This window comes from Bos taurus, chromosome X (assembly GCF_002263795.3).
Source record: "Bos taurus isolate L1 Dominette 01449 registration number 42190680 breed Hereford chromosome X, ARS-UCD2.0, whole genome shotgun sequence".
In the NCBI taxonomy this organism is placed as follows: Eukaryota; Metazoa; Chordata; class Mammalia; order Artiodactyla; family Bovidae; genus Bos; species Bos taurus.
In genome coordinates, this window is record NC_037357.1 from 128,002,607 (window position 1) to 128,290,964 (window position 288,358).

General features: G+C 41.9%; 5 protein-coding genes and 1 pseudogene across 18 annotated transcripts; 5 read left to right on the forward strand and 1 right to left on the reverse strand.

The window, feature by feature from the left end:
• Nucleotides 1–8,030: 8,030 nt before the first annotated feature.
• On the forward strand, nt 8,031–106,140 carry PIR (pirin). Of its 4 annotated transcripts, NM_001102358.1 has the most exon segments (10): nt 8,031–8,302; nt 9,857–9,987; nt 19,536–19,628; nt 45,692–45,775; nt 48,260–48,466; nt 70,602–70,686; nt 80,818–80,862; nt 89,550–89,632; nt 100,103–100,169; nt 105,809–106,140. In NM_001102358.1, coding segments are annotated over 9 exon segments (870 nt in total). In that variant the 5' UTR covers nt 8,031–8,302; nt 9,857–9,894; the 3' UTR covers nt 105,922–106,140.
• On the reverse strand, nt 24,974–25,854 carry LOC781781 (transcription factor E2F6-like; annotated as a pseudogene).
• A 391-nt stretch (nt 106,141–106,531) lies between the features above and the next one.
• Nucleotides 106,532–153,413, forward strand: VEGFD (vascular endothelial growth factor D). Of its 2 annotated transcripts, none has more exon segments than NM_001101043.2 (7): nt 106,532–107,060; nt 130,241–130,451; nt 134,432–134,622; nt 137,920–138,068; nt 139,286–139,386; nt 149,678–149,873; nt 150,436–151,083. In NM_001101043.2, coding segments are annotated over 7 exon segments (1,065 nt in total). In that variant the 5' UTR covers nt 106,532–106,970; the 3' UTR covers nt 150,563–151,083.
• Nucleotides 153,414–159,349: 5,936 nt separating this feature from the next.
• PIGA (phosphatidylinositol glycan anchor biosynthesis class A) lies at nt 159,350–172,889 on the forward strand. Of its 4 annotated transcripts, none has more exons than XM_059883895.1 (6): nt 159,350–159,376; nt 161,312–162,091; nt 166,047–166,179; nt 166,885–167,017; nt 167,186–167,392; nt 170,584–172,889. In XM_059883895.1, the coding sequence occupies exons 2-6, from the start codon at nt 161,374–161,376 to the stop codon at nt 170,848–170,850; spliced, it is 1,458 nt and encodes a 485-aa protein (XP_059739878.1). In that variant the 5' UTR covers nt 159,350–159,376; nt 161,312–161,373; the 3' UTR covers nt 170,851–172,889. The 4 variants fall into 4 exon arrangements, with proteins under 4 accessions (XP_059739878.1, XP_059739880.1, XP_024844603.1 ...); XM_059883897.1 differs by having other exon boundaries at nt 161,312–161,392; XM_024988835.2 differs by having other exon boundaries at nt 159,354–162,091.
• A 97-nt stretch (nt 172,890–172,986) lies between these two features.
• Nucleotides 172,987–205,217, forward strand: ASB11 (ankyrin repeat and SOCS box containing 11). 6 transcript variants are annotated; one of them, XM_059883363.1, is made up of 9 exons: nt 172,987–173,211; nt 175,026–175,102; nt 176,343–176,448; nt 185,012–185,091; nt 189,965–190,072; nt 192,763–192,913; nt 196,355–196,489; nt 201,323–201,514; nt 204,636–205,217. In XM_059883363.1, the coding sequence occupies exons 2-9, from the start codon at nt 175,061–175,063 to the stop codon at nt 204,758–204,760; spliced, it is 939 nt and encodes a 312-aa protein (XP_059739346.1). In that variant the 5' UTR covers nt 172,987–173,211; nt 175,026–175,060; the 3' UTR covers nt 204,761–205,217. The 6 variants fall into 6 exon arrangements, with proteins under 6 accessions (XP_059739346.1, XP_015317272.1, XP_010820491.1 ...); XM_015461786.3 differs by having other exon boundaries at nt 172,987–173,178; XM_010822189.4 differs by lacking the exons at nt 172,987–173,211; nt 175,026–175,102; nt 176,343–176,448 and adding an exon at nt 173,227–173,615.
• A 9,798-nt stretch (nt 205,218–215,015) lies between these two features.
• On the forward strand, nt 215,016–243,613 carry ASB9 (ankyrin repeat and SOCS box containing 9). Of its 2 annotated transcripts, NM_001191166.1 has the most exons (8): nt 215,016–215,139; nt 215,263–215,459; nt 223,673–223,752; nt 232,757–232,864; nt 235,503–235,653; nt 236,381–236,515; nt 237,931–238,119; nt 242,997–243,605. In NM_001191166.1, exons 2-8 carry the CDS (start codon nt 215,384–215,386, stop codon nt 243,119–243,121), a joined length of 864 nt encoding a protein of 287 aa, NP_001178095.1. In that variant the 5' UTR covers nt 215,016–215,139; nt 215,263–215,383; the 3' UTR covers nt 243,122–243,605. The 2 variants fall into 2 exon arrangements, with proteins under 2 accessions (NP_001178095.1, XP_005228516.1); XM_005228459.4 differs by lacking the exon at nt 237,931–238,119 and having other exon boundaries at nt 215,027–215,459; nt 242,997–243,613.
• The last annotated feature ends 44,745 nt before the right edge of the window (nt 243,614–288,358 follow it).

Consider the following 288,358-nt stretch of genomic DNA (forward strand, 5'->3'; position numbering starts at 1 on the left):
AGATGGTGACTGCAGCCATGAAATTAAAAGATGCTTGCTCCTTGGAAGAAAAGCTATGACCAACCTAGAGAGCATATTAAAAAGCAGAGACATTACTTTGCCAACAAAGGTCCATCTTGTCAAAGCTATGGTTTTTCCAGTAGTCATGTATGGATGTGAGAGTTGGATTATAAAGAAAGCTGAGCACCAAAAAATTGATGCTTTTGAACTGTGGTGTTGGAGAAGACTCTTGAGAGTCCCTTGGACTGCAAGGAGATTCAACCAGTCAATCCTAAAGGAAATCAGTCCTGAATATTCACTAAAAGGACTGATGCTGAAGCGCCAATATTTTGGCCACCTGATGCAAAGAACTGACTCATTGGAAAAAACCCTGATGCTGGGAAAGATTGAAGGCGGGAGAATAAGGGGATGACAGAGGATGAGATGGTTGGATGGCATCACCAACTGGATGGACATGAGTTTGAGCAAGCTCAGGGAGTTGGTGATGGACAGGGAAGCCTGGCGTGCTGCAGTCTTTTGAGAACCTGTGTACTAAGCATTCTGTTAGGAGCTAGAGATGCAGCAGTAAACAGAACAGAGGCAGCCCAAACCTTCAGGGGACTTATGTCCCGTGGAGCAAGGACCACAGTAAAGTTTTAATTACCGTAGAATGTCTGAAAAATACTTCTGTTTGAAACTGGAATTTAGGGAATGACAAAGATTGTTCTAATTTTCCTTTAGAACAATTTAAAACAAGAGAACTTAACACCCTGACATCAGCAAAGAAGTCACTGATGGACTCCACACAGCTCTCCATCCTCTAGCAATCAAGTAGGCAGTCATTTGAGAAACCGAGGGTGAAGCAGGGTGACCGTGGCAAAGCAACTTAGCCAAATAAATTAATTCTACCCTCTGCTAGTTCACTTCCATTCCCATATGGTAATTTGTACTTACTCTGCTGTTTAAACATGGTAGCATGGCTGAAGATCAATTCTAGAATAAAAAGTCAATTTAGGAGTGGGAAGGAGGAAGTGGCAGAACTCTTGAAATACCTAGGCACAATCTCTTGGGATTCTCATCCCTTTTTGAGGGCTTGGAACATTCGAGGGCAGCTGGGAGGAGTGTTTTCCTATGAGTCAAAATGTCCCAGATTTATTTCTTTATTCTATTCATTCACTTCCTCTGCCACTTTTCCTGAACCTTTCTTGGGCTCTGTATTTTCCATGTCTTTAGTCCAATTCTAACTTGTTGTGGCAACCTGCTATTTCCATTACATGATTTGATTTGCTTAAATTATGGTCTGTGTTGTCACCTCTAGCCAGGGAGACCCATAGAAATTTCCTCTTAGCTTCTCTTCCTGAGCTTTTAGCAGGCAACAAGCTTGTGGGGTGATTTGACTTCATGATGTAAACAAGCTTGTTCAGTTGGAAACAGTAGTGCTCACATTTTTTACAAGAAAGAACCATTATGTGTGTTTGTATGTGTGTATGTGTGTATGAGAGAGAGACAGAGAGGGAGGGAGGGAGGGAGGGAGGGAGGGAGGGAGGAAGGGGAGAGAGGGAGACAGTCTGTCTTTCTTCTGGCTTCTGACTGACCTCTAGTTTTCTCTTTAAAAAATTACTTTGACTTGTGGCTTTAAACACCATCTATATGTTTAGGGTTCCAAATTTCAGCCAGGCCCTCTCCCCTGAATTCCAGACTTGTATTCGACTGTTAGCTTGCCCATATATACTTGGAATATCTGATAACTATTTCAAACTTAACGTGTCCAAAGCTGACCTCCCGACTAACCCCTCAGACCAGCTCCTCCTACAAGGCTTGCCTTCTCAGTTAATAGCAACTTTAACCTTCCAGTTGCTCAAGCCAAAGAATGTGGAATCACCCTTGACTTTTACCCTTCCTTCACAGCCAGCATCTGATCCATCATGAAATATGGTTAACCATATTTTCAAAATATATCCCAAATTTGGCCACTTTTCACCAGCTCTACTGCTACTTACTAAGTTGCCATGTATCTGTCACCTGGAGTATTGTGCTTGCCTCCTGCCTGCTCTCCCTGCTTCTGCACTTGTTGCCTGCTATCCTCCACTGACTAGCCAAAATGATGCTTTCACATGTATGTCAAAGCCCACCACTCCTCCTGTCTGAATGTTTCAATGGTCCCCCATCTTCTGGTCTCCTAATGCCATCTCTAACATCATCTTATGATTCTTCTACCTTACATTGCCACTCCTACAATATTCAGAGCACTACCCACCCCAGGGTCTTTGCACAGGCTGTTTCTTTTGCTTGCCAAACCATCACAGACATCTGCTTGGTTCATTTCCTCATCTCCAGGTTCTGTGTCAAAAGGCATCTTGCTAATGAGCCTTACTTAGACCATCTTGTTAATACTACACCTCGCTCCACCCAGCACTCCCAGACTCCCTTACTCTGCTCACTTTATCTTTTTTTCATAGCACCTAACATGTTAAAACCAACTACACAATTTACTTATCTGTCTCTCTTCCCTGAAGAGTAAGCCCACAAGAACTCTGATAGGTTCTCTCTGTAGCCTGAGCTTTTTCCACAAGAATCTCTTCATGGGGGCCATCACTCCGTGACCTCTGGCTCTTATGCCTCCTGGTGTTAAGATAATCCACTTGGAGGCTGGGTTCTGATGTGAATAGGTTACACTTACTGGAACCAAAGATGAATGTGTTATCTCTTCTAAGAATGTTTGCATATTAAACCTCAGGTTCAGTGATGGAACAAATAACCTTTTTCTCCTCATGAAAGGAGATGGTGAGTGGAGTGGGAGGGTTAGGGTGGACATAGAAAAGTTGGTTCTGTGGGGATTTTTTTTTTTTGAGGGATCTTAGTTCCCCAACCAGGAATCGAATCTGAGCCCTCAGCAGTGATAGCACTGAGTCAAAACCACTGGACCACCAGGGAATTCCTTGTTGTGTGGTTTTGTTGTGCCCTTTCATGCTATCTGTGAAATATTTACATAGACTGTTCGCATTTTATCAATTTCACTCCCTATTTTTTAGTGGAAGGTAAGGACATGGGGTCTGGATGGAGTTGGCAAGCTGTGACTATCACCTGTGTTTGGAAGCAAGATTTATTGGAGCATGGCCACAGTCATTTGTTCACGTATCGGGTGAGGCTGCTCTCCAATGGCAGAGTTGAGTTGTGACAGAGGCCATGTGCCCGCAGAGTCTCTAAAATTTACTATCTGGCCTACATAGAAAAAATTTGCCAACTCATGCTCTAGAAAAATCCTGCCAGCTGTGGAAGTGACCTAGAAGCTTGGAATTTAGCTCAACAGCTCAATTCAATACATCTTCACTAAATTGTATAGTGTACGAGGTACCAGAGTTGAAAGCAAAAGAAGGAGGCAAAGGGGAGATCTTTATGGAACTTCCAGCTACGATTCCCACTTTGATTCAAATTATTTTTTCCCAAAATTTTATCATGAATATTCAAAATACAAAAAAGTTTTAAAAAAACCAATACACCGCTAGATTCTATATTTACATTTTACTGTATTTGTTTTGACATCTATTTATCAACCCTCTATCCATCTGTCAATCCACCTTATTGGTATTACTACTACTACTATTACCTGGGTTCAATCCCTGGGTTGGGAAGATCCCCTAGAGAAGGGAACAGCTACCCACTCCAGTATTCTGGCCTGGAGAATTCCATGGACTGTATAGCCCATGGGGTCGCAAAGAGTTAGACACGACTGAGCAACTTTCATTTTCACTTTTTCCTCACCACTACTGTTACTGTTATTTTTTTGCTGCATTTAAAGTAAGTTGCAAACATTAGCAAACTTTATTTGTAGACACTTCAGAGTATGTAACTGAATATTAATTCAAATTAGCTTTTTATTTTAACTCCAACACTGTAATCTTGAAAGTAGCCTTCATTGGGCCAGAAGACATGGCATTATATGAGCTGAAAACTGAGAAAGGTTTTCAGGATAACTGGGTAAAAGTATCAGGGGAATCATTCACCTAAATTTCTCCATTTTCTTCGTTCAGAGATGAATCAGCCTTTCAGGGCTAAGAATGTTTTGCCTGTGGTGAATTCTAGGAAAGTTCAGTGGCTGAAAAGAGAGGGTCATAAGCTGTTCCTTTCTGGCACACTGCCAGAAACCCATGGGAAAGGCAGTTATGAGTTTCAGTGGTTGATCACATGTAGCGGTCTAGGTCAGAACCCTGGCTAATGGACCAGACTGTGTCCATGCAGATTGCTCTCATGAGGGTGGACATGGGAGTCAAGTGTACACATCATTCCTGGATATTTTTAATGTCCTCGACCATGAGCATATCTATGTCCTTCGTAAACAAATACTTATAAAATAATCAGTCGCTGACTTGGAGCCATTTCCTGGAGTCAGAGAGTCTGAATCCCTAATATGGAGTATTCCAGACATATTTGTCATTTAATGAACAGCAGTGACTGTGCTTTAAGGCAAATTACCGAAACCTGACCAATGTTGAAAAAAAGATTTTTTTAAGAAAGATTTTTTGAGTTGACTGCTTGAAGGAGAAAAAATGGCAAATGATGAAATGTCTAAGATGTCCATGTATTTCTATAAGGTATATTCTTGAGAAGCGTTTTGAATGAAAAAGGAAAAATGATCTCATAAAATACGTTGATAATGTGGGTGTCCTCAAAGACAGATAATGGTGCTACCTGGAATCATTTAGCAGCTGATGGCATATCTACACATTCATATATCCAGCTGCCTGCTCAGCATCGCTGACTGGATGGCAAATGACAGTGTGAAAAGTGCTCATAGCTCCATGTATGAAGTCACATTTCTCATTTCAAAAGCCGGCCCTGTTACAGTGAAATGTTACATGCTGCATATTCCATTTGTAAAAATTTGTGCTCCCCCCCACTGCCGCCACGCTTGTTTTTCCTCATTTTAAGTCTTCTAGCTTTTAAGGTCTACTCTTTTTTTTTTCTGTGCAACAGCCTACAAGTAGACTTCTCTGCCTTGCCCTGACAATGCATGCCTTTGAATTAGCTTCTCCCTGCGACTGACTTCTCAAAGTTAAGAAAGAAAGGGAGCTCTTCTGCCTGTTTCAGAGGTGGAGGGGATTCTGAGTCCCAGGGGAAGCCTGGAAAATGTGGTAAACTGAAAGCATCCTCAGGAGTATGGGAAGTCCAATATGGAAGCATGTAAAAATGTAGAGCGCATCCATCTTCTCCTGTTTTCTTGTATCAGGAAGCCATCCTTCTCAATGTCACGTGTAACTGAAGAAACTTTCAGGACCCCTGCGCTTCAGAGGTTACTGCTCTGCCCAGTGGGACACAACATTTCATCTCTCAAGTCTAGTTTAATACATTTTATCTTACTGGATGGCTGATTGCCTTGGTAGTAACATTTAGATGAACAGATTTGCTTTCTGAAAGGGTAAATATTTGTAGAAATTTTTTTTTTTACTCCAGAGAGCTTTGAAAATCCACCACATCTCTTTTCTTGCATTAAAGCATATTTTCCAGTTAACTATCATGACTAAACAAATAATCTGGAAACTGAGTGGCTTGAAACAACCATGTTTATCTGCTCACAAGTCTGTGGGTCTGGAAGTTGGGAAGAATGCAGTTAAGTGTTCATGTCTTACACATACAGAGTCAGCGATGGCAGCTGGGCCTGGAAGAGCCACTTCCCAGATGGCTTGTATATATATCTGGCGCCACAGTGTCCTTGGCCTCTGTCTCCTTCCTCACATGGTGTTTCTTCTTCCAAGACTACTCCTCCATGTGGTGTGGGCTTCTTCCAGAATGCTGGTCTCAGAGTCATCACTCCTTTTACAAGGCAACTGACTTCCAGAAGGCAGGAAGCAGAAGCTGCCAGGCTACTTCAGAGCCACACCTAGAACTGGCACTACCCCTTCCAGTGTATTCCATCAGTCAAAGCAGCCACAGGCCCTGCCTAGACTTAGGAGGAACAGAAGTAAACTCCACTTGTGATGGTGGGGTGTGTCAAGGTCACACTGAAAAGAAGATGTGTATGTGGGAGATACTGTTGGAACCATCTTAGGAAAATAGACTCTTCCAAAGGAGGAGAACCAATGACTGATCAACAATGTGTAATCGTGGTAACAATGTGTAGTCGTCATGCTCACCAGGTCAAACATCTCACCCGGATTTGAGAGGACAGACAGGCAAGGTTTCCTAGAGGGGGTGATGTGGAAACTGAGAGCTGAAAGATGAATGGCAATGAGCCAGATCAAGGAGAAAGAAAGTTCCAGGCAGAGGCACAGCAAGTCGACAAAAGAGTGAATGCACATTCGAGAGCCTTAAAAAGTTCAGCATAAAAAGGAAAGAGGGGCCACCTCTGTGTGTGTATGTTTATCCTTGAGTAAGTATCAGCATGCTGAGGCTGAGGCTGGGTTAAAGACATCACAGGATTTTCTCTTGAGGGCAAGGAAGGTTTTAGGCGGTTGGTTCATTTCCCTGCGACTTGGAGAATGGTTTGACTACCAGAGCAGATGGATGGTGGGAAGCACTGGACATATTTAAGAGATAATAGGAGCAGAATCCACAGGATTTCAAGGTGGACAAATGATGGCTTGGGTTTCAGGCTCAGGCAATTGGCTATGCGTTGAACTATTTGGTAGGGAATGCAGAAGTATTTACCAAGGACTGCCAAGTGCCTGACAGAGAGTCCCTACTTCTGTTTTCTTTGGAGACAGTTGCAAAGGTTAAGTATAATGAAGATAAGCAGCAAGATTATTTCATGGCACTTTTAATGTTCTTGTATATTATCTCATTTAGCTTTGACTCATTGAAGTAAGGCGGCGATTTGAGCCGCGCTGACGCTGACATATAAGTAATCTGGGGAAAAGCCCTTCCTCTACATGCCTATTAGAGCAGGTCTCTAAACTAGGCCTGCAGCCAAGTGTAGCCCACTACCTTGTTTTTAGAGCTTGTGAGCTTAACAATGGTTTTTACACTTTTAAGTGCTTGAAATAAAAAATCAAGAGAGGAGTAACACTTCATGATAAGTGAAAATTCCATGAAATTCAAATGTCAGCAGCCATAATTAAAGTCTTATTGAAACGCAGCCACACCCACTTATTTTACATGCTGTCTCTGGCTGGCTTGTTGCTACAAAGGCCAACTGCCTCAGCCGTCTCAGAGAACACGTGCAAAGTTGAAAATATTTACTATCCGGCACCTTCCTTCTTCAAAAGCAGGCAATGAGCTTTCTGCTGTTTACAGAATAGAAATCCTTTGAGGCTTCTGCAACTACGCATAGCCCTGTAAAGGCGGCAACTTAATGATGTAAGCAATAATTGAGCAGTGCTTAGGGCCTGCCCCGGAGAAGGCAATGGCACCCCACCCCAGTACTCTTGCCTGGAAAATCCCATGGACGGAGGAGCCTGGTGGGCTGCAGTCCGTGGGGTCGCTAAGAGTCGGACACGACTGAGAGACTTCACTTTCATGCATTGGAGAAGGAAATGGCAATCCACTCCAGTGTTCTTGCCTGGAGAATCCCAGGGACGGCAGAGCCTGGTGGGCTGCCTGCCGTCTATGGGGTCACACAGAGTCGGACACGATTGAAGCGACTTAGCAGCAGCAGCAGCAGTAGGGCCTGCCCAGCTCCTTTAATTCTCATCACAACCCCATCAGCTTGTACTGTATTATCGTCGCCACGCCCGTTTTACAATGGAGGCACTCGAGGCACAGAGAGGCTGAGCTACCTGCCCAAGGTCACACAAGGCCCAAGAAGTGATGGAGGTAGCCGACTCCAGGCAAAGACAAGTTTTCCGAGGAGGTCCAGTTGGGACCTTTGGCCTGAACACAGCACCTGCTAGGCCCATCCATGCCTCCTAGGGCCCAGAGCGCCTCTCTCCAGTGACCTTTCCCCGCCCGCCCATCACAAGGGCAGCGGAACAGGCTGGGGCGGAGCTGTGGCGAGGGGCGGGGCGAAGGGATCCTCGCGGCGGCGGACTGTCAATCAAGGAGTATCGCCCTTGCCCAGGGCCTCCGAGACCCGTGGACTCCCGCCTCCAGCCTCCCTGCGGCCACTGGCAGCGAAGCGCTGAGTCACTGTGAGGCAGCCGCGGGGCGCGCTCCGAGCCCGCCCTCTCCACGCCCCTCGCTGCAGCCGCCGAACAGGCTGCTATAGCCGCCCTTCACCGGGCTCGGGTACCTGGCGCCCGCGGGGCCGACGGGGCAGACCCCGCCCTCTCTGGCCCGCTTTAGACTCCCAGGGGTCTCCTAAGAGAAATGGCCAGAGATGCTTAAGTAGTCCTCTGCAGTTTGGTGCAAGTCGCAGACGACTTTTCTTTCTGCAGAGCACTAAGATCTGGTAAGTACCTCGTCAGTGGTGCACGTGCATAGAACTTAATTGGAGGAGTCTGGAAAGATCCAGAAATAGTTCAAATTGAGGGCGGGGGCTGGACGTAAAATACTTTCTAGATGCTCATAGGCGGAGGATTGAGTTCACTAAAGGTGGCAGCCCAGGGGAGGGCACATTTAGAGTGAGCCTTGATTGGCAGGGCTTCCCCGGTGGCTCAGAGGGTAAAGCGTCTGCCTGAAATGCAGGAGACCTGGGTTCGATCCCTGGGTCAGGAAGATCCCCTGGAGAAGGAAATGGCAACCCATTCCAGTACTCTTGCCTGGAAAACCCCATGGACAGAGGAGCCTGGTAGGGAGCCTGGTAGACTACAGTCCATGGGATCGCAAAGAGTCGGACAAGAGTCAGACACAGCTGAGCGACTTCACTTTCACTTTCACTTGACTGGCTGGAGGGTTTAGCCAGTGCTAAACCCTCTGAGTGCTCTGAGTAGCAGCAGTTTGCATTCTTAGAACACTGACTACACTCCTTTGCAGAATCTACACTGTTTTATGACTCCTATTCACAGGTGGAAAGCCTGAGGAACAGGGAGGTTTAACAGTTGGCCTCAGATCACACAGCTGATACGTGGTGAACCTGGGATGCAGACTCAGACTGTGTGGCTCCAGAGTCTGTGCTTCTTGCTAAAATATCTATCTTGGTTTGAGTGGGAAACTTTGAAGGAATGGATTATATGTCATTTGCAGAAGAGCTTTAGGGATTGCGTGTATTGTCTGCAAGCATTTGAAGTGGAAAATAGATTAATTATACTTGGTGTGAGACTCACAAAGAGGAAGCACTTTTGAATTGGGGGTCCTGAGTAGAATACAGATTGCATGGTCAAGGGCACCTCCTCCGTGAGTTTCCTGTGCTTTTCTGTGCTCTGGAAGACTTCAGAGAAAGCTTCAAATATTTCTTGCCACTTAAGTTGACCCTGAACTTCAGGGATAGATGAGTCTTTGAATTTGATGACCCTCAAAGATCCCTTTCAGTGCCAAGATCCTTGCACATTCAGATAAGAGATACCCAGATCTCTCTCAGCTCATGGTAGCAGCTCCCTTCTGGGGCAACGTGGGATAGAGGTAGGGGCAGAGATTTCAATCAGATGAGGCAGGTAAAGTGCTCATTAGAGGTTCTAAGTAAATGCCCAGCAGCTGTTATTACTAACTGTGGTCAACGGTGGTCCTAGGACTACACCAGATAACCATTGTAAATCGTTAGTAGGGTGCTGAGAACCTCCTTAGCACTCACAGGCGTCCACCATCATTAGTGGTGTTTGAAAGCAGAGTAAGCAATTAAAAAATTATAGCTGTTAATATTGGGCTGGCCAAAAAGTCCAAACAGTTCATTTGGGTTTTTCTGTAACATCTTGCAGAAAACCCCAAATGAACTTTTTGGCCATACAATATTTGGGGCGTGGTGGGGGGTGAACTTCCTATCCTATATTTTATAGTCCGTGGGTGGTCAGTCCCTCCTTGATGACGTCTCTGTTTTGTTGTCCCTTCTCTTATCCTGCATCCTCTACAGCTCAGCCTCAGAACACTTGCTTTTTAACCTTGGATACGATGTCCTCCAAGAAGGTTACCCTCTCAGTGCTCAGCCGGGAGCAGTCGGAAGGAGTTGGAGCACGAGTCCGCAGAAGCATCGGAAGACCCGAGGTATGCTGGTTGGATGGCTGTTTCATGCCTTTTTTTTTTTTTTTTTTTTTAGCAGAAGGAACTGGTGGGACCCTGAGGGTAAGCTTGGGAAGATAGGTCATGAGACAATCATGAGCTGCCCCGTGGGGTACCTTAGGAACCAACTCTAAACTTAGCATTTGGGGTCTCCTCGAGACCAGCCCCACCCCAAGGGGATTTCTGTACTGTGGATCCAGTGATCCTGACTGAAACGTCTGTGCTGCTCTCCGAACACCCACATCCTATCCTGAGTTGATCTGTCAGCCTCCAGGTGCACGTGCCCAGGCATACCTGCTAGATCCCCTAGGTTTACATGCCCACCAGTCAAAGCACCAGGGACAGATGCTGGGGCCCAATCCCAAATTCCTAGGAGAGAGAATCCCATTGCCTCCTCTTGGGTCAGGTCTGTACCCTGAGGCAGTCAGCCATTTGCCAGGCATTTTGAGTTCTTAGAGAGATGGCTGAGACTGGACTCTTTGGACCTCCTGATGGGGGGCTAAGTGGGGGCTTCCCTCAGAGAAGGTGATTGTCTCCCTCAGAGAAGGGGAGACACGGGACTTGGAGAAAAGAAAATCTTACGTGCAAAAAAAGGAAATGATGATTCTAATCCATGGAATACAGTGCCCAGCTCCAGATTCCAAAAGCAGAAGTTGAGGTATAATTGACATATAATAGTAGTTTCAGGTGAACAACACAATGCTTCAGTATTTGTATATATTGCAAAATGATCACAAGTCTAGTTAACACCTGTCACTGTAATATTTTTCTTGTCATGAGAACTTTTAAGATCTACTCTCTTAGCAACTTTCAAATATGTAATGCAGTATTAACTACAGTCACTGTGCTGTACATTTACCTCCCCATGACTCATTTATTTTATCACTGAAAGTTTGTACCTTTTGGCCCCTCTTTATCCACTTGTCACCCCGCCCCCCACACACACACACACGTCTGGCGATCTCCAATCTGTTCTCTGCATCCGTGAGCTTTTTTTTGTTGATTTTGAATTCCACATATAAATGAGATCATACAGTGTCTTTGTCTAACTTATTTCACTCAGCATAATGACCTCAAGGTCCACCCATGTTGTTGCACACAGCAAGATTTCATTCTTTTTTTATAGTAGAATAATATCCCATTGTATCCCATATACACCACATTTTCTTTATCCATTTATCTGTCATTGAACACTTAGGTTCTTTCCATGATTATCGTAAATGATGCAGCAATGAACGTGGCGATGCATACAGCTTTTCAAGTTAGCATTTTCATGTTCTTTGGATAAATACCCAGAAGTAGAATTGCTGGATGACATGGTAGTTATACTTTTAATTTTTTGTGGAACTGGCGTACTGTTCTCCATAGTGGCTGTACCAATTTGCATTCTAACCAGTAGTGTAGTAGGGTTCCCCTTTCTCCACATCCTCACTAACACTTGTCATTTCTTGTTTTTTTTTTTTTTTTTAATAATAGCCATCCTGATAGGTGTGAGGTGATATCTCCGTGTGGTTTTGATTTGCATTTTACTACTTAGTGATGTTGAGCATCTCTCCAAAATATTTTTTGAATAAAGGAGAAGTATATTAGGGAAATGGATTATTTTTGAAAAGTGAGGCTGGTTTGTTCCTCTTCTTAAATTCTGCTCTAATATTCTCATACTCTTCCCACCATTAGCTTCCTGTTCATCTGAGAATGTCTTCTGAGGTCAGTCAGATTTTGGTTTTCAAAGGGATACAGGCAAACAAGATTATTCTAAGGACTAAATGCACAGTGGATGTTGGGAAGGTGCAGATGGATGTGGTGTCATATTCTTCTAGGCCACATTGCCAGCAGAAGAATTCAAACACCTGTCAGTAAACCCAGTATTGTATGTTCAGGGTAGCTAATACTTTAATTACTCCATCAGAAACACATCTGCTGAGGGGTTCTTAATTTTTCTGGTCTTATGAACCCCTTTGGGAGTCTGCTGAAATCCATCAGTTCACTCTCAGAATGTTGTTTTATAAATTTCCTTCTCAGAATAATGTTTTTAAAATGTATAAAATACATGGGATTACACACAAAGGAAAATCTTTGTATTGAAATATAGTTAGTAAAATATTGCAAAAACAAATTTGTAATTAGTAACTTAAATAACTCTAGTAACATTCAGTAAGAAGATGTAGTGGCACTTCTCATAACTACTTAATTTCAAAGCTTTGAGGAGCATGAACATAGTTCAGTACCTGCAGCAACTGTGATGTGATATGAAAAGAGCTTTGATTTCTATTGGTGACAAAGTCACAGGTCCTGGTAATTTACTGTGATTCTTTGACTGCATTCATAATTAAAGGAAATGTTACATTTCAGTCTGGAGATGGATGGTGGTGACTTGTTGCACAGCAGTGTGAGCGTACTTAATGCCACTGAACTATATGCTTTAAAATGGTTAAAATGGTAAATTTCATGTTATGTTTGTTTTACTACAAAAAAAAAATTCAGAAGAAGAAAAAATTTAGTTGGAAGTTAGTAAAAATAATGATGTGTTTTTTGTTCCCAGCCAAGTTTACAGTCACCCTGAATTCTATCTATAGATAGAGATATATAAAATATAGAATTTACCCAGTTAAAAGTCCCTGGCTGAAAAACCTGTGCTATAGAGACCCCTACATTCTACTAATTCAGAGGGTCTACCATGCCCCAGGTGTGTCTCTACTCTAAGGGAAAACGTGAATAGGAATCATTCCTAGTGCCACATGGCATCCGGTCCCATCACTTCATGGGAAATAGATGGGGAAACAATGGAAACAGTGTCGGACTTAATTTTTTGGGCTCCAAAATGACTGCAGATGGTGACTGCAGCCATGAAATTAAAAGATGCTTGCTCCTTGGAAGGAAAGTTATGACCAACCTAGATAGCATATTCAAAAGCAGAGACATTACTTTGTCAACAAAGGTCTGTCTAGTGAAGGCTATGGTTTTTCCTGTGGTCATGTATGGATGTGAGAGTTGGACTGTGAAGAAGGCTGAACACCGAAGAATTGATGCTTTTGAACTGTGGTGTTGGAGAAGACTCTTGAGAGCCCCTTGGACTGCAAGGAGATCCAACCAGTCCATTCTGAAGGAGATCAGCCCTGGGATTTCTTTGGAAGGAATGATGCTAAAGCTGAAACTCCAGTATTTTTGGCCACCTCATGCGAAGAGTTGACTCATTGGAAAAGACTGTTATGCTGGGAGGGATTGGGGGCAGGAGGAGAAGGGAATGACAGAGCATGAGATGGCTGGATGGCATCACCGACTCGATTGACGTGAGTCTCAGTGAACTCCGGGAGTTGGTGATGGACAGGGAGGCCTGGCGTGCTGCGATTCATGGGGTCGCAAAGAGTCGGACATGACTGAGCGACTGAACTGAACTGAACTGAAGACAGAGAATGTTTTCTTTTACCTCTGTTTAGTTATATGTTTTAGTTGTACAGTGTAAACAATTTTGTGTCCTTACTTTTTCATTTAACAGGGTAGCCAAGCACCTCCCACATTCTTATAAATTCTTCATAAATACCATTTAAGTAGTTATGACATACTCCAGTGAAAGAGCATACCATTATTCCCATTATTCTCTTATTCTTAGCCCAACTTTTTTACTTTTTGTTTAAATATTTGAAAAATTTTTATTGACATATAGTTGACTTACAATGTTGTGTTAATTACTCTTATACAGCAAAGTGATTCAGTTATAATATATATATATATATATATATATACATTCTTTTTAAAATATTCTTTTCCATTATGGTTTATCATAGGGTATTGAATATAGTTCCCTGTGCTCTACAGGAGACCCTTGTTGTTTATGCATCCTATATGTAGAAGCTTATATCTGCTAACCCCAACCTCCTCCTCCATTTCTCCCCCAACCCATTCTCTGTCAGCAGCCACCAGTCTGTTCTCAGTGTACATGATTCTGTTTTTGTTTTGTAGATAAGTTCATTTGTGTCATATTTTAGATTCCACATGCAAGTGATACCATACAGTGTTTTTCTTTCTGACTTATTTCACTTAGTATAATTATCTCTAGGTCCATCCATGTTGTTGCAAGTGGCATTATTTCATTCTTTTTTTTAATGGTTGAGTAATACTCCATTGTATGTGTGTGTGTGTGTGTGTGTGTGTGTCTGTACCACATCTTCTTTATCCATTTCTCTGTTGATGGATATTTAGGTTGTTTCCATGTCTTGGCTATTGTGAATAGTGCTACAATGAACATAGGGGTGCTACAATGAACATAGGGATGCATGTATCTTTTTGGACTGTAGTTTTGTCCAGATATATTCCTAGGAGATTGCTGGATTGTATGTTAGCTCTATCTTTGGTTTTCTAAGGAACCTCCACACTGTTCTCCATAGTGACTGTATCAATTTACATTCCCTCAAACAGTGTAGGAGGGTTCCCTTTTCTCTACACCCTCTCCAGTATTTATTATTTTGTAGACATTTTGCTGATGAAGGCTCTACTTCTAAACATTTAGATTGTTACCATACTTGTTAGCACTCTACACACTGCCAACTTGCCAAAAGATGGATCCCAGCCCTCCCATCAGAAGAGAGGAAAACATCACTCTCACTTCAAGGTGGTTACTTTTCAAACTTTTTGCACCAAGACTGTATCAGTGGAAAATAAAATCTCATAAAAAAACTAGAGCACAGAGCTATTGTAGGGTAGAATTTACAACAGTGTTTAACATTAGTGGCTCTAGGTGACACATTCCTTGTTGCTGTAAATATAGAGGTAGAGGAGTTTATAATGTTGTTTTGGTGATGAATGGTGAACAAGAGATGTAACTGGGCCAACTGGTACCATCCATTATACTGTATATGGACAGTGTAGCCAGGCTATAATTGGAATGATTGCATATCATGATGTTGGCAGGTGTGCTCCCAACAGGAAGGAAACCCATCACTCATCTGCATTTGCTTCTATGCCCCACTCCTTTTTCAGCCAGGCAGTCCTTTCTGCTGTGATTTTCCTTGGGCCACTCTCATGCAGGCATACCTCAGGGATGTTGGGGGTTCAATTCCACACCATTGCAATAAAGCAAATATTGCAATCAAGTAGTTCACACAATTATCTCGGTTTCTCAGTGCCTATAGAAATTACTTATGTTTATACACACTTAGTCTACAAGTATGCAGTAGTATTGTGTCTTAAAAAATGTACATACTTCTTTGGACTGCAAGGAGATCCAACCAGTCAATCCTAAAGGAAATCAGTCCTGAATATTCATTGGAGGGACTGATGCTGGAGCTACAATATTTTGGCCACCTGATGCGAAGAACTGACTCATTGGAAAAGACCCTGATGCTGGGAAGGATTGAAGGCAGAAGGAGAAGGGGACAACAGAGGATGAGGTGGTTGGATGGCATCACCAACTCTATAGACATGAGTCTGAGCAAGTTCTGGGAGTTGATGATGGGCAGGGAAGCCTGGTGGGCTGCCATCTGTGGGGCCACACAGAGTTGGACATGACTGAACCGACTTAGCAGCAGCAGCAGCAGCAGCAAGTGACTTAGCAGCAGCAGCTAGCGACTGAACTGAACTGAAAAAAATGCTAATGGTCACCTGAGCCTTCAGTGAGTTGTAGTGGTAAGATCTTCTGAGAACTTCCAGATGTTCAAGCTGGATTTAGAAAAGGCAGAGGAACCAGAGATCAAATTGCCAACATCCGTTGGATCATCGAAAAAGCAAGAGAGTTCCAGAAAAATATCTACTTCTGCTTTATTGACTATGTCAAAGCTTTTGACTGTGTGGATCACCATAAATTCTGGAAAATTCTTAAAAAGATGGGAATACCAGACCACCTTACCTGCCTCTTGAGAAATCTGTGTTCAGATCAAGAAGCAACAGTTAGAACCAGACATTGAACAACAGACTGGTTTCAGATTGGGAAAGGGGCACGTCAAGGCTATATATTGTCACCTTGCTTATTTACCTTATATGCAGAGTATGTCATGCAAAATGCCAGGCTGGATGAAGCACAAGCTGGAATCAAGATTGCCAGGAGAAATATCAACAACCTCATGTATGCAGATGACACCACCCTTATGGCAGAAAGCAAAGAACTAAAGAGCCTCTTGATGAAAGTGAAAGAGGAGAGTGAAAAAGTTGGCTTAAAACTCAACATTCAAAAAACTAAGATCATGGCATCTGGTCCCATCACTTCATCGGAAATAGATGGGGAAACAATAGAAACAGTGAGAGACTTGTATTTTCTTGGGCTCCAAAATCACTGCAGATGGTGACTGTAGCCGTGAAATTAAAAGATGCTTGGTCCCTGGAAGAAAAGCTATGACCAACCTAGACAGCATTATTAAAAAGCAGAGACATTACTTTGCCAACAAAGGTCCATCTAGTCAAAGCTATGGTTTTTCCCGTGGTCATTTATGGATGTGAGAGTTGGACCATAGAGAAAGCTGAGTGCTGAAGAATCAATGCTTTTGAACTGTGGTGTTGAAGAATCTTGAGAGTCCTTTGGACTGCAGGGAGATCAAACCAGTCAATCCTGAAGGAAATCAGTACTGAATACTCATTGGAAGGACTGATGCTGAGACTGCAATATTTTGGCCACCTGATGTGAAGAACTGACTCATTGGAAAAGACCCTGATGCTGAGAAAGATTTGAAGTCAGGAGGAGAATGGGACAACAGAGGATGAGATGGTTGGATGGATCACCAACTGGATGGACATGAGTTTGAGTAAGCTCCGGGAGTTGGTGATAGGGAAGCCTGGTGTGTTACAGTCCATGGGGTTGCAAAGAGTCGGACACGACCAAGTCACTGAACTGAGTGGTAAGATGGTGTGGAAAACACCGAAAGAACTTTTTGGCCAACCCAATACTTTGTAAACTGTTGGCCAAAAGCTTATTGATAAAAATATACTGGTGAAATGTTCATTGCAGCACTGTTTACAATAGCCAGGACATGAAAGCAACCTAGATGTCCATCGACAGACGAATGGATAAGAAAGCTGTGGTACATACACACAATGGAATATTACTCAGCCATTAAAAAGAATGTATTTGAATCAGTTCTAATGAGGTGGATGAAACTGGAGCCTATTATAGAGTGAAGTAAGTCAGAAAGAAAAACACCAATACAGTATATTAACACATATATATGGAATTTGGAAAGACGGTAACAATGACCCTATATGCGAGACAGCAAAAGAGACACAGATGTAAAGAAGACTTTTGGACTCTGTGGGAGTAGGCGAGGGTGGGATGATTTGAGAGAATAGCATTGAAACATGTATATTATCATATGTGAAATAGATTGCCAGTCCAGGTTCAATGCATGAGACCGGGCGCTCAGGGCTGGTGCACTTGGATGACCCTGAGGGATGGGATAGGGAGGGAGGTGGGGGGGACGGTTCAGGATGGGGAACACATGTACACCCATGGCTGATTCATGTGAATGTATGGCAAAAACCACCACAATATTGTAAAGTAATTAGCCTCCAATTAAAATAAATAAAAATAAGTAAATAAAACCCAAAAAATATACTGGTGATATGAATGTCTGCAAAGAAAATCCAGCAGAAGCTACAGATAAATTATTAAAATCAATAAGAGCTTAGCAGTGTTCAAAATCACCTTTCTAGTCACACTTCTTTTTAAATTTTTTTTATTTTTCGCCATGCCATATGGCATGTAGGATCTTAGTTTACGACAAGGAATTGAACCTGTGTCTCCTGTGGTAGAAGCGTGAACTCTTAAACACTAGACCCCAGGGAAGTCCTTCCATTCACATTTTTGATCCCTAGCAGCAGACTGTTAAAAAATACTCATTTTTTCATACTTTTTATAGGGACAGATGGTAGTGTGTGATCATTTCACAGTATTTACAAATATCAAATCATTACCTTGTACATCTAAAACTAATATGTCAATTATATCTCAAATATATTATTTATAACACCATAAAATGCATGTTAGTTGAAAAAAGTTTCATATATGCAAAATCTGTATGGAGAAAATTATAAATCCCATTGAAAGACATTTCCAAAACCTAAATAAATGGAAGTAACCATGTTTATGAATAGGAAAACTCAATACTACATAAATATCATTTCTCCCCAAATTGATCCATACATTCAAAGCAGTTCCAACCAAAAGTCCAACATTTTTGTTTGTAGATGTTTTCTAAAATTTGTATAGAATAGCAAATGGCCAAGGATAACCAAGGTGACCATAAAGATATGCTGATGACAGCCAGCTCTGCTTTTGCCTCTCACATGGGCTCAAGATCTATCTTCATTTGCTGTCTAGTTTTTGCACAGTATACTAGACACTGAATATTCATAGTACTGTTTATATATATATATATATATATATATATCATTTATATACATATCTCAAACTCAGCGTGACCTAGAATGAAGTCACCATGCCTACTTCAAGGCTCCTTCTGTTATGTTTCTTGTATTTCTGGATGGCCTTACCACCCTCCCAGGCCCCAAAGCTAGAAAGTTGGAAGTGATCTAATGCTCTTCTTTTTTCCCATTCTCCATCACTACTGCCATTGCCTTAGACCTGGCCTTCGTTGTTGCCCAGACTGTTGAAAACTGAAAGTGAAAGTTGCTCAGTCATGTCTGACTCTTTGAGACCCCATGGACTATGCAGCCCATGGAATTCTCCAGGCCAGAATACTGGAGTGGGTAGCCTATCCCTTCTGTAGCGGATCTTCCTGACCCAGGAATTGAACTGGGGGTCTTTTGCATTGCAGGCGAATTCTTTACCAACTGAGCTAGACTGTTGAAAGCACCTTCTAAATACTCTTTGCCTCCCATCTCTTTCTTTTCCAGACCATCTTCCACATATATGCTAGAATGCTCTTTCTCGATCTTATCATCTCAACCTGATTAAACCCACCACCTTCAGGATAAAACCCAAACTCCTTTATGATTTGACCTCTGTCCTCAGCCCATCTCTCACCATAGTTCCATGTGCATTTTTTTGCTTCACAAGAGTAGTTTCCTCACAGGTTTTCAGTCTTACAAAGCTGCTTCTCTGCTCTTTTATTTAGAATATTCCTCTTTCTCCTGCTTCTTCTTGATTAACTTCTACATATATATACTTCAAGACTCAGCTCAAGTAACACCTCCCTGGTTGAACCTGCCCTAATGTCTCCCCATTCTCCTATATGCTAACTTCGTCCAGAGCATTTATCATCATAGCACAGTAACTGATGTTCTAGTGTGTTCCCCCATGAGATTATGAATCTTTTTGGACTGTATCTTGTTTGTGCTTGACTACTTAGATCTTAGACGATCATGAATCATTTGTCCACTTCTCATAAAATGTCAACTGATTAACTTAGTGACTGTGTGTGTGTGTGTGTGTATAAGGAGTTCTTTCCTGAAAGCATTTTGTATTGCAAAAAATTGCTTATTAGCCAAGTCGTTTTTAATGAGATTCATTAGATCTGTTTATGAATATAGCCCCAAGTAGTGTGACTTAAAAGGCACATCTAATCTGCTGGGTTTTATTTTTATTTCAGTTAAAAAATCTGGATCCATTTTTACTATTTGATGAATTTAAAGGCGGTAGACCAGGTGGATTTCCTGATCACCCACACCGAGGTTTTGAAACAGTAAGTAAAACAATTTGACTGCAAAAGTGTGTATTTTAAAATTTACCTCTGTTCTTTAATACTCTCTTTTAATAGAAAATTAGAATTTAGAAGCAATAAATAATAGGCCATAGTTAATTTATAAGTTCCTGGCTATAGACTGGCTGTTAGTAGAATTTTATTAATAATATCTGTTTTATATTGTCCATGCAATTCTCCAGGCAAGGATACTGGAGTGAGTTGCCATTCCCTTCTCCAGGGAATCTTCCTGACACATGTATTGCAGGGAAAATGTAGGGACAGTTCCTAACAAAGTTTAGTCACGTCCTCCCTGAGGAAAACAGACCAGGGCTTAGTGTGTTTATCAAATCCATTACTGAATGAATAAATATTTATTGTTGTGTGGTGACATGAAGCCATGGTTCAGGTCATCTTTTGTATGTTAGGGTGTGTGTGTGTGTATGTATTAGGGAGAGAGGACAGAGGCAGAGGGAGAGAAGCTAAGGAAGAATGAGGCATGACCGCTGCTTGAAAGTGAAAGTCACTCAGTTATGTCCGACTCTTTGCGACCCCATGGACTATACAGTCCATGGAATTCTTCAGGCCAGAATACTGGAGTGGGTAGCCATTCCCTTCTTCAAGGAATCTTCCCAACCCAGGGATTGAACCAGGTCTCCCACATTGCAGGCAGAATGTTTACCAGCTGAGCCACCAGGGAAGCTTACATGTAGGATGTTGTCTAGTTAAGGAGGTGAAAGATGAACAGGTAAAGAGTTAACCACTGCAATGTGAAAATAGAATAAACCTAGAAGCTTCTGAAAACAGTATGAAGGATTAAGATCATTGGATGGATTTCCCTTCCTCACAGCCATTTGCCTTCCTCTTCTCTTCCCTGTGATCACTTCAGGGCCACTGTGCCTTGCTTTACAGCAAAAATGGAAACCATGCCTTCCTCCTCCCCTACATGCATGCTGAGTTCTGACCCAGATCCCAGAGCAGGTCTCCCTGCTGTGCTCTTCTGCTTCTGGTATCAAGACATTCTCAACACCCCATCCCACAGCTCCAGCTGCCATTTTACTAATCCTTCAAGATCGTTTCAGATCTTACCATCTCCTTCATATCGTCCAGACAGTCCCAAGAGGATACCCTTTCTCCTTCATTTGGCCTCCATAGCATTAGATTTTTTCCAGTCTCATACATGTTAGATATTTATGGTGGCCTTGATCATATTCCACTTGTATTAAAATGAATTTTCTGAACCTCCCTCCCACACCCAAGAGGACTGTAAGTTTCTTTATCTCATATCATCCCGCCCATCTCCATGTTCTCCTGGTGGAGATTCTGTCTTGCTTGGCTGAATTTAATTGAATAATAAAAAGATGGATTTTGCTAAAGATGATAAATATATTAAATAAAATGAATGATGAAACCCATCACTTTCTTATCCATTATTGAAAGGAGATTTAATTTCCTTTCTAAATGACAGTTTATAAGTTGTAAGGCGCTCAATGTTAAACTACTCTGGGAAAGGGTTCAGTGGTAGAATATTGGTATTTGACTCTTCTGAGTAAGAATTTTCCATAAAAGCGTATTTGTTATTACAGGCAGTCCTCATCATCTGTGGATTCTGGATCAGCGAATTCACCTACTCCTAAATTTATTTATAGCTGTGGTGCTCACACCATCATTTGTGGGTATGCACGTGCTCCCAGCTGAGGGTGAACAAGGCAACACTCTGCCTTCTTGCTTTAACTCTCCTACTGCAAACAAGTGTCCTTCCTGAGGCCAATTTAGTGCCACATTTTGTGCTTTTTGTTGGTGACCTTGCTGTTTTAAATGCCCCCAGGCATAGTGAAGTGCTGTTCAGTGTTCCTAAGCGCAGGCTGTAAGGTGCCTTTTGGAGAAAGTATGTGTTGGAGAAGCTTCCTCAGGCCTGAGATGTAGTGCTGTTGGCCCTGAGTTCAGTGTTAATCAGTCAACAATGTATAGTCAATAAGGTGTCTTTAAACAGAAGCACACGTAACAGAAGGTTATGTATTGATTCTTGGTTGTGACTGGAGGCTTGCGGGAACCTAACCTTGTATTTTCCCCAGAGCAATGGTTCAGTGTTGGCTCACTCTGTGATCACGGCAACTTAATAGAATATCACTTCAGTTCAGTTCAGTTGCTCAGTCGTGTCTGACTCTGCAACCCCATGGGCTGCAGCATTCCAGGCCTCCCTGTCCATTGCCAACTCCCGGAGTTTACTCAAGCTCATGTCCATTGAGTCAGTGATGCCATCCAACCATCTCATGCTCTGTTGTCCCCTTCTCCTCCTGCCCTCAATCTTTCCCAGCATCAGGGTCTTTTCCAATGAGTCAGTTCTTTACATCAGGTGGCCAAAGTATTGGAGTTTCAGCTTCAGCATCTGTCCTTCCAGTGAATATTCAGGACTGATTTCCTTTAGGATTCACTGGTTGGATCTCCTTGCAGTCCAAGGGACTCTCAAGAGTCTTCTCCAACACCACAGTTCAAAAGCATCAATTCTTTGGTGCTTAGCTTTCTTTATAGTCCAACTCTCACGTCCATACATGACCACTGAAAAAATCATAGCTTTGACTAGACGGACCTTTGTTGGCAAGTAATATCTCTGCTTTTTAATATGCTGTCTAGGTTGCTCATACCTTTTCTTCCAAGGAGCAAGCATCTTTTAATTTCATGGCTGCAGTCACCATCTGCAGTGATTTTGGAGCCCAAGAAAACAAAGTCTCTCACTGGTTCGCACTGTTTCCCCATCTATTTGCCGTGAAGTGATGGGACCAGATGCCATGATCTTAGTTTTCTGAATGTTGAGTTTTAAGCCAACTTTTTCACTGTCTTCTTTCATCAAGAGGCTCTTTAGTTCTTCTTTACTTCCTGGTGTCATCTGCATATCTGAGGTTATTGATATTTCTCCTGGCAATCTTGATTCCAGCTTGTGCTTCATCCAGCCCAGTGTTTCTCACGATGTACTCTGCATGTATTTTTTTTTTTTTGATGAAAAAGATTCATTTATGTAACGTATCTACAGTTTACAGAGGGCTTTCATTTACACGATCTTCTTTTACTCTCAGAACGATTTGCAAGGTAGAACACTTGTAACATTTCACAAGTAAGGAACTGCTGCCTAGAAACAACGCTATCACCTGTGGCCATACTTCGTTTGTGGGTTCTGGGAACACCACCTTCTTCAGCCGATTTTTCCCTCCTCCTCTCTTTTTTTTCTCTCTTGGGAAAGGCTTTTTCTTTGGTGAAAGTGAAAGTGTTCAGTTGCTCAGTCGCATCCGACTCAGGTACCCCCATGGAAATCTCCAGGCAAGAAACTGGAGTGGGTACCTCCCCTTAAAATAAATGCTAACGGGCCTTTCCTCTTCTCCTGCTGGTACCCTCTCATTAGGTGGCCTCATCCACTCTCATGTTTAGCCATTACACGTAACTGACAGCTGCCAAATCTACAATGCAGAGTCCGGAATCCTCCACGGAGCACTTGACCTATACACACAACTTCTGCTTCATGGCCAAGGCCTGCAGAGGCGGCCAGTAGGGACTGTGAGGAGGGAGGAGGCTGGTGTTCAGCTGAGGGACAGGACTGCAAAAGCCACTGGAGCTCGGAGGTGTGCAAATCCTAAATACTCGGCATGACTTTATAGCATGTTGATTTTTGATTCCTAAGCTAAGGCTTTTATACATGGTCCTAATCTCACATTGCCTCAATCCTTTCTTTGAAAGTGAGAGAAGTTTAAAATATGAATCTGAACAATATAACAATCTTGTATGGTATGAGCCAAGTATTATCAGTCTAATTCTACCATTCACTCACTCACTCACCTGATTTGTTCAAACATTTATCGAGCGCTTTTCAATTGCCAGGGGTGGTGCAAGGTGCTGGGCTTAACAATGATTAAGACAAAGTCCCTCAAGGAGCTCACAGTCTAATGGTAAACTATTGAGTAAACCGAGGCACAGAGTGATAATGACTTACCCGATGAGGTAGAAAGAGCGAGGTGCTTGGGAACGTGGGACTAGAGCTGGAGAGAGGGCAGGGGACCACTGACTGATCGTAAATAAACCCCTCTGGTTGAAGAGCAAGACTGCATACAGAAACATATTACGAAATCTTGCAAAAAAGGTTAATAGTTTCAACTGTCACCATGACTGCATTCATGTCTTGCAAGGAATTCAGTCATGAGCTGATGGCATCTCTACACTTGTCCCCAAAGCTTGGGGCACGTCACCAGTCTACTTGGACACAGTGACTCTGTAAGGAGCCTAAAGTCCAATTTTAGCACTGGGAAACCATACTGAAATACTTACATTAAATCCACAAACTTTAACTGCACACAGTTTTATGATACGTCTACATGTAGAAGTTAGGGAAAAAACTCTCCTCAGAGTTGGACTGTAAAGAAAGCTGAGTGCCGAAGAATTGATGCTTTTGAACTGTGGTGTTGGAGAAGACTCTTGCGAGTCCCTTGGACTGCAAGGAGATCCAACCAGTCCATCCTAAAAGAGATCAGTCCTGGGTGTTCTTTGGAAGGACTGATGCTGAAGCTGAAACTCCAGTACTTTGGCCACCTCATGCGAAGAGTTGACTCATTGGAAAAGACTCTGATGCTGGGAGGGATTGGGGGCAGGAGGAGAAGGGGACGACAGAGGATGAGATGGCTGGATGGCATCACCGACTCCATGGACGTGGGTTTGGGTGAACTCCGGGAGTTGGTGATGGACAGGGAGGCCTGGCATGCTGTGATTCATGGGGTCACAAAGAGTCGGACACGACTGAGCAACTGAACTGAACTGACTGACTGAACCCTCATTCAGAGGATTCTAATAAGGCATAGATACCATGGAAATTAGAGAATATGTTTACATTATTTTGGCTGTACAGGGTGAACAGTCTCACTCAGACATATTTCACAAGTGATATAGACATTATACAAATATGTACAAAGATGTCAGGTTCATGTGCACACCCATCCACACAGACATAAAACCATGTAAAGCAACTTCTTTTGTGACGACATGTGTTACACATGGCAAAGGGCAGAGTCCACGAGGAGCTGTCCACCCAGCCTGCCCGTCTATTTCAGTTATATTCATGTGATTCAGTAATTTCTGTAGGCAAGATGACTGCTTCACTGGCAAAAAAGCAGTGAATAATTATAAAAAGAGATGTTTTCAAATGCAAAAACCGTCATTATCCAGGAATCTAAGGAGCAAAGTGCTTGGATGCACTCCTGGCCTTGCGGCTACCAAGAATGAGAAGATGGCAGGGACCATTTATTGCTCTGAGGATCTTCGTCCACACAGGAGTCCAAGAGACTCAATGCCCGGTACCTCAAACACCATCAGTTGGCCACTTGAAGCACTTCTTGATTTTGCTGGGGAGGATTTTTTTCTTTATCAGGTTGAGGGTGCTCCGGAGGCTTGCTTTTGGATGAAGAGGTCCCTATGCTGTCTGACGTTTTATCACTGGAGTGGGAACCCTGGTCCACTTCACATAAATAAACGTCAATGAGTCCTTTGGTGCTCCTGATATGTACTGTGATTGAGTCCTATCTGGGAGCTGGACCATCCAGTCTGATTTCTGCCGGCGCTTTAACTGCAATTACAATCTGTTCATGGAAGGCTTGGATGCTGTGAATGTCTTGATACGTCACATATGCTAGTCTTTCATTTTCTTTGTCATCTGTTAAACAGTTGCTAAGCACAGTCCTTAATTAACTAATCTAGGGCATCTTCCATTACTGATAAGTCAGACAGCTTCTGCAGCTTCTTCTGTTGGGGCACTGCTCCAAAATTGCTAAGATCAGATCCGATCCTATCCATCGAACATGGTTCTTAGACTTCTTTTCAACCAGGTCAATTCCATCTAAGACGTTGGTGATGTCATACACCGTTTGTTTTTGTACTCCCAGTTTTGTTGCAAACTTGTTTAAGAATGCTCCCAGGAGCAGATCTGACAAGATCCATAAATTTTCGAGTTAAATAAACCAGTGATACATCAAAACGAGGTCTGTTCACTTTTAGTGCTTTTCTCATGGACGCATATTGTACATTACCTTCTAAATTAATCCTTATTTTTGATGGCAGCAGGCCCTCCACGTTGATGGGGTTGCAGTAGCGGCGGCACATTGCCTCCGCCAGGTCCACAAGCAGGCTCAGTGGCTTCCACGCTGGCCGCTGCTGACTCATGCTGCCCAGCCGGTCGCTCCTCGCCTCGCACCCCCAAGAGCTCTCCCGCGTTCTCCCGCCCTGCTTGGGTGCTGCTCCCCGCAACACAACACGCGGGGCCCTGGGGGATAAGGGAGCGGTGGGGGGATGGATTGGGCGCAACCCCGGGAGGTGGGACGCAGGTGGGCTAAAGAGTGCCGTGACCTGTGCACCTCAGGATGCCAGGCCCGCCATCTTCCCACATCTGTACTCTGCATATAAGTTAAATAAGCAGAAATAGAATATCACTACTGTGAGTAACTAGAATCAACTGTTTCCCTCAAGAGTTTCCCTCAAGAGTGTAGGTAACCCAAGTTTCAGCTGTCTTTTAATATGAACTTCAAAAATATACAGGGAATTCCATGGCAGTCTGGTGGTTAGGACTCCATGGTCCCACTGCAGGAGTAGATACGTTCATTGGTGGCATATTTTAGATCCCACCTAAAAGTGATATCATACGCTATTTGTCTTTCTCTTCTTGACTTGACTTAGTATGATAATCTCTAGTTGCATCTGTGTTGCTGCAAAACTGGCATTTTTATTCCTTTTTTATTACTGAGTAGTATTCCATTGTGTATTTTATATATGTGTGTGTATACCACATCTTCTTTATTTAAGAAGTATAACTGTGAGCCAAGAGCAAGAACCTGGTTTTATTGAGTTAATGACTAATTATTTTCTAAAATGTATCTCTTCACTTTGGATAGTGAGGTATTTTCTGTTAAAAACTTGCAGAAAACTTTAGGAAGAAGGAAGACCCTGGAGGAGAAGGCACAGCTGGTGGTCCCAAGATAAAGGGGAAAACGTCCGCAGTATTTCCTGCCTGGAGTTTGTACTCCGGGAAGCATTGTTGTGAAAAGGCTTGTGGTAAAGGGCGGGATGATTTTCCAGCTACCTATCTCTGGTCTGGCCTGATATCTTGATTTGTTTAGGGCAACTCTAAATGGTCAGAAACAAAGAACCGTCTGACAAAATGCACAGCACTCTTCCTTTTGAATCCACACCCTGCCCAATTTAGTTTTGCCTGAAAGAGAAGTACTTCAAGTTCACACACCATTGATGAACCCTTCACCTGCCCTGAGAAGAAACACATTTTGTGCCTTTTAAATTCATCCTTTAAATTATAGCCTTGGGACTTTTCCAGGTTTTAGCACTGACAGACCTGTGTTCCTGGGAACCCCTTGGTCCTGGAGAAACCAATGCTGTTGGTCACTCCTGCTTCAATTGAAGGATGGTTAGGAGTAATTGTCCTGCCTGCTTCGCAGGGCTGTTTTAGGATGGTCTGGTCCATTTTTTTCCTTAGCTGGGCTTAGAAATGTTTTATCACATTTTTTACCACAAGCCTCAGCAGGTTCTTTAATCTTGTTCAGGAGAACAGACCTGCTGTATTTCCAGGGGTGTGCCCATCAGAAAAGCCACACTTAGCGTTTACTGGTTGGCAGCCAGTGGCGTTTGAACGCAACCCCTGAACAATATCCCAAGAGGAAGGGTAGGGTTCTGGTGATTCATACCTAAAACTTACAGCTGGATCCAAACCTCCTGTCTCCCACGCAACCTGTTTTTACTAACTCATTGTACTTTCAAACCCAAAGCGTACCATTGTTGAATCAAAGCTGGAAAAAAAAAAAAAGAGTTCAGTTGAATTCAATTCTGGAAAGAAAAAAATGGAAAACTAGGAAAGAAGGATATTTTCTGAACATCAGAAAGACTCTATTGTTCAAGGAACATCCTCTGTCATCTCTTAACAGGGAGGTATTGACAAGTTCCTGACACTGTGAGGAAAAAGATGAGAATGTCTACCAGCACTGTTGTGATTGAATATGGTTCTGGAAGCTTTGAGGCCATTAATAAGAGTTACACCTCTTGGAAAGGAGGAGGAAACAAATTCTTGTGGGAACCCTAACCCTAACCCACGGTGGCTGCATCCAGCTTTGGGTGGTGATGTGATTGGAGGAGGAAATTCTGGTCACAGCTCAGCACATGGATGGATGTTAGTGCATATATTTACTTGGCATGCATTGAGAGTGACACTAACAGATTATAGAAAGGATACTAAAGTCTCCCTCATTCCAAGGATACCCCTTGGCACCGCCATGCTAAGAACATCAACCAAAAGCGTCTTACTTAAACGGCCAGATAGGTACTTCCCTGGTGGTCCAGTGGTTAAGACTCTGCCTTCCAGTGCAGGGTGCACAGGCTCAAACCCTGTTTGGGGAACTGAGGTCCCACATGCCACGTGGTACAGACAAAGAGAAAAAAAAAGTAAATGGCTGGATAGAAAATAACTGCGAAAGTCACCTACTTTCCTGCACAAAGGCAATAACCAGATATAATGTGGGGGAATCCCATTCATAATAACAATAGGAGCCCCATACAATTCCAGGGCAAAACATTCGCCTTTAACCCAGTCACCTTAGTTATAGCAATCTAATAATTTCCTGAAAAAAAAAAAAAGCCCAATATGAGAACAGTGGCTTGGAACACAAGTGTTTCTTCCAGTGCAATATTAAAAAGGTAAAAAAAGGAACGAAGTATCTAAAATAAAGGGGAGTGATTAAATATGTGGAGATTATATATCAGGAAAGTATTATATACCTGAAAGTTGGAGTGTTATGCAATATTGTAAAGGCAGATGTTATAAATAACTTACATTTTCGTGAATCGTGGTCTGTTTAAATGGAGGTTCATCACCCTTGGTACTACTGATAGTTTGGGTGGATCATTCTTTGTTGTGGGAGGGAGGGGGAGCTGTGCGTTTTTGGATGTTTAGCAGCATCCCCATCCTCCTCTTACCAGATACTAATAGTACCTGTTTACCCCCTGTGGTGACAACAAAACATGTTTCTAGATACTGCCAACTGTCTGCTTTGGGCAGGGGGGCCGCCACATTGTCCCCAGTTGAGAATTAGTGGTCCACTTGGATGTGTCCATACAGTGACATACAACCCAGCTGTTAGAAGAATGCCACAGCTTGATAGGTCCTGATAAAGAAGAATCTCTGTGATAGTTGGAAAGCGGCAGAGGCAAAGTACAAAATTGTTATGGGATGATGTAGGACTTGTATAAAGAGCAAAGACTATACCTTTATTCTTTTTTACAAAGTGGTTTATTATTTATTGTGTGGAAGATGGATTATTTGAATGGATGGTGACTTCCACAGACTACACTGATGCGAAGAAAACAAAATCACAAAATTCACATAGCAATAATAGAAGATGCTTGTTAGAAAATGAACACACAACAACAGATACAAATGTACATTCACAAAGCTTTTTTGAAAATTTAGTGACTTTTATGTATTCCTAAGCTTCCCAGGTGGCTCAGAAGTAAAGAATCCTGCCAATGCAAGAGACCCAGTTTTGATCCTTGGGTCGGGAAGATCTCCTGGAGAAGGAAATGGCAACCCACTCCAGTATCCTTGCCTGGGAAATCCCATGGACAGAGGCGCCTGGTGGGCTGTAGTCCATGGGGTCGAAAAGAATTGGACACGACTGAGTGACGCAGCAGCAGCAGCAGCAGCAGCGTATCCTAAGATTGTACGGGTGTCGCCACTGACTCCAGCTGTTTCCATCCCCCCGCAGAAGACAGCCCTTACCCATTTGCAGTCAGTCCACATTACCACTTCCCAAACCTCTGGCAACCACACTGTGTTCCTATGAATTTGCCTATTCTAGACACTTCATATAAAAGGAATTATACAGTCCGTGGTCTTTTGTGACTGGCTTCTTTCACTCAGCATAATGTTTTCAAAGTTCATCTATTGTAGTCCATATCAGAACCTTATTCTTTTTAATGGCTGTCTAATAGTCCACTATATGGCTATATCATGTTTTGTTTATCCACTCATCTCTTGATGGACAACATATAAGTGGTTTCCACTTATACTTTGATTCTTGGGTATGCCTAGATTATCTCTGAAAGAATAACCAAGAAGCTGGTAATGTACCTTCCGGAGAAGATTACTGGTGGTGAGGGAGAGTGGGAAAGAATTAATTTTCATTCTAACCTTCTTTTTCTCTTTGTGCCATTAGAATTTTGAACCATGTGTATTGGTTATTTCAAATATTGATATTTTTGAAATTCCCTGTTCACTTGCTATATTTGAAGATTAAACAGTGCTCTTGTGGTTAGTGAAGGACCTGATGCTCACTTGCTCTCCGGGAACTCTTGTGGGTCTGCCCCTGCCACATAAAATCAACCTGGTTTATGTTCTATTTTGGTCAATCAGATAAGCTAATAATATATGCCAGAATGGAAGGGAGGGTATGATCTTAGGGCAGCTTTTTCTAGGAAATATTTGTGTACCATTAGAGGTGCCCATGAAATTTAGAATAGGGGTTCAAATTAAAAAACATAACTTTCTCCTCTACAGTATGTTCCCTGTCCAAAAGGAAATTAAAATTGTGTTTATGTGTACATGGAAGCACACAAATGAGTTTAGAAGTGGGGGCAGAGGACTCCCAGTTTGCAAGAAAGTGAGAAAATAATTAAGGAGGAACAAGAGTGGTCCAGGGCCTGAAGTTTCATGTTCAGGGGGAGAAGCTAGCATTTCTAACAGGTCTGGGAGGGCTTCAGGAAAAGTTTGGCCATTTAGTAAAACTGTAAAGGATAAGTTAGATGACTGCCTGGACAGTAGAGGAAAAAGTACAGGGTGTAGTATGGGGATAAACTAAAACCAGGGATTAGTTTAGGTAGAATTAAAAATTGGGTGTGTAGGGCAGGGCACGATCTACAGCTGTAGGTTGGGCCATCATTGGAGAAGGTCTTCAAAGGCAAACTGGATCTCTAGTTATGAACGAAAGGCCAATATTTATATCCTGAAGCTCCCGGGTTAATGCAGTCATTTTGAAATTAGAACCATCTTTAGTCTAAAAGTCTGGTTTTAGACTCTGCCAGTGGTTCTCAAACTAGGGGTGATTTTGCTTACCCAGAGTCTTGTGGCAATTTCTGGAGACCATGCTGGTCATACCAACTGAATGGTGCTACTGCCATCTAGTGGTAGAAGCTGGGAATGCCGCTGAATATCCTGCAGCGCCCCGTTTCCCAGCATAGGTCATAGGAGGGAAAGTGGCAGTTTAATGGAAATGATCTTCGAAAGTAGTCCAAATAAATTCCCAACAAATTTCCCCATCTGCTCCACTTGTACCCAATTACAGTTATAGACAGAAACCATTCATGTCTGAAAGACTACATTCCTAGAGTTCGTAAGTAGACAAATTCAAGGGGATATAATAAAGACTATAGTCTTTTAACATTCTTTTATGTTACCAAATATAAAATAATGCTTCTTCATTGAGACTAAAAATAAGTCTAGAGTAAATTAGCATAGACCATTATAGGACAAAAAGCTTTTTCCAAATGTTCAACACTAGAGCAAAGAAAGATTCTTTGAAGTTATCCATCAGTAGATTCCAAATGAAATGCCTGACCACACAAGATTAAACGCATAGGAAATTTGTCATGCAGTAATATTAGCTACATGTTTTATGAGAAGCTTCACGTGCTTTCTCTACATTACCTCTAAACCTCCCAGCAACCCTGAAAGCAGGAATTGTTAGCTCCCCATTTTACGGATGAGGAAACAGAGGCCAAAGAAATGGTGACTTGTCAAACACACACATAGTCCATACAAGGCAGGCAGGCTCATCTAATCCAGGCCCACACCTGTCCCCTCTTCCATGCTGCTACTTCTGGAACAAAGTTTCCATTCTGTACCTCTGATAGTATTTCTGTACAGTGACACATTAATACCATTAGAAGTAAGATTGCGCGGGTGACGCAGATCCTCAGACTGTGACTGCCTCATACTACCTCTGTTACTTAGTGTGGGACCCAGTGCTCTCATGGTTCAGGGACCTGATTTTCCTGCCTGTAAGTGCAAAGTAATACTGTCACTTCTCTGAACTTCGGGTATAATGAGGAAGTAGATTGGGTTGGTTGACTGTCTGAATACTTGGCCAGTCATTTAACTTCTTGTAGCAACAAGGAGCAGAGAAGGCAATGGCACCCCACTCCAGTACTCTTGCCTGGAAAATCCCATGGATGGAGGAGCCTGGTAGGCTGCAGTCCATGGGGCCGCGAAGAGTCGGACACAACTGAGTGACTTCACTTTCACTTTTCACTTTCATGCATTGGAGAAGGAAATGGCAACCCACTCCAGTGTTCTTGCCTGGAGGATCCCAGGGACGGGGAGCCTGGTGGGCTGCCGTCTATGAGGTCGCACGGAGTCGGACACGACTGAAACGACTTAGCAGCAGCAAGGAGGTGTTCATGATCTAGGAGTAATGTGATAGTTCACAAAATGGTGCTTTATTTGTTTGTGACCTTTTACTACAACCTAAAGATTCTTTTCCTCATCCTGTACACTGTTTTGTCCCAGCCACACCAGCTTTTCACCAATATTTCAGACTTTTAAAAATTTTTATTATTTTTAATTGAAGGATAATCGCTTTACAGTATAGTGTTGGTTTCTACCAAACATCAATGTGACCACTATTTCAGTCTTTTAAGGACTAGCTGGGGGTGGGGGCTGCCTCCATGAATTACTCCCCTGTTCCTCTAGATTCTTCATCATCAAAATTGATCTTTATTCTCTCTTTCCAGTGGGGCTAATTGTACTTCTGTTTAGCATTTGTTCCTCTAAGCTGCCTATTTTGGTAGTGTTTCCCCTGCTGGAACTGCCAGTTGTTCCCTGAAAGTAGGGAAGGGATAATCATTGCGTTCCTTCTGGGTGCTTGCTAACTTCCCATTAATGAGTTTGTGATGACATTTTCTCTTCGGCAGGCTGCAATGAAATAAAAAGATTTTAAAATATTTCAAAATTAAAAATTTAAAAAGACAAAAAAAAGACAAAGTCCCTCTATCAGACCCCCTTATTATAAAGTGTTTTATTGCTTCTTGAAGGCCAAAATCGTGAGAACTGTGTCTCAGTAGCATCAAGTGCAATGAACACATTCACAGGGAGTTTCAGAAATTAAATCCTTACAATGAATTGAATCCGGAATAATAAGAAATCACCCATCAAAAAGTGTCAGCTGCTTAATTAAATATTTTTTTTAATTTTATTTTATTTTTAAACTTTACAATATTGTATTAGTTTTGCCAAATATCGAAATGAATCCACCACAGGTATACCTGTGTTCCCCATCCTGAACCCTCAACCCTCCTCCCTCCTCCCGCCCCATACCCTCCCTCTGGGTCGTCCCAGTGCACCAGCCCCAAGCATCCAGTATTGTGCATCGAACCTGGACTGGCGACTCGTTTCATACATGATATTATACATGTTTCAATGCCATTCTCCCAAATCTCCCCACCCTCTCCCTCTCCCACAGAGTCCATAAGACTGTTCTATACATCAGTGTCTCTTTTGCTGTCTCGTACACAGGGTTATTGTTACCATCTTTCTAAATTCCATATATATGCGTTATTATACTGTATTGGTGTTTTTCTTTCTGGCTTACTTCACTCTGTATAATAGGTTCCAGTTTCATCCATCTCATTAGAACTGATTCAAATGTATTCTTTTTAATGGCTGAGTAATACTCCATTGTGTATATGTACCACAGCTTTCTTATCCATTCATCTGCTGATGGACATCTAGGTTGCTTCCATGTCCTGGCTATTATAAACAGTGCTGCGATGAACATTGGGGTACACGTGTCTCTTTCCCATCTGGTTTCCTCAGTGTGTATGCCCAGCAGTGGATTGCTGGATCATAAGGCAGTTCTATTTCCAGTTTTTTAAGGATTAATTAAATATTATAATGAAATTTTAACAAAATATTAAAACAAGAGGGAAATTGACAGGATTCCTTTAAATCTGTCTCTGTAAGAGCCTTGTGCACCCAGGCCTGCCTAGGACCACGTGTGTGGAGGAGTGTTTCCAGGTCCTTCTTTCTTCTGCATCGGCCTTAACAACTTTTAACTAGAGGCTGCTGGGCAGAAAAACTCCCTTCTACCCCACAACACAGCCCCTATCTTAATGACTAGAGGGCGCCTGCTATGTGGACATGTGATCTTTGAGCAGAGATAATGTGCTCAGGCTAGAAGACAGTCTTAGTTACCAGTGGATCTTTTCACCACACATCTCTGGTTTGGTGAGAACTGATTTTAGAAAAACAGCACACATCACAAAGACCAGCAGAGGGCACTGTTGAGCAACAATGCTTTGAATGACCCACTTTACCGGCTGGGTGCAGGCACCATGCTTTTATATGTGGGAAACTGGGGTCATCCTAGAAGCTGGCACACCGTTCCCGTGAGCCCCTTTCAGTATAACATGGGAGATGACACAGTGGATGTGAATGCCTTGACTACAGTTTTACAGAGCGGAGGTGACATCAATTAAGAGGTTGGCAAGATGATGGCGTGGGGAGCCTAGGGTACTTTGTCTGAAGAGATTCCCCCAGAGGGTTGAGTGGGGTTTGAAGAGGAAAGGTGTTTCTGAATCTGGGCTCCTCGAAGCAGCTGGAAGATTCTCAAAGAGTTTGCAGTTCAACCTGAGTAGATTTGGGAATGTGATCATCATAGAACCTCGACGTGCATGTCTGAAATTTTATTCAGAGTGAAAGAAAAATTAGTGGATTTGGGAGACTTACAAATGGGAGAAACAGAAAAATAGAAAAGGAAGATTGCTCTCAAGTCAGTTGTGGGAGCACTGGCTGCCCTTCCAGCTCCCGTCAGCTCTCCTCCAAGGCAGGCACGATGCTTTCAACACCTCCGTTAGTGCCGAGATGACGCCAGCATTTGTGGCACACCGTGGGAGAGAGAAATGGTTTTATTCTCAGAGACAGAAAATGTTAAATCCTTGCTCTGCTACTATTAATTGTGTAACCTTAATCACATTAAGACACAGTTTTTTCATCAGTAACATGTAGGTAATATATTTGCAGGATCATATGCTTTGTGAATGCCAAAATACAAATTCAAGATGCTGCCCCTCCTTCCTTCCACAAATCTTCAGTGTCAGCTATATGTTCTAACCTTCAGGAAGTATTATTTTCTTAGGGAAGACAGACAATGAATGAATAACCAAATTATTATATGTTAATTATATAGTGCCCTTCATGGAAAAGCTAGGAAGAAGAAATGATCAGAATAGAAGGATTGAGACTAGATTGACCAGTTAGATTGGCTGGTTGGGGGGTGGCCTCTCTTAGGGAGTGACATTTAAATGGAGGCCTGAACGAAGTGAGGACACAAACCATGAGAATATTGAGGGAAATACATTCCTGAGGTCAAGAGAGGACTCAACAAACGGGATCTTGGCTCGAGGAAATGTGGCAAACGTGTTGATTCTAGAACTTACTGAACACTTGTGTGTTTTGCACACATCACCTGGGTTAGTCCTCACCACACTTGGTGAGCTCATGGCCTAGGTCTCTGTTTTAAACGAAGAAACCGAGCCTCGGAGCAGTTAAGGATTTCACCCCACATCTCACACCTGGTGAATAACTAACAAAGCCCAGACTCCACCCAGGGTCTCAGTACCTGAGCGGTTCTTGAGGCAGGGCCGTGCCAGCGGGGGCAGTGTTGGCAGGATCCCAGAAGCACTGGCGCCTCTGGGCTTGTAACAGGGAATTTCAAGGCAGGACCCAGCAGAGCTTTTAAACGTTTGGGTTTGCCACTTGGCTGAATACCTAAAGAGTGTCGCTCATCTGTTCCTCTTTTGTGCAATGACCTTTTGGCACTTGAGAAGGTATTTTTGTGAGGTTGGGACTGGATGAGCCAACTAAGGGGTGGCGTGCGATTTCCAGGTTTCCCAGTGATTGCTCAAGAAATTAAAACATTTTTGTAAAATAACTCAGGTCCTGAATTGTATGGATTCAAACATTCTATTTCTGTCCTTGAAAATCAGTTGGCCGCCTCAGTTACGCAAGATGTTCCTTGCTGGCCTCTCTCATCAGCCATGACCTTAACCCATGTTTTTGTTTTGTTTTTCTCTTTTTCCTACTCAGCTACCAGTAGGGAATATAAAAGCACCATTTTAGGGCAAATGGAAATTAAAACAGAGTTTAATCTAGAATATAAACTTTTTCTTTTAAAGAATACATTTTGTATCTGTAGCAGTGAATGAAGTCATGATACTCTCCTTCCTAAATACCATCCACAAAGACACAGAAAACTATTTGGTGCTGTAATTCTTCAGAATTAATTTATAACTCCTTGAGGTACACCTTCTCTAAGCTTCATACTGCAGGTGACACTTTTCTTTCCTTACTGTTGTGGGTTTTTTGTCTTTCTGTTTGCAAATACAAACACAAACAAGTAAGAACTGACAAGGAAGCATAAATATTTAGTAAAAACCCATAGAAAGTTTAGGATCAGAAGGAGGAAAGGACGCAGCAGGACCAGGATGCACCTCAAGTCCTTTAAGAAAACACCTGTTTCAAATTACAGATTTCTTTCTTAATTAGACATTCACAATTCTTGAGTTTAAACATAACACTCCCAATTCCGTCAACCACCCACGGCAATTCTCCAGGTGTTCACGATTATGTAATGTCCTAAAAAATCATCTGGATTGTGTCAATTCTCAAAGTACTGCCTGAGCTTTTTTTAAAATCCGCCATGGACGTTATTTTATCATCTAGTGTAGCAATTACAGCACTTAGCAAAAGTAAATAAATAAAAAATAGTAAAGTTTCCTCGGTTTCTGATTTTTCTTTCCCCAAAGGCTAAAAGTGTGTTTTTTCCTTTAAGTAGTGAAAGGTAGGCATTATGGACTCAGTAAAGTGTCATTGCCTAGACTTCTCTAATTTTATGGTATTTAGGATAGGTGAAATGCTGTTTACTTTGGTATTACCAGAGAAAAGAAGACACATTTCCCTAGTGGCTCAATTGGTAAAGAATCCGCCTGCAATGCGGGAGACCTCAGTTTGATCCCTGGGTTGGGAAGATCCCCTGGAGAAGAGAAAGGCTACCCACTCCAGTATTTTGACCTGGAGAATTCCCTGGACTGTATAGTCTCTGGGGTCACAAAGAGTCAGACATGACTGACTTTCACACTCACACCACAAAAGTAAAGAAAATGGGGAGATAATGGTTTTTTCATTGTTTTAGAAACAGTGTTGGAATTGCTCTCTAAAATAAAATTTGGAAAACAAACAAAAAAAACTCTTTAGATATCCATGTAAATTTTCATCTTTAAATGAGTCATGCTTCCCACAATTTACTTTTGAAAGTTGCCTGACATATTTTTAGATGCTTAACAACTTCAAAGCCCCTAGATTTGGATAATTAAAAAATCTTGCAGGACGGAAAGAACATGATTTGAAGAGACTCCTTTGAGAATCCAAAGGGGAGCTTCAGTACAAGTGGAATGAAAATTGCCTTTATTATGCAGTTATTTTAATTAAAAATGCATGCATATCAGGAAAAGGAAAGCAATTCTAGACACCACACCATGTAGTTGGGCTGGTTGTTTGAAATTTGGAAGCTTTTTATTTGTCCTCTGAAATTTTTAAGCTTGTATGGAGTCCTAAGTGTCTAAGTCTTATTTTGATACGAGTACCCTCTATAATAATTCCAGATCTTTTCCACCTAGTAACATATTAAAGTCAGAGCTACCTGTGTTGTCCTCACAGCTAATAGGGAGTTTTTCTTCTGATTCTTAGTGTTTTGCTTTGTGTCTCATGCCTTCCTGTCCAGCCCCAGGTCATCTACACAGGGAACCAGTATTCAACAGCATCTATGTAGAATAAAGCATATCATTACTGCCATTCACTGATTAGTGGCAGCACCTTTTATTTCCTCCAAGTAAAAATAGTTTCCATTGTAAAAAAAGTACTCATTGCAGAGAACTCAGACTATCAGAAAAGAAAGTAGATAATAAAATATACCTGCAATTCCACCCTTTGGAGATGACCTTTAATTGCATTTTGGTGCATGTACATCTGGGCACTTACAGGCATACACAGCATGACTGGGTATAGTTTTATTTAAATAAACCCATTTCAATGCATCTTTGCATTTGATCCCTTTAACTACAATTGCTGTTCTGTAGCCTGCTTTTCTGATTAAATAATATTTCATTTGTCTGTGACAGTGAATAAAGATCTGTATTACTTTTTAATAGTTGCATAACAATATTCTCTTGTATGGCTGTACCATCATTTATCCGAGAGGAATATTAACCACCTCATATATGCCGATGATACCACTCTAATGACAGAAAGCGAAGCCTCTTGATGAGAGTGAAAGAGGAGAGTGAAAAGGCTGGCTTAAAACTCAACATTAAAAAAACTAAGATCACGGTATCTGGTCCTATCACTTCATGACAAATAGATAGGGAAAAAGTGGAAACAGTGACAGATTTTCTTTTCCTGGGCTCCAAAATCACTGCTGACAGTGACTGCAGCCATGAAATTAAAAGACGCTTGCTTCTTGGAAGAAAAACTGACAAACCTAGACAGCATATTAAAAAGCAGAGACATTACTTTCTGACAAAGGTTCATATAGTCAAAGCTGTGGTTTTTCCAATAGTCATGTATGTATGTGAGAGTTGCCAATAAAGAAGGCTGAGCACCAAAGAATTGATACTTTCAAGTTGTGGTGCTGGAGAAGACTCTTGAGAGTCCCTTGGACAACAGAGAGATCAAACCAGTCAATCCTAAAGGAAACCAACCCTGAATATTCATTGGAAGGACTGATGCTGAAGCTGAAGCTTCAACGTTTTGGCCTCCTTATGCAAAGAGCCAACTCATTGGAAAAGACCCTGAATGCTGGGAAAGATTGAAGGCAGGAGGAGAAGGGGGTGACAGAGGATGAGATGGTTGGATGGCATCATGGTCTCAATTGGACATGAGTTTGAGCAAACTTTGGGAGATGGTGAAGGACAGGGAAGTCTGGCATGCTGCAGTCCATGGGGTGGCAAAGAATCAGACATGACTTAGTGACTGAACTACAACAAGAACCCTGTTAACCCGTCATCCAGATTGTTGCTGTTTTTTTGCTACCATAATAAACATTTCAAGATAGATATGTGCAGACATTTCGTATTCTTGTTGTCTCCTTAGGTTAAAATCTTTGAAGTATAGTTTTTAAATTCTTAATCCATTTGGAACACATTTCTGTACTGGAGTGGGTAGCCATTCCCTTCTCCAAGGGATCTTCCCAACCCAGGGATCAAACCCAGGTCTCCCACATTGCAGGTGGATTCTTTACCAGCTGAGCCACAAGGGAAGCCCAAGAATACTGGAGTGGGTAGCCTACCCCTTCTCCAGCAGATCTTCCCAACCCAGGAATCGAACTGGGGTCTCCTGCATTGCAGGTGGATTCTTTACCAACTGAGCTATCAGAGAATCCCTTTCTGTGTATAGTGGGGGCTTACTCTCTTTTTGCTGAGAAATAAAATACTGCCTGCCGTATCCATAAACAAAGGATGTCACAGTCATCAGGATTGTGGCTATCTCTGCTGGTGAGCTGGTGAACCCTGAGGAAACTCAAGAAGTAAAGAATATATGCCATCTAGCAGCCATCAGGGGGCTTCCCATGTGGCTCAGTGGTAAAGAACCCACCTGCCAATGCAGGAGATGCATGTTGGATCCCTAGATCAGGAAGATCACCTGGAGAAGGAAATGACAACCCACTCCAGTATTCTTGCTTGGGAAATCCCATGGACAGAGGAGTCTGATGGGCTACAGTCCATGAGATCGCACGAGTCAGACACGACTTAGTGACTAAACCACTACCACCACCAGCAGCCGTCAGACTGCAGCCACTCCCTATGGTGAGCCCTGAGGAAACTCAGGATACGAAAACATAGGATCCTGGCCCCGAATAGCTGAGGTGCATATCAAAGGAATGATTTCAGTGAACTTAGACTCTTGCATCTTCCCATACACAAAAAAACACTAAATTCCTTAACTTGAGATATCTAGTTTTCTTTGATTGATGGTTATCTTTTGTTCCTACTACCTGCGCTTTGTTGCACAGCTCCTATAACTAGCTCCCCCTTTGCTGCCTCAGAGCAGTTCTCTTAGGGTTCCTTGAGATGCTGCTTCCCAGGCTGGAAGTCCTAAAAATGTCTGCCAAATAAAATATAACTCTCAACTTGTAGCTTGTGAATTTTTTTTTAGTTGACATTTCATATAGTCAGTCTCTTGTTCCAATAATACGATTTATTGGAAAATGCATCCCTTGGCCCCCTGATTTGAAATTGCTGTGATTATATGTTGATTTCTCCTACAGATGAGTCTCCTTTATTCCTGCGTCAGTGTTGCATTGTTGCCATTATGATCGCAAGTTCCCAAGCAGGGGTTTTAGACTTAAAATCTAATCAGAGGAGAAATAGAACCAATTGGATACACAAAGACCATGTAAGAGGCAATTTATTATAGGAATTGGCTCACATGATTAAGGAAGGTGGGCAAATCTCACAGTCTGCCATCTACAAGCTGGCCCTGGTCCAAGGGACTGACTGCTGATGTAAGTCCCAGAATTCAAAGACTGAGAACCTGGAGTTTTGATGTCTGAGGGCAGGAGAAGATAGGCATCTCAGCTGAATGAGAGAGAGCATGAACTCACCCTCCCTCCACCTTTTGTTCTGTTCGAGCCCTCAAAGCATTGGATGTACCCACCCACACTGGTGATGGTGGAACATGTGTCTTCAGTCTGCTGAGTCAAATGCTAATCTCATCCAGAAGCACCTTCACAGACGCTCCCGGACATAATGTTTTACCTACTATCTGAGCATCCCTTAGCCCAGTCAAGTTGACAACATAAAATTAACCACCACAGTCTAGATCCTCTAGTTTCTGTAGCCATCTGCCTGTCGCCTGCTGAGATAAAGGTCACTGCCAAGGCAGTCCTGTACACAGTATATACCCAATGACATTGTTCTGCAGGATGACACGTGAAGAGTCCTCATGTCACCCAGCTTGATTTTCACTGTTGTAAGTGCTCTACAAATACTTGTTTTCAAGATCCAGCACTCAATAAAATTTACTCCAGAAGAGCTGGGTTTATTATAAGGCTGCAGTGTAAGATTTCAACAGCATGACAGTAGCAGGTCTTAAATTGCCCTTAAATTGCCCTTAAATTGGGAGTTTGAAGAGACAGAATAAATAATGGCCTGTTTTCCCAGCCTGGATTCTGAACGATTTCAGATGAAAGAGTAAGAAAGATAGATAGCAGACAAAAATAGACCTTTATTTCCAATAAAGATGATCCTGTCAAATGAGGCTTATGTCTGCAGGCAGCTGGGCTTCCGAGTGAAGTGAAGTGAAATGAAGTCGCTCAGTCGTGTCCGACTCTTTGCAACCCCATGGCCTGTACCAGGCTCCTCTGTCAATGGGATTTTCCAGGCAGTAGTCCTGGAGTGGATTGCTATTTCCTTCTCCAGGGGATCTTCCCAACCCAGGGATCGAACCCGGGTCTCCTGCATTGTAGACAGATGCTTTACTGTCTGAGCCACCAGGGAAGCTTCCAAATACCACACGTGAAACTGAGGCAAACTCTGTTCCGATCTCACTGGATGTGCTGGAGCTGGTCCTTCTCATAGAGGTGAAGAGCGAAAGAGGACCCTGGCCTTCTGTGGGCAGGCTGATTCCCAAAGAGGAAGGGGAGAGGCAGGGTTCAGTATAGGAGAGCAGTTTCTTTTAAGTCGACCAATCAGATCAAGCTGTTCCCTTCCAACCTTGGAGGGGTGGGCGAGCTGCAGCAAGAATTAAGGAGTGTTAAGTCCATGGGTGGAGAAGGCAATGGCACCCCACTCCAGTACTCTTGCCTGGAAAATCCCATGGATTGAGGAGCCTGGAAGGCTGCAGTCCATGGGGTAGCTAGGAGTTGGACACGACTGAGCGACTTCACTATCACTTTTCTCTTTCATGCATTGGAGAGGGAAATGGCAACCCACTCCAGTGTTCTTGCCTGGAGAATCCCAGGGACAGGGGAGCCTGGTGGGTTGCTGTCCATGGGGTCGCACAGAGTCGGACACGACTGAAGCGACTTAGCAGCAGCAGCAGCAGCAGCAAGTCCATGGGGTCACAAAGAGTCGGACACCATTGAGCGACTGAGTAACTGAACTGAATTGAATATTAATGGAGTACCCTCCGTGGGGAGGGAGATACATCACAAAGGGCAGTGGAGGTTTTCCCTAACACTTTGTGGAAGGCCCTGCCTTGCTTATGGAGCAGGGATTGCATGATAAAGGAGGCCAAGATCGTGGCTGAACTAAACATTCGTTAAGTGCTGTACTTGGTTTTATTTTGTGGCCCCCTTCTTGTCTCTCTAGGCTTATCTCTTGCCATTCCTGTTCCTTGAATGAGAGATGATCTTCTTTACTTCTTGTTCTTCACGTATGCTGGAACACACTCCTGGCCCACCTTCACTGTCATCTTTTTTGTCTGGCTTACTCCCATCCCTCCTTAGGCTTCACTTCCTCTGAGAAACTTTATCTGGCACCCAAATGTGAGCTAAATCCTTCCTGTGCTCCTCACAGTAAATCCTTCCAATGATTACTCAGGACTGATTTCCTTTAGGATTGACTGGTTGAATCTCCTTGCAGTCCAAGGGACTCTCAAGAGTCTTCTCCAACACCACAGTTCAAAAGCATCAATTCTTCAGCACTCAGCCTTCTTTATGGCCCAACTCTCACATCCATACATGACTACTGGAAAAACCACAGCTTTGACTCTACGGATCTTTGTTGGTAAAGTGATATCTCTGCTTTTTAATACACCCTCTAAGTTTGTCATAGCTTTTCTTTCAAGGAAGTGTCTTTTAATTTCATGGCTGCAGTCACCATCTGCAGTAATTTTGGAGCCCAAGAAAATACAAGTCTCTCACTGTTTCCATTGTTTCCCCATCTATTTGCCATGAAGTGATGGGACCAGATGCCATGATCTTCATTTTTTTGAATGTTGAGTTTTAAGCCAACTTTTTCACTCTCCTCTTTCACTTTCATCATGAGGCTCTTTAGTTCCTCTTTACTTTCTGCCATAAGGGTGGTATCATCTGCATATCTGAGGTTATTGATATTTCTCCTGGCAATCTTAATTCCAGCTTGTGCTTCATCTAGCCCAACATTTCACATGATGTACTCTGTGTATAAGTTAAGTAGCAGGGTGACAATATACAGCCTTGACATACTCCTTTCCCAATTTGAAACCAATCCATTGTTCCATGTCTGGTTCTGACTGTTGCTTCTTGATGTGCATACAGATTTCTCAGGAGGCAGGTCAGGTGGTCTGGTATTCCTATCTCTTGAAGAATTTCCCACGTTTGTTGTGATCCACACAGTCAAAAGTTTTAGCATAGTCAATGAAGCAGAAACAAAAAGAATTCTCTTGCTTTTTTTTTTATGATCCAATGGATGTTAGCTATTTGATCTCTTGATTCCTCTGCCTTTTCTAAATCCAGCTGGAACATCTAGAAGTTCTCAGTTTATGTACTGTTGAAGATTAGGTCTACTTTTTATGCCTTAGGATAAAGCAAAAACATAGACTACAAAAAAAAAACCTGGCCTAGATATGTATAATGGGTTCTTGTATGGAGGAGGAAATAATTTTTGTGTAAAATAGTGGTGTCTGATGTATATGCTGAGACCTTTGTAAATATTTTTCTTCTCTTACCTCTTGGGTATATTTTTTTTTTGTTTTTCTTCTTAAAATGTAGTATTTTTACTCTGTTTCTTTTTGTAGTTTTAGAGAGTTGTAATTTGTTGGTAAAAAGTATTATCTGTTTTTAAGTACTGGTTCAAATTGCTGTATTTTGTGGACTGGGTCTTTGAGCAAAAATTAGATCTGGGTTACATAATTACAAGAGATGTTGGGATTTTAATTGCAGATGACATTTTTGGTTTCGTTTGTTTAAATAATGGTTAAAGAGAATTTTGAAATAAAACTTCCAACATTAAAAGGATAAACACATTGAACTTTAAAACAAGTGTTCAGTTTAGTTCAGTTCAGTCGCTCAGTCGTGTCCGACTCTTTGCGACCCCATGAACTGCAGCATGCCAGGCCTCCCTGTCCATCACCATCTCCCGGAGTTCACTCAAACTCACATCCATCGAGTCGGTGATGCCATCCAGCCATCTCATCCTCTGATGTCTCCTTTTCCTCCTGCCCGCAATCCCTCCCAGCATCAGAGCCTTTTCCAATGAGTCAACTTTTTGCATGAGGTGGCTAAAGTACTGGAGTTTCAGCTTTAGCATCATTCCTTTCAAAGAAATCCCAGGGCTGATCTCCTTCAGAATGGACTGGTTGGTTCTCCTTGCAGTCCAAGGGACTCTCAAGAGTCTTCTCCAACACCACAGTTCAAAAGCATCAATTCTTCGGCGCTCACCTTTCTTCACAGTCCAACTCTCACATCCATACATGACCACTGGAAAAACCATAGCCTTGACTAGACGGACCTTTGTTGGCAAAGTAATATCTCTGCTTTTCAATATGCTATCTAGGTTGGTCATAACTTTTCTTCCAAGGAGTAAGCGTCTTTTAATTTCATGGCTGCAGTCACCATCTGCAGTGATTTTGGAGCCCCAAAAAATAAAGTCTGACACTGTTTCCCCATCTGTTTCCCATGAAGTGATGGGATCAAATGCCATGCATAGCTATAATATGAAAACTTTGTCCAGTAATACAAATGATCAGAGTTGTCATCCATAAGCCAGAAGCAGGGAGCCACACGTGGTTTGCAGATAAACATGGTTTGGCAGATACCTTTAAGAACTGTTGAGGCTCATTGGTATTTCTTGTTGGCATTACAGGTGAATTTCATAAGTGTATACAAAATAAGCAAAATGGAAAGTTGAATCTAAATGGAGTTGTACAGAGAGGGCCCCAACCTCAACATACACGTGATGTTTTAAGCCTTTAGTATTAAATTGTATATTTCAAATGTTACCATGTCCTTGGGGTAGTGTAAAATCCTTTCTAAGTATTTGGTGCCTTTTTCATCTTTGTTAGTTAGGATAATCACAGTAGTTTTTTAAATATGAATTTTAGAGATGCTTGATTTTTTCCTTTTAGTGAAATCATGAACTAAGATGGGCTTGATTTTCTTGTGCAGTTTAAAATTGGTGCCATCTCATTTTGCCCAGAGATACCATGATTGCAGAGGCTCCCAGGAAGGTTTTGCTCTCCACACAAAATGCCTACCATAGATGGATGCCGATATCCAGGTTTATTTATCAAGATCAGTGTTATCAAGTGAAACTTTCTATAAAGATGGAAATGCCTTATCATCTGCACTGTCCTACTATGGTGGCCACTAGTAGGGCTGTTGTGTGACTCAAATTGTGACTAGTACAGTTGAGGACCTGAATCTTACATTTTGTTTAATGTTAATTACTTTAAACTTAGCCACTTGTGGCTAGTGGCTCCCCTGACGGACAATTCAGAATTTCAGCATGGACAGTGCTTTTAGATTTAATACAGACACGCCTCTGGAAAGTCAACTTGCATTTCTGTGAAATCATTTGACATATCTTGCCAGCATGTATTGAACAATTTTGTGGGTGTGCGTGCCTGGTCCTCTGGATTTCTCCAGTCACCTTGTAGAGGAAGGTGTGGAGGTCTGATATCTGTCCTCCCACACACCTCTGTCAGCATGGTCTCGGTAACAGGGTTCCTGCTGTCTCAGTGGGAGCTTCCTCTCTTCACTCTGAGCTCTGGAGCCCCTCTCACTCAGCCAGGGGCTCTGCTTGCTCACGGCTGCTTCTGCCTGGAGGAAGGGGCTCCCAATTGAAATTCTCTCAAAGATGTTGCCTGGCCTAGCAGGGCCCTGTCAACTGAGGTCCATCCCCTCAGCTCACCTGGCAAGTTTTCCTAAACACATTTTTAATGGAAAAAGTGAACAACTCTTTACAGCTCTCCAACACCTACTTTTTCTTCTGTTCCACCCCCCCCAAAGGTATCTTACCTCCTGGAAGGGGGCAGCATGGCCCATGAAGACTTCTGTGGACACGCTGGTCAGTTGAACCCAGGAGACCTGCAGGTATGGCCAAGACGAGGAATGGCCGATGGTTCATAGTCTTTGGCTGTTGCTGATGACCCCACCCACATCTGGTACCTTCTCACGTCCCTGCTCTGTCTGTTATGTCCTGGACTTCTCCCTTCCTATGGCTCCTTGCACTCCATCTGAAAACTTGTGCAGGGCTCTTGTGTTCTTCTCTCATGCTTCCCTAAACCCCCCACAGTCATTTTTTAGCTCTTACCTAAGTCTTTCTTATGTTTCTCAAAAGAGTAATCATGAGTCACGGTCTCAGCTGCCTTCTCTTCCACCCTATCCTCCACTCATTGAAGTCAAGGTTGGCCTCTCAGCACTGCCCCCAAACCTTTCCTGAAGCTGTCCAGGTCCTGGTCACTCACAATGTCCCAGTTGCCACATTCACTGCTCCAGTTTCTGTCCTCATCTTTCTAGATCTCTCTGCTGTCTTTGAGACAGTTTTCTATCTTCCAGTTCATTTTCAGGGTAGGTATTGTCACTTAAGAATATGACCCAAGCCCTGCCACCATACAAGTCCTGTCGGACACATGTTACAGGTAAAATTCCCAGGGAATGTTTGGGTCATTTTTGCCAGTTTTTATAAGCCTGGACTCTATATCGGGTACTTTCTGGGATTATTTACATATTTTGTGGGATGACAGCTGAAAATATTTGAATTGTGGCATTTCAGTGAACACGAGATTGAAAGTGAAAGTCATTCAGTCCTGTCCGACTCTTTGTGACCCCATTGACTATACAGTGCTTGGAGTTCTCCAGGCCAGAATACTGGAGTGGATAGCTCTTTCCCTTCTCAAGCAGATCTTCTCAACCCAGGAATCAAACTGGGGTTTCCTGCATTGCAGGAGGATTCTTTACCAACTGAGCTATCAGGGAATTAGATGTGAGAGTTGGAGTATAAAGAAAGCTGAGCACCAAAGAATTGAGGCTTTTGAAATATGGTGTTGGAGAAGACTCTTTGACAGTCCCTTGGACTGCAAGGAGATCCAACCAGTCCATCCTAAAGGAAATCAGTCCTGAATATTCACTGGAAGGACTGATGCTGAAGCTGAAACTCCAATACTTTGGCCCCCTGATGCGAAGAACTGACTCACTGGAAAAGACCCTGATGCTGGGAAAGATTAAAGGCAGGAGGAGAAGGGGACGACAGAGGATGTGATGGTTGGATGGCATCACTGATGCGATGGACAGGAGTTTGAGTAGGCTCTGGGACTTGGTGATGGACAGGGGAGCCTGGCATGCTGCAGTCTATGGGGTCACAAAGAGTCAGACATGACTGAGTGACTGAACTGAACTGAACTGAGATTGAAAGTCAGAAAAGCAAAAGGGCAAAGAGTCATGGCCCAAAAGTCAACAGTAACATCTCACCAGAGCAGAACATAAAGTGTAGCTCTGACTGGCTGTGACCCCAGAAGTGGGTTCTCCCACCCTCCGTGCAGGAGTTCTAATGTACCTTGGCATGGATCCCAGCAGGATTGAGCCTCAGGTGCCCACAGATGCAACCTGCTCATTAACCCCCTCTTTGGGTTTCTCCCTTGTCTGGCTTGCTCTTCCTTTCTTTCTGCAACACTTTCTAGATGAAGTCCCTGCACTGGAGACCTGTCTCAGGATCTTCTGCGGGAGAAGCCAAGCTGAGACAGACAGGAGACCTACCTGTTGTTTTCTAGCTCTTCATCTCCAGATCCTGAGCTTGGCATCTGGGGCTGGCCCCTCATATGCTCCTACTAACTAAGAAGGAAATGAATGCATGCAAGATCTGCACAGCAGTGGAGGCAGTAACTTTCTCCAGGTAGTGATGACTCCGTTAACAGAGTCGAGCCAACTGACTCAAGTCAGCTGTCTGGGGTGTGGTGGAGTCTGTGGGCCTCCACATGTACCATGCGCCCGTCCTCCATCCTGCCCTGGGCATGGCCCTCTGCCCAGGGAAGGGCCTCTCCCAAGGTGGTTCTCCCTCCTGCTGCCTGGCCCACACTTGAGGGTTTGTTGATGTGGGGATAGAAGAGCCTCCATCTGGGACAATTCTAAAGTTTCATCCAATTCCAGAGCTCCCTGCTGGATCAGCTGAGGCTTCCACTGTAGCTGCATTGGTGATTGGCTTCTCTTCGTGCCCCTTCCTGCTTTTCTCACTGATTAAGATGCATCTCCTGAGAGCCCTCCCCAGTTTACCCTCTGCCTGCAACTTCCCATCTCAGAGGGCAACCTGAGACTCAGAGATGCCAAAGAGGGGGTTCTTCCACCTCTGTGAATGCCCGAGCTGATGCTTTGATTTCACACTCCGAGGCATGGGATGCGTTTGGAAAACCAGAAAGGGCCCCAGCAGTTGTCACTGTCGTTTTGTTATTCCTCATGGTGCCTGGGGACTTGGAAAGCAGCACTTGTAAGGTGCCTGGCTTAGTTACTGGGGTGTAATCGTCCCATCTGCCGGCTCATTACAGACCAGGTCACACTTCCTTCTTGTTGCTCTGGTATTTGCAGTGGATGACCGCGGGCCAGGGCATCATGCACGCCGAGATGCCTTGCTCAGAGGAGCCAGTCCACGGCCTACAACTGTGGGTTAATTTGAGGAGCTCACAGAAGATGGTGAAGCCTCGGTACCAGGAACTGAAAAGTGACGAAATTCCTAAACCCAGTCAAGATGGCGTGACCGTTGCTGTTATTTCTGGAGAAGCCCTGGGAATCAAGGTAAGCCACGCCATGGGGTGTTTGTGAAAGCTGAGGTGCGTGGCGACACGACACTGGACCACTCTGGGTCTGCAACTCTCACTGAGTTTTTCACAGTTCCCGTCTCATGGAATGGACTTGCTTCAGAGGTGTCAGAGTAAGTGCATTCTAAGGGAACCTGGAAGTTTTTTGCCATGTGCTAACCCTTAGAGTTAGGAAAATTATAGGAAAGCAAGCTCATGTAAAAAATTCAGTAAAAAAGCAGTTTTCAAGATTCATCTTAACATGTGTGCAGATTGGGTCTGTTTCCTTTCATTTATAGTATAGTCTTAGATTAGAACAGTGCGTTTCAGAAACTAAATCCAAAACTGACTCTACTCCCTGAAGATATATTTAAATTATTTGTGCTCAACTTAGTAAGGACATATATTGCTACATCATAGAAAGGGTTTTTTTAAATTGACTTGAACATTTATTTAATCCATTTATGTCTTATTGTTGTTGTTCAGTCCCTCAGTTGTGTCCCGCTCTTTGTGACCCTACGGACCGCAGCACACCAGGCTTCCCTGTCCCTCACCATCTCCCGGAGTTTGCTCAAACTTATGTCCATTGAGTTGGTGATGCCATCCAACTCATCTCATTCTCTGTCATCCCCTTCTCCTCCTGCAAAGCCCTTTATGTCTTATACATTCTTCTTAACTGAGACTTTATATTTCACTTCTGGGTCCCACCTTTTAATCAAATGAGATCAATTTCAGCTAAATTTCATGGACAGATGTTGGTACGGAAAGGGTATGGTCAGGACTGCGTTAGTCGCATACCGGCTTCCCGGGAGCCTGGGTTCCTAGGTACTGAGCTAGGTCGTGTGGTCTCTTAGGTGAGGTTCCACAGAGGCAGACCCAGAGGTGAGCACTCCTCCGGCAGTGGTTTTAAAGGGAGTGTCCCTTGGGGAACAGAAACAGGAACCCGGACAGGAAAGGGAAGGTAGCCGAGCAAGGGTGTCATCTCAGGCAGAGTCCCAAAGAGGACTCGGACTCGGGAGGATCAGTCTGCCCCACCCCGGGCAAGGGAGCTGGGCTTTCGTGCTCCCTTTCCCCAAGTTATTACTTACGGCCATTGGTTTGGGGTGGGTGGCACAGAAATGGTTAAAAAGGATGGAAAGGGGGATCTGGGAGAGGCTGAGACCTCCAGTTCCCCGCTTGCTACCTGTTGTCTATTTTCAGTTGTCTGTTAACCTGTTCAGTTGGCATCAACATATGGGGACCCACTTTGCAATTCTTTGTGCAACCAGCCCTTAAAGCTATTTTAAATGCTAATTTAAATAAATTTTGTTTATATGCACCCACAGGGATGGCGGCTGGGCAGTGGGATGCACCTCGTGGTTAGCAAGTTGGTCGTGATTATTGGTGAGGACTTACTGGTTTTTATATTTCCTGCGCTGCAACCGCAGTTCTTTCCTGTCCTGCGTCCTTACCATGTTTCCAGTGCAAATAGAAGTGATTGAGGAAAAGCATATCAAACTTCACTCCCTATGAAGCATTGATAACTGACTGCTGCCTGTGCCCTGGCAGGCCTCTGGCTTCACTTTGCAGTTGAAAAAGTTGCCCTTCATTGTGTTTCTGTGACCCATTCGTACGTTGCCAAGCATTTGGGCAGCACCCTTCTCAGCTGTGCATCCAGGGTTTCCTTCTCTTCAGCTCTACAGAGAGATCTTTACAGGTACAAGGCAGAGCACATGGAGGGTCTAAGAGAGCCGAATTGGTGCAGAGGAGATGCCCTTCACTCCATTTCCCAAAGTTTTCATTCTGTGTTTTCAGGACTCCAGGGATGGGCCTTCTGGGGATCCTGAGGCCGATGGTAAAGGTCAAAGGATTTCCCTCTCTCTGTTTCAACCAAAGCACAAGGCTTTGCCCAGTCACGTGTATTGGAATTGTCTTTAAGGTTTCTCTTACCAAAAAAGTGGAGCTATCTGAAGCTGAAAAGAGAAGTTAGACAACTGATTTAATAGATAATCAAAGCTAGCAACATCATGAATCCTTAGTGTTTACAACTGCTTCTCATTTACAGAAAATATAATGCAGTTTTAATGTCAGAGCTGGTTCCAGTTATAGGCAGAAGGACATTTTAAAGCACTTCCAAGCAGCAGACCGCCTGGTCTTGCAATCCCAACCAAGAATTAGAGACCAGAAGTAATGTTTTAACTTAGTGAAATAATGTCTTGGTAGCTGCTGGCCTCTTTTTCCCTTTGTCAAGTAAAATCTCTGAAGTGAATTACATTCTCCTAAATAAGTGATCAATCTTTATTATGAGAACATTTGAATAAAGGAGTCTTGAAAGCCTGGGCAGCATTCATCTGGACTCTGAGAGGCAGTGTGGTGCTATGGTTAGTGGCATGGACTCTGGAGACATAGACGACCTGGATTAGAATCCCCACCATGAACCAGCTGTGTGGCTTATGGCAAACTGCTGAACTTCTGTGTGCTCCATTGTTCTCACCTGTAACACATGGTTGCTGTGAGGATTAAGTGATTTTTTAATACTCAAAAGTTTCATACTGAAAAGTTTAAAAGTGAGTTTTAATACTCAAAGTGTCAAAATGGCATCAGACGTGTTGTAAGCACCACGTAAATGGTAGCTGTTTTATTATTATTTTGATTACTTTGTGTTAACTTGGGCAGAAGCTTGGCTGAGGTTTCTGTGTGTGGTCTATGCTAAAAGGACTTGCTGGGATTTGGGAAAAGTCTTTAACCTGCTCTGAGGAAAAGACACTAGCATGAATCCTTGTACACACGGAAGGCTCTTGACCATTTCATTCTGGGTCTCATAAGAAATGTCGTTTTGCACACTTGAAGCCTTAGTATCTGCTTACAAAGGAATGATTGGATCTTTAAAAGCCTAGATCTACCATAAAAACAAACTGAAGGTTGTTTTGCATCAGGAAGATAATTTGAAGTTAGATCATGAGATGAGGCTGAGAACATACCTTTCAGGAGACTGATATGCTTATAACCAACCAAGAGTCACCAACAGTTCCCTTCCCAACAACTTAAATATCTAGAAAATGGAATTAGTGACCATTTCAGTGCTTCTCCAGTTTTAATATTCACCTGGGTTTCTCAGGGCTCTTGTTAAAATGCAGATTCTGATTTAGCAGAGCTGGGTGATGCCTGAGAATCTCCATTTCTAACTGGCTCCCAGGTGATGCTGATGCTGTGGTCTGGGGACCATGGTTTGTAACATGTGTGACACCCCCTGAGATCCAAGACACAGGAGTTTACTTATCAAAAGGGACAGTTTGGTTAGGTGCCTATAGAAGATATTATGGTCCAGCTCTGTGGCTTTTGGCAAATCTTTTAACCTTTCTGGACTTCAGTTCCCACAGCCACAGAAGCCATGAGGGAGTCTGTTGCAGAATGCTGGAAGCTTTTGCAAGCAGTACAACTGACCTTGTCCTAATCCCAAAGGTAGATGTGTCCCTGTTTTCCCAGTTATATGTGTCTGAGCATTTCCTCAGCTCTTGAGAAGCCATGGCCAATTTGGAGGAAGATTCTGCCAGGAGAGCATCATCTGAAGTGAAGGCTGAAAGGGGGAAAAGATAAAAATGGGATACTTTGAATAGTTTCCGTCGCTTCTGGAAGGTCAAAAATCACATGTTCATTTCATGAGAGTATGAAATTCTCCAAACTCCATTCCATCTGTATCAGGCAGCCAATCAGGAATATTTATTGCCAGTTCTCTCTGGAACGTGATTCTTTCCCCAACAAATGCCTCTTCTTGCCTCCTGCTGTTTAAAATTCTGTTGTGTCAGAAGCAAATGTTAAGGAGGCCTCAGCCCCACCAGGGTCAGAAAAAGGCGATCTGGAGCCAGGCTACTGAGTTCAAGGCCAGTTCCACCACTGACTGCCTTTAGTGAAGTCATGTAAGCTTGCTGGGCCTCCGTTTTCTTATCTGTAAAATGGAGATTGTTATAATGACTCAGAGGGTCCTTGGGAGGATTAACTTGGTTAATACAGGTAAAAAACTTAAACCAATCCCTGGTGTAGAGTAAGGCCTCTAGAAGTGGTTGCTGCTTTTACTTCTTTGCAGAAGCTTTGTGTAGCATTCACGTGGCCTACAGACATAACAAGAAGAAGCTTCCTTCTGATGAGCAGACTGTATATTCATGTATTGGATAACCAGACCTTTTAAAAATTCACTTTTCAAAAGAATTTGCCAAACATCTCATGTAATTTGCTCAAATCTTGTTTACCACTGTGCCCCCAGCACCTGAAACAGTGCCTGATACATACAAGGCAATCAGTAAATACTTGCCGGGTGCAGAAGTGAAATTAAAATGTAAATGAACACTGGATTGCGAGAAACAAGGGTAAAGTATAAGATCGACAATGTAGGGATTAAGAATGACTGCAGTAAGCTTAATTCAAGCTAACTAAAAAAGTTGAGAGAACAATAAAAGTAGCTAAATTCTAGTTTCCAATGAAATAAACTATTTAAGGAGTTCGGAAGCAGGGAAGTAAAAACCAGATTGATTTTTTTCCCTTTAAATATGAATTTTGGGCTGTTCTGCAAGACAAAGATTGTTTCCTGCAGGTTTCTTAAATTCAAGCAGTGATAATGATCAATGAGCAGAGGTTTGGAGGTTCATGGTTCCCTTTGGGGGTCCACAGACAGGTGTTTCATTGCTTGCAGTAACATCTCTCCTTTGTGTTTCAGGGCATGGCTTGACACGGAGTTGTGATGTACTTACTGGGTTTCAGTGCATCCCTGTGGGCTCTCTGACTTCTGGGCCCCAGTTTAGCCCTGGCCGGCACTGGGAGACCTCATGTCCCTTGGGCCAAAAAACAGCCTGCTCACTAATTAGCCCATGTTATGGGCTGGCACGTGATCTGTAACCAAGCCTGTGATTGTCACCTCTGATTCGAAGAGCTGAGGGTGTCCCCAGGCTGTGGCAGTCCGCTGGTGACCACACATGCCTTTTCCTAGACCAGAACTAGAGAGAAACCGCTGCCCACCATACTACTTGCCAGCTTTTGTTTTCATCTGGGAAACTCCAAGGGCACAAAGTTATTTGCAACACTTTATCATCAATCTAGAATTTCACCAGTCTCCCCTTTACCTTAATTTGATTAAAAAATATCTAGTTTATGTAGCTTTCGAGGAAATAATTTTATAGCTTGTCCAAATGTCAGTGGGTTTTGGGCGATAACACTGGGCAGTAAACTTAGAACATTTTTACATTGTTTCCATTTAGCTCTTTCAGGGGAAATGTGAATTTTTAAAAATTGGATTGGCAGTGTGAAATAGATCTTGCCGACTTCAGAGTTGGCACCAGATTCTCAGCTCGCCTCCCCCCTAGCCTTTGTGAGCTACCTTCTGTTCCCTTGGTGATGAGGGGAAAGCTGACCCCCTCCCACGGGAGGCCTCTCTTTCCCAAGCCCAGAACAACAACTTCTCAAGGCAGCATTTAAAAATCAATAAATCTTGTAAGCAGGTAGCACAGGAATTCTTCTTTTTTTCTTTGAAGTATTCCAGCAAGTTCATGACAAAGAAGACTGGCTAATCTCCCAGTAGGGGAGGTTGCAAGTGGGGCGGTGGGTTTTTGACAAAGGGATCTGGGTAACAGGGTCCAGTTGGCTCGAGAGCAAACAGGGAAAACAACACTTGCTCAGAAAGGACTCCTCTCTTCCAAAGGCCTCTCTGTTAATTGCTTTTATTTCTACATCAGCAGAGCACTCTTAAAACTGGACATTAAAAAAAAATTCCCTTTGGGTTGGAGGGAGATTAAGGATGAATTTGAGACTTTTCTCAGTATGTCTTTTTATTTTTAATTTTGAAAGATGTAAATATTTACATATTTAAAACAAGTTAAACCAGAAGGAAAAAAAACCCCAAACCTTAAAACCAAGCAGAAACAAATGAAGAACCTAAAAATTTGTGTAAAGATCTCAGACCACACAGAGAAAAATACTTATTTTAAGGGATTTTAAACACAGTTTTCTGGGTGTACAGTTTGAGTGGGGTATACTCTAAAGGCAAAAGCATAAAAAGTTTTAAGCTTCATTTTGTATTTGTATTGTTAATGTTGGCATTACAATTTTAAAATGGTCCTGTACATATTAAGAAACAAAACAAATGAGTAAGTTTGTTAACATTTTTAGGAATTAGGATTTTTCAGTATAAGAAAAATAGGTACAAATATAAAAGAGCTTATAAAAATACTGTGTTATTCAATGTTATATTACATACTAAATATTTTTTTAATGGATGGCCATTATCTCTAAGAGGCAATTTATGGAAACCTAATATAATTTGATCATTGTAGGCATTTAAGATTTTTAATGATGCGGTTTTGTCTTACTTTCTGACAACAGTTTCCTTTTCCTCTGGGTTTTATTTCCATTGCTTTCTCTTGTATGGTCCATGTTTAATTAGATGCTATGAGGAATGGTTTTTTAAAAAGTTCTTCCTAACAAATTCACAAGCACCTAAATAACTTTAGGCTGAATTTTCATTTTCAGATTTTAAATAAATATTTTAATGAGTGAGTGTGGGGAGAGTAATGAGTGAGTGTGGGGAGAGAGGAAAGGAAATACCACACCAGGCAGAGAGCCTCCTGGTCTCCCTTTGACACAGGACAAGGGGGAAACAGAGCAGTTCAGGGAAAAATTACTGTCAAGTGTGAAGCCCCATAGAAATGTGGAGAGAAGTTTACCATTTCCATCTGCTCGCTAGTCATCATCGAGGTCCAACCCAGGTCCCCTCTACTTTAGTGAAGCCTTCTTAGCTGCCATAGGTCTATGCAGCCATCATGTCTTCATCATTCAGGGGATTTTGGGACTGACTGTTACCTTTAATTCACAGGTCCCATTTTTTTATGAGTTCTGTTCATTCAGTCATCAGATGCCTGCTGTTTGTACAGTACACAGTGCCCTGGAGCTACGATGTGAATAAGATACAGCGGGTCCTCAAATAAGGTCACTGTCTAGCTGGGGGGAGAAACAGGCCAGCATCAGAAGTCGCATGTGATACAAGAAATGCTAAAACAGCAATGTGTACAACTTCCATGGTAGTCTGGAGGACAGAGAAGTAATTTTGCTTGTGTGGATGGAGAGAGAAAAGGAAAGAAAGAAAAGCGAGAGGGCAGGGGTCCTCTCTTGTAATGGCTTATAGAAAAGACTTGGATGCTAGGGGTGCACTGGTTTTGGGGGGAATCTTGATGGGAGGCTGGATAGGCAACCAGAAGCAGCCAGATCCTGGTGCAGTTGCAACAGGGCAAGAGGAGACTATGTGAGACATTGGAAGAAAGGAAACGCAAACCCAAGACCCGGATTTTACCTGAGGTTGACCTTGGTTGTATATATATTCCTGCACCCCTCTCTCCCAGGGTTTTTCAGTAGCGTAGTTTGAGGGTAAGGTCGGGTGGGGTGCTGTGTGCAGCCCTGTCTCATCTCACATTCCACAAAGCCCTTCATTCTGTAGGACCCGCCCCATCACTGGCCCAGTAGCCCAAGCAGATGACCAGCCTTGTTGCACAGACAAGTGCCAATCTTGGTTCTGATTGAGTGTTGAGACCAGGCTCAGTTAGGTCTGTTAGTCTTGTTCAGTAAATAGGAAGACACCAGAGAACTTGTCCGAAGTTGGCAGCTGTAGCTGGCATTTCACTTGCAGTTAGGAATGTTCAAATCAACAGTGGCCAGGATCTGTTGACATCAGCTCTACGGAAGGCTGCTCTTGCCTAGGGCAGCCCATTCACCCCAGAAATACCATTCTTGGTGTGCACGAAGGGTGCCAGGTGTTCTTATTCCTTTAAGATGTCCCTGCCAACCTAGTCACTTAGCAAGAACATTCCAGTGGTGTCAACAAGCTCTCTTCTGCCAATAAATGAATTATGAATAAGTGTACTTTTAAACCAAAAGTTATTTCTTGAACCATCCATACATTGTTGGCCATTACTAATGAGGGTTACAAATTAGTAAGGGATTTAGACTAAGGGCATAATGAAAGCTCTAATAAGCAAGTATCACCTTCAGTAAAGGTGAGCAGACACTTTCCCTGTCATTAGAATCATTTCTCTGGCAGTCAAGGCTTGTCCTTTTGGGATATAAGAAGTCTTTTCCCAGAACACAGTACAGAGTATTTCTAACCACAGTGAAGGAAAACAGGACAGCTTCAGAGGTTCTTGCCTATTGCATTAAAAACTGAGTTCTTGTGGATCTAAATGAAGTGGATATTGGTATTTTAAAAACTGGTACTGGCATATATAAAGCTACACCATTGAGAGCTACAAACACCAGACTTTATTTTGACCAAAGCACAAATCCTTGGGATCATGTGGCTTTTGAACAGTTTGAGCAAAGTCACACTAAAATGTGATGAGTAAATTCGGTGTCAGGTAGAATTCTGATTACTTGAAGCTTCATTAAGAATTCTGTGGTCAGGTATAGGTACTCCAAGAGAAATAAGAATTAAAAGTGTTCAGCTTTAATGGGCTCTAAATCATGGATGGGGATGACTCTGTAAAAGAGGAGCATGTGTGGTCTTCAAGCCAGAGGGAATCCTCTTCATCATTCATTGCAGACCATGGGCTATTGCACATACTCTTAATAAAACAAGATAAGGAAATGGTCAGATCCCACCATTCCTGGAAGGACTCCTGTACTGGTCATTGGGAGATTAGGAGCGTTTTTCAGGAAGGTATTTATGCCACCATAGTTCAGTGTGGTACTGAGGGCCATCTTTGTGTAAGACCCTGTGAAGATGTGAGGGAAAAGAGGAAAGATATCAGGGAGCTGGAAGGGCACAGGGGAAGGACAGACATATTCACTGCTAGCATGAGTATACTCTGCTGGGTCACCAGGCTAGTACACATGACGGGTTTAGGGGAAGGCAGAACAGACAGGAGACTCGGCCCAGTCTGGAAGGGACAGAAACAGCAGGCCTGAATCTCGGAGCCAACTGGCCTGGCAAAGAAGGATGGAAAGAATCTAGATAGTACGAAGGAGACAGCGGGAGTGAAAGTAATGCTGTTCACACCTGTCAGATAGTGGGAGTGAAAGTAATGCTGTTCACACCTGTCAGATAGCGGGAGTGAAAGTAATGCTGTTCACACCTGTCAGTGGCCAGTGGAATAACAATGCTTTGAGGAGGCCTTCAAAACGTATGCCCATTGTTTTACGCATGAAAATGGTTAATCGTTTTTATCATGTGAAGCTTTTCTTGTAACGTGGTAATTTCTCTCTCTCTTTTTAACTTGTCAATGTCATTCTCTAATGTCTTTAACTATGAATGTATCAAAGATGTTTCACCTGGCATAATTGCTCTTCTGCCCGCTCTGCCTTTTCTCTCCCTCTCTGCATGATCAAAACCAAAACAGTGTAAAATTTCAAAGATACAGTACATTCACATCACTGTCTGTAGGAGCCATCCACGTGGAGACTGGAGGGGTTCCATTTGAAACACAGCATGGATTGAGTAAGCTCCAGGTTCAATAAAGAATAAAATAATGTTAATTTCCTTCTTTTTCATAAAACTGTAAGCCCCTCATGAAGCCCCCTTGCTCTCTTTGCTTCCATGTAGATGATTATTTTTTAACATTATGGAAGGAAACCATGATGGCCCCAAATTTTCTTTCCTGGTCCAACTATGAATAGCAATTGGAAAAATTTAAATGCTTCATTTGGAAGGAAACCATTTTGAAACCCAGAACAAGGCCCTTCTTTCCCACCACCTTCAGACCCCTGCCTCTGGCCAGTTTTCCTCACATGCCTGGCTGTGGCTGCTCAGCTTGTCAGGAGTCAGTACCCATCTACATCTTTGTCTGCCTTGGAGACTTTGAGTGTCTCTGAGTAACTGTGGGCACTTGGCTGGTGGATTTTCCCTGCATCAGGTAGTGATTTAAGGCCATATGTTACTGATTAGTCCAAAAGAAGTTTTGAGTGAGAGTTCCTGGTGACTGTGATTAAATGTTTTCATAGGTTTTAACTGACAAGAGTCCGTCAACCAGACAAAAGCAGCAGAGAGGACTTAGAATTGGGCAGAAGTCAGATGTAGGGAGTTGAGGTGCAGGAGAAGACCAGAAGATCAACCTCCTTCCCATCCCAAGCTCGGAATGAATTGCAAGGTAGACTCGGAGAAGTCGGCTGGGTGGAGGTCCAAATAGCATCTTTGTGCGTGTGTGTGTGCTCAGTCGCTTCAGTCGTGTCCAGTTTTTTGCGACCCCATGGACTGTAGCCTGCCAGGCTCCACTGTCCATGGGATTCTCCAGGCAAAAATACTGAAGTGGGTTGCCATGCCCTCCTCCACGGAATCTTTCTGACCCAGGGATTGAACCTGGATCTCCTGCATTGCAGGCGGATTCTTTACCACTGAACCACCAGGGAAACCCAATACCATCTTTATTACTGGAGAAGAGCAAGTGACCTGTGTCTGAGACCTTGGGGGCTTCCTACTACTTCCCTACTTTGTTATATGTGTCTAGGCAGAGCTGGACAATCATAGACATCCTTTTCAGAGGCAGACTTATTATCTCATGGCAGAAGGAGAGAGAGAGGAAAGAAAAAAGGAAAAGCCCAGAAGGGTGTGAGCTGAGCATGTGTACTTCCTCAAGTTACCCTCATCAAGAGGGTACCATCCTTCCCCCTCCCCTCCACCCCCAGGGATGAGTAAGGAGGGCAAAGAGCAGCTGGCAGTTGCCTCCTGGGGACATCAGGGAGGGGTCTGGAGGCTCCCACCACATTCCCCAGTGTTTCATTCTGTTAGCCTATTGGATTTGACACTTAGCAATGAGTGCCCCCCTCAGGGAAGGAGAGGAGAAATTTATCAACCTGGACCTCCTCCCACCAAAACGAACTTCTGCGTCTGGGATAAGCTGGGCTAACCAGAAAATTTTGAAATGGGCGCAGAGAGTCTTTCTTAACATCAAGGTATATCACATATTCTAGGCTGCACATTGACTCCCTATCTTATTTCCCTGTTGAAAATATATGCAGCCAGGTTGAGTGGTGTATAAGAAGCCCGAGTGATAGCATAAGAAATATCTAGATGTTAAAATGTCCCAAATTTGAACAGATCCCATCATCAAATCTCTAAGAAGAAAGTCAGATTCTGATCTAAAACTCCTTGCCTTTACAAACCAAATCAAAAGAAATTATAATTAAAAATTCCATTCTAAATAAAATCCCAAAGGCCTTTCACCCAATTTAAATTCTGCTCTGCTTCAGTAGAACATGGATTTTCTTTTTCTTTATAAGCACAGTAGCCCGGGTTGCCCTCCTGGACTTGATGTGGCTCCATCAGGACTGCTAAACTTAAATTCATTCTGTCCAGTGCTCATTTGTTTTAAAAAATGTCCCTAAAACAATAGGACATACATTTACTGTAACACCAGGCCTGGTTCCATGAGACCTTGTTGCACAAGCAAATCTCCAAGCTCTAGAGCAGTTACATCTGCAGAAAACTGATGTATGTGATCAGGCCAGAGCATCAGCATAGTTGGGAGAATGAAGCCATGTATCCATAGTCTTCCATTCTTCGAGGTGAGACATTTGTGCCTTCTTGAGAAGTCAGATGCTTGTGTTGGTGGCAACTCTGGACAGCAGCTCTTAAGAACATCCTCCAGCCAACTGTTGAAGTCAGAGAAGAATATGAAAAGGTAATCCTCTAACCAATGCATAGAAAAATGTCTTTTCTAATAATCTACCACTTTACACTCTATAAGTTGATAAAAATCAAGTGCTGACAAGGATAGGAAGAAACAGAAACTCATGTATGGTAGGCGAGTGTGACTATTCCTTGTGGAAGAATGTTAATAATTTGACTGAGAGCCACTGGGGTGATGGGGTTGGACCAGGGAATGATGGAGCAAAAATACAAAATAAGAGGGGTTTTCATGGCTTTGTGTGATCAGGTGCCGTGACCACTTGCATTATGTGTGCCCACAGTGCGGGTGTGGGGGTGCGTGTGATGGGGAGAGAGAGAAGGAGAGATGGATTGATTTGTGTCCAGCAACAGCTTTCAACTTGTTTAGTGTAGGTGATCTCCTGTGTGGGTGATTTAGGGATTCTAGGATGTCCTCACTCATGCCAAAACATCTCGGCTACATTATCTAGACTGCACCATTATCGAGCCAATCCTTTGACAGTATGATAGATTGAAAAGAGCATGGACTGTGGGGTCAAGCAAACCTGGGTCTGCCTTTTAGTTCCATTGTTTGATCCCCTGTGATCTTAGGAAAATTTGCTTTTGCACCTTCATTTCCTTATCTGCCAAATAGGGACATTAAGATGTAGTCGTTGAATTATTTGCATGGTATATAATGTGCCTAACCACAGAAAGAGTAATTCATAAATATTCGTTCCCCTTTCCCTTATCTGTCTCACTTTCTGTTCTCACATTCCCTTTTTATCATTAGGTTTTATGGACAGCAAATCTCTAGACCTTCTTGGGATGAGAAATGAAAATGGCTGACATCTTTTTCAGGCTTAAAAAGTACTATATTCAAAGTCAGAGTTGTCCAATAAAAATATAATGGAAGCCACATGTCATTTAAAATTTTCAGTAGATGCACTCAAAAAGGAAAAATAAGCAGCTGAAGTTAATTTTGGCAATATACTTTGGTCCGTTACCTAAAATATTGTCCTTTCAATATACTGCTAAGTCACTTCAGTTGTGTCCGACTCCGTGCGACCCCACAGACGGCAGCTCACCAGGCTCCCCGGTCCCTGGGATTCTCCAGGCAAGAACACTGGAGTGGGTTGCCATTTCCTTCTCCAATGCATGAAAGTGAAAAGTGAAAGTGAAGTCGCTCAGTTGTATCTGATTCTTAGCGACCCCATGGACTGCAGCCTACCAGGCTTCTCCATCCATGGGATTTTCCAGGCAAGAGTACTGGAGTGGGGTGCCATTGCCTTCTCCGTGTCCTTTCAATATATAACTAATATAAAATTATAATGAGATTTCTGTTGTGCTAACTCTTTGAAATCCCAGTTTGTCTTTTTTTTTTTTTTTAAGACAGCACATCTTGATTCATGCTCACCACATTTCCTGTGCTCAGTAGCCACATGTGGATGGTAGCAACAGTGTTGCTCAGTGAGGCTCTGAGTATTTTACATGTATTAGTTATTTTTCTTCCTGATTTTACCTGGGTTCTCTGGAAAACAGAGCCTAGGCAGGTCTCATGTGCAGACCCAGGGCGGTGGGAGTGAGGGAGACAGGAAGCAAAACAGATGCTTGGTGACACAGGAGGCCTGTTCAGAAAACTGTAGCTCAGAACTTTCTAATGAAGGAAGAAAGAGGAAGAATTGTTCCATCATCTTACATCTTTCATCCCTCTTTGGCCAAAGTCTGCCCCAAGGATGCTAATTCCCTGCCCTTCCAGACTGTCCCCAGGCCCTTCCACGCACCCCATCCAGCAGCTTGGATCTTCATTCCAGTCTAGGTGTGGAGGTCTGTCAGGCCAGACTCTGTAGCTACTGTAGTTCCCACCCCTGTGGGGGCGATGGAAGCCATTCGGAACTTGACAGTCAACCAGGAGGGGCTGAAGTAGCTGGAGGTGTCAACACTGGCAGCAGCCATGGCACCCAGGGGCATCTCCGTAAGTGGCCAAGGCCTCAGAAGCCAGTGAAGCTGAGGGACTCTGAGGAGAGACATAAAATGTGTCCAGTCAAATTCTCATAACAGCCTGATGAGAGAAGGACCCAGGGCATCATGAGATGGTCAACTCACCCAGGGTTATGCATCTAGGGAGTGACAGAACTGGCCTTCTAACTGGATGTCTGGCTCCCAACCTTGTGCTCCTAACCACAGACTTACATAGATCCTTAGCAATTCAGCACAACCCAACAGAAATCAGATTTTCTCCTGAGAGTGGGTTTCTTTTCCATGGGAACTTTCAAGACAGAGAGTGCGTAAGAGGAGAGATGGATGTTAAAGAGGGAATTCTTGACTCATCCCTCATCTTGCTAAGGAGCTAACCACTTCCTCCTCACCCAGGAATTATGAACAGTCCCCTGCCCTGGATGGGGATAAGTACTGACCCCTTCCCTAGGTCTCTGGCCCTTCAGCAGCCTTGTCAACTCTTCAGGTTCTCAGAACTATTGCTGAATAGTAGGGAACTTCCTCTCTCCTTGTTTCTGGGTAGATGGGAGGCCCTATTTGATACTTTGGAGCCTTTGAAGACTTTCTTCATTCAGATGGGTTGGTGTAGTAAGTTTGGGGGTTGATCAAGGAAGAGACATGTTCCTGAGAGGTTATTGTGAGGTATTAAGATGTGAATGAAGTTCTTAGTGCAGCATGAGTCTAGAATTCCTGACAATATGAGATGCTTTTCAGAACCAGGCAAGACCTACTCTTCCTGTGGTTTCTGGCACTTGGGTTTGAGTCATAATGTCTGGCAGCAATAGATATGATAGAGCAGCTGTCCACCTCCGTCACGTTGTAGATGAGGATGCAGTAACTTAACTGGGCAAAAGTCATACGGCTCCATGTGGAAGGAACCTAGACCCAAACTCAGGTCTGCCCCATTTTTTTTGCACAGTAGGTCTGCCTTTATCATACCCTTCAGCCATTATACATAAACTTGCCGAGTGTGTCTCTCTCCAGTTTGGGAATGCCTCAGCTCATTTTCATGGAGGAAAGCTTCAGAATGAGCCTCCATCTTCTATGTTCACCAGAAGGGTATCTTCAGGCACTTGTCTTCAGACACTGCGATTATGTCAGAACATCTTGCAAGCGATTATGTGGGAGAAGCCCTGTGCCATAGTTAATTCCCCCTTAGACCTACAGTCAAAGCTTCATGTCCACAATGTGGTCTGTCTCCAGAGCTCTATGAGATCGTATGTTTGCCAGATAGTTTCCCATGTCGATGTACTTTCTCAGAAGAACTCTTAAAGCCTCTTAGTAAACACCAAGCGTAACTAATAGAGACTAAAAGCATTATAAAGCTCTGTCAGGGATATTCTAGCATTGATTAATAGATTTGCTGACTTAGCCTTGAAAAACATTACCCATGGATGGGAGATAAGCAATAGGAAGTTTCCCTGTTGGCATATTTAGGGGCCATTTGTGATTTTATTGTTCTGTAGCCTTTGTAGGATTATGGATGGATTATTCATCTAAGAGATGGGCATTTGTTCTTTCTCTGTTTTTTATTTTCCAAAAAATTTTAGAATGTCTGTAACCCAATTTTGTGCAAAGATGCTGACTCAAAGAGTGAAGAAATCAAAGACTGCTTTCACAACGAACATGTCTCTGATTAAATTTTGGGACCTTGAGTCCTGTCAGCATCTTTGTTTCCTTCCTCTTTAGCTCTTCTCTCCTCATGACCCCTCTCCCAAACACAAGGTAAGAAGGGGAGGGACTCGACTGTTCCTACTGATGAAAATGCTTCTTGAAAAAGGATGCTCTTGAGACTAGACTGTAGAATAACTTGGCTATATCTACAAAGGCTGCTCAGCTGGACAGCTTGATGGTCGAGATTTTCTGTAATCCTGTATTATTGATAAAAGTTAAAAATGTGGTTTGACCTTCTCTAACTATCACCCTATACAGAGTCATTGGCATTTTGCCCACGAGTTCCTTGTCTTCTCTTTGGGTAACACTTCATGTATATGTCAAAATGTAATTAAGGGTTTTAATGCTCCCCACAATACCTTTGGCACTAAGGATAGGAACTAGTCTCTCCCACTCCTTATCAGAATTCTTTAAAATAATGAAGAATTCTGAAATCAGAGTGCTTTGGATTGGAGACAGAAGACTTACCCTTTGGTTGAAGAGCATCAGCCAGTTCTCAACAACAAGAGTTGGAATTTGGCTTTAAAGAATGGGTGAATCTACTTTTCATTTCCTCAAAGCATGCTATCTCCTGATGAAAGAGGAAGGCATGGTTCTCCCACAGGGGCCGTGGATCTGGCAGTGAGTTTCTTGAGTTGTATGGAGGTGTAAGTGGTGGAGAGAACAGATCTGTGCTGGTGGGTTTCCTCCCTAGTGCAAAGCCCTGTGAGAGCAGGAGTGTCGTGACAGGAAGATGAGATGGGGAAGCCCCATGGGTGATGGGCTAGATGATGCCCAGAACTCCTGTGGAGTAGATCATCCTCTCTTAGTTGAAGCCTCTGAGCTAGTCCACCAATAAAGTTTTTTCCACTGAGGCTCTTTTTTTTGGTGACTGGCAGGAAGAGAACCTGCCTGAAACAGACCAAGTGTATGTGCAAACTTCGTGATAAAGAAGATGGTCATCTGTTGGGGAAAAGAGAAGAATAAGTCAGCGGGGACAACTGATTAAGCATTCATAGAAAGAAACCAGGTTGGCTTCTGATCTCACACCTCACAGGAAAATAAATGTGACATAGATCAAAGAATTAAATATTTAAAAAATTTTGAACTGGAAAGATAAAGGCAAACATTTCAAGTGACCTTTGCATGGGGAAAGACTTTCTGAGTTTAAAAGCATTGCAAGGAAAAGATTGGTAGAGCTGACCCATGTCAGAAATGCCATAAAAAAGCCAAAAACAAACTGGGTGACTTTTACAACTAACAGTATTAAGGGTAAATAGCCTTCATTTATTTTTTAAAAAACTGTCTCAGATAAATTGATAAGAGAAGCAACAAACTCCCTTGACCCCACACCCTGCAACTCTATTTTTTCAGGGATTTCCAGGTTTTTTTCCCTTTTCTTTTTATTTTCCAGCAATTAATCCTTCCCTTCTATTTTTGAAGAAGAATGTATTGGGGAAAAAATTTAAATGCGTAACAATAGGGAATTTGTTGGAATGAGTTAACTTTCTAACAATAGGAGATTAGATGAATGGGGGAAAACCCCAATATTTAGAGCACATAATGAGTTAGAAAACTGCCCTGTGGTATAGTGTAATTACAGAGACCAGGAAAACCAACAACTAGCAGTAGACAAGGGTGAAGTTGCTCAGTCGTGGCCGACTCTGCGATCCCATGGACCGTCGCCTACAATGGACATAGGCTCCTCCGTCCATGGAATTTTCTAGATGAGTACTGGAGTGGGTTGCCATTTCCTTCTCCAGAGGATCTTCCCAACCCAGGGATCGAACCCAGTTCTCCCACATTGCAGGCAGACACTTTATCGTCTGAGCCACCAGGGAAGCAGTAGACAAGTTTGGGGAAATTGCTATTCAGTCACATTACCGTGTTGACCGCCTCACTTTTGGCCACATTGCATTTGGCCATAAACTTGTAGATATATCAAGAGCCGTATTGAAATGTCTAGACCTTTAGACCCACAATTTCACTGAGAAAGGCCAAAAATAGAAATGTGGTCAAAAATTTACGTGCAAGGGTATCCATCAAAAGTTAGCCATGATGCCAAAAAAACAAATGCTGGACATTAGGGTGATGATCCAACATGAGAGTGAGGGTCCAGGAATAGGTATATACACTGCTTCTTTCTTTATAAAATACTGAAAATTTGCACGTGTTACCCTAGAGTAATTTGCCTAAGCAGCATCTAGTAAGATCGAGAATTCAAGTGCTTTTCCTAAAAAAAAAATCACTCCATCATCAAAGGTTTGAAAATAGTTCTCAAAAAGATGTGAAAACACTTATTGCAGCTCTGACATGTGACAAACTGCTGCCCCTTGGCTTTAGGGAAGGCCAGCATGGCAGTAGAATGAGTAGCATGCAGGGATAGATGGGAGGTAGTTATTTGTGGAAGGAGCAGCGGCAACATGAACGATATTTCTTCTTCTTTTCATCTCATCTTCATTTCATTTCATCTCATTTCATCTCACTTATACAGAGCAAGCAACATAGCAGGCACCTTTCTTTTCCTTGGGAAGACATACTAAGCCACATGGCTTCCATGTGGAAGTAATTTCATCTCCTAATTAAGATCACATTTATGAATAAAAGCGGAGGAAGGAAACCAGCTTAACACGGGTATCATACCGAAAGCCAGGGGAAGCGGGAGGTCTTTGAAGGCTGGAAAATGAAGGTAGTTGAGTTTCTGAAGGAAGTGGTTTTGTAGAGCGTGCTTTGTCTTGGTGGTTTTGTGGTCATTATTGGAGTGGTGTCTTAGGCTCGTTTAGGGTTTAATTCCGACGTATTTATAGAGAAAGAGAGACAAGGCTGGTCTGGATTTGGTAGCACCCCTGTTGTTAGTGGTTAGCCAGAATTTACCCTTAACATCTCATAAAGAGTTCTGTTACTTCACTTCTAGAAGCTTTGCCTTCATGATATTTGAACTGTAAGACTTTAAGCTATTGGGCTTTTAAAATACAGATGGAAGCCTTTAAAGATAAGTTTCCCAAATGCTTTAAAGACAATTAAATAATGAAAAGAAAGGCGAAAGAGGAACCGTGTGGGATTTTAGTACCTGTGCAGGCAGTGTTAATCAGGACCAAAAGAGAGCAAAAGGACGACGACAATAATTCTCTGATGGAATTTAGGTGCGTTAGTTTGGTTCATGCTGAAACGGATATATGGAGAAATGTTTTATTTTAGGTTGCCTTGAACCAGTTTATTTTAATCCTATGGAAATAGATAGATTGAGAGCAAAAAAAAAAAAGAATGATTTGTGTAACTAAATTTTCATTCTATTTTGAGGATCTATTAATAGTTTAATACTGCATTTGAAAATAAACAAAACAGAACACAAGAGTATGCTGAATGGCAATATTTCTTTGTGGTTGCAAATCAGCAGTGTGTGTGATGGAAAAATTAAGTCCAGATGTGCTCAAAGTGTATTGGAGGCTGGTGTTACCATCCTTGAGTTAAATGAAGAGAAATTGTATTTGGTATTTCAACAGAGCTACCATTGAAGATCAAAATTTTAAAAAGCAAAACCTAGCTGCTTTTCAAAAACTCTGTGTGTGTGTGTGTATATTCATATATATATATATATATATATATACATATATGCATACACAGATTCATAGGAACAGCTTTCAAATTGAGTTTTATCTCAGTATGGATTAATTTAAATAGAATAGGGTACATACAGGTTTTGGGTAGTTGAGTATTCAAGATGTGTTATGTTGAAACTGTCAATGATCTGATTTTCAGTACAGAGAGACTAGAATCAGAATCCTGTTTTAAGCTGTAGATGTTGTTAAAAAAAAGAAAAACCTTCAAAATGAATTTAAAACTTCCCTGTAGCCCTTTTCATACTGTGAGGTTGTAGGATATATTTGTGGCTTTTCTAATGGCTCTCATTGGTTGTTTTTTGTAAGTTTGTAAATTAACACATAAGTACAGAATTCTGTGTCTTATGTGTGCATACGCATATCTGTGTCCTTGCAGTGTTAGAGAGAGAGGGGCTACTATTTGGAGAGGCAGTATGGATTAGGTTGAGAAGCTAGAGGCAGGAAGAAGAGAAGAGCTAACCAGGAGGGCAAAGTTGATGGCTGGGGTTCGGGGCAAGAACAGCACGAGTTAACCAGTGGCATCCACACAGTCCCCACAGCCTGAGTGGCTCTCCCTCGCCCCAGCCACCTTCTCACTTCTCTACAGCTCTAGTCTGAGAAATCAGAACAGAATTTAAAAAATTAAAAAGTGGGGGAAAAAACATTAACTTTCTGATTCAGAATTTCAGAACCAGAAATACATTTCAACATCAGTGAAGTCTCATCAGATTTTCAGATGGAGTGAACTAAGCCCAGAAGAAGATAAAGGCGTTGCTAGTCACCAGGAAAAGCAATACCAGCATCACAGCCTCATGGATGACTTCTATGCATACATTTTGGGAGACTTCTAGTAAAAGTTAAGCCAAGAGCCTCTTTGTGATTCGCGTCTTTGCTGTTGCCAGGGATACTGCCTTGGCCAGGAGGCAGAGATCAGAAAAGATGCTTGAACCAAACAGATTCTTTTTTCTGAAAGAGAGTAAAATATTGCCTTGGAAGAGGAGTCATCTGATACTAAGTGAAGTTTTCCCTTGATCTTTTTAGGAGTAATTTTAGAAGTTTTCATTAGGCAAAACCAGATCCTTTCCAGATGGTGCCTCACACACCTCATGATGCTAGAGGATCAGATCTGTGTCCCGAGGGTGCTGCCCTTGTTTCACGTGTGCTCCAAGCTCCTCAGATTGATTGGGAATCTTTGGCCTCAGGTCACCCTTGATGTCACAGGTCTTTCTTCTTTCATTTATGTTCCCACAGGGGAATTCGCCTTTCCAGTCTTTGAAGCTGTATGGATGCAGCTTGACCTCCTAAGCCACGTAAAAGCACCTACCAGACCACTTGAAGCCCAAAGCTTCAATTCATGGGACTTTTCAGGGAATAATCTTCTAGCATTATTTACAATTCTCTATTCCAAAACTTAATGACCAGACATATTTGGGCCATACCTAATCACCTGTCTTGAAGAGAGGCATTTTGCTACATGTTGGTAAAGATATTGATGAATATACTATGTATACTATAAATAAATTTATTATTATACATGAGATTTTTCATAATGAAACATCATTTGGTAAGTTTTATTGAACACCTACTATGTGACAGGCCCTGTGCATTGGCTCCAGGTGAAAAGGGCAGATACATGGCCATGTCCTCGTGCAGTTGACATAGTGCAAAATGATGCCCTTATTAAGGATGGTAAAGGGCTCCGGATTCTATCTTGTGGTCTATTTACACATCTGTGTTTCTATTGAGTGTAAGTATTTGTTAAAAAATACAGCACATACACAGAAAAGTACACAAATCATGTGTACGACTCAGACGATTTTCACCGAGTGAACTCATCCATGAAACCAAGAGACCAAATACTGCCAGGCTCCAGAAGCCCCCTTTTAAACCTCATTCAGTTACTACCCATCCCAGGGTAACCACTTTTCTGATTTCTGATACCATAGACTAGTTTTCCCTTGTTTTGAACTTTATAGAAATGGAAGCATATGTTTTATATATTTATTTATTTGGCTGTGCCGTGTCTTAGTTGCTATATGTGGGATCTTTAGTTGCAGGATGTGGGCTCTCGTTCCCCAACCTGGGACCCAACCCGGGCTCCCTGCATGGGGAGCTGGAGTCTTAGCCACTGGACTGCAAGGGAAGTCCCCAGAAGCATATGTTATATGGTCTGTATCTGTTTTGTTTGTTCAGTACTGTGTTTGCAAGATCCATCTGAGTTGTTGCATGTAGTTGGGTTCATTCATTCTCCTTGCTGTGTCATAGTCTCTTGTATATTGCAATTTACGTATGTTTTCTCTCATTAAAGACATTGGGAATATTTCCAGCTTAGGCTATCACCGACATTGTCAGTATCAAGATTTGAGTACCTGTCTTTCAGTGAACATTTCTGTTGGGGATACACCTGTTGAGTTGGAATGCTGCGATTATACATCCATGTGTAGTACATACTGCCAAGCAGTTTTCTCAAGTGTTTATATCAAGTAATAGTCCTACCAGCAATGTATAAAAGTTCCATTTACTCCACATCCTTGCCAAATTTGGCATTATGTACTTTTTCATCTTTGTGTGTTTTTTAACTTAAAAAAAATAACAGAACCACTGGGACTTTGTGACAAACAATGAAACATCATAAAGTTTATGGCAACAGTGATAATCCCTTGGATTTGGGGCTGTGTCAGTGATTCAGAATGGCAGTATATTGAATTACAAACTGCTGAACTGTTGATGGAATCAAAGCCACTGTTTGTAATGAGAAATCCTGAAAAGGTTGGCCTTTCTTACATTTTGAGTTGTGGCTTTTTTAGACCAGCAATGTTGGACCACCTTTTAATGCAAGAGAGCCAAATTAGAATAAATATTTACAGGCTGTGCTCTTTGAATTTCAAAATGGACATAGCTTTACTGAGACCTGGAAAAGAAACGTAACATTTGATATGCATTAGCCTACCTATATTCAGGAGAAGACAAGAAGTGAGAAGGTTGGAGAAGCTGTCGGCCATTGAACTATTAACATCAGATCATATTTGAGAAATGGCTGTAGGGAGACAGCTGTCATGCTAGAATAGCTTGTCAACAATATTGTCAAGTTAGGAGGGTGAACTTTTAGACTGAGACCCTCAGGAGGTGGGTATATTGGTAGCCCATCATACCCACTTTAATAGCATCTCCCAAGAAGGAGTTGTAAATATAATGGATCCAGGCCCTAGGCCCATGACAGTAGGGACCAGCTCAGGTAAAGATGAACCTTATTCTTGGAAAGATGCTGATGATTTCCTTTTTCTTTTTAGTCCAAGATTTACACTTACACACCAACCTTATATTTGGACTTTAAATTGGACCAAGGAGCGAAGCATGTGCAATCTATTCCTAAAGGTATGATGGATTCTGGGGTTTAGTTATCATTTCAGGGTGAAAAAACCATAAGGGCCACTTTCTCTGGAATGGGTTTGTTTCTGAACCTCAACACAAAGTTCTATGAACCTGTGTATGTTTAATTATGTTTAAATGAGCGAAGAGTGCTTGAGCTTTTCAAGTTAAGAAAATCAGGAGGAATTCATAGAATGTTAGGGCCAATCCACTGGGGCCACCCCTCATTTCGCTGGTGTGAACACTGAGGGCCAACAGATTCATTACTTGCTCAAGGCCATGTAAGGACTTGCTGGACATGGCAGGACGTTTACCCAGGTCTCTTGACTTCCCAGCCACTTTTGACTCAATTCCTGGAGGCAATCCAACCTGTGTTACTTATGAACAAGTGCATTCTTGATTGAGATACAGCTTTTGTTATGGAGGATTTACTTATAAGTCACCATTTAAATCCAAAGAACAATTAGAAAACTCCCAAGTATTTAAAGCCAGTTTTATTTTTTAAAGGGGCCACCCCTGAAGTCATTAGGGACAGTATTAACCTTGGGCCCATTGTTCTCTTTTTTGTTTTTTCCATTCTGGCTACTTTTAAGTTCAGAAAGGTTTTTTACATGAATGCAATTAAACATGTGCCTACCTTCATACTTACTTTTTATATCAGTAAGTGTGACAGCACATGTGCTTTAAGTTTTAATGCTGTGGGTTTTTTCTTTTATTTTTTGAGTTTGCTTCCCTCACAACCCTTTCCCCCTCCTCTCATCTACCCATAGCAGTATTATCTCTGTATCCTAGATTGGGAGTAGTTCAGAGATAATCCTTGAATACGATCTTGCAGTATTTTTCTCAACACTTACTTCTGTACACATATATGTACATGTACGTGTATACAATGGAGAAGGCAATGGCACCCCACTCCAGTACTCTTGCCTGGAAAATCCCATGGACGGAGGAGCCTGGAAGGCTGCAGTCTATGGGGTCGCTGAGAGTTGGACACGACTGAACGACTTCACTTTCACCTTTCACTTTCCTGCATTGGAGAAGGAAATGGCGACCCACTCCAGTGTTCTTGCCTGGAGAATCCCAGGGACCAGGGAGCCTGGTGGGCTTCCGTCTGTGGGGTCGCACAGAGTCGGACATGACTGAAGCGACTTAGCAGCAGCAGCAGCAGCAAATGTATACAAGTATAGGGTTTTGTCCTTGTTTTACTGAAATGAAATCATAAATAAATTTTTGCATCTTGCTTTTGTGACCGAACCTCATGGAAATTCCTCAGGATCTGCTCCTTTGGCTTTGAACCCATTCTGTGCCGTGGGTTGACTACAATGCATTTAGCTCTTCCCTCTTAGCAGGTGCTCCCCTTGTTTCTAGTGCTTGGCTACTGCACACTGATCTGCAGTGAACATCCTTGTAGCCATGTACTTCCTGAGGGGGGTTGTTTTGTTACAGTAGGTTTCCAGGGATGATCACAAGGCCTATGCATGTTTAATTTTAAAAGTCTGGCAGATTGCAACCCAGAAAGGCAGTCCTGTGTTCCAACAGCAGTATATGAGACAGCAGTTTCTCCATGACCCTACCAATACTTAATGTGTGTGAAAGTGAAGTGAAAGTGTTAGTTGCTCAGTCACGTCCGACTCTTTGTGACCCCATAGACTGTAGCCCACCAGGCTCCTCCGTCCAGGATTATCCAGGTAAGAATACTAGAGTGGGTTGCCATTTCCTCCTCTAGGGGATCTTCCAGACCCAGAAATCAAACCTGGGTCTTCTGCATTGCAAGTGTATTGTTTATCATCTGAGCCACCAAGGAAGCCCTCATGGTTCATGTTAATTTTGACTTTGTACTTCACCACTACTCTATATATTGCCTCATAAGAGAATATGTATCTGTCAGTTTACAAAGCCATATCTCTAGATTATTTTGTCATTATGGATTTTAAACAGAGTTGTTTCAAAGACGTTTTGGGACACATACAGGAACAAGTAGCTTAGAAATGCATGTTTATCATTGGGTCACTGTAAACTCACTTTAAACGAGTCTGTTACAAACCTAGTTAGGACGCAGACAAACGTGTCTTTTGCAGTACGTCACTTTCAGTTACAGTGTGTGCTCCACTTGCCCCCATATACACTCATCCATGCTTTCATTGTGTTAGCTGACAAATCTAAAGTTTGAGGCTTCCCTGTCCAACTCCAGGCAAACAATTTAGGTATTATAAAGCAGCACTTCTTATTTAATAGTTCTGGCTGCCTGTAACCCAACATAAAAGTGAGAGTGAAAGTCATTCATTTGTGTCCGACTCTTTGCGACCCCATGGACTCTACAGTCCATGGAATTCTCCAGGCCAGAATGCTGGAGTGGGTAGCCTTTCCCTTCTCTAGGGGATCTTCCCAACCTTGAGATTGAACCCAGATCTCCTGCATTGCAGGCAAACTCTTTAATCCAACATATTGGTTAGTAAAATTATACTGTATAAATTTTAATATCAAATCATTCAACTCAGGGTCACCTTTTGTCTTTTTAAACCACCTTCCTGGATCAAATTCCATTATAAAATCCAAGGACTGTCTAAATTTATTTTATTTGAGAGCTGTGTTTCATCAAATATTCCTTGAAATTGTAGCCCATTGGCTACAATGGGTCTCATCATGTTTTGGGTCCTCATCATGTTTTGTTTATAATATTTTGATTGTTTTGTTGCTGCTGCTGCTGCTGCTAAGTCACTTCAGTCATGTCTGACTCTGTGCAACCCCACAGAAGGCAGCCCACCAGGCTCCCTCGTCCCTGGGATTTTCCAGGCAGGAGTACTGGAGTGGGTTGCCATTTCCTTCTCCAATGCATGCAAGTAAAAAGTGAAAGCGAAGTCGCTCAGTTGTATCCGACTCTGCGACCCCATGGACTGCAGCCTACCAGGCTCTTCCGTCCATGGGATTTTCCAGGCAAGAGTACTGGAGTGGGGTGCCATTGCCTTCTCCGGATTGTTTTGTTACTCATGCTAAAGGGATTTGACGTGGATGTCTGGGTTATGTTTGGCTTTTGTCATAAGCTTTGCAATCTCACTAATTTAATGTTGATTTTGTTGTACCGTTGCCAAACTAAAGGATAGAAATATAAGCATGTACTGCTGCCATCCCATTTCCAACACCAGGAAAATGCCTATGTCCTGAGGGACATCCAGTTAAGGGAGACTGGTAACATTTCTCATGAGTCAGATGAGGTTTTATCTGAATTCCTTCCCACAAATAGTATTGGAATCAATTTTTACCATCTCTTTACTTCCTTTGGGCAAGGCACGTTTCTGTAGAGTTGTGCTAATCTTGCAGAAAACAGATGTTTCACGCAATGATGATTTGGAAGGCAGTTGATATCAGGAATTGAGCTAGATGGTGCATCTCTTACAAAGAATCCAATTTGTCGAATCTCTGACAGTACCAGATTCTTCTTACATTAAGCACACATTTTTCATGTTAGTTCTTGGCTAAAATAAGAAGAAGTAGTTATCTTTTTTGTTTTTTGTTTTTTTTTGCAGTGACTTTTACCATCTCTTGCAAAGCAGTGTGATTTCCCTTGCTATAAACTGATATCCAGATAACACTGTTTGTTATCATTCATTGAGAAGTTCATAAGTCTATATTTCTAGGAAAATATCAGTCTTTTCCAAGAATCTTGTGCCTTCTGGTCCTCCTGTCTCCTTTGTCTTCTCACTGACTGCATCACAGTTGGGCCCTCAGTACCCACTCTGTTTATTTTTTCCATCTTTCTTCACAGTATCCCTGCTACTTGATGTTTAAAAGCATGATCTGCAATGTTAAAACTGGAGGATTGCTATGTTACAGGAAAACTTCATTTCGTAAGCTCTCTTTGCTTCCCTCAACTTTTAGCTTTTCTTTAGAGTATATGTGATTCTTCAGATTGGAAATGCAATGGGCTTCTTCCTTTGGTAGCGCTAGCTCTTAGCGGACCAGAGGGGGCTCTCTGATGGCTTTTGTCTCAACCCCTTAGATATTCTTTTGTGGAATCTTTGGAAATGAATTGGAAGGATTGGTCCTAATAGCTTAAGGACAAAAATCACTTTTTCTTCGCTGGCCAACCCTCCACCACCTCTTTTGCTATACTGGTGTGGTGACACTCAGAAGGGACATCTTGGTTGTTGTTCATCTCTTTATGAGTCACCATTTCTACTGCGGTCAGGACTATACGCAGGAATGTGCACAAGCACACGTACGACGGATGCTTCCCCTAGTAGTCCTAGCTTGGGAAGCATCCTGGGAAACTACTCTGGCAAATCAAACAAAGGTCTTGGTGGTAAGGAACTAGAAAGCAATCTGGGATGCCATCAGGTCTACCCCTGGTGCATCTCCACCCCGCCTCAGTGGTAGAACCGGGAGGGATGAATAAGGCACCTATGTTGGTAAGGGACAGACTAAATCTGACCAAGGAAGGAAAGCTTCGGTGGAGAGTCTGTCTACACCCCCATCTAGAGCAGGGAAGGATGCTTCTGGTGGAAAAAAGCCACAGCTGTGGATGCTGCTTTTTTCTCTTTTACAGATTGGAGCTAGCAGTTCCAGAACCACTTCTTTAAAATGTATTTAAAAAATTGGAACAAGTTTGATTCCCAGAATTTAAAAAGACACGCCTGATCTTCTTCTGTGATACTGAATGGCCACAGTATCCTTTGGAAGATGGAGAATGCTGACCTGTTGAAGGATCTCAATTATTACTGTTTTACAACTAGACCAGGCTTCCCTCATAGCTCAGCTGGTGGAGAGTCTGCCTGCAATGCAGGAGACCCGGGTTTGATCCCTGGGTTGGGAAGATCCCCTGGAGAAGGAAATGGCAGCCCACTCCAGTATTCTTGCCTGGAGAATCCCATGGACAGAGGAACCTGTCAGGCTACAGTCTATGGGATCGCAAAGAGTCGGACACAACTGAGCAACTAAACACATATATACATAAGTCAACAAAATTTCTTAAGAGAACATACAGCTTATCCTATTATTCTGTAATAGCAGAATAATGGCTGCACAAAGATGTCCACATCCAAGTCTTGGAACCTTTGAATGTGTTACCTTACATGATACAGGGGGTGTTACAGCTGTGATTAAATTAAGGATCTTGAGATGGGGAGATTAGCCTAGGTAATCCAGGTGGGCTGATGTAATCATAAGGGTCTGTATAAATAAAAGAGGAAGATGGGAGTCAGAGTGAGAGAAAGATGTGACTATCGAAGCAGAAACAACAAAAACTGGTTAGAACCTACTAGGCCTAAGATGGTGGAAGACTTGACTTCCACTAGACCTTGAGCTTCATTACACGCTCATTGTAATACATCAGCGTGTGCTAACTGACACACCCACAGGTGCCATGACAGTTCAGAGGCTAAAAAGTGGGTGGTGGCCCAGTCCTGGAAATCCCTACCCTTTCCCCAAAATAGCTTGAATAATCCTCCCACTCATTAGTGTATGAAGTTACCCAGCCCATAAAAACTAACCACGCCTTACCCCAGGGCCTCTCTCACCTTCAGGAAGGACCCACAGTCTGTCAAGGAGTGTGTATCTCCCTGAATAAATCTGCTTTCACTGTGCTTTAGCTCCCCCTTGAATTCCTTCCTGCTGGAAGATCTGGGATGTGACCATTCTCTCACACCCTCTTCTCCTGCAAGAAAATCATATTCTCTGGGTATAGAAAATTGACTGGAAGCAACTAGTTAGGGGCTGTTTCTCTCACCTATATGATTTTATCTGCAAAAGAGAAGAAAGAAACGAAATAAATATGTCAGTGTATACGTTCCTTGTTTCATCCTTCGTGCTCTTCTGAACTAAAAAAATTAAAGCATTGAAAATAAAAACGCATCTATAAAGTTGAGAGGGAAAGGGATTAACAAACAATGCTGTCATGATGAGGACACATCAAAGAAATCCAAACTGAGGGGCATTCTACAAAACAGCAAGTCTGAGAGTAGCATTGAAACATACATTACCATATGTAAAACAGATAGCCAGTGGGAATTTGCTGTATGACACAAGGAGCTCAAATCCAGTGCTTTGTGACAACCTAGAGGGGTGGGATGGGGTGGGAGGGGGGAGGGAAGTTCAAGAGGGAGGGGACATATGTATACCTATGGCTGGTTCATGGTGATGTTTGGCAGAAACCATCACAATATTGTAAAGCAATTATCCTCCAATTAAAAATAAATGAAAAAAATTAAAAAACAAAATAATAAGTCTGTACTTTTAATGAAGAAAAAGGCTGAAGAACCATTTCAGATGAAAGGAGATTACAAGTGACAACTAAATGCCACACATGACCCTGAATTCCATCCTGGTCTAGACATGTATTTTTCTTTTTGCCCTAAAACGCATTACTGACACAATTGGCTCAATTTAAATGTCTGTACATAGCTTATAGTATTACATTAATGGTCATAATTTTTTCATTGATATTGTATCAATGTCATCATTTTTATAAGTGCACTCAGGTTATATTGGAAAATACTCTTGTTTTTAGGAAATACTTGCTGAAAATTCCTTCAAAGTAAAGGGGTATCATCTCCAAGTTTACTCTCAAGTACTTCAGAAAAAGAAAAAAAAAAGAACGATGTGTATTTCTAGAGAGATTGATACAGCATGTGTGATACCAGGTTAGCTTTTAGAGAATCTGGGTGAGTGGTGTATGGTAAATCTCTACTATTTTGGTAGCTTTTCTGTGTCTGAAATTATTTCAAAGTAATAGTGAAGTGAAAGTCACTCAGTCGTGTCCAACTCTGCGATCCCATGGACTGTACAGTCCATGGAATTCTCCAGGCCAGAATACTGGAGTAGGTAACTGTTTCCTTCTCCAGGGGACTTCCCCAACCCAGGGATCGAACCCCAGTCTCCCACACTGCAGGCGGATTCTTTACCAACTGAGCCATCAGGGAAGCCCTCAAAGTAATAATTAGCAAATAGTGTGGTGGAATGAGGAGGAAGAGAGAAATATCCAGTGGGTCTGCTTACTGTCCAGGAGGCCAGGCATGGGGTCCATGGTGAATGAGCTGCCTGCCCAAGCTGAGTGTCGCAGTATCTAGGGGGAGGCTCTTAGGAACCAACACTGCTTCGGGGTATGGCATTCGGTGTGACCCACAGTTTGGGGAGAGGTTCCTTCTCTCCTTAGTCCGGTTGCCTTCTCCCCTTCCCAACCCAGAGCTAACCTTTGTCATGGATTTGGCGTGTCACCAGGCCATATTTTTCTACTTTCTCTACATGTACATGTATAAGCAGCTGTTGGAAAGCTCATGGAAATAAACTTAAGACTGAGGAGGAGGAAAATGAGCTGGGTTAAGGCAAGGAACATAGGCCAAGAAAAGTTCTCACTAGGGATGTTTGCAGGAATTGGGAACCTCCCTGGAAATGAGAGCAAATGCCACAGAGAATGATTTACGTGTTTAAAAGAAAAGTTCTACACGTCATCTGTTGGGCTGTATGTAGGAGGTCTGTCTTAAATGTGTTTCCAATTAAACCAAGCAACGGGTCCAGGGATAAAATGTGACCTTCCTCCCAACTCCTGTTCTGTGTCATAGCCTCAGGGTGGGAGGGAGAGCCCTTCCCAGCTGTGAAGAGCCGGTGGCTGGGAGACAATCTTTTCAAGGCCTGTGACCTCCCACAGCAAAATGTCAGGATGTATCCATTTCTGGTGCAGTACAGAAAAGTGAGAGGAGAGACACAGGAAGAAAGAGCGATGGGAAGGACCTGGAAATCTCACAAGAGAATTCTTTTATGCAGAGAAGGAATTCCAAGAAAATGTGGTAGTTTGTAAACATATATAAGCATTCACATAGTTTGTTGTTTTACTATAGCTTTAAGAAACAAATGCTTAGTGGATCTTAAACAAGGTTTAATAGAAGTGCAGGTAGACAACATGTTAAAAACAAGGAAATTACCCTCTGTTTCTATTTCATTCCCTCTGTACCTTCTAACCAGTAACATGAGTTGTGTTAGTAGTGGTGAAGGTGAACTCTATCATAATAGAAGACTTGTGCAAGGAACAAAAATAGGTGAATGCACATAGTGCATTGACTTGGCCATTTGGTCCTTCTGGATAAAAGATTCAAAAAGATAAAAAGGGAAAGAAAACAGACCAAGGCACTTACGTGTGGACTAATTTTCTGCTTGGAGGATGAGGAGGAATGAAGCAAAGGAGGTGGAGGAAAAATGATATTGGAACAATCACAATGATTCCAAATAAAAACCCACTTGGGCAATTGAGACCTTTGAGGTTCTGTTGAACTCAGAAACCATTAATTTTTTTATACCTTTCAACCATGAGCAGAGGATCTATTATGTCAGTCACAACACGTTCTTGCAATGGAATGCTTTGTAGGCTTTCCCAAAAATGGGTTATTTCTCTATGTTTTGACATGGAAAGGTATCCAAAATAGAATGCTGAGTTCTAGTTTTTAAGCAAAAAATATATAGTGCATAAAAGAAAAAGTGGTCCAGTGGTCAAGACTTCTGGCTTCCAGTGCAGGGGGCATAGGTTCAATCCCTGATCAGAGAAGATCCCACATGCTGCATGGTGCATCCCCGTGCCGCCTCCCCCAAAAAAGGAGAAAAAAGAAACTGAAAGCATAAATATGAAATTGTTAATGATATTTATGGGCTGGGAATGGCTAGCATGTGTTTTCAGCATCTAGCATGAACCTCCCTCTTCCGTATTGCGCACAACATGAAGATCCATGGCCTTGTCTTTCTCTTCTGTCTCCACTCACAACCAGTTCACGTGAGTGGTAGCTGGTCTCTAGATGATGGGAGGTCAAGTTCAGAAGACTGAGCCGGTGGTTCAGTAAGGAAGCAAAAGTGCGAGTGTGCTCTGAGCAGACAGATTTACTTCCAGAGCCCTTAAACACATTCTAGTCAAATCTTGGGGAGGAAAAACTGTGAAAGAGGAGGATGAAAAAATACCATCCAGCATCCACCTGAGTGTCTGTCTTTGTTTTGCCATCCTTTAGGTTTTCTGAACCAGACTCAGTTTATGTTAAGTTTGACCAGTCATGCCTTATTGTGTGGGCCCCTCTTGCACATTTTAACCCACCTGGCAGCACAACCACATCCCTAGTGTCTACTTTGTCCTGTATAATTCTTCCACGCCTGCCTTGGTTTTATTTACTCTATCAGCACATTGACTCTCCCACAGACCTCAGTCTGGATCCTGCCCTTGTACCTTGGACACAACCCTGCATTCCCTGCACGAATCTTCTTTTTCACCAAAGACACACGGAGTGACGTCCTGATTCTGTTTTGAGCTGGCCTCTCCTACGTTCACGTCCCTCAGTGGCACTGAAGGATCTCCTCTGGGCCACAGGGACAGTACATAAATATCTGTGGAAATCCAATGCCAGTGCCAAGAGGGCAGATAGTGAGTCATCTGTGTTTCTGAGTTCTTGGCCCATGGGTCACAGTGGGAATCTGGCCAATGCTATGTATCCTCTTCACAGAAAAGCTTATCTGCTTGAAAAATTCTGTGAACAATTCTAAGGAGGGCACGAGCCATCTGAAGCCCATTCATACCCCAAAGATTATGCCTCTCTGCATCCCTGGAACTGATGCTCTGTTTTAGGACACACAAGAGAGTGTTCACTGGAAACTAAAATGCAACTAAGTAAAGAGAAGCCCATTTCTAGCGTTCTTTTTACACTTAAAACTGCTTGGAGGTCCAAGGAACTGAAGATAAGCCCAACTGGTGAGTTGTAGTTATTAGCATGATGTTCTACCTGGGAGGAACAGCTGGTTTATTAGTACAGCTGTTGGCATATAGATGTACAGTCAGGAAGTAGCATACTGTCTGCTTGGGCGGTTCGTAAACATTTGGTATCAGGTCATTTAGGTTTAGCTCTGTGTGGTATGTGTATGTGCACATGTGCATTAATTTGTGTGTGCAAGAATACATGTGGGAGTGTGTGTGTTCTAAGCTGTTATAGAACTTAAATGTAAAAAAGTATATGTATCTAAAAGATTTGATCTCCAAACTTATCATTTATATCTGTTATATAAGCTTTTGTGTTTATATTTCATATAGAGATATTGTTAAATATTCGATACTGTTATCCCTTTGTTCCTTTTGGCATTATGGACACTAACCTTTTAATGTCGCTGGTCCCTTTTCAGGGTGGACAAGCTTCATTTATACCATATCTGGAAATGTGTATATTGGTAAGTGATGAGTCTGCTGCTTTGGGTTCAGTTGCAATACAATTTAAACTACTGCCAGGAAGGAAGGATAAGATGAAACCTTTCGTGTAATTGAATCCTTTGCTTCCTCCTGTCCGGCACTAGCCCTCTCTCAGGGCACCTCTCAGCTTCTGGCATGTTCAGTGAGGGAGAAGAATAACAGCACCAGTCACGACAGGAGCCATTTTGCTGTAGCCTGTGTGCACATGTCAGGTCCAGCCATGATTATGTGGGCTAACACCTTGCTAAGTTGTTGGCAACCCCCATACTGATAAAGGGGCTTCCCGGGTGGCACTAGCGGTAAAGAACCCACCTGCCAACGCCGGAGACATGAGGGATGTGGGTTCAATCCCTGGGTCGGGAAGATCCTGGGAGGTAGAAGAAGGTGAATTTGCTGTTCCAGGTGTTTCTGAGAAGTCTCAAAGTGAGGCCTTTTCCTTGAATTTCCTGAAGAGATTATATTCAAGCTATCCATCTGAATGTGCCCTTGGTAAACACATCCTTCCTCGTCTGCCTTCCCTTTCCTGTCTAACTTTCCCACTGCCTAGACTGATGTTTCCTGGGACTGCCTCCCAGATAAACTCCTTGGACTCAAATATGCACCTCAGGCTGTGATCCTGGGAAAAGCTACAGAAAGAGAACTAGCCTCCTTTCTCCCACTCTGTGTGTGGATGGGGGTGGTGGGAATAGAGCAGACCACTTGACCACTCCAAGATGCAAGCCAGGAATCCCATTTCTGAGACCCTCTTTGGTTGCGGGCTCTCCACCCCAACCTGCAGTGCAGCCTCCTTGACAATGAACTTGCTGTCCTGACATGACTACCTCCTTGGACAACATACTCTAAGCCCCAGACAGCTGACTTCCTGGTACACTCTGCTCAGGGCTTGAAGGCCACACCCAGAGCCATTTAAACTATTCTTTATATTCTCCAAAATGGGAGTTATCATTGCCTGAATTTAATCTTCTGAAAAATAATGGTAACCCAGAGTTTGTGTGTTTTGATTTTATACCATAGAAATGGGCTTAGTTCCTCTATTACCAATTAGCATTTCAATTATGGTTCAGAAGCAAAATTCATTTCTTTTGGCATTTGAGAAAGTGTGAAAATGATTTAGTAGTAGTATCACAAGTCCATTGGCATACACATTAAACTGTATTAACCATCTGGAAGGGATGAAGCATCATTTGTTTTTTATGATCTTTCGAAAATCTTGGTTTTCACATAGTATATACTTTGTACAAATGGAGAGTAATAGCCATTTTTTTAATGGAGGTAGCACCCCTGACTTAGCATTTCAAGAGAAATAAAATAATATGCACAAATGGAAAGTAATAAAGAAAACACATGGATTCAGAGCTGGTTTGGATACCAGAAATGTGTAGACTGTGAAAGGACAGGGGCAGCAGATTTTCTCCAAAGGACCAGGTAGCAAGTATTTTCGTCATTGCGGGCCGGACAGTTTCTGTTGCGGTGACTCATTCCTGCCTTTGTAGCACAGAAGTAGTCACAGGTGGTACATAAAACGATTGGGGTGGTTGTTCCAATGAAACTTGATCCATGGCCAGTGAAATCAGAATTTTATACATTTTTCATGTGTCATGAACTACTCCTCTTGGGATTTTTCCCAACCATTAAAAAACGTAAAAACCTTTCTTAGCTTGTGGGCTCTACAAAAGCTCATATTTGGTTCTGGTTTTACAGGCAAGGAAAAGTTTTTCCTCTACCGTTCTAGGTTCTCTTTTTGGCTGGGCTATGAGTCAAATCTACGTAAGACAGATTAACAGTAGAAAAACAAGCTTAATTACATACGTACAGGAGTCCCGTAAGATAAGTTGGGCAGATGCCATCCTGAGCTAAAGAATGAAACAGGGACCTGGGGCTTCAAAGGCGAAGAGGGTGATTCACAGGATAATAAGAAGAGCAGATGTGGGGTCATGAGATGTTTGCCATGCCATGCGCACAGGTCATTCAGATAAAAAGTTATCTCTGGTGATAGTTCTTTGTCCCAGGCTCCTTATGTGAATTCCTTTAGGTAGGAATCTTTTGGGCCTTGATTGTCTTCAGCTGAAAACAATCCACATACCAAAGTGGCACATCTTGGAGAGGCTCTGAATCCACTCGGTTTAAATGGCACTGTAGAGGTTGAAGGGGAGAAAGATGAACAGATAATCTTCAAAACCTGTTTCAGCCAGTAGGTACAACCTTGTTTCCTGACCAACCTTTAGTCCAAGAGTTTAACAAGTGAAAACAGTTCAGTGGTTTGAGGGATAAGAAAGATTTACACACCCACTTGTTTTTCTCGATGTGAGGCAGAATTTTCCTGAGTCATCTCTACCCATTGGCCCTGTCACCTCTCATGACCATGAGCCGCAAGTGTAAAACATCTGGCAGGAAATGGGGTCACAGTCTGTAGTGCTGGAGCAAACTTGCATCTGTCCAGGGTAATGGGGACCATGGAGAGAATGTAGCTGGTGAAACTGCCCTCCTGGGAATCTGCTTCAGCCAATGAGGAACTGGCCAGATGACCTCATTTAAATTTTATCCTTCCCTTCATCCTCTCCTCCCCTGAATGGAGATGGTATTGAGAAAAACAAAAGGGAAGAACAAACCACTAGAGAAAAAGAAACAACAAAGCAGAAATAATGTGTACTGACCTATAAAATCTAGAGAGAATCCCGAAACTGCTCTCTGACTTTATTGCCTCAATTTTATCTTGATCATAAAACCAGGATGGCACCAGCCAACCACAGATGGCAGGAACTGATAAGTAAGTAATTATCTTTTTCAAGATATCAGGTACCTCCATTCTATTGAAGTAGATGTTATAACTATGTACTTAACGTATGGGGCTGGAATATATAGACTGCAGTTTGGCTGGAGAAAGTAGTCTGGGGAATTCCATAGATGGAGATTTAAGAGGACTATTAAAAGTATTAATTGATGATACAGGAAGTACTTAAAAGATGGACATCAGTAGATTTAGTTTGAGTAAGAACAGATGGAGTTTGAAGGTTAGAAAATGCTGGACATTAACTAGTTGTCTAAGTTAGATTCTGGTTCTATCCCTGATCTGGGAAGGTTCCACATGCCACAACTACTGAGGTGATACTCTAGAGCCCAAGAGCCGCAGCCACGGAGCCTATGTGCTACAATACTGAAGCCCTTGGGCCTAGAGCCTGTGCTCTGCAACAAGAAGCCACCACAGGGAGAAGCCCACATACCGCAACTACAGGGTAGCCCCTGCTGGCTGCCACTAAAGAAAGCCCGTGTGCAGCAACGAAGATTCAGAGCGGCCAAAAATCAATAATTTTTCAAACAAATTTAAAAAGTGAAGTTCATGGTGAGTATGGTGAAGCCATATGCTGCTGCTGCTGCTAAGTCACTTCAGTCGTGTCTGACTCTGTGTGACCCCGTAGATGGCAGCCCACCAGGCTCCCTCGTCCCTGGGATTCTCCAGGCAAGAACACTGGAGTGGGTTGCCATTTCCTCCTCTGGGTGAAGCCATATAATTGCCCTGCTAATAACACCCTGAGGCTTCCCTGATAGCTCAGTTGGTAAAGAATCCGCCTGCAATGCAGGAGACCCCAGTTCAATTCCTGGGTCAGGAAGATCCACTGGAGAAGGGATAGGCTACCCACTCCAGCATTCTTGGGCTTCCCTTGTGGCTCAGCTGGTAAAGAATCCGCCTGCAATGCAGGAGACCCCAGTTCAATTCCTGGGTCAGGAAGATCCACTGGAGAAGGGATAGGCTACCCACTCCAGCATTCTTGGGCTTCCCTTGTGGCTCAGCTGGTAAAGAATCTGCCTGCAATGCCGGAGACCTGGGTTCGATCCCTGGGTTGAGAAGATCCCCTGGAGAAGGGAAAGGCTACTCACTCCAGTATTTTGACCTGGAGAATTCCATGGACTGTAACAAAGAGTCAGATATGACTGAGCGACTTTCACACAAAACCCTGAAGAAGTGATGGAATTAGCAGACCTAAAATAAGACAAATAGAATTAGCACTTCCTTATTTAAGAGTATATTTGAAATGTTTTATGATTTTCCAGGATCTTATTTTTTGATACGTTGTGCTTTTTTCAAGCCTTCCAGGCTGACTGTTGAATAGTAGCTTTAAAAATGGTGCAGGAGAGAGACCTTTGATAGCAGTCTGTTATTGAGGCAACAGGTATTTTGGTCAGCCCTCAGCTGAAATCTGTGGTATATGATTTATTTTTTTTTTTTTTTTGCGGTATATGATTTAAAAAACAATTAAAACAACATGATCAGAAAACCCGCAGATCCCTAGGATACCAGTACTGAGCCTCTTCCCTGCAGCTGAAATGAAAATGACATTACACATTAACGCAGAGATCAACACGGTAGAGGAGTTTATATCCTGTATGCCTGAAGCTTGGGACAGTTTATCAGCTTGGATGCCAGTCCTCTAGAAGAAGGAGTATCAGGTATACTGTTGAGGCTTAGAAAATATATTTAGAAATCTAAAAATATTTGTTTGTGGTTATTGAGATGACAGCTAACTGGTTTATGTTGGTTTATGTTATGGGTAGTAAAATGTTTCCCAGTTATTTAAATAAGCAGTAATTCATGCTCACTATGTGCTCTGCCCTTTACTTTTGGTTCTGGGGGTATGAAAAAGTTCCACACAGCCCATGAATCTCAATAAAGGTGGGGAAAACACACTAGAAGGCAGGTGTGATTCTGAGACACCTAAAGGCAGTGTTTTCAAATCATTTTATGCCAGTTGCACCAGTGAGTGCTGTTATGTGATTTAATTGAATAATATTTAAATTAACAAAATAAGTGTGAAAAGAGTTCATATTTCTAGAGCAACTAAAGTCAAATGCTTTGTAAAAGTGAATTGTTAAAGAAAACCCCTTGAGTTAGTATGGTAGAGATGACAGTAAAAGATTGGGGGAAGCTGATAATCTAGCAGGATTTCAGTGGTGCATTATGGGTATGCTTCAATCCAACCCAGTTTCTAAAAATTGGCAGATGGATTCACATTTACAGTTTGAAGTATTGGCATATAAAATTGATGATATCAAAATCTGTGATAGAAGTACCAGAATGTATGGATCAGAGAGTAAATGGGATAGCAGTTTTTGTAAAGAGAAGAAGAAAAAGGAAATCTGGCGTATGGGGAGAAGTTTCACAGCAGTTAACCACACACTGACTCTAAAGTATGTTTGAAAGTATTTTGCCCTTTCATGACTATTTAGGCAAACAAAAATATTTGCAATTCAATTGTTTTCCATTAAATTTTCCTTAACTGCACTATTAGATTTAACATTCTTGGCGAAGCTTCGCAATGGAAACTATTTATTATCTGATTTGGCCTGATTTATAATTGAAAGTAGTCGGAACCAATAGAATGTATTTTCTTTGAGACTTATTTTAGGTTCAGGAGATAACCAGGTGGATAAAACAGCATAGAAATGACATGAAGATACAATCAGTCTTTGCTTTCTGTGATCCTGTTTTAAACATTTCATAAAATAATACAGAAGCTAAGGTACATTTAGAATGATTAATCTGAAAAACCCAACCTTGTAGTGTCTATAAAAAAGGTCTGCCTTACAGTGGAGCATTTCAAATAACCTCTTCAAAATCAACACTGTGATTCCTCTCCTAGATCATCAAGTAGAATGGAAGAATTGCATTTGGTATAAAATTAGAATGAATGCTCTTAGGGAAATATAAACTCTCTGTTTCTAAGTTAAGATTTTGTTACAGACCAATGAACTGCAGTCAAGCAAGCTACCCTGATAGGAGGTGCAGAGAAATCCCAGTTCAGCATTTTTTGGAAAGCTGTCTCTTGCCAGCTCATTCCATCAAAACATAGCGAAAGGGGCTTTATAAACTGTTGTGGTCTCTTTATCATAAAACATCCTACATGATAAAATTAGGGGCTAGGGGTAGACCATATGGGTAATGGGTGTTACATATGAATTTGTTGAAGATAACAACATGGTTCATTGCTCACAGAGAATCTCAGTATAGCACACTTAATAAAATGCTGCTCCATTATCACAGTGAAAAATATTACCCCACTCTAAATGAGATTATTTTTAGACTCTGAGATGTCTCTTTTATTGCCACATCCTTGCATGAGTGGAAAATCAATTGAGTTTATTATTCACTGCTATGACAACTGTTAACCTAAATCTTTGGTGGAGAAGAACCCTTTAGTGATGTGCTGGGGCTGGCTCTTGGCAGCTCACAGGATTTGGTTGTATACATCTTATGACCTCAGATTGGTAGCTTGAAACTGGTCACAGTAGGAACATTTACACCATGGAAATTGGCACACACTACACATCAGGTTGGTTCTTCCCCTTGTCCTTGAAAGCCAGTTGGTAAACACTAACTAGCATGCTACTGCCTCTGAGACAGAAGTTCTTTTCTTTTCAGTTTTTGGCTGCGCTGAGTCTTCATTGCTGCGGGTTGGCCTTCTCTAGTTGTGGCGAGCTGGAGCTATTCTTCATTGAGATGCTCAGGCTTCTCATTGCAGTGACTTCGCCTGTTGTGGAGCGTGGGCTCTAGATGCAGGGGCTTCAGCAGTTGCAACTCAGGGACTCTAGAGTGTGGGCTTCAGTGGTTGTGGTGCTTGGAGTTAGTTGCCTCACAACATGTGGGACCTTCCTGGACCAGGGATCGAACCTGTGTCCCCTGCATTGGCAGGCGGAGTGAGACAGAGATTCTTAAACTTTTTTGTTCCATGAATCCTTTTGAGATTTGCCAAAGCCCCACCTCTGAACAACATTTTTTTTTTTTTAATCAATGAAGTCATTAAATGGTTCAAAGAACAAGTCTATGATATAGTTCCATGTATCTTCTCTGATGACATTTGTAATAACATCTAGAAGCAGATTTAAATTAGGTTAAGTAGTGATTAACATAAATTGATTTTGAGATCTCTGCAATGCTAGTGAGGTAAGAAAATATCTATAATTTCTACTGGAGACAAAGTCATTGGTTCAGCTAGTACGGCTATGATTTTTTTTTGAGGGGGGGCTACATTTATGACAGAAAGAAAGGCCACATTTCACGTAGGTGTTTGTGAAAGTAAAGATGTCGTTTGTTTCCATGCAAGCCCGTGACTGCTTTGAATTCTATCCAGGGACCCCTTGGGAATACATTGACTCTGGGTTAAGAAGGCCTCTCTTAGAATCCTCTTTCACATTTGCAAGCATCACAATGAACCTTTCTGCTTCATATAGGTTATCTCCAAAGTGGAGGTAAAAGGGAGGACTTCTCTAGAAAATATGGCTGTCGTTGAACTCCAGCCAGTATTCACAAAATTCACAAATAATGTTTCTGTTTATATGGTAATTCCTCAAGCTCTTGTTTTCACTTAAATAAGCACTTCCACCTTGATTATTCAGCTATAGCTCTACCATGTCAGGTGAATGCTTTATTTCTAGCCCAGAATGTCATGTAGGTGGGTCCCCCAGACTTCATGCTTGAAATCTTCGCTCTGTTGTCCATGCACATGTCTTTCTCAACCCTTCTTCTCAAACCCACCCGTCTTTCTCTGTTCACTCTCCACGCTCAGACTGGAATTCATTTCCAGTCAGACTGTTAGAATAAACTCCTAACAGCTCATTCTGACTTCAGTCTTGCCTCCTCCAATTTATTCTGTGCTCTGCTTTCAGTTATTTCTCCAAAACACAGACCTAACCATTTCACACACACATCCTTTCCTCAGAGTGTATTTCCTTGAGCTGAAGCCAGTCTTCATTGCCATCATTCCTCCCAAAAGAATGTTCCAGAAATGATAGAAGCTTCCCCATTCCCCCAGGCATGCCCTGCATATTCCCAGCCCCTCATAGTCTATCCTCTTCTCTAGAAGGCCCTTCATCCTTGTTTTGCCTTCTGTTGGTCTGTTTGATCCTGCAGAATTCTACAGTCCCTATTCTCTCATTGAACTTTGTTTTTTCCTTTCTTGTTGCCGTTAACACACAACTGCATTTTGTATTATTTCATCTGTGAGCCTCAGTATAGAAGGGATGGAAATATACCCAACCTGAACTTGCTGGGCTTCCCAGGTGCCTCAGGGGTAAGGAATCCACCTGCCAGTGAGGGAGACCCAGAAGACGAAGGTTCAATCCCTGGGTCGGGAAAATCTCCTGAAGAGGAAATGGTAACCTACTTCAGCATTCTTGCCTGGAAAATTCCATGGACAAAGAAGCCTGGTGGACTACAGTTTATGGGATTGGATTGCAAAGAGTCAGACATGACTAAGCAACTAACACACACACACACACACACACATAGCTTTGTTCTGTATTTGTAAATGTGTTATTATATTTTCATAATTTGAAAAAGAAAAAAATCTTAGGTTTATAATTGACCCAAGGAAACACTCTCATTAGCATATGATGCCAAGGACTTTGCTTATTAATTAAGCTATTAGGTGTAACATTAAAAGTGTAAGTAGAGACACAATATAGGATTCATCTCCTTTTCTGCACTGGGAAACAAGCCAGTTTTGGACTTTAATAATTGCAAATACCATCAACCAAGAGATCTAAGGAGATTCCTAAGTCTGTTATTTCTGAACTTGAAATTAATATTGTGATGCCATGTAGTTAACCAAATTTGTAATCATATGAGAAATGTACCATCGTGAGGACTAAATTAAGTGGGTCATCTTTTTTGTAGGACCTGATGATGCACAGCAAAAAATAGAACCTCATCACACAGCCGTGCTGGGAGAAGGTGACAGTGTCCACGTGGAGAACAAGGTAAAAGTAAAAATATTTCTTTTTTCAAAAGATTTTTTTGTTTTAAAAAATTTTAGTATAATTTTAAAGGTTACTTTCCATTAACAGTTATTACAAAATTTTGGCTATATTCCCCATATTGTACAATACATTCTTGAGCCTATCTCAAGAATACACCCAATGGTTTGTATTTCCTAATCCGTCATCCCTATATTACCCCTCCCCTGTCCCTGGTGACCACTAGTCGTTTTCTGTGAGTCTGCTTTTTTTGTTATATTCACTAGTTTATTGTATTTTTTAGATTCTACATTAAGTATTATCATATAGTATCTCTCTTTCTCTGACTTACTTCAATTAACATAATGCTGTCTAAGTCCATCCATGTTGATACAAATAGCAAACTTCCATTTTTTATGGCTGAGTAATATTACATTGTATATATGTACCTCAGTGTCTTTATCCATTAATCTGTTGATGGACACTTAAATTGCTTTAATCTTTTTTAACTTGTACTTTCTACTAGTTTCCAGTTTCCAAAAAAATGCCCAAATCTCCTGTGTACCTGAATAATTTTTTCTCTTCCTCAGGGAAAGAAACTGTGCCACAAATTTATCAACCAGTTTCATTAACTTCAGTTATTTCTAGTGGTGTATTTTAAGGTATTATCTATACCAATTCCTCATCTTTAGGAATCATCAAAAGTCTTAATTGTTTACCCCTAGAAATTTAAATCTGAGGCAACAGGTCTCCTTGTCTCTTACTTTTTCTTTCTTTATACACTTGATTGTTTTTATCTTTAGCATAAGTGAAAATGGATCAGCACTCTAGGGGTATAAATGTACATCTCCATACATAGTCCCATGGAACCCTTTGAAATTCGGCCCCATGTCGAACTGAGAAGAATATATGCTCTATCTCGTAGTCCTTTTGTGTTGAATCCTTGCTTTGTAAGGAGAGTTTCTGATATTTTCAAGGAGCTTTTTAATCTTCATTGATAGATTTCTTCGTGTTCCTTCTTTTATTCCTTTGGACAAGTCACTCACAAGTCATCTTGTTAGCCTATGAGGCCCATATGGCTGCTTTGTGCCATTCTAATAAGGAAAATTGAGGAGACAGTTGTGCCAAAGCTCCTGCAAAGTTGAATTTTGAAAAGTAGGGATTAAAACTGTGTCAGTACGCAGGTGACTGGCAGAGAGGCCATCTGACTGACTGCCAGCCCTCTGACCCTGGCATGGTAGAATTCAGTGGGTGTGAGGAAGGCTGCCTTTGCTGACTGCTCCCCTATTGCTCTTTTAACTCTCTGTGGCACTTCCAGGAGCAGTGAAGTAAAGGAAGCAGAGGCTTAGGAGCTCTAGAGGAAATGCGTATCTCGGGGTCTGTGCTCACTGTTATTAGGTTAAACTGTATGAAACTGCCACGTCTGACCTACAAAAATGGCGATTTCGTATGTTTCCACCCAATGCACGAAAGAGGCATGGAAGCTATATATAAGCCAGAGACCCTCCTGACACCAGGTTAGTCAGTAACATTACCTGGTTTAACTTGACAACCGCAGGCCTCCCTGTGATGTAGCACAGGGCACACTGCAGGTGATCAGGATTTGGAAGCTGAAGCAGAACACCAGAATGAAGATGTGAGGGGAGCCAGAAATAGGGAGGCAGTGGGATGGAAAAGAGTCGGCTGAAGCCATCAGTTCCGTGACCCAGGGGCATGGTTCTGTTACATGCCCTTCTGTGATTTTGACTGTATGTAAGTGAATTCCAGTTGAGCTATTCCAAATCCTGAAAGATGATGCTGTGAAAGTGCTGCACTCAATATGCCAGCAATTTTGGAAAACTCAGCAGTGGCCACAGGACTGGAAAAGGTCAGTTTTCATTCCAATCCCAAAGAAAGGCAATACCAAAGAATGCTCAAACTACCGCACAATTGCACCCATCTCACACGCTTGTAAAGTAATGCTCAAAATTCTCCAAGCCAGGCTTCAGCAATATGTGAACCGTGAACTTCTTGATGTTCAAGCTGGTTTTAGAAAAGGCAGAAGAACCAGAGATCAAATTGCCAACATCCACTGGATCATAGAAAAAGCAAGAGAGTTCCAGAAAAACATCTATTTCTGCTTTATTGACTATGCCAAAGCCTTTGACTGTGTGGATCACAATAAACTGTGGAAAATTCTGAAAGAGATGGGAATACCAGACCACCTGATCTGCCTCTTGAGAAATTTGTATGCAGGGCAGGAAGCAACAGTTAGAACTGGACATGGAACAACAGACTGGTTCCAAATAGGAAAAGGAGTTCGTCAAGGCTGTATATTGTCACCCTGTTTATTTAACTTATATGCAGAGTACATCATGAGAAACGCTGGACTGGAAGAAACACAAGCTGGAATCAAGATTGCCAGGAGAAATATCAATAACCTCAGATATGCAGATGACACCACCCTTATGGCAGAAAGTGAAGAGGAACTCAAAAGCCTCTTGATGAAAGTGAAAGTGGAGAGTGACAAAGTTGGCTTAAAGCTCAACATTCAGAAAACGAAGATCATGGCATCCGGTCCCACCACTTCATGGGAAATAGATGGGGAAACTGTGGAAACAGTGTCAGACTTTATTTTTCTGGGTTCCAAAATCACTACAGATGGTGACTACAGCCATGAAATTAAAAGACGCTTATTCCTTGGAAGGAAAGTTATGACCAACCTAGATAGCATATTCAAAAGCAGAGACCTTACTTTGCCAACAAAGGTTCGTCTAGTCAAGGCTATGGTTTTTCCTGTGGTCATGTATGGATGTGAGAGTTGGACTGTGAAGAAGGCTGAGCGCCAAAGAATTGATGCTTTTGAACTGTGGTGTTGGAGAAGACTCTTGAGAGTCCCTTGGACTGCAAGGAGATCCAACCAGTCCATTCTGAAGGAGATCAGCCCTGGGATTTCTTTGGAAGGAATGATGCTAAAGCTGAAACTCCAGTTCTTTGGCCACCTCACGCGAAGAGTTGATTCATTGGAAAAGACCCTGATGCTGGGAGCGATTAGGGGCAGGAAGAGAAGGGGACGGCAGAGGATGAGATGGCTGGATGGCATCACTGACTCGATGGACGTAAGTTTGAGTGAACTCCGGGAGTTAGTGATGGACAGGGAGGCCTGGCGTGCTGTGATTCATGGGATCGCAAAGAGTCAGAATAACTGAGCGACTGATCTGATCTGATCTAAAGTGTAGCTTGAGCCATCAGGACATTAGGAAGAGCTCTTAGTTCCAAAAATTAGCCTTTACATGAGCGTGTATCACTTATATCCAGGAAGAGTAGACAGTACCCCTAAGACACCACAGGAAGAGCCTGTAACGGTGTGAATCTTGACTTTGCCACTCGTTAGCCATGTGACTATGGACACAGTTCTCAAACCCCCTGGGCTTTGTTCGGTTTTTTTGTCTGCAGTTTTGAAATAATGATGCCAGCTGCATGGGGCTGTCAGACTATGTGTGATTATGCAGGTCGAGAGTCTAGGCCACATACAGCATGGGGATCAGTAATTTATTCCCAGTAGACCGGATGTAAACTTTTCCTAAAGTTTCATTGAATCCCAGTCACACCCATTCATTTCCATTTGTCTGTGGATGTTGTCATACCACAGGTAAGTGGTTGTGACAGAGACTGGGTGGCCCACAAAGCCTTAGATCTTTACTCTCTGGCTCTTTACAAGGACAGCTTTGCTTATCCCTAATCTAGTACACAGTGGGTGTCCAGTGATGATAGCTGGAAAGTTCACTGATCTAAACACTTGGTGTGACAGATGGTCATGCCACATACATGTTACTTAATGAGGATTCATACCTTAGGCCCTCAGGTTTAGGACACGTAGTTTTCTACAGCTAGAAAAAGGCCTCAAAGGACTCATTCAGTTGGGCTCCAGGCTAGAGGTGTCTTCACTCAGGACTAGGCGTAGCCTGAGGATGAAAGAATGACCTGTGCCTTCATGGTTCTCCCCTGTTCCCCCGGGCACGGAGTTGTGGGCAGGAATGAGGAGCTGATAGGTAATCCCTGGATTTCCTCTGTTTTGCTCTTCCTGCTCTTCCTCTGCCTCTCAATCTGTGTCTTTGCCCTCATGCCCATCTCCCTGGTGGCCCAGGAGTCTGGGTGGGTTTCTCCGGAATGGCCAGTCCTTAGGTGAGGAGGGCAGGGAAGGGTTGATGTAGACCACATCTTGGACCAGCACATTTTAGGCCACAGGGAGCTCTGTCTTTTTCACTCAGTGTGGATTATCTTTTGTGACTGTACTCTGAAGTCTTCCAGGAGGGGAAGCAACTGCAGGGGGCTTGGTGCATACTGAGGAGTTGTTAAGCCAGACTCTTTGACTTCTGAGAAGAAGCCCAAACCCCAGCACTGACTTCAAAATGGCCTTATCTTTTATGTTGTTCTTAGAGATGGAGCTCAATCCCAGGCTACTCTGGACATTTAAGCCTGGACTGGAATGGCCACCCTGGAACAGCCTATGTTCTGAGCTTTCAGGCTCCCTGTGCTGCTTTGGCAGCAAGGTACCACAGTTAGTATCCTGGTTGCCAAGATGGCTCCCTGATCAGGAGCACATGGATTTGATGTGAAGGCTTGGCCTCACCTTTAAACCCGTGTTTGTACTAGTGTCTTATTGAGAAAGTCTTAGGCCTCATGGGTTAACAGACTTACTTGTAGTTTGTCAAGGTAGACAATCAATTCCTCTTTGACTGCCACTAAAACCATACTTGAGAGTAATGGTACTCTTTAACAAATTTGTCTTTCAATTTTTATTTTAATTAAATGTTAGTCTGTATTAATTTAATATATTCCCCATGAATGGTGCCAGTTAAAGAGTACCATTTAAAGTTAGAGATAACTTTTTGCTGATGTACAAAAATTCATAGTAAAATAAACCATAAATCTTCAAAAACTGGTAACAGTTCATTGTTTTCACTTTCACTTGACCTAAGAATGATTAACAATGAAATTGAGTAAGAATAATTTCATGTGATTAAGTCCTGTTAAATCTCACTTTCTGGTGATGTTTTTCAGGTAATATTTCACTATAATAAATGTTCCTGAGCAAAAGCATGCCTTTAGATTCATTCTCAGAGTCCAAGAGCCATCTCAAGCTTTGTATTGAATATTTCTGATCAAGCAAACAAACTCTGAATGCATATTCACAGTGTACAAGTTATCACCATCTTAGATGAATCTTAGGGCTTCGTCTGGGCTTCGATCATTCTTGTCGGTATCAGTGGAACTCAAGACATATCTTGGCAATTTTTATGGAATAACAGAGCATTTTGTAAAAGTGAATTGTTACATAAACCCAGAAGGTCCTGACTCAAAACTAAACTCTGAGAAGGTGTGTCAAAGTGAAAGACCTGTTCTGGACCCCCAAAATGATGAGTGTAGGTTGGGGCAGCTATCCATAAGGCAGTAGGTAGACTTCTGTTACCTTTGTATGAGTCTTTTCATCAGACCCCAATAGGGCACTGACTTAGATCCACACAGGGACTCATGACCTTCAATAGGTCTTTCCTTGTCCTTGCTTTGACCAGTCTTCTCATTTGATATTGTACCCAAGGTCACCTTGCCATAGACGAGAACTTTTCAAGATAGCAGCAATTGGGACTTGCAGCCACAGGAGCACTCTAGTGAAAATTCAGAAAGATCATCAGCTTTCACCAAAGAAGGCTAGGGAAGGGAAGAAAAAGGATGCACTTAAGGAAAAAGAAAAAGACCCAAAACATCTGGCTTAGGTTAGAGGACAAGGGTCCATGCATAGGTTAATTTTGTGAAAAAGTCATTCAGAGGAGCTTGGACCAGCCTGCCGCTTTCTGAAATGGAAAGCCCAATACCCAAGCAACTCAACACCCAGCAGTTGGATCATTTTTCATTTCAGGCCAAACACTAGTGTCCTTTTATCCTACTGTCTGACTTATAAATGAAAGTCATCATTTGATTTGAGTAGTGTCAAAAGGGACAAAACTTGAATTTTCAGCACTTTATTATTATTCCAAACTGTGTAAACTGTAGGACACATTTGTCACTCACAAAAGACGAATCTTCTGAATTAAGAAACGTACATTCTGAGGAGTCATAAACCCGTGACACAAGGAGGTTGGCCTTTTCTTTCCTTTTCTTTTATGACCCCTGATCCTTTTCCCCCTGTTTCCTGAACCAGAAGTCAAGTGCTTAGCTCCTCTAAAAACAAACACCTCAAAACAGTTTTTAGTGATATCCTCCTTCAGATTAAAGTATAAATGATGTAACACCAGTGATCAGAACTATTTATAAGATACTTTTCTTGAATGTGTCATTTGATTCACACTGAAATTTCACCCCTCCAAAGCCCTTAGTGAATAAATCTTTTTGGATAACTGCATGCTTTTTTTTAAGTTGAATTTTTTAGTCACTTAAACATGACATTGAATAAGAAAACATTTAAGTTGAGTAAGAAACCTTCCCCTTTCTTGTGGACTCCTGGGCTACTGCATAATACTATGCACAGTGTAACTGATTCATAACCTTGGGTCATCAGCATGTAAAAATATTGATTACTATCCTGAGCTATAAAGTATGATGATGTCTTTAGGGCCTGCTGGCTCCTACAGTAAGTGGTCCTAGACTAGTTTTTAAGCTTCTACATCTGTTTTTCATAGTCTTTTTTTTTTTTTTTGGTTTGTTTTTAATTTCCAGGGTCTCCCGCATTGTAGACAGACACTTAACCGTCTGAGCCACCAGGAAAGTCCAGAATTGATGTTAAGCTATCCATTTCCTTGTATTGCTGTAGAGTGGTGCTTTCCTATCTTCTAGCTTTGCATCTCGTGGATCTGATGACCATAAAGCCTAACCATTAACATTGTATACAATGTCAGAGTAAGTGGGAATTGAATGAGGGTCTATGCTGAGGTTAAAACACTAATCTCTAGAAGATGAGGTTTATGACATCTATTTTTGAAATTTGAATTAGCAGAAGCCTTTTTAGTTTACTCTTTTGTTTTTAAACTCTTGACTCAGGACTTCTTTATTGCATGCTTGAAATATGCCCCAGTATGCAGTGGTTTTTTTTTTTTTACCTCCCAAAATATAACAGTTTCAATTACTTGCCACATATCTGTTTTTAAAAGGCAAAGGACATTTACTTCACTCCCCAAAATGTCATTTACTTTTCTGTCAAATGTCATTGAATTTTCAGTTTTGTTTAGAGGATATTGCTTTACAATGGTACAGTGGTCTCTGCCTTACACCATGGCAAATCAGTCATCAGTTCAGTTCAGTTGCGTCTGACTCTGCAGCCACATGGACTGCAACACGCCAGGCTTCCCTGTCCATCACCAATTCCTGGAACTCACTCAAACTCATGTCCATCGAGTCGGTGATGCCATCCAACCATCTCATCCTCTGTCGTCCCCTTCTCCTGCCTTCAATCTTTCCCAGTGTCAGGGTCTTTTCCAGTGAAAAAGACCCAGGGTTCTTCGCATCAGGTGGCCAGAGTATTGGAGCTTCAGTTTCAGCATCAATCCTTCCAATGAATATTCAGGTCTGATCTCCTTTAGGCTTGACTGGTTTGATCTCCTTGCAGTCCAAGGGACTCTCAAGAGTCTTCTCCAACACCACAGTTCAAAAGCATCAATTCTTCGGCACTCAGCTTTCTTTATGGACCAATTCTCACATCCATATATGACTACTAGAAAAACCATAGCTTTAAGAATATTGGAGGGGGTTGCCATTTCCTTCTCCAGGGGATCTTCCCCACCCAAGGGATCAAACCTAGGTCTCCTGTGTTGCAGGCAGATTCTTTACCAACTAAGCCACCAGGGAAGCCTGACTAACACTTGACTAGTCAGACCTTTGTCGGTGAAGTAATGTCTCTGCTTTTTAATATGCTGTCTAGGTTGGTCATAGCTTTTCTTCCAGGGAGCAAGCATCTTTTAATTTCATGGCTGCAGTCACCATCTGCAGTGAGTTTGGAGCCCCCCAGAATAAACTCTGACACTGTTTCCCCATCTATTTCCCATGAAGTGGTGGGACCAGATGCCATGATCTCAGTTTTCTGAATGTTGAGCTTTAAGCCAACTTTTTCACTCTCCTCTTTCACTTTCATCTAGAGGCTCTTTAGTTCCTTTTCACTTTCTGCCATACGGGTGTTGTCATCTGCATATCTGAGATTATTGATATTTCTCCCTGCAATCTTGATTCTAGCTTGTGTTTCATCCAGCCTGGCATTTCTCATGATGTACTCTGCATATAAGTTAAATAAGCAGGGTGACAATATACAGCCTTGACATACTCCTTTCCAAATTTTGACCCAGTCTGTTGTTCCATGTCCAGTTCTAACTGTTGCTTCTTGACCTACATACAGGTTTCTCAGGAGGCAGGTAAGGTGGTCTGGTATTCCCATCTCTTTCAGAATTTTCCAGTTTGTTGTGATCCACACAAAGGCTTTAGCATAGTCAATAAAGCAAAAATAGATGATTTTCTGGAATTCTCTTGCTTTTTCTATGATCCAACGGATGTTGGCAATTTGAATTCTGGTTCCTTTGCCTTTTCTAAATCCAGGTTGAACATATGGAAATTCTCGGTTCATGTAATGTTGAAGCCTAGCTTGGAGAATTTTCAGCATTTCTTTGCTATCATGTGAGATGAGTAATTATGCAGTAGTTTGAGAATTCTTTGGCATTGCCTTTCTCTGGGATTGGAATGGAAACTGACCTTTTCCAGTCCTGTGGCCACTGCTGAGTTTTCCAAATTTGTTGGCGTATTGAGTGCAGCACTTTAACAGCATCATCTTTTAGGATTTCAAATAGCTCAGCTGGAATTCCATCACCTCCACTAGCTTTGTTTGTAGTGATTTTTCCTAAGGCCCATTTGACTTCACACTCCAGAATGTCTGACTCTAGGTGAGTGATCACAGCATCGAGGTTATCTAGGTCATAAGATCATTTTTGTACAGTTCTTCTGTGTATTCTTGCCACCTCTTCTTAATATCTTCTGCTTCTATTAGGTCCATACCATTTCTGTCCTTTATTCAGCCCATCTTTGCATGAAATGTTCCCTTAGTATCTCTAATTTTCTTGAAGAGATCTCTAGTCTTTCCCCTTCTATTATGTTCCTCCATTTCTTTGCATTGATCACTTAAGAAAGCTTTCTTATTGCTCTTTGCTATTCTTTGGAACTCTGCATTCAGATGTATATATCTTTCCTTTTCTCCTTTGCCTTTCACTTCTCTTCTTTTCTCAGCTATTTGTAAGGCCTCCTCAGACAACCATTTTGTATTTTTGCATTTCTTCTTCTTGGTCTCTACCTTATATCATGGCAAATCAGTCATAATTATGTATATATATATTCGCTCCCTCTTGAGCCTTCCCCCCACCCCCATCCCACTCCTCCAGGTTGTCACAGAGTGCCAGGCGGGGCTCCCTGAGTTATGTAGCAGCTTCCCACTAGTTATCTGTTATACACACGATAGTGTATATATGTTGATGCTATTTTCTAAATTTATCCTAGCCTCTCCTTCCCCTGCTTTGTCCACAACTCTGTTCTCTGCATCTGGGTCTCTAATTCTTCTCTCTAAAGAGCTTAGTCTGTTGATTTTTAGCTGAGTTCACATTAGTACATTTTGACAGCAAATAGGGAGTAATTAAGACTTCCATTGAAATCATTTGGCCATATTTATCTTATCACAAGTGTGGCGGGAGGTTCTTCTGCTGGTTTCTCTGGCATGATTGTGTCAGAAGACATCAGCAATAGGAGGGCTCTCTGGAAGTATTACAGCACCCTAATGATGTATGGGGTCTCAAAGAGTCGGACACTACTGAGCAACTGAATTGAACTGAACTGAACTGAACTGAATGATGTATAGAAAATCTCCCTAACGATGTATAGAAAAGTGTTTCTTTCCCTGCATCCACACTAATATTGGATTTAATAATTTTTTTGCAGTTTCAGGGATAAAAAACCTCATCTTAATTCTAAACAAAAACAGTAGGATCCTTTTGGAAAGAAATTTGCCTGAGCAGATGTCCCTGGGATGTTTCTTTAAGGTTCCATTTAATGCAGCACTTCTGGGGCTTATTTTATACTAATAGTAATAAATGTTGAAAGTAATAAAATGTTCCTTTTGGATTTGCATGAATAATTTTCCATTCTCAAAATTAAAATTTTAGTAGGAAGTTATAAGCCCTATACTAAGCCAAGCTATTTATATAGTTTGTCATAAAGATGTTTCTAATTAAAGAAAAATCTTAAATTCTCCTTTATTTGAGTAGGTTATCATTTTAGTGGTTGGGACGTATCCTTGAGTTTTGATTGCCACCAAGCATCTTAAAGAATGAGCATTTCCCTATTGCATATTGCACAGAAAATATTTCTGGAATTTATCTTTAGAATTAAGGACATTATCCATTTGGCCAGAATGTCAGCTCCAAACCATTCCTAATCAGATAGTCAAAAATAAATCTATTTATTGTTTGTTGCTTTGTTTCTTGCCTTTAGGATCCTGAGAGAAGCCACTTTGTCCTAATTGCTGGGGAGCCATTAAAAGAACCAGTTGTCCAGCATGGTAAGCCTCAAATGATGGCTGTTTTCTTGGTTGGTTTTCATTTCTTTGAAAGCAGAGTACATCTATAGTATCACTGGGAAGAACAGCTTGATTTTTGTCCTCTCTCTATCTACAAAGTTGAGGATTTTGTTTCATTTCTCTATTGTCAAAGGAAAATATACACATGGTATTTATTTCTATATTCACGCTCTCTTTCTTTTTAAGAAACATTTCTTGAGTATCCATCATGTGTAGGACATGGAGGTTTGAACCTTGTGGGGATCAAAACAGTATTTTTTTTATGTTGTGTCAAGAGAGTTTCAACTTAAAAGATTTTATGGTCTACTGGGGAGTTGAATATCATTTTTATCTTTACTGAAAATTGATTTCTCTGTTTTTCTTTTTGGCTATACCACACAGCTTGTGGGATCTTAGTTCCCAGTGACTGAACCTGGGTCCATGGCAGTGAACATGCTGAGAGTCCTAACCACTGGACCACCAGGGAATTCCCATAACAGTATTTCAATATTGTCCTTACAGTTTATTGTCTTATTAGTGAAAAATAAGAATGTCTTAGGAATATTTCTTTGGAAGTTTCTAAAATATTTGAATCAATCTTAGTTAATTGGGGGAAAAAAAAAAAAACAAATATAGAGAATTCCCTGGTGCCAGCGGTTAGGACTCTGCACTTTCTCTGCTAAGGACCTGCGTTCAACCCCTGATCGGGGAACTAAAATATCACCATGGCCAAGCCCTGTAGCGTGGCCAAATGAATAAATAAATAAAAACCAACCAAACCAAATAAATAAATAAAGACATAAGAAGATAAACAACAAGGGCTTACTGTATAGCACAGGAAACTATAGTCAATATTCTATAATAGACCATGATGGAAAGAATGTAAAAAAGAATATATGTGTGTGTATGTATATGCATCACTGAATCACTTTGTTATACAGTAGAAATTAACACAAAATTGTAAATAAACTATAATACAACAAAACCAATAGAGATAACTGTGGTATAGTAGAAATAGGACTGTACTTGGAGGCAGAAAATCCTGAAATAGGTACTCACAATAGTCACTTCAGTTCTTTGTCTTGACTTCTTCAAAATGTTGTTGTTTGATTAAATGAGGAACATCTAAAAGTACCTAGAACTCAATCTATTATTTAGATAAATGCCACAAAGCATAGTGTACATCCACTTACCTAATTATTAAATTTAACATGCATTAAAATCCCATTACGTTACCTTGCCTTGGCTAATGATACACATAGTGATTTCAGAAAAAAAAAAAAAAAAAGACCCAACTGGTCATAAATTTAAAGAAAACTGATTATTTTTAAAATATTCATTTTTGTTCTATTAGTAATTTAAGAGGCAAGCATTTAATTTTACCCCACTTAGCCCATAGCATTTGACCTGGATTTTGCAGGCTTCTGATTTCCACTCCAAAAGTTCATGGTTCTCATTTTCTTTTATCTTGATTGAACAGCCCTGAAATAGTTTGTTTTTCTGGAAGAAGCCTGCAGAAAAATTGAGTAGGATCACCATCTTTATTAATAGCAGCTAGAATTTAGGTGGGAAAAGAATGTGTGGGATGGAAAGCTTCTAAGTTAAGCAATGTCCCCTGCATCAGTGATGAAAACCAAGAATCCAGCTACAATAGGGGACAGGCCAGAGGAGTGGGACCGCCTGTAGCCACCCTCCATTCACCTCCCATGAGTCCTCTCCGAGGCTTGGGACTGGGGGATACTGGGTGTGCTGGCACGCACAGACTTAGATTAACCAACGGCATAGAGATGGCCCCCGAAATCCCAGTTAGTGAGAGGCAAAGCATTCTACTTGTTTATTTTCTGTTACCTTTTTCAAACCCAGAATATTTCCTTTTACCTGGGCATGTTTGAAGACCACCACAACCATCTCTTGACTATTTGGGAACCAGTACTAGTTGATGAGGAAAACAGAACCCAGATGTTCCACTTCTTTACATAACAAGTACTTGGGTAGCACTATCTGCTAAGAGGTGTGTTGGCCACATAGCTGGATTCACACTCAAGCTGTTCAATTCCAGCCCCCGAGCCTTCTGCCTCTCCCTGTGCCTGGTTGCCCCTTCTCTGTCCTGTGGCTTCTGTGACAGAAAGTAATTGTTAGTGGTGGAGCTGGGATTTGAACCCTAGTCTCCTAAACCCTTGTCTTGTGCGTCTCCTCTATAGGAAGTTTCTCCATAATGAGAAATTAAACTCGCACCATTTTTATTACAGTAGAGGGAGGGAGTTCAAAGACTTAATCAGAGGAGAGATGAACTGTGTAGGTTAAAAGAGGTTTGATAGGATTATACATAACTAGCAAATAATTTTCTTGTTCATAACCCTTACATGTATTAAAAAACATGCTTTCTGGGGGATATAGTGTACAACATGGTGACTATAGTCAATAACACTGTAGTGCATATTTGGAAGTTGCTAAGAGAATAGATCTTAAAAGTTCTCATCACAAGAAAAAAATTCTGTTATGTGTGCTAATAGATAATAACTAGACTTATTGTGATCATTTCCCAATGTATGCAAATACCAAAAAATTATGTTGTACTGGAAACTTATATAATGCTGTATGTGTGTTATACCTGAATTTCAGAAAAATAAATTAATGTAGTTATATACTATTCCTGCCCCACCAAAAGGGCTTCCCAGTTGGCACTAGTGGTAAAGAACTCGCCTGCTAATGCAGAAGATGTAAGAGATGTGGATTTGATCCCTGAGTTGGGAAGATCCCCTGGAGGAGGGCATGGCAACCCACTCCAGTATCCTTGCCTGGAGAATTCCATGGACAGAGGAGCCTGGGGGGCTACAGTCCATGGGGCTGTAAGGAGTCGGATACGACTGAGTGACTTAGTGTGCACACATTCCCCGCCACCAGACCCACCCAAAAAAAGACAAACAAAAACATGCACTTTCTGGTTTCAGTTTTCTTTTTAAGGATTTGAGATGAGCTTCCTTACCTTGGCTTTGGAGGGCTCACGCTTCCAGTGATTACCTTGTTTCTCAAAGTGTGGCCCTTGAACCAGCAGCATCAGCATCACTGGAGAGAGAGAAATGCAGAGTCTCAGACCTCACTCCAGACCTTCTGGTTCAGAATCTGCATTTTAATAAGATTCCCAGGTGATTCACATGCACATTATGATTTGAGAAGCACAGCAGAATACCCCAGAGAAGTGTCAAAATGGAAGCCCAGAAGTGTACTGTTTGTACAGAAAAGGAATTGGGGGAGGAGAGAGGTGCTTCACAAGTCCCATCTCTAGCAAAACTGTGATGTGCAGAAAGTCACTCCTTGGCCCAGTACCTGCTCTCATTTTCTGAGTTCCATTTGCCTTTCTTTTCTGTATCCTTTAAAAAGTTGATTTTTCCAGGATGCCCTCTAGAATTTATTATTTATTTTGCATATGCGGGCTCTCTCATTTTTCCTACCTGGTATAGTCCACATCTCCAGATGAAATTTCTCTCGTGAGCCCCAGAACCCTGTTTCCAACAATGTACTGAGCACCTCTGCCAGGAAGCTATCTGACTGTCTCCAGTGCCTTCATGCCAGAATATCCAGAACTGAGCTTGCCCTACCCACAGCTTCCTATGTCTCGTGTCTCAGATATCCTTAAACAATTCCACCATCAACTCAGCCTCCCAAGCCAGACATCTTCTCTACCCTGATGCCAAAGGTGTCTTCTCCGAACTGCACATCAGATCACAGTGCTGTCTGCTTAACTCTTGAGTGATTCCCGATCACCTATGGAATTATGTCCAACATCTTCCGAGAGATCGAGTTCAAACCCAGAGTGGTCTGGCCCCTTCCTCCGTATCAGATCCTGAGCCCTTGGTTTCGCGCTTCGAGCCTTCCTTCCAGCGCTACTGCATGCTAGTCCCGAAAACGCCTTTGCCCCATGTCTGCCTGTTTGGACATCACTGTGTTTATGAATTCCATCCTGGGCTCCTCCTCCTCTCCTTTCTGTGTTAATTCTTTGAATTTTCCATACTTTTGTCATTCTGTTCATCACACTCTTTTGTAATAATTTGTTTTCATATCTGTGTGATAGATTTGAGGTCCTTGAGGGGAGAGCATCTGTCATTCAGCTTTATGTCTCTAGCTCCCAGCGCCATGTTCATTATTCAATAAGTGTGCAATAAATGCTGGATAGATAAGTCATTAAATGAATGAATTTAGATGCCTGCTACCTGTTTTCCCTTTCTCTTGCCATCCTGTACCTTGCAGTCTCTCAAAAGGCCTCAATATCATCAAGGCATGTGATATTGAATCTTCCTTCTCAAGTGCTAAACCAAAGTGAATCCCAAATCTGTGCTGATATGCTAACAGTAATTAAGCAGTTTGACTGTGTTATTCCCTCTAAGTTATGTTTTAATCTGGGTCTCTCAGAGAAAAGCCTCTTAGACGAAGCACGTTGTAAAAGGCTCCTGATGAAATGTCTGCATGCTAGGGCAAGAGATATACTGAATGGACAAATCTGTCAACTGCTTTCAAGACACTGCCAAAGCCATATAAGAGCTGGCCCTGTTTATCCAACAGATGTTGGAGGTGACACAGTCTAAGACAATACCCTTTTGCTCCTACAGTATGTGAAGAGAGGGAAAGAGACATTTTGCCTCTTGGCTGATGAGAAGAGGACTTCTACACCTTTAGCAAAAGCCAAGTTCAAACCTAGGAATTAGACAAATTGTGACCCATGGGCCAAATCTGTCCACTACATGTTTTTGTAGATAAAGTTTTATTGGAACACACCATCCCTAGTCACTTGTATACTGTCTATGACTGCTTTTGTGCTTCAACAGAAGAGTTGAGTGGTTGAAACAGACATGGTTTGACCCACAAAATCGAAAATATATGCTATCTGGCCTAAGTGTACTGACCCCTGGAGAATCCAAAATGTGATGTCTTCTTGACTTGAAAATTTTGTAATTTAGTGTCTGTCAGGTGCTACTAATTTTAAGAAACGACTTGGACCCCTCACATAAGGACACGGACTCATATACTGTGCAGATACCAACACCATGACGAGATTTGCCAATTTTTAAAAATCAGTTCAGTTCTTGATATCAGTCAATTCAATTCTATACAACTGACAACAACAATAAATCTTAAAACTTCTCTTCACAAGAAAAAAAATTCTGTAACTATGGATGGTGACAGATGTTAAGTAACCTAATGTAGCAATCATTTCCCAATATATACAAATAATCAAATTGTTATGCTGTACACCTGAAACTAATATAATGTGGTGTGTCCATTATACTTCCATAAAAAAGATAAAGAGGATAAAGAGAAGTAACAACTACAAAAATAGTTACAATAGAACCAAACCTGAAAATGTTTCAAATAAAAACATTGTCATTGCTGATGACAGCCTGGAGTGGATGAGTGAGCTATAATTGCATTTGTTTATCTGAAGTTTGTTCATTATAATCATAAACAATCCTAGTTAAGAAACTTGTCCTACAGTCCTCAAGGATTGGGTGCTGTGAAAATAACCTTGTTCAGATATGCCTGAGTTTGTTTCAAATTAAGAAGTACAGAAGCACCTACCATTTTCACAGTAGAAAAAAAATGTTCTCATCACCTGGAACTTTCTGAACGTCTCTTTTCTGCTCTAGGTCCGTTTGTGATGAACACAGATGAAGAGATTTCTCAGGCCATCCTTGATTTCAGAAATGCGAAAAACGGCTTTGAAAGAGCCAAAACCTGGAAATCAAAGATCGGAAACTAGTGACAAGCGTAAGGGCGCTCTGACTGCCTTCTAGAATGTTGCCCTTTGTGACACCCACCCATTTAGTGTATGCAGTTTCCAAGGCCGACTTCGCCAGTGTTTGTAAAGAATTCCACACTCAAGTGATAACATGTTTGTTTTTTTTTTTTTAAATATAGCACTGTGTGTAAGATATTTCCTGGCCCAAGCAAATAAACCTAATTGTTGCTTCTCTAAAAATCGGTGGTCTTCATTTCAACCTAAATTACTAAGCTTCTGTTAAAAAATTTTTATATATGTTTACCTTTCCACAGATGTGTGCCTATTTTGTCATCTTTGTGCCTGTGTGTTTTTTAAAGCATATTTGATTACTTTCTGTGTGTCTCACTGATATAGGTGTGTGAGCATCTGAGGTCTCTTTCTGCAGTGCAGTTTGCATGCCTATGTGCTGGGGTTGGTTTCATGTTACAGGTTATCTGCATTAAAGTAACAGCAGTTCTGAGCGCTTCAGTCAGTTTTCAAAACTGCCCCGCTATTGGTAGGGACACGACAGGATTACGGCCAAGACTTCCCTGCTTTTTCTGCCAAAATCTGTGTCAGATTTAAGACACATGCTCCTGCACGCTTTCATGAGGGTTGTGAAAAAAGTTTGAATCCACAATTGGGTCCCAGCCTTTTGTAGCTGCAAACATTGGTGGCCGCACCACCTCCTTATAAAACAACTTGAACCTGGGCATAGGGTGGAAAGATTTTTTATTTTTTAATTTGCTGGACATGAAATGGATTTAGAGTGCTTTCTCATTTCAAGTAGAAGACATGTCCACTTCCTGATTATTTTTGGAGCATGAGAACATTTACAGTTTTTTTTCATCTCTCTCCCCCTTCCATAAGATTGCACAGAAACGCACCTTGACTAATTGATTTTGATCACAACTGATTACTTGTTTTTCCCTGTGAACTCTTGGGGTTTTGAACTTTCCTTCTGGAGAATGCCTTTTGAACCAGTTTGCTCTAGCTGCCTGATGTCAACTGCTTGGTGATCAGTGGATACTGAATACAGAATATTCAGAATGTACAGACAGTGGGCAGTGGTGAATATTTTCATGATGTCTTCTCTGCAGTTGGTGCAGGGCTCCAGTTATGAACGTGGACCAGTGAAGGTAGGTGAGCTCAATTTTTCATGCGATGCAGATGTCTAAGTTGGCTTATGCAGAGGATGCTTTCTTTGCCCCCACTATTTCTGAGGTAATAGAAAAATGCAGAACACTACCAATAGTGGGTAGGCTATGTCCTGTACTTGTTAATGAGTATTCTGTTTCTTAAGCTTATTCAGATTCTTGCCATGAGTTTTTAAAAATGCTTAGGGTAGGAGGCTTTTGGAGATGTAATAGGACATGAATGGACATTCTGGAATCTTTTCAGATAGGAAAGTTTTCCCCTAACTGTATATGCAGATGGCACAGTAATTTTTTTATTGGAGTATATTTATTTACAATGTTGCATTAATTTCTACTGTACCACAGTGATTTTTCTAAGGAAGCATTGATTTGTTTTTATGACACAGAAAACTTTGTGGGCTGTTTATTTTCAGGTCATCTGTGAACAGCAAACATTCCTTTTTTTAGTTAGTTTAGTTAGTTAACTTCTTCTGTAAATCAAAAACTGCTGTGCTTTCTGCAGACATTTTCTCTCTGGTTTTCCAAATTACCCTTTCTACCATGTAGAAAAATCTTTTTGTGGACGTCGTTTTGGTCCTTTGCTTTTTGAAATGTGTGTAAAACTCAGCCATAATCGAATATTGGATTCTATCAGTAAGCATCAAATAGAATCCAATGAATTGAGAGTAATACAAAAAAATTGACTGGGATGTGACTGACTGAGCATGATTTCACCCAGTTTTATGCATTTCACAGTTTATATTGCTGTTCTCAGCTTTTGATTTTGAAAATGGTTAAGATATAATCGCTTTGACCAAAGTGGTGCTAAATCATTATTGATTTAAGAATCTCTGGCCATGAACAATCAACGTGGACTTGAGTTTTTGTAGCTGTTGTTAGGACGTGCATTTTCAGTAAGGGTGATATCGCCCCCAACAGGGGAAAATTGCCCTTGGGGATGAAAACGTCTTACTCTTTTGTATAAAGCACAGATGTACATACAGTAGAGAAAGAGATACGCTGTATTTCTGGGAAGATTGACCTCTGTGTTAGAGGTAGAGAGCCACCTTGCCAGCAAGCAACACCTTTCCAACTTTCCAAATTCCAAACGGACACGAGAGGGATCACAGTCGTTCAGCTCCACTTCAGTGCCACCAGCCTGGAGTTGGGATCTCAGTGGCAGATTGCAGGTAAACTGGAATCCCATTTTGAGCCTCAGGGACAGGACGTGAAATGAGACTTGTTTGAAGCAAGTAAGGCTTTTCAGGCTGTTCAGCTGTTTTTAAGTCCATAAAACTCAGGACTCCTTTAGGTGTGTTTGGTTTATGGAGGTTCCTACCCACCTCCAGGCCCCACATGGGGTTTTAAAATATTTTCATTTTACTTTGAAACTTCAGTTGCCTCGGTATAAGAGGAGACTGAATAGTTGGAAAGAAGTCATATCCTTTAGGTTGTTCAGCTCTTTTAAACAGCAAAGACACAATTCTTCAGTTGTCCTGGGCACAGTGAGGTTTTAAATGTATCAGGGACTTCCCTGGTGGTCCAGTGGTTAGGACTCAGTGCTGTCACTGCCAAGGGCCCAAGTTCAATTCCTGGTCAGGGAACTAAGATCCCATAAGCCATGTGACATGGCCAAAAAAAGTTTCAGATTTACTGCCAGAAGTTTTATTAATTGTATTAAACAGTTTATTTAATAGGGCACTAGAAGAAAGCAGTTGAATTTGAATGTGATAGAAAATACGTCTTTACACAGGGAACATGCAGTGTTATATGCTTAGTGATACCATTAGCAATTTTTTTCATATATATCCAGATTGCCTTCAAAAAGGGAAGCTCTGTATAGTGAGCTTTGATCCACCCAACACCTAGCTCAATTAAATCTTTCTGATGTGAAGAAAAGACGTGCATACAGTTGCACAGATGTGAGTGGGTGGTGAAGGCTCAGGAGGTACATTGTACTGGTTATTATACTTTTTCTTTCCCCCCATAGTTTTTTCTTAAGAGACAAATCCAAGAAGAAATATGTTTCTTAATGTTCTTCTTGTTTAAATCAAAATTTACCATGAAAGCATACTCAGGGTGGTAATGGTTTGGACACTGGAATATGAATGTATTTTGTGCTTGTTGAGATAAAACTATTTTATTTATTATAAGATGTGTCCAGGGTCCTCCTTGGTGGCCGGTCCCTGAGTGTGATCTCTAACCTTCCTCTCTGCTGACTACCTCTTTTTCTGAAAGGTTGCCCTTCACCCAGTCTTCACTTTCTAGCCTTGAACATTCTGCTGTTTTTTCAGCTTAGACTAGCAGTGCCTGTAGTACAGTTATACGAGTCTGTATATATTCTTTTTCCTGCAATAACTGTGCAAACGGCTGCCAGCATCCCCGACAGTTGTGCTCACTGCCATTTGAGTATAAGGCCTCCTGATTTCATTAGTCTTGCCACTTGTACTTAGCTGTTTGGGGTCAGCAGTGCCTGGAATTTGTGAACTGAGAAAAATCTGCTGGAAAGTCTCAAATCTACTGTTTAGGTGATAAGTTTTTCAATCTGAGCAGAATATGTTTTCTTCTAGAAATAAGATTAACCCAATCCCTCTTTCTGACTCACTAGTATAATCAGAGTAACCATCTAGATTTGGGATTTATTTCTGTCTGTTCTCTCCAGCTTTTATATATGTTGGGGTAGTCATGTACAGTTGCATAGGGCGTGCAGTGCACAACTCTAGGACCCTCCATCCACCTGGTCTCATATCTGTATATGGTAACTTTGGGTACAGTATTGTACACTCTGGGCTTTTGATTAATAAATATCTGCAACCTCACTGTCCTGTCATTTGCATCCATCTTCTGGCCAGTACTATTTCTAGTATATTTGATAAGCATTTCTTGTCACCAGGAATCTTGGCACCCCCTTAAGTCACTAAGGGAAGCCATCTGCCATAAATCTTTTCAAAGTCACCGAGGCAGACATTCCGATAGAAGTGACAAAGGGTTCATTCCGGGTCCTGGTAGGTTTGGCTAACTCTTTTCTGATAAAATTGGTTTCCTTCTCCCCTGTGCTACCTTCCAGCCCCCTCTTTCATAACCTCACTGGCAGGAGAATATTGTTGAGTGGTAGAGTCATTCAGACTCTGCCTAAGACGGGAACAAGTCCAAGACCCACAGGAATGTAGGGCACCTCTAACTTCCATGAGAAGCCACATGGCTCGCAAATTTATAACCTTGTGTCACTTGTCTTCCCCTGAAATCATCTCTAGAGGTGATTGAATAACAAAGACTGAGGTGCACCTTCCATATTTAACTCCAGGAAGCAGACTGGCCCTCATTGGCCTCCGTAGGTTATGCGCAAGGAAGTCCTTTGACTTTGCTGCTAGTCAGATGGCCTGGTGAGCTCATGTCCGGTTTCCTCTCAGGCATAGTCCTTGGCACAAAGGACATTTGAAATGTTTTCCATTAATTTCTTCTTCATTTATGACCATATAGGTAAATGTATTGAATTACATGCTTCTGTACACAGAGGTCTTCTCTCCTAGTCAGTCACTTTTAACTGGTGGGGAAAACTTTATAGCACTTGAGCCTGTTATTGCTATTCAGGATATAGTAGAACCCCCTGTATCTTACAGTGTGAATATAGTACTTCCATGTATGACTTAGGTTTTTATTTTAAAAAATCTGATTGGACTCTGTGGGAGAGGGAGAGGGTGGGATGATTTGGGAGAATGGCATTGAAACATGTATAATATCATATATGAAACGAGTCGCCAGTCCAGGTTCGATGCACGATACTGGATGCTTGGGGCTGGTGCACTGGGATGACCCAGAGGGATGGTATGGAGAGGGAGGAGGGAGGAAGGTTCAGGATGGGGAACACAGGTATACCTGTGGTGGATTCATGTTGATAGATGGCAAAACCAATACAATATTGTAAAGTTAAAAAATAAAAAAAAATAATTAAAAGATAAAAAAATTTAAAAATCTGATTTGGACTTGTGGATTAACGTTTAGTATAGACCCTTAAAAGCTCTAGAAAAAAATCACATGAAAGCTGCGTGTTGAGCGAATTTGATTAAGGAACCGCTCTTGGGACAAGCTTATAAAGACAGTTTGTGGAATGAAAATGTAGTATTTGGACACGTGCGTGCTTCCTTGTAGAGTGTAACGTAGGGTGCTCTGGAACTCCCAGGCACATTTTTGTAACCACAGTGGCCCGGAGGTGCTCGAGAAAGGGGGACACAGGTGACAGTAACATTGCTTCCGGGCACATTTCTAAGCTCAGCTCTTTCCTACCACTTGAGATTAGTAGAGATGGTGGGGAACTATCCACAGTTGGGAATATGATTGAGATGAGGTGAGATGAGACATTTGTTCTTTGGTTGCTTTTATGGTGAGAAGTCCTTTTTTCTCCCTCCTTTACCACTGGTTCTGGTACTAATTAGTTTCTGGTAGAAACTAATAGTTTCTACCAAGATACTAAGATGTTATAAAGCAAAGATACTCTGAGGGCCCCCTGCATCCTAAGTTTGTCTTGACAGGTGGTGATGTTCTATTCCCAAAGGCTCTCCCTTGCCTCTCCTTCGAACTTTCCAGTATTTGACAATTGATTTGTTTATTTATTGAGCATCTACTATGTCGAATGCAGCAGGAAATAAGGCAGTGTTTCAGCTCTCGTGGAACTTACATTCCAAGTGTGGCAGGTGAAGGCAGGCAACATGCACGCCTGGAGCATGTCAGGGGTAAAGAGTGCCATGAAGAAGATCAACAAGGGGACAGACACAGAGGGATGGGTCGGCGGAGACTTCTCTGATTTCTTTTCATGTGTGTGGACCTCTGGAGGAAGTGAGGGGGCAGTGGTTGTGATGAGGGAAGGGCGTGGTTTTGTGTGTTTAGGTATTAGCCAGGGGCCAGTGTGGCTGGAGTAGAGAGTGGAGGCCAGAACCGCAGCTTCTGAGGTTGGAGAAATAGCCTGGGCATGTCACATAGAAAGGATGAGATGGTTGGATAGCCTTACCGACTCAAATGGACATGAGTTTGAACAAGCTCCAGGAGATGGGAAGGGAAGCCTGCTGTGCTGCATCCATGGGGTCGCGAAGAGTCAGACGTGACTTAGTGACTGGACAACAACAACAATCACCTAGAGTGTGGCTGTGTTCCAGTAAAACTTCACGGACACTGAAATTTGAATCGTGTATCATTTCCATGCATCATGAAATAGTCTTCTCATTTGTAGTCTTCTCCTAAAATGATAGGAAGGAATTCTTAGCTCACAGACCATACAAAAAGAGACGGCAGGCTGGATTTGGCCCACAGGTCATAGTTGGCAAAACCTGATCTGTGTCTATTTTATCTTCTTCATAGACTGTATCGGACCTGACATTTTTTATTTGCTTGTGTATAGGGTAGGACACATCACTTCTGGTCACAACCTCTTTGACCCCCTGCCCCATCCAACCACCAGGGGCTAGAAAGTGCAAGCCTTCCCTGTGCTCAGAAGGTAGAAAGCTGGAACTCCTTAGTTAGTATTCATGACTAACCCACACAACTCTGGTCAGTTCTAAGTGTTTCTGAACATACCACTGAGATGGGAGGTGACTGTGGTTGGACACTGGGGTAGAATCATGGAAGGAAGTAAGACACGTGGGTTTCTTTATGCTGCTCAGGAGGCTCCTTTTTCCTGGAAAAGGCAAGCTGTACATTTAGTTCAGTGAACATTTGTGGAATGTCCACTGTGTGCCAGGCACATGACTGGAAATGACATTTTTATAAAATAAAGATGTCTCAGTTATTTGCATGTCTTACCAGCAGCCAAGGAGCTCAACTTGGCCTGTGAGAAGGATAATTTTAGTGCCTGAAACCTTAGGTAATAATGAAAGTTTTAATGAGTCTCTTTCTGTCATTCATTGTCATCTAAATAATTATACCACTCCTATCTTTGAGAAAAGTATTGCTTTCCTAAAATCTAGGTTTGCCTGAAATTATTTCTGGAGAAAAAATGACATGTCGAATATTGCGATGGCAGAGATTTTGTTACTTATGGTTCCATTCTGGAGGGAGTTGGCAAGAATGTGATTTTGATTGAAGGAATTCCCTGAGTTCATCTGTATAAGAGACCCTCTGAAAAGAACTGTTCATAACTTGCTTCATAACTGTCCTGTCACAGCAAGACTAGAGATCACTGGGCATCTCAGACAATGCAGAGGTTGTAGGTGAGGAAGAGGAAAGCTGTGGATGCTGACATGGGACCACTGCATCTTTAGGAGAAAGATGAAAATTAAGCATCCTGGGCTGACTGCCAGTTGCATGGCAAAGGGCTGCCTAATAAAAAGGAGGAGAGGTTTGGCATAAAGATCCTCTGTCCACCCAGCAGATTATGTTTTACTTAGGCTGACATACAGCTGTAGAAGTCACAATAATGCAATGTGACAATCCAGTCCAAATTTCAATGGTTTAAAACATTGATAACCCGCATTACTGTGGCTGAGCTGGGAGTCAGGATCAAGGCAGAAACCACAGGTCGAGTATGGGTCTGCCCCACGTAACTCTCATCTGCCTGGATAAGTGGGCCAGAAGGGACACATAGTTGCTGTGATGGCAGAAGTGTAGGAGAGCTATGTAGTCACAAATGCATTTCAACACTCTGCCTGCATCATGTCTTATAACATCCCATTGGTCGAAGCAGGTCACGTGGCCCAACATCAGTGGGGCTGAGAAACATACTTGTCTCTTGGAGGAGACAGGTGGAGGCAGTGAAATTGTTTTTAACAATAACCTAATTACCATAAAGGCTTCACATTGTTTCCTTAGATGTTGGGCCCTTCATCTTTGAGATCAGTGATAAAGAGACTGTAACAGATCTCCCCAGGGATATATTCTCCTGGGGTTATTCAGAGCATCCTTTTAGAGTTTTGCCACTCAAGCCCATCCCACACTAATTTTCCCCCACATGTCCTAAGCATAGATGCATCCAGTGGAGCAGAGATATTAGCATGGAGCATGAATTTAAAACATGTAAAGGGAAGCATATGCCCTTCCCTGCATGCTAGACAATTTGGCTGGGGAGAAACCGTCCTGCAGTACTCATCAAATTGGAGAATGTAGAGGTCCCAGACACCTTAGCCATCTAGTATCCCCTTAAAATACCCAGACAGCTATGCACACACACTCGCACAAATGTACACATGTACACATTTATACTTTCTGTGAGTCTGTAGTTCTTTCCTTAGTCTAAGTTTAATTAAACACCCTGGTTTCTCACATTTATACATTTAAATATAGAACTGCATGAGTCAAAGAACCACCAGTAGCGTGAGGCCCCACCAAAGGGCCGTGTTTCTAGATTTCAGAGCAACAGGACCAGGCCTTCAGCTGGCTCCGTCTACATCATTATGAGCAAACGTGCATTCTCCTCCCTGCCCTCAGTTGGCATGGCCCACACTATTAGGTGTCATCTGTAGTGGGGAAGGCTGGACTCTAATGACAAAGCACAAAGGTTTAAGAAGTGGGTGGTTTTTCCTTCACTCATCTGTAAAGACCTATGTAAGCCTGGGTACTTGAAAATTGGCATTTCATCTGAAAATACATCCCAGAAATATTTAAAACAGATATTTACCCTGCAAAAGCTTTTCTCTTTTAAATTTTTATTTACTATGGTTGGAGTGGCCCTATCTTGCTCTTTTCAAACTCAACTCGAGTTGCTCAGGGAAATCAAGGCCCATGAAACACCTCTGAATCCCAACACAGGACCAGATGCCCCACCCCTGAGAAAGGAAGGAAAGGCAGTGAATGTTAGCACGTGCCTCCTCTGCATCTGAACCTTTCCTACTTATGGCCCTCAGTAATCTCCACATCGGCGATATCAGGAGCTTTGCATTCTGAAATGAGGAAACCATGACTTAAGGAAATTCAATAATTCACCCTCAGTCAAATAGCTAAAAAGGAGCAGTGCCTGGATTCAAACCCAGCTTACTTTATGTTTTTAAAGTTATTCTATGGCAAAGATTATCGTTTTTCCCATTTGATGTGCTGTTCTGTGAATTTTAACACAGAGATTTCTGTGACCACCACCATAATCAAGATACAGAAAAAATTCCTTTATGCTACTCTTCAATCTATGCCTCAATCAGCAATGCTGCAGAAGCTGAATTCAAATGGCTCTGTGAAGACCCACAAGACCTTCTAGAACCAACACCAAAAAAAGATGACCTTTTCATCATAGGGGACTGGAATGCAAAAGTAGGGAGTCAAGAGATACCCGGAGTAAAGGCAAGTTTGGCCTTGGAGTACAAAATCAAGCAAGGCAAAGGCTAATAGAGTTTTGCCAAGAGAACATACTTGTCATAGCAAACACCCTCTTCCAACAACACAAGAGATGACTCTACACATGGACATCACCAGGTGATCAACAATGAAATGAGACTGATTATATTCTTTGCAGCCAAAGATGGAGAAGCTCTACACAGTCAGCAAAAACAAGACCGGGAGCTGACTGTGGCTCAGATCATCAGCTCCTTATTGCAAAATTCAGGCTTAAACTGAATAAAGTATGGAAAACCACTGGCCATTCAGGTATGACCTAAATCAAATCCCTTATGATTATACAGTGGGGGTGATGAATAGATTCAAGAGATTAGATCTGATAGACAGAATGCCTGAAGAACTATGAATGGAAGTTCATAATATTGTACAGGAGGCAAGTGACCAAAACCATCCCAAAGAAAAAGAAATGCAAGGTGGCAAAGTGGCTGTCTGAGGAGGCTTTACACATAGCTGAGAAAAGAACAGAAACAAAAGGCAAAGGAGAAAGGGAAATATATACGCAGCTGAATGCAGAGTTCCAGAGAATAGCAAGGAAAGATAAGAAAGCCTGCTTAAGTGAACAGTGCAAAGAAATAGAGGAAGACAATATAATGGGGAAGACTAGAGATCTCTTCAAGAAAATTGGAGATACCAAGGGAACATTTCATGCAAAGATGGACTCAATAAAGGACAGAAATGGCAAGGATCTAACAGAAGCAGAAGAGATTAAGAAGAGGTGGCAAGAATACATAGCAGAACTATACAAAAAAGATCTTAACCTGGATAACCAAGATGGTGTGGTCACTCACCTAGAGGCAGACATCCTGGAGTGTGAAATCAAGTGGGTCATAGGAAGCATAACTACAAACAAAGCTAGTGGAGGTGATGGAATTCCAGCTAAGCTATTTGAAATCCTAAGATGAGATCAGATCAGATCAGTCACTCAGTCATATCCGACTCTTTGTGACCCCATGAATCGCAGCACGCCAGGCCTCCCTGTCCATCACCAACTCACGGAGTTCACTCAGACTCACGTCCATCGAGTCAGTGATGCCATCCAGCCATCTCATCCTCTGTCGTCCCCTTCTCTTCCTGCCCCCAATTCCTCCCAGCATCAGAGACTTTTCCAATGAGTCAACTCTTCACATGAGGTGGCCAAAGTACTGGAGTTTCAGCTTTAGCATCATTCCTTCCAAAGAAATCCCAGGGCTGATCTCCTTCAGAATGGACTGGTTGGATCTCCTTGCAGTCCAAGGGACTCTCAAGAGTCTTCTCCAACACCACAGTTCAAAAGCATCAACTCTTCGGCACTCAGCCTTCTTCACAGTCCAGCTCTCACATCCATACATGACCACAGGAAAAACCATAGCCTTGACTAGACGAACCTTTGTTGGCAAAGTAATATCTCTGCTTTTCAATATGCTATCTAGGTTGGTCATAACTTTCCTTCCAAGGAGTAAGCGTCTTTTAATTTCATGGCTGCAGTCACCATCTGCAGTGATTTTGGGGCCCAGAAAAATAAAGTCTGACACTGTTTCCACTGTTTCCCCATCTATTTCCCATGAAGTGATGGGACCGGATGCCATGATCTTCGTTTTCTGAATGTTGAGCTTTAAGCCAACTTTTTCACTCTCCACTTTCACTTTCATCAAGAGGCTTTTGAGTTCCTCTTCACTTTCTGCCATAAGGGTGGTGTCATCTGCATATCTGAGGTTATTGATATTTCTCCCGGCAGTCTTGATTCCAGTTTGTGTTTCTTCCAGCCCAGCGTTTCTTATGATGTACTCTGCATATAAGTTAAATAAACAGGGTGACAATATACAGCCTTGACGAACTCCTTTTCCTATTTGGAACCAGCCTGTTGTTCCATGTCCAGTTCTAATTGTTACTTCCTGACCTGCATACAGGTTTCTCAAGAGGCAGGTCAGGTGGTCTGATATTCCCATCTCTTTCAGAATTTTCCACAGTTTATTGTGATCCATACCGTCAAAGGCTTTGGCATAGTCAATAAAGCAGAAATAGATGTTTTTCTGGAACTCTCTTGCTTTTTCGATGATCCAGCGGATGTTGGCAATTTGATCTCTGGTTCCTCTGCCTTTTCTAAAACCAGCTTGAACATCTGGAAGTTCACAGTTCACATATTGCTGAAGCCTGGCTTGGAGAATTTTAAGTATTACTTTACTAGCGTGTGAGATGAGTGCAATTGTGTGGTAGTTTGAGCATTCTTTGGCATTGCCTTTCTTTGGGATTGGAATGAAAACTGACATTTTCCAGTCCTGTAGCCACTGCTAAGTTTTCCAAATTTGCTGGCATATTGAGTGCAGCACTTTCACAGCATCGTCTTTCAGGATTGGAAATAACTCCACTGGAATTCCATCACCTCCACTAGCTTTGTTCGTAGTGATGCTTCCTAAGGCCCACCTGACTTCACATTCCAGGATGTCTGGCTCTAGGTCAGTGATCACACCATCATGATTATTGGGGTCGTGAAGATCTTTTTTGTACAGTTCTGTATATTCTTGCCACCTCTTCTTAATATCTTCTGCTTCTGTAATGTTCAAACTACCACATAATTGCAGTCATGTCACATGCTAGCAAAGTAATACTCAAAATTCCCCAAGCTAGGCTTCAACATTATGTGAAATGAGGACTTCCAGATGTCAAGCTGGATCTAGAAAAGGCAGAAGAACCAGAGATCAAATTGCCAACATCCGTTGGATCATAGAAAAAGCAAAGGAATTCCAGAAAACCATCTATTTCTGCTTTATTGACTGCATTAAAGCCTTTGACTATGTGTATCACAATAAACTGTGGAAAATTGGTAAAGAGATGGGATACCAGACCACCTTACCTGCCTCCTGAGAAACCTGTATGCAGGTCAAGACACAACAGTTAGAACTGGACATGGAACAATGGAGTGGTTCAAAATTTGGAAAGGAGTATGTCAAGGCTATATATTGTCACCCTGCTTATTTAACTTTTATGCAGAGTATATCATGCTAAATTCCAGGCTGAGTGAATCACAAGCTGGATCAAGATTTCTGGGAGAAATATCAACAACTTCAGATGTGCGGATGATACCACTCAAATGGCAGAAAGAGAAGAGGAACTAAAGAGCCTCTTGATGATGGTGAAAGAGGAGAGTGAAAAAGCTGGCTTAGAACTCAACATTCAAAAAACTAACATCATGGCATGCAGTCCCATCACTTCATGTCAAATAGATGGGGAAAAGTGGAAACAGTGACAGATTTTATTTTCTTGGGCTCCAAAATCACTCTGGATGGTGACTGAAGCCACGAAATTAAAAGATGCTTGGTCCTTGGAAGGAAAGCTATGATGAACCTAGACAGCATATTAAATACCAGAAACATTGCTTTGCCTACAGATGTCTGTATAGTCAAAGTTATTGGTTTTTCCAATAGTCATGTATGGATGTGAGAGTTGGATCATAAAGAAGGCTAAGCACCAAAGAACTAATGCTTTTGAACTGTGGTGTTGGAGAAGACTCTTGAGAGTCTGTTGGACTACAAGGAGATCAAACTAGTCAAGCCTAAAGGAAATCAACCCTGAATATTCATTGGAGGGACTGATGCTAAAGTTGAAGCTCCAGTACTTTGGCCATCTGATGCAAAGAGCCAACTCATTATGAAAAGACCCTGATGCTGGGGGAGATTGAAGGCAGGAGAAGAAGGGGACAACAGAGGATGAGATGGTTGGATGGCATCACTGACTTGATGGACGAGAGTTTGAGCAAATTCTGGGAGATAGTGAAGGACAGGGAATCCTGGCGTGTTGCAGTCCACGGGGTCGCAAAGAGTCGGACACAAGTTAGCGACTAAACAACAACAGCCCTTTCATAATCATACCCTCCTCCCAGTCTCTGGCAACCTCTGCTCTGTTCTCCATCACTATCATCCTGGATTTTTGAGAATGTTATTAATGGAATCATACCGCCAGTAACCTTGTGAGACTTGGTTCTTTCACCCCTAATGCCTTTGAGATCCATCCAAGTTGCTGTACATACCAGCCATTCATTCCTTTTTACGGCTAAGTCATATTCCATGGGATGGGTGAAGCACAGTTTGCCTAAGCAACTGTTCACATACTGAATGACATCCTGGTTGTTTCCAAGTTTTTTAGCTCTTTCAAAGAAAGCTAGTATAAACATTCATGTCAAGGTTTTTGGGTGAATCTACATTCTTGCTTCTCAAGGGTAAATTCCCAGGAGTGGGACTGCTGGGTCATATGGCAAGTGTCTGTTGAACTTTGTAAGAAACTGCCAGCATGTTTTGCAGACTGCTCTACCACTCAAAGCCAATTTTAAGCAGTTCTCATCCATTGCCCTCTCCTCTCCAGTCAGCCATCTGTCCAGACCACAGAGTGGTTTCCAGTATCAGGCAAAGCTTCCTTTTAGGAGATGCAATGTCCACTTGAGAGCTACAGGAGGCAAAGGCACACAACTTCAGTTTGGCCTCTGAGTCTAACATGGCCTGGGTGGGTTCCTTGACAGGCTGGGGGAGTGAGAAAAGGGAAGAGGTGTTGGGGAACAGTATCTGTGAACAGCTGGGAACATGATGGTGCAACTTGGACCCCAAACCAGAGAAAAGTTGGTGGTTTGGGCTAAGCCTTAAACATCAAGCTAAAGATGAAATGCTTTTCCAGTCAAACAGAAGTTTACTGAGAGGTGAAAGGAACATGGAATTATTTGTCTTACAACTGGATCCACCTCCCTAAACCCACTGCAAAGGGAAATAAATAGCTGATGGTGGTTCCGTGAACTCCAGAGACCGATAGGCAGAGGACTGGTTTCCCAGGCAACACTTGTAAATCCCAGAGCAAATCCAGGGAAAGTCACGTGAAATGTGTTCCCTCCACAGTGTACTCTGAAGCTTGTGGATCTTGTGGATCTTCCAAATATACAAATTCTCTCTATCTCACCCCGTATCCCTAAACTTCCTGAAGACAAACTGCCAATACATTTTGACAAAATAGCATCATCAGTTTTGAAAAGGCTTAGAAACACAGACCCACAGTTCCTGAGAGATCCAGTGGGGAATATTGCAAAGCTGGTCTCCTTTCTCATACCTATAACAGGAGGATTCTTAAGAGCATGGGACCCAAGAACAACTTTTGGCAACAGTTGGGCTCTAACAGCTCAGAGCTAGGAATGGAACTCAGCCGTGTACTCCCGAGCCATGCCCCTTCCTTTTGGCAACGTATTTATATTCTAATTTTTATTTTCCTTCAAATAGTTTCTAGACTGCCATGTGGAAGGATTAGAATTTACTATTCCCTGGTAAATTCCAGTAAGTTAAAGCAATGCTGTGTCGTGCTAAGTCGTTTCAGTCGTGTCTGACTCTGCAACCCTATTGACTGTAGCCCACCAGGCTCCTCTGTTCATGGGGTTCTCCAGGCCAGAATACTGGAGTGGGTAGCCATTCTATTGTCCAGAGGATCTTTCTGACCCAGGGATCCAACCTGTGTCTCTTAGGTCTCCTGGATTGGCAGGCGAGTTCTTTAAAACTAATGCCACCTGAGAATCCCTAAAGCAGTACCTGTTACTTTTAATTCTGTTCTAAAGATAGGTTGTTTTGGCTCCTTGGGAACTGTAGCAATTTTTTTCCCCTGTCATCTAGAATGGTCTCATACAAGACAGCTGATACCCTTGTTTTAGCCTGGAAAACAGTTTTGTTGGTCTTCCATCTTGAAAAATCATTCAGATTGGGAAGTGGGCCACAAACAATTCAGTGACTTGAGTTAAAAAAAAAAAAAAGGCTTAGAAAATCCAGTTCAGCAAGATATTCAAACCAATGTTTGGAAGCCAAGGTATAACTCAAAGGAGTTTAAAGAATAAGACTATTTCTCAGCATACATCTACCATTTATCCCCTACTTGGTGAACTTGTACAGAGCTCAGGCACTCATGCAGGCCTTTAAACCAGCATGCACCATCCTCAAAATGAGTATTTCTCCTACAGATCTCTTGGGAAGATTTCTTAAAGAAACTTTATTTTGAAATAATTATAGAAAAGTTGCAAAGGTAACCTGGAGGATAGCCTGTGTATCTTTCACCCAGCTTCCTGTAAGACTAGCAACTGGTAGGGAAGTTTTTAAAAAATCCTCATGGCAAAGAGCTAACACCTATCCTACTCAAACTCTTCCAGAAAATTTCAGAGGAAGGTAAACTTCCAAATTCATTCTATGAGGCCACCATCACCCTAATACCAAAACCATACAAAGATGCCACAAAAAAGAAAAATACAGGCCAATATCACTGATAAACATAGATGCAAAAATCCTTAACAAAATTCTAGCAAACGGAATCCAACAACATGTTAAAAAGATCATACATTATGACCAAGTGGGCTTTATCCCAGGGATGCAAGGATTCTTCAATATTCACAAATCAATCAATGTGATACACCACACTAACAAATTGAAAGATAAAAACCATATGATTATCTCAATAGATGCAGAGAAAGCCTTTGACAAAATTCAACATCCACTTATGATAAAAACCCTCCAGAAACCAGGAATAGAAGGAAAATACCTCAACATAATAAAAGCTATATATGACAAACCCACAGCAAACATTATCCTCAATGGTGAAAAACTGAAAGCATTTCCCCTAAAATCAGGAACAAAACAAGGGTGCCCACTCTCACCACTACTATTCAACATAGTTTTGGAAGTTTTAGCCACATCAATCAGAGAAGAAAAAAAAAAAAAAGAAAGGAATCCAGATTGGAAAAGAAGAAGTAAAACTCTCACTGTTCACAGATGACATGATCCTCTACATAGAAAACCCTAAAGACTCCACCAGAAAATTACTAGAGCTGATCAATGAATATAGTAAATTTTCAGGATATAAAATTAACATACAGAAATCCCTTGCATTCCTATACACTAACAATGAGAAAACAGAAAGAGAAATTAAGGAAACAATTCCATTTACCATTTCAATGAAAAGAATAAAATACTTAGGAATAAATATACCTAAAGAAACAAAAGACGTATATATAGAAAACTATAAAACACTGATGAAAGAAATTAAAGATGACACAAATAGATGGAGAAATATACCATGTTCATGGATAAGAAGAATTAATATAGTGAAAATGAGTATACTACCCAAAGCAATCTATAGATTCAATGCAATCCCTATCAAGCTACCAACAGTATTTTTCAGAGAACTAGGACAAATAATTTCACAATCTGTATGGACATACAAAAAAACCTCAAATAGCCAAAGCAATCTTGAGAAAGAAGAATGGAACTGGAGGAATCAACCTGCCTGACTTCAGACTATACTACAAAGCTACAGTCATCAAGACAGTGTGGTACTGGCACAAAGACAGAAATATAGATCAATGGAATAAAATAGAAAGCCCAGAGATAAACCCATGCACCTATGGACACCTTATCTTTAACAAAGGAGGCAAGAATATACAATGGAGAAAAGGCAATCTCTTTAATAAGTGGTTCTGGAAAAACTGGTCAAGAATGAAAGAATGAGAAATGAATGAAACTAGAGCACTTTCTAACACCATACACAAAAATAAACTCAAAATGGACTAAAGATCTAAATGTAAGACCATAAACTATAAAACTCCTAGAGGAAAACATAGGCAAAACACTCTGACATAAATCACAGCAGGATCCTCTATGATCCACCTCCCAGAGTAATGGAAACAAAAGCAAAAATAAATGAATGGGACCTAATTAAATTTAAAAGCTTTTGCACAACGAAGGAAACTATAAGCAAGATGAAAAGACAGCCTTCAGAATGGGAGAAAATAATAGAAAACGAAGCAACTGACAAAGAATTAATCTCAAAAATATACAAGCAGCTCCTGCAGCTCAATTCCAGAAAAACAAATGACCCTATCAAAAAATAGGCCAAAGAACTAAACAGACACTTCTCCAAAGAAGACATACAGATGGCTAACAAACACATGAAAAGATGCTAAATATCACTCATTATCAGAGAAATGCAAATCAAAACCACAATGAGGTGCCATCTCATGTCAGTCAGAATGGCTGCTATCAAAAAGTCTACAAATAATAAATGCTGGGGAGGGTGTGGAGAAAAGGGAACCCTCTTACACTGTTGGTGGGAATGCAAAGTAGTACAGCCCCCATGGAGAACAGTGTGGAGGTTCCTTAAAAAAACTGGAAATAGAACTGTCATATGACCCAGCAATCCCACTGCTGGGCATACACACTGAGGAAACCAGAATTGAAAGAGACGTGTGTACCTCAATGTTCCTTGCAGCACTGTTTAAAATAGCCAGGACATGGAGGCAATCTAGATGTCTATTGGCAGATGAATGGATAAGAAAGCAGTGGTACATATACACAATGGAATATTACTTAGCCATTAAAAAGAATGCATTTGAATCAGTTCTAATGAGGTGGATGAAACTGGAGCCTATTATACAGAGTGAAGTAAATCAGAAAGAAAAACATCAATACAGTATACTAACATATATATATGGAATTTAGAAAGATGGTAATGATGACCCTATATGTGAGACAGCAAAAAAGAGATACAGATGTAAAGAACAGTCTTTTGGACTCTGTGGTAGAAGGCAAGGGTGGGATGATTGAGAGAATAGCAATGAAACATATATATTATCAAATGTGAAACAGATTGCCAGCCCAGGTTTGATGCATGAGACATGGCGTCAGGGCTGGTGCACTGAAATGACCCTGAGGGATGGGATGGGGAGGTAGATGGGAGGGGGGTTCAGGATGGGGAACACATGTACATCCATAGCTGATTCATGTCAATGTATGGCAAAATCACTACAATATTGTAAAGTGATTAGCCTCCAATTAAAATAAATAAATAAATTTTAAAAAAGTAATCCAAGAAGGGAGGTGACTCCACACTCTACGAATGTACTGGAATGTATGGCAAGTCAATAAAGCCTAGGCTGGACCAAAAAAATAAAAATAAAAAATCCTTATGGCAAAGCTTAACCCAGACCCATAAAATAAGAATTTCTGAAGATGGGATCCAAGCATCAGTGTTTTTCTGTGAGGTTTCTTCCCAGGCAGGTTCAAGGTGAAGCCAAGATTGGGCACCTGTGCTACAAACACTTCTCAAAGTGTGGCCAACCAACCAACCACAGGCACCTGGGCACTTATTAGAAATGCACCATTCTAGGTCTGCCTCCAAACCTACTGCCTCAGAATCTGCATTCTGACAAGACTGCTGGTGACTGGTATGCACAGGAAGTTTTGAGAAGCATTGCTCTATACAAAAGATGAAACAGACCACACAAACATGGGCCTGATCACAATATTTGTCCAGTGTGTGTGTATTTATTACTCATAAATTTCTTCATCAGCTGTGCGTTAAGTACTTACATAAAAAGATGAACCTGACCACATATTCTGAATTCATGACTATGCTATATTTATTTTTCTCTTTCTGTCTTATTTCACTCTGTATAACAGGCCCTATGTTCATGAACCTCACTAGAATTGACTCAAGTTCGTTCTTTTTATGGCTGAGTAATATTCCACTGTATATATCTACCACATCTTCTTTATCCATTCACCTATCAATGGGTATCTAGGTTGCTTCCATGTCCTAGCTATAGTAAACAGTGCTGCAGTGAATACTGAGGTACACGTGTCTTTTTCAATTATGGTTTTCTCAGAGTGTGTGCCCAGTAGTGGGGTTGCTGGGTCATATGGTAGATTTATTTCTAGTTTTTTAAGGAATCTCCATACTGTTTTCTATAATGGCTGTATCAGTTTACATTTCCACTGACAGTGTAGGAGAGTTCCTTTTTCTCCACACCCTCTCCAGCATTTATTATTTGTAGATTTTTTGATGGTGGCCATTCTGACTGGTGTGAGGTGATACCTCACTGTAGTTTATATTTGCATTTTTCTAACTATTAGTGATGTTGAGCATATTTTCATGTGTTTATTGGTCATTTGTATGTCTTCTTTGGAGAAATGTCTGTTTAGGTCTTCTGCCTATTTTTTGATTGGGCTGTATATTTTGCTAATATTGAGCTGTATGAGCTGCTTATATATTCTGGAGATTAATCCTTTGTCAGTTTCATTTGCAATTATTTTCTCCCATTCTGAGGGTTGTCTTTTAATCTTGATTATTGTTTCCTTTGCTTTGCAAAAGCTTTTAAGTTTAATTAGGTCCCATTTGTTTATTTTTGTTTTTATTTCCATTACTGTAGGAGATGGGTCAAAGAGGATCTTGCTGTGATGTATATCAAAAAGTGTACTGCCTATGTCTTCCTCTTTATTATTTTTAATTGAACTATAGTTGATTTATAATGTTGTGCTTGTTTGAAGTGTACAGAAAAATGATTCAGTTATACGTATACATGTCTATTCATTTTCAGATTCTTTTCCCTAATAGGAAAAGAAAATATTGAGTAAAGTTCCCTGTGCTATACACTAGGTCCTTGTTGGTGTATGTGTATGTTAATCTCAACCTCCTAATTCATAGCTCTACCTATTGCTATGTGAATAAAACATATCATTACTCCTCCAGTGGTTCTTAAGACACAGTGGGGAAGAGAAGCATTAAGTAAGTAATGGCAAATAATTCTTTAGTGTCAGTGGTGGTAAGTGCTGAGGAAAAGGATGGGGAGCTAGAAATCCATGTGATTGAAGGACCAGACCCAGGCAGGGGTGGGAGTTGTGGGGGAGGTTTCCATATGGAGGTAACACCTGGTTGAAAAAGGTTTAGCTAGACAGAGTGGAGGGCATTCCCAGCAGAGGGAACAGTGGGGACTGAGGCCAAAGCAAGAAGAAATGAACAGAAGAGCAAACCAATGAAATGGGTGTCCAGTGATATCCCATTGTTCAAGTCTCCGATATTTTACATTGCCTCCCAAGCTGGATACAACTAGCCTGGCCTTTAAGCTTCCAATTCTTCCTCTTTTTTGTTTTAAACCACTATATTGTTATACAAGTTACATACTATAAAATTTAACCATTCACCTGTTTGAAGTAATTCAATGGTGTTTAGTAAACTTACTGAGTGGTGCAGCTATCTCCATATAAGATCCCGTGTGTGTGTGTGTGTGTGTGTGTGTTCTCAGTCACTCAATTGTATCTGACTCTTTGCAACCCCATGGACTACAGCCCACCAGCCTCCTCTGTCCACGGGACTTGCCAGGCATGAATACTAGTGTGTGTTGCCATGCCCTCCTCCAGGGGATCTTCCTGACTCAGGGATCCAACCTGAATTCTTGCATCTCTGGCACTGGCAGGCAGGTTCTTTACTGCTGTACCACCTGAGAAGCCCAAGATCCCTTGTGCCCCTTTACAATTAACCTGAGTTCCCACTCCCAGCCCTAGGAAGCCAATAATCTATTTTCTGTCTCTTGAGTAATCCTTAGGAGTGGAATTAGTTGATCATACCATGAGTTTAACTTTTTAAAGAATGGGTGAACTCTTTTCTAAAGTGACAGCACCATTTTACAATCGCATCAGCAATGGATGAGGGTCCCCATTGCTGGGTATCCCCACCAACCTTTGGTGTTGTCTTCTTGACTGTGACCATCCTCAGTTCAGTTCAGCTCAGTCGCTCAGTTGTGTCCCACTCTTTGCAAGCCCATGGACTGCAGCACACCAGGCTTCCTTGTCCATCACCAACTCCCGGAGTTTACTCAAACTCATGTCCATTGAGTCAGTGATGCCATCCAACCATCTCATCCCTTCTCCTCCCACTTCAATCATTCCCAGCATCAGGGTCTTTTCCAGTGAGTCAGTTCTTCGCATCAGGTGGCCAAAGTATTGGAGTTTCAGCTTCAGCATCAGTCCTTCCAATGAATATTCAGGACTGATTTCCTTTAGGATGGACTGGTTGGATCTCCTTGCAGTCCAAGGGACTCTCAAGAGTCTTCTCCAACACCACAGTTCAAAAGCATCAATTCTTTGGCGCTCAGTGGCTGTTAAGTAGTATCTCACCCCACCAACCTCTCTTCCCAATCTTACTTTCCAGCCCTCTCACTCTCAAGCCCACTCTTTACCCAACAAAAATGAACCTCCTGCTGTTTTTTTTCCAATGGGGCTCCTTGATATCCCCAAATTATGCCTTCGGTCACTCTTTGAATGTGTTCTTTGACTTGATATTTTTTTGGAGGGAGAGGCATGGAAATTGAGAGCCCAAATTATTAGGAGTACAGAATGCTTTTGATTTCCCCACAACATGGACACTTGCAAATTCCTCCTTCAAACCCGGCCACCATACCTTTCCAAATATCTTGGCTGCTGTCTTAGTTATACTTGTCCTAGATGACTCCCTGGGCCCGAGCTGTGCAGATGCTCGTGCTTCCTTGGAGAGAATGCCAGGTGAAGTCAGAAATTAAGGAGAACTGACTACCCTTCCTATTGTCTGCAGGAAGAAGTATGCATTGAAATAACAGTACATCTTGTTACAAAGACCTAAGTCTCAACTTAGAAACTGGCTTGTGGTAGCCAAGACATCAGAGAATGATTTTTTATTTAGGAGGGAAATTGCTAACAGTCTTGGATTAATGACCACAGACGCATAAAAAGATGCTGTTGTGACAAAAAGCAGCGATCTGGTAACACTTCCTCAATTCCTTTTGCTGAGTGCTTTCTGATTATTTTAGCTTTGATTAGCACTTCCATTAGAAAATAGGAAGAAATTATAAGCAACTTGGCAAATGTTTGGTAGTGAAAACCATTGGAACCCATAGTTTTAATATGTACTGGGGGCTATATTTACACTTTTTAATTTTAATGTTTGTCTTGTTCAAGCAGATAAAGTGAACTATACAAAAATCCACCAATGCAGAAAACCTCTTGGAGTTAGTAGGCATTCTTGGCCCTTTGTAAATATATGCCCACCTCCTACCCCCGCAAGGAATTAGTTGCCAGCTTTCTGCTTATTCTGAATTTTTAGTACCTCCACTTGTAAGAGCAAAATAACTGTCTGCAATTTCTGAATTATTTAAAACTAGGTTTTAAATTATAAGGCTTAAAGTTTGCTTAAATAACTTATACTTGAGTGAACACTTCATTTCTTATGATGAGGTAAGTTGTATGAGCCCTTCAGTGGCCTTAATTCAATCCAGAGATTTGATTATTTCCTCCTGAGCTCTCATGGTTAGATAATTTGAAGATATTTCTCAGATTGAATTGAAACTTGTAAGAGCTATGAAGCCTTATCATTTTGAAATTGAAATTTGCCTCAATAAATAAAAAATCCTCTCAGAGTACAATTTTTAAAGCATTTAAACAGCTATTTGATTGTTTTCATTATTTTCATGGGGAAGCAGTCTTGTCACAAAATTTTATTCCACAGAGTGGATTGAATATGAAGTAGTTACAGTGTCCAAGTAGAAGAGGGAATGAATAATCATGAAATAAGAAACTATTGAAAAATGAGCCTTAATAGCACATCACTGAATTTCAGAGTTGCTGGAGTGATTGGCAGTTATTCAATTTCATCCCCAGATTTCTTAGATGAAGCAGTTGCAGAATGCTCCTGAAATTCAATGTCTATTCCCCAAACCCCATCTGTGTCTTCAAGCTTCCTCCACCCCTTGCTCCCAGAAAACTGCCTTGAGACAAATTTCCCAAAGAAGTGAGAAACCATAGGTCTCAATGAGTCCTGCGATCTTTGGACCTGGATCATCTCTATGAGCCTCCTCTTTCAGACCCTGTCATTCATTCATCCTCTGTCTGCTTATCTCTGGAACTTACATCACACCAACCCCTCTAGGTCCCTGCTTTCCCTCCTGCATATGTTCTTCTGCTCTGTTGGCTCTTTCCCTCAGTTCATGTTCGAGATTCTCACACCTTTGTTAAAACATGCACACATACACACATTCACATTCATATCTGGACTTACAAGTAAAATGACCTTCTGCATTCATGTTTTCTGATAGTTTACAGTCTATAGGCATGATTGATAAAATAAAAATTTGATCACAGGATGGTAAACATCTGCAGATGGCAAACATTTGCAGAAATGGCACCAAAAACATGACGTTGAAAAGCTCAATATGTTATATACCTTAAACCTATACTACCTTATCTGTAGATTGTATCTTAAGAAAAACAATTTTAAAAAACCCACGAAACTGAAGCTGCAGAACTGATGGGCTCCTCTGGAAGGTGGAGGCCATCAAGAGTTCAGCTCCAGTGAGTAATGGGCTTCTGGTGGCTTTAGGCAACCCTTGGCTTATGACTGTGCTACTTTAACCTCTCCTTCCATCTTCACAAATCCTCCTCTTCTGTGTCCATGTCTTCCCTCTTCTGACTTTTATAAGGATGTTTATATTTGTATTTAAGGTTTGCTCAAATAATCTACAGTGACCTCATCTCAAGATCCTTAACTTTATTACATCTACAAAGATCCTTTTCCCTGCCAAAAGTCTTATTTGCAGGTTCTGGGGTTTAGGATGTGGACATGTCATTTAAATGCCTGCCATTCAACCCACTACAATGTTGTCTTTAAATTATTATTTATTTCCAGGGGAAATAAGTCATTCCATTGATCACAAATGAACAGAATGTGGATCAGAATTACTACTTTTTTCCTAGGTACTAGTGTCCCTTTGGATAATCTAATTTTTAGCTCTATTTACATTTGTGAAAGTGAAAGTTGCTCAGTCGTGTCTGAGTCCATGGAATTCTCCAGGCCAGAATACTGGAGTGGGTAGCCGTTCCCTTTTCCAGGGAATCTTCCCAACCCAGGGATCGAACCCAGGTCTTCAGCATTACAGGCAAATTCTTTACCAGCTGAGCCACCAGGGAAGCCCAATTACATTTGTAAGTGCTAGCAAAAAAAAAAAAAAATGCTTGTTATTAAGACAAAGTAGAAATTGAGTAACTTGCTTGTAAATCAGATTTTTTGGTTTGTTTCACTTTAAGCGGGCATCTCGGTCAATGTTAGAACGATCTGAGCAGCAGATCAGGGCAGCTTCAGGTTTGGAGGAACTACTGCAGATCACACACTTCGAGGACTGGAAGCTATGGAGATGCCGACTGAAGCTCAAAAGTCTCACCAGCACAGACTCTCGCTCAGCATCCCATCGGTCTACCAGGTTTGCGGCCACTTTCTATGACATGGAGACACTCAAAGGTAGGTGTATGCATGCAGAGGCCAAGTCTTACTCTTTATCAGATAGTAACAGATGTGCCAACTTCCACCAAAAGTTTGAGTAGGGTAGGCACGTGGCAACGAGAAGAGAAGGAGGTCTTTGATTTCATAGCTTTGATTTAGTGGAGAATCCTGGTTTCCTGTGTTTACTCAGCAGAGAAAACAGACTCAATATGATTTTGAGATCAAAATTCAATACCAAATAACACTTCACAATATAGAAATATATTAAACTCAGAGTTATGAGGGCAAAACAAACCCAGAAAGACTGTTCTTAATAGAAAAAATAATTGAATTTACTTAAAAAATAAAACAACTTGGGCATTCATTAAATAAGGAGCATTCTATGGCCAGACATACATGGATGAAAACCAATAGATTAGCTATAGCTTTTTATGTCTTCAAAATTCTGTGATTTTTTTTTAAAATAAGAATGAAAAGCAGAATTTAGAAGCTGAGTTGGAATAATGCCTACTGGTATTACTAGGAGAATAATGGAGAGGAAAGTTCTCTAGACAAAATAATCCAGATTCTAGACTAGAAAATAACATGATTTGAAATAAAGGGAGTGACTCTTCCCTAGTAAGCTTTGCAGGTTCTTTATAAGAAAACCATTGTATTTATGTACTGTCCTGTAATGAAAGAATCACTTGCCAAATACAGTTGTGTGGCCTCCAATTAGATGTTTAGCTTTTTTCTTTTCTTTTTTAAAAAAATTTTTGGCCGTGACACACAGCATGTGGCACCTTACTTCCCCAAGCAGGGATGGAACCCATGTCCCCTGCAGTGGAAGTGCAGAGTCCTAACCACTGGACCCACAGGAAAGTCTAGCATCTCACTTTTTAATGACATGTCACAACAACACAAGAAGCCACCGTAGCATTGATGAGCTAACATTTTAGATTTGATTAACATATGATTACCTAGTATTGGATTGTAGCTATTGCATAATAATTCAAATTGATTGCTCAGCCAAAATTATTCTTGTCTTCCTCTATAGAGTTATCTTTATTTTCTTCCATTTGTAGAAGGACAATGTTGAATGGGCCGCTGTTGTTGGCTGTGGGGAAAGCTGTGCATAGGCAGGATAAATCCCTTGGCAGCACGGACGCCCAGGTGTCAAGAGGATGCTTGATGTGCATGTGAATGACTGTGTCTGAAAGAGTTGAGATGGTTGGAACCATAGCCTAGAACCCAATTTAGCCAGAGGTCTGCAACTCTAGTTGTTTCTATGTGGTGAACTAGCATGGACTTCGTGAAAGTAAAGGGATAAGACCTCATCTGAAGATTCAGGGCTTTAACCAGATTACCTGCCTGAAGGCCTTAGGCAAGCCTGAAGCCACTCTGTGAAGACGGAGATAGAGAAGCAATTACCATAAAGCTAAGACAAGCTAATTTTAAAAAGTCGTTGATGTTGAAATGAACATTTTCTAAGGAGGAAACATTAAACATTAAACAAAATATTTTTAAAATCATAAATAATACAGAATTTGCTAACTCTAAAATGTCTCTTATTACATGGCAGAGGGGGATCATCTAAAGTTAATTACTAAGAAGTAGCAGGTGGCGCTAGTGGTAAAGAGCCTGCCTGCCAATGCAGGAAACATAAGAGACGCAGGTTCGATCCCTGGGTCGAGACAATCCCCTGGAGGAGGGCATGGCAACCCACTCCAGTATTCTTGCCCGGAGAATCCCATGGACAGAGGAGCCTGGCAGGCTACGGTCCATAGGGTTGCACAGAGTTAGACATGACTGAAGCGACTTAGCACACACAGAAGTAGCAAATGATGAAACCCATGTGGTATCCCAATGACAATTTCTTATAACTCTTCCTCGCATACTTGAGGGTAATTCCCCGAGGAAGAGCAATCCTGCTGGGCAGTAGTCAAGGAAGTAGAGATAGGAAGCCTTTACTCAGCGACAGTGGTAAGAGTTCCACACAGTGTTCTGACCTTCAAAACTTAAGTTTTGTAAAAAAGCAAATGGAAAGCAACATTTAAGTGGAATTTTAAACAAGAAAGAGTTTTTAAAGTTGATTACTTGTTTTTTCAGCAATTTATGATTAGTAATAGTGATTTAAACAGTATCTAATTGGATCATTTATTTCTCATGTTTACAGCCTTCAGGCTCTGTATGTAAATATTCATAATCAAAAATTTTAAACAGTTTGTTGGGCTAAAAGATTTTATTATGAAAAAGAAAGTTTAGGTAAACTGTGTAGCATAGGCAGTGCTTTTCAGCCAGCCAAATATACTTTGTGTTTTCAATGATCGAAGAAGCAACATATGAGGAAATTTGAGGATAAGGGGGGATGGAAAGGAGAAAAGCTGTGGGAAAGATGTCTTAAGGGAATAATTTAGAGACTAGCACCAGATCTGCAACAATGATATTTTATGTGTATCCTTCAGGTAGGAGTTTTCTCTATCCCTTCTAGTGGAAACACATTCACATATACAGGAATTCAGAATGTGGGCAGAGACCAACTAGATTTTTGAACATAAGATAAAAACAGAGAAGACTTTATCTACTGCTGTATAACACATTACCCCAAAACTTAGGTGCTTCAGACAGCATGTTTTGATCTCACAGTTTCTGTGGGTCAGCAGTGCAGACATGGGCTCGATCGGTGTTTCTCCTGCAGGGTCACTCCAGAGGCTTCAGTCAAGGTGTCAGCTTGGGCTATAGGCACCATCTCATGGTTCAGTTAGGGCCGGATGTGCTTCCAAGTTTACTGAGAGGTTGTTGGCAGGATTCAGTTCCAGACAAGCTCTTGGGCCGAGGATCCCACCTCCATTATCACCTGTTGGATAGAGGCCACCCTCACTTGCCTGTCACATGGGCCTTTCAGCATGGTGACTCACTTCCTCTAAGGCTGCAGTTGAGAAGGCAAGAGAGGGTGCCAGCAAGAGAGGGTGACTGCTAGCGAGATGGAGAGCAGTCTTTGTTAACTTCACCATGGATGTGCCATCCCGCCGCTCTTGCTGTCTTTTCTTCATAAAAATTGGGGTACTAGGTCCAGCACACACACAGAGGAGGGGAAGACAGAAGGGCGTGAATGCCAGGAGGTGGGCATGATTGCGGCTCAGATTAGAAGCTCCCAACCACAGAGGGTTTTAACCACCCCTCAGCCTATAATCGACTCGAAAATTCCATGTCAAACTAAAAGAAAGTCTTTAAATGTTGCCAGTATCACAAATTTGAATCATTTCCCAGAAACAGCCACAGAAAGGCTATACAACATTATCAAAATCTAATTTTAAAAAATGAACTTTTAGAGAAAGGCAAGTGTATTTTACAGGAATGTATGTAATCCTTTTTTTTTTTTTTAATTCCCTGAGGCTTGTTTCTTGTTTCCCACAAATTCGTTAGGATGGCCAGAAAATTGCTCCTTTCATCAAAATGAATCAGCTTATTTCATCATTTGATAGAAATGTCAGTATTAGACGTTTGCAAATGAGAACACTCTGACTTGAGGAACACTTAAATTTTCATTCATATGTTTGCCATATATAGTTACTTATGCAACCAACAGAAATGTATTTTCTAATGGTGCTAAAACCTACCCACACCTGACTTAAAGGAGAAGAAATGCTCTCCAGCTATGTCCTATAAATTGCTTAATAAATACTGCTTACATGTTATTGCTTTACATGCATCCATTTACTTCCTTATTAGCCAGCCTCTCCAGATGCACCCAATGTAGTTATATCCAGGACATGGTGTTTATTACTAGTGGAAAGTAGAATTAGCGGCTATGAAGGGCTCATAAACACGGAAAGGAACACAGATTTGGGTTGTAATTTTTCTGCCAACAATTCTTGCTTAAAGCCAACCCCAGATACCCATCTTGTGAAATCAACAAGTTTGATACATACAAGAATGATGGTGTTGAGCAAACCCCGGTACATGTAGGCATGTCAGGGCCATTTGTTCTGCTGACCCAATGGTCTGCCTCTCTGCAGTTATAGACGAGGAATGGCAAAGGACACAGTGCAGCCCTCGAGAGACCTGCGTGGAGGTGGCCAGTGAGCTGGGGAGCAGCACAGACACATTTTTCAAGCCTCCCTGTGTGAACGTGTTCCGGTGTGGTGGCTGCTGCAATGAAGAGAGCCTCGTCTGTGTCAATACCAGCACGTCATACGTTTCCAAACAGGTAGGAGGACATGCACCCTCTGTGGCCCTGATGCTGGTGGCATTGACAGCTACATCTCAGCTGGTTGCCAAATGCTGGCTCAGTGCTTTAGGTGCATCATCTTATTTAACCCTGAAACAAGCTCAAAGGGTAGCTTATCATCTTATAGATGAGGACACGGAGAGTTAGAGAGGAGCTCCAGATGTACCCGAGGTAGTTATATCTAGGACTGTCTCTCTGATGCTATGATGTCAAGGATCAGAAAATCATATGGAAGCCACTAGGGCAGACATTTCCAGGAACAAAGATAGCCACGCTGACTTGTCTTATTAATTAGGTACCACATTGCTCAAATGGAGTGATTGAGAAGAGTTTGATGAAGGGAATGGGCAGGGTAGGGGAAGGAAGAAGGGCTGGTGAAGTACCCAGAGCTGCTAGAAAGGGGGCGCTGTTCCCACCCTTAGACTGAAGAGGCCAGAGGGTGCAGTGGTTATGGGAACCCAGAGAGGAAGTGGGGAAGAGCGCTGCAGGACTGGCTGGGCAAGGGGCAGCCACTGTGCACCCTTATCCTGGCAGGGAGAAGGGGCAGGGTGAGGGAGGTAAGGAGGCTTATAGATGTAGTGATGGAGGTCAGCATCCTTGAACACTGCCCACTGGGGAAGGAGGAAAAGAAGATGGCATCTCCAGAGGGGCAGATGGAGAATATCTAGCACAGAAGACCTTTGGAAAGAATCCTCCAGTCCCCATGAAAGAAATAATTTTCCCTCTTCATCTTATGAAACCTCTTTTGCTCAGTAGATAAGTTTTTCTTTGTATTGCTCTCATATTGTTGTAAAATGTATATGGCATGCATGCGTGCTTAGTCACTCAGTCGTGTCCGACTCTTTGCAACTCTATGGACTGTAGCCCACCAGGCTCCTCTGTGCATGGGATTCTCCAGGCAAGAATACTGAAGTGGGTTGCCATACCCTCCTCCAGGGGATCTTCCAAACCCAGGGATCGAACCCACCTCTCTTACGTCTCCTGCATTGGCTGGTGGATTCCGTACCACCAGCGCCACCTGGGAAACCCATACATGGCATTGCTAAGTCGCTCCAGTCGTGTCTGACTCTGTGCAACCCCGTAGATGGCAACCCACCAGGCTCCCCTGTCCCTGGGATTCTGCAGGCAAGAACAGTGGAGTGGGTTGCCATTTCCTTCTCCACATACATGGCATAGTGGAGCAGTAATAACAAGCTTAGGAAAGAAAACATACTAAAAAGCTGTAAGTCAAACTACATTCCTTTTGGTTTGATGTTGCAAATCCCTCACACATATTGATATATTTATTTAATTGTCACATTTGCCTCTACAATCTAGTCTCATGATTGGGAAAAGAGGTACTGCAATAAAAATTATTATTATTCTGTAAGATATTATGAAAAAACTTTAACAAACTTTTTGGCCAACCTAATACATAACTTATCTTATTCAGAAGGAAAGAATGGAATGCTGATTTGTTTTGGTACTAGGTTAACGTACCCTTAATTTCCCCCCCCCCCATACCTCTTAAAATAGCCCTTAAAGTTTAGAGTTTCTTTTTCTAAATTATTTTAGAGAATCTTGAACTTGTAAAAATTCTGACCTCTACTGTTTGACAATCAGAGGGGAAAAAATGACATGACTATGGCTAAGCATCAACTGTCAGCAGAAACAAAGGTTGCGTAACGTAAGAGGCTTTAGTTCGTGACTGTGTTATACCCTAGAGTATACTAAAAAATTTCGCAAGATGAAGTTCATGCAAAATAAACACTGTTAAAAACACTCTTACTTAAACTTATGGTAGTACCATTACATATTGAAAGGTCAGGACAAACATAACTTTAATGGATTGTTTCCACTTAATAGATAATTGAATATTTTGACTGTTGTCCACAACAAATGAGTTTCCAAGAATATGCTTAAGTGTAAGTGTTCAGCAGTTTTTCTTTCCAAATATGCATATTTGAACATTGTAATAGTGTTTTCCAAAAAACTTCTCATCCCAAAGTTATGGGCTGTTCAGTGAAATACCTCTTAGAAGCTAAGTGAATAAATGAAGACTCTATGTAGCAAGGACTATGTGGAATGGTAATTGAATGGACAGAACATTAAAATCAAGTTCAAATTCACCTGTACATCAGAGAACCACTCAAGAATTAAAGTAATTGATACTCTTGGCAAGTAAATTTTACCTGCTGAGATTCCATCTTGCAGCTCCTGATCACAGCAGTTTCATTCCAAAAAGTAATAAGGCATGTTCTTGAGAGTGTGCCCTCTGGCTGTAGAGTAGACTGTGTGGGTTCAGATCCCCACCCTCCCAATCCATAGTTATATGGTCTTAGGCCAGTTATATAACCTCTCTTTCCATCTGTTTCTTCACCTGTAGAGTTGGGGGTAATAAAACAAACCTATAATGTTGTTATAAGGGGTAAATGAATTAATATAAAGGTACTTACAACAGGGGCTGGCATATGGAAACATAGAAAAAAAAATGATAGTCATGTTACCTATAATTGTTTGGGCATGATGGTCTTGTATCAGTCAGTTTTTACTCTGTAATGCTGAATAAACACCACCCTAAAACTTAGTGGCTTCAAACAATAATGACATTCTCATTCCTGTATCTGAGATTCAGTTAGTTTAGAGTTTGGGCTCAGTTGGGCTTGACGCCAAGCTGCAGGCTGAGTCCAGGTCTGGCCCCTGTGTCTTTCATCCCTTAGACCAGCAAGACTGCCAGATTGTGCTCTTCTCATGGCTAGAGCAAACGCATGAGACAGTGAGCCCTGGAAAGCACACACAGTTCAAGTCTATGCTTGTGCCAAAGCAAGTCACGTGGCTATGTCCAAAGTCAAGGAACAGGAAACTGTATTCCTTCAGTGGAGATGGTGTGGGAAGGGATAAGTAAATCGTTTTAAACAGTTATCTCTTCACCATGGTTGCAAAGAAACTTCATGGCTGTAATTTCATTTAATCCTTACAATTTATACTCAGACTTAAAGCAGGAGCAGGGAACATTTTACAAGCTAACTATTTTACAAGGGTACTAGGGACACCAAGAAGTTAAGACCAAACTTAAATACTTGATAAAGTGATGTAAGGCCCTGGTCTTCTGATTTGCAGGCCAGCATTCTTTCTGTCACACCAGCCCTCATCCTTATTAGCTTTATCTTAATGGACAACTTTGCTGAAGTCACAACCGTAAGGGACAAAGGCAAAAATACAGACTGTAGACATGATTATTTTTTTGTAAAACAAACAAACAAATATATGTATTATAGTTCTCTTTCTCTACTCTAGCTCTTTGAGATATCAGTGCCTTTGACATCAGTACCTGAATTAGTGCCTGTTAAAGTTGCCAACCATACAGGTTGTAAGTGCTTCCCAACGGCTCCCCGCCATCCATTCTCAATTATTAGAAGATCCATCCAGATCCCAGAAGAAGATCGGTAAGCCTTAGACTTGTTACACTTGTTAAGCCTTTCTTACACTATGCTTGCTCTTGCCTTGCTGAAGCTGTGTGTGGAGAATCCGTCATTAATTACAGAGTCGTCTCCCTTGCTTCAAGCTCTTTCTCTTTTAGGTTCCAACACATATCTGTGGGTAATAAGTGTTTGGCAAGTATATTTTTTACTAGGTGTTACTTGTATATTGCAGGATGTCAAAAAGCTCAGTGGCTGTGAACTCAGCATGCCAACTTGTGGGCACCTTTGTTAATATGCATAGTTTGATGCAGTTGTAAAACTCAACTCCAGCCTCAAATTTGGCATCTGTCCCCTCATTCCAGAACAAGCATTAGATAAAACTCATTTCAGGCTATTTATATATTTAAGTCCCAAAGTTAGGAGGGAAAAACGGCTCCTGGCATCATCGGAGAGTGGCAAAGCTATCTGCTTCTGATTTGGGCATTTTTTTAAAGCCCTCCTCTTAAGTTTACAAAGTGGGAAATTGTATTTTAAATGAAAATGACTTAAACTTAATTTGACTAGACATTTTCTTGTGAGGATTTTGTGATTCTTTCTGAGACAGATTATGACACCCTAAAGTGTTCTGAAATCAAAGGTCAGAGTCATTGATTTGGGAAAAAAGAATTTAATACAGAGAATCAAAGGGCAAATTACAATCATTGAATAAAAATATGAAGTAATTAAGTTGGAGACTTTGATCTTGCAGAAGTAAAGGAGGAAATGCACTGTGTGAGTGGCTAGTGAAGGAGTCAGCCTTAAGCCAAGCAGACCCCTCTAACCTTTCTCAAGTAGAAGAGAAAGCTCATGGAAAAGGAACATTTACAAAATTTTCCTGCTGTCCTGGCCAGCGTTCTTATCTCCATTTTACAGACAATAATGCTTAGGAGCGGTGTTAGAACACTGTTTACTTTTGGTAAATAAGCTTTGTTGACAGCTAATTTGCATAGATTTTAACACCAATCCTCTTAAAAAGATTATAACTTTCCAAAATTACAGTTTCATTTCCAAAGGTTTCCACAGAGAATATTTGTAATTACAGAATTACTATCTAATAACATCATCTTCATAATTATGAATTAAGCTCCTGAAAATCTTCACTGTTCTCTACTCAGAAATGTATGCAACATTAAAAAAAATGTTCCAAAGGTATGATTACCTTTGAAAGCTTTAAAATATGATTTATTGTCTTCTTTTCCTAGCTGCTCCCATTCCAAGAAGCTCTGTCCTGTTGACATGCTCTGGGATAGCAACAAATGTAAATGTGTTTTACAGGAGGAGAATCCACTCGCAGGAATGGAAGGTAATGATTGCAGTGGTGAAACAATAACAATAGCAACTAGTATTTATTGACACAATTTAAAGCAATTGTGTAAGCTTTTTATATATATCAACTAATTTACTCCTCCCAACAATCCTATAACGTATACCTCTTTTCCTATAATGTATACCTCTTTTCCTTTACAATCCTATAACGGAACACCTCTTTTCCTCTTTTCTTTTTGCAATTACAAAATGGACACAACCAGGATGTCTAGTAATTTTTCTCAAGGTCACACAGCTAAGAGTGATAGAAGCAGTGAGATTCCAGAGCCTTTTCGTATAATTATATAGTAAGTCCACCAGTGCATCATTCAGCTCTTTAATCTTAAAGCCCCAAATGATTAGAGCATCTCAAAGCAATGGATTTCAAAAAAAGAGTCCGAAATGCAGTACTTGGATACTATCTCAAAAACGACAGAATGATCTCTGTTCGTTTCCAAGGCAAACCATTCAATATCACAGTAATCCAAGTCTATGCCCCAAGCAGTAACGCTGAAGAAGCTGAAGTTGAACGGTTCTATGAAGACCTCCAAGACCTTTTAGAACTAACACCCCAAAAAGATGTCCTTTTCATTATAGGGGACTGGAATGCAAAAGTAGGAAGTCAAGAAACACGTGGAGTAACAGGCAAATTTGGCCTTGGAATACAGAATGAAGCAGGGCAAAGACTAATAGAGTTTTGCCAAGAAGATGCACTGGTCATAACAAACACACTCTTCCAACAACACAAGAGAAGACTCTATACATGGACATCACCAGATGGTCAACACCGAAATCAGATTGATTATATTCTTTGCAGCCAAAGATGGAGAAGCTCTATACAGTCAGCAAAAACAAGACCAGGAGCTGACTGTGGCTCAGACCATGAACTCCTTATTGCCAAATTCAGACTTAAATTGAAGAAAGTAGGGAAAACCACTAGACCATTCAGGTATGACCTAAATCAAATCCTTTATGATTATACAGTGGAAGTGAGAGATTTAAGGGCCTAGATCTGATAGATAGAGTGCCTGATGAACTATGGAATGAGGTTCGTGACATTGTACAGGAGACAGGGATCAAGACCATCCCCATGGAAAAGAAATGCAAAAAAGCAAAATGGCTGTCTGGGGAGGCCTTACAAATAGCTGTGAAAAGAAGAGAAGCGAAAAGCAAAGGAGAAAAGGAAAGACAGAAGCATCTGAATGCACAGTTCCAAAGAATAGCAAGAAGAGATAAGAAAGCCTTCTTCAGCAATCAATGCAAAGAAATAGAGGAAAACAACAGAATGGGAAAGACTAGGGATCTCTTAAGGAAAATCAGAGATACCAAAGGAACATTTCATGCAAAGATGGGCTCGATAAAGGACAGAAATAGTATGGACCTAACAGAAGCAGAAGATATTAAGAAGAGATGGCAAGAATACACAGAAGAACTGTACAAAAAAGATCTTCACGACCCAGATAATCACGATGGTGTGATCACTCACCTAGAGCCAGACATCCTGGAATGTGAAGTCAAGTGGGCCTTAGAAAGCATCACTACGAACAAACTAGTGGAGGTGATGGAATTCCAGTTGAGCTATTCCAAATCCTGAAAGATGATGCTGTGAAAGTGCTGCACTCAATATGCCAGCACATTTGGAAAACTCAGCAGTGGCTACAGGACTGGAAAATGTCAGTTTTCATTCCAATCCCAAAGAAAGGCCATGCCAAAGAATGCTCAAACTACCGCACAATTGCACTCATCTCACACGCTAGTAAAGTCATGCTCAAAATTCTCCAAGTCAGGCTTCAGCAATATGTGAACCGTGAACTTCCTGATGTTCAAGCTGGTTTTAGAAAAGGCAGAGGAACCAGAGATCAAATTGCCAACATCCGCTGGATCATGGAAAAAGCAAGAGAGTTCCAGAAAAGCATCTATTTCTGCTTTATTGACTATGCCAAAGCCTTTGACTGTGTGGATCACAATAAACTGTGGAAAATTCTGAAAGAGATGGGAATACCAGACCACCTGATCTGCCTCTTGAGAAATTTGTATGCAGGTCAGGAAGCAACAGTTAGAACTGGACATGGAACAACAGACTGGTTCCAAATAGGAAAAGGAGTTCGTCAAGGCTGTATATTGTCACCCTGTTTATTTAACTTATATGCAGAGTACATCATGAGAAACACTGGACTGGAAGAAGCACAAACTGGAATCAAGATTGCCGGGAGAAATATCAATAACCTCAGATATGCAGATGACACCACCCTTATGGCAGAAAGTGAAGAGGAACTCAAAAGCCTCTTGATGAAAGTGAAAGTGGAGAGTGAAAAAGTTGGCTTAAAGCTCAACATTCAGAAAACGAAGATCATGGCATCCGGTCCCATCACTTCATGGGAAATAGATGGGGAAACAGTGGAAACAGTGTCAGACTTTATTTTTCTGGGCCCCAAAATCACTACAGATGGTGACTGCAGCCATGAAATTAAAAGACGCTTATTCCTTGGAAGGAAAGTTGTGACCAACCTAGATAGCATATTGAAAAGCAGAGATATTACTTTGCCAACAAAGGTTCGTCTAGTCAAGGCTATGGTTTTTCCTGTGGTCATGTATGGATGTGAGAGTTGGACTGTGAAGAAGGCTGAGCGCCGAAGAATTGATGCTTTTGAACTGTGGTGTTGGAGAAGACTCTTGAGAGTCCCTTGGACTGCAAGGAGATCCAACCAGTCTATTCTGAAGGAGATCAGCCCTGGGATTTCTTTGGAGGGAATGATGCTAAAGCTGAAACTCCAGTACTTTGGCCACCTCATGCGAAGAGTTGACTCATTGGAAAAGACTCTGATGCTGGGAGGGATTGGGGGCAAGAGGAGAAGGGGACGACAGAGGATGAAATGGCTGGATGGCATCACTGACTCGTTGGACATGAGTCTGGGTGAACTCCGGGAGTTGGTGATGGACAGGGAGGCCTGGCGTGCTTCGATTCATGGGGTCACAAAGAGTCAGACACAACTGAGCAACTGATCTGATCTGATCTGATCTGATAACCTTTAATGAAAGCCGCTTCAGAACTAAACACGAGTCAACCACATTTTACTAAGCTTTTTGTATAAAAACCTCACAGGCACCTAAGGTAATTTTGGACTTGGTTTCTTTTATCTGTGTCTTGTGAAAACATGCCAGTAACTTGATAAAATGGTGAATAAGAGAAGACTTCTTCTGACACAAGGGTAAAGTCAAAGCAAGACACAGCTCTTGGACTCAGGGGAGTTGGGAAGCAGATCAGCTTGGCTCTCATCATTCCACATAACTCTTAACACTCTGATTTTTGATCATAAACATCTGCCTGAAAACAAATGCACTTTTTATTGATTTCCAAGGTAACTTGACATGATTCCACTGTAAAGATCACAAGGACTCCTATGTTTTGAACCTTGCTTGTTTTTCCAACTGTGATCTACAAGCAAGATTAATAAGGAGTAAACTGTAAGGAAATCTTCCCAGAAACTGTAAATAACAAGCTCACCTTATGCTTCTGTCTCTCAGTTTCCAAATGTTTTCATGAAAGCTCAGCCCAGGGTTTGATGGAACCTTAAAGTTCATGTAGTTTAAATGACCATGCATATCTTTTTGAAAATTGAAGTATAGTTGATTTACAATGCTTCAGGTATACAGCAAAGTGCTTCAGTCATATATATACACATATACATACACACACATCCATATATATTCTTTTTCAAATTCTTTTCTGTTGTTACAAGATATTGAATATACTTCCCTGTGTTATACAGTAAGTCCTAGTGTTTTATGTATAGTAGTGTGTAAATGTTAATCCCAAAGATGATGAATGTGAAAGTGAATTTGCTCAGTTGTGTCTGACTCTTTGAGACCCCAGGGACTGTAGCCTACCAGGCTCCTCCATCCATGGAATTTTCCAAGCAAGAGTACTGGAGTGGGTTGCCATTTCCTTCCCCAGGGGATCTTCCCAATCCAGCAATCGAACCTGAGTCTCCCACGTTGCAGACAGACGTTTTACCATCTGAGCCACCAGGGAAGCCCTTGTTAATCCCAAACTCCTAATTTATCCTCTCCTCCCTTTCCCTTTGGTAACTGTCTTCTGTATCTGTGAGTCTATTTCTGTTTTGTAAATGAGTTCATTTGTATCATTTTTTTAAGATTCCACATATAAGTGATATCATATATTTGTCTTTGTCCCACTCACTTCACTGAGTATGATAATCTCTAGGTCTATCCATGTTGCTGCACATGGTATTATTTCATTGCTTTTTATGGCTGAGTAGTATTCCTTTGGAAGGAATGATGCTAAAGCTGAAACTCCAGTACTTTGGCCACCTCATGCAAAGAGTTGACTCATTGGAAAAGACTCTGATGCTGGGAGGGATTGGGAGCAGGAGGAGAAGGGGACGACAGAGGATGAGATGGCTACATGGCACCACTGACTTGATGGACATGAGTCTGGGTGAACTCCAGGAGTTGGTGATGGACAGGGAGGCCTGGTGTGCTGCGATTCATGGGGTCGCAAAGAGTCGGACACGACTGAGCGACTGAACTGAACTGAACTGATTCTATTTAAAACACTTCTATTAGCTTTCCATAGCCAGAAAAATTCCAGATTCCTTAGAATTGCATTTAAAGTCCTTCAAGCCTCTGAATATACTCAACATTTTTAGTTTCATATGTCCTCATACACAGTCTTAAGTTCAGTGAGACTAGAGCATTCATCATTGCTGAAACATGCCATTTATTTTCACGCCTAGCCTGTACCATTGATTCTCATACTTTGGTGAGCATAAGTAGAGTATGGGAAAGAGCTTATGAAAAATGAACATTTCAAAGGAAAAAAGTTAAAGTGCACGTTTCAACAAAGCAGAAACAGTCTCATAGATAGAAATAATTGGTGGTTGCAAGAGAGGAGGGGGAGCCTGGTGGGCTGCCGTCTATGGGGTCGCACAGAGTCGGACACGGCTGAAGCGACTTAGCAGCAGCAGTAGCAGTATTCCATTATGCATATGTACACCATCTTTTATCCATTCACCTATTGGTGGACATTTAGATTGCTTCCATTTCTTGGCTATTGTAAACAGTGCTAACGTTGGGGTGCATGTATCTTTTCAAATTATAGTTTTCACCATTTCCAGATATGTGTCCAGGAGTGGAATAGCTGGGTTATCGGGTAACTCCATAATGCCCATGTTGATTTTGAATGTCATGTACATCCTTCCCACCAAGTCTTCATCTGTCCTCTGCTACAATATACATCAGTCATGAGGAAACTTGCCAAACTCACTGAGGCATTCCGGTTACACTAGGCACAGTCTTGTTGCTAGTAAACTATATGGAACCTGAATATCTTTCTCTCTTTCTCTCTAGGACAGTGCTGTCCAATGGAGTTACAGTGAGAGTTATATATATAACTTATATTTTATAGTACTCTCACTAAAAAGGTCAAAATAAGCAGATTAAAGTTATTTCTAATGTGTTTTACTTAATCTAAAATATTTTTTAAAAACACTCATTTCAGTGTGTAAGCAATATAAAATCCATCAATGATATATATCTTCATTCTTGTGCTAAGCCCTTGAAATCGAGTGTGTATTTTACACTTACAACACATCTCAATTCAAACTTGCCATTGCATGCTCTGTCTGGCCTGGAGCTATCATATTGGACATCCCAGCTCTAGAGTATCAACTCGTTAGTTTAGGTTTACCCTCTAGAACCATGTCATACCGACTAGTTCTTTCTCCATGTGACCCATTTTTAAAGTTAGAAAGTTATTGTTTGGAATCTAAAAAGTGGTACCAATGAATTTATTTACAAAACAGAAATAGAGTCACAAGTATAGAAGACAAACTTATGGCTACCAAGGGGGAAAGGTTCAGTTCAGTTCAGTTCAGTCGCTCAGTCGTGTCCAACTCTTTGCGACCCCATGGACTGCAGTACGCCAGGCTTCAGATTGGGTTTAACAGATACTCACTGAAAGTGAAAAGTGAATGTTAGTTGCTCAGTTGTGTCCAACTCTTCACGACCCAATGGACTGTAGCCCACCAGGCTCCTCCATCCATGAGATTTTCCAGGCAAGAATACTGAAGTGGGCTGCCATTCCCTTCTCCAGGGGATCTTCCCGACGCAGGGATCAAACCTAGGTCTCTCGCATTGCAGGCAGATTCTTTACCATCTGAGCCACCAAGGAAGTCCCAGATAAACACTGCTGCTGCTGCTGCTGCTAAGTCACTTCAGTCGTGTCCAACTCTGTGCGACCCCATAGACGGCAGCCCACCAGGCTCTGCTGTCCCTGGGATTCTCCAGGCAAGAACACTGGAGTGGGTGGCCATTTCCTTCTCCAGTGCATAAAAGTGAAAAGTGAAAGTGAAGTCACTCAGTTGTGCCCGACTCTTAGTGACCCCATGGACTGTAGCCTACCAGGCTCCTCTGTCCATGGGATTTTCCAGGCAAGAGTACTGGAGTGGGGTGCCATTGCCTTCTCCACCAGATAAACACTACTATATATAAAAGAGATACACAACAAGGACCTACCGTATAGCACAGGGAACTCTATGCAATACTCTGGAATGACTTATAATGGAAAAGAATCTAAAAAAGAGTGGATATATGTGTAACCAATTCACTTTGCTGTACTTCTAAAACTAACACAATATTGTAGATCATCTACATTCCAATAAAAATAGGTCCCAAAAAGAAAGCTATTGTGGAAAACTGTATACATAGCACTTAAGGTGGTTCTAGTTAAGGTTTCCCTGGAACACAGCTCCTGGGAGAGAGATTGGCATTCAGGAGTTTACTTGCAGGAATGCATTCAAAGGTGAAGGGGCAGGGGCAGGACTTGGCAGGGGGAGAAGTTGAACTGTATGGCAGTTGCTGAGAGGTGTTAGCCAAGCCTGTTGGGGGATGTCTCAAATTGAGACAGAGGGGCTGGGTCCTATGGATTGGTCACTGGATATGGGCTTCCTCTAGAGGGGATATAACCTTGGGGGAGCCAGCTTCTTTCTGCTGAAGGTAATTCCTGCAGAGGGACCTAGCTGGTATACATGTATTATGAGTAGGGAAAGCAATGAAAAAAGAGAGGCATGCTCTGAGCGGGGGAAAAATGAGTGCTCAGAGCTGCAAGGGAGAGAACCCAGCACATCAGGGTGCTGGAAAACGTTCAGCATGGTGAGGACATAGAGACAGGGGGCTGGGTAGATATGAGAGAGGAAGCCAGGGGGCTTCACGGGAGACCTTGTGAACCGTGTCCCAGAGCTTGGATGTGGTATTAAACACAAAACAAAACCACGCAACTAGTTCAAGTGGACAGTGACAGCACCAGTTAGGAGTTCAACAAAATCAACCCAGTGACAGTGTACAAGAGAAGAGATTGGCTTGGGGCAAGCAAGGATGAAGGGAACCTTTTGGGAAGTTGTGGCAATGATGGAAGTGAGAGGCAGGAGGTAGCCTAGATCACAATCATTTCTAATTTTCATCTTCCACAGTGCAGTTGACATGGGCCAAGTTCACAGTCACTTCTCAAGTGGCCTCATCAAACTCATGACGTGTACTGAGCTTACTGTTCACTAAATACTTTTCCCCCACATACATGTGGCTATTAAGCCAACTGCCTTTCTCCAATGACTTCTCTTCCCTGAATGAGGACATGTGAGTTAGTGAACTGAAGTCCAATTTCATCTTGTTAGATTTAGGCCATTGCACTAAACCGTTTCCCAAAACAAAAACAGAAAACTAACAGTACCAAGAAAAGAAAAAAAAAGGCGGGGGGGGGGGAGTCCTGATTCTGGATTTTAACTCCTTCTGCTGCTGCTGCTAAGTCGCTTCAGTCATGTCCGACTCTGTGTGACCCCATAGACGGCAGCCCACCAGGCTCCACTGTCCCTGGGATTCTCCAGGCAAGAACACTGGAGTGGGTTGCTATCTCCTTCTCCAATGCATGAGAGTGAAAAGTGAAAGTGAAGTTGCTCAGTCACTTCCGACTCTTCTCGGTCCCATGGACTGCAGCCCACCAGGCTTCTCCGTCCATGGGATTTTCCAGGCAAGAGTACTGGAGTAGGGTGCCATTGCCTTCTCCGCCAGACACCCACAAATTCAAGAATTTACTTGGAAAAATTCTATCAGTTTATTGATCAAAATGATAAATGGAACAAGGCTGAGGACCTAACACATTGGTATCCCATCATCAACTTCCCTAAGATTGAAATTGAAAGCCAGTACTTCTGGGTATCGCCCTTAGCTAGTTACTGCTTCACTCAGTTCTCCTATATCGTTTCTCTGTTAGTTTTAACTTGTCTGTAAGGACTGAGGTTGGCCATGGCCAACTACATTGCTGAAGCTCAGCAAATACCTGGTAGACTGTTTCCCTAAATTACCTATCCAAGAACGGAGTTGGGCTGGCCGGAAGTGTTCTAAGAGAGTCTCTACTGCCACCTAGTGATCCATGCAAATCTTTTCAGAGCTTCTATCTAGTCTTATCTTGTTCCAAAGTGACACATGCTTTACTGGGATATGCTTTACAAAGCTTACCTTTTTCCTCTTCATACAATTCAGAATGGCGTATCCCCAGATCTGGCCTTTCAACACCCATTCCACATGAGCCCTCAAAGATCATCAACCACAGAGCAGTTAAGCCTATGAGGTTGGACAACACAAGATTTTGAAATATCATTAATGGCCAGATGAAAATAAATGATGCTTGCTCCTTGAAAGGAAAGCTATGAAAAACCTAGACAGCCTATTAAAAAGCAAAAGCAAAGACATCACTATGCTGACAAACGTCCATACAGTCAAAGCTATGGTTTTTCCAGGAGTCATATACAGATGTAAGAGTTGGACCATAAAGAAGGCTGAGTGCCAAAGAATTGATGCCTTCGAATTGTGGTGCTAGAAAAGACTCTTGAGAGTCCCTTGGACTGCAAGATCAAATTAGTCAATCCAGAAGGAAATCAACCCTGAATATTCACTGAAAGGACTGTGCTGAAGCTCCAATCCTATGGCCACCTGATGCGAACTCACTGGAAAAGAGCCAGATGCTGGGAAAGACTGAGGGAAGGATGAGAAGGGGGTGACAGAGGATGAGGTGGTTGGATGGCATCACTGACTCAATGGACATGAGTATGAACGAACTCCGGGAGATAGTAAAGGACACAACAGCCTGGCATGCTGCAGTTCATGGAGTTGCAAAGAGTCAGACGACTTAGCAACTGAACAACAATGGCAAAGTGGGAGAGAAGCATGTTTGGGGAAGAAACTAAACAACTTTCCTCCAAGCCTTTTAAGAATACTAATGTGACATTTTCAGATTCTTCTAAAGGTTCTGTCTCTTCCAATGAATTTCAACTTGATCAGAATTGGAGGTGGAATACTAATTATCCAACTGTTTTGTACATTTTCTAGAAATATCTGTTAGCTAAGTGTGTCAAAAACTTCTCAGCACCTCCTCTCTGAGCCAACTGTATCTTCCAACAGATGTCTGTGGAATCAAAGTACATTGTCATGTTATATTTTTTTATACTAGAGTTATGACCTTCAGTGAGGAAATACACCTACCCATAGCCTGGAAGGTCTGTGTATTTCTACAGTGTCCTAGTATTTCTGTTCTCTCCTTTTATTCTTCACCTAAAACTGGGAAGGAGTAGACTCACAGTCCTTAGACATCCTGTATTTTATGACTGATACTTGGTTTTGCAAAGTTGCTTTTTTCAACTAGTCACAACCTAGTTGTGACATCTTGCTGCTGCTAAGTCGCTTCAGTCGTGTCCAACTCTGTGTGACCCCATAGACGGCAGCCCACCAGGCTCCCCCGTCCCTGGGATTCTCTAGGCAAGAACACTGGAGTGGGTTGCCATTTCCTTCTCCAGTGCATGAAAGTGAAAAGTGAAAGTGAAGTCGCTCAGTCGTGTCCGACCCTCAGCGACCCCACCAGGCTCCTCCATCCATGGGATTTTCCAGGCAGGAGTACTGGAGTGGGGTGCCATTGCCTTCTCTGAGTTGTGACATCTTAAAAAATCTTAATCTTAAAACATCTTAAAAAAAATCTTACCAAGATATTCAGCTTACAACATTTTTATAAAAAACTAAAGAGAACATGTGAATTCTGTGTTAGTATTGTGAAATCAGAGGTCAATCTCCTTCATTCTGTGAAAATATTAAGGACAAAAATCTACAAAAACAGAGACTGGGTGAATCCAAGCTACTTTACAATGATGTAATTAATACAACCAACTTTGGGGATCCCATTCTCCATGCTACAGCTATTTGACCACTTTTCTGTTTTGGTTTAGATCACACTCACCTGCAGGAACTGGCTCTCTGTGGTCAGCACATGAAGTTTGATGAAGATCGTTGTGAGTGTGTCTGTAAAACGCCATGTCCCAGAGACCTCATCCAGCACCCAGAAAACTGCAGCTGCATTGAGTGCAGAGAGAGTCTGGAGAGCTGCTGCCAGAAGCACAAGATATTTCACCCAGACACCTGCAGGTGAGTGGCTTTTCACTTTTGCCTATATTTGACCCATTGACATTTAAAGTAAACCAGTTAGATTTGGTGCGATTCCTTATTAAGCCAGTTTTATTCTTCATTGCCAAGCCCCCTTTTTGATAATAAAACAAAGATTTGGCAACTGAGTAAGTATATAGAGTGATGATTAATTGTGAAATCAAGAAAATTCTGTCTGCTGTAGCTGGCTTATGGATCTTCAGCAAAAACTAAAGTTGAAGATATATACACAATTATTTCAGATCAGCTGACTCTTTAGCTCAGTCTCTCTCTTAATATAGATTGACATATGTTTATTTTTTCCTTTGAGGAAGGGGATGCCATTGGATTTATATAACAAGAAATTTACTGATGAATAGAATGCTTACAAGTTAGCAGTTGTGCTTTAATAACCATGTGGGATAACCAGCCAGGATTTTATATTGACATCCTAAATATGAATCTGGAAAATTTACTCTGAAAATGTAATCAAAGCAGAACAGAGTTTTTCCTTAGAATTTAGTCCTTGATTCTGAATTCTCATGTTTATCTTCTTTTGTAACAGCTGTGAGGACAGATGCCCCTTTCGCCCCAGAACCTGTGCAAATGGAAAACCGGCATGTCCAAAGCATTGCCGCTTTCCAAAGGAGAAAAGGGCCACCCATGGGCTCCAGGATCGAGAAAATCCTTGAGTTAGCCTTGATCCCCAGTTCCCCATCCATGTCATTTAAACAGCATGCTGCTTTGCCAAGTTGCTGTCACTATTCCAGGTGTTAGGGAAAAAAAATCTGTTTTACATAGTACCATGGTGAATCCCGACCGACCTTCCATTAAACAACAGCTGAGGATTCCCTGGCTCACTGCCAAATGTCTTCTAACAGAAGATGCTCTGCACACCAGGGAATGGAGAGGAAGAAATCTCCCTTACCCTCCCCCTTTTTTTCGTGAGTGAAAAAGTTTTGATCATCATGGAGTGACAGGTACCATGTGATTAATTACTCAGAGCAGATGAGGCAATTTGCATAGTCTTTGAGTCCTTTGCTAATTGCAACTCTCTTGTGAACTATTTAGATTCTTTCTTATGCAGATCTTGATGTATATGATCAGCACTGATTATCTGATTACTGTCCAGCTTGTAGTTTTGAGTTTACCAAACTACTGTCTGTTGTTTTATATTTAAGTGTATTTAAAGAAAATAAACACATTTATTCAAGCCAGAGAATTTTGTGTGTTAATTAATATGCTGTAAATTTACTGCTGTAAATTTTATGCTAAAGAAAAAATATTTTAAAGAGAGAAAGGAATTCAGTAGTGGGAGATGTGGGAGAGACATGAACACACTAAAACTAGATTCCAGTTTTGGGAAACCAAAGGACTAGCTCTCAGAAGGTTTAAGATTTTAAACGAGGTTGAATAAATGTGACTCAAAAATCAGCTGAACTTCAGCCTTTCCTTTGAGATTCAGATTACCTTGACTTGACCTCTAGTTGAACTTGACTTGAAGGAGGAGAGCCCACTGATGTCCCTGACATCTCTGGGGGTGTATGTTTCTTCCAGCCACCTCCAGCTCCACGCTTCCGCATTTACTCAACTCTCGGTCTTATTCATATTTCAATTCTCATAGCCATATGATTCTTCTCTGTCCCACAGCTACCCAGGAAGGAAGCACAAGCCTTTTTCCTTTGCTTTTTTTACCCAAATACTCCCACAAATAACTTGTTGACGGCACAGACTTTACTGAAAAATTTGGTATAACAGAGGGAATTTAGCAGCTTTAGCAGAACTAAGCTTTTTAGCCAAATAACTTAAAAACTGAGGTTCTCCCAAGCTTCTTGCATAGGTAGGTAGATAGATGCGTGCACACACACACACACACACACAATTACAACATTTATTGCACACTTTGATAAATAGTTGTGTTCATGTTATCTCCCCACTACCCTGTGACCTCCTTACAATTGGAAATTGTGTCCTGATCAAACTTGTGTAAGCCAAGTTTCTCAGGGTGGAGCAGTACAATAAATAGAGAACAATAAACAAGTATAGCAAAAAATCCTTTTGTTTCTCCTGGAGCCAAATGATAGAATTATTGGATCCTGGTTCAAATGCCTGCCCTTCCTCTCTCAGGGTTCTAAGCAGTTCCCGAATTCTCCCAGCCATGGCCTCATCATTTACTGGTCTTGGTCCCATCACTCCTCTCCTGTCACTGTTCCCCTTGTCCACATTTTATGACCTTTATGTCAATGGGCCTTCTTTCTTCTAGGTGTACCATTTGATTCTCAGGCTTCTGACAGGATTCACAGGTAACGTGGCTGCTTAACTATATTAGGATTCAATTTCTTGCTTTGTCCCTTCATCCAGGTTCTACAACTCTCTCCGCAGTAGTATTCCCTTGAGAGCTGGGGCAGCAGATGGTCCAGGGACACTGCACAATTAAAGGAGTCACTTTGCTCATCTTCACTGGAGAAAAAGAGAGGTAGAAGCTCAGAGAAGAAAAGATCTGAACTGAAGGATAGGCTCTGCCAATTAATGGCATTATGAGGCCAAGCAACCTCATGGCACCTCAGTTTCCTCTCGGGCTAAACAGGTAGATAATCTCATCCACCTGTATCTGAGAGTTGTTAATTCACTCCACAAATGAAAACAATTTGAAAAATACAATGACCTTGACCCATTAAAGGGATTATTTCCCAAAAGAGAAACATGACTGTGAGCAAAATTCTTGGCTTATACTGGATTCCTGGATCTGCCCCAAATCAACTCAAACCACATTTTGGTTACTGGCTCTGGCTTCCTAATTGCCATTTAGATGGAGTATTATAGGGAATTCTGGACAAAACTATGGGAGATCTGGCTTTCTACTTCCAAAACCCATCCCCCCTGCTTTCTCTCCAACTCTCCACAATAACCACCAAGAGACTTGCACTTGGATCTCTGAGACTGGGTCTGGGCTGGGGTGGAGCTGGTCCTTAGGGTGGAGGTGGGGGAACTGGCCTTTTGCCTTATTAGAGTGCACTGGTCATTGTACAGGAATATTTGTCATACTAATAGCTTTGGAATGTGAGCTGCAATTTTTCAACTTGTAAAATTGTGTTGCAAAATAAAAATATGTGAGAAAGCCCAGAGAGCTTAAAGCAAACATAGTAAATGCCAGCGATGCACGATGCCCCTGATCATCTGAGCCACAGGGCCAGAAAATGCATTAATAGGACAGCACAGATCATAAATCTGTGACTACAGCAGTGTGGTGGGAGGCCCTTTGGAGATGGAAACAGATTAGACAGCATAATGTTCAGAGCTGGATGAGACTAAAATACTGCCTGAGATACCTGATAAAGGAGATGACACAAATAATCCATTTTAAAGGCATTTAAGGAAAGGGTTGGATGAAAATTGTGAGCTTAATGGATTTGGTCATTTGTTTAACAAGAGGTGGACTTTGTTTAATTTACTCCTAATGTTTCGTGTTTTTTTTTTCATACTGTTCATGGGGTTCTCAAGGCAAGAATACTGAAGTGGTTTGCCATTCCCTTCTCCAGTGGACCACATTTTGTCAAATCTCTCCACCATGACCCGCCCGTCTTGGGTTGCCCCACGGGCATGACTTAGTTTCACTGAGTTAGACAAGGCTGTGGTCCTAGTGTGATTAGATTGACTAGTTTTCTGTGAGTATGGTTTCAGTGTGTTTGCCCTCTGATGCCCTCTTGCAATACCTACCGTCTTACTTGGGTTTCTCTTACCTTGGGCGTGGGGTATCTCTTCACGGCTGCTCCAGCAGAGCACAGCCATTGCTCCTTACCTTGGACGAGGGATATCTCCTCACCGCCGCCCTTCCTGACCTTCAATGTGGGATAGCTCCTCTAGGCCCTCCTGCACCCGAGCAGCCACGGCTCCTTGGATGTGGGGTTGGTCCTCCTAGCCTCCTTGGAAGGAAAGTTATGACCAACCTAGATAGCATATTCAAAAGCAGAGACATTACTTTGCCAACAAAGGTCTGTCTAGTCAAGGCTATGGTTTTTCCTGTGGTCATGTATGGATGTGAGAGTTGGACTGTGAAGAAGGCCAAGCGCCGAAGAGTTGATGCTTTTGAACTGTGTTGTTGGAGAAGACTCTTGAGAGTCCCTTGGACTGCAAGGAGATCCAACCAGTCCATTCTGAAGGAGATCAGCCCTGGGATTTCTTTGGAAGGAATGATGCTAAAGCTGAAACTCCAGTACTTTGGCCACCTCATGCGAAGAGTTGACTCATTGGAAAAGACTCTGATGCTGGGAGGGATGGGGGGCAGGAGGAGAAGGGGATGACAGAGGATGAGATGGTTGGGTAGCTTCACTAATGCAATGGACAGGAGTTTGAGTAGGCTCCGGGAGTTGGTGATGGATAGGGAAGCCTGGCGTGTTGCAGTCCATGGGGTCGCAAAGAGTTGGACACGACTGGGTGACTGAACTGAACTGAATGTTTTGTATGGGAACAATGTCTTGCATATAGTAGGTCCCTAATAATTATTTAGTGAAGTATTATATGGATTCTGTGACCAGTGAATGGAAACTCATCTACCACTGGAATGGCCAATATGAACTCTCATTCTCCAGGGCTCTTTCCAGGGGGTTTTCATGATTCAGTATCTTACCTGAGCTTATTTATAGCATAGCCATCAACTTTCAAGAGAGGGTCCAACAGGACATGCCCCAGTATATACGCACTCATTGAGCTTCTGCTATATCTCATTTACTGATGTCCCACTGGCCAAGCAAGTCACATGGCCAAGCATAGAGTTGATGTGGGAGGAGATTAGACAAGGGTGCAAATATAGGAAAATGGTTCACTGAAGGCTACCATGTAACAGTCTCCCACAGGGTTGGTTCCTGTCTTTAGCCACACATAGAGACCTGTTAGTCTCCATTGTTCTACAAGAGCTGAACTCTGGTCAGTGTCTTCGGGTTTCCACATACAGGGCCCAGGACCTGTGTTGTCTTTGTTCTGATCACTGTTCTGCATTTTGATTCTGTTTCTGATACATGGAAATCTTGAGGATCTTCTTTTGCCCACAGCTATAATGTGAATTCTCTTGTTTATGTCTCATTTTTCTTTCTGAAGCACAGTGAGAAGAGAGGAGTCTCAAAATATTAACTGAAAATGTCATCTTGGCTGTAAATCTGGCTCAATATCAAGTCCTTTTCCCTTAGTAAGATCCTCTATCAGTCTGTTCCAGCCTTCCCTGGAGATAACTTTCTCCCATATGAACCCCTCCCCTTCTCTTACCCTGTGGAGTTATACAACAGCATTCACTGGCCAGTCAGCGCCTGTCTCTGTACCTTGGTCAAGTTCTACTTGGAATAATCTTGCTCCCAGCAGTTGCATGAGCACTTTTTACTTCCATTGGCAGCCAGAAATATTCTGAACTCCCAGTATTTTTCTTGTATTTCTTTCCCGGTATTTATCACCTCCCACCTTTTATAGATATTTACATATTCCTTAACTGTTTTGGTTTCTTGGGGATAAAGCACATGCCAATTTTTCCTTGCCTTGTGCCTTGTACATAGATAGCGGGTTCTCAATACAAATGTGGTGCCTTCCCACTCCAAAATTGTCCAAGAGCTCATTTACATATACATTTGCAAAGGGTTGAATTTCAAGGGAAGGTGATATCTACTTTTATTTTATACCTTCTACACTTACAGGTCATTTTATACACCACTGGTACTGATTGCTCTCACTTTCTATTATGTGCAGTCAGAAGCCACTGCATGAAAGTATTTTAGTCTAATTTATTGGTTTACATGAAAATTCTCTAAAGGCATACCCTGATGCCATACATTTAGGCAGAACACTATAATTAGAATTATTCCCAGATTTACAGCTTCTTCATCCTGCTGCTACAACTTTTCTTGACTTTTAGAAAATAGCCTTTAATTGTGACCTTTGCTTAAGGTTTAACTGACTAAAAATGGAGTCTCAACCCATGTGAGATGGTGAACTGTGTACAGAATCATGATTTATTTGCCTTTTAATGTTAAGTGCCTAGATCAGAGATGAACATGATGTTCAATGTTTTCAGACTTTGTTGGAACTGTAAACTTTACTGGCACAGCCTGCAGCTTTCTCAACCCCCTCCTCCACAGAGACTTGGCAACAGCATGCCTTTATTAATATCTATTTATAAAGGTCAGCCTATCCTACAGTATTTAAAATACAAAGAACTTTTCAAGAAAAGTGGATTACTTTTTACCATTGATGAAAAATATATAAAAGCTGAAAAAGATGAAAAGTTTTAAAAACACACTGTGTTTAATATTCCTTGTATTCCCCACAAAACCTTTTACAGAGTAGGCACTTGGTAAATTGTTTGATGATAAAAATAGAAAATATTTATTCTTCTTTGAAAATAACTCAAATTTTTTGAAGGAGTATTGATTGGCATCAAGATCTTAGAAGATTCACAGTAGAATTGCCATCACTTTGCCGACAAAGGTCCATATAGTCAAAGCTATGGTTTTTCCAGCAGTCATGTATGGATATAAGAGTTGGACCATAAAGAAGGCTGAGTGCTGAAGAATTGATGCTTTTGAATTGTGGTGCTGGAGAAGACTCTTGAGAGTCCCTTGAACTGCAAGGAGATCAAACTAGTCAATCCTAAAGGAAATCAACCCTGAATATTCATTGGAAGGACGGATGCTGAAGCTCCAATCCTTTGACTACCTGATGCGAAGAGCCGACTCACTGGAAAAGATCCTGATGCTGGGAAAGGCTGAAGGCAAAAGGAGAAGAGGGAGGCAGAGAATGAGATGGTTAGATAGCATTACCGACTCAATGGGCATGAATTTGAGCAAACTCCAGGAGATAGAGGACAGGGAAGCCTAGTGTGCTTCAGTCCATGGGGTCGCAAAGAGTCAGATACAACTTAGCGACTGAACAACAAACATTGTAATAAGAACTATGACAGTGGCAAGCTGGGAGATCAACAAATGAGGATTAACCTTCACTTATACTTTCCATGATTTCTACCCAATAGTTATTGTCTTGATTGTTGTTACTTAGGGGCTAAGTCATGTCTGACTCTTTTGCGACCCCATAGATTGTAGCCCACCAGGCTCCTGTGTTCATGGGATTTCCCAGGCAAGAATCCTGGAGTGGGTTGCCATTTCCTTCTCCAGGGGATCTTCCCAACCCAGGGATAGAACCCACGTCTCCTGCAGTGGCAGACTGAGTCTTTACCACTGAGCCACCAGGGAAGCCTATTGTCTCACTGCTGCTGCTGCTGCTGCTGCTAAGTCGCTTCAGTCGTGTCCGACTCTGTGCGACCCTACAGACGGCAGCCCACTAGGCTCCCCCATCCCTGGGATTCTCCAGGCAAGAACACCAGAGTGGGTTGCCATTTCCTTCTCCAATGCATGAAAGTGAAAAGTGAAAGTGAAGTCGCTCAGTCGTGTCCGACTCTTAGCGACCCCATGGACTGCAGCCCACCAGGCTCCTCCACCCATGGGATGTTCCACGCAAGAGTACTGGAGTGGGGTGCCATTGCCTTCTATTGCAAACATGAAAAAGAAGACCAAAACAGTGCTGTACCACCTGGTACTGTTGGTCTTATCTGGGAAACCAACTGCACATTATTAAGCTTGTGTAAGTATCCTTGAGTCTTCCATAACTTTTATTCTCTGATGCTTCAATATAAACACAGAGCAGAATATCTATTCCCACTTGAACCTTATTCATTAAAGTTAAATTATTAATACATTTCAAAGTCTACAGCCAAAGTGCTCTATAAATTATATCAGTTCCCTGTACTTTTTTAAGGTACACCCCTTGGAATTTTTTCAGTACAGTCAGTTCAGTCGCTCAGTAGTGTCTGACTCTTTACAACCCCATGGACTGCAGCATGCCAGGCCTCCCTGTCCATTACCAACTCCCGGAGTTTACTCAAACTCATGTCCATCTAGTCGGTGATGCCATCCAACCATCTCATCCTCTGTCTTCCCCTTCTCCCCTATGCCTTCAATCTTTCCCAGCATCAGGGTCTTTTCAAATGAGTCAGTTCTTCAATACATTCAATCGGGTATATATATGTGTCAGAAATTGTGCAGGCATTGAATAAATAAATTCATTAATACAACTAAAACTTACTTGATTTCTAGTACCAGGAGCAGACCTTGCCTCTGCTTACTAACAAGCAAATATAAATGCCAATTTTCAGAAAGAAATCCATGAGAGATCCCAAGAAGACACAAGTCTCCAAGGATCAGGCTGAGGAAGAAGGCCAGGTGGAGGGGTGGGGCAGGAGGACAGGCAAACAATTTGAATATCACCTGATAAATGCTATACCAGCATATAGCCAAACTACTGTCAAAATACAAGAGGGAGGATTTAATTCCCTCTAGAGATTTGGGAAAGGAGGTGAAATCTTCAGGGATTAATAGCCTTTCTACAGGCTTAAAATGAGTGCTGGTAAAGACGGTGGTGATGGTGCTCAGGAAAGCATTTCCTCAGTTGGGAACTCCATGTACCAATGGTGAGGAGTGCATGGATGATCATCAGACTACTCCCACTGATTCATTAGCCTCTTGGCCAAGTACCACCATGGCCTGCTGAACCAGTCTGAGTGGGAGTTGCTATTTCAGGTCTCAAATTTTTTTTCTCCAGAGTGGAGGGTTGCCACATAAAATACAAGATGCCCAGTTAACTTTTGAATTTCAGATAAACGATGAGTAACTTTTTAGTAAAGTCCCCTATATTTAGGACATACTTACATAAACATTATTTATCTGAAATTCAAATTATTAAAAACGTTGACTTTTTGTGTATTTTACTCACTACATCAGGCAATCCTACCAGAATGGTAAAAACCAGGCGGAGCTTCTGTAGCAGAGATGATAAACAATAAACAAAACGCAACCATGACCCCAGCTTTCTGTAGCCATCCCAGCCCAAAGTCTCTCCAACTGGAAGCCAGAGAGAACAGGCGTCCAAAGAGACACTGTTTCTAGGCAACCACGGCGCGAACTCAGCTGACCATTCGCAAGATTCGGGTTAGGCGTGCGGTGCATCCTGGGAGTGAGTTTTCTAAGTTCGGATTCGCCCCCAAAGGCCACGGGACTACAACTCCCAGGAGCGCCAATGGGTCGCTGCGAGGCACGCTGGGGAGTGCTGGTTTTACCCGGTTGAAGAGTCCTGGTGGGTTGCTTGTGTAGCAAGAGATCAAGGCCGATTTTTAGAGAATCGCAACATTAAGAATTCACATAAAAGGTTAAACCGAGCATTACTGCTTTCAGTACAGAGAAAACAAGTCTTCCGGAACATCGTGGTGACACGTGTAGGCGCGCGCTGACGTTACATCGCACGCTGATGGGTGGGGAGTCGCTCCTGCGCGTGACTCCACTTTCTCTTTTTGATTGGCTGTCCTGTAGGTGCGGCGCTCGCTCGCGGACGCCCTTGATTGGTGCCTCGGAGCTGCTGGGTGGGACTCCGGCTGCAGCCGCGGGAGGTCCGGACACTGGCGGCCATGGGACTTGCCGGTAAGTACGCGTCTGACTTCCCGTCGCCGGTCCTCTCTCCATCTTCCAATTGGGACTGGACTGTCCTCAGGGGAGCATAGCCGGTGATGGAGGGGGCGAAGCCGACCTAGCTTGAGGCTCAGAATTCGGGGTCCAGGGGCTCGGGAGTCGAGTGGTGCTGAGGGTGCGCTGAGGCGGCCGCACTGTAGCCGGTTCCCTGTCGGCTGAGGAGGGCGGGAAGAACGGCCCCGGGACCCTCGGCCTCGGTTTCCTGCTCACTTTCTGGCGTCTCAGGCGAGACCGCGCCTGATCGCGCGGGGTTGCTGACTGAGGCGGAGTCATCTCTTCCTTGGCCCTGGCGCTCCCCAGCGACCTCAGAAAGTGAAGCCGGGACGGCGCCCAGGGGTGGGTTGGAAACACCGTCCTCTTGACCCCAATCCTCCCCGCCCCCCGGGTTACTCTAAGGCTTCTCAGAAGTCTGCTGATAATGACTGTCCAGGGACTCCTTGACTGTGGCTGTGGATTTTACGGCCATCTCGCATTTGCCACTTAAGTGGCTGAGTGGGGACCTTGGACAGATCGCTCAACCTGTCATTTGGAAAATAAAAGAGTTGTTTCACTAGATCTCCAAGCTTCTCTTCAGGTTTAAAATCTTAAGATTTTGTGCTTGTAACGTTTGTTGCGCTTTTACGCCGTGAAGGTGTTAGGCTTGATACCCTGATAGGCAGATTGCTCACAGAACATTGCAGATTAATGACAGAACTTTAAATGATTTCATCTGGTGCTTTACTCACTGTTTTCATTATCACTCATCTTTTAAAATTGAATGGAACTGGAAATTCAGGTTTAAGTGAGAAACCACAGTAAGAAAACCTTACTGAAGCTGCTTAAACAGTACAAACTTATCTCTTGATTTGGTAATATTGAATCTTAATTAGTAAATTCAGCTCAACAAACACTTATTATTTCTGAGACTGTGTTTAAAATAAAGATGACCTTGTTGGAGAGAATAGACTTTGCACAAGCTGTGGCTTTGCATTTTCTGAGTTTGTGGTGAATCAGAAACTCAGACCTTTAGAATGGCTTCCCATTGTTGAGTTTCTTGAGGCATGGAAATCTCATTTGTAAAAGCTGAGAATGAGTTTCACTTGCTTTCTCTTTTGCGTTAACAATCTAAGACTCTGTAGTCATATTGAATATTTAGTGCGCATTTTGCACTGATGTTTTCGGGGACCCCTTAGCTGAACATTTCCTGCGCATTTTGCACTGATGTTTTCGGGGACCCCTTAGCTGAACATTTCCTGCTTCAGATGTAGAAAATGGCCCCAGATCCAGCCCATCTCTAGTTTTTATGTTTAGATTCCGAACTGAAGAAAGGGTCATTAGTGGAGGGAAGATGTACATAACTGAAAGTTTTAAGAAATGAAAGGAATGGTTTGATTATCACCATTTTTGAATAAGGAAGGGGAAAGTGAGGTCTGGCATGTGCTACAAGTGATACTTTAGAAAGTTGCTCTCAAAAGACAGTTCTTGTTCCGGATATATTTCTAGTGTAAACCACAGAGTTAATACTAGCGAACTTGATGGGATTCTTTGAGTCAATGGCTTAAGCTCTGAAGTGAGGTTAGCAAGCCTTTTCTGTAAAGAGTTGCACATCTAATTGTCTGGATAAACTGCTTGGTTAGTATGGCAAAGTAATTATTTAAAATTATGTGTAGTGGTATTCTTAGATCAAAATTAAGGTATGAGGACCATTGCAGAGTCTAGTTTTGTTGTATGGCCCACAGTAAATGGTAAGCAAGTAAATGCTGTCAAATGCATGACTACATCGTATGTTTTATTTCTAGGGAGAGAGCTAACAGATTTACATTAACATTAAAACATATGTATGTCTGGATTTGGAGTGCGGAATGCATTTTGTCTCTGAGCTGAGATCCTGTCTACTCTCTCTTTCAGGTACTAGAGGACACCTATCTTAACTGGGTTGCTCTGAGGACTAATGCCTAAACCGTCTCAGCATGGCCTATAGAGGAAGAGGTGGGCGTGGCCAGCCTTCCTCAGCATCACTCTCCCGTGTCATCCCTGGAAGTCTTCACACATTTAGGACCTGTGCCCATAATATATGCATGGTGTCGGACTTTTTCTACCCAAACATGGGAGGCGTGGAAAGTCACATTTACCAGCTCTCTCAGTGCCTGATTGAAAGAGGGCACAAGGTCATAATTGTCACCCACGCTTACGGAAATCGCAAAGGCATCCGTTACCTCACTAATGGCCTCAAAGTCTATTACTTGCCTCTGAAAGTCATGTACAACCAATCTACAGCCACGACCCTCTTTCACAGTCTGCCATTGCTCAGGTACATATTTGTTCGGGAGAGAGTCACGATAATCCATTCACATAGTTCCTTTTCTGCCATGGCCCATGATGCCCTCTTCCACGCCAAGACAATGGGCCTCCAGACAGTCTTCACGGACCATTCCCTTTTCGGATTTGCTGATGTCAGCTCGGTGCTTACAAACAAGCTTCTAACTGTGTCTCTTTGTGACACAAACCACATAATTTGTGTCTCTTACACTAGTAAGGAAAACACTGTGCTAAGAGCAGCACTGAATCCTGAAATAGTGTCCGTCATTCCTAATGCTGTAGATCCTACTGACTTCACTCCAGACCCATTTAGAAGGCATGATAGTATAATAACTATTGTTGTTGTCAGCAGACTTGTTTACAGAAAAGGTAATGAAATGATAGCTACAATTGTACTGCGCAGCCTTTTTTTCCTTGTAGAAAGCTGTTGAATATCTGTGTTATAATGATTGTTGGGCTTCTCATTTTGTTTTACGGTTTTATAACTACTTCTGTGTTAAATATAGTAAACAAGGCTCTAATATGTTTTATACATCCTAAAGGAGAAATTTCTGAAACAGTGGTAAATACTATTCCTACCCTTACCGCCCACCTTTGATGTTTTAATAGTTGCTTAAAGGAATAACGATAACCTGATGCTGTTTAATAGTTCAGGTCTTTTGAAAATTTCCCTACATATACAGTGAGAAGTACAGGGCCCAGCCTACCACATAACCCTTTTTTTTTCATTGCAGATATTTTGAAAGCTAAGAAAATCCCAAGGGTGAAAACTAACATCAGCTGTAACCATGTGATTCAGGGATGACCCTAATGAATGTTTTGATTTATAGCTTTCCTGTCGTTTGTAATTCATTTACTCAGAGTCAGTGAGCTTGTTCTGCACATTGCTGTTCTGTAGCTTGCTTATTTCCTTTCAGTGTAGATAAGACAATAATGTATTGGCAGGTAAGTGATGAAGAAAGCGGGGTTAGATGGCCCAAAATCCTAATCTGGTTCCGTCCTGCTGTGTCATCAATGACAAGCTGCTTAACATCTCTGAGTCTCAATTTTTTCGTTTTGTGTGGTTCGAGCAACAGTGGTGATCTTGTGAGGTTCAGTGATGCTTCCTATAAAGTACTCAGGAAGGGTCTGCTGTGCCCAGAGAGGATGGTTTCAGTGCCTCTGCAGCATTTCATGGATACCGCAGCCTCGCTGACTCCAAGTCCGAAGCAGTCTGGTTATTCAAAACATAAATGGTCTTCTGGATGGTATCGGAAAACCAATTGTCAGCAATCAAAATTGTTGCTAAAAGTAGGGAATTGTTAAAAAGATAATTTGTAACCACCCTTTAAAATATTTGAATTTACTCAAAATACTGTTACCATGCACTGAATTGCCAATAAGATGTAGGCCTGTAGGCTTAAGAGTACTGGTCCATTGGTTTGAGCTGAATCATCTTTCTTGCACAGTCACCTTCAAGAAGCATAATTTAACAGTTGCCAATTTGGGTCTCTCATGTGTGATGAGAACCTAAAGGCATGTGAAGTGATGTACCTCTGGATTTTCCATTTGTTTTTGATCTTACACAGTGGTTCAGGATACCCCCTGATCTGACAAGGACTTTTTCTGTGTCTTGACTGAATGTTTCAGACTGTTCAGCTTAGCTTCACAGAAACTCATTTTGTCCGTTTATGCGCTATTAGGTAAGCCAAATACAATAACAAGTGCAGTTGGTATCAAACAGATTTGTGGAGAAATGCAGCTGATTCCTGGTACGCATGCAGCTCAGCAGTGGGATCCGAAGTGCCCCAGTGCACTGGGGAGTGCAGATGTGGGCCTTGGTCAGGATGGTTTAGGAATGCACAGCCTTAGTCTGCTGTGATCCGATAAAACCGAGGTTGGTGAGGGAACCACTGAACTGCGTTTTGAGGCGTGAAAGCAGTGGCATGCTTTCATTCTTGAAGAAGATGCGAATGGAGCAGCATTCTGTGTTCTGAATCCCTCTTGGGAGATTGGTGATGTGTTTATGCCTGTTTTTTTTTTGTTTGTTTGTTTTTTGCTTTTTAGCAAATAATATACCCTGGTGACAGAGCCAGCTAAGAAAGCATATGATGCATACATGGTCAAGGATCAGAGCAGAATTAACTTATCTGTTCAAAGATTGAACCTGGTACCTTTACCTCACTAATCATGGTATTTTAACCAGCTGAGCTAACCAACAGCAGCTATAGCCTTTCCTGTTCTCAGTTCAATAATTAAAAAAAAAATTTATCAAACCCTCTCCATTTGCCAGTAACATTCTAAGACAGAACAGCCATATCTGTAGCCCCAAAGAGATTAATTAATGGCCTGTTAATTATTAATAAATTAATTTCTTCAGGAGGTGTTCATTTGGACCAGATATCAAAGGCCACTGAAACGTATTAAGTAAGAGGATAAATCAAAGTTCTACCTCCCAGGATTCCTGGCCGGCCTCTTTCCTTTTCTGTTGAGCCTGTTTTGCTCTTAGGCAGGGTTTCGCAGTGCTCCTGTGCATGTGCAGGCATGCCCCACTTCTTGCTCTAGTGGTAATGATGACTTACATTTATGTTCTGCAGTTGATAAAGCCTGTGCATGGTATAGTACCTCATTTGACCCTCCCAACTGTAGTGTAGATGTTATCTGCGTGTAACAAAGAAACTGAATCGCAGAGAGGGTAAGTAACTCACCCAGGTTACACAGTAAGTAACAGAGGTAACCAGCCTGAGTTGAGCCCTTCTCAAGTTAAGGTCTCCTGTTCCTCCATCCTCAGCCCAGCCATTATCCTAGGTATAGATTCAGGAAGTTCTTGAAAATACTGTTAGACTATGCTTTAAAAGAACTTTGAATCAGAAATTTTCTTGCCCATTTTGTGTGAATATGGCAGTTGAAAGTCCTGTGTGTTTCGTTGCGTTAGGCTCTTGGTAGAGGTACCAGAGCATTTTTTACTTGTGGGGAGCACTCAGTGTTAGCTGTTGGTAGGAATTCCAATTATTACTCTATATGTTGTGTTTGTTTGTTTTTTTTTTTTTCATTTAAAGAATGGATTCTTAACCTTTGTATTAGAAGAAAGAGGGGAAGGAATTACAGGAGGCTGATTGTTAGAAGTCAGTAAAACGTCTAGTTTATCTAGAATCTAGTTGATGGGCTTGATGATACACTTGAAACAGCTAAGATTTTAATGAGAAGGTTTCATAATTCATAAATGCCACATGTGAGTTTGCTAATGCAGTCATATTTTGAAAATACTAGCAGTTTATTTAATCCTACTTTGAATTATTTAATTAAAATGAACCTTTATTATTTCTCATACCATCTTTTTAATAATTAATCTGCCTATATTTGGGAAGATTGATTGAAGTGCAGTTCTTGTGTATGTGTCTGTGTGCATTTTTTTAAGCTTTAATTGGCTTATTTTACATTTACTTTTGAATGTGTGTGGTTTGTCATTGTTAATGAACTAAATTCTGAAACATCACTACTGCTGTCTCTGTATAGCCACTTTTCAGACTAGTGGAGCATAATTTACTTTGCTGCCTTTTATTGCCTGAGGTTGTATTTACATATTATGAGAAAGTATTTCATTAAAAGGAAAGAAAGGACCGAGATACACCCTTTCGTTCTATAGACTATAATGATCTGGCACATGAGGTCCTTCCACCTTCATCCACTGTCATTTGGGGCAAGTGGGCTATCACAGGTTTAGATGGACTGTTCTTATAAATTTTGCTAATACCATAGTGTTCGCTGCAAAATCCTGTGTACAAACCGCATTCTTAACAAAATGGAGGCAGCAGTTATGTTTTGCTGCTTAGCCCTTACCTATAGTAGGAGGTAGAATCACAGTTCAGTAGAATTTTATGGTTGAAAGAGACCTTGGACTTTAGGTACAGTGGTCTCTTCGTCTTCTATATCGGGAAACTTTCCCATTGTCAAAGGCCTTGCTCGTACAAAGGCTGGAACAAGCCCCAGATCTCCAGTCAGCTCTCCTGTTCTGTAGAAAAATTTAACTGAAATGTTAGCTACATCTAATGCCTTTTTTAGTCACAGGCCTTGTGTAATCACAGGTGAATAACTTGAATACTTTCAAAACAGAATAGTCTACAAACTGAGTGGGTAGAAGGTAACAATGGTGTCAGTGTATATATCTTCCAGAATTCTTGGGGGACCCCTGATAGTTTGTGAGTGATTCCACCATTCTAGGAAAGGGTTAAGGGAATTTGTTTCCCTGCTTATGTAAGCTAGTACTTTTCGAAGTGAGTGCATTCTCAGTTCTGATAAAAACTTTAATTATTAACATCTCCAACATTCAACTTTATGTTTTCAGGGACCGATTTACTTAGTGGTATAATACCTGAACTCTGTCAGAAATATCCTGATTTAAAATTCATAATTGGAGGAGAGGGACCAAAGAGAATCATTTTGGAAGAAGTACGGGAAAGATACCAGCTCCATGACAGGTATTGATGGATTCCATATTGTCTTGGGTGAGAAAATAATCTTTTACCTAAATTTGGTTTTGGTTTCGTGCCTGCATTAAGTGGGCTGCTTCTGCTACATGTACTTGATAAAGTAATGCAAAGCCTATTTTTAAAAAAATGATATAAATGGGAAACCCTAGATAGGGTATTCATTATTTTTTTTTTTTTAGCCCAGTATTATTTGACTTTAGAAACTGGTTGGGGCACCCAAGAATGCACAAAAAAACAACTACTTTGATTGGAAGTGTTTGCAGATTCTCAAGCCACACTGAGTTGTGATTTAAATAACATGGCCCAAATCATGTAAATTGCTCTGCATATACAGATTCAAACATTTCTCTTCCTTGTTAACTTAGATAACAGGTGAGCTGTGTGCATGTGAAGCCTCAATTTAAAAGAGACATTTTCCTATTTAGAAATGATACTTTAACATTTACTCATCAAAGTGTATTAATATTTTCATGGAAGGCAAACTAATTTTGGAGAGGATGAAATTTGATCTGTGACAAAAGTTAGAAATATGTATAGCTCTATGAGTTTTAACCAAACAGTTTTATATGACTTTTAGATCAGAGTTGGGTGATACCAGTCTTTTGAGATGGAAAAGGTTAGAAGCTTATGAATGGTATTTCTTTTATACCATGATTGTTACTCCCCTCTTTCTTCTCTTGTTTCAAACATCAGAGTGCGTCTCTTGGGAGCCTTAGAGCACAAGGATGTTAGAAATGTCTTAGTTCAAGGACATATTTTTCTTAATACTTCTCTTACGGAAGCATTCTGCATGGCGATTGTGGAAGCAGCCAGTTGTGGTTTACAGGTAAAAAGCTTGGAGGGCTTATTACATTGCTGGGGTTTCTGCATGTGTCTTTTGAAAAATAATCAGATGCAGTCTGTTATATTTTTTTAAGTTGGTTTTGCTTGTTTACCTGAGAGATGAATTCTGGTGGATCACATTTTTTTGTTTTGTTTTGTTTTTCTTTTTAAGGTTGTAAGTACCAGGGTTGGTGGAATTCCTGAAGTACTTCCAGAAAATCTTATCATTTTATGTGAGCCTTCTGTAAAATCTTTGTGTGAGGGATTGGAAAAAGCTATTTTCCAACTGAAATCAGGAGCATTGCCACCTCCAGAAAATATCCATAACATTGTAAAGACTTTCTACACCTGGAGGAACGTTGCAGAGAGAACTGAAAAAGTACGTCACGTGCTAGAGAAGGGTATTTGAAGATTGTGTCTGGAATTCTTACCTGATGTTTCACATACACATTTACTTCTTTTATTATAGGTTTACCATTTCTTCTCTATTGCTTAAATTTATGAAGTCTCTTTCCAAATGAGACTTCTTTTTGTATATACTAGGCTAAGTTTCTAGTCAGATCATTGCCTTTGACATCTGAAAAATAGTAATGCAGTATCTAGACCTTTCATTAAACTGGCCATGTAAGAGTTACAGACTTTTCTAGAAGTTACAACAATTAGAGGCAAAACTAATATTAAAATCTACTTTTAGACATTTTCTTGAGGCTGTTTATAATTCTAAAGCATATAGGTCTATTGGAAAATACCTGGTTTTGCTTAGCCCAGTTGTGGCAACTTTGTAACTTACAGATATTTAATTCAGGCTACTTCCAGAACTTGTGTGGCTCTTGCTAGCTGCTGTGATTTTTTTTTTTTTTAATTGAAAGGAGATTTTTGCATCTTTGGGCTGACGAGGAACATAGTAAGTTAGAATTCCAAATGCACATGACAAATGTAAGTAGGATCACAAATAGAAAGCAGCAGTAGAGAATTTCCAAAAGGACAGGTGCAGGAAATAGGTTAATGTCCTTAGGTAGGAGAGTACAGTTGTGGGAAATGCCTCCCTATTTTGAGGTCAGTACTTCAGTTATTCTACTCAATTTTGTCCTTGTTTAACTGCCTCTCATTATTTCGTCTGCCTCCTGCCTCTTGTTACAACATAACAAGCTGAATGGAAATGCTGTGCTTCTTAGTATTTGGAAACTGTGCAGAAGGACAGTTGGTTGGGACCCTGGAGAAGATAGTGCTGGGTATTCTTACCTGTATTCAGTGGAGCTGCTAGTTTCTAGCCCAAAGTTGGGAGCTACATAGAGCTGAGCAAGCAGAAAGGCTTTCTTGTGATTGTTTTTTTTTTTTTTTTATATATATAATTGCTTTACAATGTTGTGTTAGTTTCTGCTATACAATAAAGTGATTCAGCTATATGCATACATATATCCGCTCCCTCCCACCCAGCCCCTCTAGGTCATTACAGAGTCTTAACTGGCTTAAATTGTAAATTCCCATACATAAGGTGAGCCCGTATTTGAATGGAAGTGCAAAAAAACTCTCCAAAAATTGTCATACACATTTTCTGTTGAAACGTGAGATATTTGCATTAACAAACAGTTTTGACTGAAATAACCCTGAGGTATTTTCTAGAAGTTAACTCCACCAGTGACTCCACCTGTTTGAAATAACTACATTTCCTTGTTTTCCTGTGGCAGTTGGGGCACAGCACTGAGTGCTTTCTGGGAGTGCGTGGCAGAATTGTCCCAGGAGCCTTTCAGGCTCTGTTGATTTCTATTTTCCTGTGCCCCTGCCACTGCTGGATTCTCACAAGACCCTTTGCGAGGGGGTAGGGGTGGAATTCGGGAGTGGTGGGCAGGGATATTTGGTTAGGCAGCTTTTCTTAGTGAGGCCCACCCTGACTGAAAACCATAGCTCTAATTGTGCCTTACCTTTTTGATCAACATGTAAACCTCGGAAGTTTGCCCTGTTATACATAGCAAGTTCAGGGGCAAAGAATTATGGTGATAGTTTTTCAGTCTATGTTAAAGGAGCGAATTGGGGTTTTATTTAAACCACAAATTTTCCTTCAGTTACGCTTAAAGTAATAGTAGAACATCTGTATTGTTTTCAGTTTTACACTCTATGACGGTTTATAGTATACATGCAAAGAAGAAAGTGAATCCTTATCGCTAATGGATTGTCAAGCCTGTCATTCTCTCCATAGTAGCAAAGTATTATTTTGTCACTTGAGATCATAAGTTAACTGACCTAGAAATAAAGGTGGACGTACGGGTGAGTTTCTAGTTGCTCTTTTAATTCTACCTGTTTCACACAGGGTGTTTGATCCCTTTCAACTCCTTAGTTTAACTGCTATCTAGAAAAATTAATCAAGAAATTAAATTGGCGTTTGTGCTGAAAAGATATTTTTTCAGTTATAATTCACCACTCAGTGTAATGCTTGACATTTGTTGTTCAGTCGCTAAGTCGTGTCTGCCACTTTGTGACCCTGTGGATTGCAGCATGCCAGGCTTCCCTGTCTTTCAGTGTCTCCTGAAGTTGGCTTAAGTTCCTGTCCATTGAGTCAGTGATGCTATCTAACCATCTCCATTTCCTGGAGGAGGAAATGGCAAACCACTCCAGTGTTCTTGCCCCGAGAACCCTGTGAACAGTATGAAAATGCTCGACATAACTCTAACTAAAATGTATTCCAAATGTCCTCAGGGTAGAGGAGCTAGACAAAAACAGCCCGTACCTTTCAGAGACCATTGATCTTTAGAACTTGCTCTGCACATCAGAACTTTGCTGAGGTCAAAACGAGATAGTTTACAGATCTGATAACGTGAGAATGAGCACGAGTAATGACCATGTGCACTTAAAAAACACGAAGGCCGGCCCATTTTATGTGTTTGAAGTAACTTCAGAGAGCTTTTTTTTTTGAATATTTCAGAGTTTAGTGCTTAGCAGTTCTTTAAAAAAGCAAGCCATCTATTACCAGTTCTCAGCAGTGAACTTTATTTGCCAGTGTTTGGCCTGTCCCATCTACCCAAATTTCCCCCATCCATTTCCCCTCCTTTTATTTGGCATCCATGAAATGTCTCTGTTTTCTCCATGCCTGTGCACAGCAACTCAGCCTCTCATGGCTGTGGAGAGAAGAGCCTCTCTGAACCCGTAGATTGTAACTTTCTGGTAGTAGTTGAATCAAGGAGTCCTAAAGGGCCAGTCCTGCTTTTGGAAGTCACTGCTGAATTAAACACGGCCTCAACAGAGGCAGCCCCCAAAGCCATTCCAGTTTCTCAGGACTTCGGAATTCTCCTAGTTGGTTAAATATTGCTGGGGATCCCCTAGGGCACAGGGGCCGAGGTAGATTCATCTGGGTGTCCCAGGGTAAAAATACCCGAGTGATTTGTCCAGAGGAGGCATCCATAAGTGAATCAAATGGCAGTACTTAGTGTAAGCAGCTTCATTCATCACATCATTACTGTAACAACAGTGAATTGTAAGTGCTTCCTGTTTACATCTCTGAAGCACTCCTGACCTGTGTAGGTCATCGTTTTGTTGCGGCCTGCCATGTGCTCATTTTTGGTTCTCTCCCGCCAGGTATACGACCGAGTGGCAGGAGAAGCTGTGTTACCCATGGACAAACGGCTGGACAGACTCATTTCTCACTGTGGCCCCGTGACAGGCTACATTTTTGCTCTGTTGGCTGTATTCAACTTTCTCTTCCTCATCTTCCTGAGATGGGTGACTCCAGATTCTTTAATTGATGTTGCAATAGATGCTACAGGGCCAAAGGGTGCCTGGACTCATCGATATCCTTATAGTAAAAGGGGGGCTGAGCATACTGTGCTGTCTAAAACAAGGTAGAAGAAAGCCTGAGTTGTGAGATTTTCAATACTTGTAATAATTCTATTAAGACTATTGAAAATAACCTTGCTTTTTTTCTTTTTCATTTTAAACTTAATTTAGTAAGTTATGCTACCTCTATATCATTCAATGTTTTATTTTGAGGAAAGATAAACACTTATGCAATTCCTGAGTGTTGAAACTCCTTGCACTTACTTAAAATTTAGGAGAGAGCATTGAAGCCACTCAGGTATGCAATTTTTCAGACTACTGAAATCCCTCTAGCAGAGATGTTTAACGTTATATTTTGGGAGCTTTGGGTGCCGAAGGGCCAAACGTTTCCTGGGCATTTTTTGGCCAGTTTTAAATGTTCTACCAGTAGACGTTCACCAGATGTTTACAGGTTTTCTTTAGGGAAGTGTAACAACTCTATGAACTATTTTTTAAGTCATGTTCATACTGTGTTTATTAGACATTGAAGTCATGTTCGTAACTTATTGGGTACACTCAGTAAGTGTTCCATATAATCAGGTTTCTTGAGTAAAATGGGCTGTCAGCAGCCAGCCTGTGTGAAGCACCTGTCACGTGTTGAACTAGATGTTTCCTGCGTTAGGAACCAGGGGATGCATTCATTCCTTGTTGATCACTCAAATAAATGGCTCACTTCGTCATGGTGGTAAGATAGCCACCACGCCAAAAATGCTGATGGTTTTTAATGCCAGGAAAAACTTGCCTGCATACTCCGAGTTCTTCTCTGATCTGTTGGATGCATTCTCCTAGGTCAAGCCTTCGTCTTCAGTTGTGTGTATGAAAATGCTTCTTGCTTTTTAAATACTAGGGACCGATCCCACTGTTGATGATAGTGCAAAGAAACCCTCCACGTCTCTCAGTGCATAATTTAGTCCTCTGTCAATGCCTTCGTGTTTTCCGAGCAGAATGTATGAGGTGTGCCATCTCAAAATCAGCTGCTACCCCGGATCTTTGATAGAAGTCACCTCCCTTCACTTGTGGCCTAGCTGATGCCTGATAAGTATTGTCAGTGTGCAGAAGTCTTGCCCCCAGAATGTTTTGTTTATAGCCAGTTGAGTCTGAAAATTTTAGGAACACAGTCTCTTTGTGGATGGATGTTTTTAACTATAATCGTTGTTGCCCAGAGCCATGGGTTTTTAAACCCCCAATTATCCACATGGTGTGTCTTATTAATTCTTTGAACTCCTTATTAGAATAAATTTTTGTGATAAAGGACTGGGAAGTCACAAGAATGAGGCACTGTGGACGCGCTAGTTAGACGCTGGCAGTATTGTGATTCTTTACAAGATTTTTTTTAATGACAACATTCACAGAACTTTAAAAAAGTATCTTAACATGTCTGTTAATTGGTTGCCACTGATACATAAGAAATATATTTGTGCTTTTAAAACACAAATGCAAGGGTACAGTTTTTAATATCTAGAAGTTAGGGGTTCTTTCATTAAAGAAAAACAGACTGACCCAAACCATTCAATCTCACTGGGATTTTTAGGCATAGAAACTGAATTATATAAATAATGAAATAAACAGTGCCAGTATTCATGATAAAGCGGGGAACTATATAACATTTGGTTTTATTCTGTTCATTAATTTTTAAAGGCATACTCCTGTTTTATCTTTTATTTTTTTCTTAGCTTTTTTTTCCTTCAAAATTATCATTTAACTATTAAACTGCCATTTATTTCGCATGGAAATAGGGTTTAACGTTCTTGCATGAAAAATATGTAAGTTGCATATTTTCCTTATTTTTTTCTTTAATAAGTGGAAGTAAATTTGCTTGTTCTAGTACATCTGAATTTTCAGGCTTCCTGAATACCTTAATTGTAACTGTCAGTGTTGCACTGGTCAATATGTGGAAACATATTGTTCTACCCTGCTACTTACATTTATTTGAAAGTGAACTTGCAGTGATAAGGAATATATGAAAAATATATTGTGTTTCTTTTGATGTTGCAGAAAGTAGCACATGTAAAACTGATTTATAAAAACACACTACCTGTCCAAAAATAAAGACCAAAATGACATTTTGACATTTTTCTGAATTTGCCTTGTTTGAGAAACAGAATATTATTAACTAGTTGAGCAATACTCCCCCCACCTACCTACCTCGCATGCTTTTTTTTTTTTAGAGCAGTCTGATGTTTTGCTTAGTCTGTTAGTGAAACAGGAAATATGGAAATATCTTTCAATTGATTAATTACTCTGTCATCTTTTCTTTCTAGAATATTCTTTGTTTTAATCATGGAATAGCAAGTTCAATTGTGCCTTTGTTTCCTGATCCAAACAAGCCTGTATTTTTCACTTCACTAGAATTACTGTGTAAGACAAATGAATACTTCTGTAAACTATTGTGTATGTGAATTACATAATTATACTCTATATCTTGTAAGCTATTTTAAGAAAAATTGGAATTTTGACTTCATTTATTGAAACTCAGTGTACCATCAGTCCCTGCTTCACCTGCACCCTACTCACAGGACTGACCTTCCTACATACTTGCCCTGGCCCCAGCTAGTGCTTATTCTAATCTTTCCATCAAACATCTCCACCTGATAGCTTCTCAAAGGAGCTGTGAGGGGTGTGTCCCTGTGCTATTTCCCTGGTAACTGATGAGCCACCTGACTTCAGTTCCCCTGGAGCTGCTAATCTGCCCCTTCCCTTAGTAGCAAAACCTCCTATCTCCATGTCCTGCCATCCTGCTTCCTGTTACCTACAGCACGAATTGGGGTGTCGCTCCAGGACCTTGCTTCAGATGTGTAAGATCCCCCATCTATTAAACCACTGATGTCTCTATCACTGACTCTGCTGGGCTTTTCGATCTTGAGGCTGGGCAAGTACAGGGCTTGGCAGGCCTATGGGGTACAGCCCAATGCCCAGCTTCTCCCACCTTCTTTGTTGGAAGCAGTTCCCTACATTGATAAGTTCTTTTTTTAAAAAAAAAATATTTGTTTATATAGTTATTTGACTGCTCCAGGTCTTAGTTGTGGCATGTGGGATCTAGTTTGCCGACCAGGGCCCCTTGCACTGGGAACTCGGAGTCTTAGCCACTGGACCAGCAAGAAAGTCTCCAGTGATATGTTCTGATTTCTATTACACCAAAACTTACTTTTAGCTCAGTCATGGTATAATAGGTCTGTGTTTAGTTTCGCAAAGGTTTTTTACAGGCCTTTTTGTCCTTCTCTGCATTCTCCAAAGATGTTAAATTGTATTATCCTGTTCTGAATTTTTAAAATATGAAATTCTGAAAATCAAAGCTCTCTACAGTAGATTTTGATTTGTATTCAACAATCCTTTGGGGAGTTGATTTTCCGTTATCCTTTACTCTTGACTGTGGCTCAGTTATTCTCAGCGGGATGTGGCGGTGGTGATTTTGTCCCCTGGGGGACATCTGGCAATACCTGGAGACATTTCTGGTTGTTCGAACTGGATAAGAGTGGGGCATTGGCATCGCACACCAAAGAATTATCTGGTCCAAAATGTCAGTAGTGCCGAGGCTGGGAAACCCTGATGCTCTAGATGGTTTTGCCTTCTTTACAAGATACTCTGAGTTAACTCGTCATTTCAGTAGCCTTTTATACCCATCTCAAACGTAGTGCTCAAATATAATAAAGATAGTCTCTTAAATAGTACAAAAGTCGAGCTTCTCACAGCCAGCTTTTCTGGTATGTAAAATGAAAAGTATAGTCATGTTTTAGGTGAAAAAATTAAGTTCAAAACAAGATCGAATAATGTTATGTATTACTAGATGCATCATTGGGCCAACGTGGGTAAATGATCGCCTTCTTCCAGAACAGTTGGAGAAAGAAACATGAACTAAAACGCTTGTGTTTCTGTATTTTAATAGCTTGGCCAGGTAATCTAAGCTTGGTAAAGAAAACCTTGTATGTTAGTATCTGTCCTTGCAAATGGAAACCACACAAGTTCACACAAGTTTGTGATGGCGTGGAGATACTACACTGAAATGGATACGTTATATATTGTGCCTTGGGGTTGATTCTCATGTCTTACTCTTTTACAGAGTATAGGGAGATAGTTCTTACACAGGGAGTCATTCTAATTTGTCTGAGTGCTAGGAGAAACTCCCATAGTTTTGCATCAAGCATTTATTAAATAAGGTTGATTTAGTTGTCTCCTATAATTTTATTTGGGTTTGTCTTTTCCAATAGGTTGTAGAAATTTAGAAAATCTAATATAGCCAAGAATGAAAGAGGAGACTTCGAGTTTCTGCATCTGTTTTTCTCAGGTGAGGTATATTAAACAAGTCAACTTTACTTGTATTGGCCAGCTGATGCGTGTTGAAGAGTTAGGGTTATAGGAGAATATTGTCCAGCGAGGGAAGATGCTGACTGATAGAATCTTTGGATACCTCACCCAGAGTATAGGGCATCTTCATCCTTTTCATTATAAGTCCTCCATGATTGACTATGGAGAAGGCAATGGCACCCCACTCCAGTACTCTTGCCTGGAAAATCCCATGAACGGAGGAGCCTGGAAGGCTGCAGTCCATGGGGTTGCTGAGGGTCAGACACGACTGAGTGACTTCACTTTCACTTTTCACTTTCCTGCATTGGAGAAGGAAATGGCAACCCACTCCAGTGTTCTTGCCTGGAGAATCCCAGGGACGGGGGAGCCTGGTGGGCTGCCATCTAGGGTCACACAGAGTCGGACACGACTGAAGTGACTTAGCAGCAGCAGCAGCAGCATGATTGACTATAGCCCACATTTTCTAGAAAGAAGCACCACCTTTCCTGACAATAGGAAGTAAAGATCAGAAATGTTACTAGGGGACTTTGTCGTGGATGAAGCTATTACAGCAAGTGGTCTAATGCTTCCAGTCTGGAGAGGCATCCAAACTGGGCCTTTTATTAAATACTGCTTTAGAGTAAATAGCCTTTCATAACTGGTCATATTTTAGATTTGGGCTTTATAGCCTCAGAATGAAGAGAATATTGAAGTGTTCCAGGGGCTGGTACTTGCCACCAAAAGCACAGAATGTAATATTAGTACTTCTTTTTTATGAAGTTCAAATAACTTGCTTCATCCCCATGGGATCTGAGAGGCTTGTTCTATCTTTCCAATCCTGCCTTTCAATAGAACATAGTAAAAACTGGAATTGAGGGGTAAAAACATTTTGGACTCGAATCCTGTTTGTTAAACAACACTGAGGAATGTAGGTCTAGAACTATTGGGTGTTTCTGGTTTGAAGGAAATTTCTTTCATTCATTTAACATTACCTTGAATGTCAGTGTATGCAGTCGCCAAATCACAGTTAGCTTAGAATCTACAAACTCAGTTCTCCGTAACAGGAGCACAGAGAGCTAGAAGGTTTAAAATAGATGTCATATGATACCAATTATAACTCGGTGAAATTTTGCAGTCCCAAGAACCTATACAGAGTGTAAGCCAAAATGGAGGACGGTTCTGTTTCCTATGGCTTTAAAAACATTTTTATTACAATGTTTGCTACTTTTTTTTTCTTCAAGCTTTTAATTAAAGTGTTCTTGGCGCTCCTAACCCATTTCTATATCGTCAAAGGAAATAGAAAAGAAGCGGCTAGGATAGCAGAAGAGATCTTTGGTGAAATTTCAGGTAAAAATACATGAATTTGTTCCCAATACTTTAAAGAAATCTCCTAGATAATTCATATGAATAGTATTTCTAGAAGACAAATTTTATTTATACTTTGGCTTTGAGTATTTTATTTATACTTTGGGTTATTTTAAAAAATTATTTAAAGTAGCAAAGGGTGTTGACAGCACCGATTTGTGAAAGATTTTCAGCTTTTCTGCAAGTTAGTAGTTTCATTAGCAGTTACTATTTAAGAAGTAAATAGAATAGTGGCTTTCTAACAGTATTTTGAGAAACCTCCTTTCTACTAACAGCAAAATTACTTGATAGGATTATTTTCTTAAATACTTTAATCAAATGTTAACAATACATTCTGACAAAACTTTCCCCAGGAAATGGACTGACCAGTAATGATTTCAAGCAGCCATAGGTATGGTGTCATATATATCTATATGTGCTGTCATTTGCAGTTTGAATTGCTTAGCCACTTGTCACTGTCAGGGGAAATCCCTTCATTGAATCCATTTATACCCAACACGGTGCAAAGCACAGCAAACATTATTACAATATGAAATGCCAACCTTTGGGCAAAACATTTTAAAGTCTCATGCTTTGCAGAATTTAGTCTCTATTTCTTTAAAGAAACGATGCACCTTAATTGTAGGGAGATGCTGCAAAAGTAAATGAATCATATTGTTACTGCTGGGACTGCCACTTGATAAGAGGAGGATTTATTCATAAACAGAGTTCCTTATTTTCCCTATGTATTTTTAGTGTTCGTAGGGGTTCCAGGGTTACCTCATTCTTTATTCTAGTATCCATTTCAACTTGCATCCTGGATTCTCTTTTCAAAATAGACTTAGGTTGTGTGATTCCAATACACTAGACAACTTTAAGGACTCTAGGGAACAGCAGCCTTATCCAGAGAGATAAGACCTCCAAAAACAAAGCCTCAGAATGCTTCAATTAACGGGGGAAAATGAGAAGAATCTCGAAGTTTCGGAAAGTGGCAGAAGCCTTGGAGTGTGGAAAGAGATTTCTTTTGGGGATTATATTTGTCATACATTTCAGGGAGGTATGTTGCTTTGACTTGGTTTAAAACAAAAAAACCTAAAAGTAACTTTAATTTCAAGTTAAGCATAATCTGAAAAGCTATTTTCTAATTTAATTTGTAAATCGAATCAGGGGCTGTCTAAAAGTTTCTATCACATAGTTTTGATGTTCTCATAGGTACATCATCCTCACAGTTTAAATTAGGTAAAGTCGGACAGTCAGTATCAGCAAGAGCATGTTGAAAACATTTTTTCTTGGTGCTTGTGTGCATAATTTCTGCCTTTGTGGTCCTCAGTGAAGTACTCTCTTAAGAAAGATTTATAATAATCAAAACCTGGAGCCGTAACACAATTTTCATAAATAGAGCTCACTTATTCATTAGCTCAAATATCTTTACTTGTTGAAGCTCCTAGGATGATATTCATTTAATTTGCAAATAGCATGGTGTTACAAAAGTCAGAAACATGTTTCTTGATGATCACTAACAAGAAGCAGTGGATTGAATAGTGCCTGTTAATTTTGCAGTTTAATTTCCTTCCTTTATACATACATATATACGTGTGTGAGGATGGTGCGTTTACTTCTACACATTGCACACATATATAATAGAGAGTATATCCAGATTTGGTAAAGCCTTTTATAATGATGTAGGTGGTAATATGCGAGAAACAGTGGTTTTTACATGATTCCAACAGTTTTTTTTTTTCTTTTGACACTGTTAATAGTCAGATACTATATATATTTAAAACTAGACATTTTAAAAACCAAGAACAAAATTTTGTCTGAGTGTTCAACTCACACCAGAAATTGACTTTGCTGCTCGTTGGTCAGACAAATGTTTGTTGGGAAAATATGTGACATTTAATCAGTAAGTCAGCTAATTGACTTACTAAAATCTCAGCCCAAGGTTACCTTTCTTGACTTCAATAGCATATTCTGTTTCTGTAAATTATCGTCAGGGCTATCAAAAACAAGGAGAGGCAGTAAAAACGTCAGCCAGGACAGAGTTGAGCCTGCCATAGATCCTAGCACTTTCAAATGCTGTACCTAGCATCACATCCCTCATTTTGTATCCTTTTTTGGCTGTAAAATTTTTTGTAGAGTTTTTTTTTTAATATTCTGGAGTACATCATTCGATATTTCTTTGTGGTTTAAACTATTCCCTTTGTAAATAAGTCATCAGAATTGAGTTCAGCTATGGGGTTGGGTGGCGGTTTTTAGTTTTTTCAGGCTTCTTTGTGTAATTTGTCAGTAATAGATACATATTTTGGAGTTCGAAACATTGTTACCGACCCTTGATATTCTCATATCTCCAGCACCTGATGCCTCACCAGCCCCACCTTCAGCCCACAGATGTTTCTCTAGACACATTCTCTCTCCTGAGGGACGTGTATGATTTTTCAACCTTTGCTAATTTGGCCAGAACTGAAGCTCTATATTTAGTACAGTAACTTGGTCATCAAACTTGATAAAAAATAAAGTGTAGATTCAGGTTGATAATTTGTTATTCACAACCCTTGGGCCAGACACGTTTCAGGATTCAGGCATGTGGGGGATACTGAAAAGGATTACCCAGTGTGTATACTGGATATTACCACAGCATTCCCAGCAGAGCCTGGAGCTGCCTCCTGCAGTCAAAGGTTTCAATATTTCTATAGTGAAAGTATCAATATTCACACTAAGTGAAAATACAAATTAAAAATAATAGGTTGTTAAACCTGAGTCATGACCATGTTTTACTGCCAAAGGATCTTGGATACAACTGGGGAAAGACTTGGTTTTCAGAATTTGGGGAATTTTACAGTTGCAGATAAGAGATAGTGGAATTACACCCTTGGAAAAAAGAATGAATTCTAAGTGTTTTGCCTAAAATCAGTTGTCCTTCTTGTTTTTCTAAATTCAAAGGACTGACTGACCTTGATTTGATGGCCACGCCTCTGCCTGACTCATCACCTTGACTCCTTTTTCCTGTCCTTCCCACATCACCAGTTTTTTTCCTGCCTTCAGTCCATTCTTGCCCGGCCTCCACCTCCAGTGTCGGTGCTTGTCTCCGCAAGCTTCGGCCCACCCATCCTCTGAGTGGTTATGGATCACAGTGCCTGCTGGCTGTCCCACGTTGGGACTGACAGTCCTCAGCAGGGCTCTGCCACCCAACCTGTCATCTGCTCAACTCTCTTGACTCCTAATGGGTGCAAAGGAAGCTTCTTTCTGACTCACTACAGAATGATGTTCATTGACAGTAGTTCATCTTTTGACCAGAACTGAGTGTTCAAGAGAGTGTGCATTTTAACTGGGGGCATTTCTTATGTCTTTTCCAGTTACCTTTGTTTTCCTTAAAATATTATTTAATTCTGTTAGGTTCTTACCTGTATTTTGATTCACACCCAAAATTCTTTTGAAATTTTCTTTTTTCGCTAAATGCTGTTGGAGAAGATTTTCCTTCATATGATTTTGGAACCTGAATAGAAAGAATAAATATTGCTCCATGGGCACTAGAGATGATAACCAGTCAGGCAATTTTTTTTTTTAAATAAATAAACCAGTCGTCTCAAATACTTGTTGAAATTAGGAAGGGTAAAATTGCAAATAATTAATAATTGATTTTTATCTTGAATACCTGGAACTTGGACAACCGTATTCCATCTGAACCCATTTTGTTCTTGAAATCTATGGTTTTGGATGTTGTCATGAAATTGCTATTAAAAGAGCCTGAGAACCAGAGATATAAATCACATTCTGAGAAAAAGTCAAAGGGGGAAATGAAAAAGTACTTGAACATTTTCCATACACCTCATCAGGAACAAGTAAACATATTGGTAAAGTAAACTTATCTTCAAAATGTGCCCGTGGCCCTGTGACACAGGAAGCCTGCCAAATAACTAAAAATAGACTGCCTCAGAAGCGAAGGGCTGATTCCTACTTCAGCATTCATTTATTTGGAGAGCTTAGATGCATATTTCCTGAAAGGAATGGAAAAACTCTCTAGCTGCCAAATAACTTCTATCATCAATTTCTCACAATTAGCTCCAATTTGCAAAACAAGAATGATAAGAGCAAGAGACTGTGTGTTGGGAATTAGAAAAACAGAAGAGCCCACCATAGAGTTTCTGGAAAAGGGTTTTTTGTGAATACTCTTCAAGGTCCTTTGAAGCAAGTGATGGGAAACAGTGACTGGGAAGGTGACTTCCCTGAGAGTGGCTTTATTTCCAGTTGGGAAAACGAAATGACTTCCACACTGAAGGCAATCTACTTGATTTATTTCATGTGATTTACAGAGAGAAGAGGCATACAGCAAAGGGTTCCCCACGAGTCAGTCCACCAGAAGGATGAGCAGCGTGGAAAAAGCACTAGCTCTTAAAACCAAAAGAGGGTGTGTTCTCAATTCTCAAAACCTTGCATTTCAGTCCTGTTCCTGCCACTTAACCAGAAATAAGATCTGAGGTGGGGCAAAGGGTTTGTTGTACATTTGGACTGTTCCCTCCTATCTTGAGAGCCTAGAGATGGAGTGTCCAGAAGGAAGCAAGTTTAGATCAGTTGGAGCCAGGAAGGAGGGGAGCCTGGCATTTCACTGTAAAGCCGGGAGTCTGTTTAGGCAGGTGACTCACTGAAGTGCCCCTGTGCTCCTCAGCTGGGAGTAAGAACTGGAGAGTGGTGAGCAGACAAGCCCAGGATCACTGTTCTCTTTTCCTCCAAGGATCGCAAGGTGGCCTGCAGGCTTGCCTCAGCCTCGCCAGCCTGGTGAGAGGGGAGTTGTGGGCATCAGAGGATGCAGCACGGATGGGGCACAGGAGGAGAGGTGGTCAAGGCCAGTATGTAGGGCAGCGGCCCAGGAGGGAGCCCCAGTGCGGAGAGCTAGCATGGGAACCAGGGGCGAGACCTGTCATTGAGGCCCAGTGGGCAAGACTGGCCTCCTTCCAGGCCCCTGGGAAGGTGGGTCCCCATCCCCCTCACCTCTCCCCACCCCCATGGTACCAGAGGAGCTGGCATGTCAAGAAGGAAGTGGGGACCTGTGTGAGAACATGTTGCCCTTCTTGGGCGGAGAGACGGCCACCTCTTGCCGAGTGTGGGTAGAGTGGAGATGACAGTTAAATCGGATGGAGCAGTAGACGGGTGGTTTTGAAATCGCTTTCTGGCAGTAGGATATAAATACAGATAAGTGCACAAACTATGGTGCTTTTGACTCCAAACACCCCAGGTGAGTCTGGCCCCTTTTGTACTTTGTGGAGATGGAATCATGCGGCATATCCTTTTCTGTGTCTGGCTACTTCATCGGTGTGACATTTTGAGAGATTGGTCCAGGCTGTGTGTGTGGTGTGGGTCTTAGGGGCCTGATGGAAGTGAAGTGAAGTTGCTCAGTCGTGTCCGACTCTTTGCGACCCCATGGACTGTAGCCTACAAGGCTCCTCCCTCCGTGAGATTCTCCAGGCAAGAGTACTGGAGTGGGGTGCCATTTCCTTCTCCAGGGGATCTTCCCGACCCAGGGATCGAACCCGGGTCTCCCACATTCCAGGCAGACACTTTAACTTCTGAGTTACCAGGGAATGGTCTTTCCTAGCAGGAAAGGAGACATCAAAGTCTGTTTGGAGGCAGGTTTTAGATAAGGCCATTTCATGTTGCTATTCTAAGTTAATATTGCTAGAATTATTCTCATAATAGCAAGTTGCCATTTAAATCTTGGTTTTAAGCAAATACTTAAGAGTGCCTTCAGGTGACTCAGGTTGACTGGTTATTGTTAGGACACAAGAATAACCAAGCCATGACTGTGGGTTTGCTTTTTACATTGGCCAGGGCACTGAGTTGCCATCCATAGAGGAAGACAACCCTGCCAACCCCAGTGGTTGTGCATCTCCGAGTGCAGTGAGGTGAGGGCGATACGTCTTATATTGAATGAGATGGAGATGTAGTCAAAGAAAACCAAGGCTGACTATTGAGGATTCTTTGCATACATTATCTCATTATTCCCAGCTTATGCAAATGATCAGTGTCCAAAGAGATTTAAAAATCCACTCATCAGCTTAACTGACTCAAGAACAAGCGAGATAAAAACATATTTTCAGGTTAAATTTTTGGTCTGTTTTTCTAGAAAAAGCATTCTACATATCAGGAATATGCAATTCACCAGTGATTCGATAGATGAGATAGATATAAATAGATAATACTTTTTATTTTGGAACTAAAGTGGTACAAAGAATTCCCACTTCTCTTTGCCCAGTCTACATTCACATTTACCCAACTGTCCCGTTAATAATCCTTGATATAGATATATATCTGTAGAGAAATAGAAAACCAGATGGGTCACCAAATGGGTCACCAAATCCCACATTCAGCCCATAGATATTTCTGTAAGCACTATCTTTTCATATATTGAAAATCACATTTTCATACCAGTTGCTCTAATTGCTCCAATTTCAATATTACCCTGTAGAGCCCATTCTAGTGGATCCAATCCAGGCAGCCATATTGTCTTTAGATGTCATGTCCCATCAGCCTCCTTCAGTCTGGCTACAGGCCAGTTATTTTTGAGAATGTCCCTCAGTTTGAGTTGGTTCTCGGTGTCCTCATAATTAGACACAGGCTATGCGTTTTGCGTAGGAATGTTCCAAGCGGCGCTGTGTTCTTATCACCGTGTTCCCTCCTGTAGTGCGTGATGTGGCTTATCGCATTGCCTCAGACGGCACACTGTGCCAGTTGGTTCCGTCATAATCCCCCCAGGCAAGGGTTTGTTCAACGGTACACCTACCCCTGTTCCCTTGATAACTGTATAATTATTCTGTGGGGAGAACATTTGAGGCCGATCTTATGATTTCTCCTACGTGTCTCAAGTTGGTGTTCTACTATGAGGAAGAACTTCCTCTTCTCTCTATTAATATATTTATATCAGTGAGGCCTTAGAGATTCCCATTTTTGCTTGGGTATAATCATGATTTATTTTCATGCTCAATTCGTCCTGTATTTGGCCAGTGGAATCCTCTTCAAGGCACCTTCTGTACTTTTTGACATTCCCAATCATTCATTGAGCACTTACTTTCTGACAAGATATTTGTAGCCCATCATATATCTTTCCTGGCTTAGCCTTGGAATCAGCCATTTCTCCAAGGAGTCCTGGTTAGTTTTCCTCACAACACAGACAGTGCTAATCTATCTGTCGAGATACATCTGTATATCTAACTATAGGCATAGATATATTGATATCTCTGTAGAGAAATAGAGAACCAGATGGGTCACCAGATCCCACATTCAGCCCATAGATAGTTCTGTAAGCACTATCTTTTCATATATTGAAAATATTTTCATATTCATATATTGAAAATATTCATACATTTTCATACCAGTTGCTCTAATTGCTCCAATTTCAATACAACCCTGTAGAACCCATTCTAGCTTTTTCCCTTTTCATAACCCAAAGGGTTAGAGAAAATAAAAATCTGGTGCGATTTTTTTTTTGGTCAAGGTTGCAGATATGGGAAGGTCTGAGTTCTTAGCACCATCAGGATCATCTGGAAAAGGGTGATAAGATAGACCCTTTGTGTTAAATGCAAACTGTATGACGTGCTCGACAGTGTACCAAGAACAGAGTTATTTGAAGAAAGGCCAAATTTTGCAAACTGGTATAGGTTTTCTTCCAAAACAAATGATTGCCTTTGGCATGTTTCATAGAAGGTTGCTTCTCAAATGCACGTTTAAGCAGGTTAGTCTTGTTTCTTGACAAGCAATTACAAGAAAAATATATTTGTAAGGCAGTTCTGAGGTTGTTTCTTAGAGCCCTACCCTACTATGTGTGCTTATTAATCATACATTTTCTCGAGCACCTAACATTGTGGATATACTTTATCAGCCTACTTAGAGACCAAAAAAACATGCTAAATACTAGATTACTGTCCCCCACTTTACAGATCAGGAAATTGAGGTTCAAATGATTTTTGTAACATGCATTTTGCCAGAGATAGTGGTTGAGGCAGGACTTGATCCTAGGCAGTGGCTCCACTGGCCCCATGCTTATCCATCACATTCAAACTGCCCACCATAAACTTTGGAGAATTATGTCATCTGAACAACAACATTCTGCATAATGATAACAGATTGGCTTCATTACCAAAAGGAAAGAATTATCTAGGGGATTTCAAACAAAACCATTTTCCCTGATCCCTTAAGATTATCCTTTCTGGCATACAGGGTATTGAGTCTTAGGGTAGAGGTGAAGGCAGGGCGGGAGGCGGGGGCAGAAGGAAAGTGGGAAAGTTCATGAACCAGCTCTGCCCTTCATTTTGCCTATTTGGAGTTACTGGATTCAATCACTGGGCAGTATTTATTTGAATGAAATGTATTCCTTATGAAAACTGCCTCCAAATCCGGAGAGATGGTCTGTGCTCCCTGTCCACGCACAGCACCACACCCCTGTGTCACCTGAGAGCAGCTGACTGGAACACCTGATGCAGCTGCCACCTCCCCACCTCTTCCCTCAGACCTCCTCTCCTCACAGTAGGAGGAAGAGTACTCCTGATCTTGACTCTCAGCTTGATGTGTATTTCAGATTGCTGGGCTGATCGGTCTCCACTTCATGAAGCGGCAGCTCAGGGGCGCCTACTGGCCCTGAAAACTTTAATTGCACAAGTAAGTAAATGAAATACTTGATCCTTTGTGTTTGTGCTATAATCAGGCTTTATTCTTAATCAGCTTTAAAGGTAGCAGGGATCTTGCTGGCTCCATTTGGGTCCCAGCACAACTGTTTGAGATGGATGTGTCCTCTCCCAACTCACTGTTTGTTCCTCCTGCCTCTCCTTTCTTGGGGAACTGGTTGATTTTCTGCCCATTTCCATCCTTCCCCTTCTGGGTCTTTTTTTGCATCACAGAACGTTTCCCCATGAGGCTCATGGAGGATGCTCTCAAACTTATGTTGCACTGACTCACCTTATTCTCTCCCATTGTGCCTTAATAATAGTAGCCTTGAGGTTGCATTTATCAGCTATTGCTCTGCAACAAAGTATCTTGAAACATAGTGGCTGAAAAGGACAAACACTTAGATTCTCATGGTGTCTATAGACCAAGGAGCAGCTTAGCTGGGTGGTTCTGGCTCCATGTCTCTTTGGCTCCAAATCTCTTAGAGCCAGAACCAAGGTGGTTCACGCTGCAGAGTGTCAGCCAGGGCTCCAGTCATCTCAGAGCTTGACCAAGGGAAGGACCTGGTTCTAACTTCACTTATGAAGTTGTTGGCCATTTTCAATGCCTTGACGCATGGGGCTCACCTTGGGACTGTGTCACGAGATGGTAGCTGGCTTCTTCCATAGACATCATGAGAGACAGCCTAAGGAGGAAGTCTCAGTACATAGCCTGTAGCCTATCTCCAAAGTGACATCTGATTGCTTCTGCCATATTCTCTTCATTAGCTGGGAGTCAGTAAATCCTGCCCACACCCAAGGGGAGTAGAGTATACAAGTGAGCCAGTACCACGGGGCAGGAGCTATCTTGATCACTGGGAGCCATCTTAGAGGTTCACTACCTGATGATCCACTATTTCAAGAGCAAACATGAAATAGGTCAACAAGTGGGTAGATCTTACTCCTTAGGAAAGATTTATTCAAATCACAGTTACTAAGGCTATTTTATTTATGACTGTCCACAGCACCATGAATAGTAAGTATCTGTGAGGTGGATGAAAGCATCCACAGTCCATTACTTTGTTTTAGAGTCTGTGTGTGTACAGAGGAAGTAAGTCATTAGAGCTTTTTCCCCACATCCTAGGTACCACCAAAGCTGGCTTGCTTATTTTGAATTGAAACAGCTGGACACACTGCTCTTTTTCTCTGTGTGTGTGTGCCTTTTTTTCCTTTTCTCCCTTGAGTTGTGTTACTTCTTAAGAAAGTAGAAGCAAAAGGAAAACAGTACTGCCAGTTGGATGGACTTTGCACTTGATTTTATCACTTGCTCATTTATTTTTAAGTACTTATAATTTGGTTTGATTTTTTTCCTTCCAGTTTTATTGATATAATTGGCCAAGAGCACTGTATAAGTTTAAGGTGTACAGCATAATGATTTGACTTACACACATCGTGGAATGATTACCACAGTAAGTTTAGTGAGCATCTGTTGTCTCACATAGATCCCACACTGAAAAACTTCTTTCCCTTGTGATGAGAACTTTCAGTATTTACTCTCTTAACTTTCATATATGACACACAGCAGTGTTCATTCTATTCATCATGTTGTACATTACATCCCTAGTACTTATCCCTGGAAGTTTGTACCTTTTGACTCCCTCCATCCCTGGAAGTTTGTACCTTTTGACTCCCTCCATCCAGATCTCACCCCCATCCTCTGCTCTGGTAACCACAAATCTGATCTCTTTTTCTGTAAGTTCATTTGCTTTTGAAGTATAATTGACCTACAACACTTTGTTAGTTCCTATTACACCACATAGTCACTTGCTCTTTCTGTACATTTCAAAATAATTACCATGAGAGGTCTAGTTATCCTCTGTCACTAAAGATATCACAGAATTATTGACTATATTTCCCATACTGTACATTTCATCCCCATGACTCATTTGTTTTGTAACCAAAGGTTGGTACTTCTTAATCTATGTCATCTATTTCTCTCCTCCTCCTCAGTCATTAAGCACTTAAAATGTTACTTGGTTGGAGTATTTTTAATATGTGACATATTTACATAGCTTAAAAATTAAAATGATAGGAACCTCCCTGGTGGTCCGGTGGTTGAGACTCTGCGCTGCCAGTGCATGGAGCGTGGGTTTGATCCATGGTCGGGGGCTGGAGTCGCGCATGCCTCACAGACAAAAAAAGAAAAGAAAAATTTAAAGGACAGAAAAACATACACAGTGAAAAGTGATTTCCTTACCTCAATATTTTTATTAGTTTTTGGACTGTAACCATCCTCTGTTCATGGAATTCTCCAGGCAAAAATACTATTGGAGTGGGTTGCCATTTCCTACTCCAATTAGTAAATACACTTTTTCTTTTAGAACACTTTTAAAGAAGAGTTGCAAAGATAGTACACAGAGTTCCAGCATACCCTTCACCCAACTGTACATAACCCTGGTAACTAGTCAAAAATAAGAAATGAACATTAGTAGAACACCACTAACTAAACTGCAGACTACTGGGATGACACCAGTCTTCCCACTAAGCTCCTTTTTCTTTTCCAGGATCCAGTCCAGGCTATCACATTGCTTTTAGCACTTTATTTTTAACTGTACTTCAAAAGCATGTTGGTTGCTATAGTGTCCTTCAAAATGTAAAGAGCATTCCTCATGGAGAATTTTTCAGCTTTTTCATAGCACATCCCCACTTATTTACCCTTACACACTGGTAAACATTGGATTATTCTATTTTCTACTCTGTTTTACATACAGATAGTTTGATGTGCTCTGAGCAAAACATTAAACCAAGGATCGGGAGCTTATGATGATCACACTGGCTGTCACCGACAGCTTGGAAACCTCAAATCTTTATCAATCGTTTGAACTCTGCTCCTCCGTTTTCTCATGTGATTCTCTGTAGCTCATCTTTCAGGCCCGTCCACTGTTTCTTGTTGTTGTTCAATTGCTCAGTCATGTCTGACTCTTTGCGACCCCATGGACCGCAGCACACCAGGCTTCCCTGTCCATCACCGACTCACGGAACTTGCTCAAACCCATGTCCATCGAGTCGATGCCATCCAACCATCTCATCCTCTGTCGTCCCCTTTTTCCCCTGCCCTCAGTCTCTCTCAGCATCAGGGTCTTTTCTGATGAGTCAGCTCTTCGCATCAGGTGGCCAAAGTATTGGAGCTTCAGCATCAGTCCTTCCAATGAATATTCAGGACTTATTTCCTTTAGGATGGACTGGTTGGATCTCCTTGCAGTCCAAGGGACTCTAAAGAGTTCCAGCATTGTACAAGTCCAGGGATTCTGAGAGTTTGCACGGGACCAATGTTTTTTCCTAGCACACTGCTGCCACCTTGTGGACTATTTTGGGCCAAGCTCCAGGGCTTGCGGGATTCTGGTTGCCCGACCAGGGATTGAACTGGGAGCGAGGTTGGAGGGGGCACTCAGCAGTGAAAGCACGGAGTCCTAACCACTGGTCTGCCAGGAAATTTCTTGTGGACTACTTTTTAACATGCTGTAATTTTAATTTTCTTAAAATATATATGGGAAAAGGAAAAGAAACCTTGTATTAGATATCCAATTGTAAATACATAGCACATCTCGGGTAATGACGTCATATTCAGGACATAAACATGGACAGACCAGGAGGCACAGTGGGCAGTCCCAGCTGCTGGCCACTGGAGGGATGCAGCCAGCACCGTGGAGGTCTGGTAAGAGGGGTGGGAACAGATTGGGCTTTGGGGTTCAGGATCATGCACTGGGTTTTGGAGGGTTTCAGTAGGTCAGTTATGAGGCAGGAAATCAAAAGCACAGCTTGACTGGGTCCTGGCAGAACCTAAATGCTTTTACAGACTAAAGACTTTTCCCCATGGTGATCATGGGGAAGTGGTAAGGACTAAGTTGTTAGAATCAAGACATGGGGATTTCCCTGGCAGTCCAGTGGCTGACTCCGTACTTCAATACAGGGAGGACGGGGTGCAGGTTCAGGCCCTGGTTGGGGAACTAAGTTCCCACATGCCACAGTGCAGCCCCCTCCCCCCCAAAAAAATAGAATCAGGGCATGAAGTCAGCACTGGCTGGCAGCTAGGTTGAGCCTAGCATCTCTCACGTGGATTCCAAGGGGAGGGAAGTGGAACACAGCAGGATGGAAGGGCAGACGTGCTAGGGCTGGGCGTAGATGTTGGGATCTGAGGAAGGAGCTGAGTGTTAGTGGAGGTGTGACGGTCAGCATCACTGCTACTATGGCACCGGAATCCCGGGAGCACTGTCTGCTGTATTGACTACTCTTGAGCCTGAGCGGCATCCTTCTGTGCCAAATCCAGTTGTACCCCCCGCCCCCCACCCTGGGACTCTGCCACCTGGATCAGAAAGAGTCCACATGTGACAGAGGCGTAGGAAGAAAGGGGAAGTGGGTAGATGAGGAAGACGAAGGAAGAAGTACGAGATGAAGAAGAAGGGAGCCAGAAAGTCCTTGATTACCAAACAGGGTGCGTGTCTTACAGGGAACAAGGTGCCTGTCAAGTCTGTTTAGCTGTGGAAGGTCTGCAGCCAATATATGAATAGCAGTGTTCTGGCTGGGTTTCCCCACCCCACCCCACCCCACCACGATTTCTGTCTCCCCACTAAGCTTTTAGAGGAGAGAGATCCGTGTTATAAGCTTTGAAGCTCCAAATGCTGGCACATTGCCCGGTCCAGAGTACTGGGTGAACTTTTGCTGAATCAGTGAATCAGAGGCTCCTAGCCATGTTTCGATTTCCCTGGTCATGGCCTCTACTCCTCTCTAGATGGTATCTGCAGTCTGAACACTTGACCAACAAGACCCACAACCTTGTTTCCATTCTTACTGCTGACACAGCCTTTAACTCACTTCTCTCCAAATTGTAGGGCGTCAATGTGAACCTGGTAACAATTAACCGGGTCTCTTCTCTCCATGAGGCGTGCCTTGGCGGACATGTGGCCTGCGCTAAGGCCTTACTGGAGAACGGTGCCCACGTGAGTAGCAGCCCTGCCTGTGGGTTCGGTGCCCTGGGACAGCTTCTAATCCTTAAAGACCCATCACCTTCCAGAATGCGCGTATCTGCAGTGGGGTGTGCAGGCCTGGCCCATCTGGGCACATGTTCTTGGATGGTCAGGAAAATACTGCTGGTATATTCCTTTCTTCAGCCTCTTTAGTAGTAGTAGTTTAGCTGCTAAGTTGTGTCCAACTCGTGCAACCCCACAGACTGTAGCCCGTCAGGCTCATCTGTCCATGGGATTCTCCAGGCAAGAATACTGGAGTGGGTTGCCATTTCCTTCTCCAGGGGATCTTCCCAACCCAGGAATCGACACTGGGTCTCCTGCATTGCAGGCAGATTCCTTACCAACTGAGCTATGGCCTCTATGTTCCTGTGCAAATGTTCAGATGAGGTAATTCACAGAACTCATTCAAAACTGATATTAACTTGGGGGTAAAAAAAAAACAGCCCGAGTGAAATTCATTTGAAAACTGATCTTGGAAAATTTATTTTAAAAACCTTTAAAAGAACAAAAACCACTTTTAATTCAGCGTTGTACACCCACAACGATTTTTATTGAGCAAAATTAGCAGATTAAATGAGCTTGTAATAAAATAGTACCATGGAAAAGCAGTACAAAGTGAACTTTAAAATTCTCTCCTTTTCAAGGAGTGACTGAGGGGCTGTATGTAGTACAGATACCAGAATAGAATTATGAATTTAATACTTGTGAAAATCTCAGTGACCTTTATTTAGTTACCAGATACTGATTTTTAAAAATTTTGATTGGAGGATATGATTTACAGTGTTGCATTAGCACCAGATATTGTTTTGATGTTAATTTCATTTTTAAACTCAACCCTTATATTCTTTTCTTTGTGAACTGTAACGTTTTTAAGTGCTTAATGAAGATAGATCCTTGCATTTTATATGGAAGTTGGGTTTCTACTTGTAGAACTGAATGTAACAATCGTCCTTAGGCAGTGATTTTCCTGATGTCACAGTGGTTGTGTATGTTCATTAGGTTCTCTGGGGGCAAGGTTGGGTGGGGGCCATTTCCTGTTAAGCTAGGTGACTGGAGTCACAGGTGAGAAATTGAGGAGCCTCTTGGAGGTTCTGTGGGGGACAAAGAGAACAACATGGTCTCTTGTCTTTGGCAGTCTCATGAGGGAACGGTCAGTAAATATTATCTTATTTAACATACAGATCAGAATAAGAGAGGAATAAGAGAAATTTGATTTATTAATAGAAAATTCCTCAAAATTGGCAGTTCCATGGGTACCTTGAGCTTGGTGCATCTGAAACTGTGCTTATCATGATCTTCCCTCTAGGACCAGCTCCTTCTCTTGGATTTGCAGCCCCAAACCTGAAGTCATCTTCATTCTTCCATCTCCCCATCTGATTAATCACAACATCCCAGGAATCCCTAGAGTGTATGAATTTACCTACACTTGTCCCTGTCCTTGTTTGTCTCTGCCATCTTAGTATCTTATTTAACTTTCCAATTCAATGGGGGCTATCCTGGCATTGTGGGGAAATAATCTTGTTTCTGAAACAAGACAGTTTGATCTCTGGAAGGCACTGAGGTTGGTTAAAGACACCATGGGTTGTTTTTTTTACTTAATTTATTTATTTTAATTGCAGGCTAATTACTTTACAGTATTGTAGTGGTTTTTGCCATACATTGACATGAATCAGCCATGGGTGTCCTCAGGGGTCATCCCAGTGCACCGGCCCTGAGCACCCTGTCTCATGCATCAAGCCTGGACTGGCGATCTGTTTCACATATGATAATATACATGTTTCATTGCTATTCTCACATATCATCCCACCCTCACTTTCTCCCACGGAGTCCAAAAGACTGTTCTCTACATCTGTGTAAAGACACCATGTTGGTGGCTGTTTTCTTTGTGTATTTTTCCTGGTCACAATCTCTTCAGGAGTCATTTTGGCATATGCAATTTGTGTGGATTACAATAGACCAGAAAGGAAATCTGTGGCAAGAAAGAACTATGGGGGAATCACTGAGGAGATTTTTTTGTAAGCACAGATTCTGGGACCGTACGCTAGATGATTTCTATAGTACTTTCCATTCCTGACGTGTTTGTTCATGACTGGGAGGGGGAGTCAGCTCCATATGAATGGAAAGTGGAGATAATTGTTGTTGCAGATGTTTATTGAATGCTTATTGGGCACCAGGCAATGTTCTAGGTGTTTCACATATAGGAACTCAGCTGATCCACCCAGTAACCTCATGAGGTCATTTCTTTTATGGTCCTCATTTTACAGATAAGGAAACCCAGGCACTGGAGGCTCCTATCCCAAGCAAGATCTCTGAGCACGTAAAAGAGAGCTGGGATCTGAACACCAGCCGTAGTTGTTCCAGAGACCGTGTTCTACACCCCAATATAGGACCACTCCTCAATAGCCAGGAGGCTCCTAAGAAGCTCTAGAGTACCTCTGAATACATTTAAAAAACTGACCCCTTTTGCCCCACTTGTGATGCTATTTATAGGTGACAGTTGATAGACTGCTGGTACCTAAAAAGCACAATACTGTAAGGACATAGAGTTGTCTCACTCATTGACCAGCATGGCACATTTCCCCATGCAGTTACATAGGAATGCACCCTGGGAGATGGTGAGAAAGAAAGTGCAAACTGTCTGGTTCTCTCTTTGCCATCGTTAGGTCAATGGGGTGACAGTTCATGGAGCCACGCCCCTCTTTAATGCTTGCTGCAGTGGCAGTGCTGCGTGTGTCAACGTGCTGCTGGAGTTTGGCGCCAAGGCCCAGCTCGAGGTGCACCTGGCCTCACCCATCCACGAGGCAGTGAAGAGAGGTAAATGAGGCATCACATCACACTCACAACATTGAGGGGCTCCCTTCAGTCTGCATGAATCAAGGGTAGAGTGTTCACCTTGCAAGGATCTCCCAGACCTTCTTTACCAGGAGACTAGGTGTGGCTTAATTAATCCTACAGCAGTAACTTCAATAGGAAATAACACCGGGGAATGACATAGCCTTTCTTAGAACTGGGAATGGCTGGCTGCCTCAAATGCCCTGTTTCCTGGGCTCAGTCTCTGAGTCGGCCTTACTTGAGGCTCTTTGCTGGTGTTTGGGTGGGAGCTGGTGGAGTTACGCGTACAGGGGTAACTTCCATGAATTGTGCTGTGTTTCTGTCTCTGTCCTCACTAGAAAAGAACAGCTCATGCCCCAAAGCCTGTAAAACATCAACCACGACTATAAAATTAATTATGAAAGTGTCTGAAAGCCCAGGCTAATCGTTTCTCTAATAGAAGATTAAAGGTGACCGTCCACAACAAGCAATATATTCTAGATGAGCTGATGGCTCTCGAGGTCATTAGTTCTTGAAAAAAAGTTCCAGCTTTAAAAAACATGCCATTGGAAACCTTGAACGGACTCTAGATTTCTATATTCTCATAGAAATGATGGAAAGAGTAAAATTAAGGAATTAGAAAATGATGTGCAGAGACTTCCCTGGTGGTTTAGTGACTGAGACTCTGGGCTCCTGGTTCCGATGGCCTGAGTTCGGATCCCTGGTCAGGGAGCTAGATCCATGTGCCGCAACTAAAGATTCTGCATGCCACAACTAAGACCTGACTTAGCCACATAGATACCTATGTGCATAGACTAGACGTGAACAAGAAGAGCCATCGAAAGGCCAACACCATTTGTCAGAGGTAACACCCAAAGAACACCATTTCTGTTAACCAGCAGTGGAGATGTTCTCTTATGTTGAGATCAGAAGTACAGTGGAGGGAGTTGACTGGTGGCATAGTGCTTAGGTGGCATTGGCTCTTTCACTGCTGGGGCCCAGGTTCAGTCCCTGGTCGGGAACTGAGATCCTGCAAGCTGTGTAGTACAATCAAAGTTTTTTAAAAATTTTAATTAAAAGAAATACAATGGAGAAGTTAGAACACTGTAGAACAGTGATTTTTGCTGGTATAATGAGGATTAAAGTATTTCAAAAGGCAGTAATGAAAGATTTGTCCTAGGTTGTTAAACCTGTCACTTGGTAAAAGTACTATTATTGTTTTTTTTGCAGAGGATTACTATCAATGATAGGGCTTCCCAGGTGGCACAGTGGTAAAGAATCCTTTTGCAATGCCAAAGACTTGGTTTGATCTCTGGGTTGGGAAGAACTCCTGGAGAAGGAAGTGGCAACCCACTCCAGTATTCTTGCCTGGAAAATCCCGTGGACAGAGGAGCCTGGTGGGCTATAGTTTATGGGATTGCAAAGAATCAGACATGACTGAGTATGCGTGCACACACACACATGCACACAGACACGTGCCCGTACACACACACACACAAACACACACTATAAATGATACAAAATCCCCAAATCTCAATGTAAAATCTCTATGGTTTTGATGTCCTATACATATTTGATAAACATTTCTTGATAATTGATGCTGATTATTTCCCAAACTTAAAGTAAGTCCTTTAAGTTGTAGGGAAATAGTTACTCTGGAAATGAAATGAAAGTGTTTAAAATGTTTTAAATTTTGATTTGAAGTAAAGTTTAATCTATTATTTGCATTTCCATCCACAAGTTTTAAAATGGATAAATATTGGGAATGGTTTGAATTAAGTAGTTCTGCAGTGTTTAGATGGTTATATATAAAGTGCTTGGTATCTATGTGTGTAACATATATATACATACATATATATATATATATACTTATCGTAAACAAAGAGTTCATGTGTCTCCTCACATTTTTTTCTGTCATAAAAACATGTTAGGGCCCAATGTCCACAGAACAGAAGAACAAATAGCAAATTTATTATTCTAGATACTATATTAGTGCCAGTCATTTGACTAAAAATCTTCCTGAGAATACTTAAATTTAACTCAAGCTAGATTCAATTTCTTCTGTAAAAAAAGGGACAGGAATTATTTTAAAATGTTTATTAGATGCACTGTATTTACCAGGCAGTTTTAGGTCCTGATTAGATATTATTTCTGAATTCTTACAGCTTTAAACCTCTATGAAAAAGTGGAGGGGGGCGGTCAGTCTGAGTTACTACTTTGACAGATTAATGCTATAATCCAGGTATAAAATTACTTAGTTGAACAAATAGTTTTGAATTTGCAGAATCTTTATTTATAGGTTTAATGCATAATTATGCTTAATTCAGAATTTGTGATAAATCAGGCAGGCTTGATGAAGCTTACTTTTATGTCATCTATAAAAAAAAGGTTGGTTAAGCTAATCAACAATAAGATTTTTTTAAGGAAACATTTAAACCTTCTAAAAAGAACAAACTCTTTGTAAAACTCCCATCAATACCTCAGAAGCAATTGCTCCCAAACAAATCGTTCATATGCTTCAAATTAATCATGTCTGTCTATTAATGGGGCCAACTCTCGAAGGATATTTCTTGCTTATATAGTTCTTGTTAGCCGCTAAACTTAGCCACTAAAGTGCATTTGAATAGATTTTATACTTCAAGCTTTTTATTAAATATCATAGGAGTCTTCCAGGTTAACCAAAATAAGGAGGTGCATGGCATGGCCATCCACCCAATCTTACATGCATGGGCAAAGAAGAGGAGAGATTTGTAATGGAGAGGGATGGGTCAGGGTTGGGCCTTGGATCTGCTGCTGCTGCTGTTAAGTTGCTTCAGTCGTGTCTGACCCTGTGCGACCCCATAGACGGCAGCCCACCAGGCTCCCCCGTCCCTGGGATTCTCCAGGCAAGAACACTGGAGTGGGCTGCCATTTCCTTCTCCAATGCATGACAATGAAAAGTGAAAGTGAAGTTGCTCAGTCGTGTCTGACTCTTAGCGACACCATGGACTGCAGCCCACCAGGTTCCTCCGTCCATGGGATTTTCCGGGCAAGAGTACTGGAGTGGGGTGCCATTGCCTTCTCTACCTTGGATATGAGCACTGGCTTTTCAGAGTAATAATAGTGTGAGTCATTGTCCCCCTGGGTCTTGTAGCCTCTGCCTGTAAACCAGGGACTTATTATAGAGAGTGATTTCATCTGGATTCCTTGGAACCCTTGGTTTGGTTGGAGGTACCTCAAAGGCTGTGAGGAAGAATTTCAGTGGGGGATGCATGGGCATGCTCTTTTTTTTATTGGTTTTATTTTGGAAATTTCTAAGATTTCCCCCACTCCCAAATTTTTTTCTGCTACCAAAAAAAAAAAAAAAAATCTAGGTTGTTTCTAAAGCCCATTCCAGATAACCAATGATTCTGTGAATAGTTAATATTTTCCTTACTTGAGTGAAGTTTTCTTGTGTTCTACCAGGTAATAGAGAGTGCATGGAGATTCTACTGGCAAATAATGTTAACATTGACCAAGAAGTGCCTCACCTTGGAACTCCCTTGTATGCGGCTTGCACCTACCAGAGGCTTGACTGTGTGAAGAAGCTTCTAGAATTAGGTAACTTCCAGTAGTCTTTTCAAGAGAAGAACTGAATAATCTTGCTTTTCCATGGCTTCACAGACTAAGTTCTTGTCAGGCTGGACAAAATTCTGACAGCATTTGATGTTTCAGTGCTTAAAATGGAACTTCAGAGATGAGTGTCTGTAGTTCTCAGTTGTGCTTCCATTTACCTGGTGTGGTTCTCCTTGGGGGCCTCAAGGGAGAGCAAGAGTTTCTTTCCCATAAATCCAAGGGGAAAACAACCAGTTGTATTTAACTGGCTCTTTTTGAGTCACATGCCCATCTCTGAACCAATCATGGTGGCCAAGGGAATACCTTGACCAGATTGGCTTAGGCCTAGATTTCAGTCTGCACAGCATGGTTGAGCTTCGCTGGAAACAGAGGAGATGGGAATCACAGAAGATGGTTCCCCAGAGGGCAGTCTAGGTGTGGTTACCAGGAGGATCAGTTCAGTTCAGTTCAATCGCTCAGTTGTGTCCGACTTTGCAACCCCATGGACTGCAGCATGCCAGGCTTCCCTGTCCATCACCAACTCTCGGAGCTTGCTCAAATTCATGTCCATCGAGTTGCTGGTGCCATCCAACCATCTCATCCTCTGTTGTCCCCTTCTCTCTCTGTTGTCCCCTTCCATCTTTCCCAGCATCAGGGTCTTTTCCAGTGAGTCAGTTCTTCGCATTGGGTGGCCAAAATATTGGAGCTTCAGCTTCAGCATCAGTCCTTCCAATGACTATTCAGGACTGATTTCCTTTAGGATGGACTAGTTGGATCTCCTTGCAGTCCAAGGGACTCTCAAGAGTCTTCTCCAACATCACAGTTCAAAAGCATCAATTCTCCAGCACTCAGCCTTCTTTATGGTCCAACTCTTATATCTGTACATGACTACTGGAGAAACCATAGCTTTGACTAGACAGACCTTTGTTGGCAAAGTAATGTCTCTGCTTTTTAATACACTGTCTAGTTTTGTCATAGCTTTTCTCCCAAGGAGCAAACGTCTTTTAATTTAGCAGACACTTCCCATAGAATACTTTAGATTAATCCTGCTAAATTATTTAGTCATTTTTAAATTCTCAAAGACATATACAGAAACTGAGAGTCCAAGGAAAAGTAAAAGGTCTTGAAACTATTATTTGGTTAAAGATTCCCTAAACTTAGCCACTGCCATAAAGGTACAGATTATAGTAAGAACCTTTAAATAGGAATTTTTTTCTCTGAGATTTTTGTCTTTTTTTTTTAAATCCCCTATGGTTTTTCCTGTGGTCATGTATGGATGTGAGAGTTGGACTGTGAAGAAGGCTGAGTGCCAAAGAATTGATGCTTTTGAACTGTGGTGTTGGAGAAGACTCTTGAGAGTCCCTTGGACTGCAAGGAGATCCAACCAGTCCATTCTGAAGGAGATCAGCCCTGGGATTTCTTTGGAAGGAATGATGCTAAAGCTGAAACTCCAGTACTTTGGCCACCTCATGTGAAGAGTTGACTCATTGGAAAAGACTCTGATGCTGGGAGGGATTGGGGGCAGGAGGAGAAGGGGACGACAGAGGATGAGATGTCTGGATGGCATCACTGACTCGATGGACGTGAGTCTGAGTGAACTCCGTGAGTTGGTGATGGACAGGGAGGCCTGGTGTGCTGCGATTCATGGGGTCGCAAAGAGTCGGACACGACTGAGCGACAGATCTGATCTGATCTGATCAATTGTCACTCCCTATATTAATTCATTAAACTTTTTTTTGATTCCAGTTTCAATACTAATATGAAATAAACTTAGCTTTGTCCTTTGCCCAAAAAAAAAAAAATAGCTACTAAAGTGAGCTGCAAATATTTAATTTTGAATGTCACACAGTTCTTATGGGAAAGCAAGTAAAGCATTTAAAATGACTAAAAATATCTTTTGTAAATTTTGTTTATTTTTTTCTTTTGATTTTATTTTATTTTTTAACTTTACTATATTGTATTGGTTTTGCCATATATCAAATTGAATCCGCCACAGGTATACATGTGTTCCCCATCCGAACCCTCCTCCCTCCTCCCTCCCCATACCATCCCTCTGGGTCGATAAATTTATTTTAATTAGAGGCTAATTACTTTACAATCTTGTATTGGTTTTGCCATACGTCAACATGAATCCACCACGGGTGTACACGTGTTCCCCATCCTGAACCCCCTCCCATCTCCCTCCCCGTACCATCCCTCTGGGTCATCCCAGTGCACCAGCCCCAAGCATCCTGTATCATGCATCAAACCTGGACTGGTGATTCATTTCATATATGATATTATACATGTTTCAATGCCATTCTCCCAAATCATCCCACCCTCTCCCTGTCCCACAGAGTCCAAAAGACTGTTCTATACATCTGTGTCTCTTTTGCTGTCTCTCATACAGGGTTATCGTTACCATCTTTCTAAATTCCATATATTTAGTTAGTATACTGTATATATATGTATATATGTATATGTGTATATATATATATAGCGTTAGTATACTGTATTGGTGTTTTTCTTTCTGGCTTACTTCACTGTATAATAGGCTCCAGTTTCATCCACCTTATTAGAAGTGATTGAAATGTATTCTTTTTAATGGCTGAGTAATACTCCATTGTGTATATGTACAACAGCTTTCTAATTCATTCATCTGCTGATGGACATCTAGGTTGCTTCCATGTCCTGGCTATTATAAACAGTGCTGCGATGAACATTGGGGTACATGTGTCTCTTTCAGTTCTGGTATCCTCGGTGTGTATGCCCAGTAGTGAGATTGCTGGGTCATAAGGCAGTTCTATTTCCAGTTTTAAAATGACTAAAAATATCTTTTTTTTTAAATTGACATCTTCATCTTTATTAGTTAATGACAAATGGTTTTTCACATAGTTGTGCCAACCTGATATGTAAAGTTTTGCCAATAGTTTACTACTAAAAATACATCTTTTATTTTTCAGCTTCTCAAACTATAACACACAGCAAGGTGTGCATATATGAAAATATGTAACTTAAAGTAATAAACAACTGCCATTGCAACCCAACCCATGAAAACATATAAAACATTGCAAAGACAAGTCCCCCTTGTGACATCTCCCCAAAACTATACTTACCCTACCTCCTTCAAAACAGTTATTAACATCTTGTCCTTTATGGTAATGATTTATTTCCTTTTCCCTTTAATTTTACCACCTAAGTTCTCATTAATAATCAGAATTTTGTTTAGTTAGATTATATATTTTAAGTTTTATATAACAGGCATCATATAATATGTTTAATATTGCACCTGCCTTCTCTTGCTCAACTATATTTGTAAGATATGTTTATGTTATTACAAGTAGCTGTAGTTGTTCAGTTTCATTGCTGAGTAATACATAATGTGTACCTATATAGTGCAGTGTCTTTATCCATTCTACTATTGAGGCTTCCCAGGTGGCGCTAGTGGTAAAGAACCCCTCTGCCAATGCAGGAGACATAAGAGATGCAGGTTCAATCCCTGGGTCAGGGAGGTCCCCTGGAGAAGGACACAACTGAGCGACCAATAAGCACACACAATATCTGATATGAAGTGCTGGTCATAGGGTATGCAAATGTCTGTTCATTATGAGATATTGCGTGTGTGCGCCAGTTGCTCAGTTGTGTCCAACTCTGCGACCCCAGGGACTGTAGCCCTCCAGGCTCCTCTGTCCATGGGATTCTCCAGACAAGAATACTGGAGTGGCATTATCAGAGAAATGCAAATCAAAACCACACTGAGGTACCATTTCACACCAGTCAGAATGGCTGCTATCCAAAAGTCTACAAGGAATAAATGCTGGAGAGGGTGTGGAGAAAAGGGAACCCTCTTACACTGTTGGTGGGAATGCAAACTAGTTCAGCCACTGTGGAGAACAGCGTGGAGATTCCTTAAAAAACTGGAAATAGAACTGCCTTATGACCCAGCAATCCCACTGCTGGGCATACACACTGAGGAAACCAGAATGGAAAGAGACACGTGTACCCCAGTGTTCATCGCAGCACTGTTTATAATAGCCAGGACATGGAAGCAACCTAGATGTCCATCAGCAGATGAATGGATAAGAAAGCTATGGTACATATACACAATGGAGTATTACTCAGCCATTAAAAAGAATACATTTGAATCCGTTCTAATGAGGTGGATGAAACTGCAGCCTATTATACAGAGTGAAGTAAGCCAGAAAGAAAAACATCAATACAGTATACTAACGCATATATATGGAATTTAGAAAGATGCTAACAATAACCCTGTATACGAGACAGCAAAAGAGACACAGATGTATAGAACAGTCTTTTGGACTCTGTAGGTGAGGGAGAGGGTGGGATGATTGGGAGAATGGCATTGAAACATGTATAATATCATATATGAAATGAATCACCAGTCTAGGTTCGATGCATGATACAGGATGCTCGGGGCTGGTGCACTGGGATGACCCAGAGGGATGGTACAGGGAGGGAGGTGAGAGGGGGGTTCAGGATGGGGAACACGTGTACACCCGTGGTGGATTCATGTTGATGTATGGCAAAACCAATACAATATTGTAAAGTAATTAGCCTCCAATTAAAATAAATTTATATTAAAAAAAAGAATACTGGAGTAGGTTGCCATTTCTTTCTCCAGGATAAAAATACCATTATTCAATACTTTTCTTGTCAAAATATTTGGAAACAGTCTTAGTAGGCATTGCTGAGGGTTTAGGCTTCAGTCATATATTTTCAAAGATTTGTCAAATATGTCGTGGTGTTTAAGATGTTTTTATGGACAGCGAGCATACTTCAGGCTTGTCGTGTTTCTTCACTAACGTGTATTGTTAAATTGTGGTCATATGCTTTCTTAAGGAGCCAATGTTAACCACGGTCAGTGGCTGGACACCCCTCTCCATGCTGCCGCCAAGCAGAACAGTGTGGAAATCATCCACCTGCTGATAGACTACGGGGCTAACCTCAAATGCAAAAATGCCCAGGGCCAAAGTGCACTTGATCTGGCAGCTCCAAAGAGCAGCGTGGAGCAGGCACTCCTGCTCCGGGAAGGTAAGGAAGGGCTGGGCATCCACTTCTCCTCCACAAGCACATGTACTCTCTCTCCTTCCTGCCTCCCTGTAGACTCTCTTACCTATTTCCTTTTCCTCTTTTTAATTGGGGGTGGCACGTGGGAGGGGGCAAGTTCTAGCACTGCCAGACGGAATTTTGTCACTTATAACAAAGGGACGTTTTCATACACCTGGTATGTGGCTTTGTTTGTGCATTAACAAGAAAAGAGAGAAATTTGCTTTCACCTTAAAAGGTGGAACTGCCCCGTGTATCCTGGCATAAGAACGTGATTGAGCAGACTGCTTTGTAAGACTTGAAGGTAATTTAGGGGAAATGAGAAAAATTTGAGTTAGATATGGTCAAGTGGACACAGAGTGTGTCTTTCAGAAACTGGACTAAATGGTGAAGTTGTTTGCCTGTTCTCCAGCTCAGGGAGTTGGTGAATCTGTGCTCCCCATTGCCCCATGCCCATATCCACTGTGGGCTAATGAATCTCTACATGCTGGAGGAGGGAAGGCAGGCCTCTACAAGGCTTGATATCCCAGATTCTACGGAGAACCATGCTGGGTCGCCATAAAAAGAGAACACTATCTGAGCCTCTCCCGAGCATTTGTATGCTCAGGAGACCATTAAAGTAATAGTAATTATTCAGATTTCCATATGTCAGACAAAGAAACATTGATGAATCTCACTGAATTCTCAAAACCTTAAAGCTATGAGAGCTTTATGGTAACTTGTACTTTAACCCAGCTTCAAATAGAAAAAAGAGGAGCACAAAGAGATGGGCTTTCAGAAGGTCACACAGCTACTAAAATGTAGGACTAGGATGCTAACTAAAAACTAAGATTCTAACTTGCACTCTTATTATTACTATTATTGGAGTATTATAGATTTTTGGCTTCCTTGGTGAGTCAGGTGGTAAAGAACCCACTTGCCAATGCAAGAGACGCAGGAGGCTCGGGTTTGATCCCTGGGTCAGGAAGATTCCCTGGAGAAGGAAATAGCAACCTGCTCCAGTATGCTTGCCTGGAAAATTCCATGGACAGAGGAGCCTGGTGGGCTATAGTCCATGGGGTCGCGAAGAGTCAGACATGACTGAGCGCATACACATATTGTTAATTTACAATGCCATGTTAGTTTCAGGTATATAGCAAAATGATTCAATATATATATATATATATATATATATATATATATATATATTCAGTTCAGTCACTCAGTCGTGTCCGACTCTTTGTGACCCCATGAATTGCAGCACGCCAGGCCTCCCTGTCCATAACCAACTCCCGGAGTTCACCCAAACCCATGCCCATCAAGTCGGTGATGCCATCCAGCCGTCTCATCCTCTGTCGTCCCCTTCTCCTGCCCCCAATCCCTCCCAGCATCAGAGTCTTTTCCAATGAGGCAACTCTTCGCATGAGGTGGCCAAAGTGCTGATAGATATAGATATATATGGGCTTCCCAGGTGGTACTAGTGGTAAAGGACCCACTAGCCAGTGCAGGAGATGTAAGAGACGTGGGTTTGATCCCTGGGTCGGGAAGATCCCCTGGAGGAGGGCTTGGCAGCCCACTCCAGTATTCTTGCCTGGAGAATCTCATGGACAGAGGAGCATGGCGGGCTGCCATGCAAAGGGTTGCAAAGAGTCGTATGTGACTGAAGTGACTTAGCACACATGTATATGTATATTCTTTTTCAGATTCTTTTCCCTTATTGGTTATTATAAAATATTGAGTGTAGGTCCCTGTGCTATACAGTATGTCCTTATTGTTTCTCTTGTTTTATATATACTAGTGTGTATGTATTAACCCCACAGTCCTAATTTATCCTTCCCTTCCTTCCTCTTTGGTAACCATATTTCCAGTGTGCACTCTTAATGTTTTGATGCCACAATCCTGAATCTTCTGAAACAGTTTCTAATGGGGAAGAGTTTAATTTCACTCACCAGATCCGTTTTGTGAAACCACCCCCACGTCTTGTATACCTTATACCTTCCGAGTGGGAGGCTTGCATCTATAGTTTTAGTGCTTCTTAAGCTTCATGGTGCTTACAGATCACCTGGAAATCTCCTTAAAATGCAGATTCTGATTCGGGAACTCTGGGGTGAGGCCCCAAACTCTGTGTGGCCACCAGCTCCCAGGTGATGCTGATGCTGCCAGTCTGAGGCCACACTTTCAGTAAGACGGGTCTACATTATTTCCAGTAGTCCGTGTCCTTAATGGTTGTTCTTTGATTTGAATCTCTACTAACAGCTCCCAGTTTGGAAATACCGGGGACTTAACAACTATTAGCTAAGAATATGGTTTATAGCCACTGTCACATTTCGTCTTTCCTTCCATCAAAGATGTTTCCAGGTCTAAGATCTATATTTCTTCTAAACAAGTTCCTCTGCCTTCCATCTTCATAAATACAGATGCTCACTCTAGAAGACTGAATACCAGCTATGTCAGAGGTCACTCTGAGGAGCTTTAGTTGTGTGACAGGGGAGACACTTTGCATTCTAGCTTCCTAAGGTCTTGACTAAGGGCGATGGTCTGCTCCTCCAGGTATCTTTCAGGCACATGGGTGCTCCTTGGCATTATCAATCCAAGTGTTATCTGGCTCTCAGCCCATGTAGTCACCATTTCTCATGGGGTGCAAGACACTGTGACAATAGGATTTTCTTGAAAAGGAAAGCTTCGTATAGTCCAGTAATTACGTACATTTACTTGCAGCAGTCTTTGTTGGTACAGTAAGGAAAGGAAATAACAGGGCATTACAAATGCCCCTGCATGCCGAGGATCCCAGCCAAATGCTCATTCAGCCTGTTAGACCATGTTTTCAACCCTGGTTAATTTGCTTTCCTTCGGGACTCAAAGCCACAGGCACGACAGCTCTTTGAGACCTCCCAAGACTGAGGTGCAGGCTATAGCTGGGTCTAAGTAGGTTGTATCTTTTCTCCAGATCCTCTGTTGAGCTGGGATCCTTGTCAGAATGAAGGTCCCCCCTCTGAGTGTGAGTGAGGACCCAGCCAGCACCACCTCAGGGGCAGCTCAAGTCAGGAGGTCCCCGAGGCCTGACTGGCAGGCCCTGCACGTCTCCTACCACCTCCTCTGTGACCATGTGTTTTGATTCCTCCTGCAGGCCCACCTGCTCTTTCCCAGCTGTGCCGCCTGTGTGTCCGGAAGTGCTTGGGTCGCAACTGTCACAAGACCATCCACAAACTGTACCTGCCGGACCCACTGGAAAAATTCCTCCTATACCAGTAGTCCCAACTATCTATAGGAAGATACTTGGAAAGAAATAGGTTGTTGCCTGCTGTACCCAGGGTGCCTAGTGTAGATGTGCAACAGCTAGACTCCTGGTATCTTCACATGAGCTAAGCTAGTTAGAGCATAACACTGATGAACTGGAGTATGTGGGGAGTGGAGACACCTGATTAATTTAGCATTCTTTTTAACCAAGGCACAATCAGAAACCTTTTCATTTTTATTTCTCACTAAGAAATTTTAAAAAATTGTTAAGTAGAGTGAAACTAGTAGGCAGTTTTTCAAGATTCATGATTCTCGATTATCTAATGGTTACCATTCTGCATAGCATGTAGACACGTAAATCTGGGTGGATAAGATTATGATGAATATAAGTCTTCCAAGATGGATTCTTGATTCTGTTATTCCCTTCTTCCCCTTTGTTTCCTTTCATGAATAAATCTCTGCTAAAATTTTATTTCCTTGTGTTTTATTTTATATATAAGAAAGCCAAATACTTTAAAACATCACAGTTAATTGAAACTTGCAGTTATCGAAGTCCTTGTTGATGTTGATTACACATGGGAATGATAATATTTTGAATGTATTGGGCTGGCCAAAAAGTTCATTTGGGTTTTCCCAGACAACGTTACAAAAACTCAAACAAACTTTTTGGCCAATTCACTATTAGGTTAAATACAGTTCATTATTAAAATTAATTTCACTTCTTTTTAAATGTGACTACAATCCAATTTTAAATTATACGTGTGGCTAACATTACATTTCTGTTGATATTGTTCTAGACTTTTTCTGATTTTCATGACTCATATCAAATAAGTACTCGTAGTTAACTATTTGGGGGATAAAGATTAACTTCTTATTTCATATCAATTTAAAAACAAATACTGGTTTTTAGAAAATGTTAAAACATTTCAAATGATGGTATAAAATACTGGAATAAAATGTTCATGAATATACATGAAAGGGGAGCTCTTTTGTAAGGATACTATCAAAGAAACTTTAAAGAAAAATACTGATAAATTAAAATAGATACCATAGGATATGCAGGAATTGGAGGCTTTCTGTCTTCAGAGTGTTTGCCAGAGTGCCTTTTTTGGTGTGCTTGCATCTTACTGAATGTCTAAAGTCTGTGTTAAGCCTCAGGATGTCCTAGGATGTTCAGTCTGTCTGTGGCCACAAGGAACTTGACAATCCTGTTGTTGCATCCACTTTTGGAAATTTTGGACCATGAATTTCATGAATCGTTTGTATGAACCTCCCAAATCTGGGGAGGGGGAGGAGTGTGTGTGTGTGTGTGTATGTGTATGTAGGGGGCGCTCTGTGTGTGTGTGTGTGTGTGTGTGTGTGTGTGTGTGTAGGGGGCGCTCTGTGTGTGTGTGTGTGTGTGTGTGTGTGTGTGTGTGTGTGTGTAGGGGGCGCTCTGCTCCTAAACTGAATCCCATTGATCCTTCTGCATCCAGAATGGGTGTGGAACAAGTCCAGATCCCTGCATCTTGGTGGTATTGTGATGTTAGATGGTTTATGATTGGGCACAAGATAGTCTTTATTTTTTTTCCCCCACGAAATAGTCTTTGCATTCCCTTTGAGCCCTGCATTCCATCAAGCTAGAATTAGGCCCTGAGATGAATCATCTAGTTTATATGAGATTATATGGCTTGCTTTGGGGGGTTCTGACCACTAATATAGATTATTTCATTTTTTTCAGAGGATGTGGAATGTTTTATTCCCAAAGTGGTGTGATTTCTTGCCATTTCAATCATATTTGAAGTACTCTGCAGTAACTTCTCCATTCATTCATGCATTTCTTACTCAGCATCTATTATGTGCCAGACACAGTTTGAGGCTATGAGAAAGAAAGATGGATGAGGTCCTTGCCCTTGAAAAGCTTATGTGTCAGTGGAAGCAACAGGGAATAAGCATAGACATATCATCACGACAGGAAATGATAAAAATGAAATTGTGGTAAAGAGCAATGATGAAAGCCACTGTTTTAAGTAAGTTGATTAGGCAAGGTCCCTGGCTGGGTGACTGAATTTTGAAAGTATTCGTGTGTGTATCTAATATTTATTTAATTTTTGCTATTAAGGTTTTAGTGACTGTTTTCAGTGTACTTTTAATACATCTTGACAGGGTTTTTTGTTTGTGTCTTTTCTTGATTTAATGTAGCAATCCTATTACAAAAGTATTTTTTTAATTGAAGTATAGTTGATTTACTGTGTCGTGTTTGTTTCTGATGAACAGCAGAGTGACCGAGTTATACATATATATACCCATTGTTTTCTACTTTCTTTTCCATTATGGTTCTGTGCTCTACAGTGGGTCCTTGTTCATCTATTTTATATATAGTAGTTTGTATCTGCTAATCCCCAACTCCTGCTTTATCTGTGCCCCTCTTTGCTAAACCATAAGTTAGTTCTCTATGCCTATGAGTCTGTTTCTGTTTTGTAAGTAAGTTCATTTGTCACATTTTAGATTCCACATTTAAGTAATATCATATGGTATTTGTCTTTCTCTGCTTGGTATGATAATCTGTAGGCCCATTGATGTGGCTGCAAATGGCATTATTTCATTCTTTTTTGTGACTGAGTAATATTCTATTGTGTATGTATACCACATCTTTGTCAAACGTTTATCTGTTGGATATTTGGGTTGCTTCCATGTCTTGGCTATTGTGAATACTATTGCTGTGAACATGGGGGTGCATGTGTATTTTCAGATTAGAGTTTGCTTCAGATACGTGCCCAGGAGTGGCATTTCTGGATCATATGGAAACTCTAGTTTTTTAAGGAACCTACACACTGTTCTCCATGGTGGTGGCACTAATGTACATTCCCACCAACAGTGTAGCGGGGGTTACCTTTTCTCCACGCCCTCTCCAGCATTTGTTTTTTGTAGATTTTTTGATGATGGCCATTCTGACTTGTGTGAGGTGGTACCTACTGTAGTTCTGATTTGCATTTCTCTAACAATTAGTGATGTTGAGCATCTTTTCATGTGCCTGTTGACCATCTGTGTATGTATTCTTTGGAGAAATGTCTATTTAGGATTTAGGTGTTCTGCTTATTTTTTGCTTGGGTTGTTTGTATTTTTTGGTATTGAGCTGCATGAGCTGTTTGTATATTTTGGAAATTAAGCCCTTGTCAGTTGCATCATTTGTGATTATTTTTTCCCAGTCCATAGGTTGTTTTTTCATTTTGTTTATGGTTTCCTTTGCTATGCAAAAGCTTATAAGTTTGACTAGGTCTCATTTGTTTATTTTTGTTACAAATGTATTTTTTGATTTCTGTTCTCCCCACAAACTATTTTTGTAATGATTTTCTAAGTTTCAAACTGTTTGAAACTATCCTTTAAAATGGTGGTTTCATATTTCTTAGCTATTTCCATATTGTTGGATATTTAATTATTTCTAATGTCTTGCTATTATAAATAATATGAGTGTGAACTTCATTTTGATAAATCTTAAAACAGTTGAAATATTTCTTAGATTTTCAGAAGTGGTATTTCCTAAGAAAACTATTTAATAATATAAAATACTTTAAAATACCTACATAATGAATCATTTTAAGGGAAACTTATTTTCATAACCAAACAAGTACCACATATTATCTGTTCAAATTCCATCTGTCTCCCTACAGAGATATCTAATATATTCATCTGTATACCATGTGCCTATCATCTGTCTATCCATCCATCATTTATCTGACTGTATCCATCATCTGCTGTGACCCATTATTTTAAAAACTAAGCTTGCATGTGTCACTTGAAGATGCAAACCTCAACTCTCTGAAAAAGCCCATAAATTATTTAAAAGGTTGGGTACATCACGCAACATCTCTAAGTTTTTGTTCATATTTTATTAAGGAACCGTTTTCTCCCAAAGTAATTCTCCTCCCTGGTATTTCTAATATTGCCATGTCAAACAAACCTGAAGTTTACAGATATTTCTTTTTTCAATAACAGTGCTCATTGCTGAGACGATTTTATGCGCTTCCCACATAGAGAACAGCTGACCTTTCAGAGACAGTGCCTGAAGTTGTCATGGTGAGGGCTGAATCATTGTCAAGGAAGGGCACTCTGTGCACTGGAGGACCTCTCGTTTACTCCCATTCCAAATCCTTGCCAGGCTACTCCTGCATGGACATTTGCATGTGAAATATCAGCATCATCTCCTTTCTCTAGCAGAGTCTGGACCAGGACAAAGGCAGGGGTCAGACAGGGTCACAGTCACAATAGCAGCTTCATCTTTTAACATGAGTGTAACCTGTAGAAAAGTATATACTACGTTTTAGTTTTCATTAATTTCCTCTCCTGCCATCATTATGTCTTGAAAATCTTTCAACTTGCAAAACACTTGCAAGAATAATACAATGAATATTTGTCTATCTATCACTTCAGTTTGTCAGTTGATAAGATTTGCCACATTTGCTTATGCCTTTTTGTATGTATATATGAACATATGTATGTATATATATATATACATATTTGTATGAATGTGTGTATACACACTTACATATATAAGTAGTTCCATGAATAATGAATACCTATACACATATTTTTTAAAATGAGCCCTTTGTAAGTAAACTCTGAGTTTTATGATTCTTCACCAGGGCTAGGATTAGGAGGAGGTGAGTGAGGCAAAAAATTTAAGGGGGCACCGAAAAACGTCATCAGGAGAAAAATTGTAGTGCAGTATTAAGAAAATTCAAATGTTAAGGGAAAAAGGTCCCCAGTGACCAAAATATCAAACATTTTAATAAAGACAGGCTGTGGTTTGTTTTACAAACCTGCATAACAGTGTAATGAAAACAATGTTCCCAATCAGCCCAAGGTCCTGGGACATGGGGCTGCTGGGTTTATGAGGAATGACAGTGGCTTGTGAACAGAATGGGCAGTGCTGACTACATATATTCAAGCAGTTTGACTATAGAGCTTATGTTAACTTTTTCTTAAAAAAAAAAAATTATTAGGCTGCCCCAGGCTTTAGTTGTGGCATGTGGGATCTTAGTTCCCTGACCAGAGGTTAAACTTGGGCTCCCTGCATTGGGAGGACAGAGTCTTAACTACTGGACCACCAAGGAAGTCCCAGGTTTTTCTATTTGGTGCAAAATATGTACATAGGGACACACGTTTCTCCCCTTGGATCACGCTTCCACAAGGCTCTGCATTGAGTACTTCAAGTAAGCATGTCCTAAGAACACAGTTTCTTTGACTTAAGCGTGGGCGATGCAGTGATCAAACGCAGGAAGTTTGACATTGATGCACTTGGAGTATCTGATATACATCTATATTTAAATTTCTGTGGTGGCACTGATGTCTTTTATGCCTTATCCTCCCTAATCAGGATCCAATCAAGGATCATCACATTTACTGATCAAGTCTCTTTATTCTCCTGTCATTTAGAAAGCTTCCCCCACCACTTCTGTGTTTTATGCCACCCCACTGGCATTTTTGAAGAGTTCAGCCTCATTGTTATGAAGACTCTTTCTCAGTTTTGATTTGCCCGATTGTTTGCTCAAGAATACTGCATTATGCCAGATTTTCAAAAAAACACATCCTTGTTTGAATCTTACCGCACTGATCTATGGAGTAAGAATGAGTGACAGCTTTCTAAAGTAACAACAGCAGCCAGCTCAGTGTGCAGAGCCAATTAGACGGGCACAACTAAGACAGGACTTTTTTCAGGAAAAGCGGATCACTCTGAATGACCAGAGGAGAGATGCACGTTTTGGGTTTTAAAGGTTTTGTACTTGAAAACTTGCCAGCTGCAATGACATGAGGTTTCGGCTCTGGGGCCGACTTTGACTGGTTGAAGGTGACTTCCAAGTCTGCCTAAGGTGTCAGGAGGAAAGTCTTGGAATCCCATGAGTGATGTCAGCCACAGATCTATAGGTGAGGGGTGGGGCAGAGTCAGTGGCCAGTGTTAAGTCTGCGTTTGATAGAGAATGATTATGGCCTTACTGCTGATACAGGCCATAATTCTTTTTTCCTGCCTAACCTGGGCTGAGTTTCCTGAACATGCAGACAGACACAGAGACAGACTCAAAGCTGGCAGATTGTTTTGCTCTTGCGGCTTCTTGTAAGCCAAGCTGTTTCTCTTTAATGAAAGCTCTCATACATGTAGTTCAACTTTATCCACATGTGGATCCTTAAAAATGCATCAACTTCCCTAGTAATATTTTTCTAATTCCTGACTGGAACTGTTGTTAAATAGTTTAAAAACAAAACAACAAACAGTTCCCATCTTCCAGCATCCACAGGTGTTGATCAGCATTATGAGAAGATAAAATGGTGATTAATTCCTTCCCAGATGCTAAGGCAACAACCTTCAAATCTTCTTTATTGTCGTTTTGGACAATCAAGTTAACTTTGAACATAGAGAAACCTTATCTTCTTGGTATTTAATGAAAAGTAAATAAAGAAGCTTTACTATGAAGATTTTGCTCAGAGAATGGGATGCTTTCCAGCTCTCCTGCTGCACTGTTTAACTCCTTGACAGCCAGTCTACACTGGGAGTAAATTTCTCCTGCCAAATGCAAGGTTCATTTTTCTTCAGATCTTTCCTGATACAGTAGTGAACAATGTATATATGCTTATGGCATTCTCAGTTAATTCTGCAAATAGAGCTGGAGGGCAATTTCAGTTCAGTTCAGTAGCTCAGTTGTGTCCAACTCTTTGTGACCCCATGAACAGCACTCTCTGTCCATCACCAACTCCCGGAGTTCACCCAAACTCATGTCCATTGAGTCAGTGATGCCATCCAACCATCTCATCCTCAATCGTCCCCTTCTCCTACCCTCAAATCTTTCCCAGCATCAGGTCTTTTCCAATGAGTCTGCTCTTTGCATCAGGTGTGAAGGCCTAAGTATTGGAGTTTCAGCTTCAACATCAGTCCTTCCAATGAACACCCAGGACTATCTCCTTTAGGATGGACTGATTGGATCTCCTTGCAGTCCAAGGGACTCTCAAGAGTCTTCTCCAACATCACAGCTCAAAAGTACCAATTCTTCGGTGCTCAGCTTTCTTTATAGTCCAACTCTCACATCCATACATGACTACTGGAAAAACCATAGCCTTGACTAGACTTACCTTTGTTGACAAAGTAATGTCTCTGCTTTTTAATACACTTTCTAGGTTGGTCATAACTTTCCTTCTAAGGAGTAAGTGTCTTTTAATTTCATGGCTGCAATCACCATCTGCAGTGATTTTGGAGCCCCCCAAAATAAAGTCAGCCACTGTTTCCCCATCTACTTGCCATGAAGTGATGGGACCAGATGACATGATCTTAGTTTTCTGAATGTTGAGCTTTAAGCCAACTTTTTCCACTCTCCTCTTTCACTTTTATCAAGAGGCTCTTTAGTTCTTTACTTTCTGCCATAAGGGTGGTGTCATCCACATATCTGAGGTTATTGATATTTTTCCCGGCAATCTTGATTCCAGCTTGTGCTTCATCCAGCCCAGCATTTTGCATGATGTACTCTGCATAGAAGTTAAATAAGCAGGGTGACAATATACAGCCTTGACGTACTCCTTTTCCTATTTGGAACTAGTCTGTTGTTCCATGTCCAGTTCTAACTGTTGCTTCCTGACCTGCATACAGGTTTCTCAGGAGGCAGGTCAGGTGGTCTGGTATTCCCATCTCTTTCAGAATTGTCCACAGTTTGTTAGGATCCACACAGTCAAAGGCTTTAGCATAGTCAATAAAGCAGAAATAGATGTTTTTTTCTGGAATTCTCTTGCTTTTTCCATGATCCAGCGGATGTTGGCAATTTGATCTCTGGTTCCTCTGTCTTTTCTAAAACCAGCTTGAACATCTGGAAGTTCATGGTTCACGTATTGCTGAAGCCTGGCGTGGAGAATTTTGAGCATTACTTTACTAGCGTGTGAGATGAGTACAATTGTGCGGTAGTTTGAACATTCTTTGGCATTGCCTTTCTTAGGGATTGAAATGAAAACTGACCTTTTCCAGTCCTGTGGCCACTGCTGAGTTTTCCAAATTTGCTGACATATTGAGTCACTTTCTCAGCATCATCTTTTAGGATTTGAAATAGCTCAACTGGAATTCCATCACCTCCACTAGGTTTGTTTGTAGTGATGCTTTCTAAGGCCCACTTGACTTCACATTCCAGGATGTCTGGCTCTAGGTGAGTGGCAATTTGGCAGTATTTAAATTTTAAGTGAACTGATTAATAATTGTAGACTATTAATTGGCCCAGTCAGTTTCCCCCAATGATAACTTTGTGCAAAACTGTAGTAAAATATCACAACCAGGAAATCAACATTGAGACCATCCATTGATCTCATTCGGGATTCTTGTTTGACTTGTACCCACTCCTGTGTGTCTTTAGTTCTGTAGAAAAGATCACATGTGTATGAGCACAACTTGGACCCAGTGTTTCCACTCTTAGGAATCTCGCCTCTGGATATAATTGCATATTGTCACTGAGCCAAATTTGGGTCCACTCAGTGTGGTATTGACACTCATTGTGTCTATTGACACTGCGTTGTGATGAAGGAATGTATAGTGTTTATTACAGAATACCAAGCAAGGACAATGGGCAGCTCATGCTCAAATGACCCAAACTCTCCAATGGCCTTTAGGGGAGGGGCTTTAAAGGCAGTGTGAATGAGGGAGCTGCAGGTTGTGTGGTGAGCTTGTGTTCTTGGATTGGTGGGCATCATGATGACATTTCAAGCATCACCAACCTTTGGGTTTTGACCAGTCTGAGGTCTACATGCTTGTCATCAGTTTTCATCTGGTGGGGGTCTGCTTCCTCTAGAAACAACTTATACAAGTGTGTCAGAACTTTGTATCTTTTAGGGAACTGAGAGTTCAGTTAGTGTGCTATGTGGCAGATTTATAGTCTAAATTGTTACCATTTCCCAGCCTAACAGCTATTCTTTGTTTCTAGTCTTCACATTTCCTAATTACTAATGCAGATTGGGGAGGCCTGAGAGAGTAAAGCAAAAAGCCTTGTACTTAAAACAATAGGGACAGAGAGGCTTGTGTTGGGCTCCAATTCCCCCTTTTTCTTTAATAGTCCTCTGTCTTGAGGGGCACAGGTTCAGGACAAGAAAGGGAATATACTTTCGAATAGAGAGGTTAATCATAAACTCGGGGAACAGTTTAAGGGGGACTCAGTTTCAATACGTGCATGAAGCCATATGTAGAAATATATGAAGTGCAGTATTTTTGCAGTAGTAAAAGAAAATGGTAACACCCTGCCTCCATCATTAGGGGAATAATGAAATGTTTTTGGTGTGAAATACTTAAGGAATGCTCTGCTGTAGTGAATAAAGAAAAGGACAGAGCCATTGAGTTATTCTAACCCTAACCCAAGACAAAATAAGTGTAAAAAGTGTTTGTGTTAATTACAATCATGTGGAAAAGGTACAGCAATAAATGTGTATCCCCATGAATGCAGGAAAATGCATTTTAAAATATGCAGGACATTCCTCAGTCTGTAAACAGTGGCTCCCACATGGGTCAACTGAGGCTTGGTGAATCTGAAACAGTAAGGCTGTATCTTTGACATTAAAAATAATCGGTGATCGCTGCACAAGCAGACTATGCTTGAGACTAACTCAGAGCCTTCCCCAATGGGGAAGGAAAGTCCCTTTATACTTGGAGAGGGAGTGGGAATCCAGGGGTGGCCATCAGCCTGAGCCAGCAGCACCCAAGGGTATGGGGAAGCTGGGTGTATTTGAAAAGACACGGACAAAACCCCAGATATTTTGTAAAGGCAAACGGGGAAAACTTCACACAGTAAAACGTTTTATAACTAATCATTGAAAGATAGCAGCTCACCTCCAGGCCCCCTTGCTGCCCAGCAATCCATTTTTTCCCCAATAGCAACCCTGAATTATTTATTTAGAAGTTAAAATATAATGTGTGGAGAAGGGTGAGCAGGACATTTAGTGCAACCCCTGCAGTCAGAAGGTAGAAACTAGAAGTTCTTTCCAAACGTGCATTTTTGTAACATATAGACACATTTTCCCATAAGAAACTCCCAGAAAAATTGAAACCACATGTGCAGATGGTCAGGGCGTGCTGTGTAAGTTGCTGTGCAAGCAATTCAGCAGGGCTGCAGCAAAACCAGCTTTCTCAGCTCCTGGGTTCTGGGGCTTGTCTCAACAGCAAGAAACCCCCAAACAACAAGTGGATCCAGCAGGCAAACAATGTTGCAGAAGGCTAACGGTCTCCACCCCCCACCCTGTTCCCTGGGCTCTCCCAAAGTTACAGACTGTGAGTTTCCTTCCTGATAAACCTCAAGGCTTCCTCACTGATTGGTCTCAGTTTTGGAAAGGACGTGACATCAGCAACTTTGCAGACTTTAGGCTGGGGGGCTGCTGTGGGCTTTGGGCAGCCTCCAGCCTGTGAGGTAGATCGTGCGTGTGTGCGTGTGTGTGTATGTGTGTGTGTGTGTCCCCGTGTGCGCGTGTCTGTTTGACCACAGGTAGTACTCAGATTACCCTGCCTGTCCTGTTCTCTGCCATCTGACCAGGAGGGTGCCGCTCAGCCACTCACAGCCCTGGAATTTCCCAGGACCCCGGGGGAGCATGGAATTTGGACTTTCCTGAACAGCTGAAGTGGAGTGTGGAGCTTGCCCAGCCCAGGAGAGCACCATGGATGGTGAACGACCAGGCAGAAACGGCAGCAAGCCCCCGGACATGAGGCTCTTTTCCAACCCATTGATGGGGGGTGAGTTTAGGGGCTGTGTTGTCAGCCTGCTGGGGAGGTCTGTTAACATGCTTAGGAGAGAAGAGAGATGAGGGTGGGGTGATTTCAGTGGCTTCATCTGAAATGTGGCCACAGGGTAGTTACTGGACAGATGTCCATGACTTACTGGTATCTGCCCTTCACATGGTTGCTCCAGAATGTGTACACCTTTTTCTGCAGGGTCCTGTGGACCATGTCAAGCCACTTATCACAGTTTATTCCCAGGAGAAATGTCAGCTGCAGAGAATTATTTTTTGTGGGTCAAATATATCATTGATATTCCATTGGAGGTTTGAAAGTCACTTCTAAATAGGAAGGAACATCTTCACTGCTAAAACATTTATTAAAAGGTCTTAGGTATGTGGCATTTGGGTGGGGCTGGGTTTATAAATGATGTTCAGAAATTGAGCCCTGATTGATTCACTTTAAAAGGAGCCTTTTTTTTTAACCTTTGGAGCAGTGTCTTAGAGGTATGATTCTCCCCTGTCTCCTGGTATCTTTGTTAATGCATAGAGTCCTATACCTCTGGGAAACTCATTTCCTGTGAGCACTCAGCAGGTACCTGCTGACTGAAAGGATTCTGAAAAATGGGTCTAGACATTAGAGGAGGCTGATTATATGATTATATTCAGCACCCTGGGAGACTGCCCACAACACTTGCTGGTCAAAGGGACAAAAAGCAGGGACCCTAACATCAGCTAGGACTTGCTACTCTCCTACTGTTTAGGTGCTGAAGGGGGAAAACACACACACACACAAATACGAAATGTCGTCCCTCTGGCTCATGGAGCAGACAGGACTGCTCAAGTTAGTTGTTCGTGTATCCACTTTGGCTCATAAAAGGAGCAGAGTCCTCAACAGCAAGTAGGATTTGGATCCGCCAAGGCAGACATGGATTAATCAGAGATACTGAGCGTGAACTTGGAGCAGTAGAAAGCAGAGTAGCACCATAAATAACTTTTAAAAATGGATTTGATAAATATATTTTTAAAGCAGCAAACCAATCAATATGGGGAAAAATCAGTAATGTGGTAGACTTCTGCATGATGATTTTACAGCTGAGTTTATTTTCATTTCTACCTGAGAGAGGGGCACTAGCCACTTTTCACTGTTCAGGGTTTCTAAAGGTCCTAATCCAGGAATTCCCCGGCAGTTCAGTGGTTGGGACTCCACGCTTCCACTGCAGGGGGCATAGGTTCGATCCCTGGTCGGGGAACTAAGATCCTGCATGCTGTGCCGCTGTGGCCAAAAATATAAATAAACAAAGGTCCTAATCCAACCCTGGTTGGGCCTGGCTGGGTGGGTATGGGTGGGCAGGCACTGTCACAGCTGGACTGCAGTGTCTTAAGGAGTCTAGTGAGAACACTGGAGAGACGAAATCTGAAAATGAAGCTTCAGAAGCTAGGTGGAGGAGTTTAGCCTTCAGGAGGCAGGGAACTGGGAGCCATTGATGGTTCTGGAGTGGAAGCTTGGCCATGATAAAGACTGTAAGTAAATGAATGTGGTAGCCATAGTCAGGATAGATTGTGGAGAATTTACGAGAAATTATTATAGTAATCCACTGCTTCTCAAACTCGTATACATCAGTATCACCTGGATGGATTGTTAAAATGCTGATGGCTGGGCTCCACCACCTCAGATACTAGGTCTGGGGAGGGGCCTGGAAGTCTGCATTTATAACAAGCTCCCGGGTAATGCTGATGGTGCTGTTTAGGGACAATACCTTGAGAATCACTGCATGAAGCTGGTATCTGGATCAAGCTTCAGAAATGACAGGGAAAGGGAAAATATGGCTTGTATTTTCAGAGGAAAGAGAAATCAAGCTCTGTTGCTTGATTAGCTCAGCTGGTAAAGAATCCACCTGCCATGCAGGAGACCCCAGTTTGATTCCTGGAAAGAATCCCCTGGAGAAGGGATAGGCTACCCACTCTAATATTTTTGGGCTTTCCTAGTGGCTCACATGGTAAAGAATCCGCCTGCAATGCGGGAGACCTGGGTTTGATTCCCAGATTGGGAAGATCCTGTGGAGGAGGGCATGGCAACCAGTTCCAGTATTCTGGCCTGGAGAATCCCATGGACAGAGGAACCTGGAGGGCTACAGTCCATGAGCTTGCAAAGGGTAGGACATGAGGGAGTGACTAAGCACAGCACAAAGGAGAGAAGGCGGCCAGAACTGCAGCGTTTTCAAAGCCTAGGGTAATGTCAGCTCAGAGGGCTAGCTGAGAGAGAAGTCACGAAGGGGAGCCGGCTTGGGGATCAGAGTGAGATAGGGAGGAGAAGGCGTGAATGTGCCAATGGCTGTGCCCAGGGCTCAGTATGAAGGTGCGGGACAGAGGCTGGGCAGTGAATTCAGGTTGGGAATCAGGCCTCAGGCTGTTCTGCAGAGGGGCTGGGCTGAAATCCTGGAGGATACATTGTCTGATGACTGAGAGCCAAGGATGGAGCCCTGGGACAGACTTCCATTTGAGGATGGAGAACCAGTAAATTGGATAGATAGGCAGGAAGAGACTCAGATGCTGTCATTTCACAGGGACTAAAGGAAGAGAAGTTTTCCAAGAAGGGGAAGTCACAAGGGTGGGTGCCAGGACCCTTCTGCTTGCCCAAGTCCTCCTTCTCTACATCTGACCCACAGACTACTGCACCTTTGAAGCCTCTGCCCTCACAAAGCCCTCCCAGACTTTCTCCCAGCCCTTACTCAAATGGAGGCTCTCTCTCCCTACTGTGCATCAGCCCTGCCCCTTGGGCAGAATTTCACTGATAGCTGGATTGCATTTATTTATGCTTCAGAAGACTTGACCTTGGTGAAGTGTGGAATGTGAAACACTCAGAATGTTGTTTCCAGGCCTTGATGAGAAACTCAACTCAGGTGAAGCGAATCCCCTGGCACTGGGTCAGGGCAGAGGTCAGTGAGGTGTGGTTGGCCTTGGGGAGCTTGGCTGCTCCCACCTGCACTGGCAGGCTTTTCTTGGCAGCTGCCTCTGGAGGAAGGGAGGAAAGAACATGCAGATGGCAACAAAGTATTTATAGAGATGGAATTCTTGACCCTTCTGCCCCAGAAGTGGGAGTAGAATGTCTTTCTTTTCCCCTGAAATACCTCGTTATTGATCACATTGTGTCCATCCCCAGAACATAAAGTCCTAACCCCCTGAACCTCAGGCCATGACCTGATTAGAAACATTGTCATCGCAGGTGTAATCAGTTAAGGCCGGGTCACAGTGGAGTAGGAGGGCCCCGCACCCCATGACTGGTCCATGGAAGAAGAGCAGAGGAGGCAGAAAGGGATGAAGCCATGTGACGGCAGAGGCGGAGGTTCTAAAGATACATGTGATGAGCCAAGAAACTGCAAAGACGGACACCCAACACCAGAGGCTAGAAGAGGCGAGGAAGGACTCATTCTCTTAGGGTGGATTTTTGGCTGTTGGGCCACCTCAACAGGGGCAGTTTTTTGAAACCTGCCTGATCAGACAGGATGGGTTGAGGGGGTGCGGTCTCTATGGAGGAGGCCACCGGAGAGAGAGACGCAGACAGGAGAGGCAGGGTGATGGAACTGGGAGAAAGAATAGCAGTAGACAGGACTGATGTGCCCAGGAGTTGCCTTGCTGGGCCTTTGTATTTGTCTCTGCGACTGTGAGCCTCTGTTTCTTTGTCCTGTTGTGATTTGTCCTGCCATCTAACCAAGGGCCACAGTCACTGTAAACCCAACACCCAGATCCTCCCCAGTGTACTCACCACTGAACCTACCCCATCACCACCTGAAGACTGAAGGCGTGTGCTCCCACTGTCTCCGAGCAATGCAGCCTTTCTTCCCCGCCTTGCCCTTGCAAAATGTTTCCCAGGAGGAACAGTGATACTACCCCCAGCATTCACTGTAGGCTTTCAGAGCTTCATGAATAATAGCTCTTTTCAGAATGTACTAATTAGTACATTTTCAATCTCTTCTGAATAATGGAAATTTTAAAAAATCATTCTAGAAATGGCAATAAAATGAAATGGCAGCTTCCCTAATGTGCTGCAGGGTTTGATGGAGACTCAATTTCAAAGAAAGGTAAGTTGAATAGCACTAATTGGAGGACTTGTGGCATTGTTTCCTGAGGAGAGTGCCTTGCCTCATGTCAACCACGAGCTACACTAGTGAGTCTGTGGCATTGCCATCGACCCCCGTTTGGCATCTATTTCTTGGCAGTAAAACCAACAGTTCTTAGCTGATAAAGTACTGGGGAAAAATTCTTAATATATACCGAGCACTTGAATGATGTGTTGTATAGATATAACAGCCCTTGAGTTTCCAGGGATCAGTGGAAAAGGGAATGTGACTTTGAGCTTTCCCTCCATCCATAGCCACCTCCCGTGAGCAGCATCCATGTTCTGGCAGGAATAGTCCCCTTTCCTGCTTATTGTACTCTTTTCCAGTTGTCAGCAGGAAGGCGGGCAAAGCTGCTTTGGGGTTTAATTGCTCATGTGTTGAGCTTGTAGCTCATTGCCTGCTTGTGATGTGGGCTCTGGAAACATCTCCTAGATATCTCATCAGTGTTTTCAAGAGCTAAAGAGAGTGTTAGACCAATCTGTGTTTCAAATTATAGCATTTGCTAAATGAACTATGCATAAAGTCCATGCTCTAAATGCTAGAAAAATGTCAACCTTTCACAGTTTTAACCCTGTAGATAATCAAGTGTTGAGAGACCAGCTGAGGCTCACGTCTTTGTATATGTTTGAGATGACCTTTGGCTATACAAGAACCTAAGGTTTTCTTCCGGCCTGGAGTACTGGCATGCTCTGGTAGATTCACCTAATCCTAGTCTGAAAGGACTTTAACTTAGGAAGGGAATCTCAGATACTGCTGCTGGTAGTATAGCGTGGTGCAGCTGCTTTGGAAAGTAGTCTGCCAGTTTCTCGAAACACTGGGTTACCGCATTATACAGCAATTCCATTCCTGGGTGTCTACCCAAGAGAATTGAAAACATATATCCACTCAGAAATTGGTACATGCGTGTTTAGAGCAGAATTATTAATAACAACCAAGAAGTGGAAACAACACAAATGTCTATGACCTTTTTGGCCTGTCTATCTATACAAACGTTATTTGGCCATAAAAAAGGATGGAGTGCTGATACATACTCCAGTGTGGATGGACCTTGAAACATACTTGGTGAAAGAAGCCCGTCACAAAGGGCCACAGATTGTATGATTCCATTTGTGTGAAAAGTCCCCCAAAAACCAAATCCATAGAGACAGAAAGTAGATCAGTGGTTGTGGGAAGTGGAGATGAGGGAAGTGATTGCTGATGGGCAAGGGGTTTCTTTTTGGGATATTGGAAATGTTCTAAAATTGATTGTGATGATAGATGTACAACTCTGAAATCTACTGAAAACCACTGAATTGTATATTTGAAAGGGGTATAGGTGAGTGATAAACATTAAAGCTGGACAATACCCTGTGCTTCTTGAAGACACAGATAGTCTCCACTTTGTAAATATTGGGTTGGCCAGAAAGTTCATTTGGTTTTTTTGTGGTGTATGGAAAACCAGAACAAATTTTATGGCCAACCCAATAATACTATGTCCTAATGCATGGGTACAAAACCTCAGGTAGTCTTTTTTTATGTACTTTTTTCTTTTTCTTTTTTTGTATGCTTCTTCAAGTACATAATTCTTTATTTACCCTAAGTAAAAGGAGTCATGCTTCCGTGATGAATGCAAACAAGTAAAGCCCATTTTGGTCTACTCTTGATAAGATAATTGCATCACTTTTATGAAATCTAAACAGAGTTACAGTTTAGGACCCAAATTACCTGTCTGGCTGTCAACTCTGATTATCTGAGGTGATTTTAAGAAAGGTTGATTAGGTCCCATTTGTTTATTTTTGCTTTTATTTCCAATATTCTGGGAGGTGGGTCATAGAGGATCCTGCTGTGATTGAGACAGCAAAAGAGACACAGATGTATAGAACAGTCTTTTGGACTCTGTGGGAGAGGGAGAGGGTGGGATGATTTGGGAGAATGGCATTGAAACATGTATAATATCATATAAGAAACGAATCGCCAGTCCAGGTTCGATGCAGGATACAGGATGCTTGGGGCTGGTGCACTGGGATGACCCAGAGGGGTGGTATGGGGAGGGAGGTGGGAGGAGGGGTTCAGGATGGGGAACACGTGTATACCCGTGGCAGATTCATGTTGATGTATGGCAAAACCAATACTGTAACTAACCTCCAATTAAAATAAATAAATTTAAATTAAAATAAGAAAGGTTGAGGAGTGTGGCAGTGATATTTCTTAGCAGCTGAGAACTTGGGAGGAAAAAAATGGCTTAATCCTCACAAACATGGTGATCCAACTGATTTTTGAGATCTTTCTCAGCTTGTGGCTCTTCTCACTCAACAGTTTGTATGGATGGTATTTTGCCTTTGAACCAACAGGGTAGAATGAGTTATCCTTTTAATTCTAATTTGGGGATCAGTCTTTCCGTATCTGATGTCTGCGCTGTAGATGCCAAGCCCTGGAAGCAGTAGTGTTTCTCCTGAGAGCATTAGGACCCTCAGAGAATGGTGGTTTTCAGAAGTTAGGAAAAGTCAGTTCCCTGAAAGTACCTTGGGCATGATGATGAGCCCAGAAGGGAAGCCTTGGATGGACGGTGTGGAGGCAGGTTCATTCAGCTTGCTCTTCTCTATTAAGAGCCTGGTCAATCCATCCGGAAGAATGGTAATGTGCTCACTGGGACAGATTTTCCGGGACACTGATAGCTCCAGGTGGCAGGCCCATATCAGCAACACATGTTAAGTCCAAAGTGTTGTAGCCTCCTCCTTGATGGGCTGGCGTTGGCCAGGCTTTGGTAACTGCCTTGCTTCTCCAGGTCTTCGGACTTCTAGGAGATACCAGTTCATTCACAAAGTGTGACTGGTGTCAGACCATCCTGCCTCGTTGGTGTGTAGTGTATTTACTCCATCAGGCAGAGCCTGAGCTGTGGCAAGCGCAGACTAGCCGCCTCATGTTCTGACTTCCTGCCTTTGTTCTAGAAACTAGATGCAGCTGGAGATGAGAAAAATTCAGGTCTATGCCAAATTCAGGGCACATCCAGTCAACGAGAAAGAGGGCAAAACATTTAATGTGTTGAGGTGCATTTTACAGACTTCTTTCCTAAGAAAGTGTATTCTTTGCATATGGTTAGAGAATACATTTGCTAATTTTTTAAAAGATTTTTTTTCTGATATGGACCATCTTTAAAGTCTTTATTGAATTTGTTTACAATATTGCTTCTGTTTTTCATGTTTTGGTTTTTTGGCCACGAGGCATGTGGGATGTTAGCTCCTCGACCAGGGACCGAACCTGTACCCCATTCATGGGAAAGCGAAGTCATAACCACTGGACCACCAGGGAGGTCCCTGCTATTTTAAATAGCAGTGACTGTGGGGTATAATCAATACCCTCTAATTAGTGTTAGGGCGGGGTAATAATAGTAGCTAGTAGAAGTTGAGCTATAGGTTAAGTATATCGCTGTCCTGACTTTACAGAGAAGGGAACTGAAGCTAGGTTCTGCTCCAGAGACCTCGGTTCAGCTCAGAAGAAGTCAAGTGGGTCTGAATTCACAGATTTCTCTTAAGCACACTGGCACACTACCTTTGTGGGGAAATCACATCCCTCTTGCAAGGTCAGACTGAAGTCTGATTTGTGCTTGATATTGGGACAGGAGGTAATCTACAAATAGATAGGGTTTTGTTTAGATTTGATTCCAAGCCTAATGGCGTATGTAATGACATGATTACTACTATTAGTATATGACACTGTTTGCTGAGGTGCCAGAGTTTGTATTTCATGCAGGAAACTAGGCTGGCAAACAGTTTAATGCACTAATACTGCTAATTAGTGAAGCTCTCATTTAATTAAATGGATCATTTGCCTTTGAAACCAGTGTGTAAATCGAAGTACAGTAATCTGTCATCCCAGTCCACCTCTTTGTCTTTAGTTTGAAAGCAGAGTATAGTTATTTCTTTAGCTAGCTAGACATTTCAAATAAGCTGTGTTCAAGAAACATCCATAGAGGGGAGAAATGCTAAAGTCCTGATGAAAGGGGTTGGTTGCTTGACTCCAATGTTTCCCTCCAGTAAGACCAGTTAGGCTCTTGTTGATGGGCAAGGATGAGCCTCTGGGTCTAAAGTGCAATAGCAGGATGTAACTAACCTCTTCCTCCCTTTCCATACAGACTTTGTATCTGATTGGTCTCCTGTGCATGAAGCAGCCATTCATGGACGTCTGCTGTCTTTGAGGAGCCTCATCAACCAGGTAGGTAATTTTGGGGGGAAAAAATGATGAATATTAGGCAAGTTTTACTGCTCACCACACTGAGGAAAAGAAGTCATAGTCTGATCTTAGGATGTAAATTTCCTGTTTAGCAGAATGAGATGAATGCTGTCCTCCTTTATTTGGAGGCTGGCATAATCCTAGAGTTTAGTACAATTTTATGCACAAAGTAGATTCTGTAGTATCTATTGAATGAATAGTGGGCAAATTAGTGCATTCAAGTTGCTGTCACTTTATTCCATAGACTGTATCCTGGAAAATTATCACGTAAAGCAGTGGTTTTCAATTGGGGCAGTTTTGCCCCAAATGGAGACATTTGACATTGGCTGGAGACATTTTTGGTTGTCATAGCTGGGAGCAGGAGTGGGAATGGGGTTGGGGTAGTGGTGATGTTGGCATCTAGTAGCTGGAGACCAAGGAAGTAATTAAACATCTGACACTGTACAGGATGACTCTCCACATTAAACAGTTATCCAGTTATATCAGTAGTGCTGAGGCTGAAGACCCTTTACATAAAATAAATGCTTGAAAATGTCTTTTAAAATATGTCATCTTAAAATATCAAAGAAATGTTCAGTTCTATTGAATCTCCAGTGGAAATGGCTCTGCCAGTTTGATATTAGTTTCTCTGCTCCTTCGATGGGATACTTTAAAGTACACATTAATTGGAATTTTGGTGGTTTGAAATTATTGGGAACTTAAGCAAAGGTGCTTTTAAGAAAGTAGTTTCAATCACCATTCAAAATTCCAATAAAATTTTTGTTCATAATGTTTGTCCTCTGAAGAGACAATATAGACCTTTTAAGTTAGGAGCTCTTGGCCCTTTCATGGACCCCTTTGATAGTCTGGCAAAATCTAAGGACCCCTTCTCAGACTAATGTCTTAAATGCATAAAACACAATATAGGGGAACCCTATTAAACAAACACGCAACGTAGTATATGAACTTCTTTATTAACACATTCAGTAAGAAGATTTAGTGGCAATTCTAATTATTGCCATACTTTCTAAGTAGGATAAATGTATTTTGAGCTACTTTAGATATCTGCAATAATCAATGCAATTAAAAATATCTGTGATTCCTCTCAGTGATGTCCTATTACTACTGTGGTTTGTGGTCTAGATTCACAATTGAAGGACATGATAAATTTCAGGTGTTAATTCTGGAAATATTAATAAATGTGCTTTGAAAAATTCCAATTTCACAGACCTATCTAGACTAAGAAATCCTCCTATAAGAAGACAATTTGTAAAGATAAATTTCAGACTACTCTAAGTCACTATCTTAAGCTGTTTTTGGTAGCAGCAGCCTCTTAGAAATATAGATAGTAGCACATAACTCTAGCTAAATAAAGTTAAGCTACTTCTCAGATAAACTGAAACATTTGCCTTAATTTGATAGGGTAAAAAATGATCATTGCAGCTTTTATATATAACTTACTAAATTGGACTGATATTCATTTATATTCAGTATTTATATGTTTACTGAACATCTGCTGGAATCATGTCTTTATCTAAGCACTTTTGCATTATTTAAGTAAGTTATTTTCTTGGAACCCTAGTTTCTACCTTCAAAAAATAAGTTCCTCTGTGTGTGTGTGTGTGTGTGTGTGTGTGTGTGCACTGAGTCTCTCAGTTGTGTCCAACTTGTGACCCCATGGACTGTCCCCTGTCCATGGAAGTTTCCAGGCAAGAATACTGGAGTGCATTGCTATTTCCTTCTCCAGGGGATCTTCCTGACCCAGGGATCAAAGCCATGTGTCTTGCATCTCCTGCATTGGCATGTGGATTCTTTACCACTACGCCACCTGAGAAGCTCCTGAGCATTCCAATACCTTCCTCCAGACTAATGCCTCCAGTATTAGTCAGGTCTTGCTGTGTAAGAAAAAAGCCCAAACACAGTAGCAAAATACAATAAACATTTCTTGCCAATAAAATTTTGGATCAGCTGATCTGCACTGTTCTTGGCTTCAAGCTGTGGGTTGGGTACAGCTCTCCTGTACTCATCTCCCATCCTTGTTTGACCAGTGGCTACCTGAGGAATTTTCTCCCTGTGGCAGAAGGCTGTAGCATAGCAGGGCAAGCCCAACCATGAAAGAAAACTTCTAATCTGCTTATGTTAGATCTGCTAACATCCCATTGGTCAGAGCAAGTCAGATGGCCAAGTCCAAAGTCAAGGATCAAGGAAGTAATTTTGTCAATTATGAGGTCATGACAAGGGTGCAACTATATTACACTGTTACAGGAGGGTGAAGAATTGAGACCCAAAATTCAGTCTTTTATGTTACCTTATATATGAATTTGAGAGACTTAACTGAGGTGACATTATGTACCTGCTCTAGTTACTCTTCACAAATTGAAGAGTACCTATTTTCTTACTACAATCTACATAGCGCTTCAGATAATCAAAGACTACTGAAAAACACTGCTGCTAAACTAAACAAACATACTTTAGTCAGGGATATAAGACCAAACGTGCAAATGTCTATAACAAAGAGAAGAGAAAATTATAAAAAGTAATTCTCACTTGGTCCAAAAAGGGAGAAACTGAATCGTAACTAATTATTCTTTACTATGACTTCACATTAAAATAATGTGAGATTTAAAAGGAAAACAGCAACTGGGCTTCACTCTAGATATTCTGATTTAGCCTAGGCCAGGCTTCATGCATTGGTATTTTTTAAGCTCCTGTAGAATCACTATGTTCAGGAATTTTTTTTTAAAAGGCCATTTTGCCAGTGGAGAAAGAGGGAGGAAGGCATTTGACATGAAAGAGAAATAATATGTGGAAAGGAACAAAAACATTGATAGGTTGGATTTCATTAAGATTAAGGACTTGTTCATCAAAGGCAGCATTTTAAAAGCAATAAGGCAAGCCATACATGAGAAAATGTTTGAGATATCTATTTATGACTAAGAACTCTTATTCCTAGCCTAAAATCAATACACAAAAGACTGACAACAGAAAAATGAACAAAGAAACTTGGACTGGCAATTTTTTAAAAGATATCCAAGTGTTCAATAAATATATCAAATTGTGCTTATTAGTAAAGTTAGTAAATATGTAATTCAAATTACAAATTATGTTACTCACTCCTCCCACTAGAAGGGTTAAATTTGGAAAGACAGATAATACAAAGTGTTGACAAGAATGTGGAGCAACTGAAACTCTCATACATTGCTGGTGGGAGTGTAAATTTGTGCAAACCAATTTGGGAAATATTAAGGAATATCTACTAAAGCTACAAATATCTATACCCTACAACCAAACACTTTCATTTCTAGGTTTATATGCAACAGATATGTATACATGAGTTCATCAAAAAACATGTATGGGTATATTCATAGAAGCCTTATTCCTGATAGCAAAAAAAAAAAAAAAAACCCTTGAAAACAACCTAAGTGAAAATGAAAGTGTTAGTTGCTCAGTTGTGACTGACTCTTTGTGACACCATGGTCTGTAGCCTGCCGGGCTCCTCTGTCCATGGGTTCTCCAGACAAGAATGCTGGACTGGGTTGCCATTCCCTTCTCCAGGGGATCTTCCTGACCCAGAGATTGAATCCAGGTCTCCTGCATTGCAGGCAAATTCTTTACTGTCTGAGCCACTAAAGAAGCAGCCTTATTCATAACAGAAAAAAAAAAAAAAAAAAAGCCCTTGAAAACAACCTAACTGTCCATCAAAAGTAAGTGGATAAATATATTTTGGTATATTACTCAGTGAAACTCTATGCACCAATGAAAATATATGAATGAATGAGTTTGAAAACCAGATGTTAAGTCAGAGTAGCTGAGCACACATACAAAAATACATACTTCATGGTTCAATTAATAAAACATTCAAAATCAAGGAAAACTATCATGCTAGAAGCCACTATTCTGAATGCATTTGTGGATGTAATTTGGGTAGGATGTATGTGGGTTTGTGGTAATGTTTTTTTTCTTTACCTGTATAGTGGTTATATAGTTAGATTGTCTTTGTGATAATTCACTGAGGTTTACACTAAGGATTTATGAACCTTTCTTTGTATCTGTTGCACTTCAATAGTAATTTATTTATTTATTTTTTAAGGGTCATTCTTTTATTTTATTTTATTTTTTTTTCCTAATTTTATTTTATTTTTAAACTTGACATAATTGTATTAGTTTTGCCAAATATCAAAATGAATCCGCCACAGGTATACATGTGTTCCCCATCCTGACCCCTCCTCCCTCCTCCCTCCCCATACCATCCCTCTGGGTCGTCCCAGTGCACTAGCCCCAAGCATCCAGTATCGTGCATCCAGTATCGTGCATCGAACCTGGACTGGCAACTCGTTTCTTACATGATATTTTACATGTTTCAATGCCATTCTCCCAAATCTTCCCACGCTCTCCCTCTCCCACAGAGTCCATAAGACTGTTCTATACATCAGTGTCTCTTTTTCTGTCTCGTAATTTATTTTTTAAAAGGCAAAGCAATTAGTTAGGCCAGCATAAAGCAATTAAGGCAACCTTGGACACTCTGTGACCTTAATTTAATGGTTCATATTAGCATCCCTTTGGGCTAGGGTTGCGTGGGAAATCTTAAAAATACCAGTGCCTGAATTCAGCTACCTGTGGTTGTATTGCAGTTGCTCTGGGATGCAGCTTGGGTATCAGGACTTTTTAAAGTTCCTCTGAAGATTGAATGCACAGCCCTATAAACCTTCCCAATAAAGTTCCACTGCATGCACAGGATGAGGACTGACTTTTTTGTTTCTTGAATAAAAACTCTATGCTGCTCCACGCAGTCTTTACAGGGTTAAGTCAGGGTGGATACTAGGCAAGATCCTGGGCATTCTGAAATATCAGACCTTTAGGATGTAGCAGGCTTCCCTGATAGCTCATTTGGTAAAAAATCTGCCTGCAATGCAGGAGACCCTTTCCTGGGTCAGGAAGGTCTGGTGAAGAAGGGATAGGCTACCCACTCCAGTATTCTTGAGCTTCCCTTGTGGCTCAGCTGGTAAAGAATCCGCCTGCAGTGTGGGAGACCTGGGTTTGATCCCTGGGTTGGGATGATCCCCTGGAGAAGAGAGAGGCTACCCACTCCAGTATTTTGGCCTGGAGAATTCCATGGACTGTTTAGTCCATGGGGTCACAAACAGTCGGACATGACTGAGTGACTTTGGGCTTCCCCGATAGCTCAGTTGGTAAAAAATCCACTTGCAATGCAGGAGACCCCACTTTGATTCCTGGGTCAGGAAGATCTGCTGGAGAAGGGATATACTACCCACTCCAGTATTCTTGGGCTCCCCTTGTGGCTCAGCTGGTAAAGATGTAGCAGCTGATTCAAGGCTCAGTGATAAAGAATAAAAAGAAATCTAAAATATTAACTGCCTAGAAATTACTAAGTACTAAACAAGGCAATGGCACCTTACTCCAGTACTCTTGCCTCAGCAAGACTTTGCAGCAAAGACTTTGCATACATCATTTTTAAAGTATTCATAACCAACCTGGTAGGGTAGGTGAAATTGTCCCCATTTTACAAATGGAAATTGAGACTTTGAGAGAAAAGTAGCTGGCCCAAGGTCACACTGCTACTTAGGTGATGATGCCAGCATTTGAACTCGGTAATCATTCTGCTGTCCTCTGTCTGAGATTTCAGTCCTAGGTTTGAAATGAAGATAGTGGTACCATTCAGAGAATCAGGTATAGCAGAAAAGGAGCTCTTTTCAGGAGAGTTTGGTTGGCAAAGGCTAAATTTATGTCATGAACTGGGTCTCTGGGTGATTATGTCTTAGCAGGGAATTAGGAACATGTACTGGGGCTGGAGATTTAGATTTGAAAGCAATATGTAATATATAGAGGGTATTGAGAGAAAAGAAAAGGATTTGGGGGCAAATCCTTGAGGAAATGCCTGCATTAGGAGATGTAAGGATGAGGAGAACAGAGTTAGTGAAAGAGAAAGAAAAGGCAGTCAGAGACTGGAGATAATTTCCGGTAGAAGTCTGTTTTAGAAGCTGGGCACAAGTCCCACGGGGTCAGGATGAATATGTTGCAGATTCAGAGGTGGAAGGAGGTGGGGAACGGAGCAAGGCGTACTGGATTCTGAAAGTCACTGGTGGGCTTTAAAAGTAGTGTGTCAGCAGGGTTCTGTTGGTAGAAAATGAGAGAAGGTGTAGAGATAATGGGGATAGACTATGTTTGGAAAAAAAGGGGGGGCCAGTGAAGGGATGAAGAGCGTTGAATGGATGCTCGCAGAGGGTCAGGACTGAGGGCTGGGAGGACTTTGAAAGCAAAGAGAAAGTGTACCTGAAGAGGAGAGAGCAGGGGAACGCATGTGAGAAGGTAGATGAAAGAAAGTCATGGGGCTGGTGGGAGGACCAGGTGAGGTCAGGGGCTATTGGACTGAGCTCATATATTTCTCCCACAGAGAAAGGAGCAATGGGAGAAAAGAAGACTGGAGAAATATAAAGAGATGTTAGGGGTGGAGAGGAGGGTAATGTAGAAAGCTCTCACATCAGATGGCTTTGACCTCCTTGGTAAAGTAGGGAGGAAGTGATGTGTTTGGATGAACGTGAGTGAGATGGAGGTTTGTGATCTTCCTTTCTACTGTGTAGAGAAGGAAGTGGTAACTGTGGACAGGATAAATGATAAAGCCTAACCCTCTTGTGGTCAGTTGGTTGTCTGAGTAGACATATGATTTGGAGCTGGGACAGAAAGTTGCCAGGTACCAAGCACTGTGTCACCCATGGGTGCCCTGATATTGCACAGCCCCATGGAATCATCAGAACTTCTGACTGTACACTGAGATTAGGGGACAGACAATTGATGATAGAAAAATTAAAGGTCAGCTATTCGATCCATTTTTTTCTGAGAACCCACTGTAGACTGGACCCTCTCTGAAGTAATGGGTTAAAAATTACCTTAAATGGTATATGATTCAGACTTGACAATATTTCAGACAAACTGCCACAGTTCATTTAAAGTCAAAATTGCATATCTGTGATGAACTGTAAGTACAGTCCTCAGTTTGCACAGGGAAGCTTAATTTAAAGGAACTTCTTTGTAATGTGAATATGTAATGGGTGGTGAACATTTTTGGAATGTAAATAATTTCTTTTTTGCTTTTTCATTTACCTGGATTTATGTATAGGCACCTAAATGATTTTGAAATGGCAGTAGTGGCTATAGGAGTATATTTGTAATAGAGGAACTCTTAATAAAGAATTCCTTTAAAGAATAGTCTTCTTTCATCTCATGATCTGTAGCACAGAGAAAAATGCAATTAACATTTTGCTGTGAATTTCCGGTGTATTCGACCAGTGTGTGGGGAGGAGACTGGACAGAGAACACTGAGAGTGGGGAAAGAACGGATTTGAGAACAGATCTTTGAGAGGAATGCCTCGAATAAAATAATAATAAACAGAAGATGCTACACCGTGAAGTCCATGGGCAGTGCTTGTGAAGGGAATAAATGCTACAATTCAGATTTTTCTCGAGTCAAGGGGTCAGTGAGCATTTGTTTAATACAGATGGGATTTGAGGTTGTGAAGGAAGGGAAGATACAGCCCTGTCCCTCCCTGCAAACAGCAGAGCTGGTATGGCAAAGTGCTGAAATGGATTTTCAAGTTTCTCATTTACAAGCAGATTATTTTGAGTCTCTCAGAACCCATTCCTAGACACACCTTAAAAAAAAATCTCTGGGTTTGAGATCCTGTGAACTCAAGTGTATGTCCAGAATGATGGGATATATCAAAATGCATGAGCTTGCCAGTCAGAGGGTAACAGCCCAAAGGACAGCATGACTAGGGGGCTGAAAAAAATGCCCACAAAAATAGAAGAATGTGTGTTAGGGATGATGGTGAGTGAGATAAGTTAATGGAATGATTTTAGGCAAATTTATTCCAGAAAAATTTATTTATTCTGGGCTTCCCTAGCGGCTCAGGTGGTAAAGAATCTGCCTGTAATGCAGGGGACCTGGCTTCGATCTCTGGGTTGGGAAGATTCCCTTGGAGAAGAGCATGGAAATTGACTCCAGTATTCTTGCCCAGAGTATCTCTTGGACAGAGGAGCCTGTTGGATTATAGTCCACAGGGTCACACAGAGTCAGACTTGACTGCAACGACTTAGCCTGCATGCATTCTGGGAAGAAAAGGTATAATATTGAGTTGACCAAAAAGTTCATTTGGGTTTTCCTGTGACATCTTACAGAAAAACCCAAATGAACTTTTAAACTAACCCAGTATCACCAAGATGTTGATTAAACTATCCATGCTCTTAATTGACATATGCTAAGGAAAAGAACTTTTATTGTACCTGGTTTCTTCCTGTTAGGAATAGATTATATATTCCAAGATCAGGGGGTCTGTGGAGCCTCTCCTTGAGTTCTTTTGATGTTCTGCTTGGATTAGGTTCAGGATCCATCTCCTGGAGAGCACACTTTCCAAGAGGTTGAAGAACCCCACGACCTTTCAGACACTTTCTTGCTGCTTTAGCTCTAAACTACTAGAGTAATTGTCCCTTTGGCTCTCTGTCGATGGAGCTTCACCTAATGCTTTGGACTGTCTTAGTCACCTTTTGCTGTGTAACAAAGTATCCTCCACATTAGTGGCTTAATGTAACAGGCATGTATTCACGTGTCTATGGGGCAGGAATCTAGAGACAATTTACCTGGGTCAGGGACTCTTCTGTGAATCTGCAGTCATAAGAATATATATTGGCTTCCCTGGTGGGTCAGTGTAAAGAACTCTCCTGTCAATGCAGGAGATGTAGGTTTGATCCCTGGGTCAGGAAGATCTTCTGGAGAAGGAAATGGCAACCCACTCCAGTATTCTTGCCTGGAGAATTCCGTGGACAGAGAAGCCTGTTGGGCCACAGTCCACAGGGTCACAAAGAGTCAGACACGACTGAGTGACTGAGCACATAGGTGAGCCAGGTTAACTTTTAAAAGAATCGTGGACTCATGGCTGAGCCCTACAGAACTGTTACATTGCACTCCTTACTCTGCCCATTTCCCTTCCTCCAGGGGTGGCCGGTGAACCTCATCACTGCAGATCGTGTGTCTCCACTCCACGAAGCCTGTCTTGGAGGTCATCCCTCCTGTGTAAAAATATTACTGAGACATGGAGCTAATGTAAGTACAACTCAAACCACATCTTAGATGCCACTACTGAAAAATAGCTATTTCTATCCCTTCTAAATACTTTCCAGCGTTTTTTATTAGCCTGATTTGAAATATGAAGAGGGTTTTTTCCCCCCCAAAGTATTATGTCCATCAAGCTTATTTACTTTGGCAGTAGATGAAATACTGCATTTTTAGCTAGAAAGTCATGGTCTGAGCCTATATCCTTTTCTTTAGCTGTCATTACTAATAAATAGCTGTTACATTTCTGCCTTCATTCCTATGGCGGGAAGGCAGTGACATATTGTAGAAAACATACAACATTTGGCTCCATAAGACCTGAATAATGATCCCAGACCATCTCTACCATTTACTAACGTTGGAAATTTGGACAAGCTACTTAGCCTGTGAGCTTTAGAGTATATATATGAAAAATAATGGGGGAAATAGCAAAAAAATTCTGTAGCATATTTTGTGGAATTGGGAGGATTGAGAGGGGGTAAGGCATGTGGTTATTTGGAGAACAGGAATCAGGGTGACATAATGAGATTACAGAGAAGGAAGTTACACAGTCGTTGAATTTGAAACTAGGGACCAGTACTTCTTCCATTAACTAAGTCCCCTCTTGCTCAAAAGTGATGGGAAAATCTGATCAGAAGATTCTATATAGATTGCTCATCTTTTCTCAACCAGTCTGTACTGAGCATTTATTATGTGTCTAACTCTAAATAAAGATTTTCAGGAACTTCTAAACTAAAGGAGGAGACAACCAGATAAACAGGTAAATGGCTGAATGTGACACTAAATGTTTCAACAGATAAACCCTGAACTCGCAGTAGCCCTCATAGAATGAAAGTTTATTTCTTGTTCAACTCAGAGTCCTATGTGGGTGTTGCCGTTTGGGTGGCTGTGTTCCAAGGGTGACTCAAGGACACAGGCTCCTTTCATCCTGTTGCTCCTCTGCCTCCAACAAGTGGCTCCCATGTGTGCTCTGTTCCAGATGGCTGGAAGAGGAAAAGACATGGAGGATTGTGAATGGAGACTTTTAAAAGGCCAGTCTTGGCAGTGACATATGTCACTTTTGCTCACATCCCATTGGCCAGAGTTCAGGCCATGTCTAACTGCCAGGAAGGTGGGAAAGTGTATGGCTGTGTGCCCAGGAGAGAGGGAATGAGTTTGGTGAATGCATAATATCTCAGCCACAGCAGGCAATTAGAATACACTGTTTTTATCCATCAGTTTCTGCTGTGTAACAAACCACCTGACTTAATGACTTCAGACAGTAGCCATTTCTTGATTCACAGTTCCTTGTGTAGTCTGGACAGCTCTTCTGGTATGGCCTGCTTTGGCTAGCCTCAGCTGGGCTCACAGAGGCATTTGGGGTTAGCCAATAGGTGGGCTGCAGCAGACTGCTTCATGGTGACCGTGGCTGCGGCCGCTGGGAGGTCTGGGGAGAAATAAAATCTCCCTGTGGTCTCTCATCCTTTAGCAGGCGGCCTGGGCCTGTTCACATGGTCGCAGGGATTCCGAGAGCAGTGAAAAGGGTGAGCTCCTTGCTTGCATCACACTTGTTAACTGTCCCATTGACCAAAAAGTGATTCATGTGGGCAAGCCCAGATTCCAGGCGTGGAAAAATAATCTCTGTCTTGTGATGGGAGGAGTCGCAGAGCCACATTATAAAGGAATGTGCATCCTGGGCACAGAGTCTGTGGTCATTTTTTGCTACCACATGCTACAAAATATAATAAGTATTAATAGTAAGAGGATTGTTGGGAACATGTACAAATGTTCCTAACCTGTTTATTTCTGACGGAGAGAGGGAGTGAAAAGATGCTTCCTGCAGGAAGTGACATCACAGTTGAAATCTATAGGACCCGTTGGAGTCACTCAGCTCATTGGCGGGTTGGGGAAAATGTGTGGGTTGGGCATTTTGTGTGATTTCAAATCATTCCTTATAGCAGCAGGGTAGAGCAGGGGACAGGGGTCAGAACAGAACAAGCTTGCTGTCTATGCCAGGAAAATGGACTTTGTCCTGAGGGCAGCCGAGAGCCATGATAAGTATATCCTCAGGTTTATATTTTGGTTAAGAAAACTTACCCCGAACTTGGAAACAGAGCCAGGACTAAGCAGAGGCAAAAGAGGAGCCTGAGGGTGCAAACGTGAGAGAGCTGCTCCCTCTCAGGGTTGTGCTGCACTTTTGTGATCCTGGAAGTGAGTGTCTCCTTCAGGTTTGCACCTGGGGCATCTGAAATTAAGACAAAATAATATATTCACAATTTTAAGAGGTTACTCTAACTGCTGTGCGGAAATTGGATTGGTGTGGGATGGGTCTAGGATAGAGTATTTAAAATAAGGTGATTAGTTTGTGACCTGTTCAACTTATCCTAACTAGTGTCCAAGTTCATGTTCCTGGGGGAGGGCATAGAGGAGACAAAATATTCAGAAACATTCTTGGGGCCTGACATCCCATACTTCATTTGGTTTTTCACAACAGCTTTGTGGCATTTGTTCTTTTTTGTCTCCATCTTGTAGCTGTGGAATTTAAGGCTCTGATAAATGAAAATAAAAAAACAGCTTGAAAATGGTGGAGCTTACGTTAGAATCCAGGGTACTTCATTGCCTGCCTTCATCCTGGAGTTTTTCCTTACAGGTGAACAGTGTCACTGTAGACTGGCACACTCCCTTGTTTAATGCTTGTGTCAGCGGCAGCCACGAGTGTGTGAATTTGCTTCTGCAATATGGAGCCAGTCCCCACCCGGAGAATGACCTGGCGTCCCCCATCCACGAAGCTGCTAAGAGAGGTAAATCTGTTGAGAATTGAAGTTTTCCACCCATTCCTTCAAGGGACATCTTGCGATTGAAGAGGGAAAAGGAGGTATACAAAGCACTTGTTCTCCATGTGGGATCCTGGGTTCCACACAGAACTACAATGGCATAACAAGATAAATGCAAAGGGGCAGTGTTTCAGTATGACACTAGACCAAGGAAGAATGATTCTGCTTTCACCCCACCTAATTGGCCACACAGGGCCCCACTCGTGTTGGATTTGGCACCATCTCCTAAGCCTCTCCAGTGCCCACCACTCTTATGGGATGGTGGGCAGTTTCCCCCAGGGCCTGCTTTTGGTGAGGTTGTAAGTTTCCTTCCCTGTTCCATGGCCCACTCTCTGCGCTGTCTTCTTCAGGTCCACCTTGTCCCTCTTCCATACCTCTTCCCAACTCTCACTTCGATTTCTGAACTCAGATTACAAAGCCACAAACAATTAAAGAAGGTGGATGGTTGCTGGTTGCCCACTGTGGCTAATAAACTCACGTGGAGTTCCACCCAGAGCTCCAGATGGCATCTTATGGGACACCCTGTTAACTATTGACGGTGTTGAAGATCATTTGCTATTCTAAGTAAAGAACATAGCTTTTGGTCCCTAGTTAAGTCATTTGAAATTTTCAACACACAGAATACGGGCAAGGTGGTGTTTCCCTAGCTGTGAGAATTCGTGCTGTAACTGTTTTCTCCCACTCTGGGCTGCAGGCCACATGCAGTGCATCGAGTCTCTTGTGGCTCACGGGGGCGACATTGACCAAAACATCCACCACCTGGGAACACCGTTATATATGGCTTGTGAAAACCTGCAGGTGGCCTGTGCCAAGAAACTTCTGGAGTCAGGTAAAACCAAAAGCACAGCAGAACAAGGAGAGGAAATGAAAAGTGCATTCAAGGTATTTGAAAGCTCTTACTGTTGTAGCAGAGGAAAAAGTGTGGGCAGTGGAGTTGGACAAGATCAGAGTTCATCTTGACTGTGTTCCCTGGGGAATTACTTGAAACTGTTTCAACTTGAGTTCTCTTACTTGATTCTTAATCACGCTGACCATGATGTCCCTCCTCCCAGGAAGGTCCTCAGTGATTATTAGTTTCTCCTCCCTTTCCCCTGCCTCCCTCCCTCTGGCCATTGATATTACTAGTCCCAGCATAACTCCCACAGATGCTGGGTTAGGGCTGGCCTTTGAATTTTAGGCCACCTTCAGCAGTTCTCTTTGAATTGGAAATAAACTTGCCTCAGTTTTAGTCCATTGTAGATGTATTTTTGAAAAGGCCCAAGTCCCACCATTCTTTTTCACCTTCCTGCTGTTGTCCAACCCCTTCAACACTTGGAATACCCCTTTTTCACATTTTAAGTTATTTGAGTCTTGGTTATCTTTAAAAATCAGGTAATCTTTCCCTCTGCTGAAGGTATATTGTTCTTATTGCCTTCTACTCATTGGCAGCCATTACCATGAACCAGGAGGAGGTTGGTTTTCTCTCTCTCCTCTCATCTTAGATGGATTTTAAGCTCCTAGTCAGGAAAGGGTCAGTTTGGCATCCCTCCAAAAGCTAAGAACAATACAAGAACAATTCAGTTAGCATTTGTTGACTGGACGTAGATTCCCATTTTTCTAGAGAGACAGCGGCTCAGGCAAAGCTGTATGTCCCCACACGTCCCAGTGAGAGCCAGTGTCTAGGCTGGGCTAAGGCTCTGTTGAGAGTGTAGGGATAGAGTCGGGTGGGGATGGTCCTAGGAATCCACTTGACCCCCGAAGAGGATGACTTTGCCACCTGCCCTGTGATCTTAGGATTGGCCACCCTAGTCTAGGCAATGTCATCAATAATTGGTTGCTCTTCACAGACCAGTTCACATGGTCTCAAGTCTCCAGTTTAAACTTCATCACAGTTTCTGGGCTTGTGAGTATGGCAAATTGCCATAGATGAGATTTTGCCATCTAGTGTCACTTCCGGTCTGTGCCGGCTAATGTTTGGGCTCTAGTAATAATAAATGTGCAGCTTTCACACTGCCAGCATTCTTCCTAAATCTGTCACAGCTATGTATGATGCTCAAAGGTGAGGTTTTTCAACCTCATCTGCCATATGGCCCATGTCATAGCTTTAGTCATATTGTCAAATGGCCTTTTCCCCATATTGTTAAATGGAATCAAGTCATCTGATGACTTGGAGAACTCCCGTGCCCACTGTGGAGGCACAGCGCTTTGAGAAGGGGGTGCTTGCACTCTGCTCCTGGACTGACTCTTGTTCTCCTCACTGTTTAGGAGTGAATGTGAACCAGGGCCGGGGGCTGGACTCCCCTCTTCACGCAGTGGCCAGGGCATCTAGCGGGGAGCTGGTCAGTCTGCTCCTGGACTTTGGAGCAGACACCCAGGCCAGGAACGCTGAAGGCAAACGACCCTTGGAAGTGGTGCCTCCAGAGAGCCCCCTGATCCAGCTCTTGCAGAGAGAAGGTGCTTCTCCTTTGCCTAAATCTAAGCCTTAATTTGTAGAGACTCCCATGGGCTCTAGCAGGAGCCAGGTGCTTAACCAAGTTCTGACTTTGCATCCTATTAAACAGATCACGCCCTCTGTTCCCCAAATGTGGGGAGCTGAGATAATTTAGCATGCAAGGTACAGTACTGGCTGCATAATAAACAACCATCCTGCTGTTTGGCATGTTGGAGAGAGGCTGGTTTGGATGATCTAATATTCAGGGGTATTCCAGCTCGCAAAGAATTAAGATATTGTTTTTAAATGTTAAAAATTAAGACATGTTTAATTTTTAAAATTTTATTTTATTGAAATATGTTTGGTTTACAGTGTTGTTTATTTCTGCTGTACAGCAAAGTGACTCAGTTATACATACATATATTTGTTCCTTTTCATATTCTTTTCCCTGATGATTTACCACAGGATACTGAATGTAGTTCCCTATGCTGTTCAGTAGGACCTTGTTGTTTATCCATCCTATATATAAGTTAGCATCTGCTAACCCTGAACTCCCAATCCAGCCCTCTCCCAACCTCCTTCCCCTTGACAAACACAAGTCTGTCCTCTGTGTCTGTGAGTCTGTTTCTCTTTTGTAGTTGAGTTTATTTGTGTCTTATTTTAGATTCCACGTATAAGTGATGTCATATGGTATTTGTAAGCCATGCTTTAGAGTGATGTGGCAGAAGCCTCTTTGAGGTTATACAAGCCCCAGTATGTCCTAATGCGAATTACTGGGCATTAGGTTTCTGGGATAGTGGGTAGGAATGCAACTCATTGAGCATTACACAGTATCGCTTTCATGATCCATGGCAATCTGAAGACATTTACTGTTATAACTAAATCAACACTGAGCCCATACACCTTCATAAATAAAAACCAACACTTCTGACCCAAACAACTAAACACTGGGGTTGAGCAGTGTGCAAGGAGGTGGAGGCACTTCCCTGGGTTGGGGGTAGGCTGGGAGTGAGGAGCAGAGACCCCTCAGATTGCATTCTTTTTTGTGTGTGTGGATATAAATTGTATTATTTAGTTTTTACTTTATTTTTCAATTTAATTTTTATTGGGGTATAGTTGCTAAAAATGTTGTGTTAGAGTCTTAATTGTCCTGGGAGGTGGAGAGCAGCCAGCTGAGGACCTATTTATCTGACTAGAGTATAGACCTCATTGAGTCTTAGAGGTTGTAGAAGTTTGAAGCAGGCTTCCCAACCAGGAGGATTCTTATGTCATATCATCTGGTTATTTTCTCCCCACATGCTCAGAATTAGGGTTCTGGGCAGAATTGTGAAGTGGCCCCTGAACCCTTCCTCCTACACCCATCACCCCAGGGCACTTGGGGCTCATAGCCTGCCTTGCCCACACCCCCCACAAACAAGGAACAAACCAATAGAAAACCCTTTATATGAAGCAGTGGGGTAACCCCCAGGCAGTTGTGCCCACGTTTTAACGATTTCTTGGTTTTAAAAAATTATATCTAGACAGGGCAGATTTCTACAGCAGGCACAGATGGCACAATGCGTGGGGCCCACTGTTTTTTTAGGGGTCCACAGAAATGTTTTAATTTCTTTTAAAATCAGAAGGGAAAAAATGACTATAACTCAACCTGGATCATATTCATCTTTATACGGACACAGGTGTAAAATATCTTTTTTTTTCAATTGAGAAAGAGATCCACAAAGGCATAAGTACCTCAGGCCCCCCTAAAGTCATTAAATCATACATGTAGACACACACGCATTTGAAAGAAGTTCAATAATATGACCACCCCCTCCCTCGCCAAAGCAGCTGAAGCAGTGTTTATTCCTGACACACGACGACAACTAATGAGACTCTCTCACCCCAGCACCACAGTAGCCACTTTGAATACACTTTGGTCTTAAAGCATCATGAGTGTTGATGCAGGAAGAAAAAGAACTGGAGCCCTAAAGTAATATGCCCATCAGTAAATATAGAATTAGCTGATTCCATTATGGAGTAAAGCAACGCCCCCTGAATATTTGCAGGTGCCAGCAAGTGGCTGCCAAGCACTAGTGAGCTTTCAGCTCTATTCATATGGAATGAAGGCTCTAGTTATACAGTATCCCACTTGTAAATAGCAGACATTCAGTTTCCATCGGTAGTTCCACTGAGTTTCCTCCAATGGCCTGCTTTGCCTAAGTCTCTATCAGGCTTACTCTGATGTCTTGTTCTCTGTACTCGTTTATCAGTACCTCCTGTACTTGTCCCTGACATTGTGTCTAGCACATGTGATTAGTCACGTCCTTCAACGTGCTTTAGTGAGATGAGGTTAAGTTCAGTTTCCCCACACTATGCCTTTTGCAGTTTGTTAATAAGTGCTTTGAGTACACCGGGAAATCCTTCCTTAATATATGCCTTGAGTACACTGAACATAATTTGGAAGGTGCCCTAAATTCCAACAGGGACCTTCTGAATGTGTGATGAGGGCCTCATTGAAAATATTTCCTTTCTTTCTTTCCTTGTGTATGTGTCTAGTTCCACCTCTCCCTGTTTTCCATCACCTGAGAAGTATGCAACCCACTTTATCCTGTAGCTTGCAGTGATGCTCTAGGAAGTGAAAGTCACTCAGTCGTGTCCGACTCTTTGTGACCCCATGGACTATACAGTCCATGGAATTCTCCAGGCCAGAATACTGGAGTGGGTAGCCTTTTCCTTCTCCAGGGGATCTTCCCAACTCAGGGATGGAACCCAGGTCTTCCACATTGCTGGCAGGTTCTTTACCAGCCGAGTCTAATCCAGCCTTTGTACCCTGCCTGACGCACTGAGTTGAATCTTGGAGACAGAGTTTGGCTCAAGTAGGAAAGAATAGTTTTATTGCTTTGCCAGGCAAAGGGGGCCACAGTGGGCTACTGCCCTCAAAACTGTGTTCCCACCTAGAGGGAGTAGTGAGGAGTTTTACAGGAATGGTTCAAAGAGGACATTCTTTTGATTGGTTGGTGGTGAGGTAAGTGGAAGTCAGCATCATCAGCCTTCTGGTTCCAACAGGTCTGGGGTCTAGTGCTTGTGGACAGCACTCACTTAACTTCTCCCACCTGGTGGGGGTTTCTGTGTCTGTAAAACAGCTCAAATGTATGTTCTGTGTATCCCTGGAGCGGGGACCAGGACCCTGCCCAGGCTGCACTATTGTTCTTCCTTGTCTCAGGATCCCCTCCTTCCCTAACTAGCATCTGTTTGAACCTGTTCCTTGGAACTCAGGGAAGATCTTAGAAGCCTAATGAAGCCTATTTCCTGTAATCAAGAAATGGGGACACAGAAAGGCTTTTGTAAAAGCCCAGGAGCCCCACAGGGTCCTGCTTGGTATCAAATTCACAGGCCACTGTACCCTTTGAATTAAATTCTCAATCCTGGCCACACAATACAATGACCTGGGCCGCATGCCTGTACAAAACCCAGATGCTCAGCCCACCTGATGATGGTCGTTGAAGCAACATCTCAGGGGTGGGGCCCAACATCCCCCAGCTCCACAAAGTCTGGCGTGAGGGCTACTGCTTTATGGGATTCTTGAGGGTATGCATACATGCTTAGTGGCGAAGTCGTGTCCCACTCTGTGCAACCTCATGGACTGTAGCCAGTCAGGCTCCTCTGTCCATGGGATTCTCCACGCAAGAATACTGGAGTGGGTTGCCATGTCCTCCTCCAGGGGATCTTCCCAACCCAGGGATCAAACCCAGGTCTCCTGCAATGCAGGTGGATTCTTTACCATCTGAGCCACCAGGAAAGCCCTGAAAGTGAAAGTGTTAGTTGCTTAGTCATGTATGACTCTTTGCAACCCCATAGACTGTAGCCCACCAGGCTCTTCTGTCTATGGAATTCTCCAAAGCAAGAATACTAGAGTGGGTTGCCATTCCCTTCTCCGGGGGATCTTCCCTACCCAGGGATCGAACCCACGTCTCCTGCATTGCAGGCAGATTCTTTACCATCGTGCCACCAGGGAAGCCCCTGTTTAGGGTATACAGCTTTGCTTTTAAAAATGTTTTTAATAATCAAAAGAGAACTTCTGTTACAATTTAGTGCACGAGTCGGGGCTGGGAAACAATTCCCACCCTTTTACCCTATGATGGTTTCTCAAGCTCAGCACTGTTTACATTTTGGGCCAGTTTGGGGCAGTCCTGTCCTGCCCAGTGGACATGTTTAGCAGCATCCCTGTCGCCCACCCTCTAGATGCTAATAGCCCACCCCCCAAGTTGTGACAAGCAAAAGCGTCTCCAGACAGTACCAAGGGTCCCTAGGGAGCAAAATACAGCCCTCCCACCCCCTGCCCTGTTGAGAATTGCTGTCTTAAGATGTAAACTCTTGGCTGGGTCTGTGCAAAGTTTGTACTAGTTCATTTTCCACTATAAGCTGAAGCACTGGGATGCTCTAAATGCAGAATATAAAAACAAACATGAGTTCAGATCACACTTAGATTTCACAGATAGCTCCTTATATTTGAATATCTTAAAATTGCTAAGTTATAAAATTAGAGTATTTGCATTCAGAAATATGGACTTATGTTTTGTAAAAGTAAAGACAAGAAAACCATTAAACATGGGTTTTCTTTTCATTGTTGGGGATTTCATAGCTTTGTAATTCCAAAATTAGCTTCCATAAGCCTCCATTGGTGAGACCGAGCTTTAAATTTCTTTTTTAAATCAAAACCTAACAGCCTGATTTCAGTTAGATAGCAGAAAAGAGAGACCATGGCCTTAAAATACCTCTTATTAAACCCAGAACATGGTCTTAAGCAGTACCATATTACTTCTTGATAATAGTGTTAAATCTTTTATGCTTTCAGTGAAGGAAAGGAAAAGTCTTGGATCAATGAAACCCATGTGTGACTTGTCTTATCATCTTTCTCCAGGGCCCTCTTCTTTGATGCAGTTATGCCGCCTTAGAATTCGGAAGTGCTTTGGGATCAAGCAGCATCATAAGATCACTGAGCTCAACCTCCCTGAGGAGCTGAAACGGTTTCTCCTCCACATTTAAATGTGTCAAGCGAATGGCGACACAGACAACAGACAAATGTTATTGAGTGTTGAGACCACTGGGATTTTCAAGTTAAGTCAGGTTTATAGAGTTCAGCTAAGTTTTTGTTGTTTGCAGTGAGACGTTTATTGTAGCTTCGTACTAGGTTCTTTTGCGCTGTTGGTTTGGAGGGTATGAAAAATTATCTCCCCTGCCTGGAAGAGGGTGGCTAAGATATCCATGGTGTTGAATATCTTACCCAGCACTGAGCTGGGAACCCTTTATGCTTTGTCTAATTTAGTCCCACTCTTCCTCCCCTCTTCCCTAGGCGATACCCTAAGACTTGGGGAGGTCAGTTTGTTTAGTTACCCACAGTGAGGCTAGGCAGCCAGATTTAAGTGTAGGTTTTCTGATGCTAACCTGGGGGCTTGTGGGGAGCAGAATTTTCCACTATCGCTATCCTGGCTCTGTCTCCACTTCGTGGGGAAAAAAGATTAAAGCAGTGTGACATTTCTGTGACTACGTCTGACTTTATTTACTTTTTTTTTTTTTTTCTTAAACCTTCCTTGTTCTTATTACAAGACCACTACTGCCTTAGTACAGGATAGTGGGCAGTTCTTTTTCTCAACCAAAATGTTCTATACGTATCAGGCATATCCTAGAACTGTGCTGTTCATTGCAGTGGCTACCAGCCCACTGGTTCTCAACCAGGGGTGATTTTGCCCCTTAGAGAGGAGGGTATTTGGCAACATCCAGGGGGTGGGTACTCCTGGCCAGTGGCTAGAGGCTAGGACTGTTGCTAAACATCGTACAGTGTACAACACAGTCACCACAGCAAAGAATGATCAAGCCCCAAATGTCAATAGTGCCAAGCTTGAGAAAGCCTACGCTCGCCATATGTGGCTTTTGAAAAATGTAAATTAGTTAAAATTAGATACAGTTAAAAATCCAGTTCTTCAGCATCATTAGCCTCATTTTAGATGTTTAATAACCTCAAGTGGCTAGTGACTACTGTATTGGACAGCACAGACATGTATGCTGCTGCTGCTAAGTCGCTTCAGTTGTGTCCGACTCTGTGCGACCCCACTGACGGCAGCCCACCAGGCTCCCCCGTCCCTGGGATTCTCCAGGCAAGAACACTGGAGTGGGTTGCCATTTCCTTCTCCAGTGCATGAAAGTGAAAAGTGAAAGGGAAGTCGCTCAGTCGTGTCCGACTCTAGTGACCCCATGGACTGTAGCCTACCAGGCTCCTCTGTCCACGGGATTTTCCAGGCAAGAGTACTGGAGTGGGGTGCCATTGCCTTCTCCACAGACATGTATAGATCATCACAGAAAGTTCTATTGTTCCGTTGTTGCAGAAATTCCTATTGGACAGCACTCTTCAGATGCTCGACAAATGGATTTTAACTGCCTCTCAGTTTCTGATTTATATGAGACCTGTGATATAATTTAGCAATGATGGCTGTAGTTTGTCTTCTCTCCGAGACATGAATTTGGGGCTCCATTGGATCAAGAGAAAATAAGAAAATATTGTACCCACTTAAGGCAAATCCTTACCTGTAAGATGACATATGGCCTAGATGATCTCTAAAGATATTTCCTAAATAATCTTCTGTGATTCTAAACTCAATTTGGTATATGAAAAAACAAAACGACTCTAGACTATTCTAAAATGCCCAACTAGTTACCCAGAAGATGGCGCTGCTGCCACATGATCATTTAAGCAAAAATGTTACTGGTCATAAACTACCCATTGTAAGATGGTTTACAACATAGGCTCTGGAAATTTCCATGCAGGAGTGAAAACTTCACCATTGACACTGCGTTTTCTCTTCCAATATGCTCACAAATTCAAATATGACTTTAAATCCCCTCCCTGCTCCCTTTTCTTTTTCCCCCTTTTTGGTCTGATCGTGTTCACATTTTTAATTGCTCAGGATTTAGACAGAAAATGAGCACCAACACCGTATCACTTGCTAATTCATTTAATTGCATTAATTAATTTATTCAGGACATATTTAGTCAGTGCCAGGTGCCATTCTTGGCACCAGGGTAGCAACAGTGAAGGAAATGGGCAAAGATACAGACTTTCCAGATCTTGTGCTCTAGTCAGGGGAATCATTTGTTAAGAAATAAAGAGCTGTAGGCACTGGGCAATAGTTTTCTTTTTGAAAACATTAGTTTTTAAAAGTATAGCCTGGTTTCTCATATAAAATGTATTGAACAGGCTCTTGCTTATGTTAATCTTCCCTCAGTCAAATCTTCTGAGCTTAACCCAGGACTGTACAGAATTATTGGAACAGCGTTTTTCTTCTGAGATTTTCCAGCCAGTTAACCAATCTGCAAATCCATATAGTAGATGGTCATCTCCAGAAAGGGGGAAAATACCACTGCCACCTCCCTCATTGCAATTTGGGAAAATTACAAATTACTTTACTTAGCAATGTTCAGAAAGAAGCTTCTATTTAAACAGGCAGTCTATTTTTATGAGTGTAGATGTGGTTATATTTATAAGTGACATATACCTTTGAACACTATATCATCACGATCTGGCTGGCACAGCCTCATAAATTCCATCATCAAAGCTGGTTTGGTGACATTTACTAGAACCCCACCTTCCTGAATGAGGGATGTAAATTTTTAGCATTGTGATGCTATCTTTTAAAAATGTTAATTACTTTGTTTTTAGAGTTCAGACTTCCCAATATTTCATGTAGCCCACTCTCACATTGTTGCTTTACTACATTCCCTTACTTTTATCCAGTAGGAACGCTGACCAGTTGGTACAGCACAGGTTACAATGAAAGAAGAAAGCAAGAAGAGGCCAGTGAAAGACGATTGCTTTTTTTCCTGTGTATATGTTGCGGCTGATTGACAGGGTTTGATACTCCTTGTTCCATTCTGGAGTGGTTACTCATTCAGCAGTCACTTCGGCTGCAAAACAAGGGACCGAGATGTGGTCTGCTGCCTGACCTGGGGCATGGGGATGGGCACTTACAATCTGATGGGAGCCCAGCTTTAGGGCTTGTGTAGATCAGCATCAAAATCAGCCAAACACCAGCTTGTGTTCTGATGGCTTGCTAGGGCTAGGCCCCACTCACCGGCGTTCTGTCTTACCTCCAACCTTCACAACTGTGTTATCCCCATTTTACAGATTGGGGTGCTGAGGGTATAAGGAATTTGCAAAACGTCACAGTTAACAGGCAAAACCATTGTTTTCTGCAGAAGCCAGAGCTCCTTTTTCTTTCATTTTGACCACAAAGTATATGGGATCTTAATTCCCTGACCAGGGATCAAACCCACGACCCCTGCATTGGCAGCATTATGTCTTAACTGCTGGACCGCCAGAGAAGACAAGTCAGAGTGCTTAATCATTATACTCTCTGCCTTCTGGGAAAGATTGAGGGCAGGAGGAGACAAGGGCGACAGAGGAAGAGATGGTTGGATGGCATCACTGCCTCAGTGGACATGAAAGTGAAAAGTGAAAGTGAAAGTGAAGTCGTTCAGTCGTGTCCGACTCTTTGCAACCCCATGGACTGTAGCCCATCAGGCTCCTCCGTCCATGGGATTTTCCAGGCAAGAGTGCTGGAGTGGATTGCCATTTCCTTCTCCAGGGGATCTTCCCGACCCAGGAATCCAACCCGGGTCTCCTGCATTGCAGATAGATGCTTTACTGTCTGAATTCTGCGAGATGGTGAAGGACAGAAAAGCCTGGCTTGCTGCAGTCCATGGGGTCGCAAACAGACACAATTGAGCAACAACTGGCTTATGGGTCCTAAAACCCCCCGCTTAGTTTCCCAGCATGCCTTGCAAGTGGAGGTGGAGCCAAGTATGTAGGTACGTAGGTCAAAGGTCTTGGCATAAGGTCGGGCAGCTGTTAGAGGTTTAGATGAAGCCTAAGAGAGCTGTCTCCAGGCCAGGGGAGCCAGCTTGGGAGGCCCCAAGCCTGCTGCCTCTTAAAGCGGGTGACTCAGCCTCGCTCTGTCAGTGACACTGGTGAGTACAGAACCATGCCTTTCTGTGGGACCAAGCCCAGCGTGGCAAATGAAGGTTTTTTTTTTTCAACTGGAAGTATTTTGTACTGACTTTGTCAGTGATAGAGTCTTTATCTGTACTGGGCAGGGTGGAGGGGAAGCTGTCTGGGCTTTGAGCAAAAATCCTCTGGTAGCTCATTTGCAAGTGCTGTATGTTTGTTTCTTTCTGGCTGTGTTAGTGCTCTACTGCTGCAAGACAAATTATCACAAACTTAGTGTTAACCCAAGTTGGTGTGCCCAGTGCACAGTGAGGCCAAAGAAACTGAAACGTCGGAGTCTGGAGCAGAGAAAGGTTTATCACGAGGTCTTGCAAGGAGAGGTGGCTCAGGCCCTAAAAAGCCGAAGGGTTTTGGCAAAGCCCTTTGAAAAGCCAGGTGAGGGAGGGGGGTCGCAGGGTGTGTGATCAGCTTGTGCACAGTTCTCTGGCTGATGGTGAGGTATCAGGGTGGTGTCACGGGCTGAGCTGTATCAGTCCTTAGGCTCCAGGGGGCCTGGGACTGTGTGTTCATGGTCACCAAGTAGTGGACATCTTCCATTTGGTGGACAGGGGGAAGTGTTTTTACATCTGCAACACAACTCAGGAAGTGAGCATCAAATACTAGTATCTAGGTGCTTCAGAAAGGAGCTAAAGCAGAGGATATGGGGGAAGGCCTGTCCCAGGAAGGCCCCATAGGGTCCTGCTCCATTGCATTAGTGGCTTAAAGCAACATGAATTTGTTATTTCATAGTTTCTGTAGGTCAGAGGTCCAGGCACGGCATGATTGCATTCTCTCCTCAGGGGCTCGCAGGGCTGAACTGAAGGCATTGACTGAGGCTACAGTTCTCACCCAGGGTTCGGGGGTCTCCCTTTGTGGGCAGAAATCAATTCTTTGCACCGTGGGACTCGGGTCCCTGTTTTCACGTGTGCTAGCTGTTTTCACCTGAGCTGTCAGCTCAGGACTACTCTCAGGACCACCCACGGTTCCCTTCCCAGTCGTCCCCTCCATAGGAAGTTCATGACATGGATGCCAGTTCTCCTCCAGGATGGATGGAGTGCATCTCCCCGTGCTCCTAATTGTGACCAGCTGGAGCAAACACTCTGCTGCTGAGGGGCCCGCATGATTGGGGCAGGCCTACCTGAACAATCTCCTCATTTAGTACCTTCTTTACACCTGCAGAATCCTTCAAATGAGCACCTAGATTAGCATTTAATTGAATAACTAGCAGAAGGTGTGTGTATGCCAGGGACCCAGAATCTTGGGGGCCATTTTAGAGTTCTGCCTACCATACCTACTAATGGGTAATCACCATTAATGTTGTATCAAGTTTACCTTAAGTCTGATTATATAATAATGGTGATTTTTTTTACGTTATCAAATACATATTTAGTGCTTACACTCTGTTGGGCATGGCTCTTTAAGAATTTCACAAACATCAACTCATATAATACTTATAATAGTCCTAGATATAAATGTGTTACATATTTTACAGTCAGGAGACAACCACAGAGAAGTCATGTAACTTCTCCCAGTTCATACAGGGCTGTCAGGAACCATGTGATTTCTTTAATCACATCAAGTCTAGATTGGCAAGTTTGGCAATGAGGAAGGAAGGGCCGGGTGGAGCCAAGACTTCTCAGCCTTGCCTTCATTCCCTTTGGAGTCTACTTAGTAAGTGCCAGGTCACTGGCATGCCTACCTGGGGATGAGGTGACAGGGGACTGCTCTCTCTTGAACTGGCCTTCGTGAAGCTTCTGTAAATATAGGTACGTTGTGGACTAAAATCATATGTTGAAGTCTTAATCCCCGATGCAATAGTATTAGGAGGTGGTGGCTTTGGGAGGTGATTAGGTCATAAATGTGGGGCCCTCGTGATGGGATCAGTGCCCTTATAAAGGTGACCCCAGAGTGCTCTTCATTTCCTCTGCCATGGGAGGACACAGCGAGATGATGACCATCTGTGAGTCAGAAAGCTAGTCCCCACCAGACACCTCATCCAGTGATGGCTTGATCTGAGATGCCTTGATCTGAGACTCCCAGCCTCCAGAAGTGTGAGGACTAAATCCTTACTGTTTAAGCCATCTAGCCTTTGGTGTTTTTGTTACGGCAGCTTGAATGGACCAAGACAAGGAAGGACAGTTTCAACTAGGCAGATGTTTTACAGGAGGCTTCACTGAAGTTTATAGAAACCAAAAGGGAAACCAAGTAATATGCTTATAAAATGCAACTACATTTGCTACTGATCCCCCTTCTGGCCAGCTGCCCTCAGGCAGAGGACACTGGTCCTTCCCTCCCCTGACTTGCCTTCAGCACTTACCTGTGAGGTCTCCTCCACGTCCAGGAGCGGAAAGCCCAGAGAGGGCAAGGAGCCTCCAGGTCTGCCCCCTGCTCAGGTCCCACCTTCCATAATCCAGTTTCCAGTCTAATTCCTTGGGGATGTTACTGGGAGTGACCAGCCCCTGCTCCCCAAAGCGTGGATTTACTCTGCGGTCACAGGAGGGCTCTTGTATCCGACAGCCCGCAGCCCCCAAAGGCCAGAGGCAGTCACCATCAGAAGCAGGATAAGGGCTCTTCGGTTGGATGTAACCTGGAGGCTTGTATTGGTGAGTTAAGAACAGGCTTCCAGGCCTTCCTGTGTCTTTCTCCAGCCCCACCCTTCAGAGTGTGGGGACAGGGGCCAGATAAATGGAGTTCAGGTTTGGCTTCCACCCTGGACTCATCTTGATGAGGAATATGGTGGGCATTCTTGGCACGGTCTCCTTGGCACAGAAAACGACCCTGCCCTCACGCTGTACCTTCAAGGATGTGCTGGACGAGCACGTCCTCCTGTCTGATACACCCTCCAGGACCTTTCAACTCCTTCAAGTGTATAAATTCTCACTGATTTGCCAAGATTGGTTTTCTACCCTTTACTTTGCAAAATCCGTTGTGAGGCTGAAGCAAGTGAAATTGATTTCCACTCACTTTCCTCCCCACCCAAGGCCTCTTTGCTCACTCCAGGCGATAGGAGACTTTTTCAACTCTCGATGCCCTTTTGAAAAGCTTTTTCTTTTTTAAAGTACAGTGAAATCAGGTGGTTCTACAGGCCTCTGTGGGCATTTTAATGTGATGTTTTAAGTGTTTAAACTTCATTGGCTTAGAAGATGCCTCTATGGAACAGACTTCTGTTAGAGGATGCCTCTGCTGGATACTTGGGCATTTACATTGTAAACATTGATGTTGGTTGTCCTGCCTCACACGCTCAGGTGGTTTCTGTTTTTCCAGTGAAACATGAAGAGTGAGTATGGGGAGGTGACTCTGGAGGTCAGAGAGGAGAAAAGATGTGAGCTGATTGTCTCTAAGAATGGAACAGTCAACTGTACCAGAGAACTGTGCTAGCATACAGAGTAGAGAGCCAGGTACACGGAGTGCCCACCTGAGATCTGCCGTCTCCTGCAGCCACACCCAGAGCTGGAAAAGGGACAAGGGGGTTAAGGGGGGCACACAGGGGTGTGGTTGCTGTCTAAACTGGGTGAGGAGAGATAGGACAGGCTGGTGGGCAGTAAAGACGTGGTCGAACCAGTGGGTCGGAAGTCCCAGTGACCTTGGTGAGCCCAAGCGCTATTGGTGTCCAGAGCACGTGGGTTAGAACGAGAAGGGTTGACTGTTAGTGAGAGGCTCGAAATCCAGATTTTGGAGATAGTTTGGTGATTGGAGATGACAGACTCTAAGAAAAAGTGAGTGCATTAAGTGGGTGGGTTAAGGGAAAAGATGATTGAAAGTGAAGGCAGCAAGGGACAGAGAAGTAAAGATGCAGAGTGATTTACCTTCTCCATGAGCAGAAAAATTGCCAAGAACAATGACAACCATAAAAGATTAAGAGGAAGACAGAGAGCTAGGTCTAAAATCCAGACATTTGTTGAGGACCATAACAGAGCAGTGGTGGGTTATATTCTCTGATGATATTCATTTAAAAGGAGAGGTTTGAGGGAGGAGGAAGAGCAGTGATCTAGAACAGAGTTTGGCAAAGAACGATTAGCAGACCCCAACCCATCTTGCTTCCTGTTTTTGTAAGTAAAGTTTTACTGGAACACAGGGGCACTCATTCATTTACATATTCTCTAGGTTTGCTTTGGCATTATGGTAAAATTGAGTAGCTGTGACGAAGACCATATGGCTTATGAAGCTTAAATTATTCACTATCTGGTCCTTTACAGAAAACAGTTTGCTGACCCCTGAACCAGAATTACCAGTAAAGAATATTAACCTCACACTGAAAAGTAAGCACAATTAATATCACAATAACTTATCTTGCCATATACATGTCAAATTTTTCTGTTCCTTTCAGGCTGGATCTGATCTCGGTCACCAGATCAAACATTTTGACTCAATAGGTTTTTTTTTTTTTTTTTTTTTTCCACAGTGAATCATCCTATTGAATGGTTGAAATGGCAGAATGGCCACTTTAACATGGATATGTTTTTCCATGTAAGCCAGAGCCAGTGTACATGACTGTAATGTATGAAATGTATGAGGTAAATTTCAGCAGGTGCAAATCTAGATTGCCATTTATTCAAACGTAAACTGCATGCTATAGCACTACCTTATGGCTTATTGGGGAACTGAGTAGGGATGATAGTGGATCTGTCTTCCACGACCAATATCCTGTTCTAAGAACAATTTCCTTGTTCCTTGTTGCTAGTTTTATGAATGGGAAACCATTCTACATGGCTTTGCCCAGTGTAATAAAACAGGAATGCACAGCATTCCTAGAGTAGTCAATCTGAGTTTTGTTAGTGGTCACTCACATTCCTTCTCTGGAAAATTTGAATCAAGAAACACAAAGACTCTGAGAAGGATCAACTGACTCAAGTATTGATGATTGATGGGGCACCACTTGTTCAGTCACTAAGTCATTCATGTCTGACTCTTTGCATCCCCATGGACTGCAGTAAGCCAGGCTTCTTTTCCCTTCACTGTCTCCCAGAGTTTGCTCAAACTCATGTCCATTGAGTCAGTGATGCCATCCAACCATCTCATCCTCTTTCTCCCCCTGCCCTCAATCTTTCCCAGCATGAGGGTCTTTTCCAGTGAGTCGGCTCTTCGCATCAGGTGGCCGAAATATTGGAGCTTCAGTATCAGTCCTTCCAATAAATATTCAGGGTTGATTTCCTTTAGGATTGACTGGTTTGATTTCCTTGTAGTCCAAGGGATTCTCAAGAGTCTTCTCCAGGACCACAGTTCAAAACCGTCAATTCTTTGGCACTCAGCCTTCTTTATGGACCAACTCTCACATCTGTACATGACTAGTGGAAAAGCCATAGCTTTGACTACCCAATCTGTCACTGATTCCACATTTCCCCTTCTGTTTGCCATGAAGTGATGGGACTGGATGCCATGATCTTCATTTTTTTGAATGTTGAGTTTTAAGCCAGCTTTTTCACTCTTCTCTTTCACCCTCATCAGAAGCCTCTTTAGCTCCTTGTGCTTCATGCAGCCTGGCATTTTGTGTGATGTACTCTGCATATAAGTTAAATAAGCAGGGTGACAATATGCAGCCTTGATGTACTCCTTTCCCAATTTGGAACCAGTCCATTGTTCCATGTCTGGTTCTAATTGTTGTTTCTTGACCTGCATACAGGTTTCTCAGGAGGCAGGTAAGGTGGTCTGGTATTCCCATTTCTTGAAGAATTGTAAACAGTTTATTGTGATCCACACAGAGGCTTTAGCATAGCCAGTGAAGCAGAAGTAGATGTTTTTCTGGAATTCTCTTGCTTTTTCTATGATCTCATGGACATTGGCAATTTGATCTTTGGTTCCTCTGCCTTTTCTAAATCCAGCTTGTACATCTGGAAGTTTTTGATTCACGAACTGCTGAAGCCTAGCTTGAAGGGTTTTTGAGCATTGCCTTGCTAGCATATGAGATGAGTGCAACTGCATGGTAGTTTGAACATTTCTTGGCATTGCCCTTCTTTGGGACTGGAATGAAAACTGATCTTTTCCAGCCCTGTGGCCACTGCTGAGTTTTCCAAATTTGCTGACATATTTAGTGCCGTATTTTCACAGCATCATCTTTTAAGATTTTAAATAGCTCAGTTGGAATTCCATCACCTAGCTTTGTTCATAGTAATGCTTCCTAAGACCCCCTTGACTTCATATTCCAGAATGTCTGGCTCTAGGTGAGTGACCACACTATTATCGTTATCTGGGTCATTAAGACCTTTCTTGTATAGTTCAGTTCTTCTGTGTATCCTTACCACCTCTTCTTAATCTCTTCTGCTTCTGTTAGGCTCTTGCTATTTCTGTCCTTTATTGAGTCCATCTTTGCATGAAATGTTCTCTTGGTATCTCCAATTTTCTTGAAGAGGTCTCTAGTCTTTCCCATTCTGTTGTTTTCCTCTATTTCTTTGCATTGTTCACTTAAGAAGGCCTTTTTATCTCTCCTTGCTATTCTCTGAAACTCTGCATTCAGTGGGGTATATCGTTCCCTTTCTCCTTCGCCTTTCACTTCTCTTCTCAGCTATTTGTAAGGCCTCCTCAGACAGCTGCTTTGCCTTCTTGCCTGTCTTTTGCTTGGGGGTGGTTTTGGTCATCACTTCCTGCACATTGTTCTGATCTCCTGTGATGAAAAGGATGTCTTCTTTGATGTTAGTTCTAGAAGGTGTTGTAGCTCTTCATAGAACCATTCAACTTTGGCTTCTTTGGCATCAGTGGTCTGGGCATGGACTTGGTTTACTGTGATATTGAATGGTTTGTCTTGGAAATGAACCGAGATCATTCTGTTGTTTTTGAGATTGCACCCAAGTACTACATTTCAGACTCTCTTGTTCACTATCAGGGCTACTCCATTTCTTCTAAGGGATTCTTGCCCACAGTAGTAGATACAATGGTCATCTGAATTAACATTCCCGTCCATTTCAGTTCACTGATTCCTAAGGTCGATGTTCACCCTTGCCATCTCCTGCTTGATATTGGATATTTGGCTGCTCTCAGTATAGAGCAGCCTTTGAGGAAACACTTTACCTGACTAGTGGAGGCAACATAATGACATTTTTGTTTTGTATACATGAACATGGACAGTAGCTGTTTTCCAAAAAAAAAAAAGTTATTGAAGTATAGTTGATTTGCAATGTTGTCTTAAATTTCTGCAGTTCAGTTATACATATTTTCTTTTTCATTACGGTTTATTGCAGGGTGTTTAATACAGTTCCCTGTACTAGGGAGTAGGACCTCATTGTTTATCCTCCATGTGTAGTGGTTTGCATCAGCCAGTCCTAGACTCTCAGTCCTTCTCTCTCCCACCTCTTTCCCCTTTGGTAACCATTAGTTTGTTTTCTATGTCTGTGAGTCTCTTTTGTAAATACGTTCATTTGTATCAGTACTGGTTTAGATCCCGTGTATAAGTGATATCACTTGATATTTGTCTTTTTCTGTCTGATTTACTTCACTTAGTATGATCATCTCTAGGTCCGTGATGTTATTTGATTATTTCATGGCTGAGTAATATTCCATTGTATGTATGTGCCACACCTCCTTTATCCATTCCTGTGTTGATGGGCATTCAGGTTGCTTCCATGTCTTGGCTTTTGTGAAGAGTGCTGCTGTGAGCATTGTGGTGCATGTATCTTTTTGAGTTACAGTTTTGGACAGTAGCTTTTGATAGTGCTATGTTGGTAAACATTTAACATCCAGGTCTCCAGAAAAAAAAACCCAAACATCTGATTTGTAGTGTGTATCAGTTTCTGTGGTCTAAAGATGCCTATAGTGGCCAATTTCAGGCCTCCAGCTGAATACTATTGAGCGCACAGTGGGAAAGAAAATGAGTTCAGTCAGCTCTTAGGAGACACCACTGTCTTCTAGGAATGGTTAGACCACACACAGCAAGGCTGGCTCCTGTCAACCACTTCAGAAGAATATCTGATGGGGAGGAGAGTTAAGAGAGATGTTCTGATGATGTCACTTTTAACTGTGGCTTAAACATGAGCTGTAGATTGATGTAGATTCCTTTGACCACTCTAGGTAAATTGTATGTGACCTCCAATGACTTACATTTTTCACCGTGGCAGTACAGAATTGGAGAAAGAGCTTTGTCTTGGAGTGTGGTTGGGGCACATTGCGGGAAAAGATCTTGTTCCCGTCTACAGTTCTTTCAAGTACTGTTTCACTCATGGACAAAGAGTATGTCACCCAGCCCCTTCATGGCCTCCCTGGCAACTTATGAATAACATCCAGGGAGTAGCCAACTCAAAAGCAAACCTAGAGGGCTATGCATTTCTCCTTTTGTCCTCTCTGTTCTCCCTCTGAAAGTTCAAATACTAGGACGAGGGTTGGAAGACAGAAACATGGTGTCGGCCAACTCACCGAGCCCAGAGCAACTGCAGAGTCTCCTCTGAAAGGACTTCACCACTTTGACGCTTATAAATGTAATGTGCAGAATGGTGACTATAGTCAACAGCCAGTGTTGTCTCTTTGAAAGTTGCTAAGAGAGCAGAGCTTAAAAGTTCTCATCACAAAAAAAAACAATTATGACTAAGTGAGGTGATGTATGTCAACTAGATTTAAAGGGTACATTTCACTCTATATATGTGTATCAAATTCTGTTGTGCACTTTAATACAATGTTATATGTCAGTTTATCTCAACAGAACTTGGAAAAATTAAAAATTAAGAAGCCAGATTCCTTGGAAGAAAAAAAAAAGTTTTCCCTTATAACTCAAAAAGAGTACATGTACTTTGCATAGTGAAATCACCAAATACTTTTGACTTCATTAATTCTTTATAATACAATTTGGAGAAGGTATTCCCCAAATCATATACAGAAGTTTGGAAAACACTAATTTTCCAGATCCCACCTCATACCTGATGATTTAGAATCCCAATCAGGGTGGAGAGTAGAGAGGAAGGGCGGAGCATGCATTTAAAAACATTCCTCCAATGATTCTGATGCAGTTGAAGATTTGGCAGTCACTGCTCTAGACCATGGAGGGACTTGGTTCTTGCTCAGCTAAGCAGCACTCAGCATTATGCTGTGTTTTCTAGATCAGCTGTCCACATGGGAGCCTAGAAAGACTGAGGCATTTATAGATGAATGTTGCCAGCAATAAGAAGCCAAAATATTAGGGAAACTTCTGATTGCCTTCAGATACTGGAATAGATGTCAGAAAGAGAAGCTCTTAGCCACTTGCAGTCCTTCATGGACATCAGGTTTTGGTCTCCTAGTCAACGTAGATTAGGTGCATCGATTCCTATTGTAGCCAACTGTCAGTCAACATCTCTGTCCCTTATGATAACTGACTTGAGTATAATCAGCAGGTGAACACACACTCTATCATTGTCCATCTTTCTTAGCTTCTCTGTATTGATTTTCAGCCTCAGAGCTGGGCCAAAATAGCCTTGAAGTCTAAGTGATTTTTTTCTTCTTTGCCTCTTTCTTCAATTCATTCATTCATTCATCAGACAATGTAGAAAGTCTGTTATGATCCAGAAATACTTCTATTAAAAAAAATTGGACCAGAAACCCTGACCTCATGGAGTCCCCGAGCAAGAGAATGATAAAAAATAATAAAAGACAATCAATAAATATGTTAATATGATAAGCACAATAAGTAAAATACATATTATGTCAGATGGTGTTAAGTACCACAGAGACAAGGAAAGCAGATGAGGAGGGAGAGTTGTGGTCAGAATTATTCACTGATGATGACTGTACAACAGGGTTTGATTGCTAAAGAAGACCCAGAGGAACTTCAGTGGCAGTGCTTAAAAATCTGGAGTTTATTGCAGGAAGAGAATATCCACTAGAGAAAGAGCATTAACATGAGACTATGCATCACAACCAGAGACTGTCCCCTGGCAAGGGATCTGGAGGAGCCAGGGGTGGGGATCTGTTGTCCTCTGTCTGTAAGGGTTATGGCACGATGCACTCTTGCTTTCTGATCAGGAGCATAGCACTGATGTGTGCATAGCACCTCTGGGAATTGGGAACCCAAAATGGAGTCTTGGCTGGAGTTACTCATATTTTGCTGGTTCCCTGTGCATAGTTCTGCTGTGTAACCATCCTTAACAGTGGAGACTTCTGAGGGTCTCCCCCTGACCAGGCGCAGATCGTTAATCTCCCTGTTGTCAATTAACAGTGCTGACGAGCTGGTACAAACCTCCTCAAAGTCCTCGAACCCATGGTCACACAGCACCATGATTAATTAATAGGTTTTGTGCCTTGAGCAGGGGTCAGTGCCATATACATGCATTTCTTATTTCAGCAGAACAGCTTAGGCAATTCTAGGCATGCTGCAATTAACTCATATAGCACAGATTGCAATTCTTATTTTGAAATGAACTCTAGTTGCTTTTACATTTTGTGTTAATTTCAGGTGTACAGCAAAGTGATTCACCTGTGTGTGTGTGTGTGTGTGTATTCTTTTTCCATATTCTTCTCCATCATAGGTTATTACAAAATGGATACATTAGTTTGGGATTGACATATACACACTACTATGTATATGGTACATAAACACCAAACACTGTATAACACAGGGAACTATATTCAATATATTGTAATAACCTATAACAGATTGTAATTCTAAATATTAATATTAAGTCAGGCAGAGCTTAACTGAGAGGGTGGCATTTAGGCCAAAATCACAAGGTGGTGACAGAACTAGCTATGTAGAAATCTGAAGGCAGCTCCTCACACTGCTTCAGGCAGGAAAATCGGCAAGTGCAAAGGACCCTGAGGCAGGATCATATTCAGGGGAGAGCACAGGGGCCTATGAGGTCAAGGCTAAGTGAATGTTGGGGAAAAGCTTCGTAGATGATCTCAAAGAGGTCAGAGAGGTAAGGAGCAGGTTACTGGGTAGAAATCTGAGTCATGTGGCCTTTGAAATGTTTCTCGACTCTACCTTGCTTTCCCCTTCATGTTGCAATGGACGATGTCAGTCCACGAGAACAGGAATTCTTAATTTAGGAGTCAAAGGATAGAATTCAAGAAGCCTGTAAATAGACATTTTAAAATATCTGTATTTCCGTTAACTTCTAACTGATGTCAGGCATTTCTTTCAGTTAAGGATTCAGGCATAGATATATGTATGTGTATGTGTCTGACTGAATCAATTTGCTATATACCTGAAACTAGCGTAACACTGTAAATCAACTACACTCCAATATAAAATTAAAAAATACAAAATCATATAAAAGATAAGCTTTGAAAGAAAAATAAATTCAGGCAGAGTAGTATTCGCAGTACTTGTTATTTCTGCATCCATAGATCTCATAGATTTTTTTGTATCACACTGTAGTTGTTGTAGATATCCTGAACTATCCTTTATGTTCCTCACTTCTTGGAAATTACTGTAGTTAGTAACCTGCTGCTAGATTATACACAACCACCATCTTCCTGTCTCTTGAATATTTTCATAACTGGAGTCGAACTCAGAAAGTTTTAAGGGAGTAGATTTGAAAGTTGCTAAGAGAGCAAATCTTCAAAGTTCTGATCACAAGCAAAGAAATTCTGTAACTCTGTGTGATATGAGTGTTAACTAGATTTATTGTGGTGATCATTTGCAATATATACAAATACTGAATCATTATGTTGCGTACCTGAAACTAATGTTCTGTGTTAAGTGTGCCTCAATGAAAAATACAAGCCCAACAGTGCCACCACCAAAGCAAAGCCAAACCCTCAGCTCTGGAGACTTCTGGTGCCTTTAAGCGAAGATTATCTTTGCCTTGTAAAAGGACCTGTGGAGGTTTAATTCCATTTGCAACAATGCACCTCAGTGGATTGACTTTGCAGCACTGGAAACTGTAACGACAAAGAAAAGGATGCACGTCATGCTGATTAGATACCCAACAAGATGTGCCTCCAGCCTTTATCAAAGACCAGCCCACAGTTCAGTGTTTTGTTTCATTTTGTTTTTGAAACTAAGCAACAATGGCTTTCACACAAAGCTGTCTTTTGCAAAATCTTTTAGCTTGTATGTGTGTGTTGTATTGTTGTTCTTTTTGCTATTTAGGGCAATGACAGAGGCACATAGGTTTCATGTCATAAATGGATTCATTTTCTTTATTTTTTAAGATTCATTGAGGTATACTTTACATATATTTGATAGAACTTTACTAGCTGCAAAAAAAAAAAAAAAAAGAGCTCAGCAAGAACATTTCCTATTAGCTGTTCCAAGCAGATATGCAAGGTCTCCGGGATAACAGCTGGTATCTTGAGAAATTGAATTTTCCAGTGCCAGGTAAGGTTGATGAGGTATTAGCTCCTGAATGGAATATATCATATAAGATTTGACAAGCTTGAATTAATACCTAATGTTCTCGAAAGGGGTGGGAAATGATTGGAGAGCAATCAGGGAGCATTCCCGAAGAGGCCACAGACAACGTGAAAGCAGATAAATACGAAAATGCACCCCATTAGCAGGTCAGGAATGGACTGGCATCAGGCATGTTATTGCCCAGGGTAAAATGAAAGCTGGAGATGTGTGAACACAGCAAGGAGCCAACACCTCTGCTGATTTTTGCTTCTCAGGTAACCAGAGATTTGTTTATAGGGCTGTGCAGAAATGCTTTTGGCTGAAGGCTCCACTTAAAGAAAAAAGGCCTGCTCAGCCATACCCCCTGAGCTGAGAAATACACACCCCTCGGGGTCTGTTTCAGTTACTGATCTGGGTTCTAACCACATCTGACAGTCATCTAAATTCAGTGCTGACATCCAGCATCTAATCCAGCAGCCCTTTCTCCACTCTGTTCAATGTGGGAGAATCTTCTGGGGTCCTCTTTGGTTCATTGACTTCTTGGGCCTGTGGGTGTCCTCTACTGCGGGTTATTTAGGCCCTTCCCAGGGGACATTTGACAATGTCTAGAGATATTTACTGGCATCTAGTGGGTAGAGGCTAAAGTGAAAAGTGAAAGTTGCTTAGTCATGCCCAACTCTTTGTGACCCCATGGACTGTAGCTCGCCATGCTCCTCTGTCTGTGGGATTTTCCAGGCAAGAATACTAGAGTGGATTGCCATTTCCTTCTCTAGGGGAATCTTCCCAACCCAGAGATCGAACCTGCAACTCCTGTGTCTCCTGCACTGCAGGTGGATTCTTTACTGTCTGAGCCACCAGGGACGCTAAAGTGAAAGTGAAGTCGCTCAGTCGTGTCCGACTCTTTGCGATCCCATGGACTGTAGTCTACCAGGCTTCTCTGTCCATGGAATTTTCCAGGCAAGAGTACTGGAGTGGGTTGGCATTTCCTTCTCCAGAGGATCTTCCTGACCCAGGGATCGAACCCAGGTCTCCTGCATTCCCTCTGAGCCACCAGGGAAGCCCATGGGAAGCTAAGGACACTGCTAAACATCCTACGATGCTCAGGACAGTCCCCAGGACAAAGAAGCCTGGCCTAGAATGGGAACAGTGCCGAGTGTGGGAAGCCCTGGTGTAGAGGGGTGCACAGAGTTGCCTGGTAGTGTCAGCCCTGAGAGGAGGGTCTCGATGGAGGAGCAAAGTGGCCCAGGTAAAGAAGGGAAGAAAAGGCACACCGTTTTGTCTGTTCTGACACATTTTCCAAACACGCCTCTGCTTTGGACTTAAAATTGTTTCATGCAAACTCCTCACTTCTGTCTGCTTTCATCTTTTCAGTGCATAAAAAGAGGCAGTTACAATCAGGAAATGCTATAACAGGGCTCTGGCACCACCCAGAAAAGCACCCACACTTGGAACTCCTTTGTTCAATTATCTTTTCCTAAAATTTTGATCTATTGGATTGGCCACAAACTTCATTTGGGTTTTCCATTACATCTAACGGAAAAACCTGAATAAACTTTTTGGCCAACCCAATATTATCACTGAATATTGGTCTACCATACATCAGTCATAATATACTGTATATACTGATGTCATCTGCCTAATTAATATTATTTTTAGCTCTTATCCAAATAGGTTGAATGCAGTCGTAACTCACATGGTGGAATGATTGGGTAATAAATGGGTTTTCAAGTAATATTCCACCTCTTCCACCTCTGACCTAAAGTTGGAGCTCTAGGTGCTCTGATTTGTCCCATGGAAAGGAAAGGTCATGTTGGGACAATGAAAATAATGGGAGAGAAGTAAGGAAGCGCACTTTCAGAGGGTTATGGGAGATGTATTGGGATTCAGACCAGACCTCCAGCAGATTGCAAAGTAGGGCAAACTTACAATAAGTAGCTGTCTTTAATCACCTCTTGTGGTCCCTTTTCCCACAGAATCCATGATCCATTTATGCAACCATCTTGGGGTCTACTGATTGCTAATTATTCCTGCTGTGATGTTTGTTAATGAAAGCCCCAGGTACTCTCTAGCAATGTGTTTGGAGATTCCGGTAAACAGAAAAGTCCTCAAAACACAAAAGAATAGCTTCTAATGTTGTGTTTCGGTAGGCTGGAAGAACATATTGGAGCTCAGAGAGACACTGAGAGAATTCCTCAGTCACCACCACCACCTAGGGTGTCCGCTGTCTCTGTCCTCCTAAGCAACTGAGCTTACTCTTGGCACCACACTCCTAAAGATCCATAAAGCTCCAGATGGCCTTACCCATTCCCATGGCTGTAAATGCCATCTTTATACCAACAACTCCCAAACATAAGAACTCAGAAGAGACCATCTGATGTGGCAATTATCAATACGTCCCTCAAATAGCAACTTGGCTTCTTTGAGTTTGAAATTTGATCATGGTGGATTGGAAACAAATGGAAGGTGAGAAAGTGGAGATGGCTACTCTTTCAAGAAGAAACCAGTGATGAAGTTCTGGAGAAGGGAAGATTTTGGCTGATCTTTTGAGGAAAATGCCTCTGGTACCTGGGTCATATTCACCTGTTCTATTTCTGATTTCACTTGCAGCCGAGCTGGACAGTTCCTTGCAAATCTAGACTCAACTTGCACTTACAAGGCCCCATCCCAAGCACACACCTTTCTGCCTTCTGCTTCAAGATCTCTTCTGACACCCTGGAGATTCAGTAGGCTTTTGTATGAGCACAGCCCAGAAATAAGAGGGAATTAACCCCAGGATCTACCCTCACTATGAGGGATGGAAGCTAATGTATAAATGCTCCAACCTCCCATTTTGAGGGTGGTCACTTTTTTCTGCTTTTGTGGTGGAGTGGTGTCCCCATTTCTCACAACAGTGACTTTGAAAAGGTACCCTGATACTGGCTTTGCCTCCTTTCCTGTCCATTCTTCCTACTCACTTAGTCATTCCTGATCTAAGCCAAATGCTTTTGCTTAGACCTTGTCATTACCAGCACTGAGTGAATGCTTGGCTTTGCAGCCTTGGCACTTCATTGTTCTACTGTGCACGTTCACAATTGTATTGTGTATTGAGTATCTTCTGTGGATACTGAGTTGGATATCAGTGCTTCTGAACTCTCCCTTGTACTTCAGGAGCTTAAAGACTAGAAACTATATTGCCCAGATCCCTTGCCATGTGGGTTCCAGTTTCATTCTGTTACTGAGATCATGGTTTGGAAAGCCATATCTTTCCATGAAAGCTGGAGGCAGTGACAGGGACTGTAGATGAACACTTGAAAACTGCTCACTTTAATAGTACAGGTATCTGACGTCATTGGTGCCTGTGACTTGGTCAGTTGCACCTGACCAAGTGTGCAACTGACCAAGGAATTGGTCAGTTCCTGTGACTTCTTTATGTTCTGATCAGTTTTCCTGACTTTCATTCTTAGAACCCTTTAGGAGTTGTGTAATCCTCTAATTCCCTATGGCAAATCCCTTCCTGTTCAAAATACCTAGAGTGCTTTCTGTTTTTGTGGCCAAACCCTGACTGATACACATATAATCTAATTTTGTTGTGAGAAAAGGTCTAAGAGTTAGATTTGCCAATAATGGTTAATAGGTGAAGGAAAGATAATATGAACCAGCTCAGACCACAAAGCACAGGTATTTTTAGAGATGTTAGAACAACGAAGCAAGCACATTACATTAGAAGTCAAGGTGAAAATCATTTCAAGAGAAAGGGAATCCTTGATGATGAATATTCTCTTGTCTCCCAAGAGATGTCAGCCTGTATCAAGCTGATGGATATAAAACTGCAGTTTTTAAAGGCATGGAATTGAAGCCTTAAGACACTGCAAGTGAATGTAGAAGGAAGGATGAGCTGACCATAAATACCTCATTAAGATGCATGCAGAGGCTGTGCTATCTGAATTCTCACAGGCACTGATGCAGTGATGTTGGGAATTGTGTCCTGTGTGGTGCTGTGAAGTAGAAAGTACAATTTACTGCAAAAATTAAGAATTATAGGTGACACTGCAGCTCATAAATCTATCATATAATGCTTCCTTAATGGATGAGGAAGGTGGCATTTTTAAAGATTTTTTTGGGTTTTGAGGGGTTTTTGGTTTTTAGCTCTTTGGCATACTGGATATTAGGATGAAATTTGGGGGGATAAAATAATTCTCTACTCATCTGAGTCCAGATGAGATCACACACGTTCAGGGTGGTATGGCCACAGACCACAAGAGTACAAAATGCCTGAGTCATGTAATAAATGAATGTTTAAGTGAATGTGTTCTCGGGGTTAACATTTTCTGTCTATAGCTTTTTTGCAGTATTTGCCCTGAAATTTTGCACGAAATGTTTTAGCCAATGATCTTAATTTGTAGTCTATGATTTTGGTAAAATATTGATGGTAGTCTTAAATTAAAAAAAGACTCCAGTAAAAAGCCATGTGGATTAGTCAGGGTTCTCCAGAGAAACAGAACCAATAGGATGTGTTTATGTATACATATTTAAAGAGATTGGCTCACTTGGGAGTGTTGGCAAGCCAGAGACCCAGGAGAGGTGGTGATGCTGTTCCGGTTGGAGTCTGATGACTTGAGAACCAAGGGAGGTGATGGTGTAGTTCCAGTCCAAAGGCCTGCAGACTTGAGGCCCAGGAAGAGCTGATGTTTTAATTCAAGTCCAAAGTAGGAGAAAGAAACCAGTCTCCAGCTTGAAGGCAGTCAGATAGGAGAAGTTTTGTCTGGCTTGCAAGAGAGTCTTTGTTGTGTTAGGTCTCGAACTAATTGAATGAGGCCCACTCATGTTAGGCAGGACGATCTGCTTAACTCACTTTACCCATTTAAATGCTAATCTCATCCAGAAACACTCTCACAGACATACCCAGAATAATTCTCTTTAATATTTATTTATTTGGCTGTGTGGCGTCTTAGTTGCAGCATGCGGGCTCTTTGTTGCCATTCAGGCTCTGTAGTTGCGGCCCACGGGCTTGGTTGCCCCATGACATGTGGGATTTTAGTTCCCTGAGTGGAGATTGAACCCTGCATTGGGTGTCCCCTGCGTTGGAAGGTGGATTCTTAACCACTGGACCACCAGGAAAGTCCCCAGAATAATATTTAATCAAATGCCTGGGCATCCTACCTATGGGCCAGTCAGGTCAACAAGTAAAATTATCCATCACATCAATGTGAAAGGGAACACATGATTTCCGGCTAAGAACACCCAGAGTAGACCCATCTATGTATCTAACACATTTTCAAGTGCAAGCTCGGGAAGAGCTCCTGTTTTAGTTGCTAGGGCTACAGAGACAATGATCCTATTTTTAAGGATCCCCTAGTCCACTAAGTGGGGTCACACAGAGTTGGACATGACTGAAGCGACTTAGCAGCAGCAGCAGCAGCAGTCCACTAAGAGGAACAGACAGGTTTTGGCAAACTGCATTGCAATGTGATAGAAACAGGTATGTGCCAGATATTGAGGGAGCTCCCGACGAGGTGCCACAAGGGAGCTGGAGATGGGTTCTTGGAAGAGCTGATATCCAGTCTGTGTCTTAAAGGACAAGCAACATTTAGCTAGACAGAGGAGAGGTTGAAAAGGAAATGTTAAATGACAGAGACAAGAAAGAGAACAGCACAGTCAGGAAATTACAAATAGTTACCAAGAGGATACACTGAAAGAACGTATTTAAACACCGATGAAATAACAGCTCTGGGCACCAATATCTGACACTCAAGTAAATGTTAACCCATCTCTACTTTCCCTCTTTTCCTTATTGTTGCTGTATATTCTTTGGGAAGACAATACGATTTTCAAATATCGGACAGTATTTGGATAAGCACTTCCATGTAATTCACTACACTTAAATTATTGCCTCCTTGTCAAAGCTGCACCTTAACAGATGTTTCTGGGTGAATTTATTCATCATATCGAGCATAGCCTTGCAATATGGGATGCTTTTCAAAAGACCCTTTTAGGTGAACAGATTGTGTTGGCTGCTGAGGGAATTCACAGGAATGAGGCAGTCACTGTAATTCAAACAATTTCTCCTCATTTAAGAACACCACTGTTTGTATTAGCACTGACATGATCCATTTATGAAGCGTCTTAGCACAGTTGTCTGAAATTTTTGGCTGTCAAATGGTCATCAGAACTGAATTGGCTCTAATTGCAAGCAAGATCCTTCTGATCTCTTTATCCAAAACCTTTACTGAACAGCCTCTGTGTTTGGGAGTTGTGTGTGATTCTCCACCATGAGAAAAGTGGCCAACTTATTTATTTATTAAGCAGCGTTACTCACATGCCTGCCACACTATGCTGGCTCTAAGAACACAGGGATAAATAAGATCTCCTCTCAAAGACTTCTCAGTCTAGTAGTAGAGAAAGATACAGAAACAAATGATTGCAGCAGAATGTTATTTAAACGATATATACTGGAACAATGACATATGGAGAAGGACGTCCTTGAACTGGATTTTTAATGTAGAAAAGGTAGAAGGAGGAAAGAAATATAAATCCCGGGGACAGCATTATGCCAGAGAAGGGCTGTATGAAACAGTCTAGTCCAGTGAGAAAAGAGAATGGACTTAGCATGATTGTAACATATTGGGAAGGGGCAGGGGATGATTCAGAAAGTCAGGCAAAGACCCAATCAGACCTAGATGGGGTGTGTGTGTGTGCACGAGACTCCTCTTAAAGTGTGAGCTAGATTAACACCTTCCCTTTGACCTTCATATACCACATCAACACAGTGCATTTGATATCTGCTTCATAAACATCGCATTCTCTCAAATACGTCATTATAAGAAAGTAATGAATTCATTGCAGTTCAGTAAGGTGACAAAGCTGTTCCTAACAACTTGATAATCTGTCCAATTCCCAGTTTCACTTGCACTATGCCTTCTCATTTTCTCTACTCAGAGACCAGCTACATGTTGAATGAAGCCCATCTCACCCTGTTTTCCCTGATGTCATTGAGAAGGCATGGTAGTGATCACTTGAATGGCCGTGGGATGCTTCGGAATTTCAGCCTTACTTTCTAGGAAATAGTGTGCAGAAGAGTACCACGATCTGACTTAGGCTACAGAAAGATGATTGCAGTAGTGGGATGGATGGAGGAGGAGAGGGCAGGGATGAAACTGGAGGTAGAGAGACTACAAGATGATGGTCTTAATTCCTGAAAAATGCTGAGGTCCTGAATCAAGCCTGTAACATCGAGTTGGAGAGGAGGAGATGGATGTAAAAGAGGAAATGTTTTTTTAGCTTTATTGTGATATAATTGACATATAACATTGTATAAGTTTAAGGTGTACAATGTGATGATTTGGTACACATATGTATTGCAAAATGATGATCGCATCAGGCTAACACCTCCCTCACCTCATATAATTACCTGTGTGAGTGTGTGTGCGTGTGCACGCACGGTGAGAACATTTAAGATCCACGCTCTTTTTCCAAGTATACACTACAGTATTAACCGTAGTCACCATGCTCTACATTACATCTCAGAACTTCTTCACTTTTAAGAGTGAAGGTTTTTACCCTTTGACTAATATCTCCTCATTTCCCCTTCCACTGAGCCCCCAGCAACCACTATTCTCCTCTCTGTTAGTATGAGTTCGGCTTTTTAAGATTCCACATACAAGTGATATCATCTGATATTTGTATTTCTCTGCCTTATTGATGTCACTTAGAATAATATGCTCCAGGTTTATCCATGTTGTTGGCAAGTGACAAGATTTTCTTCTTTCTCATGGCTGAATAATATTCCTGTCTATCTCACCATCTTTACCCATTTATCTGTTGAGAAACAGCTGGATTGTTTCCATACCCTGGCTATCATGGGAATACAGATATCTCTTTGAGATTCTGATTTCATTTCCTTTGGAAGTATGCCCACAGGTGCATTTGCTGGGACATATAGAAATTCTATTTTTAATTTTTTGAGCTACCTCCATACTGTTTTCCAAGGTGGCTGCACGAGTTTACCTTCCCATCAGCAGTGCACAAGGGTTCTCTTTTCTTCACATCCTTCTCAACTCTTGCCTCTGATCTTTTTCATGATGGTCATTCTAACAGGTGTGAAATGATATCTCATTGTGGTTTGCATTTGTATTTCCCCGATGATTAGTGATGTTGAGCATCTTTTCGTTTGCCTGTTGACCCAGTATATCTTTTTTGGAAAAATGTATTTTCGGGTCCCCTACCTATTTTTTAACTAGATTTTCTTTTTCTTTCTTTTTGCTATTGGGTTGTATGAACTCCTTATATATTTTGGATATTAACCACATATTCTTTATAGCACTATCAGCAGTTTCAAAACTTTAAAACAGAAATATTTATTTTTAAGGTAAGGTAGCAGTTCTCAAACATATTGGTGTCTGGAGTCATTCACAATCTTGAGAATAACTGAGGATTCCAGGGGCCTTGTGTGATGCAGGTCTCTTGGCATATGGTGCTGGTGACAGAACCAAAGCCAAGCAGGGCTGCAGACAGATCCCAGGGGCATCGAGCTGTTCCCAGACTATAGCCTGGATCACAGTCAGTGAGTCAATCACCAGGTCCAGGCCTGTCCTTTCAAAATGGCTCTCCATGTTCTTGGACCACACTGGACTCTCCTTTCTGGACCCTGCAGCTCCCACAAAGGCACTCTTGTCCATGGATGGATGCCATCTTGCTGGCATCACTTGGTCTGAAAGAGAAAATATTACAGCAGTAGACTAGGCATGCTAGTGGAGGCCAGGCGTGGGGTGACAAGGAGATGGAGAAGGCTAGGACAATATCCACTTTTCTGACTTGAGATCCTGTCCAGATGATGGTTCTATAAATCAGAACAGGTTGATAGGAGAAGGAATTTTCTTTTACAGTAGTGGGATGGGGAGGAAGTGGAACAGGAGGCTTCTGAAACACTAGCAGTCGGATGGAGATTTGGCACCAAACGTCAGGAAGGTCTGAAGTAGGTCATGAGTTAGATCGAGACTCCTTAGAGAGGGAGTGTGCAGGGTGAGATGAGAACAAGAAACAGAAGGATGCTTCACTGATTTTGACTCATGTCCCTGATTTGGGAGGGTTCATTTCTCACTGAACTGGCTGCCTGTCTGTTTCTCCCTACTTCCTCCTCCTCCAGATGGTCTTTTGTAACCCCAAGGCTATAAATGCCACCGTTATATCAACAACTCTCAAACATAAGGATTGAGAAGTGACTATCTGATTTGGCAATTACCACGAGAGTAACCTAACAGTCACTGAGCTTCATTGAGTTTGAAATTTCATCATGAGGAGTTGAAAACAAATGAGGGTGGGTTGAAATCAAATAGTAGAGGAGGAAGTGGAGACGCCCAGTCTTTGAGGAAGAAACAAATAATGAAGGGGGAAGAAGCTTTGGGCTGATGTCATAAGGAAGACATCTCTGGTACCTTACCTGTGTACTATTCCTTGGCCTATCACTGATTTCAGCTGTAGCCGAGCTGGACAGTTCCTTGCAAATCTAGACTCAGCTTGCACTTACAAGGCCCCATCTCAAGCCCAGCCCTCTCTGCATTCTGCTTCTAGATCTCTTTTGACACCTTGAAGCTTGTACCCATGTACAAGCATAGCCCAGAAATATGAAGGAAGCCCCACCAGGGACTACCATTCCTATGAGGGAAGGAAGCTAATGTATAAACCCTCCAACCTCCTCCTCTTCCTCTTCAGGATGGTCATTTTTTCTGATTTGTGGTAGAATGAAGCCTCCATTTCTCACAGCTGTGACTTTGATAAGGTGCCCCCCACATTGGCTTTTCCTCCTTCCATGTCTCATTTTTCCCATTCCCTTATTCATCTTTTCTTGCCAGACAGCCCGCCAGGACATACCAGATGCTGTGCTGTGCTTAGTCGCTCAGTCATATCCGACTCTGCGACCCCATGGACTGTAGCCCGCCAGGCTCCTCTGTCCATGGGGATTTTCCAGGCAAGAATACTGGAGTGGGTAGCATTTCCCTTCTCCAGGGGATCTTCCCAACCCAGGGGTCCAACCCAGGTCTTCCACATTGCAGGCACATTCTTTACCGTCTGAGCCACCAGGGAAGCCCTGACCCTTATTCACCTCTCAAGCTGTTTTGGTCTCTGATTTTGTGTGGTCCAACTGAGACATCCCCTCCCTCCTGAGTCCTGAACTTCATCCCATCCAATCCAGACATCTGAGTTTCATCTCTTAACCACCTGGTTCATTGGTCCAGATGGAAGGGGATGATGAGTAATTCCAGAAGACATCTGAGGATCTGCCCATTGACTAGTAAAGGAGCTCATTCTTTTTCAGAAGAGAAGAGTCAGGTCTAGTCAGTACTAGATCCTGACTCGAGGGCCCTTCCTCCCAAAAGCCCTGACCCTATAATGACCCTGTGAGAAGTAGAACCAGTCCCAAGAGCTCCTATTCCTAGACAGTCCCATCAGGGAGCTTCAGGTGCTATCTCAGGGAATCTACTTTAAGATGTGAAATATTGTTAATACCTGGTTAATCTTAACCAGTTTTAGTAGTTTTGGCAGTAAAAGGAATTAATTTCCACAAATACCATATATTCCCTTGATTGCTTTTTTAAGTTCTGTTTCTAAGGAAGGAAGATGAAGAGAGTTGACAATTTAAATTTACTTACAGTACTCTAGGTCAGCTAGAACCTAAATCTAACAAGTAGTCACTCATTCTGTCCTGTTTTTGAGAAACATCTATTGTTTGTTTTCTGTGTAAGATACTGTGCTGGCTATAAAAAACAATGAACAGAGCATAGTCGCCACTTCAAGGAGCTCATAGCCTCATGGGTGTGTTTGAAATTTTACACAAGGCATGGGTGAGTCTTCATAATGCTTGTGTGTGTGCTAAGTCGCTTCAGTCGTGTCTTCCTCTGTGTGCCCTGTGGACTGCATACAGACAGGTAAATGGGAAAAACCAAGTATGTAGGTTTTGTTTTAAACTCACTATTTATGTATCAGAATAAAAACAGCTCATGTTTATTGTGTGCTTACTATACCAAATGCTAGTCTAAGCATCTTATATGAATAATTTCATTTAACACAAATCATACCAGTAGCAGGGTATTCAGTTCAGTTCAGTTGCTCAGTTGTGTCCGACTCTTTGTGACCCCATGGACTGCAGCATGCCAGGCTTCCCTGTCCGTCACCAACTCCTGGAGCCTATGAAAACTCATGTCCATTGCATTGGTGATGCCATCCAACCATCTCATCCTCTGTCGTCCCCTTCTCCTCCTGCCTTCAATCTTTCCCAGCATCAGGGTCTTTTCCAATGAGTCAGTTCTTCACATCAGGTAGCCAAAGTATTGGAGCTTCAGCTTCAGCATCAGTCCTTCCAGTGAATATTCAGGACTGATTTCCTTTAGGATGGACTGGTTGGATGTATTACTAGTTCCATTACGTAAATGAGGAAACTGAGGATTGAGTGGTTGAGTATGTTGACAAAGTCACATACCAAGTAAATAAAAGGACTGAAATTGGACGTCAGGGTGACTCTGGAGCCCAAATATTTCACTGTAATGTTACACTGCCTGTCTTTCTACCTTTCTATAGCTCGTTCTCTTCTTTCTGTCCTACCTGTTCATCCATCTACCTGCACATCCATTCATCCCTTGAAAAATCTATCCATCTATTCAATTACCCATTATTTTATGTCAATAGAGACATTATTAAAGACACAAAAAAGCTCCATGGGAAATAATTAGGTTGAATGAATCAGGGAAGTATTAATGGTAGTTTAAATATGCATATGATTTTGAAACATTGGGGTGAAGTGGAGAATAAGGGATATTTGCAGCAAAGATTAGGAAGGACCGATGTATGTATGAAATGGAGGCGTTTTTCTGGATTATAGTGATGCTGGTGATAAAGAAGAAATGAATTGATTGTTACAACCACCCTGCTAAGTATTGATAAAATGATAGTGCTATAGAAACAGAATTCTTTGCAAATATAAGGTACCATTATAGAAAACAGTCCCAGGCCACCTTCTTTGTGTCATATATCTCCATGGCGAAGGACTATTAGGTCTTGAACCAGATGTTGACCAAGAAACTTAGTAACTGGCAATGCTGATTTAAGTGTGCCTGAGGCTTTAATTATATTTTGCTGTTTCTGCATTTCTGGCAAAAATGTAGCTGCGGAGCATGGTTTGTTAATCTGTACACATGTGGACTGCAGCTGGGGTTTAAATAAAGCCTGTTTCCCCCTGTTTCTTGCCAAAATGGAGCTGCAGCATCTTTTTGAGTCCAGTGAAAATATAAACAGGCTCCTCCCAGAAGATGCTAGTTTGTAATGCCACGCTCTGATGCCTTTCTCATTGTTTCCAAATGCCCCTTGCATGACAGGAAGTCACCGGGAGCAGATTCCTTTCTTTGCTTTGAATCGTAGTGTTCCAAGATCTCGCTTCTGTCCTAGTCATTTTACAGCCCCAGAGCGAGGGACTTTGGATTGCTCGGTCCCAGTCTTCGAGGCACTGGGTTGGCATTTGCCCTGGGATCCTGTCAGTGTGACAGACTTGTGCCTGTGCATTTGGTGACCCGGCCTCACCAGAATACTCCTGTCTGTCGAGAATATTCTGTCCTAGCATGTGAATTAACTGTGGGCAGATTTCCAGCTGGCCAGTTCTTTCAGGTCACCTGGAGGACACCTGACATTTCTGGTCCTCAGCTTCACCCTAAGGCTGCCACTCACCTTTAGGGCCTAGAATAGTCCTAGTTGTGGGCTTCCCTGATGGCTCAGCAGATAAAGACTCTTCCTGGAATGCAGGAGACATAAGAGATATGGGTTCAGTCCCTGGCTCAGGAAGGTCCTCTGGAAGAGGGATGGCAACCCACTCCAGTATTCTTGCCTGGAGAATCCCATGGACAGGGGAGCCTGGCGGGGTACAGTCCGTGGGGTCACCAAGAGTTGCACATGACTGGGCTACTCAGCATGCATGATCCTAGTAGCCTGCAGGAGGTTGAGGTAGAAAATGGATTGAATCAATTGATTGAGTTCCATTCTTTGGCAAGGATCCTGCCAGCGTCAGCAGTTACAACCCATTTTAATGAAATTCTCAAGCCTTTGGATGGCTCCTTTCACTTGGCAGGTTTATGGTGACTGTCAACTGGTGCTGAAAAGAGTTTTTCTTTTGGCATGAACTGTATGAAGTAGAGACTTACAACTTTTCTTCAAAATCCTCTGCTCTGCGTGCACATAGTCAGACCACTCCCCAACATTCCTTGAGGTTTGTTGCAGCTGTGACTGGAGGAATGTAGACAGAACTGGGAAATGCCACACTGTGGTCCTCCACACTCCTCCTCTGGTGGGCACCCCGTGGAGGACACTTGGGAGCTGTCCCTGGCAGACAGCTCAGCCACAAGACGGAAGGGGTCGGGGCCCTGAATCACCGCTTTGAGAAAAGCCATGACTGTTGAGTACATTGAAATATTATCTGAGTGAGAAGTAAACTATTACTGTGGTAAACCACAAAATTTAGGGGTGTATTTGTTAAAGCAGTGGTTTCCCTGATCTCATTTCCGTTATGAGGGACAGGGTGTTATGGAGACTTGATAGATGCTGGGAGGGATTCTGCTAAAGGAGAAAGGAATTCCATGGCTAGGGAGCCCCACGTGAATGGTTCACCCACTCTCCTGTGTAGCAAGCGGTGCTACCTGGAGGTCTGGTCACAAATTCAAGTCCATGAGCCCTGCCTGTGAGCTGGGGAGGGGCCTGGGAATGTTCACTTTGATTATTAGTTTCCATGATTTTGGTGCAGGTACACCAAGAAGGCTGTTCTGATAAGTAGGGAGAACAAGCTCTCTCCAAGCGAAGGTGATGTTTGTCAAATGAATAATTAAATGGACAAGGAGTGGGAGAAGAGAGAGCAAAAGTGAGATTACAGTGAGGAGACATGAAAGGGAGGTACCCAGCTGGGCAGAGCCTCGCCCTGAGGCACATTAGAAGGTGGGACGTCTGGTCACAGGTGGCTGTGGCTGACGGTGGAGTGGAGGCAGATGGAGTGTGCTCCTGAGCTTGCCAGCCCTAATTTCCCTGGGGAAGCCCTCTGTTTTGAGGAGCCTGCTTTTTATCAGGCGTTTTATGTACATCCTGCTGTCATCATCCCCTAACAAGCTGCTCCTCTGCTAGAGGCATTTTCCTGGCTAATGGCATCATTGACTTTTCTGAAGATTCTGGGGGCACAGAAAAACACCGTGTAGACAGATAGATTGAAATCGGTTGCCACATGCCAGCTTCCGTTCATTTGCTGCACAAATTTAATTTAAGCCAGAAAGATGAGATGTCTTGGGTCCTGCAGCATCTTCATCTTGCTTTCCTGCCACCCAGGCAATAAGGAGCCTGCCTGTGATTTGCTGAAATCAGTGTCATTTTGTCCATAAGGAGGCTGAAGGGAAACCCACCCAGGGCTCGTCTGGTGTGAATGGCCAACCAGGGTCAGAGCCAAGGGGTTGAGCTGGCATCAGGAGCTAAGGGGTCAGGATGGAATGTATCTTGAGTTATGGGAGCAGATGCCACTCAGAGACTAGAAGTGACAGAGACAAGTGGAGGAGTGTGAAGATGGAGAAAGGTGGACGGGGTGTGCCGGGGCACTGGCCACTCCAGCAGGCTGCTTGTCTGCCACTCTGGCTACACAGGGATCATTGCACTAGATACCTCTTTCCAATCAGGCTGTCTTGAAGGTCTCATGTGTCTTCTACTAGTGTCGTAGTAAGTTCCTTTCAAAAGAAATGAAATGCCTTTATGGCCAAAGGTTGCCAGTTGATGATTAATATTGTACCTTTAAGAGTTTGAGGTATACTGGTGTGTTAAGTCAGATTCCTCCGGGAACACTAATTAGAATTAATCTTTGCTTCTTAAAACATTAGGTAGGAAATAGTATCATTATAATATCCCATCCATTCGTTATATCAAGAGCTTCGATTTATGGACCACTCAGTGCGTGGCTTGTATCATGCAAAGTACTTTACATATGTTGCTTATTTGATTCTGATAACAACCTTATTGAGACCAAGACCTTAACTGTCAGGTTAGAGTCCAGGAGACTGAGTCTTAGAGAAGAAGAAATATGTCCAAGGCTCCAGCCCACTAAGCAGCAGAGCCAGCTTTTGAACATAAGCCTGAAGATCATTGTTTTAGCATCAGTCTATTTCTAAAAAATTACATCATGCTAAGTGAAATTAGCCAGACAGGGAAAGACAAATACTGTATGACCTCTTATATGTGGAATCTAAAGAAAAAAAGCCAAAGTCATAGAAATAGAGAGTAGAGGCGTGACTACCAGGGACTAGAGGGTGAGGCGAGATGGAGAGATGCAAAGGGAACAGGCTTCAGTTCCAAGATGGATAAGTCTGGAGCTCTAATGTACAGTGTGGTGACTCTGGTTAATGACACAGTATCATATACTTGAAATTTGCTAAGAGAGTAGACCTTAAGCCTTCTCCCCTCCACACACATACATGATAGTGATGTGAGGTGACGGATGTGTTAATTAACTTGATTGTGGTAATCCTTTCACCAAGTATATGGATGTCAAATCATCACATTGTAGACTTTATATAATTTCATCTGTCAGTTACACCTCACTAAAGGTGAAAAAAAATGTAAGCGCTTTAAAAACTCTTTTTCAGCTAACTTTGATCGAGGGAGATGTAATGAGCCTTTATGCATATCACATCCTTTAATCTTCACAACAGTCCCATGGAGTAGGCATTCGGTTTTCAGATTGAGATGGAGGAAATGAGGGGTGGGGACTCCTCTGGGTGACTTGCGTGAGATCACCTGGCTTTTAAGGAAGATAGAGCTGTGATCTGTTGATCCCAGGGGTTGCTCCCAACTCTTCTGTGCTGGCTGATCTGTCAGTTAGGCTGCGATTTGGAGCTCCCAGAGGCTGAGATCCAGTCTCCACTGTCCCAGCCTGTCAGCCTGTTATATGCACCATTGAGGGAGGGTATACTTTATTATTTAAAACTCCCGTTTCTAAGTTGTTGGTACTCTGGACTTAGGAGGCTCCAGGGAGCTTGTGTGAGGGGCCTGGGAGATTAATTTCAGTGGAAATGCTGGCAGACGGACGTGAAATGGTGGATGCTTCAGAGATTTAAAATAAATCGCTGTGTGTGTGTTATTTCCTTCTCATATCACTCTTGGGGGTTGGCTAAAGGAAAGTTATCACATGTTTGCCTCAGCCCCAGTGCCGTCCCAAGGGTGATAAAAAGCCTTGTCTGAACTGGGGCCAGGTACTTGCCTGAAAAAGGAAGTCAGCTGTGTGTAGAAATACACACACAGCTGGTGTCAAATGGGGAACTGTTTAATCTGTCTTTTGAATGGATTAACAGTTGGCTTTAAGAAGGCGCTTCTGACTTTTGGCTCCTTAGACCAGGCGGAGAGGCTGTGCTACATAATGAGCATGAGGACTAAGGGGGAATTAGTAGGGGAAAAAAAAAAGCCATAAGATGATCTTCATGAGACTCAGACTTCCTCATGTCAAAATGGGGTGGAAAAAAATCACCCACGTAGGACCCTTTCTATCAGTGTTGAAGAGTAATTGCTTTCAAAAGCAGCATGACATAGACCTGGGCCTTATCATACGGTGGCTACTAGCCCCGGGTTTCCAGGCAATGTGTGAAATGTGGCTAGTTCAAACTAAGATATGCTGTCAGGCTAAAAGACACACCAGATTTTGAAGACTTAGTAGGAAGAAAGAGAGCCAGAGAGCTCCTTGATCATTTTTTTAACACTGATAACCTTCCAACATGATATTTTGGGTCTATTACACTAAATAAAGTGTGTTTTTAAAATGAATTCTGCCTTTTTTACATTTTAAAATTAGATTACTAGAAAATTTGAAATTACATATGCATTTTATTTTTATGGGAAGGCAGTGGTCTAGATTCTGGGCTTTGAGTCCAAGGACACTGGACTAAAAGCATCTCTGGCACTTACTTGCTGTGTGACTCTGGCAGGAGAACACCTTTCTGAACTTCAGTTTCCAGTTATGTGAAATGGCCAACGACTACCTCTTTTAAGACTATGATGATGGTAAATTAACAAGCATTGTGCAAGTAGCTAGCAACATGACCCGCACTAGATAAACACTAGTTTTCTTCTTCCCTTCCCTCTTGCCACATACTTTTTAAAACTTGAGGGAAATGATTTTGAGTTTTGAGTCCTATATTCTGGCAGGCTGCCATTCAAGTGTAAAGAAGAGTAAAGACCTTTTGGATATTTAGAGATACTTTTTGGATAGTTAGAGATTTTTGGATATTCAGAGGCATGTTGAAAGCGTTACTTAAAGATGAATGCCAACAGAATGAAAATGTAAATGGAGAGAGCACGAGAGTAACAGTGGTAAGCAGAAAACCAGAAAAAACTATTGACAATTGCACAAATAATAGATGCAAAACTAAAATGATAATAATAATACTAACGATATAATCCACTATCTAAAATTCTAGATATTAAAAAGGAGATTAAAGGGAGAAGGAAGTGAGGTTTCTGCCTTGTTCAGGAGGAGGATTCAGATACTGATGGCCTTTCAATACAACTAAAATACTATCATTTAAAATAAACTTTGGTTAAGAATGTAAGACTATCAAATAGTAAAATAGAAAAATGATGACTTGTTCCAGATTCCTAGAGGCAAATTAAGTGGAACAAAAGGCAATCAACACAGTAGGCAGGAAGTAAAAAGAAGAAATGAGAAGTCACGATAAACAGGAAAATGAAACAAGGCATGAATAAATTCAAGAATGTTAATAACATTAAATATAAGTTAATACAACTTTCATAAAAAAGGAAAAACTGATGCATAAATAAAAAATATTCAGTTGTATTCTGTTTTACAAGAAATAACCTTAAAATGAAATAACATAAAAAAATAAAAAAGTAAATGATGGAAAAGATACATCATGAAATGCTAAAAAGAAAGGGCAGAAATAGTAATATGGAAAAAAGTGAAAGTCAAACATAGTAAAACAGAAAAAGAGTTTGACAATAGATATATTTCTTTAAGAAGATATAACAGCTAAGAACAACAGAATTTTGATGTAAAGGAGAATAGACGAATTTCCAAACATATTGGTAGAATTTCATACAACTTCTCAGAAACTGATATCAAAAACACAAAAGCATTGCTGTATAGAGCTTTTAATCGCACATTTATGAAGCTTCAGTTCAGTTCAGTCGGTCAGTCGTGTCCAACTCTTTGCGACCCCATGGACTGCAGGACACCAGGCCTCCCTGTCCATCACCAACTCTTGGAGTTCACTCAAACCATGTCCATTGAGTTGGTGATGCCATCCAACCATCTCATCCTTTGTTGTCCCCTTCTTCTCCCATCTTCAATCTTGCCCAGCATCAGGGTCTTTTCAAGTGAGTCAGCTCTTCGCATCAGGTGGCCACAGTATTGGAGTTTTAGCTTCAACATCAGTCCTTCCAAGGGACTCTCAAGAGTCTTCTCCAACACCACAGTTCAAAAGCATCAATTCTTCGGCACTCAGCTTTCTTTATAGTCCAACTCGCACATTCATACATGACCACTGGAAAAACCATAGCCTTGACTAGACAGACCTTTGTTGGCAAAGTAATGTCTCTGCTTTTTAACATGCTGTCTAGGCTGGTCATAACTTTGCTTCCAAGGAGTAAGTGTTTTTTAATTTCATGGCTGCAGTTACCATCTGCAGTGGTTTTGGAGCCCCCCAAAATAAAGTCTCTTGCTGTTTCCACTGTTTCCCCATCTATTTGTCATGAAGTGATGGGACTGGATGCCATAATCTTAGTTTTCTGAATGTTGAGCTTTAAGCCAACTTTTTACTGTCCTCTTTCACTTTTATCAAGAGGCTTATTAGTTGTTCTTCACTTTCTGCCATAAGGGTGGTGTCATCTGCATATCTGAGGTTATTGATATTTCTCCCAGCAATCTTGATTCCAGCTTGTGCTTCATCCAGCCCAGCGTTTCTCATAATGTACTCTGCATATAAGTTAAATAAGCAGGGTGACAGTATACAGTCTTGACCTACTCCTTTTCCTATCTGGAACCAGTCTGTTCCATGTCCAGTTCTAAGTGTTGCTTCCTGACCTGCATACAGATTTCTCAAGAGGCAGGCCAGGTGGTCTGGTGTTTCCATCTCTTTCTGAACTTTCCATAGTTTGTTGTGATCCACATAGTCAAAGGCATTGGCATAGTCAATAAAGCAGAAATAGATGTTTTTTAAAAAATAGATGTTTTTCGGGAACCCTCTTGTTTTTTCAATGATCCAGCATATGTTGACAATTTGATCTCTGGTTCCTCTGCTTTTTCTAAAACCAGCTTGAACATCTGGAAGTTCACAGTTCACATATTGTCGAAGCCTGGCTTGAAGAATTTTGAGCATTCCTTTACTAGCGTGTGAGATGAGTGCAAGCTTATGAAGCTTAGCTTGATATTTTTGTTTTTTGTTTCACATATCACTATTTGGATACTTTAAAAAATTATGTAGTTTTGGATGCACTGGATCTTTGTTGCTGTGTGTAGGCTTTCTCTGGTTGTGGCAAGCAGGCTTCTTATTGTGGTGGCCCCTCGTTGCAGAGCGCGGGCTCTGGGTCATGCGGGCTTCGGTAGTTGTCGTACATGGGCTAAGTTGCTCTGCAGCTTAGGAAGTGGAATCTTCCTGAACCAGGCGTTGAACCTGTGTCCCCTGCATTGGCAGTCAGACTCCCAACCACTGGATCACCAAAGAAGTCCCAGATACAGTTTTTTATAGCAACAGACTGAAGATAATATTATTGCATACATATATGGTAACAAATTCTCCAAAGCAGAAAACACAGGCCATATTTTTTGGATCACAATGTAGTAAAATTATAAATTAGTGACAAAATAAAAGCCAGAAGTAACCCAAATTACTCTTGGAGTGAAGAGGAAAACAAAGAAAATGATAAGGTCAATCAAGGTCAGTGAGAGCTGTACAGAAAACAAAATGTGGAGTACAGCCAAAAAATGCTTGAAGAAAAAATACAGTTATAAATATGTTTCCTAGAGAATGCTGTCAAGCTCAGGTGGCTTACATGTAGATTGTATAACAATATGAAAGGCTTCCAAATTCATATTTTTGAGGCTAGTATATTGATAGAAAAATCAGAAAACTATCACATGCATGCATGCACGTGCAAATCTCACCTTGGAGCCCCTATGCAGAAGTCCTAAGTAAATTTAGTATTTGAAATCCAGCAGTCTGTTCAATCAGTATTACATAATGATCATGCAGGGTTTATTCAAGGAATGCAAGAATGGTTTAGAATTTTGATACTTATATGCTATTTATGACAGCAAGGATTAAAGGAGTCAAACTTAGTAATCATCTCATGCATGCTGAAAACAATCACTTGATGATTAAATTTAACACTGATTTCTCCTGTGCTTACTAGAGAAATGTAAGCAGCATTTTTGTTAAATCCAGGAGGAATATAAAATGCTCATTTTCACTGCTGTACTTCAAAAACAGGATGACAGGGAAAAGACATTAGAGGCATAAATATGGAGAGAAGAGAGAAAGTGTCTTTTCCTGAAGATAATACTGATTATCTGGAGAGAAGAGAGAAAGTGTCTTTTCCTGAAGATAATACTGATTATCTGGTTTTAAAATCCAAAAGGTTTCTCTTAATAGTGATCAAAACTGTTAATGATATTCATATAATTAAGGAGATATAAAAATAGAAACATTAATAGTCTTTTTATATTAGTAACCTATTGAAAATGAATTTTTAAAAATTATATTCACAATATCAGCAGTAACATACACATTAAAAAAAAGAGTAAACCTAATACAGTTTGTAAGATTTCTTTTCAATGTGCATGACTTTCTTGAAGAAAATAAATCATTACTGAAAGATATTAAATAATATCTGAAAAATGCAATTATATCATGTTTCTGGATGATAAAACTCAGTGTTGTAAAAATATAAGGTTTTGTCGGATTCATTCATAAAGTCAGGGCTCTTCAACTCAAAATTCTAACATGGAATTTTAGAAGAAGTTAACAATCCAACTCTAAAATTCAGATAAAAGTAAAAATGTATTAAGAAGAACCAAGAGAGTCTAATAAAGAAAAAATGAGGAAAACTTGCCACATCAGAAATGAAATATTTTATACTCTTATGAGGCCACAGGACTTAAAACCTATAGTACTTAAAAACTAAGAAAAGTGAACTAATAGAAGGGAAAAAGGAATTTAGAATCTGGTGCATGTTAATTTGTAATTAATTCACAGCATTGTATTTTGTATCTTTATTAAAATTATTTAATAAGAAATAAATTGTAGTTGGAGTCAAGATCTAAATGTAAAATCAAAATTATGAAAGTATTAGAAAAGACTTAGAATTTAAATGACATAAAATAATCTCCAACTTTATTGTTATTTAAATGGGAAAAGAGAAATCACAGCATAATACATGTCATGTGTCATGTCAAATTAGAAAAAATTATCTAGACAAAAAACCAGAAGGATCCATAGCAAAATGCTAAAGAGTGGTTACTTGTAGAAGCCACTTAAATGTCCAGCAAGAGAAAAATAGTTAAATAAATTATGAAAATGCCTTAAAGCAGTATTATTTAGCCATGAAATGAGTTAAGAGTATCTATATTTACTTACATGGAATGATCTCCAGATCATTTTGTTAGTTGAATTAAAAAGGCACATCACCAGGCAATATGTGTATATATATTCATGTGTTTATAATTAAAGCCATAGAAAAACTAATACAAGATAGAAGGACTGGAATGATGATATATAACATTTGTCAGGAGTGATGACCTTTAGGGAGAAGACAATGATTTGGGTATTTTGCTGGTTAACTCCTTTTTTTTTTTTAATTGAAGGATAGTTGACTTACAATATTGTATTAGTTTCAGGTATACAGCAAAGTGATTCAGTTATATATATATTTTTTTTTTCAGATTATTTTCCATTATAGGTTATTATAAGATATTGACTATCGTTCCCTGTGTTACAAGTAAATCTTTGTTGTTTATCTAGTCTATACACAGCAGTGTGTATCTGTTAATCCCATGCTCCTAATTTACCCTTGTCCCCCTCTTTCCGCTTTGGTAATTGTAAGTTTGTTTTCTATGTCTGTGATTCTATTTTTGTTTTGTAACTAGATTGATTTATATTACTTTTTAGGTTCCACATATTAGTGATATCATATGATATCTGTCTTTGTTCGGTATCACTTAGTATGATATTCTCCAGGTCCATCCGTATTGTGACAAATGGCAATATTTCTTTTTTTCAGTGGATGAGTAGTATTCCATTGTATTTATGCACCACATCTTCTTTATCCATTCATCTGTTGATGGACATTTTGGTGGCCTCCATGTCTTGCCTATTATAAATAGTGCTGTCTTAAACATTGGGGTACATGCATTTTGCTGGTTAGCTCTTCAGCATTGTCCAGTATAACTTCCTCTGATGAGGGAACTGTGCTGTGTCTGTGCTGTCCTTTTCAGTAGCCACTAGCTGTTGGGTACTTGAAATATGGCCAGTGTGAATCTTTACATTTTGCTTAATTTTAATTTAAATAGCCACATATGACTGGCGATTACTGTGTTGGACAGTGCAGCTCGATATACTTTTGTGTTGTTTGGAAAAAGCTTAATTTTTAATAATAACAATGCCTACCTATATTATGGTTTAGGTCACGCTGTGATGACAAACTGCCCTAAAAAAAAAAAAAAGAATAAGAGAAAGAAACTATGACTTAACAAATGCTTATGTTCATCATGGGTTGACTGATGGGCTATGCTCCATGTCTTCTCATGCTAGGACCCAGACTGATGAAGCCTATACCTGAAGCTTCAGTGGTCACCATGGCAAGAGGAAAGGGAGACAGATGGTCTCATGGTAGCGATATAAAGCCTTTCTCCTGAAAGGAATGAGCACATATCCCTTTTTTAATTTCATTGGCCAAAGAGGGTCCCATGGCCACCCTGAGTCCAAGGTGGTGGGGAAATAGAAATAGAGATGTGTCCAGAGAGAGGAAAATTAGCATACATACAGCCCAATGTCTACCACATTTGTATAATATTCTTTTTAATGACGAAAGGATGAAGAAAAAATCAAATAAGAAAATTGGTGCTCAGACCTCTATGGTAATGCTCATCAAAGCTTAATCAATATTGAAAAGTTACTCACCTACACCCTCCCTCATTTAGTAAAAATAATTCTTCATTTATAAAAGAACCAGATAACTTAGAATATACTGAAAAAGTAGGTTGTTGCTTTCTACAGCTATTTTGGCTGAATACCTGGGGAAATATTTCAGTAGGATTTAACATTTGTTATTGGGTAAAGTATTCAGGCTGATACTGAATACATATTTATTTTTTCCAAATAGTCATTTATTTCAAGAAAATATACCAATTACTGATATTACTATGGTTAATGATATTTCTACAGTGGTTTACACATGTCTTCTAGTAATATGATAGTGTATGATTTTGATGGCATCTGGAAAATTGGTAGAAGTGAGAATTTACTTCTCATTTCCACTCTTCAGTGACTGCAAATGAAAGCATTGTCATATAAGAGAGTATAAAACACTGGAAAAAATGTGAAGGTAAATGAGGCAGGAATTCAGGCCACACCAACTCTAAACAATGAATCTCTGGGTCCTTCTAAGAACTGGTTTTGCTTAGTCTGTGCAGGTTTGAGTCTAATAAGGAGCTAATGTGGGTGGTGGGAGCCATTTTATCCTAAAAAACCTTACTTTCTCTTGTTGGAGTCTTGGCATGAATGGGAGAATGAATTGAGTTGCTCTGAATACATTACTGACTATCCTATTGGGAAGTGGTAGAAAAGGAACATCGAGTTTTATCAGTGACTGCTTCCTGCATCTGTCTAGAATCCAGCACACTGCCCAGCCTGACTAAATCCTAAACTCACTCAGTTATACCATTTAAGTCTCCTTAATACTACTTCAGGCACTCTGTTTATCAGATCTAATCCCTTGAACCTATTTGTCACTTCCACTGTATAATCATAAAGGATTTGATTTAGGTCATACCTGAATGGTCTGGTGGTTTTCCCTATTTTCTTCAATTTAAATCTGAATTTTGCAATAAGGAGTTTATGATCTGAGCCACAGTCAGCTCCTGGTCTTGTTTTTGCTGACTGTATAGAGCTTCTCCATCTTTGGCTGCAAATACAATCAATCTGATTTCGGTATTGACCATCTGGTGATGTCCATGTGTAGAGTCGTCTTGTGTGTTGTTGGAAGAGGGTGTTTGCTATGACCACTGCATTCTCTTGGCAAAACTCTGTTAGCCTCTACCCTGCTTCATTTTGTACTCCAAGGCCAAATTTGCCTGTTACTCCAGGTATCTCTTGACTTCCTACTTTTGCATTCCAGTCCCCTATAATAAAAAGGACATCTTTTTTAGGTGTTAGTTCTAGAAGGTCTTGTATGTCTTTATAGAACCATTCAACTTCAGCTTTTTCAGCATTACTGGTTGTCTGAGGAGGTCTTACAAATAGCTGAGAAAAGAAGAGAAGCAAAAGGCAAAGGAGAAAAGAAAAGGAAAGATATACCCATTTTAATGCAGAGTTTCAAAGAATAGCAAGGAGAGATAAGGAAGCCTTCCTCAGTGATCAGTGCAAAGAAATAGAGGAAAACAATAAAATGGGAAAGACTAGAGATCTCTTCAAGAAAATTAGAGATACCAAGGGAACATTTCATGCAAAGATGAGCACAATAAAGGACAGAAATGGTATGGATCTAACAGAAGCAGAAGATATTAAGAAGTGGCAAGAATACACAGAAGAACTCTGCAAAAAAGATCTTCATGACCCAGATAACCATGATGGCGTGATCACTCACCTAGAGCCAGAAATCCTGGATTCAAAGTCAAGAGGCCTTAGGAAACATCACTACGAACAAAATTAGCGGAGGTGATGGAATTCCAGTTGAGCTATTTCAAATCCTAAAAGATGATGGTGTGAAAGTGCTGCACTCAATAGGCCAGCAAATTTGGAAGACTCAGCAGTGGCCATAGGACTGGAAAAGGTCAGTTTTCATTCCAGTCCAAGAGAAAGGCAATGCCAATGAATGCTCAAACTACTGCACAATTGCACTCATCTCACATGCTAGCAAAGTAATGCTCAAAATTCTCCAAGCGAGTCTTCAACAGTACGTGAACCAAGAACTTCCAGATGTTCAAGCTAATTTTAGGAAAGGCAGAGGAACCAGAGATCAAATTGCTAACATCCGCGGGATCATCAAAAAAGCAAGAGAGTTCTAGAATAACATCTATTTCTGCTTTATTGACTATGCCAAATCCTTTGACTGTGTGGATCACAAGAAACTGTGGAAAATTCTGAAAGAGATGGGAATACCAGACCACCTGACCTGCCTTCTGAGAAATCTGTATGCAGGTCAAGAAGCAACAGTAAGAACTGGACATGGAACAATAGACTGGTTCCAAATCGGGAAAGGAGTACATCAAGGCTGTATATTGTCACCCTGCTTGTTTAACTTATATGTAGAGTATATCATGAGAAATGCCAGCACAAGCACAAGCTGGAATCAGGATTGCCAGGAGAAATATCAATAACCTCAGGTATGCAGAAGACACCACCCTTATGGCAGAAAGTGAAGAAGAACTAAAGTGCCTCTTGATGAAAGTGAAAGAGGAGAGTGAAAAATTTGGCTTAAAACTCAACATTCAGAAAACAAGATCATGGCATCTGGTCCCATCCCTTCATGGCAAATAGATGAGGAAACAGTAGAAACAGCGAGAGATGTTTATTTTTTTCTTGGGCTTCAAAATCACTGCAGATGGTGATTGCAGCCATGAAATTAAAAGACACTTGCTCCTTGGAACAACAGCTATGATCAACCTAGATATCATATTAAAAAGTGGAGACATTACTTTGCCAACAAAGGTCCGTCAAAGCTATGGTTTTTCCAGTAGTCATGTATGGATGTGAGAGTTGGACTATAAAGAAGGCTGCTGCTGCAAAAAAGGCTGAGCACCGAAGAATTGATGCTTTTGAACTGTGGTGTCGGAGAAGACTTTTGAGAGTCCCTTGGACTGCAAGGAGATCCAGCCAGTCTATCCTAAAGGAAATAAGTCCTGAATATTCATTGGAAGGACTGATGTTGAAGCTGAAACTCCAATACTTTGACCACCTCATGCGAAGAACTGAGTCATTTGAAAAGACCCTGATGCTGGGAAAGATTGAAGGCGGGAGGAGAAGGGGACAGTAGAGGATGAGATGGTTGGATGGCATCACTGACTCAGTGGACATGAGTTTGAGAAAGCTCCGAGAGTTGGTGATGGACAGGGAAGCCTGGCATGCTGCACTCCATGGGGTTGCGAAGAGTCAGACACGACTGAGCAACTGAACTGAACTGAATACTACTTAGTTGTACTTGAAATTCAGTGTGTTTCAAACCGATGTCAGAGTATTTACCCCTTTGAACAGCCATGAGTTACCAAAAGGAGTGAGATGAAGCCACTGAACAAACACACCAAGGATATCCCTGCACTCGACCAAAGTCAGTTTTATTGAGATTGTTGCCACAAGAAATACCATCTGTCAGAGGGCCATGGACATCTCAGTAAGAGGAATCTGGGAAGGTCTCCTTAGAGGAGAGGTCTCCAACCTCCAGGCTGCAGTCCCGTACCTCCTGTCAGATTAATGGCAGCATTAGATGAGAATTTAAGTGCACGATAAATATAACACACTTGAAATCCCAAAACAATGCCCCCACCCCCCAATCTGTGGGAAAATTGTCTTCTGTGAAATCGGTCCCTGGTGCCAAAAAGGCTGGGGACTGCTGCCTTGGAGGGCTTTGGTTTGAGCTAAATATTCTAAGGAGGATTTAAGAAACCAGGGCCTTTTCTAACTTGCTTGTTATCACTGAGCTGGAACGATCTGGTGAAAGTGAAAGTGAAGTCTCTCAGTTGTGTCCGACTCTTTGCTACCCCAAGGACTGTAGCCTACCAGGCTTCTCCGTCCATGGGACTCTCCAGGCAAGAGTACTGGAGTGGGTTGCCATTTCCTTCTCCAGGGGATCTTCCCGACCCAGGGATCAAACCTGGGTCTCCCGCATTGTAGGCAGACGCTTTACGGTCTGAGCCACCAGAGTTGGGTACTTTAATAGTATTTGTCTAGGAGGCAGGAGGGTTAAAGCCAGGCTTGAGTGGTTATTGGTAAAGCAGCAGCAGGTACTTGGGTTGATCCTAAGAGAAGAGTACTTCATCATTTTTGCCCTGTTGTGGATTGGCCCTGTTTCAGCCATGATCACAGGGTGACCTTGTCAGGGCATTTTTCTGTCAGCTTTGCTTATGGTCAGTTGAGAACAGTAGGGTTGGCTCCAGTAGGGCTGCTTTTGTTTTCTTTTTTTTAAAAATATATACATATCTATTTTTAATTTGGCTTCCCCAGTCTTAGTTGCAGCATGGCATGTGGGATCTTTCATTGCGACTCAGATGTTTTAGTTTTAGCTCCCAGGCTTAGTTGCTCCACGCCATGTGGAATTTCAGTTCCCTGACCAGGATGGCTTTAGGACTTGCCCTTAGCCTCATGTATTTACTTACTCCATTAGATTGAATTTCAGTAGAATTTCAAGAAAGAATGAGCTATCAAGGTTTTTGGAGGAAAGAGGAAACTTGAGCTCTTGCTTTAGTGTTGTAGGGTGTGATAAGACTTCAGGGGGAGAACAAGTGTAAACAAAGAACCCAAAAGAGACAACTATTCAAGTCTAGAAGTGAACTGACTGATCAGATGAGGGCTGGCACTCCCGTGACCATTGCCTGTACATGCATGGAAAAGGACTGTGGTGATCACTCAGTCATGTCCGACTCTTTGTGACCTCATGAACTATACAGTCCATGGAATTCTCCAGGCCAGAATACTGGAGTGGGTAGCTGTTCCCTTCTCCAGGGGATCTTCCCAACCCAGGGATTGAACCCATGTCTCCCGCATTGCAGGTGGATTTTTTTTTTTTTTAACCGGCTGAGCCACCAGGGAAGCCCTAAAAAGATGAGAAGAGGTTACCTAAACAAAGGAAGTGAGCAGATTTGGGGAAGAGGAGCTTTTGGGGAAGAGGAGCTTTTCAGGAAGAGGGAAGAGTGCTAAAGAGATCCAGTGGAAGGGAGCACAGGATTCAGTAGTGAAGGGAATGCATTAAGACTGGCAAGAAAGGCAGGGACTAGCAAACAACCCCACGGGGGCAGATTTGGGAATTTAGCCTAACAGTAATGGAAAGCTATGAAAGAAGTGTAGCCCGGGAGTAACATGATCTCATTTACTTTTTGAAAGATCACTTTGGTTGCTGAGGTATTAGTATAATTGGGATAGAATTTGGGACAAATAAGTCCTAGCATTTTTCCATCTTTGTCAGGGTGCCACACAATACAAATTGGCTCTCTCATTTGTTCCATTAAAATCAATGACTTTGTTTAGGCAAAGTGGCTCCTGGACCTCATCCCAGAGAGAGGTTAGAAGGGTTCTTCATAAAATTCTAAATTTTCTAAATTAAAATGAGAGAGTAGCCAGGAGGATTGACTTTGGGGTAAGCTGACAGTTCTCAGTGGCACTGTGCCAAGGCAGAGAAGGGCCATTAGGCTGGGTTTTGAAGACTGTGGCCATGAGTAACTAAGAGGGTGCCATTTTGTTTCCAATGATGACTCATTGTGGAAATGAGATTGATAAAATAAATAGTTTTTTTTTTTTTTCCTGTATGAAAGCTAAAAAGACACAACCCTTTCCAGCCCTCTCTCTAATTACTCAGATTTGGATCTCATCTGGAGCTGCACTTTGAGGCTATGTCATGTGTCAGTACATTCGATTCTCTCATTTAGCAGCTTTAGAGGGCTGATAGCACGTAGCCTTTCATAGGAAAACAAAATTAAGGTAAAAGTGAGATCAGATTGACACTGTCTTAGAATCTTGGAAATTCTGAAGACAGGAAATTAAATGACAAGAAGAAATTTAGCTTGCTCTTTAAAGTTGGCATGTTTGTCTTAAAAAATTAA

Bases quoted from the DNA above. Each gene is read 5' to 3' on its own strand.
- PIR (XM_010822204.2), top strand. From the start codon at position 9,895: ATGTCCTCCAAGAAGGTTACCCTCTCAGTGCTCAGCCGGGAGCAGTCG. The intron at 19,629-45,691 runs GTAAGTAAAACA...CCCCCCCCAAAG, and splicing joins CACACCGAGGTTTTGAAACA to GTATCTTACCTCCTGGAAGG. The intron at 89,633-100,102 runs GTAAAAGTAAAA...TCTTGCCTTTAG, and splicing joins GTGTCCACGTGGAGAACAAG to GATCCTGAGAGAAGCCACTT.
- VEGFD (XM_005228423.5), top strand. From the start codon at position 106,971: ATGTACAGACAGTGGGCAGTGGTGAATATTTTCATGATGTCTTCTCTG. The intron at 107,061-130,240 runs GTAGGTGAGCTC...TTTCACTTTAAG, and splicing joins ATGAACGTGGACCAGTGAAG to CGGGCATCTCGGTCAATGTT. The intron at 134,623-137,919 runs GTAGGAGGACAT...TCTCTACTCTAG, and splicing joins CGTCATACGTTTCCAAACAG to CTCTTTGAGATATCAGTGCC.
- PIGA (XM_059883895.1), top strand. From the start codon at position 161,374: ATGGCCTATAGAGGAAGAGGTGGGCGTGGCCAGCCTTCCTCAGCATCA. The intron at 166,180-166,884 runs GTATTGATGGAT...TTCAAACATCAG, and splicing joins AGATACCAGCTCCATGACAG to AGTGCGTCTCTTGGGAGCCT. The intron at 167,393-170,583 runs GTACGTCACGTG...CTCTCCCGCCAG, and splicing joins TTGCAGAGAGAACTGAAAAA to GTATACGACCGAGTGGCAGG.
- ASB11 (NM_001034413.2), top strand. From the start codon at position 176,268: ATGGAGGACGGTTCTGTTTCCTATGGCTTTAAAAACATTTTTATTACA. The intron at 176,449-185,011 runs GTAAAAATACAT...TGTGTATTTCAG, and splicing joins GATCTTTGGTGAAATTTCAG to ATTGCTGGGCTGATCGGTCT. The intron at 190,073-192,762 runs GTGAGTAGCAGC...TGCCATCGTTAG, and splicing joins TACTGGAGAACGGTGCCCAC to GTCAATGGGGTGACAGTTCA.
- ASB9 (NM_001191166.1), top strand. From the start codon at position 215,384: ATGGATGGTGAACGACCAGGCAGAAACGGCAGCAAGCCCCCGGACATG. The intron at 235,654-236,380 runs GTAAATCTGTTG...TCTGGGCTGCAG, and splicing joins CCACGAAGCTGCTAAGAGAG to GCCACATGCAGTGCATCGAG. The intron at 238,120-242,996 runs GTGCTTCTCCTT...ATCTTTCTCCAG, and splicing joins CCAGCTCTTGCAGAGAGAAG to GGCCCTCTTCTTTGATGCAG.